This window comes from Sinohyriopsis cumingii, chromosome 6 (genome assembly GCF_028554795.1).
Source record: "Sinohyriopsis cumingii isolate HCF-2022 chromosome 6, ASM2855479v2, whole genome shotgun sequence".
Taxonomy (NCBI): Eukaryota; Metazoa; Mollusca; class Bivalvia; order Unionida; family Unionidae; genus Sinohyriopsis; species Sinohyriopsis cumingii.
Window position 1 is genome coordinate 36,675,307 of NC_142966.1, and position 288,358 is coordinate 36,963,664.

Here is a 288,358-nt window from a genome sequence, read left to right on the forward strand (position 1 = left end):
AATCACATTTCCGTGTTTCCGTAACTCTTGTTTGTCAGTGGAAAAAAATATTTTTGATCTTGCTGGTACATCAGTCTTGTTTTAATATAGAGTTTAATATTCTTGCATGGGGCTCCCAGAACATTAAAATATGAAAAACGTAAGTGTTTCTAGAAAGGTATAGCTCTGACTTTCAAAGTAGTCCAAACTCATATTCTGGTCTAGTAATATTTACGTTTGGTTTGTAATGCTATTATATCCTTTTATGAGACGATAACACACACACACACACACACACACTGAAAAGTTAACTATCAGTAGTCCAGGACTATCAAATTATTTCCTACAATACAAATTCTTTCGAATAAAAGATTGAAAATCTAATTCATTATTTTGCTTTGTTAATTTAAAGTGAAATTATGGTGTGTTAAGCATGTCAAGTGGCGGGAGTAGGAACATCCGCTGTCTTTTCAAAAAAGTATCATGTATGGACTTTACGGGAATAGCCAAGCGCTGTTCCCATTGTAGTCGCCTGGTTGTATTTTTTTTTTTTTTTTTTTTTTATGTTTCCGAATGTGCCAATGTAATGTGCGATTATAGTCACGAAATTGTCTGGCAGAAAGTTTGAACATAAAGATGCCGAAATTAGAAACCACACTTAAAAGTATTTGTCAACAATGAGATTTGCAACAATATTAGGCTGATACTTACGTTTTTGTTTTTGTTTGTTTGTATTTTGATTTTTTTTTAAAATATGGACCTCTATTTATTATTATAAAGTCATATGCAATGAAAATGATTAAATTTTAGTCCGAAATAAATTTTGGCTCTCAAGACATTTTATGACGATACGGCCATATTGAATGTGTCAGTCAGTTTAGTACTGAGCGAACAATACATAAACGAGTATTAAGGAACGAATTTGCATGTGGGAACAAAAGGACGAAAAGAAGCTAAAGTTCATTGAAACTTTCAATTTTGTTTTGGATTTTAACTTGTCTCCGTAACGAATGAAGACAAGAGGCCGGAAATCCCATTTCCTATTGCTGTATCCGTATCGAATCGGCCTCATAATTATAGTGACTTTTATATCACGGGGTTGGGATATTGAAAGCAAAAGTAGTTTTTCATCAATGCATATATAATCCTGGTGTCTTCTTATGAGTTCTGTGAAAGTTATGCTATTAACCTTTGCTGTGAATTCCCGATGACAGACTCATTTTGGAAGTTAATGTAACATTGGAGTTTCCAGTTCACCATTTGTACGAGCTTAACCCTTTTTACACTGTACAGGTATTTATTACATTTTATAGAAACGTCTAAATTTCATTCGTCTGTATAACTTAATAATATAAATCGCTGTGCCCTTTTCCTTGTCTCCGTCTTGTCAAAGTCAGTATTTTATGAACCTTATTAATTAATTTTGGAAGTCAAACACGGTTTTAAAGTTTATATATATATATATATATATATATATATATATATATATATATATATATATATATATATATATATAAAGAGAGAGAGTCTTCTGTTAATTTAGTTGCAACCTCCACCGCTAAGAAAGTATACAGGCATTTCCTAGTTCATTTGTAAAGTTTCTCCTGTGATACAATTTCATGCCTGCCTTACATCGATGTGGATTCACTTTGTTGAAATCTGACATTGTAAATTTCGATTTATAACTGTCAATATGTATGTATGTATGTATGTATGTATGTGTGTGTGTGTGTGTGTGTGTGTGTAATAAATTTGAAAGGAAAACAGTATTAATTCAGTATCTGAATTAATATAGTTCGAACCATACGGTGTATCTTTCAAATAATGGTTGGAACAAAGTTCAAATGATACTGTGTAAGAGTCTCAGCCGTTATATTATCTTCATAATGGGTACAATGTTACACGATCGAATCTGGTAATAGAGATTCGTATTGTACATTAGGGTGTACTAAGGAACCACTATCTAACTACATACATGCTTTAACCAGTTTATAGTTGGACGATATCCATTCAAAATAGGTTGTTACTGATGGGAATATACGTACATTAATAGTGGTATGTCGAATTGTTGTGACGGAGGATAATTTACAGCCATTGCCAGTGTCTTTACATATTATAAAACAAATATGTACGCAAAGTAATTGACCTAGCCTTAACCTAAGATTTAGAGTTAACTGACCACGTTTTAACCTTAAATTTAGGGGTAATTGACTAAGTCTTTACCTTAGATTTAGTTTATATTTGTGGCCTGGAAACTTGAAACCTCAACAGCCTACCTCCTCTTTTTCAAAGTTAAAACTATGTAACCATATGCAAGACTAGAGTCTATATCTGCATCGGGAATTTCATATGTAGCATTAAATTGACTATTTTTGGGTCACTACTACTACGTATTCTTCTTCTTCTTCTTCTTCTTCTTCTTATTATTATTATTATAAAGAGGCGGAGGAAGAGGATCTGGAGGAGTCAGCCTGTAGCGAACTCCCCCATGTAACACAATTGAGCAGTATGGATTCGCAAGTCTTTACGCTTGGCTGGATCATTCCGTTATCTATATCAATAAATAGTGTACATTATCAACTTTTTCGCCCACAGTGGCATGTGAAGAATTCCCTGTTTGCAGTTTAGTTCCTCATCAGATTGTGTGTTGTATTTAAATATTTTATACGTTGGTCATTTTTATTTTTAGGGACCATGGCAAGTTTTCGGAAAGGAAAGAAAGTGAATGCCTCGTCGGGTAAAGAAAAGCGTTCCAGAGGTAAATTTAAATTTTTTTGTGGGTTGTTTGACCGCGGATCAGAAGAGGAAAGTCTGAATCCTCCCTTTGAGTTCGATATGGGAAAGGCGGAATCAAAAAGAATTCAAGTGGTAGATAAGACACCGGATGTGGCTTTTAGTAATGTACCGGGTCAACAAGCGCAGGGAGAAAACTGGAAAACTGAGGGCTTAAAAAGTGCTCCTGAACAAATAGGAGAAGCGAAGACAAAACGTCTGGATGATCAATGTAAAATGAAGGCTGAGACTAATGGATTGTCTGCAGATGATGTGACAGTAGAAGAATCTGATATTTTGGCAGAGCAGCAGAAATCTGTAGGTAAATTACAACTTGTAAAACAGCTCGGTTTTGATACAGAAGATAATGTTAATTATACTGATAAGTCAGCTGTCAATAAAAACAAAAAAACGGAAGTAGATGGCGCGGAGAATAACTCCAGGGATAATGCGATCCATAGCCACATTGAATCTGATGAGGAAGAGAAGGTACGAGACATCTCCAAAACGGAAGAGCAAGACTTTTCAGTTATCTATGTTGCCAGTACAAATAATATTTGCGAAGTGCGAGACAAGACAGGTCAATTAGATTCCTCTGACACTGACGATGAGAAGTCTGAACAGTCTAACTCTTCCTATACTTCATGTGACGATAGTGTGGCGTCAGAGGGCGTAGATTGCGTGGATGGTGAAGACGCAACAAAAGGTAAAAATCCTCCGAAGAAAGGGATAATCAGTCTGCAAAGTAAGCTTTCGGACGCTGTGCTTAAGCAGAAGCTGGATGACTGCACGGCTGAGTACTTTGTACAAATACTGAATTCTCCCAGCGCTAAAATATTCGCTGCTTTGCGGACAAAACTGAGAAAAAACAACCAGGACTGGAATCAAGAATTCTTGGAGCTTCATGGATTCGACTGTTTGTTCAACTACGTCGATGTCGTTGGACAAAGAAAAGTTACGCAACTCTCGGACGCTATGCTGCTGTTGGAATGCGTAGAATGTATCAAGGCACTGATGAATTCCAAGATCGGCATGCAATATCTCGTACAGCATGACAACTACGTATCAAAACTTACGAAAGGTAGGTAAACGCCCCGTTTTTCTAATTAAAATATTTCTTTACGATCTTTTGAATATCACAATGTTTTAAAGAGTGATCCTTTTATCTCTCTAGACAGTGATGCCACCATTTTTAATTCATTTTTCATAATGATATTTATATTAATAAGTAATTAATCGTCTGGAAGAATTCATTTATATTTTGCAGAATAATGTTTTCAAGTTCGGATTCAGTCCAGCTATTATTCTACAAAATATTGTTTTCTTCCATTACTATAGATGGTTACCTTTTTTTTTTTTTACCTCGTACAGCCAGCTGAACCTTTATTTCTCCACCCGCTATATGAAAATCCCACCAAATGCACATTTCATAATCTCTGTGTAGCTTTGTGAAGAACTGTGTTTAAAATAAGTTGAGAGGGTGTTTTACATCATCTTCCAGCGTGTGCAGTTTGAAAAGAAAAAGATGTGCTTTACCAAGCGTTTCCTAGATATAGATTTCTTTGTTTTAACCTGTCGATCCAAGCTTTTCTTTAACTCAAATTCATTTGTTTTAGCTTGTCGATCCAAGCGTAATTGTAAACCCGAGTCTAATCTTCATATTAATCTGTTCCGCATTTGTTGTATTGTTTTTTTAAAAAAAACAAATATTTTGATAAAGAACCTAGACTAGAAATGGTTTCGAATGGGATGTTCCAAGATGGCGATTGAACGAGAACGATGACAGAAATACCATCAGATCAGGTTTCTAGAATGATGAAAGATTACATTTTATTTGAGAGGAGCCAGGGTACTTTAGACTGAAGTTGAGACCGACGGATGTACATTTGTAAACCAGCCACAGACCAAGCCAGGAATTACGATGTGTCTCTGAGACGTTTTACCTCAATGACTTCGGCATGACATAACCTTTCATGTGTTGATGCATCTGTAACACCAATCAAGCAAGCAGTTGGATGACTCGAGAATTAATTGGACTTGAGCGCAAAGACATCAAGATGTCTTACTAAGCTCCAGTCTAAATCTCAGATGGCAATTTCAATAGACGTTTTCTGGTATAGGTGCCATGACTTGAGGTATCTTCAGTTTGTAACCAATCACATTTCATAAATCATCAGTTTTGGTTTGTATTGCCTTATTTATTTGCAAGTCTTCGCTGCTAAACCTTCAAGTCTTCACTACTAAATATCGAGTCATTCAAATGAACCGAATGTGAACGTAGGGAATCCTACATCATAGTCAGGTTTAGTGCTGAAGCAAATAAATCCGAGACCTTTTTATAATTTGAGTCTTAGTCCGGCTGGATTCTCTCTCTCTCTCTCTCTCTCTCACACACACACACACACACACACACACACACAATCAGAGCAGATATATGTCAAAACTGAAAATCAGAACTTCCCTGACATGATCTTAAGTACCATATGTGTTTTGGCTACGGAATCTTATAACTAAAAATAATACTCGCCATCTCTCGGAGTTGCATTTTATGCAGTATTTTTAAGGATTTTTTTATTTGAAATCATCTGATCACGAGCTTCCACTGCCGTGTGCTTGTGTTGGTATTGAACGGCATATCAAAACATGAAAGGATCTAGTATGATGTGGCAACTAGAATAAAGTACCTTGGCAAGTGACACAACACACAACACCCTGGCTGACTCGCCCTGGTCTGGGCAGGGTGGAAACCTACATTTTACTGGTCTCAGTTCAGGGAGATGTACCTCTTATCCTTCACAGCCTAAAGCCACGGATACATTTGATGAAAACGTTTAAAAAGAATAGAAGTAGGAATTGTGAGGATTATAAAAAAAAGTACAGCCATCACTCAATTTCAAATCCTTACAGTCTTTATCAATACTAATTGCAGTAATTATTAGTTGTTAATACGCAGATGAACTGCAAAATGTTTAAACAATATACGTATCCAAGAAGGAATTGGTTGTACAATGAACCATACTACACAGCCTCAGAGGTGACATAAATTTTGTCCCTTTGCAAAGTTTAACGGTCGTTCGCGATAAGAAGCTGCTACACTTAAAAGACCCAATGAAATATGCAACAGAAAGAATTAAAAGGTGTAAATATTTTAGAATTAGTTGCAAGAAAAAATTAAAAGGTGTAAATATTTTAGAATTAGTTGCAAGAAAGAATTAAAAGGTGTAAAATATTTTAGAATTAGTTGCAAGAAAGAATTAAAAGGTGTAAATATTTTAGAATTAATTGCAAGAAAGAATTAAAAGGTGTAAATATTTTAGAATTAGTTGCAAGAAAGAATTAAAAGGTGTAAATATTTTAGAATTAGCTGCAAGAAAGAATTAAAAGGTGTAAATATTTTAGAATTAGTTGCAAGAAAGAATTAAAAGGTGTAAATATTTTAGAATTAGTTGCAAGAAAAAATTAAAGGTGTAAATATTTTAGAATTAGTTGCAAGAAAGAATTAAAAGGTGTAAATATTTTAGAATTAGTTGCAAGAAAGAATTAAAAGGTGTAAATATTTTAGAATTAGTTGCACATTAGACATAAAGTTTAACACTATGACTAATACTGTACTTTATTTTACCAATATTCCTCGAATCTAATATATAATATTCGCCCAACATCCCATATCTTTTAACCCCCTCCCTCTTATGGTTTTAGAATCAAAAGTCCTCAGGGATATAAACAAAATGCATAAAACGTAGTTATTTCATTCATTAATTTATAAGTTCTAACCTGGCAATCGACAGGGGGTCCCAAACACTGACAACTTTTTGGCGTTTCGAATCAAACGGGAGTATGTTAAGTAACACGGTCGCCATATTTGCATGTTAGAGCCTATATTTTCAGGCAACAGATGCGATGTTGTTCACCGTCGTTGATAATGTCAATAATTCTGGAAAATTTTGGAGTTGCAGCTCTTGAATACATGTATACGAGAGTTCCTCCTGTATATTTGTTCAGTGTTTCGAAATATCAAAACTAGGCATCGCAAATACTAAAATGGACTGTTGTAGAAAGCAGAAAACGACAGTGATCAATCTGCCAGCTTATTAACATCGCGATATTCCGTTTGCTTTAAAATTCCAATAAGTAGACAGTGTTGGGGACCCTTTGGAGACAGTCTGGTTAGAACTTAAAAATCAGTGATTGAAATAACTACGTTTTATGCATTTTGTTTACATTCTTTATTATTTTCGTTTTTAAGTTCGGGGGAGGGTACAAACAAACAAGAGAGTGTGCAAATGCTATGAACTTTACTCCGATTAATCGAAGCATGTAATGCACGAAGAGCACGTTCGGTCGTCATGGCGGAACGTCAGTTCATGTAAATGCACAAAGAGCACGTTCGGTCGTCATGGCGGAACTGTCAGTTCATGTATACGTCTCGGACATCATCAGTCATCTTAAAAGTCCTAGTTCTAGATTCATTCCTAGCGAGTCCAAAAATAAAAATGACGTTTCATAAGTAGCTTGCTCACAAAAATAATCAAGATCTAAATTATAACTGAATCTCCAGATTTGTCCACATTTAATTCGAGGAATCGGTTTCTCAACTGCGAGTCACTTGTAGTTCACACTTTATCCAAGGAATGAAACTTATATAATCCAGCTTCTTGTTGACATAGTTACGTAAGAGTTACGCACCTTTCCCTATGCTGCTACATCTTGTATCACACCGATCATTCAGGACTCAACGGTACTAATTCAGTTCTCATATCAACCTTTGGAAACACCGTATTAATAAAAATTCAGTAACTTCAACTTTCTGAATGATCACGATCGAACCTATATTGATTAGTTTAAAATTATCTGTGATGCAATCTTCTTTGTACAAAAAATAGATAAATACCCATGCATCCCCGAGACGCGGTAGTTTGTTTGATCAACATGTGTTTGATATACGGGTTATCAATTCAGTACCAGAATAATCAGGCTCGAATTCAGGGGTGGGCAAAATAAGGCCCGCAGGGCGAATCCGACCCGTGACGAGGTTTCATCCGTTAGTTTACATCATAGTATATGGCTTTAAAAAAACACTTCTTCGGCCCGCGCCCTTGAGGAAGTTTCCCATTCCTGTTGCAAATGTCAGTAACGAGTTTTCCAAGTCAAGTCTTTTAAAGTACTGAAATTCCATTTAAGAAAGTATACATATTTTTCATTTACAAATAGGATAGGCTCTCAAATTTTTTTTTTACTAAAATTTTATTTTTCATTTGTAAAAATAATGTAGTTCTGTTTACTAGAACTCGTACTTTTTCCTGAAAATAGTTTGACCTTGATTGATCATTTCTGTGACCTGGTCCCGACCTCAACAAGTTCTTTTTTTATTTATTTGTATTGTGGGAGTAATAAGAGTGAGATCGAGGCTGTATTGGATACGTTACCTTAGGCTTGTAAATAATTTTTAGTGAAGTAAACAACTTTAAAAAAAAAATATTCTTAGAGTAAAATGATTTGCTTTTATCAAGGTCATAATAGGGTTATTTGATCTTTTTTAGATATGTAAACATGATCACGTGATCCTCTAAATCGTAATTCAGGCATTTCCGAAATTGCGCTTTAGTCAGTGTTAATACATGATGCTTAGAGAGAATTTAGTCAGCCTGGGCTTAAAAATGTCAAGTCGTTTCGTTCTGTTGAAGCAAGGTTTTGAGTTAGATGTTAAGTTTTCTTCAGATTATTTGGATTGAAAAGGATTAATTCTTTTTTCCTGGAAATATATGTTTGCTCATACAGAATTCTTGAACAAAGAAATTCCTTACAAATTTTATTTGGATTTCCAAAACCGGAGGATTTTTTATTGTGTTTTACAAGGAACTGTAGACAACCACACTGTACTGCATACAGATACGTCATCAACTTCCATCTTGGATTCTTCGTCGGGAATCGAACTTGAAATCATTAGAACATTTCAATATTAGGACTTCTATATAAAAAAATCGTGGATTATTCTTGGATTATTTTTGGATTTGATTCTTAAAACCGTAAGTTCTTATTTTTGTCATTAATTTTGAAGTATTTTTCCAGGGAAATGAATTATTTATTAAATTTTTCAAAGTTCGTTGTTTTCACTCCTTCTTGTGTTGCTGTTTATTCGAGCCTACACACGTAACATAAGATATTTTCAACCAGTCATGGCCAGTCCACCCATGTATAATCGGTTTTATCTTCATTTTTAGACTGGTTGCTATTCTTCCATATAATTCGTGACATGAATCCTTCAAAAAGTGTGTGCTGTACTTGAATTTAGTTCGCGTGTATGATGTACAGAGACAATCTGCATCATCACTGTCGTTCGTAGATATTTTAAACATATATATTGCCAGTCTGATTTAAATCAGATTGTACTGCCTTAATAAATCAAGGAAAGAGATCAAACACAAGTTATCACATGTATAGCCAATAACATCGTACAAAATAGTATGCACGATATTTTGCAGAGTGAACTACTTATTGACTTTTTTGTTGTTGTCTTATATGAAGTTTTCAAGTGAATCTTACGTCAAGAAAGAAAATAATAACAATATTTATATAAATTGTAAAACGGTAGTAACAAGAAAGATGCATAATAAAAAACACAAAGAAACAAAGTTATTGTGTTAATAACAATATTTAGTAATGGTATAAAAGTTCCGTAGCTATTGCTCTGTTTGAAATAGTTTCATTCCAGAATTCATGTTTTGTTTTCCTGACATTATCTCAGCTTTAAAAATGATTCCTTCATTAAATGTATTTCCGTGTTCCCTGCATCATTCTGAATCACCCTGGTGGAGGGGAAGATATTTCGTAATTATCTATTTATCCTACAATAATGCCTTGTTTGCCTAAGTGTTAAAGTTTTCTTTTGTTGGTATAATGATAATTCAGTGGTTGTCATGGTATCATATAATCGGCATACATAAAATGGTAGTTATGGTATCATGTAATCGGCATTCTTCAGTTGTAGTTATGGGGGCGCTCTGCATATATGATTTTCAGAGGGAGCGACAAGTGTAAGGTGAAGTTGTTTGCATTTGCAACATGTACATTTGAGAGAATGTAGGCATACTTCTCTTACTTTTATGTACTGTGGCCGAAATTTCTTTGATATTGTATTTGTGGAAATTGTACACGATTTAAGCACAGAGCTAACCAAAAGGACGGATACCATTGTAAGACGATAACCGGTTTGCATTTCGGATTTATAACAACACTTTTGATGGTGATACAAATACAGTGTTTAATGATAAACGACTTGAATGAGAAAAGAATTATGATTAATACGTGCGTGTATTAGATCCAAATATTGGACAAATTAACATAATCCGCACGAACCTAATAAAGCAACAAAGGAAAATAAAAATAAACGACCTTACACAGTACAAAAACAAAGGTGAATGATTCACAGTAATTTCACACGACGAAAAGAATGATGTGTTTTACTCAAATAGTAAAAAATGTGGTACTTTACTCATATAGTAAAATTTATTCACTCAAACAGTGAAAAATAAAGTATTTTACTCAAATAGTAAAATGATGAAAACAAAGGGAAAGATATACAAAATATCTTTACAATCCCTAAAACTGAGTATTACAAACCCCCAAATTAGCCCACGGCTACAGATTACATATATGGAGTTACACACTCCGTCTCCAGCACACTTGGCTACCAGTCACACTGGTCAATCAAGCAGTCAGTATTCCAGTGAGTTGCCGACCACCATTCAATTCCTTGGTCAATCAGGCAATCAGCCCACCAATCGGTTATCAACGCCCGATTACCTGCTACTCGACCAGCAACACTGTTAAATCAGCTCTACGGCTGCTAAGGCTCAGCTTTACAGCTACTATGGTCAGCTTATTTGGTTAGCTCTACAGCTGGTACCAAGTCGTTTCCGATCAGCTCTACAGCTGCGACTCCGATCAGCTGAAAACACATCTAACACCGTGTAATATGCATGACACGAGCATAAGTAGTATATGGGGATACTAGAACGTCAATGGGACTTAGCATTAAAAACACCCCCTGGGAACATATAGCGTCAAGGGAAATTAACATGGGAATAGGGACTGTATAGCGGCAAAGGAATTTAAACAGGGTGGGACTGTATAGCGTCAAGGGAAATTGAACATGGGAAAAATTGCTGGGTCACTCTAGGGACAAGGGGAATTGAACATGGGAATAGAGTGTGGGTCTGTCTAGGGACTAGGGGAATTTAACATATGGAAATTGAACATGGTGGGTCTGTATAGCGTCAAGGGGAATTGAACGTGGTGGGATTGTCTAGGGACAATGATGGTAGAGGGTCAAACACAACAGAGACAGAAACATACATACACTAGTACAAGCGTGAGATTTATATATAAAGCATTACCAAGACCTGAAATCTTGCTGGGGTGTTCAAAAATTTGCATAATTGTAATGATGCTATAAATAGCTATAATCAAGGAAATGCTCAACGACAAAATGGATGTGACTAAAATGACGAAATTGTCCCAGAATTTAAAGGAAAATAAACATATCCCCGAAAATTAAGTTACAGCGGTTTAGACTCAAATGGATAAAATTAGTAACTACTTACAATATCAACTTGTGTGACGATCGTGGATAAATACCTATGTATCTATAATCAGCTGAAATTCCTATGAAATCCCACTATCTATTTATAGCTCCAACTTGTGGGTTATTCCTTTGGAAAATCCCACTATCTTTTTATAGCCTCAGCTTGAGTGACGTTCCTGTTTATGAACTCTAGTATATATGTATAGCTACAAAATGTGGAAATCCCCAAGTCCATATTTATAGTCTCAAAATTTCCAGCGTCAGTGACGTCACTGTACTGAACACTAGGGGATAAATGGCAACAGTGTTGCAAGTGGGTGACCTGAATACGCGCTACTGTAGGTAGGTAGGTAGAGTGTATCTGATAGGGATAAAGTGAGTTTTATAGGGACAAACACAGACCAATACACACACACAACATACGCGCGCAGACACACGCACACACACACACGCACACACACAGAGGGAAGAAGAAAAAACAAACCCCAAATATACTATCAACACAGAGGGGAGATAATACAAACCCCAAATAAACTATCCACACAAACGTACGCGAACGCATACAAACCCCAAATAAACTATCCACACAAACGTACGCGAACGCATACAAACCCCACATATGCTATCCATACAAACGTACGCGAACGCATACAAACCCCAAATATACTATCCATACAAACGTACGCGAACGCATACAAACCCCAAATATACTATCCACACAAACGTACGCAAACGCATAAAAACCCCAAATATACTATCCACACAACGTCGCTAACGCATACAAACCCCAAATATACTATCCACACTCGGGAGGAAGAAGAAAAAAACAACCAAATATACGATCTACACGACGTACGCGAACACACACACACACACACACACACACACACACACACACACACACACAGGGAAGAGGAAAAAACAAACCCCAAATATACTATCAACACAGAAGGGAGATAATACAAACCCCAAATAAACTATCCACACAAACGTACGCGAACGCATACAAACCCCAAATATACTATCCATACAAACGTACGCGAACGCATACAAACCCCAAATATACTATCCATACAAACGTACGTGAACGCATACAAACCCCACATATACTATCCACACTCGGGAGGAAGAAGAAAAAAACAACCAAATATACGATCTACACAACATACGCGAACACACACACACACACACACCACACACCACACACACACACACACACACACACACGCACACCACAGAGGGAAGAAGAAAACCATTATACACTATCCACACGGAGTGAAGAAATAACCCTTTATATATACTATCAACAGAGAGTGAAGAAAATAACCCATTATATTCCATCAACACAGAGTGAAGAAGAAACAGTTTTTTGAAAGCACCTAAGCCCTCACCTGCAATGACCAACTCTGCCAAACACCTACACCCCACCCCACCCCCCACTCCCAACACTACAAAACCCATTTAACCCGTTATTTTATGGCATCAGTGTGTGATTTAGGAAACATCAAGACACAAAATGATGGATGACTTGACTGACTATTGTTTACGGACTTGCATGCCTAAAGAGCGTGCGTGAAGGAAAACATCCTTCCATTTCAATTCTAACTAAAACATGATCCAGAGGGATAGAGAGAGGTGAAAGAGCACAATTTCATAAAGTGTGAGTAAAAACAAAACACGCCATCCTTATTATACAATGTCAAGACCAAGAGACACTTACGTTTTCTTTCTGGTCTATTCTCTTTTAGAAGGTAGTATGAAATTTCACATCAGGGCCAACGCATGGGCTCACATTGTCAATTTTTCCATTTCCATGTCTTTACTGGCACAAGTTCTTCATCATCTTCAATTTCTTCTTCTTCTTCTGAATCCCTCTTCTCTGTTTCGTCTTGTTTCTGTTTCTTCTCTTTTCTCGTAGGGCACTCTGAATTCCAGTGTCCTTTCTCCTGACAACGATATTAGGTATCTTGACTTTTGTCTCTCTTTCTTAGACGAAGCAGGTATTCTGGAGACAAATACCCATTTACCTTTGCAGATATAGCAAACTTCATTAGCACACACTTTCGTATGACTCTCATCAAATCAATGACCAAAAGAGTAAGTTTTGTTGCCACTTTCGCCTGTGAATTATGCTTTCGTATGACTTTTAGCAAATATTTGACCAGCAGGTCGATCTGTGCTGACTCTTCCATCTTCTTGATCGTTTGAGAGTGGAATGAATACTCTGACGCTAAGACACTCTCCTTATATACAGGGACCTGCTGCGTATGAAACCTAGTCAAATGTAATTTTGCAATAAGATGAAACGATTTCATTGAGGAAGTAAAAGGCACTGATGTACCGTATCGCCTCACACAAAACCTGAAGTGTTAGCTCAGATCCGTGTCAGCGATTTCGAAGACGACATAACTGAGCTTTCATCAATGCTCTCCATTTATGCCACAAAACCACGAGTCCTGATTCACGCCAAAAGAAATTTCGTTCGGTCCATAAAAAATAGTATCACATCTGAGAAACGCAAAAACGAACTTCCAGAAAACTGAGAACGACAGCTTACACCTACAACGTGAAATGTATGAGTTCAAGTAGTGCGTAAAACTTAGTCAAATTAAATTTTTATAGTCAAGACGAAACGATCTCTTTTCGAAGAAGAAAGCAGACACCAAGCGACAATGGCGATCCGTGTCACACAACACTTTTCAAAATGTATATGATCAGAGGTTTGTTCTAGCGATCTGCACGGTTAAATTAAATGTTGATGTATTTTGTAATAAGACGGACACAATTTCCATGGGATCGCCCATGGAACCATTGTTCGTGCACTAGTTTAATTTTTTAAAATGTTTTTTTTTTATATAAATCGCCTATAGGATAGACCCAGTAAAGCATGACCATTCTCGTCACTGTGTGAATAGCTACTCAAATCAATTCGAAGTGAACGCGGTAAGAAAATAAGTATAGCCAATGAAATGGCTTACAACGGGTGATGCATTGTTTTGTTCTAGGACTGTGTGGCATAATAATCCCTATGTTCTTGCGTTGTTACCATTACAGTGCAGACAGACTGAAATGTGAACTTACAAGCCCTCTTTGTGTGTGTTGTACCATTTCTTCTTACCACATCAAAATACTGAGCGTCACAGTACTGGTTCGCGTTTTCAAGCTGACCATTTTTTTTATATCTCACTTAAACATTTTAACATAAACACTCACACTCACATCGGTAGAGTCAGAACAGATGTGTTACAGTATTGAGGGGCATGTTATCTTTTTTTTTTCAAACTAATAAATTTGGGGTTTGTATGAAATAAAGAACCGAAAGTACAGTGAAACTCAAGGATGATGACCCAATCTGTCTGTCTATTGATGCGTGTATTTACTTAAGAAGAAATATGACCTCTAAAACACAAAGAGATACGGCAAGCATGATTAGAATGAACATAACGATGTTTTCCTTCACGCCCGTGTAATTTAGAGTTTCAATCCTCTTTGAAGACAAACTTGGTCTCCTTTTGTAGGGCTTGAAATAATAAAAAACCTGAAAAAATCTTAAGCACTTTGCTATAGATAATTTCATCAACAGACTAAACAACATAAATACCGTTACAACACTAGAAAGCCTTAAATCTTCTATCAAAAAGAAATGCATCAAAAAATTAAAGATTAACGATAACTAACCAATGAAACCGAATTTAACAAAGGCAGTGACATGTGAAGAAATGTCTCTCACTTTGGAAAGGTAGGCGAATGTACTCTGTCATGCACCATCAACTTAAAAAAAATTATAAACAGAGAGAAACCTGAATGCAAAATTCAGTTGTTTTTTTCTTCAAAATTGTTTCGTTTCTTTTTTCTTTTTTTTGGAACAAATCTAAGCACTAATATAGAGTGGAAAAGGGAAAATGCACATACAAGCTTTGATATTTCTGAAAAAATGAGGGGATATTCCTAACGTTCATAACCACCTATGGACTTGGACTTGTCTCTGACTTATCCACAAAACAAGATGTACATATTTCTGGTAAAGCTGCAAGTGTGTGCGTGTTTTTGAAAATGGTAAAAATTGGATATACAATTTTCTCGTGACACTTATAAAGTGAAGAGTCTGTGCAAGTGTCAAAAGCCAAAGTCATATAAGTTTTGTATTTTGTACGGCTTGTAAAGATTTCCACTTTAGAAAATGTGAAGTATCACAAGTTATTATCACAAACAGAAGTGGAACATAGGGGCTTGCAAGAAAGAAAATAACCCAGACAGTTGGTGTCATCAAGAGTGCTAGAGACGGTACCCGAACTTGCTTGCTTGCTTACTTGAATTAAAGTGATTTTCGCTCTAAAGGAGCATATATCACTGGTTTAATAACGCACCGCGTGATTTTTAATTACTCCTGGGGAAGGAAAGAGAGCCTCATCTCCCAGGATTTTATGTACTCACAGACTACTTTTAAATTTAGCCACTCAGGTGTAGGACTAACTAGTCCTTAACAACCTGACTGAAAGGCTTTAAACATGAGTGGGAATAGTCTCACCACACACTCATTTTTCTGTCCGAGCGTGGTAAAGGAGGAAAAAGGTGCTCAAAAAGACAGCCATGGGTGTTAAGTACTCAACAAAACGCTAGTCCGTACTTATTTCAAATCAAGTCCCGTTTTTGCTAATGGACAGTAAAAAGTACCAATAATGTGTTAACCACTTGTGCAATTAGTTCAAATCTAACCAGTCTGTTAAATTTCCTACTTCCTAACATATCTATCTAATATTAGTACTTAGTGTACATAAAAATAGCCATACTGATCTTATTTAAATTATTATGTCTAAGAGACATATACCAGTTTGGTCACTGTTAGGTTTAAAAATTTAAGTTTGTTGCGGTGTTCCAATGGGTCAAGTTTGTTTCGAGAATGGTTTAGTCAAGGAGGGATACCAAGCCAAATATGGTTCCCTAGTTAATAAAAAGCAATCTTTTGGAGCCCTAGAAAAGGCTGTTTTTTCTGTTAGAAGGTAACACGTGTCTCTTTTGCTTTCACGTTCTTTCCCGCACTCCTAGTCTCATGATTCTTGATATCAGGAAATGCGTAGCCATGATGGGCGGCAATGTAAGCAGCGGCTTCTACCAGTTGACTGAGGGGGTATCCAGTGTAGGTTTGTCTGTAGAATTGGGGGAAGAACTCTGACCCTAATCCCCATTGAGAAGGTCTTGGTTTAAAGGTGTCTAGAGATTTGTAGGCAACGTATTGTATGGCTCTAAGAAACTACCCTGCTTTATTGACGTCATGCAATGCTTGATCTAGTCCCATTTCGGTGTACTTCTCAACGAGGGTCAGCGTCCCCCTCCTCTTCCTCAACCGCCTCAATTTCCTCTTCTGGTTCTGATACTAATTCTTTAGTTGAGGTAGATAGTTTCAAATCCGCTGCTATGGTGTCTGTCGCTGTTATTGTTGTTGTGGTTGTTCTTTCAGCTGAGATTGCCTGTAGTATCGGAGTAAGAAAAGAACGTTGTTGTTGTTGTAGGGTTTAACGCCATTTTTCAGCACGCGATAGGCTATACATGGCGGCCAGTATTAATGGTGGAGGAAGAACCCGGGAAAATCCCAGAAAGAACCACCGACCCACGAGAAGCTACTGGCAAGCTTTCTCATATACCCACATTAGCCAAATCCGAGACTCGAACCCACGCAGACAAAGGTGAGATGACAGTGATCCGTAACGGAGAGCGCTTTAGACCACTCGGCCACTCGTGGCCCCAGAAAAGAACGTAGTGCCTCCGATAATTACATTTGAGTTTGCCATACCGTTTGTCTAACATAATTGGCCCTTTGTTTTGCCACCACTCTTTCCGGGGCAGGTTGTTTGTTACGTGTAGTCGGCTGTTGACTAGATGTTATTTGTGTTCTCGAGGTGGGTGGAATTCTAACTGGCTAGGTCTGCATTTCTTGCTCCCGCTACTGTTGCGTATGTTTCTTCCCTCCACACCGAGTTCTGGGCCTAATTCTTTTAATTTCGTTGTACCCGAACTTACATTATCCATATTATCACCAACAGAAAAAAAAAAAAAATAAAAAAAAAAAAAACCGCACAAACCTAAAAGAAACACTCACTCACTTTTTACAGAACATTACTATTTTTAAAATTTTGATAAGCGACGGAAACGAAGGACTTAGAGTCGCACTTTCAAACAAAGATAAAGAAATCATGTGCTGATAGATTCACTTCTGTATTTTTTCTTCTAACTGACTAACATATCATAGGCAATGGAATGTTATTTCTTTTCGAGAGTATGGGGTAGCCCTGAATTTTTTTTTTTTTTGGAACTTGAAGCTATGGCGATCGCTTAGGTTATAAGATGGCGGCCTCCTCTGACGACAGGCTTTCTCACAGGATAAGGTCTGCTTCTTCGGAAAAGAGAAGAAGAACTCTTTGGTGTCGATACAACTGTTGACAAAGCCTCTGTCAGGTTCATACTGCTGCTGTTGCTGCTCTCTCTGCTGTTTATGAAGTCTGTACTTCTCCATCCATTCTTCTTTCTCCTTCTTGAATTCCTCCTTGAAGAGCTCTTCGTTCAGGTCTTCAGTGACTTTTAGCATTCTCACATTTTCTATCTCTTTTGGCTTCGGTATCAGACTGTCTGACCCTATGCAAATTCACGTAGGCTTCGTTTAGCTTAGCTAGTTTGGAGCACATCTTCGTAGGAGGATGAGTTAACAATGGATGGGCAGACTGGAAACTTCCCCGGTTCTTAAAGTCAAAGCGCGGACGTGAAGGAAAACATTACTACACGGTTTTCTAGCCGGAACGTTCAAATAGTGTTATGGGAGGGATAGAGAGAAGTCAAAGAGCATGAATCAAGATTCCTATAGCCAAACAAACCACAAAGGCATATTTTTCTTCAAAACATAACATTTTTTTATTCATACTAACAAACAACTCTAACATTTTTTTTTAACAATAATCCAACACTATAACATCAAACATTTTCTTCAAATACCAAACATTTTTTTTCAATTCACACTCTACTTTAAACAGGGATGACAACGTTGTGAATGAAATTGTGATTTCCACTGTTGGAAGTCATTAGGCCATTGATGGACACTACGTTTCCTAGTTAGAGACAAAAGATAAGCATACTGGTCACAAAACCATCGATGTACTTTCACATCGTTTCTAGAAGAATGACGAGGATCAAAATGAGTCACTAAATGTTCTAAAGAATAGCCCAGCCTGCAATGATGCAGAAAATGCACACAGTACTGTCCACACACCAAGGAATATGTGCCTTGTTATTTCACATTATTGAATCGTGTGGTCTGAGCATTTCTTCTCATAAAGTCAATGATATCGTCTTCCAAAGGGGGCAGTCCATAGGAATCAAAATATTCCACACATCCTTCTTGAGGAAAGTAGACGGCTACCCAGTGGGTTCCTGGGAGATGACTGTCGTCCGTGTTGATCACATAAGCTTGATGGTTTTGAGGTGTGCAATGAGAGAGATCATCTTTAGCACAGACGACAGGATTCCAAGAAGCCGTGTACGAACTGTGGTTCAAAAGGTAATAAAGTTCTCAGGTATCCATTTTTTGTTTTTTTTCTTCTTCACAGGTAATGATAAGTGATCAATTCGATCCTGACTTTTTGCTTGAAAATGTCTGACAAGTAACCGTTTCTTCGCCTTGTCTCCCAACTCTGATCCAAAAGAGCTTCGATGCGATGGATCTCTTGAGTTGTTAATGGAGGACAATAATGTTCACGCAAGCCTTTATACCACTGTTGTAACACGTCTTCTTCCGAGATGAGACTCCAAGCTTCGTCCAGATATTCGTCCAATTTTTCTTCTTGACTCAGCATCAGGCATTTATCGTGTTGAATTTGACTGGGATGATCGTTATGACATCCATAGCAATCTTTCTTGATCAATTCCTTAAATTTTTTTCTGTCAAGACTATAGCATAACAGGAAACTAAATGTGATTCTTGTTCTGGCCATCTAGACTTCATCATGATGACTTCTTCGTCTTTGTCTTGGGGTTCTCCTTCCTCAGGATCTTCACATTCCATGTCCAAAGAATCCCTACTATACAAACATTGATAAAAGTCTTCCATGACTTCTAATAGTCTAGAATGACTTCTCTCAAACTGTTGGTTTATATCGTATTGTCCAATTCAGCATACAGGATGACGTTCACCATATTATCTGCGCGTAGATTTTCTGCAAACTGAAATTCCACACGCATCTGGCAGGATTTTATAGGGTGAAAATGTCCCTCCTCGCTGTCTTGACTTACAATTCGTTAGAGAACCGTTTTCGAAAATGGAGTTTCACTGTAACTTTCCCTTTGGAGAATGGAATATTTTGTCCCAGATCTCCTTTTATAGCAATGTTGACAGTGTCTAAATACGACTTACTGACGGGCAAATAGTGAGGATGTACAAATTCACGGTGTACGTGATAGGTGTTTGCACCTTCCTGGTCATTGTTTGTGATACTATCCACTTTGAAAGGAATGACACGCAGTAACGGAATAGAGTTGTGTCCCACCACGTTGTACTCCACCACATCGGAATACACAAAGATCAAATTAAGTCCTTGGTTCAGTTCTACCGGGTTTCCAAAAGCTCTGTAAAAATTCATATTACTTTTGATCTTGGGGCTCATATTGTTTGCGACCATTTCTGCATGTCCACCCAAAATTTCAAACAAACTACCATTGAACCTGAGGGACAATGTGTCCGTATCTTGAAATTTGATCACGAGACGATGAGCCACTTTATGGTACTCAATCTTCACACTTTTTTTTGGCTCTGTTCAGTGCTTTGCCAAAGGCTAAGTTGAACCTGTCCGCAATAGTGTCCACCAAATGTTCACCGCTAAAATAATAACCTGAAGGAATTTTCAAGGTGTAGATAATGAAGGCTGGATTGCTGGCTGGTTTTGTATCCCCTAAAAGCCCGATTTTGTTGATTTCTTCCTCCAGTTGGGCATTCAGGATTTCCACCTCGAAAGTGTTTTGCTTTTCGGTGACGTTTTTGATTTGTGTTGGGTGAATGATTTCCACTAAAGCCACTTCCCAATGGGCTTCGTGATCTAACTGGATGGTCTGAGGTAATTTGACCGTGTAACAGCACAACGTGTTCTTGGGAAACACCTCCATGGAACTGTCACTGGGTAAGGTTAAGTAAAATTGGTTGTTATTGCTCATAATTCCAGAGTTTTGTGGCTCTCCGAGGCGATACTGGAAGTTAGAGGAGTGTCTCCACCCAAAATGGGGTTGTTGTTGGAGTGGTGACTGGCACTGACACTGGACACAAGGTTCCCGTTGTTCCCGTTCGAGGAGAATTTCAGGGAGGGATTAGGAAGCAGGTAACCGATTTAACTGCTCAATACAATGGTCCACAAGTGTTTGTCTCCTTGTTGCAAACTCAAATTGGCAATGGCTGCACCGATGACACAATACACCACGAAGGTTTGGCAGAAAAAGACGATTTGCGTTTTAGGCACACGTTTTCCATACCACACCCACAAGGGTTGTGTTTGTAAATCTTGCAGAGAAGAATTGGGCGAAGGAGTGATCGCAGTAGCTGAATCTGTGTGAAAGGGCATGAAGGTCACTTCTTTTTATAGTGCGAAGCGTCGATGCAAGAATCAAAACTTGGTGGATATCCTTTCCAACCTACTTGACTTCTTTGGCACGTCGTTTGCCCACTTTACGGTTTCTGCGTTTGACAATGCCTTTGATGTCGTACACGTTGTCTTTTTTGGTGACACGACTTGATTTGAAATATGTACGGGCTAGCGTTTTGTTGAGTACTTAACACCCATGGCTGTCTTTTTGAGCACCTTTTTCCTCCTTTACCACGCTCGGACAGAAAAATGAGTGTGTGGTGAGACTATTCCCACTCATGTTTAAAGCCTTTCAGTCAGGTTGTTAAGGACTAGTTAGTCCTACACCTGAGTGGCTAAATTTAAAAGTAGTCTGTGAGTACATAAAATCCTGGGAGATGAGGCTCTCTTTCCTTCCCCAGGAGTAATTAAAAATCACGCGGTGCGTTATTAAACCAGTGATATATGCTCCTTTAGAGCGAAAATCACTTTAATTCAAGTAAGCAAGCAAGCAAGTTCGGGTACCGTCTCTAGCACTCTTGATGACACCAACTGTCTGGGTTATTTTCTTTCTTGCAAGCCCCTATGTTCCACTTCTGTTTGTGATAATAACTTGTGATACTTCACATTTTCTAAAGTGGAAATCTTTACAAGCCGTACAAAATACAAAACTTATATGACTTTGGCTTTTGACACTTGCACAGACTCTTCACTTTATAAGTGTCACGAGAAAACTGTATATCCAATTTTTACCATTTTCAAAAACACGCACACACTTGCAGCTTGACCAGAAATATGTACATCTTGTTTTGTGGATAAGTCAGAGACAAGTCCAAGTCCATAGGTGGTTATGAACGTTAGGAATATCCCCTCATTTTTTCAGAAATATCAAAGCTTGTATGTGCATTTTCCCTTTTCCACTCTATATTAGTGCTTAGATTTGTTCCAAAAAAAGAAAAAAGAAACGAAACAATTTTGAAAAAAAAAACAACTGAATTTTGAATTCAGGTTTCTCTCTGTTTATAATTTTTTTTTCAAGTTGATGGTGCATGACAGAGTACATTCGCCTACCTTTCCAAAGTGAGAGACATTTCTTCACATGTCACTGCCTTTGTTAAATTCGGTTTCATTGGTTAGTTATCGTTAATCTTTAATTTTTTGATGCATTTCTTTTTGATAGAAGATTTAAGGCTTTCTAGTGTTGTAACGGTATTTATGTTGTTTAGTCTGTTGATGAAATCATCTATAGCAAAGTGCTTAAGATTTTTTCAGGTTTTTTATTATTTCAAGCCCTACAAAAGGAGACCAAGTTTGTCTTCGAAGAGGATTGAAACTCTAAATTACACGGGCGTGAAGGAAAACATCGTTATGTTCATTCTAATCATGCTTGCCGTATCTCTTTGTGTTTTAGAGGTCATATTTCTTCTTAAGTAAATACACGCATCAATAGACAGACAGATTGGGTCATCATCCTTGAGTTTCACTGTACTTTCGGTTCTTTATTTCATACAAACCCCAAATTTATTAGTTTGAAAGAAAAAAAAAAGATAACATTCCCCTCAATACTGTAACACATCTGTTCTGACTCTACCGATGTGAGTGTGAGTGTTTATGTTAAAATGTTTAAGTGAGATATAAAAAAATGGTCAGCTTGAAAAGGCGAACCAATACTGTGACGCTCAGTATTTTGATGTGGTAAGAAGAAATGGTACAACACACACAAAGAGGGCTTGTAAGTTCACATTTCAGTCTGTCTGCACTGTAATGGTAACAACGCAAGAACATAGGGATTATTATGCCACACAGTCCTAGAACAAAACAATGCATCACCCGTTGTAAGCCATTTCATTGGCTATACTTATTTTCTTACCGCGTTCACTTCGAATTGACTTGAGTAGCTATTCACACAGTGACGAGAATGGTCATGCTTTACTGGGTCTATCCTATAGGCGATTTATATAAAAAAAAAACATTTTAAAAAATTAAACTAGTGCACGAACAATGGTTCCATGGGCGATCCCATGGAAATTGTGTCCGTCTTATTACAAAATACATCAACATTTAATTTAACCGTGCAGATCGCTAGAACAAACCTCTGATCATATACATTTTGAAAAGTGTTGTGTGACACGGATCGCCATTGTCGCTTGGTGTCTGCTTTCTTCTTCGAAAAGAGATCGTTTCGTCTTGACTATAAAAATTTAATTTGACTAAGTTTTACGCACTACTTGAACTCATACATTTCACGTTGTAGGTGTAAGCTGTCGTTCTCAGTTTTCTGGAAGTTCGTTTTTGCGTTTCTCAGATGTGATACTATTTTTTATGGACCGAACGAAATTTCTTTTGGCGTGAATCAGGACTCGTGGTTTTGTGGCATAAATGGAGAGCATTGATGAAAGCTCAGTTATGTCGTCTTCGAAGTCGCTGACACGGATCTGAGCTAACACTTCAGGTTTTGTGTGAGGCGATACGGTACATCAGTGCCTTTTACTTCCTCAATGAAATCGTTTCATCTTATTGCAAAATTACATTTGACTAGGTTTCATACGCAGCAGGTCCCTGTATATAAGGAGAGTGTCTTAGCGTCAGAGTATTCATTCCACTCTCAAACGATCAAGAAGATGGAAGAGTCAGCACAGATCGACCAGCTGGTCAAATATTTGCTAAAAGTCATACGAAAGCATGATTCACAGGCGAAAGTGGCAACAAAACTTACTCTTTTGGTCATTGATTTGATGAGAGTCATACGAAAGTGTGTGCTAATGAAGTTTGCTATATCTGCAAAGGTAAATGGGTATTTGTCTCCAGAATACCTGCTTCGTCTAAGAAAGAGAGACAAAAGTCAAGATACCTAATATCGTTGTCAGGAGAAAGGACACTGGAATTCAGAGTGCCCTACGAGAAAAGAGAAGAAACAGAAACAAGACGAAACAGAGAAGAGGGATTCAGAAGAAGAAGAAGAAATTGAAGATGATGAAGAACTTGTGCCAGTAAAGACATGGAAATGGAAAAATTGACATTGTGAGCCGATGCGTTGGCCCCGATGTGAAATTTCATACTACCTTCTAAAAGAGAATAGACCAGAAAGAAAACGTAACTGTCTCTTGGTCTTGACATTGTATAATAAGGATGGCGTGTTTTGTTTTTACTCACACTTTATGAAATTGTGCTCTTTCACCTCTCTCTATCCCTCTGGATCATGTTTTAGTTAGAATTGAAATGGAAGGATGTTTTCCTTCACGCACGCTCTTTAGGCATGCAAGTCCGTAAACAATAGTCAGTCAAGTCATCCATCATTTTGTGTCTTGATGTTTCCTAAATCACACACTGATGCCATAAAATAACGGGTTAAATGGGTTTTGTAGTGTTGGGAGTGGGGGGTGGGGTGGGGTGTAGGTGTTTGGCAGAGTTGGTCATTGCAGGTGAGGGCTTAGGTGCTTTCAAAAAACTTTTTCTTCTTCACTCTGTGTTGATGGAATATAATGGGTTATTTTCTTCACTCTCTGTTGATAGTATATATAAAGGGTTATTTCTTCACTCCGTGTGGATAGTGTATAATGGTTTTCTTCTTCCCTCTGTGGTGTGCGTGTGTGTGTGTGTGTGTGTGTGGTGTGTGGTGTGTGTGTGTGTGTTCGCGTACGTTGTGTAGATCGTATATTTGATTGTTTTTTTCTTCTTCCTCCCGAGTGTGGATGGTATATTTGGGGTTTGTATGCGTTAGCGACGTTGTGTGGATAGTATATTTGGGGTTTTTATGCGTTTGCGTACGTTTGTGTGGATAGCATATTTGGGGTTTGTATGCGTTCGCGTACGTTTGTATGGATAGTATATTTGGGGTTTGTATGCGTTCGGTACGTTTGTGTGGATAGTTTATTTGGGGTTTGTATTATCTCCCTTCTGTGTTGATAGTATATTTGGGATTTGTTTTTTCCTCTTCTCTGTGTGTGTGTGTGTGTGTGTGTGTGTTTGTGTGTGTGTGTGTTCGCGTACGTTGTGTAGATCGTATATTTGGTTGTTTTTTTTTTCTTCTTCCTCCCGAGTGTGGATAGTATATTTGGGGTTTGTATGCGTTAGCGACGTTGTGTGGATAGTATATTTGGGGTTTTTATGCGTTTGCGTACGTTTGTGTGGAGAGTATATTTGGGGTTTGTATGCGTTCGCGTACGTTTGTATGGATAGTATATTTGGGGTTTGTATGCGTTCGCGTACGTTTGTATGGATAGCATATTTAGGGTTTGTATGCGTTCGCGTACGTTTGTGTGGATAGTTTATTTGGGGTTTGTATGCGTTCGCGTACGTTTGTGTGGATAGTTTATTTGGGGTTTGTATTATCTCCCCTCTGTGTTGATAGTATATTTGGGGTTTGTTTTTTTCTCTTCCCTCTGTGTGTGTGTGTGTGTGTGTGTGTGTGTGTGCGTGTGTCTGCGCGCGTATGTTGTGTGTGTGTATTGGTCTCTGTTTGTCCCTATAAAACTCACTTTATCCCTATCAGATACACTCTACCTACCTACCTACAGTAGCGCGTATTCAGGTCACCCACTTGCAACACTGTTGCCATGTATCCCCTAGTGTTCAGTACAGTGACGTCACTGACGCTGGAAATTTTGAGACTATAAATATGGACTTGGGGATTTCCACATTTTGTAGCTATACATATATACTAGAGTTCATAAACAGGAACGTCACTCAAGCTGAGGCTATAAAAAGATAGTGGGATTTTCCAAAGAAATAACCCACAAGTTGGAGCTATAAATAGATAGTGGGATTTCATAGGAATTTCAGCTGATTATAGATACATAGGTATTTATCCACGATCGTCACACAAGTTGATATTGTAAGTAGTTACTAATTTTATCCATTTGAGTCTAAACCGCTGTAACTTAATTTTCGGGGATATGTTTATTTTCCTTTAAATTCTGGGACAATTTCGTCATTTTAGCGTTACTTTTAGTCACATCCATTTTGTCGTTGAGCATTTCCTTGATTATAGCTATTTATAGCATCATTACAATTATGCAAATTTTTGAACACCCCAGCAAGATTTCAGGTCTTGGTAATGCTTTATATATAAATCTCACGCTTGTACTAGTGTATGTATGTTTCTGTCTCTGTTATGTTTGACCCTCTACCATCATTGTCCCTAGACAATCCCACCACGTTCAATTCCCCTTGACGCTATACAGACCCACCATGTTCAATTTCCATATGTTAAATTCCCCTAGTCCCTAGACAGACCCACACTCTATTCCCATGTTCAATTCCCCTTGTCCCTAGAGTGACCCAGCAATTGTTCCCATGTTCAATTTCCCTTGACGCTATACAGTCCCACCCTGTTTAAATTCCTTTGACGCTATACAGTCCCTATTCCCATGTTCAATTCCCCTTGACGCTCAACAGTCCCACGATTTTTCTCCATGTTAATTTCCCTTGACGCTATATGTTCCCACGATTTTTCTCCATGTTAAATTTCCCTTGACGCTATATGTTCCCAGGGGGTGTTTTTAATGCTAAGTCCCATTGACGCTCTAGTATCCCCATATACTACTAGCATATACGATAAAAACGTAATGACGTTATATACGGTAAGCTATACATATTACATCATCGGCACAATAATTATAAAACAATACCCGTGCACGATAAGAATCCTAAGGTACTAATCGTTTCTTAAAAATGAAACTTTATATTGATAATATAAATCTCTTGTTAAGTCACAAACAAGAATAGAAAATATATGCATTATACTTCGTAAGCCGAAGATACATAGAAAATATATAAAAATAAACGTGGTAGTACGATAGTTGTAACTTATGCACAAAATATTAATAATTCACATATCTATATAGCTGAAGATGTGCAAGTCCTTCAAGTAGTTGTTGACACCTTTTAGCCCTACCTCAGCATATATAGGTGGTTAGGACTTAGAAGTGACACCCTGGTTTTCCAAAAGTGTTATTTGGTGAGTGTCTCCCTGTCCACCCTTTTTATGTTACAAGTGTTAGTGTCATAAGAAGAAAATCAATAATAAAATAAGTGTAATTTAGTTACGGTTGTTCTCTGTTTTTCTCGTCAAATAGAGTTTTACGTTATCCCAATAATGCTTAGGTAGTTATTATTTTTTCCCTGTGCCTGGGCTGGCAATGGGCCTGATTTCTAACCACCCTCGCTTGAAGTTAGAATAGTACTAGCTTCCCTTAGGAATATTAGGTCCAAGGGAGGGGTTCCTTTCCTTCTTTTTTTGGATTGCGTTTAGTGGTTACTCGTTTTAAATTGACTGTGCCAAAGTCTTTTAGTCTTGTGTTGTGCAGTGTTGTTCGTTGAGCTAAAGTTGCTCCCCCTTTAGATGTAAAGACGGCACTATCTTGGTCAAATTCACTATAGTTGTACGATCTTATCTAAACCTATTTGTGTCAAAGGAAATTTTGAATAAATATTTAAAGCCGAAATAAAATATTTAGTGTTGGAAAAATAATAAACTGTTTAAGTGTTTTAGTTTGTTTGGTGAGTGCATGTGGTGCATAGTATTACTGGTGTTCTAGTTATTCTATATGCCTTAGCATATTGTGACTGCTGTTTGGTTGTTTTATATTGTCATTCGGTGGTACTTAATTGTATGATTAAAGCCAAAAATCCAGAATAGAGAGTTATTCCCTTCCAAGATTTTAAAGTATATTTAGATTATTAAAGTTCGTTATAAAAAATATAGCAAGTATTGCCAATAATAATAAATAGTAAGTCATGCTTCGGCAAATTAAAAGTAATTCAGTCGAGCTGAATTGTGAAAATCACTAGTTGGTAGTAAAAAAATTTAAGTTGTTGTAATTAATATTTATAATCAAATTCTTGGCTGTGTGTTAAAATGCCGATAATATTATTTAGTACGTCTTATTTAGTAAGTCTTGCTTCGGCAAATTGAAAGTAATTAAATCGATCTGAAATGTGAATAATCACAGATTGGTAGTAAAATTTTAAGTTGTTTTAATCAATATTTATAATGGAATTCATGTGTTTTGAATAAAAATAAGTTAATCATATTGCAATTTTGAAAGTAATCCATCAAAATCGTTATCCAATAGGTTCTTCTTTCCTTTGGTTTGTTTTGCTGGGTACCAAGATTCTCCTCCTTTATTTTGAATTTTCCGGGGATCTCTCCGTCACAGAGCCAGAGTTAAGCAGGGTTTAATTCAGACGAAGTACCATAGTATTCTTTTTCTAACTTCATTATTTTAGAAATTCTTGTCCATGTATATTCGTGTTGGTCCAGAATTTTCCGTATCTTGAATCGATATTCCGTATGGTTAAGTTGTTTGTTTGTTTTGCGTTTCATACCCCTTAGTGGTATTAATGAAATCAATCTGCGGTCCACCTTGCTGACGTGTCAGGCCCGTCCATAAAACCCGATATTATGTCTGCTGTGATAAACAAGATAAATTCTTTGAGTTCCCGTATCTGAAATCACTTTCCTAACTCGAAACCCTTCTTTGTTTCCATTCCTGCTCCGTAGAATAAATATTTTGTTTTCTGGTGTATTCCCTTTAGGGGTATTAGTGAAACAATCCGAGGTCCACCTTGTTGACTGTCTGGCCTGGCACAAAACCCCCACTATGATAGACACAGATTACGTCTTGCATCACTATAGTATTTGTTGACACCTCTTAGCCCCGTCCCATCATATATAGATGGTTAGGACTTAGAAGTGACACCCTGGTTTTCCCAAAATGTGATGTGATGCGGGGTTTCCCTGTCCTCTCATTTGGTGTTAGTTGTATTGTTAAATAAGAATAAATATGATTGTATAATATAAGTGTATTTTCGTCGGGGTTATTCTTTGTTTTGTTCACCAAATTATAGTTTGGATTTATCCCAGTAAAAGCTTGGGTGTTATACTCTCTTCCCTTTGCCTGGGCTAGCAGTGGGCCTGGTTTCAAACCTCCCTTGCTTCGAACTTAGGATAGTACTACCCCCACCTTCGGAATATTAAGTTCCAGGGTGGGTTTCCTCTCCCTTGATCCCCATAGTTTGTTACATTTGAGTGACTCTGCCAAAGTCAGTTTTGTCCTTGTGTTGTGGTGGTTACCCTTTTGTTGTTAGGACGGCTCTATCTAGATCAAATTTTCTATGGTTGTTTTCCTTATTTATACCTATTTGTGTATAAAAGAAAATTTTGAACAAATATTTTAAGCCGAATGAAAATACCTAGTATTGAAAATAATAAGGTGTATATGTGCATGCATTTGGATTTGTGAGTGCATGTTTTGCGTTTTGCTATTTGTGTTTAAGTTTAACCATATGCCTTAGCATATTGTTGTAAAATTACTTTGTGTTTGAGTATTGCACCAAAAGATAAATGTGTATACAGTGTAATTACAATTGCCAGGAACAGAGCTCCCTTTGGTAGTTTCTCCTTAGAATGCACATTCTTAGATGGCTTAACTATCCAGAGAACTCTGTCCCTGTATCTTCATAGTTAAGAGAGTTACTGCTGTAGTTTTATAATTTCATTCGGGATGATGGTGACCAGGATGAATATGCATTATGAAATACTTTCCATGAGGGGATTGACATTGAAGGTAAACATGGGTTTATTCTACAATGGTGAGATTGTGATAATATGTATATTTGTAGTCATTTGTTTTAGTTATATTGTCTTTCTGAGTTTTTGTTGTTTGGGGTTTGTACTATTGAAAGTAGAGTTTATTGTTTATATGTTTGTTTGAATTTTTTCTTCTTTTCCCCAGTTGTCTGTGTTTCATTTAGTTGATTTTTTTTTAATTTTTTTTTTTTTTGGGGGGGGGCTGGGGTGACTGCGTTTCCATTATGTGAGTTTGCTTTTCACGTGAGCCAGGTAGTAAAGTCTGAAATTTTCTTGCTGTGTAGGTATGATCAGCGACATTAAGTTCTAGTATTGTTTTTGTCATTGCCTTTCTTGTTTTGGTTCTGTCATCATTAATTGGGAGTAGTAAAAATGGTTGTTGTTTCATTTGATTTAAAAAATCTTTTGATTTCAATTGTGTTCAGTGTGTCTACATCTGGAGCTCTCTCCTGGAGTTCTTTTTATTGTCCTGTCATCTTTTGGTGAGTTGGCTTTTCTCTTGATTGACTTTTCTTCTTCTTTTGTTTCTTGGATTTTGTTTGAGATGCTGTATCAGTTATCGGTGTTTGAGTCGTTTCAGTTTCCACCTCACGTGTAGGTGTTATTTGCTCTAGTGATGGCGTGATTTGTTCTGGTGCTTTATTAATTAGTGATGATGGTGATGGTGAATGTGTTGTAAGCGTCTGTGATGTTTACTCTGCTGGTTTCCATGTCTTGTATTACTGCTTGTTCATGTGTTGCATTTGGTTGTGTTTTTGCATCTGTTTCCAGATTGTTTTGTTGTTGTTGTTGTTTTTGGTTGTTGTTGTTTTTGCAGTACCATTTCACGTGGACCAATGATTCTGCAACCATCACACGCCCTTGTTATGTGACAGTTGTAGAACCAGGTCTGCACTGTTAACGGGTATACCATAGACTTTGAAGCGTTCGGGTATTTTCGGTGGATCCCTGATATCCGTTGTAACTATGATTTTACCATTATGAAGGCCCAGAATGGTCTTGAAGTTATGCCTCTGGACTTTTGTAATCTTTACACCAGTTATCACTTGGAAGCCGTCCTGGAAAACATCCAGGGGGATCTCCCTCGGGAACTTTGAAACAAATTTCAGCATATTTTCTCTCTTTCAATCTAATCATGGGGGGAGGAGCTGCCACACTGGCCACCTTGTCTCCCAGAAGAATTATTTTTTGTTGTGGTAGAGAAGGATACCCCTCCCAATGCTGTAGTAGGCATCTAAATTTATTGAGTGTATCCCTCTAGCTGCCGTTGTAGCCAACACTGTGATATCATTGGGCCTCTGTTGGGCCGGGATGACAGAGAGATCCAAGGCTTGTGTCAACGGGTCTCTGTATGCCTTAAAACTACTGTTTTGTTCTATTTCTTCCTCCTCAGTTCTGAAGTATTGTTTGAGGAAGTGTTGCCCATTAACGTGTGGTGGTGAAGTATTCTTGGCATGATGAATTTGGCGCGAAAAGGCGCTGTAGTTCTAAAAAGAAGTTTTTGCAATGAAATTTAAACTGCGGAAGGTTAGCGAATTGGTGATTTAATGTTATTTTGGTGATTTTATGTTAATTGTAAATTTGGTTTTGTTTGTAAAAGCAGATAGAAGAGAAGTTACCTTCCTTTTTTAAACCCCTCATGGACAAGATCTTCTGTAATGTGTAGATTTAGTCTTACGGTGACGCACTTATACACAGACGATGTCGCCATACATCGTCTGTGCGCTGGAAGTATTCGGTTCTTCTCATCGAAGCGCTTCGCACGTGCGGCATAGGATGCATCGAACCCACTGTTTTGAAATATTGTATAATATACATAAATCACCATCGGCTATCGTTGTACACAAAAAACGAAACTCAAGTACATGTCTTTAATAAATAAAATGATTTATACAATTCCGTGACAACCATGTGCTGGAAACATCAGCCTTAGTTAGTCTAAAGTACAATATCTTTAGCAGTCATCTAAATAGGGAAAACAAATCGTGCCATACTTGACAACACCCGATTCCGAAAGTGCAATGAATGAATTACCAAATACTTAAAATGTAGAAAAGGTATTAGCACCTGTTTCTACAATTTACATCAGAAGTCAAGGAAGTGAAAATGACCAAGCGGAGCTAACAGGTTATTTTTTAATAGGTTCACATCTGAAATAAGGCTAAGCTGCATACTCTATAACCCATACTACACCAATCAATCATACAACTTAAAGAAAATTGAAAGTTCTTTTGACAATATCTAAGATATTTATTTTTATTTATAAAAAACCAATATAACCAGTGAGGAAGACCGGGGAAATTGTTTTCTTTAAAAATCTAAACGGTTTAGCGCTGCCAGTGGTATCATGTAATCGGCATGCTTCCCTTTTAGTCATGGTATCGTGTAATCATGCATAGATCTGGATATTGCTTTACTTCATGGTTATGAAAATAGGACACCAACCTTCATTTCATGCTCAAATGAGTTATATAGATAAGTTAGTTCCCCGCAGATCTTCAACTGTGTCAGTGGTGTAATCATGAAATTTGTTCAGGGTCTTCCTCCAATGACTTAAAAACAAATCAAATAGCTTTGTTGTTTACAGTTTAATACGTCTAATTTTTCAGTTATACATATTTGCCATGTAGCTCAGTTGTGATCACGGTATCTACATGTCACTTATTCAAGGTTTATGTTCAATCCTTTTGCCCCAATCGCACAAAGATGTAGATCGCCGTGTCTTACTTTCTTACACCAGTGGCCCTGTTGTCTATTTGGTAAACCCAGTGTTAGAGATTACCTTTTTGCATAACTTAGCTTATAAACATGGTGTCATTGCATAATTATAACTCTGCCCATGGGAAACAGGTCACAGCGGAGAAATGCACTCATTTTTTGAGGTTGAGGTTGGATGCTGGCGACGTCCCCCCTGCCCCCTCCCCCCCCCCCCGTCCCGGATCAGCCGCAGAAATGGTTGGTGCAACGTGCTTTAAAATTAAATTCGAGATCTACATTGAATAAGTTTCATGTTCTTCCGACCTTTGAAAATACAGTATTTCAGTTATTGTAAGGCAGCTTTACGATTAGGGACTCGATTCCGAATGACGTTTTTCACTTTTGTAAACGTGAAAGTATAATAACTGGATTGGTGAATCGAAAGGCCAAGAGAACATGACCTCATGTTGGTGTCTATCAGCTCTCCGTTTTGTCGACATCTGAATTAAAATCAGATTGGTGGAACGGATTATCTGTTAACTAATTACATTTGTAGTTGATAGAAAATAGTAAACCTTACTTTTTACTTGGTATTCACTATTTCAGCCTCCATGCATGTTAATTACGGTTGTGTCGCTTTTCTTGCATTTTGTTACCTGTGTGTTGGAGATATAAGCCTCAGCTAACAGACTGGTTGACATTTATCAAAATCACTACTGGCATCATTTTTTTTTTCCTTCTAATTAATTATGAGATGCGTCGAAAGAAAAAGTATCCTGATTTTAAATATAAGGACTATGCATGTAATCGATATGGTTTTGATGAACCGAACGAGCACGAAACCTGGGAACAGTGCGAGGAGAAATTCAAAACACACATCAGGTACATCCTTGATATGAACACTGATCAAGTAAAGATGTATTGTATACATATGACTGGAAGTGGTACTAAGTCAAGACAGATAATTGCCAAATTTGCAAACATTAAAGATAAACAAAATGTGCAGTTAATTCTCAAGACGAAGCATAAAGAAAAAGGTACAAACTGGTCAGATGCCTAATCCCGTCACCGGAGACTACACCCAGAACGTGAGAGACGATAGGAAGGCGTTGGCACATTTCATGATAAAAGCTAGAAATGACAATCGAAAGAATGATTTTTCACTCTATAAACTGGTTATAGACGGAAAATCGTTACTTTACAAGAAATCAACTGCTGAACTGAAAACCATTTGAAAATTTTAAAATCTGGAGGAATATACAACGGAATTGAGGCAGTATCGGACCAAACACTTGTCGGTGCACATGGCAATGTTTACCGCAACCCGCTGCGTGGTGGGAGCGTAATGCCTACGGACGAGGACGACATTCAACATTTAACTAAACCAGAAACCCCATAAAGACCAATACATAATAGGAATGCGGTCACGGCCCTCACACTCACCATGCGAAAACAACCATACGCATATCTGTTTGGAACATGGAAGGATTGTTCAAATACAAATCTGTTTGACTTTCAATCGTTTATCACCAGATTTGAATCCGTTCTTTTTGTGAAACCAGTTGGGGTAAGTCAAGAAGTCAGTTGGGGTAAGTCAAGAAGTCAGTTGGGGTAAGTCAAGAAGTCAGTGGGGGCAAGTATAGAAGTCAGTTGGGGTAAGTATAGAAGTCAGTTGGGGCAAGTATAGAAGTCAGTTGGGGTAAGTCAAGAAGTCAGTTGGGGCAAGTATAGAAGTCAGTTGGGGTAAGTCAAGAAGTCAGTTGGGGCAAGTATAGAAGTCAGTTGGGGTAAGTCAAGAAGTCAGTTGGGGCAAGTATAGAAGTCAGTTGGGGTAAGTCAAGAAGTCATTTGGGGCAAGTCAGGAAGTCAGATTGACGTTTTTCCAGAAGAATACTTTACGTTTAATAACTTTGGAAAGAAAACAGAGACCTTTGGTGGAAACTCTGGAGGTGTGACTGTATTTGTCAAGTCAAAATTAGTGTGTGTGTGTGTGTGTGTGTGTGTGTTGTATTTTTAGCACAGTGTCAGTCATTCGCTACGGTGTCAGTAGTGTGACAGTTTTTGGTGGTGTCTAGCACTGGTTCATCATGCCGCAGACATGTAATATAATGTCACACTCAGTCTCATTATGCTGACACCAGTTCGGCCAGCACTAACACAAACCTCTTAATGCTGAGTTGCAGGCGAGGCAGCTGCTAGTACTATTTTTATGTCTTTGGTATGACTCGGTGATCTCTTAAAAAATAAGCGAAAACACATTCTCTCCATAAATTTAGATTTAACAATTCCATTCAAAATCGGACAGAATACAAAATGAGTAGAAATAGGTTTAAAAATGCGAGTCACGTGAAAATAGAAAATTTTAAGTTAAAAAAGACAAAAGACAATATAGTGAATGTCGGATATATCCACGTTTTAGAATCTGATCAAAGAAGCAGGTGCGCGCAAAGCACGCAGGTAACGGTATGATATCGTGTCTTGAATGGTATGAATACTTCATATCGTTACTTTATTGTGCTGACTCAGAAATTAACTTTTATTTTATGGCTGAAACCTCAGGTGATATTTTGGAAACTCGTATATCAGAAGCTGAACTTCTTACAAGTATCTGAACCCTAAAATCAGGAAAGTCTGATGTACTGGATGGAATAATAGCCGAAATGATAAAAACACGACTCAACATATATGTCTATATTTAGTCAAATTATTTAACGTAATTTTCGCCACCAGGAATTTCCTTGAATAATGGAGCGAAAGCATTATCTTCACATCTTAAATACGCAGCCTATGATTTGACGTATTAAATGTGCAGCCTATGAATCGACGTATTGAATGTACAGCCTATGACTTTCACGTCTTAAATGTGCAGCCTATGATTTGACGTATTAAATGTGCAGCCTATGACTTTCACGTCTGAAATGTGCAGCCTATGATTTGACGTATTAAATATGCAGTCTATGATTTGACGTATTAAATGTGCAGCCTATGACTTTCAGGTATTAAATATGCAGTCCATGATTTGACGTATTAAATGTGCAGCCTATGATTTGACGTATTAAATATGCAGTTTATGATTTGACGTCTTAAATGTGCAGCCTATGATTTGACGTATTAAATGTGCAGCCTATGATTTGACGTATTAAATATGCAGTCTATGATTTGACGTATTAATTGTGCAGCCTATGACTTTCACGTAAAAAATATGCAGTCCATGATTTGACGTATTAAATGTGCAGCCTATGATTTGACGTCTTAAATGTGCAGCCTATGATTTGACGTATTACATCTGCAGCCTATGACTTTCACGTATTAAATATGCAGTCCATGATTTGACGTATTAAATGTGCAGCCTATGATTTGACGTATTAAATATGCAGTTTATGATTTGACGTCTTAAATGTGCAGCCTATGATTTGACGTATTAAATGTGCAGCCTATGATTTGACGTATTAAATGTGCAGCCTATGATTTTCACGTCTTAAATGTGCAGCCTATGATTTGACGTATTAAATATGCAGTCTATGATTTGACGTATTAAATGTGCAGCCTATGACATTCACGTATTAAATATGCAGTCCATGATTTGACGTATTGAATGTGCAGCCTATGATTTGACGTATTAAATATGCAGTTTATGATCTGACGTCTTAAATGTGCAGCCTATGATTTGACGTATTAAATGTGCAGCCTATGATTTGACGTATTAAATATGCAGTCTATGATTTAACGTATTAAATATGCAGTCTATGATTTGATGTATTAAATGTGCAGCCTATGATTTGACGTATTAAATGTGCAGCCTATTATTTGATGTATTGAATGTGCAGTCTATGACTTTCATGTCTTGAATGTATAGCCTATGATTTGACGTAGTGAATGTGCAGCCTATGACTTTCACGTCTTAAATGTGCAGCCTATGATTTGACGTATTAATTATGCAGCCTATGATTTACGTATTAAATGTGCAGCCTATGATTTGTCGTCTTGAATCTGCAGCCTATAATTTGACGTATTAAACGTTCAGCCTATGATTTGGCGTATTGAATGTGCAGCCTATGACTTTCACGTCTTAAAGGTGCAGTCTATGATTTGACGTCTTGAATGTGCAGCCTATGACTTGCACGTCTTAAATGTGCAGCCTCTGATTTGACGTATTGAATGTGCAGCCTATGACTTTCATGTTCTGAATGTGCAGCCTATGATTTGACGTATTAAATGTGCAGCCTATGATTTGACGTATTAAATGTGCAGCCTATGATTTGACGTATTAAATGTGCAGCCTACGACGTACAATAATTTAAGCACAAGGATAGACGCCTACCTTCCTGTTAATATCCGCCGGATTAGAGTAGAGTAGATTATATTAGATTAGATTAGATTATCAGAACCATTTAGTTAGCATACAATTAATGGAAATCTGCTGACATTTTCTTGGACTTCGCTCACATTCATTTTGATTTTCCCGGTAATTCGTTGCAAATGTGAATGCTGAAGAATGGTGAGTTAGGTCTCTATAAATGTGTCCAATAGCAGTAAAAGAACTTACTGTCAGAAATAAATATCTTAAAACTATAGCAATATTACTGCATTTAGTTCATGCTCTTTGATGGAACAAATGTGCAAGAATCATCAACAGTACGATGTTCAGCTTGCACGATGTTTGTTTAGCATCAGTATTGCAATTTAAATGGCACGAATCACTGACATAGGATTTCCGATTGCTTTTCACTTTCAACAGCAATCGACCTACAACAAGGCCATTGTCTTGTGGTTTTTTTTTTTTTAATTTTCTGAAGAGTAATCGTTCATTATATACAGGCTAGAAACATGTCAAGAGACTTGAAAATATGAAATTAACCCGCAATTACAGAGCTGAAACATAACAATAGTAAAATATTAATGAAGAAAATAAAATTGTCGAATAAAATAAATGCTATGCAGCTGTATATCACACGTGCGTTGCACTCTTATATGAAAGCTAAGAAATAAAACGTATTTTGCGTGCAGATTTAGAAATTTAATTTCAATTTATGCGACTGTGTTATTCTTTAATTTCAGTTTATACGACTGTTGTATTCTTCGTACACCTTTTTACATTTTAAGTGCAATTGATGACGCCGCTTTAAAGACTGGATCAAGGAACATAACTGGTCACAAGCCAATACATTCTATGACATGCATGACGTTTATTCAAGACAACGATATTGAATATTTTCAAATATCATTCTGTTAATAGCATCCAATATTTTAGAGAAATGGCAGGTGGTAAAGATTCCGAGTTTTACTTTTCACGCCTGAATTATATTAATGATTTCACATGCAATGATATAAGTATTCACTGGAGGTTTGGCTTCTCCACTTTGGGAAAACAGCAAGTGAAGCTGAGATACAATACATTAAATCGGATAACCATTCTATATCAAAAATCATAGTTCAAGCTTAATCTTACTTAAATTAAAAAGTCATGGCTATATTTTGTTTTGTTTGTTTCAGCGCTAGACACAAACAATGTTATGGTCAAGAAACAGGTGTTTGAGCTTCTATCTGCCCTATGCGTTTACTCCCCAGATGGTTACCGCCAAACTCACAGCGCTCTTGGCAGCTACATGGTAATAATACTACTACTAATAATAATAATAACATTAATTTTTGATGACGTTCAATTAGTGATAATGTATTTTTATTAAAAGGGTTTTAATAACCAAAATTGACAAGGAAAAGGACGGGTAATTTCGATGAGTCTGTCTTCAAAAGAAAGTAGGTTATGTACGGCTGTAAGATGTTGCCTCCCACTACAGACAATATACATTCAGCTTCAGATCGATAGACTGAGAAGCCCTTGCGCACGTACAGAGGGATAATGAATAATATGAGGTGATAGCTGTATTCTGTTATTTCATTGTTCCATAACATATTTCCCCTTGGTCAAATTGCACCACCATAACCCTGAATATCATTGTCATCCGTAAGTAAACACACACACACACACACACACTATGTTTATTTTTAAAAACTACAACGTACGCAAAATCTAACATGTATGTATGTATGTATGTATGTATGTATGTATGTATGTATGTATGCAGTATGTATGTATGTATGTATGTATGTATGTATGTATGTATGTATGTGTCGACCTCTCCAGTGGTGTAAGTGGCTAGAGCGTCCGCCGCGGTATCGGGTTAGAACCCCGTCCAAGTCGTATCAAAGACTTATAAAAAATGTTCCTAGCAGCTACCTGACTTGGCGTTCAGCATTAAGAGGTTACATTTAGGAATGGTAGGTGGTCAGCCACATTTAGGGACAAGTCCTAAGTGTATCAATGTATGTATGTATGTATGTATGTATGTATGTATGTATGTATGTATGTGTTGACCCCTCTGGTGGCGTAAGTGGTACGAGCGTCCGCCTCGGTATCAGATGATCTCGGGTTCGAACCCCGTCTGAGTCATACCAAAGACTTAGAAAAATGTTACTAGCAGCTGCCCGACTTGGCGTTCAGCATTAAACGGTTCCTTTTTCGACTGATCTGCCTCCGGTACATGATGATACGTGTCTGCGGCATGTTGTCCCAGTGCTGGACATTAGTATGAACTGACACAATTCAGACATCCAGGCGATATGACTAAAAAATTGTTAAAGCTACGTTACAAATCTAAGTCACAAACAGACACACACACGCACACATTTGAAAATCATTAAATGATGGAATGTATGTTTAACTAAGGTGATTGCCGTATATATTCTTGTAAACAAATAGCTAGAAGGAAACAACGTTTGACGCAGACCAGCCGTTGCAGTATGCACCGGCATATCGGGGGTCTACCTTGTTCGCTTGAAATCATCAACAGAACTAACTTTGCAGTCGGAACACGCTCAGTCCTTTCCAACAATGAAAGAAAAAACACATCGGAAATATTACGATAGCCGTCAATGTCTGTACCTAGCATGACACATCATCACATCACTCCTGACCGCGACGTATCGAGGGTGAAGACTTTCCTCGATGTAGATATATCAAAAAAGTTAATTTTATTATACCTTTAACCTAGTATTAATATTAGTACCTTTACTCGTACCTCGTGAACAGGGTACTAACATGAGCATATACGCGTTAATGGAGCAAGCGCTCTTTTAGCCTAATAATAACACTTTAAACATATTCCTTGCATATAATCCCATATATTGAGTAGTCCTCTTATTTAATACAGGAAGCATCGAAAATCATTGTAGAAATAGTTGTAAAATCTCGTTTACCTTTTTCAGCCGATATTTTCGTTTAGATCGTCCGCCATATTATTTCAAATAATGATTACTTCCGTTCTCAGCCTCGTTTGTTTGTGTGCCATATAAGGACATTGACGCCATATTTGGAAGTGCAAACAAATCGTAGTAAAATTTGGCGCCGTTTGGGTCAGAAATTCTGCGCATTAAAAGTAAATACGGTTTTTCGGCAACTTTGAAATTCCACCAAGAAGCGATTATTCGCACTTGGTTGATAATAATATAGCGTAGAATATCCAAAATATGGTCTGGCAAGCCTTACGTAGAAAAGGGTCACGGCGAGAATCTCGCGTTATCTGTCATGGCGGACAGGATAAGGTTAGAGTAACCATACCAATTTATTGTATCATGTAAGGGCTTAATGAATTCAAAATAAGCCAAACTTCTCTCACAGCATGATTATACCTGTGTAGTTGATTTCTACACTGTTTGTTTTTCTGACTTTAGTGATGATATTTTTCGCTCCATTACATGACATGGGATCAGTTCGTAGCCTCAACCACAACAAATCAAGTTGAGGCTATGACAGCTAAATATTGACTAAGTGAATTAATCCCCATCGTAATGGTCATGTATTTAAGCCATAGTGGTTACTGATGTTACGTGTGAATGATCATAACTTCACAACCACATGTTACATGTGAATGATTATAACTTCACAACTACATGTTACATTTGAATGATCATAACTTCACAACTACATGTTACGTGTGAATATATATAACTTCACAACTACATGTTTAATGGGTCAAATGTAAAATTAATAGTAACGCTTATGAACCTTTTAAGTTCCTTATTACCCGCTTATAAGTCGAGACCAACTGCAAATTGCATATACACAGATCTGCCTGCACATAATGCGCCTGAAAATCTGAGTGTGTGCAGTTTGTTAGGTGTAATCAGTTGAGAAAATAATATAGACCATGATCTGCAGGCGCATTATGCTACGACAAAACAGGATCTTTGCTATTTGCAGTTTGACGCGGCTTATAAGCGAGTAAACACGGTATCCGGGAGTTTTTTAAACTTCAGATTTGTTCTAGTGACAGTTTATAGAATATTATGATCTATTTGCAATTACAATAATGTGTCTTAGGTATTTCTATCATTTAGAAATAATTATAATGTATATATGTATAGTTTATGCTTTCTCGTGTGAAGTAATATGCAAATATTGACGGTGGAAAGATAAATAAACTGGCATCAATCGTAACTGAGTACAGGTAATAGCACATGTAAATGAGTACAGGTATTGTGCGTCTAAATGATTACATGGTTAGATGAATGGACGGCTCTCCGCTTGCTTTTCATGTGAGGTCTAAATGTTTTTCTGTATGATAAATAATGTTTACATGGCTACAAGAAACTAAAAGAAAAAGTGAGCTTAGTTTCTGTTTTTAGCAAAAATCGTAAACAATACATACATCGCTGTGAAATTCATATGAAAAGCATATTTCGGTCTCTATGCCCGTAATATTTTCAAATATTTGTACATATTCTCAGATAGTTTGAGTATTTTATCCGAAACATGATATGATATTAAGCGCTTTTTTGTCTGTTATCCCCGTCCACAACGGCTTTTGCTCTCTTCCAGAAAGGCTGGTTTTAATAATTTCCGTCGAATTCCTGTCAGTACTTGAGTTACTAAACAAAAGAAAGTTGGAAAACCCCTGATTATTATTATTCTCATCAAACATGCTGTTTACCTCTCACAATACTGCATACTGTTGGTTGTTCGGCCATGTTGGTGTTAAGGGCAATGAAACAAAAGACCATGCTGCTAAAACAATGCTATGTCTACAAGCATCCGATTTAAAACAACCATACACTAATTTCAAATCTGATATAAATAAATCCTTATTTAGTAAGCGACAGGAATCATGGAATGATGAATGTTGGTAACAAGCTCCATGTTGTTAAACTTGCATTATGCGAATGACATCCTTCCATAGGAACCATTTGTGGTGACGAGGTAGTCTTTGCAAGAATTACAATTGGTCAAACTTATATAACCCATTCCTAGATATTAAAGCTCCAATGCCGCCGTTTTTCATAAATTTGACCATTCTTCCAATCTAACTAAAATTTGGAACTAAGGAAATCATTTGTTAAAAAGTACTTTACAGTAACGGTTTTTTGAAATAATGATCAAGCTGGGTATGAAAAGACGTTTAAAATTTAATTTAGAATTAAGAGGTATCGCCTCTTGAATTTTGGAGAAAAAAAATTCTTCGAAAGTACTCCAAAAGTAGTGATATCATACATTCGAGAAATTCCTTTAGTTACTAATCTAATAAGAGCAATATTCGCACGTGGCGGACAACTCGATTCCAGAGGGCATGAAGAGAGGCAGTCTGGCTGTTTGCAAACGAATCTGTGAGAAAAAAGACTGCATTAGATAAAACGATGAATCGGGTGAGTTTTGATGAACAGCTAGGACGATGAAATACTATAAAGGGCGAATTCGTGCTGAAGAGAAATCCAGCAGTTACTGATTATATAATTTGGTAAGCGTACGACGCGGACTTCCCAAAAATGATGTACGTCAGCTATGCCTTTGAAGACAAAATACTTGTAAATGCTAGGCAGAGTTCTGCATCATATAAGACGCAAAATGATAATAGATTATTACATAAGGATTACTCACTGTATTTGACAGTCCGTGGTATTGGCTTCTTATATTTACAACCGTGACGTCATCAGATCTTGTGTTTCAGCATTCGACTAAAATCGGTTGACCTACCATTGTCGCCGATCATCATTGAATTAATTCGTACGCATGTGAAAAATGGCCGTTTTCTTTAGTTTTGAGGGAGAAATAACATGGTTCATAACGTAACTAAACGTCGATATTATCTAATTTTAATGGCACCCAACGATGTTTAGGACCAATATATCTCAAGATTCAGTATTGTTCAAATGATTTGGCATATACGACTTTCCTTTGCGATTTTTTTAAACCAACCTGGTTACTGTTAATCACCACAGTTTTTATTTTGTTATCTAATTACTTTTATAAACACCATTTACATCCCCCATTGATCAGGAACCTTCATATATTATCCTCATTAATGTCATCACTGTCTCTTTGTATTTGTATCGCTCGTTGGTATTAGGTTGATTTTACATTTTCATCAAATAACCTTTTATGTGGCGCTATATAACCTTAAAGTGCTGGTGCACTGTTAAATACAGTATTGAACTCTTTTTCCAATTTTCAATTACGTATTCAACTCTTTTTTCAATTTTCAATTAGGTATTGAACTCTTTTTCCAATTTAAAATTAAGCATTGAACTCTTTTTCCAATTTACAATTAAGCATTGAACTCTTTAAAATTTACAATCAGGTAGTGAACTCTTTCCAATTTACAACTAGGTATTGAACTCTTTTTCCAATTTACAATTAGGTCATTGAACTCTTTTCTAATCTAAAAATTAGGTATTGAACTCTTTTTCCAATTAACAATTAGGTATTGAACTCTTTCCAATTTACAATTAGTATTGAACTCTTTATCCAATTTACAATTAGGTCATTCTAACTATTTTTCTAATCCAAAAATTAGGTATTGGACTCTTTTTCAATCGTACAAATAGGTATTGAATTCTTTTTCCAATTTACAGTTAGGTATTGAAATCTGTTTTCCAATTTACAAATAGGCAGTGAACTCGTTGTTCAATTTCCAGTTAGGTTTTGAAGTCTTTTTCCAATTTCCCGTTAGGTATTGAACTCTTTTTCCAATTTACAAATAGGTTTTGATCTCTTTTTTCTATTTACAACTCGGTATTGAACATTTTCCAATTTACAATTAGGTATTGACCTCTTTTTTCCAATTAACTATTTGGTCATTGAATTCTTTTTCTAATCTAAAATTTACGAATTGAACTATTTTTCCAATTTACAATTAGGTATTGAACTATTTTTCCAATTTACAAATAGGTTTTGATCTCTTTTTCCTATTTACAACTAGGTATTGAACATTTTCCAATTTACATTTAGGTATTGACCTCTTTTTTCCAATTTTCTATTTGGTCATTGAACTTTTTTTCTAATTTAAAATTTACGAATTTAACTCTTTTTCCAATTTACAAATAGGTACTGAACTGTTTTCCAATTTACATATAGGTTTTGATCTCTTTTTCCAGTTTACAACTAGGTATTGAACATTTTCCAATTTACAATTAGGTATTGACCTCTTTTATCCAATTTACTATTTTGTCATTGAACTTTTTCTAATCTAAAATTTACAAATTGAACTCTTTTTCCTATTTACAGTTAGGTATTGAACTCTTTTTCCAGTTTACAAATAGGTTTTGATCTCTTTTTCCTATTTACAACTAGGTATTGAACATTTTCCAATTTACAATTAGGTATTGATCTCTTTTATCCAATTTACTATTTGGTCATTGAACTCTTTTTCTAATCTAAAATTTACGAATTGAACTCTTTTTCCAATTTGCAATTATGTATTGAACTCTTTTTCCAATGTACAATTTTGTCATTGAGCGCTTTTTCTAATCTAAAATTTAGAAATTTAACTCTTTTTCCAATTACAATTAGGTATTGACCTCTTTTTCCAATTTACAATTAGGTATTGAGCGCTTTCCAATTTCCAATTAGGTATTGAACTCTTTCCAATTTACAATTAGGTATTGAACTCTTTCCAATTTACAATTAGGTATTGAACTATACTTACAGTTAGGTCATTCAACTCTTTTTGCAATTTATAGTTAGGTATTTGAACTCTTTTTTGAAATTTAGAATCAGGTATTGAACTCTTTTTCAACTGGCAATTAGGTTTTGAACTCTTTCCAATTTACAATTATGTATTGAACTAATTTTCTAATCCAAACAGTAGGTATTGAACTCTTTTTCCAATTTACAATTTGGTCATTGAACACTTTTTATAATCTAAAAATAAGGCATTTAGCTCTTTGTTCAATTTACAATCAAGTATTGAACTCTTTTTTCAATTTATTATTAGGTATTAAACTGTTTTTCCAATTTGCAAATATGTATTGAACGCTTTTTCAAATTTATAATTAGGTATTTAACTATTTTTTCCAGTTTACAATTAGGTATTGAATTCTTTTTCCAATTTACAATTAGGTTTTGAACATTTTCCAATTTACTATTAGAAACTGAACTCTTTTTCCAATTTACAATAAGGTTATTGAACTCTTTTTCTAGTCTAATATTTAGAAATTGAACTCTTTTTCCAATTTGCAATTAGGTATTGAACTCTTTCCAATTTATCATTATATACTGACTTCGTTTTCCAAATTACAATCTGGTATTGAACTCTTTTTTCCAAGTTACAATTAATATTGAAATCTTTCCAATTTATAATTAGGCATTGAACTTTTTCCGATTTACAATTAGGTATTGCATTATTTTTCCAATTTACAGTTAGGTCATTCAACTCTTTTTCCAATGCACAATTAGGTATTGAACTATTTTCCCAATTTGGAAAAAGGTATTGAACTCTTTTGCCAATTTACTATTAGATATTGAACTATTTTCCAATTTAGAAATAGGTATAGAACTCTTTTTCTAATTTATAATTAGGTATTTAAATCTTTTTTCCAGTTTACAATTAGGTATTGATTTCTTTTTTCCAAATTAAAAATAGGTATTTATTTACTTTTCCAATTTACAATTAGATTTAGAACTTTTTCAAATTTGCTATTAGATTTAGAACTCTTGTTCCAATTTACAATTTGGTCATTGAACTCAGCAATTGAACTCTTTATCCAATTTACAATTAGGTAATGAACTCGTTTTCCAATTTACAAATAGGTATTGAACTCTTTTTTCCAATCTACAATTAGGTATTGAAATATTTTTCCAATTTACAAATAGGTATTGAACTCTTTTTCCAAATTACAAAAAGATATTGAACTCTTTCTCTAATTTACAATTAGGTTTTGAACTTTTTTCCAATTTACAATTAGATATTGAAATCTTTTTCCAATTTACAATTTGGTCATTGAAATCTTTTTCTAATCTAAACTTTAGGAATTGAACTGTTGTTTCCAATTTATAGTTAGGTATTTAACTCTGTTTCGAATTTACAATTTGGTCATTGAACCCTTTTTCTAATCTAAAATGTAGAAATTGAACTCATTTTGTAATTTACAATTAGGTATTGAACTCTTTCCAATTTATAATTATGTATTGAACTCTTTCCAATTTACAATTAGGTATTGAACTCTTTCCAATTTACAATTAAGTATTGATCTCTTTTTCCAATCTACAATTAAGTATTGAAATATTTTTCCAATTTACAAATAGGTATTGAATTCTTTTTTCAAATTACAAAAAGGTATTGAACTCTTTCTAATCTAAAATTTAGGAATTGAACGCTTGTTTCAATTTATAATTAGGTATTTAACTTTGTTTCCAATTTACAATTTGGTCATTGAACCTTTTTTCTAATCTAAAATGTAGAAATCGAACTCATTTTGTAATTTACAATTTGATCATTGAACCTTTTCTCTAACCTAAAATGTAGAAATCGAACTCATTTTGTAATTTACAATTAGGTATTGCATTATGTTTCAAATTTACAGTTAGGTCATTCAACGTTTTTTACAGATTACAATTAGGTATTGAACTCTTTCCAATTTACAGTTAGGTATTGAACTCTCTTTCCAATTTCCAATTAGATCATTTACCACTTTTTCTAATCTTAAATTTAGGTATTGAACTGTTTTCCCAATTTCCGATTATGTATTAAACTCTTTTTCCAATTTGCAATTATGTTTTGAACTCTTTCCAATTTAAAATTAGGTATTGAACTCTTTATCCAATTTACAATTAGGTCATTTTAACTATTTTTCTAATCCAAAAATTAAGTATTGAACTCTATTTCTAATTTACAATTAGGTATTGAACTCTTTTTCCAATTGACAATTTGGTCATTAACACTTTATAATCTAATAACTAGGCATTTAGATCTTTTTCCAATTTACAATCAAGTATTGAACCTATATTCCAATTTAGGTAGGTATTGAACTTTTCCCAATTTACAAATAGGCATTGAACACTTTTTCCAATTTACAAATACGTATTGAACTATTTTTCCAATTTACGAATAGGTATTGAACTATTTTTCCATTATAAAATAGGTATGGACCTCCTTTTCCAATTTATAATTAGGTATTTAGATATTTTTCCAATTTACAATCAAGTATTGAACCTATATTCCAATTTAGGTAGGTATTGAACTTTTCCCAATTTACAAATAGGTATTGAACTCTATTTCTAATTTACAGTTAGGTATTGAAATCTTTTTCCAATTTACAATTTGGTCATTAACACTTTATAATCTAATAATTAGGCATTTAGATATTTTTCCAATTTACAATCAAGTATTGAACCTATATTCCAATTTAGCTAAGTATTGAACTTTTCCCAATTTACAAATAGGTATTGAACTATGTTTCCTTTTTACAACTAGGTTTTGTACTTTTTCCAATTTACAATTAGATATTGAACTGTTTTTCTAATTTACAATTTGGTCATTGGACTCTTTTTCTAATCTAAGATGTAAAAATGAAACTCATTTTCCAATTTACAATTAGGTTTTTAAACTGTTTCCACTTTACAAATAGGTATTAAACTCTTTGCAGTTTACAATTAGGTATTTAACTATTTTTTCAATTTACAGTAAGGTCATTCAACTCTTTTTCCAATTTACAATTAGGTATTCAACTTTTTCTTATTTACAATTAGGTATTGAACTATTTTTCCAATTTACAGTTAGGTCATTCAACTCCTTTTCAAACTTTATAATTAGGTATTGAACTCTTTCTAATTTACATTTAGATATTGAGCTGTTTTTCCAATTTCCAATTAAGCACTGAACTCTTTGTCCACTCTAAAAATTAGGTGATTGAACTCATTTTTTCCATTCCACAAATTAGGTCATTTAATTATTTTTCCAATCTACAAATTATGACGCTCATTTCGAAGAAGTTAAATTTATTCATCTATTACAATTTGTGAAGAGGTCAGTTGCAACACAATCTCTTTAAACCGTTCGATACATTGCTTTTGGAGCCAGGTCACTCAACGCTATTCGTACCAAATTAGGTCATGCGTTTCGTTCTTTGAATTCAAATTTAGGCGGTTGATTTTATCCAGCTCGACTTTGTGCTGAGGAAATGTGGAACATTATTTTTCGATTGTCTTATGTTCGCCGTTTGCTTGTAATCAATCTACAAATACATTAAGGTTTATGTGCCCCTATTGATTATTACACCGTGTATTTTGACCATATGACTTCCAATGAGTACAGCGGACACTATAGATTGTAACTCATTTTAACTGATAGGAGTACATTGATCTATTTTGAGTACAAATAGGTAATAATAATTAATCGACTGCCACTTAAAAAAGTAATGTCATTTTTTTATATAAAAAGTCGAAAACATTTAAAACCTCTTTTGGCACGACCACTATAAATGTACACATGAGCACATGCAAAAGTGTCATCACACCTAAATTCATATATTCAGACTATAAGAAGCAATCATGTCATGCAAAAGTAATTTTAGGTTTACAAATATGTGTTTTAATTAATGGTCATTTAAAAGTTATTCCTTAATCTTTTTGACTTGGTCAATTTTTTTTCAATATTTGAAAATTTAAAAGATTAAACCAAAATTATCTGTTGATTAGCTATTCACACCTATTTTTAAATACAATAATTTTGTCTAAGTACTCCTTTCAATCAGAGTTAAGTACAATGTGTAACTTCCGCTATGCTAATTTGAAATCATATAGCCAAAATACACAGGTGTAATGACCAATAAGGGTGCCAACACTCAAGGAAACAAATAGATTTTTTTTTTTAAATTCGAAGGAAAGCTTTCATCTTATGCATTCTTACCTTTTACCTTGATCTCAGTGGGTTATCATGAACTTGTTAAATTTTGAGATTATCGTTATTGCCTTTCAGATAGAAATGTATCCATCGGTATTCTAGTTATTTGTATATCTTACCGTCATCTGTATATCTAACATTCTAGCTTCTGACAGTCAGTCAACGGTGTTTACTCGCGTATTAGTCGAATATAACTGCAAACTGCATATACCCAGATCTCCCATCGCATCATGTTATGGCATATCTGGGTCTATGCAGTTTGTTGGGAGTAATCGGTAAGACAAAAACATGGACCTTGATCTACCGGCGTATTATGTAATGGCTGGTCCAGGTCTATGTTGTTTGTAAATGAACCCGACGTCTACTCAGTATGGACGATATGTGTAAATGGACCCGATTCTACTCGAGTATAGACTATATTTATATAAATGGACCCGACTAATACTTGAGTATAGACTATATTTTTATAAATGGACCTGACTAATACTTGAGTATAGACTATATTTATATAAATGGACCTGACTAATACTTGAGTATAGACTATATTTATATAAATGGACCTGATTGATACTTGAGTATAGACTATATTTATATAAATGGACCTGACTAATATCTGAGTATAGACTATATTTATATAAATGGACCCGACTAATACTTGAGTATAGACTATATTTATATAAATGGACCTGATTAATACTTGAGTATAGACTATATTTATATAAATGGACCCGACTAATATTTGAGTATAGACTATATTTATATAAATAGACCTGACTAATACTTGAGTATAGACTATATTTATATAAATGGACCTGACTAATATCTGAGTATAGACGATATTTATATAAATGGACCTGATTAATACTTGAGTATAGACTATATTTATATAAATGGACCTGACTAATACTTGAGTATAGACTATATTTATATAAATGGACCCGACTAATATTTGAGTATAGACTATATTTATATAAATGGACCCGACTAATATTTGAGTATAGACTATATTTATATAAATGGACCCGACTAATACTTGAGTATACACTATATTTATATAAATGGACCCGACTAATACTTGAGTATACACTATATTTATATAAATGGACCCGACTAATACTTGAGTATAGACTATATTTATATAAATGGACCCGACTAATACTTGAGTATAGACTATATTTATATAAATGGACCCGACTAATATTTGAGTATAGACTATATTTATATAAATGGACCTGACTAATACTTGAGTATAGACTATATTTATATAAATGGACCTGACTAATATTTGAGTATAGACTATATTTATATAAATAGACCTGACTAATACTTGAGTATAGACTATATTTATATAAATGGACCCGACTAATACTTGAGTATAGACTATATTTATATAAATGGACCCGACTAATATTTGAGTATAGACTATATTTATATAAATGGACCCGACTAATACTTGAGTATAGACTATATTTATATAAATGGACCCGACTAATACTTGAGTATAGACTATATTTATATAAATGGACCCGACTAATACTTGAGTATAGACTATATTTATATAAATGGACCCGACTAATATTTGAGTATAGACTATATTTATATAAATAGACCTGACTAATACTTGAGTATAGACTATATTTATATAAATGGACCTGACTAATACTTGAGTATAGACTATATTTATATAAATGGACCCGACTAATATTTGAGTGTAGACTATATTTATATAAATGGACCTGACTAATATTTGAGTGTAGACTATATTTATATAAATGGACCTGACTAATATTTGAGTATAGACTATATTTATATAAATGGACCCGACTAATATTTGAGTATAGACTGTATTTATATAAATGGACCCGACTGACTAATATTTGAATATAGACTATATTTATATAAATGGACCTGACTAATATTTGAGTATAGACTATATTTATATAAATGGACCCGACTAATATTTGAGTATAGACTATATTTATATAAATGGATCCGACTAATACTTGAGTATAGACTATATTTATATAAATGGACCTGACTAATACTTGAGTATAGACTATATTTATATAAATGGACCTGACTAATATTTGAGTATAGACTATATTTATATAAATGGACCTGACTAATATTTGAGTGTAGACTATATTTATATAAATGGACCCGACTAATATTTGAGTATAGACTATATTTATATAAATGGACCCGACTAATATTTGAGTATAGACTATATTTATATAAATGGACCTGACTAATATTTGAGTGTAGACTATATTTATATAAATGGACCTGACTAATACTTGAGTATAGACTATATTTATATAAATGGACCCGACTAATATTTGAGTATAGACTATATTTATATAAATGGACCCGACTAATATTTGAGTATAGACGATATATGTATTAGATGAGGTGGTCATTGTTTTTCTTAACATGTTCAATAAATCATAGTTACCATTAGATTATTTAAATCTGTTCGAACTTGTTGCAAGACCATGACCGATTTCTCTATACTTTCCTTTCTTACATTTTTTTTTTCTTGTGGCTTTTTCTATAGTTTTATTTCTTGCATTTTGTTTGTCTTTGTTCGTTAGTTCTTCATATACAGAATGCTTTTTAGTTTTTGTCCAATTGTTAATGCTTGTTTGAACTACGACGGATAATGACTTGCAACACAATTTCAGATATCAAAATATGAAATACGTTTAAAGTCAAAGTGTTGTTTTCTTTTCGGTTTTACAAAAAACTCGTTGCTTTTTCATAAAATTAGTAAATACCTTTCAAAGAGCAGAATATCAGAAATAGGTGGAATACTTACCGTATGTACGCGCTTAAAAATGAGTCCAACTGCAAATAACATAAATTCTGATATCCAGTGCATTGAGTGCGGACAGATCTGGGTCTGTGCTATTTGTTCTACTAATTACTCCTAATTAAAAAGAAGACTCTGATCTTGTGGCGCTTTATTCGAAGTCAGATATCGGTCTTTGAAGTTTGCAGTTGGACTCGTCTAATAAGCGAGTATAGCCAGTAAGGTTTGTCACAATGAGATAAGCTGTAAAAGCTTACAACAACGACATGCACCGATTTTCAGCACACAAAACAATATCGAAATGATGGCGTATTTTCAGTAAATTAATGGCTTTTGAATGCTAGAAATCAAAGATGAGACTTTGTTTTCCTTTGAGTCAGGATTTAAGAGGTTTATATAAATGTGAAGCCTTATTGATTGTATCGCCTTAATCTTGCTACTGACATTTATCTAAATCAAAACCCTTTTTTTTAAGAAAAGAAGAATTCGATTACTCACGATTCTTTCTTCATTTAAATGGATTTAGCCGTGTTGAAAACTAACATCATTTTATTTTGTATCCTAATTGTGCAGAGAAACGTCTTGGTCGGCGATAAACACGTGTATGGACAGAAAATACTTTGCCATGCTGCTTTTTTTAGCTTGACACATCGTTATATCGTTCATTTAACTGAAATCAAATGTTATATTCTTATTAATTACAAAAACGAAATATAAGTAATTGACTGATTCCACTTCACTATTCTTAAGTTAGCTGCATTTATTTCATTGCAGGTAGCAAAGAAACACCGTTACCGGTATAGCGTTATTATGCATGAGCTAAGTACAGCAGAAATAAAGCCGTACAAAACAACCTTGCTTGCCTTTATCAACTGTATCCTTGTGGCAAACGAAGATCGTAAGGAGAGAGTTCGACTTAGAAACCAATTTATAGGTAATGCTACGTTGTTTTAATGTTTATTTTACTTATCCATTCTAAAAGCGAAAGAACTGCCCTTGGTATATCGTGGTCATGCCCTTGGTATATCATGGTCATGCCACTGGTATATCATGGTCATGTCCATGGTATATCATGCGCATTCCCTTGGTATAGTGTGATCATACCCTTGGTATATCATGGTCATTCCCTTGGCATATCAATGGTCATGTCCATGGTATATCATGCGCATTCCCTTGGTATAGTGTGATCATACCCTTGGTATATCATTATCATTCCCTTGGTATATCATGGTCATGCCCTTGGTATATCATGGTCATGCCATTGGCATATCATGGTCATGTCCATGGTATGTCATGCTCATTCCCTTGGTATAGTGTGATCATACCCTTGGTATATCATGGTAGTGCACTTGGTATATTATGGTTATGCCCTTTGCATACCATGGTCATGCCCTTAGTATAGTGTGGTCATGCCCTTGGCATATCATGGTCATGCAGGTTCCAATACTTTCCACAAAGCATTCGTGCATATATAAGTTATATTGTATTTCCACCGACATACCGTATGTACTCTCATACAAGTCGATTCCAACTGAAAATTTTACACACTGAAATCTACCGTCGCATAATGCATCGGCAGATCTATTGCTGTGCAGATTGTTAGGGGTAATAAGTCGAAGATACAACAAAAACCCTGGTCTGCATTATGCAACAGCAGCTAGACTTATAAGCGAGTACATACTGTTATCGATCTTTCCTGTTTGCAAGCGAGTCCGTCTCATTAAAACTTTTGCTTCATTTATTGACTCAAATTGTACTCTGTATCCAATAATAATATGTGTCATACAGGTTCAAGATAATCTTATTCTTTAATTCCAATTGTAATGAACTGACTGAGTTTTCTGCAATCCGATTGGATATAATCGACCACGTGATACTGATCTGAAATTTTTTACACATCGCTAAATTCTGCTGACTTCTTTTAGTTTCCAGTTTCCAGATCATTTTATGTGAGGCTTTATCTCTGCCAACGCCTTACACCTTATTAATAACAACTAACCCCATTCACTTACACCGTGATTTCCGATAAAAATGTGCTACCCCCCCCCCCCCCGATTAAAATGACCCATTAGAAGTTAAAACATTTTAATCGCACAGTCCTTCCTGTACTCCAACACTCACCCATTTTGCCAACGAAAGCATTTGTTAGAATTTACAAGCCAGTATACATTCAGCAGTTATTTCATTTTTCTTTGACGCAGTCTTCCCACCAGCTGTTACTAAATGTCAGAGTCATATGACGAGCATAGGGATCTCACTAAAAATGATACTCTGCACTATTAAGCAGTATAAGAGTTGACGACTCTTGGCCAGCGAAGACGGGTTTACGTATTTGGTGCCGTTTGAAGAGAGCAATGAAATGAAACTACGAGCTATCTACATTCAAATGCTTTGTTCATGAAATTCGCTGATATGATGATAGAAAATAAGAAAATTAGAATTGTATGGATTAAACGATCAAGAATGGGAGTTTATCAATGTTTAAATTGCAAACTAATCACACATATAGTTAACATTACATCTTTCGGACTGTATTTACTTTGTGAGTGATTAGGTAAAGTTTGCACATCGATAAATGCCCATCATCATCATTCGGTCCTGTAATATGACACACCTGATTATTTTTTTCCATTTCCTTTTTTTACTATGCGTTTGGGACCGCCATCATGGAGTTTGTTATTGTTTTGTGTATATATTTTTCACATGCCATTATTCCTTATGCCGGGGCCCCGAGTGGTCGAGTGGTCTAAGGCGCTCTCCGTTACAGATCACAGCCATCTCACCTCTGCCTGCGTGGGTTCGAGTCTCGGATTCGGCCAATGTGGGTATGTGAGAAAGCTTGCCAGTAGCTTCTCGAGGGTCGGTGGTTCTTTCTGGGGATTTCCCGGGTTCTTCCTCCACCATTAATACTGGCCGCCATTTATAGCCTATCGTGTGCTGAAAAAATGGCGTTAAACCATACAACAACAACAATTCCTTATGTCGGTAAAGTAAGCTGATTAAAACCAGATCTCCACTGACATACGGGAAGATCTAATTTTAATCGGATAGTCAGTTAGGTTGTTCTGACTTTGCTTTGAAATACGAGTTACATGTCACTTTGGAAAGCATCACTGTTTGTAACATTTTGTTCTCATTTAACAAATATAGTATCTATTTAAAACTCGGCGTGTTCGATGTGCGATATACTTTGTAAAATATGTCGTTGACGTTGTAATGGATTTAATGCCATTTTTCAGCACATGATTGGCTATACATGGCGGACAGTACATTTGGTGGAGGAAGACCCTGGGAAAACTGACCGACCCATGGGAAGCTGCTGGCAAGCTTTCTCACATATCCACAATGGCTGATCCCTAGACTCGAACCTACACAGGCAGAGGTGAGGTGTCAGTAATCTGTAAAGGCGGGCGGCGTAGATCACTCAGCCGCCCGGGGACTTACACAACCCGGCCGCCCGGAGACTTAGACCACTCGGCCGCCCGGGGCCTTAGATCACTCAGCTGCCCGGGGCCTTACACCACTAGGCCACCTGGGGCCCTGGTAAAAATATGTGGAGCGAAAACTTTACAAACAAGCTACATACCATTCACGCCGTCATTGGAGTCTGGCAGATAGAACAAATCACATAATGGTGATGTTGAAAGGTACTTCACCCTAATGTCAGATTATTAAAGGTGGATGTAAACGGTATATGATTACAAGTTTTCCAAATGACATCGACACATATGATTATATGGAAAATCGATGAAAGTGCAGTTACCATACTAATATTCATAAACTATGTGGAAACAGCTAAGATCGACCTAATGTGAATAGTTTAAGAGATTTGCCTCAGGACTGACGGAGACGAAGTTAGATTATTCGTTTTTGTTTTGTTGTTTTTTCTTCTCTTTTGTTCTTTTGTTTGACCTTTTTAATGCAAGGTTGACTCGAATGTTCCTGTTCCATTTTTCAATATCCGTTGTATGTCTTATAAAGAACTCTTTTACCAAAAGGCCAAACGGCCCTCGAGCAATAAATAAATTACATAATTCAAAGATTATTTCAATTATATGATAATAATAATAATAATAATAATAATAATAATAATAATGATAATAATAATAATAGTAATCGTCGTTGTTATCATCATCATCATCATTGTTATCCTCGTGATAATCATCATCATTATTAAATGAGGATAAAAAAACTTGGTCATACAAGTCCCATCTGTCATGCGGTCCTCGACATGCTTACATCATTCCAGGTTACTTAATGATAAACTCAATGACACACATTCGGGTCAGATTTCCACTCATGCAGATTTCATTTTCATATATATATATATATATATATATATATATATATATATATATATATATATATATATATATATATATATATATATATATATATATATATATATATACATATTAAAAAGACAGAAAGATCCACGTAAATGTTGTCATGAAGGACAAATATAGCATTTACTTTTGAATAAATACAATGCAGTCAGTAAGACAGTAAGGTCCGTGGTTTGTTGGAAAAATTTTGTTCATGACAAAACCGAGTCTCTAATTTGTTGTGGATGGGTGTTATCTACCTTCAAAGTTAACTCTTCCCGTTTCCAGGCCTGAATATTCTGGACATTTTGGAAGAGTTACGTAACGAAGATGACGAAGACCTGTTGATACAATGTAACGTATTTGACGACGAAAAGCTAGCTGACGAGGAGGCGCTGGCATTCCTGTATCCGACTGGTGTCGAAATCAATAACCACCAGGATCTTTTCAATGTCATCTATCAGAGAGTAAGCGTTTTTGTTTGTCTGTCTGTCTGTTTTCCGCAATGCTATCCTACTATTTCACATATAATCATAACAACACAATACGAATGCTGCCGATGTGATAAGCACCGACGGACGGGCAAGAAAAAATACACTTGATCTCATTGTGAAAGAAAGCAAAGGAATTAATATTTACCTAAATTGATCTTGAAACATTTTGAATGTATTTAAAAAAAAACAAAAACAAATGCTGGTGACAATACAAATTATGAGACCCATCATCCAAAATATGCGCATTTAGTCTCTCTGTCTCTGTCTCTCTGTCTCTCTGTCTGTCTCTCTCTCTCTCTCTCTCTCTCTCTCTCTCTCTCTCTCTATATATATATATATATATATATATGCATGCATGTGTGCAAGGGGTGTATTGTATTGCATACCTACATGTCAATATAACTGAGAACATATCTCACATAAGTGATAAATACCGTTTATACAAGTTTATAGTATTCCATGCCATTACAGTTTTATAATACTCCATACTCTTACAGGATTATAATACTCCATACTCTTACAGGATTATAATACTCCGTACTCTTAGAGTTTTATAATACTCCACATTCTTAGAGGTTTATAATACTCCACACTCTTGGAGGATTATAATAATCCCCACTCTTAGAGCATTATAATACTCCACACTCTTAGAGGATTATAATACTCCACACTCTTACAGGATTATAATACTCCACACTCTTAGAGGTTTATAATAATCCATACTCTTACAGGATTATAATACTCCACACTCTTAGAGGATTATAATACTCACCACTCTTAGAGGATTATAATACTCCACACTCTTACAGGATTATAATACTCCATACTCTTAGAGGTTTATAATACTCCACATTCTTACAGGATTATAATACTCCACACTCTTACAGGATTATAATACTCCATACTCTTACAGGATTATAATACTCCATACTCTTAGAGGTTTATAATACTCCACATTCTTACAGGATTATAATACTCCACATTCTTACAGGATTATAATACTCCACGCTCTTACAGGATTATAATACTCCATACTCTTACAGGATTATAATACTCCATACTCTTACAGGATTATAATACTCCATACTCTTAGAGGTTTATAATACTCCACATTCTTAGAGGTTTATAATACTCCACACTCTTAGAGGTTTATAATACTCCCCACTCTTAGAGGATTATAATATTCCACACTCTTAGAGGATTATAATACTCCACACTCTTACAGGATTATAATACTCCACACTCTTAGAGGTTTATAATACTCCACATTCTTACAGGTTTATAATGCTCCACACTCTTACGGGTTTATAATACTCCATACTCTTACAGGATTATAATACTCCATACTCTTACAGGATTATAATACTCCATACTCTTAGAGGTTTATAATACTCCACATTCTTACAGGATTATAATACTCCACACTCTTACAGGATTATAATACTCCATACTCTTACAGGATTATAATACTCCATACTCTTAGAGGTTTATAATACTCCACATTCTTAGAGGTTTATAATGCTCCACACTCTTAGAGGATTATAATACTCCCCACTCTTCGAGGATTATAATGCTCCACACTCTTAGAGGATTATAATATTCCACACTCTTAGAGGTTTATAATACTCCACATTCTTACAGGATTATAATACTCCATACTCTTACAGGATTATAATACTCCATACTCTTACAGGATTATAATACTCCATACTCTTAGAGGTTTATAATACTCCACATTCTTAGAGGTTTATAATACTCCCCACTCTTGGAGGATTATAATACTCCCCACTCTTAGAGGATTATAATACTCCCCACTCTTAGAGGATTATAATACTCCACACTCTTAGAGGTTTATAATATTCCACACTCTTAGAGGTTTATAATACTCCACACTCTTACGGGTTTATAATATTCGAGGCTATCACAGGTTTATAAGACTCCACTCTCTTACAGGTTATATAATACTCCACAATATTACAGGTTTATAATACTCCACACTCTTACAGGTTTATAATACTCCATACTCTTACAGGTTTATAATACTCTACACTCTTATAGGTTTATAATACTCCAAACTCTTACAGGTTTATAATACTCTATACTCTTACAGGTTTATAACACTCCAATGCTATTACAGGTTTATAATAATCCATGTTATTACAGGTTTATAATATTCCATACTCTAACAGGTTTATAATACTCCACTCTCTTACAGGTTATATAATACTCCACAATAGTACAGGTTGTACTATAAATACTCCATACACTTACAGGTTTATAAAACTCCACACACTTACAGGTTTATAATACTCTATACTCTTACAGGTTTATAACACTCCAATGCTATTACAGGTTTATAATAATCCATGTTATTACAGGTTTATAATACTCCATACTCTTACAGGTTTATAATACTCCCCACTCTTACAGGTTATATAATACTCCACAATAGTACAGGTTGTACTATAATACTCCATACACTTACAGGTTTATAAAACTCCACACACTTACAGGTTTATAATACTCTATACTCTTACAGGTTTATAACACTCCAATGCTATTACAGGTTTATAATAATCCATGTTATTACAGGTTTATAATACTCCATACTCTTACAGGTTTATAATACTCCCCACTCTTACAGGTTATATAATACTCCACAATAGTACAGGTTGTACTATAATACTCCATACACTTACAGGTTTATAAAACTCCACACACTTACAGGTTTATAATACTCCATACACTTACAGGTTTATAATACTCTATACTCTTACAGGTTTATAATACTCCATACTCTTACAGGTTTATAATACTCCATACACTTACAGGTTTATAATCCTCTATACTCTTACAGGTTTATAATACTCCATACACTTGCAGGTTTATATACACTTACAGGTTTATAATACTCCATGCTGTTACAGGTTTATAATACTCCATACACTTACAGGTTTATAATAATTCATACTCTTATAGGTTTATAATACTCCATACACTTACAGGTTTATAATACTCCATGATATTGCAGGTTTATAATACTCCATACACTTACAGGTTTATAATACTCTATACTCTTACAGGTTTATAATACTCCATACACTTACAGGTTTATAATACTCTACACTCGTACAGGTTTATAATACTCCATACTCGTACATGTTTATAATACTCCACGCTATTACAGGTTTATAATATTCCATGACATTACAGGTTTATAATACTCCATGCTATTACAGGTTTATAATACACTACACTCGTACAGGTTTATAATACTCCATGCTGTTACAGGTTTATAATATTCCATGACATTACAGGTTTATAATACTCCATGCTCTTATAGGATTATAATACTCCATACCCTTATAGGTTTATAATGCTGCATACTCTTACAGGTTTATAATACTCCATACTCTTGGTTTATAATACTCCATACTCTTACAGGTTTATAATATTCCATACTCTTTTAGGTTTATAATACTCCATACTCTTGGTTGATAATACTCCATACTCTTATAGGTTTATAATACTCCATACTCTTATAGGTTTATAATACTCCATACTCTTGGTTTATCATACTCCATACTCTTATAGGTTTATAATATTCCATACTCTTATAGGTTTATAATACTCCATACTCTTATAGGTTTATAATACTCCATACTCTTATAGGTTTATAATACTCCATACTCTTATAGGTTTATAATGCTCCATACTCGTGGTTTATAATACTCCATACTCTTATAGGTTTATAATACTCCATACTCTTATAGGTTTATAATACTCCATACTCTTATAGGTTTATAATGCTCCATACTCGTGGTTTATAATACTCCATACTCTTACAGGTTTATAATATTCCATACTCTCTTAGGTTTATAATACTCCATACTCTTGGTTTATAATACTGCATACTCTTATAGGTTTATAATACTCCATACTCTTATAGGTTTATAATACTCCATACTCTTATAGGTTTATAATACTCAATACTCTTGGTTTATAATACTCCATACTCTTATAGGTTTATAATATTCCATACTCTTATAGGTTTATAATACTCCATACTCTTATAAGTTTATAATACTCCATACCCTTACAGGTTTATAATACTCCATACTCTTATAGGTTTATAATACTCCATACTCTTATAGGTTTATAATATTCCATACTCTTATAGGATTATAATAGTCCATACTCTTATAGGTTTATAAAACTCCATACTCTTACAGGTTTATAATACTCTGCACTTGTACAGGTTTATAATACTCCACGCTATTACAGGTTTATAATATTCCATGACATTACAGGTTTATAATACTCTGCACTCTTACAGGTTTATAATACTCCACGCTATTACAGGTTTATAATACTCCATACTATTACAGGTTTATAATACTCCATGTTATTATAGGTTAATAACACTCTACACTTTCACAGGTTAATAATGCTCCACACTCTTACAGGTTTATAATACTCCATACTCGTACAGGTTTATAATATTCCGTACACTTACAGGTTTATAATACTCCCTGCTATCACAGATTTATAATAATCTACACTCTTACAGGTTTATAATACTCCACACACAGACGTCTTCCTCACCATTCTGCAGACTCTGTTGCATATTGGAGATGAAAGTGGAGAATGGTACGTATTGGTCTTTTAAATTATGCATGTCATATAACATTTTAAAGTAAACCCAAACGGATATCTTTTTGAAATTGTACGATAAAGAAGGACATTTTTCAAAGCCTCAAGTATGATATTACTTATGTACAGAGTGTGTTTGTTATTTTCGTGTCTAAATTTTCAGTAGATTCCCTTTCGAATAGAGACTTGGCTTCCTTTTCGCAATGGTGTCGTCACGTACACTTTTGTTAAAGTTTGTTTTCAAGTTTTTCATAATATGTATGTATGTATGTATGTATGTATGTATGTATGTATGTATGTATGTATGTATGTATGTATGTGATCATCATCATCATTGGCGACTCGGTCTCGAAAGACCATGCGAATAGCGCCCTTGGGGTGTTGTCTGTCACTGTTGGCATCGTCTGCTGTGGCTGTGCAGGCCTATACGTGAGTGACAGTCCCTACTGCAGTTGGTGCAGACATACTGGGAAGTCTGCGTTACTGTGGTTGCTGCTGCGTTCTTCTTTCTCTTACGTTTCTCTGCCGCCAACTGGCCTCTCCTCGCATCAGCGACTGATATGCCATTGTTTACCATCAGTCTCCAGGTGCCTCGGTCCTCGGCCAGCTCTTCCCAGCCATCGGGTGAAATGTTGCATGCCTTCATGTCCCTCTTGCACACATCTTTGAAACGGAGTGAGGGGCGTCCGACTCTTCTCATGCCAGTGGCCAGCTGTCCATATAAGATGTCCTTTGGCAGCCTTCCATCCTCCATGCGTCGGACGTGACCCAGCCATCGAAGTCGGCGTTTAATTAGCAGGGAGTACATGTTGGGGGTACTTGCACGCTGCAGGATCTCGCTGTGTGGAACACGGTCTTGCCAGCTGATTTTCAGGATGCGTTTTAGGCACCGTATATGGAAGGAGTTGAGCCGGCGTTCTTGCCTCATGTAGGTACTCCAGGTCTCACTTCCATATAGAAGGGTGCTGAAAACGCAGGCCTGGTAGACTCGGACCTTGGTGTGCTCTGTCAGCGGCGCGTTGTTTTCCCACACCCTCTTCGTTAATCGAGCCATGATGGTATTTGCCTTTCCAAGCCTTCTGTCCAGCTCCATATCAATTGAGAGAGTGTTGCTGATGGTTAACCCTAGGTAGGTAAAGTTGTCGACTGCTTCCAGGGTGACACCGTTGATTTTGATTGAAGGGGCAATGGTGGTATCTTGCACGCTGACATTTGTTTTTTCTAAGCTGATGGTGAGACCAAACTGCATGCAGGCAACAGCAAAACGGTCTCCCACTCTCTGGAGGGCTTCCTCGGTGTGGGCCACAAGAGCTGCGTCATCTGCAAAAAGCATCTCCCTGATGAGCACAGCTCTCACTTTGGTCTTTGAGCGCAGTCGTGCCAGGTTGAACAGCCTCCCGTCAGACCTGGTGTGTAGATATATGCCATCCGTGGACGTGTCGAAGGCGTAGGACAGGAGCAGGGAGAAGAAGATCCCAAAAAGTGTTGGTACCAGCACGCAGTCCTGCTTCACACCACTGTTAATTGGGAAGGAGGTTGAGGAGGATCCATCATACAGGACTGTTCCCTTCATATCTGCATGGAAAGAGATTATCATGCTGAGGAGTTTTGGGGGGCAACCGATCTTACTCAGAAGTTCAAAAAGGCCTTTCCTGTTGACCAAGTCAAAGGCCTTGGTGAGGTCGATGAACATCATGTAGAGTGGTTGACCTTGCTCTCTGCTCTTCTCTTGGAGTTGTCGTAAGGAGAAGATCATGTCTGTCGTCGACCTGCCTGCTCTGAAGCCGCACTGTGATTCCGGGTACACACGGTCTGCCAGCAACTGCAGCCTGTTGAGTACGATGCGGGCGTACACTTTACCAACAATACTCAAGAGCGAGATCCCTCTGTAATTATTACAGTCACTGCGGTCGCCCTTGTTTTTGTAAAGGGTCACAATTGTGGCATCACGCATGTCTTGGGGGACTACTCCTTCCTCCCAGCAGCGGCAAAGTAGCTCGTGCAGTGGTTTAATCAATGCTGGTTTTCCACATTTGATAGCTTCGGGCGGGATGTTGTCACTACCTGGTGCTTTGTCGTTTGGAAGGCAGTCGATTGCTTTGCTGAGCTCCTCTAAGGTTAGCACTTTGTCGAGCTCTTCCATGGTGGGCAGATTCTTTATGCTGCTGAGGGCTGCATCAGTGACTGACGTTTCTCGGGAGTATAGTTCTGAGTAGTGCTCCACCCATCTGGCCATCTGTTGCCCACGGTCTGTGATCTTCTCTCCCGTCAGGGATTGCAGGGGAGCGACCCCTTTCACTGTAGGTCCTAGAGCCGTCTTGATGCCACTGTACATACCTTGGATGTGTCCGGACTCGGCAATGCGCTGGATCCCTTCAGACAGTTGTTGCCAGTACTCGTTCGCACACTGTCTAGCAATGCGTTGGGTGTTACTTCGGGCACTTCTGAGAGCAGCAAGCGTCCGTTCATTAGGGCATTTTTTGTAAGCTATGAACGCTTTTCGTTTCTCCTCGATTTGTGGTTCCATCCTTGATAGGTGTGCATTGAACCAGTCCTGGCTGGGTCGTTCCTTCTTGCCAAACCTTGACATAGCTGTACTGTAGATGGCACCCTTCATGGCGTTCCACTTGGCTGTAGCGTCGTACTCAGGCAGGTCCTGGAGAGCCTTGTTCAGGGCAGACACATACTCCTCCACCTTGGCAGGGACTGACATCTGCGCAGTGTTTATGCGAGGACGTCCTTTTGGTTTTGAGCGGTGTAGCGTGTGTGGCTGTAGTCGCACTCTGCTGCTCACAAAGGCATGGTCGGAGTCACAGTCTGCACTGTGGTAGGTTCTGGTGGAGAGGACGCTGTTAAGGGCAGAGCGCCTGGTGATGACCAAGTCGAGTTGGTGCCAGTGATGAGATCTAGGGTGTTTCCATGACACTTTGTGTTGTGGCTTACACTTGAAGAAGGTGTTTGTGATGCACAGGCCATGGTAGGTGCATAGCTTCAGCAGTCTCTGGCCGTTTTCGTTGGTCTTTCCAGTGCCATGATATCCGAGGCAGGTAGGCCATGACTCGTGGTCCGCACCTACTCTGGCATTAAAGTTGTCGAGGAGGAATAGTGGTTCATTTTTTGGGGCATCCTTTGATCTGTTCGTCCAGCTGCCCATAGAACTGATCCTTCACGTCTTCTGATGACGTGAGGGTTGGGGTGTGACACTGATGATGTTGACAGGACCTGAAGCAGTGGTGAGGCGGATGGACAAGAGACGCTCAGTGCCCCCTGTGGGAGGTTCAACCGAGGCCAGGAGATTGTTTTTGATGGCAAAGCCCACTCCGTGCTGACGGGGCTCCTCAGGTTCTCGATCCTTCCAGAAGAAGGTGTAGTTTTCCTCTCTGAGGGAGCCACTAGAGGCGAGCCTGGTTTCCTGGAGGGCAGCTATGCTGATATTTAGTCTGGTGAGTTCTCTATCGATGATGGCCGTCTTTCTGGTGTCGTCCACTTCTCTGAGGTCGTCGGAGAAGCCTGTACACATGGTGAGCACATTCCAGCTTGCAAATCGAAGAGCTGGAGTCTTCTTTATTGGTTTCTTGTTTCTTTTGTCTGGTGTAGAATTACCGTCTGCTTGTCATGCTGAACAACACACTGAGCTCCAGACACACACTGGAGCAGGCAGACGATGGCGGGTCAACACCTTATTGACCGGAGGCTGCCCGGCTTGAGGCGGGCGATAGTTGGCCAGTGGGACACGATGATCCCTCCCACCGTCAAAGCTGACCCGTGGCGCCCCTTCCCTTCGCCAATCGGGTGGGACTTATAACCCGTAAACTGTCAGCTTCCGTGTTGTTTCCTCACTCAGTAGCGAGACTGGAGTGTCCTCTCCAGGGCGCAAGCCTGGGCGTGGAGTATGGAGATCCTGGGCTGCCCAGACATCAGGATCCCCCTCTCGTCCTTGCTGGTGGGGTCCAAAGGAATGCTGAGCATGACATTTGGCACCAGTTTGGATGCATGAGCTGCCGGAAGGAGGCCGTAGTCGACCCCCAGCCGCCTTAGGGGCTCCACTCCTGATTTTCTGTCTGGGTTTACTCCCGTAGCCTTTCCTTCTCCCGAAGATATCCACAAGGCAGTGGAGCCATAATCCAATGGATGGGACTTGGTTGGTTTTGAATCAGAGTTTCCTTCTCCTAGATGAACTGCCTGACAAGGATAACGAGCTTCATCTGCCCGGGTTTGGGGTCAGAGTTTCCCTTCTCTTAGACTGGTTGCCTGCCAAGGCTAATGAACCCAGTCTGCCCACCCAGTTATACCGCCGGGTACTCGGTCGCGCCACACAGCAGGCTCTGTTAAAACAGGGGGCACCGCGTGAAGGTGCTGCTGTGGACACAATAGTGTAGGAGAGGCCATATGCAAGTAACCTCCTGCCCCGCAGAGCGAGACAGTGGTCCTGCGGCGATCACTACACCTGGGAAAGAGAGGCTATGAGAGACGCTTCACTTTCCTTTGGCAAGCGGGACGTCAGGCCCAGGCCACGCACCCCCAATGTATGTATGTATGTATGTATGTATGTATGTATGTATGTATGTATGTATGTATGTATGTATGTATGTATGTATGTATGTACATGGTTGAACGAACATTATTACAATTCTGGCAATATAGTGCAGATTAAAAATATTGCTTAAAATATAAAGAATAATTGCGAAAAATAAACGGAAGATAGAATGGGCTCGACATGCAAGCGCTGACTATATATATATATATATATATATATATATATATATATATATATATATATATATATATATATATATATATATATATTCGCCTAGTTCCATGCGCTCATCCACCCAAATAAATTAAATCAGCGATGTCAAAGAAAAGTATTCAGGTGAAAAAGAACGAACTTGTTGGGCAAGTAGCATTTAGCAAGCGCAAAACCACGGGGTTCATATATAGAAATGGAGGTTATGTACTGCAAATGCTCTTATACTTGAGATAAGTTTTAGATAAATGATTATGGGCGGATTGTGGTGGGGGAGTAATGGAGCCGCCCATCACCTGTCTCTACATCCCCACCCACCCCGGACAAAACAAAAAGGGCGCGAAACAACCGGTAGGTTTTGTAGAGTAAGTTTTCGTTCACACCCAGATGGTTCAGATTATGGAGAAAAACTTAAAATCCACGACCTTCCGGGGTTTCGCTCCTTGCGCCCCCCTGTCCCCCTCCCCCCCCCATTGGTGATACCATTACACAAAACCCTAGCCTGCTTGTTTAAGTTGCACCGCCTAACCACATTTCTGGAGCCGCCCCTGTCTAGGATGACACCAATACAATACATATGATCAAACACAAACCGCGAGTAACAGCGGCTCTCACTAGCTTAGACCTCGCATCTCACCTCTGTCCGCCTGCGTTCAATACCTCCTTCGGCCAGCTTGTGTATGCCATAAAGCTTGCCAGAAACTTCCTACCAAATATACTGGCCGCCATATTTATCGTATCTTTAGCTAAAACAAATTGCGTTCAAGTCACAAAACTAAATAAAACCACACACACACACACACACACACACACACACAGACACACACACACAAAATTTGTGAATAATGTATTGTTAAAGGGAACCGAAATACAGAGATGAAGTTAACTGCATGCATTAATTGCATGCATTTACTTGCATGTTTTCTTGGTTTGAAATAGCATGACTCTTCCCTTTGAAATTTTGAATGATTATGTTTTTCACAACTTCTTCAAGTGTTGTTGTTGGTTTTAAAAGGAAACCTGGAAATATCACTTTTCCCTCACAAAACAATGTACAATGCACTTTTGGAAAATGTAATTCTTTTCTATATATATTTAGATTCTTGTGTTTCTTAGATCGAAATCCACATCTCATGAATTTGCTTCTCTGGCAGCTTGGTTGTAAATCATAATGCATGTGGCATACGTACGAGAAATAAATATTAACGCTCTTTTTGGCGGTAAAACAATTGTATGGTAAATTTTGTAACACGTGCATATTAAAATTTAGCCGACTTTGGCTTCTCTGAAGGCATTTGAAACGACGTAAATTTTGATCTAACGGCAGTAGAATTATTCTTTTTTAAAAGTGCGACTTTACCTCGCCGGATTTTTTGGTTACCTCCAAACTGTCTGCAATTAGTAGATTAACAGGAATAGAGCCTTGAATGTAAGCAGGAGGATTTTCCCAGCATGCAAATGTAAAAATATTATTCCTTATCCCAAAATCTGCATTCAGTAATATAATAAACTAGTAACCGTCAAGATCATGATCTTTGAGGAACAATATTTACTGTCTTTTTATACATTTAGTCTATGTTACACACATTGCAGATCTTATGTATCAAGAGTCCCAACGATTCCTTTAATGCACGAAGCCTCATACTTTGTCTCCCGGTTTTGTGAGTCGAACTGTTTTAGGTAAAGAAAATTTAACGGGATTTTTGTATTTCTTTAATTATTTTAGTAAAGTGAAGGAACCTGGGATGGTGTATAAATGTTTTACTTCTATATAACCTTCATTGCTTTCAGTTTAACGGTCGATATCATGGAAATTGCTTTCTTAATACTGTGTAGTATTCCATGCAGATGCGTTTCTAATACATTATAATCGAAAAACCAGCACTATCGCCATGTTTCTCATTGCTATTTTGCAATAGTCATTGCCCATTCGTTTTGTCAGTTACTTAGTGCTTCTTCTTACAAAGCTTTCAGTCTTTCTAAGACGTTAGGAATCGTGACAGTATAATCCGCTATTTATATAAGCATGCAGGTATTGGCTTTGTTGACTTTGGTCAAGTTTTTGTGCGCCCGCCTTATTCTATGAACCTGTCTTTCCGTTTGTCAACGTTTCTTTCTCCGCACGATATTTCAGTTTTTGAGGACGTACCTTCGCCAAGCTTAGTGCATAGCTTGTCATCGCGTTCAGGTAGAAGCCTATCGATATCTGTGTCAAAGGGTCAAAGGCCAAGGTCACTCTGACGGAAAATAAATATGATTTTTGCAAACTAACATTAGGTCTTCATCACATACATTCGTGATTGCACTCGGGGTAAGGACGAATCTTGTCAGTTTTGGGGATATAAGGTGAAAGGTCAAGGTTACTGTGACTAAAAGAAAATAAATGGTGTCTGCACATTTTCGCCCATGTTCCTTCGTCTAAGTTTGTGGATGACTTGCAGGTTTGGAGTCAAAAGATAAGAGGTCAAAATAAGTTAAGGTAATAAATAAAATTAAATTGTGGGGTCTAGAGGTCACGGTGATGATACATCTAAGAAGAAATTACTGGTTTCTGGGCAGTAACTGTAGTTCAATGCTGTATACTTTGACTAAAGGTCATGTTCATTGAAATCCATTGTCTGCAGAGTATACTGTACTCAGTTGGTTCCTATATAAAGGACTAGTACACTCGGAGCGTGCCTATAATGTACTCTTCACAATTCTCTTGTTTATAATGGAAGATCGGTCCCGTGGCCTAGTGGTTAGAGTGTCCGTCTCGGATGCGGGGGGTCGCGGGTTAGATCCCATGCCGAGTCATATCATAGACTTATAAAAATGGTACTTGCATATGCCTCGCGTGGCTGTCAGCATTAAGAGGTTTGTAGTAGGACTGGTCGGTCTGGTGTCAGGATAATGTGACTGGGTGGGACATGATGCTATATGTTTGCGGGATGATGCGCCAGTGCTAGACATCACTATAAACTGCTACACTGCAGACATCTTAGCGATATGACTTAATTTATTTTAAAGCTACGTTAAAAATTCAAATGAGACATATACACACAAACATTTATTATGGAAATTGTTCTCACCAGATGCTAAAGACCGGTGTCATGTCCCCACAATAGTCCGTCCATTATTCTATATATGTTTTTTATTTCCATTTGTTTCTGTGGAATGGTTGTCGTTCCATCGATCTGTCGGTCCATTCGTTTGTATTCATATTGCCGTCAGTAATCGTGTACATGAAACACTTTAGTTTGATAGATAGTTAGATGCATTGATAAATAAAATAAGCTATTCGCTAACAGTCTGAATCTAGTACAGATAATTGATCCAGATAAGTTCAGAAAAAAAGAATAATTAAATTATTTTTAGAACAGAAATGACAGGCGTAGTGGCATTATTTCTGCGCTTTTTTGCAACAATTAATTAACCCGACTCCCAAATGAAATCTCAAAATAATCAAATATTTAGCTTCTGCACAAACTCAATCGTAGCTTTTGAAGACGATTTCCAACTTCATAATAGGAATGGTGCGAGTTTCCGTACGCAGAGACTGGCATAATTACATACACCTCCATTTTTTTATAATAGCAAAATGACTACTTTACATAAAGTTTAACAGTTATGGCTCGGCTCAGAAATGACACACTATGTCTGTAATATACACGTCCAGCACGTGCATGCATGCATGCCGGACACTCCGTGGACTAATCACTTGCAAGTAACCATGAAAATGTATGTTTGCAGTGTGCTAGAGGGAAGTTTACACAAACAGGCAATACAGTGGGTCTGCTGGATAGACCCTTGTTCTAATTAAACCTTTCTCTGATTACCATGAAAGGTACTTAAGTTTTGTCTTGTTTTCTTTCTTTTCATCTGAACGTTTCCTTTTTTAACACGCCGAAAACTCTGATATATGTTGGTATGGAGCTGTGAGTGAGTACAACGGCGAAAATAACTGTAAACATGATTCACTAAGAGAATACGGATAAAAAGGACATTCAGTCATGATCATTAAATCAATGTCTGTACTGATTAACATTTTTCTTACATAAACGATCTGTCAGCGGATGATTTGCACGAGAAAGATAAACGGTCATATCAGATATATTCCGTATATCATTACAAATACCAGTGTACAGTAACTATTTAAACAGAACGATAATTTAGTTTATCTGAGCTGCTGCAGTCGAATATGCGCCCGTCGTATGACAGTTGTCTTTAAAAACTCAGTCGCAACATTATTTGTAAACAACATACGTGTGTCATATTTTGATCATTGCAAATATACACATACATGGCGACTTGCTTTTGTTTATACTAATGCCACATGAATTTGGGTTGGGGATGATTATTAAGTGTTACACATGGCCGTCCACAACCAGTCATCCCTACATCAGCATAGCATTGTTTGCTTGAATTTTCCTCCCCCTCCCACTCTATAAATTAAATCTCTGACCAGATTAATCCGCGCATCCACACATTTGCACTTGAACGAAGATTTCCTCTTTTCCTCTGGACCATGTTTCCTCTATCATCACGCTCTTTCATTTTATATGTCTGTCGTCCTTTCTCTTTTTTATTGCTTTAGGTTTGGTTTCAAATTTTCTCCCGTTGATTGCCATGACGTAAAGCAGCAAACAAATTGTACAGGATATGAAATACCCCATGTGTTTTGACTGTCTACGAAACAAATGTGAAGCTCATTCTACTTCAGTTATTTACAATGACGATAGCTGTTATGCCTGTTAATTTATTGTATTCGCAAACAAGTCCACCTGGGAAAATTAGAAATCTGATGGACGGAAAATGAATAAAGGCTGACTTTTAAAGACAGTGAATCGTTTGCCATTTAGTTGATATTTTCTATGCCGTCCTCTGAAATATTGCCATTAATATTGGCATAGGTCTTTCACTTATATATTAACGAAAGTCAAAGGTTAAATTCACAGATAATGATATATCTTTTGTTAGTTATTTTAGGGAGTCTAACTTGTGTACAAGGATGTATCTATAAAATAACAAATTTAAATCAGTGATATTTCGTTATGCATGGCTTTACACCATAGAAATAACTGTAGGATTTTTGTATTCTAGTGTCCTTTGTCCTCGCAGATTGGCAAAAGAAGTCTAGGTACAGCCTTGTTTTAGACAAAATATATGGATTTTTTACAAAAAATATATTTGACTAAAGAAGTAAAAATGAATCAATCCGTAATTCACAAATCAGTTTTAATTTTAAATTCATTTATTAAGTAGAGAGGTTTTTCCGACATATGTCCTCTCACTTATAGTTTCATTAGGCCTACTTCTGATTAGTTAATTGCATAATAAAAATTAATCCCCACTTGTGTCAAAGTGCATGCTTATATTCTCAAATTTCTATTAATCCTCAAGCGAATGCAATATATAGACATGACTAAATCATTCATTTTAAGGGCTTTCTTTTCGTTTTTTTTTCCCGGCAATCAGTCTTCTCTTAGTTAGTGACGAAATCCTTGGAGGGAAGCGAATATTTGTATCGTTTATGCCTTTATATATTGCTTTTATGACTTTTATTTATTGTTTTCAGTTTGTCTTTTATGTATTGCCTTCTATTTATGTATTGTATACATTGACTTCAATTTATGCCTTTTTTGTATTGCTTTCAATTTATGTCTATTATATATTGCTTCATTTTATGTCGTTGGTGTATCGCCTTCAATTTATACATTGCATTCAATTTATTTCCGTTATGCATTGCTTTCAGGTGTTATGGGTTCTATGTATGGCTTTCAATTTGTATGGCTTTTACGTATTGTTTTTTGTTTGTATGGCTTTTATGTATTGCTTTAAATTATAATGGCTTTTATGCTTAGCTTTAAATTCTAATGGCTTTAGTATATTCCTTTCTCTTAGTATTTACATTAATGCAATTCTCTTCATATGTAGCAATGTTAATATCTTCTTTCATAGAACGCAGATTGATAGCTATGCAAAATCTGCTTTCGTAATATGTTGATTGGCGGTTGTACCAAACTGCTTGCGTAATTGGTAGATTCATGGATGTACCAAATCTGTTCTAGTACTTGGCAGATGCACGTACTAAATCGGCCTTCATAATGGGTAGATTGATGGATGTATCATATATGCTTTCGTAATGGGTAGATTGATTGATGTACCAGATATGCTTTCATAATGGGTAGATTGATGGATGTGTAAAAACTGCTTTGGTTATGGGTAGGTTGATGGATGTTCCAAATCTGCTTTCGTTATGGGTAGATTGATGGATGTTCCAAATCTGCTTTCGTTATGGGTAGATTGATAAATGTGCCAAATCTGCTTTCGTTATGGGTAGACTGATGGATGTATAAAACCTGCTTTCGTTATGGGTAGATTGGTGAATGTTCCAAATCTGCGTTCGTTTTGAGTGGATTGATGGATGTTCCAAATATGCTTTCGTTATGAGTAGTAGATTGGTAGATGTACAAAAGCTGCTTTCGTTATGGATAGACTGATGGGTGTTCCAAATCTGCTTTCGTTATGGGTAGATTGATGGATGTATAAAACCTGCTTTCGTTATGGGTAGATTGATTGATATTCCAGATCTGTTTTCGTTTTGGGTAGATACATCAATATATAAAAACTGCTTCCGTTATGGATAGATTGATGGATGTTCCAAATCTGCTTAAGTTATGGGCAGATTGATGGATGTTCCAAGTATGCTTTCGCAATGGGTAGATCGATGGGTGAATTAAACTCCTTTCGTAATTGGCAGATTGATGGATATACTAAATCTGCAATTGGTATATTGATGAATGTGCCAAAGAATAAACGTTCATATATCTCTATATACTTGTGCACGTTAATTTTGTCGCGACTGGGCTAAGATTTACGTTGCAACAACGATTACTTAGATGACAGAGACGAAGATGATAGTCAAATAAATTTGATTATAATGTTGATAATATGATGTTGCAATGATGGTCAGTTCTTTACGTTGTGGATGGGGGAGGGTTAAGAACAGATTTAACTCATTATTGGATATATCGTGCAGAGGAAATTGGACCTAAGCGTCATTTCCCAATGATACACTGAGGCAGCCACCCAGGACTGACCTGGGCGGGTTTCGAACTTGCGACCACTGGATTACGATTCCGAAGTGGACCACACAATTGTACTTTAATATAGCCACATGTTAGTGAATATGAACATGAAGACCACGACGAACTAAGGTCGCACTACGATGAGTAATTTCCTGGCAGAATTAATATCGATAACGGGTTTCCAGATTCATATATACACTAAAACACATTTGCGTTTTATTTGGAGTTTGCCGAGAAACGAGTTTTATACGGCGAATGGATACGCCAAGGCCGTCATCCCAAGACATATTCATACGTCATATGAAACTAGTTCTTTTCCACGAATTGAAACAAAGCAAGAATACAGTTATGTGTTATTTCATGCTCCTTCTGTTATGCTTTCCGCTTATTTTAGTTATACAGTGTGAATACAATTCAAAATAGGAATTTATAATAGTTTTTTCGCCGGATCACAAAATAGCCTTGGATGCCTTTTATATAATTTATAACTGCAGATTGCTTTATCTTTGCAGATAATGCTGGAGGAAAGCCACTACGTCTTTATATAATCAATGTAGTGTAGCTGAAGCACACATGTATGAATTCATTTTATGAAATATTTTTCTTCTGTTAAAATAACATAAAAAGACATTTATTTCAAGCGTAAATTTATTTTGATATTTTAAGAACTAGGGTGTTACTAAAAGAGTATATTTAAATTTGACAAGTAATACTGACATTTCTCTGTTCCGAAAACGCTTAAGAAGATTAGGCTAATCCTTGTAAATTATCTTTTTGTAGTGATATTCGGTGGGATTGTGCAGAGACGGCAATACGACAGGCAGTACTAATGCCTCTTCATAAGGGAAGTGATTCCTCAAACGTGTTCCTTAGTTCAGAACCTTACTGTGATCACTGTGGGTTCTTCCAAAAGCGGTTTAAGGACGAAACAATTCAGACTGACACATCTACAGCCATAGAATCAATTCGGACAAGCCAAGATACCCACTTATTAAGTGATGCAGAGAAAAAGACTGCAATGCAAGAGTTGAGTAATGCTCATTTGTGTTCAGGTGTTAAACAAAGTGATCAAAATCAAATAACCCCAATGCCACCCCCTCCACCTCTTCCAGGACAGCCTGGCCAACCACCACCACCACCACCACCTACATTACCAGGTCAAGAACTTGCACCTTCACCGCCACCGCCTCCACCTTTACCAGGCTTAGTAGGAGCCTCTCCTCCGCCACCACCACCTCTACCTGGCCAAGTAGGGCCACCGCCACCTCCGCCACTGCCAGGTCAATCCGGACCACGACCTCCACCGATTCCACCTGCACCAGGCAATGTTCCACCTTCTCCTCCTCTACTAATAACTAAGGAGTCAAATTCAAATGGTCATTCTCAGCTGCCTGTGAAGGGTATCTCTACACCGACTCCAAAACATAAAATGAAGTCATTGAATTGGACCAAAGTTCCTCCCCATACGATATCAGGTAAGTATCCTCATTTTGATTATTGATTGTGAAATAGCAATCAGAAACTGTAGAAATTACCCTGCCTATATTCTGGTGTCAGCCTCATTCGATTTGATTGTTTGTTTGTGTTCAGAGCTCTGTAAAAGCTCGACAAATGTCTGAGTAAGCCATCATAGTAGTCTTGTGGCCGAATATGACAACGTTTATTAGGGGTAATCTAGGTCGGAATGGGTATATGTATCTCTGATGTGAAATATTAATACCAAATCTGATTTAGCCAAAAAATATAACGAGGAAGTGTAAAAGATACTGTTTCCATCTTTTTTTTTCTGGCAGCCTAAGCTAACCAAGCTTTTTTGTATAATAGAGAAATGTTTTCAAAAGTGGAAACGAATAAAGTTGCTAAATTAAAGATGTCAGAAATGTTTTGTACCTGTTGAACCCAAATTGGGATTATAGAGGCCTCCAAGATTTAATATTCTGTTGACATCTGGCAAGCAACATTTCCACAATGTTCCATCCAAATTAAGCTTTAATCTGGTTCCAGTGAAATTGAGCGGTTTATAGGGAGGACACCAAAGATACAACATTGACTATATCAAATCATATAGTATATCTATGAATGTTTCATCCAACTCGTCCCAATGTTTTTTTTTTATATGTTTAGACTGGGTTGGTCACGTCCCAATGGTGTTTTATATGTTCAGACTGGGTTGGTTACGTCCAGTGGTGTTTTATATGTTCAGACTGGGTTTGTTACGTCCCAGTAGTGTTTTATGTGTTCAGACTGGGTTGGTTACGTCCCAATTGTGTTTTATATCTTAAGACCCGGTTGGTTACGTCCCATTGGTGTTTTATATGTTCAGACTGGGTTAGTTACTTCGTTCTTACATAATCTAAATGGTTCATGTATAAGCCTCCAAAATCACTCATTTGATGGAATGTTATTTAAAAATACTATAGGAACAGTTTGAACAAATGGACACGTATTTATTAGATGTACAAAATAGTTTCTTATCTTCGTTGTGGTAGATAAATAGATTTCGGGGGTTTAATTTGCTCATGGCGGAAATACATTTTAATTTTGGTTGTTATGAGAGCCGAAATGGTTACAATGAGGACTAGCAAAGTAACAAATAGAACACAGGATATTTCATGAGAAGTAATCTTTCAAGCATTTCATCAAAAGTATTTCAGCACTTTCAGAGCAAGTGTGAAAAATGACTAACGTAAGACGGACGACAGACATGTCAGCTAGAGTCGTATAAGCTCATGTGCCCTTCGGACATTCATGTGGAATAATACAGAAAGCGATTGGACAAGTTTTATTTCCTATCATACATATCTCTCACTATGTTATTGTATAATTTAACAATCTTTAAGTTTGTTTATTAACTTCAAGTTTGAGGACTTTTTAGTTTAAAAATATGCACAGGGATCCAAATACCACATGTCATATTCAGCATCCGAATTTTGTCTGGATTGTATCAGCAAAACCATGTATAAATTTCTTCATAGATGTGATAAATATTCTAGTGACTGAAAGTGATAGAGGGTCATTAGGTCCGGATTGTAAGTTCTGTTTTATTTTCCAATCCAGTACAGGAAAATGTTTGGAAAGAGGTTTTGTCCATGGTTGACCGGATACCGGTTCACTATGACACCCTAGAGCAGCTTTTCTGTCAACAACAGATGGAACACGACAATGGAGATGAAAAGAAAAGCAACTCTAAATTACCGAATGTGGTATACTATCACCCACCTTTGCTGTCTCTCTCTTTCTCTCTGTCTTTCTCCGTCTCTCTCTCTCTCTCTTTCTCTCTGTCTTTCTCCGTCTCTCTCTCTCTCTCTCTCTCTCTCTCTCTCTCTCTCTCTCTCTCCTTTATGAAAGTTATAATACGCAATTTATGTTAACATATATCCAAGGAATTAACTATTACAACACCTTTAACAGTCATAGTAATCATTCCTCCAAATCCAGTTTTATTATTTATCTTTTATGCTTAATGCAACATTCTTCCTTCAGTTCCGCTTTAATTTGTCTCACCTGCATATGCATGGGTACACCAAATAGTCATTTTATCACCTGCGACGCGGATAGCGTCATTAACAACACTACAATTCCCGCTGAAGTTTTTGAAATTAGAATGTCTTCTACATCAGCTGCAGCATTCAAGTGAAGATATTTGATATTGCTACAGGTCTAAACATTATGCCGTGATATGCTAGAATTCCTGTCTTGCCTCTCTTACCTGCTTAATTATCATGGTGAACAGTGACACAATTTTGCTTAATGTGTTAAAAGTCAAACATCTTCAACGTTAATGGCTGTATTCAATTGAAGCGTTGGGATAACATAGATACAATGCTTATATGCTGATTCGCTAAGAGTTTCGAACGTTTTTTATATTGCCTACTTAAATATTTTAGTTTGGTTCATCATTGTGAGAAATATAAAACTTTTTTGTTCAAGATTTGAACAATAGATTTGTTATGAATGTTTATGAAAGTCATATAGAGGAGCTGTATGGACACACATACCAAAACAGTTGAGACGCCCGGCTCCAGGGAGCTCTTATGACTTTGATAACGTAATATTTAACCCAATGTATTGAACGTAATTTTATTCAACGACTATTTATGCAATCTTGAAAACAAAATATCAGTGGATTTGTATTGTTTGACATTTATAGAACATATATAAAAAGCCACGTACTTTGGTTCGCATAAAACTGACCTGAGATAATATAACCTTTTTGTTTCAAGTCGACATTTGTGCTTAAGCAATTGAATGTAATTTTCTTTATGCTGTATACTGCAAAGCAAGGTGACAAATACAGCCATACACCTTGTCCCATATACAGGAAGACAAAGCTCTACTATCTAATGTGCACTGAGACAAATTTATGGTATAATTGCTACTAAAATTCTCAAAAAGTCATACAAAGCAAAATTAAAATCAAAAAAGGTAAATTCTTCAAATTCGAACTCAACATACTTGAATTAACCTCCTTGATTAAAACAAACGTCACCTTCTGTGCTGGAGTATAATTAAGAAATCCATCTCACGGAAAAACAGGTTGTTTCTATTAGTCGATCAAGATCAAATTCAAATACAAATTGCATTATTTCCAGGTGTAGTTCTTTCATTTGTCAATTCTACAGGTGCTACTGCTTGATAACAAAAGAAGTATGAGTGTCAACATATTTCTGAAGCAATTCAAGCAGGGCCACAAAGAGATCGTGGAGATGATCCAAGAGGGAGACATCAACAAAATTGGAGCAGAGAGATTGAGGGGACTCCAGAAGATCCTTCCGAAACCAGACGAGGTTACTATTGGTCCTCGTATCTTTTTTAGCTTTATTATGAATACTTAATTACTATATTTATTATGAATGCTTAATTACTATATTTATTATGAATGCTTAATTACTATATTTATTATGAATGCTTAATTACTGTATTTATTATGAATGCTTAATTACTATATTTATTATGAATGCTTAATTACTATATTTATTATGAATGCTTAATTACTATATTATTATGAATGCTTAATTACTATATTTATTATGAATGCTTAATTACTATATTTATTATGAATGCTTAATTACTATATTAGTTTCGCTCTTAGGCAGTGTTTGTGCTTCATTGTAACTAATATGTGTATAATTTCATATTAATCATGGTGAAGGTACAGAACAAGTTTCATGTTTACTAAAAGATGCTTGATGTTAGGCAGAACAGTATGAAATGTCAATTACATGACAACTGAACTAAGAAAAATCTTCCATGTTTGTGGTTCCTCCAGAAAATTAAAAAACAATGTGCGAGTTATTTTCATAAAGTTGTCAGGAAATACTTTGCATTGGGAGTGTTTGATGCGGGACAAAAACGTTTATAATAACACGTCTTTCTGCAATTTAATTTAAAATTCCAAACTAGTCATATGATGAAAATATAAAAGTTTTAAATATGGTATGTGCATTAAAGGATACGACTACACTTAGGTTATATTCTGGCACATACAAACACTGATGGATATATTTGATCAGAAAAAGATTAGAATCCACTCTATGTTTCCTAAAACTCTCTTTTGCTTGTTATCAACAAATAAAACATTAAAACAAGATTTCATTTCATTATAAAAGTTGTATTACTTCTTCCAGATTGCCAAAATAAAAGAATTTGATGGTGACAAAGATAATCTAGGAGCCGCCGAGAAGTTTTACCTGCTTCTTTCTGACCTGCCTGGATACAAGACAAGGATAGATGGCCTCGTTTTGAAGATGGACTTCCATATAAATATGGAAAAATTAATGTCTGCTATTCAGACATACATACATTCCTGCACAGCTATACTGGAAAACGAGGCACTTAAAGTTTTTCTCGGATTCATTCTTCATACAGGCAATTTCATAAATTCAGTAAGTTAGAAATTATCAATTTTTCAGAATTCTTAAACTTATATTCTTGTACCAATTATCGTTTCAGTTGGTGATAGTTATGCAGTTGAAAACGAATGTGTAATCTATGTTATTATATGATTACATTTATTATGTTCACCACCTTTACCATGTCATTGTGGGCCTGTCAATTGATATCATCACCATTATCATCAGTTTCATCAAACATGTGTAGTCATCATCATTGTCGTTGTCATCACACAAAGCTATACTGCATTTGACACTGCCTTGCCATCATCATCTTTTTATTTTAACCCCAGATAAGACAATTTTCATCTGAGCGTTTCTTCTTTAAATACGTTACCCAGTTATAATGCCTTAGGAGTACTACTACTACCTCGCAAATCCAGCCGTCCCAGACGCTACTTTGAGATAAAGGGAGCTAAACGTTATCTGCCGACCAATGTGGTGATCGGGCAGAGTTATCTCCTCTAAGGTATAAGACTTGGCGGCAAAGCCTAAGAATACACGAGTTGCTATGTTCCGCTTGTGCTGAACAGCACACTGTCGTCACGAGAGACCTCACAAATGCCAGACCTATGTGACAGATGCACCATTACAAGCTGGAGGAGTTTTTCACTTTTAAGGAAAGTATACTCCATCTATATTTCCAACTTTTTTTCTCTTCCTGTCCCGACAAAGTTCTTCCTTTAAAATTTGTCGACACTTGCCGTCATCATACATTTAGGTACTTGCAGGGGAAGCCTAAGCGACTTCACGTTAAGTAGGGGCTGTACTTACTTTATGTACTTGCAAGTCTCTAGCTCTTGTAAAAACGTCTAATATATGTATAATACGATTACTAACTGCTGAGTTTATATTCCAAGGCATTCATAGCGTCCGGATGCCAACTTCATTGTTTTTTACTTGTACATTTGGTCTGTGGGCATTTCTCCCCGACAGGTAATTGGCTCATTTTGGATATTGTCGCACCCACTTTGTAAGTATTTATAACGGTGCATCAGTTCCTCCTATGTGAAACTATTTGTGTGTAAATTTTTACATGTGTGTACATTTCTGTATTGCTTCTGCTCTGGTAGGACAAGTACAGATAAGATTTATATACATAGGTTACTCAGTGGCATCTCGCTCATGCATGTTTCAGCTCAGGACAAAGACGTCATCATCCTGCATGCTGTACTTTCCTCAGCATGAAATGTCTGGCGGACAAGGGAGGTAAATCAACTTACCCTTCAGCCACGAAGCGCCCGACATTGACATGTTGTGAACTCCTAGGAGACTTCGGATTTTCACTCATCGGCTTAAGCAGCTCTACGGCACTTGTTTCATTCCTACTCAGATCTACGGAACATGCACGTCTGGATCATATAAACCAGGTCTGCTGAAATAAACAATTCTCACAGCTAGTCCTGGATAGAATTACTCTAGTAAGAGAGTCATACACTCTGAAAGCACGCATAGGCAAATGGTATATTTTCACCTTGTGGTGCATAAACGAACACATCATACCTCTCCAAGCCTCTATACAGCAAATAGATAACTTCCTCTGGCTCTTCTTCGAGAGCAAGGTCATAGTGAATACAATTAACGGTTACCACCCCGCGATCACTGACACCTTTCGTCATCATGGAAGAGGACAGAAGACAAAACAAGGACTTATTCGACCTTCTCTCCAAGTTTGAGTATACACGACCATAAAGGTTAGCCTTATGCCCAATGGGGATCCTATCCAAGGTAAAATGTGGCTGAGCAAGACATGTTTGAACCACTTTCAAGGGCATCTCTGGCACACACATACACGACCTACTTCCAAATGGAATCGCAGACTTCAGGCAGAATTACCGAAATACACATCATATCAGCGGACCCGAATTGTGTGCAGTTCCGACAAGATGGGTCAGTCTTACTAATTACGACAGTCTCTTTCATCGCCAAGAACCGGCTTCCTGCCATGGGTAACCAGACTTTCGTCATGAAGCATCTGTTTAGTCTGGACACACCTGAAGACGACAAACAAGACCCAGTTCGTGCTTTCAGGTGGTACCTTAATGTATTAGAGCACTGCATCAAGGGAGCTTAAGCCTCTTTCTATTTCTCATAAAAGGAAGGAGGATATGTCGAAAAAGACTATCTCGACTTGGTTTAAGTGGATTATTCGCTTGGCATATAGAGACCCCCTAGCTCAAATGAATATATTTCGCATTTTGGCTCACAATGTTAGAACAGTTGCCACCAGTCTAGCGTTCGACCGGAACAGTTCGCTAACCGACATCATTCAGGCTGTGAGATGGAGATGGGAGCCCACATTCTCCTGTTTTTATCTTTCATCCCAAATTGCCCAATTCGATCTGGTATGAATTATATTCGCTGCTCAACAGGTCACCCTTCAAGGTCAATTGACAGCTTCATAAGACGATCCTTTTCGATTGCCGCTCGATTTGCGGAGGCTAATTATTCCCTTTTGAAGCCGCGCCCTGAAAGGTGGAGGCCCCTACAGTCAATTTACCTAGAAGCTGTCTTGAATACCTTATGGGACCGGAGATGGTATCTCCGAGATAGGGGGATGTACCTTCCTCCACCTCCCACTTATTCTCCTAAGGTATTATGATTGGATAACGTATTTAAAGAGGAAACCAATTTTTCCTAGTAAAATGTTTCTTTGATAATATTTACCCAGTCATAATTCACATACAACCACCCGGCCTCCCCTCAATTACATCCACACTGTGCGCGCCTTCCGCTCAGTAGTAATTGATGTATTCTTAGGCTTTGTCGTCAAGTCTTATACCTAAGGGGATATAACTCTGCCCTACCGCCACATAGGTCGGCAGACAATTTTTAGCTCCGATCACCTACAACTAGTATTTGGGAAGGCTGAATTTGCGAGGTAGTAGTTCTACAATTTTATTATCATTAGGTAAGAATTCTCAATTTATACATACATTACTTGGAAAAATCGGTGTTCAGTTTCCCTTCTTTTTATTTCAAGTACTTTTTCGTTCACGCCTATCGTATATGAACATTCGGATCCATAGAAATGACTCCAACAGGGAGGTAATCCGATATTTCTGTTTGCAGTCGAATTGTATCTTAGAGGACTGGCCCAGAGAACGTTATCGAATTTAAGATAAGTCGGAAACTAATATTGTTACAATGTATGTATGTTCAAACAAAAGCCAGAACATAAAACCCAGATATTTGCAAAAGATTGTTTTTATCTATGTTTGTATTCCGTTTACTTGGAAAAATCGGTGTTCAGTTTCCCTTCTTTTTATTTCAAGTACTTTTTCGTTCACGCCTATCGTATATGAACATTCGGATCCATAGAAATGACTCCAACAGGGAGGTAATCCGATATTTCTGTTTGCAGTCGAATTGTATCTTAGAGGACTGGCCCAGAGAACGTTATCGAATTTAAGATAAGTAGGAAACTAATATTGTTACAATGTATGTATGTTCAAACAAAAGCCAGAACATAAAACCCAGATATTTGCAAAAGATTGTTTTTATCTATGTTTGTATTCCGTAACCTAGTATGATTCCATAATTTGTCCCTCACATTAATTCATCTAACATGCTTGGATAATGATAATAGTTCCTGATAATGTTGGCATTAGTTGATGTTGAGTTTCTGATTGAGTCATATTGACATTTCCATTTAACAGGGACGTTTCTCGGGCAATGCAGTGGGATTTACAATCAGTTCCCTGACAAAGTTGACGGACACGAGAGCCAACAAACCAAGAGTCACCCTACTGCATTATCTAGTGAACGAGGCTGAGAAAGAAAATAAAAACGCCATTTCATTTGCAGATGAACTTTTGCCCAGCCTGAATACCCTTAGCAAGTAAGATGTTCAATAAGTAGCAGTGAGTGTTAAATATTTCCAGCTCCAGAGGAATAGTAAAATCATGGAAACCATATTCACAAACTGAATGTCACTTATAGTAGCAAGGGTTAAAATAAGAGGTTCACAGGTGTGTAATATATATATATATATATATTATGGTCGTATGTCCAGGCATGATATGGAATGCATTTTTATGTGACAGTTTAATATAAAGCCCCTTTTAAAAGTGTATGTTGAAGACAGGTTATTGATAATAGAGGTGATCTTTACAGGCATGTTTGTTCGTAACAGGCATTATATCAGAACGATTAAGAAGACATATAAAATATGTGACTGGATAACGCATGCTTTGCTGTGATAATGGTATTAGGAATATTCCATCTTGACCGCTAGATGATAGTAATAGGGATGTTGTAGTGTGACCCATGGTTCCCACGCTACCTGAAATCGGGAAAAGGTCGTGAGAAATGATATTTTTTTCCCGACCGTGAAAAGTCCTTGAATTTCGCAAATATTGATGAATGTCGGGAATTTTCCGCCACCACTTGACGCCCAAAACAATCACGTAATTGAGTCTTAACTAAAATGATCGTGAGTTCAATTTATCGAGTTCGTTCTAGAATATTCTGAGGGTGCTTGGATCATTTGGTTGCTTGCAATAAACATATAGGCTGAGTCAATCCAAACGCCCAGTGGATTATTTTTGTCTAGAAGAATTGTATTTTCAAAGTCAGCTCGATATCTTTATTTTTCATTACATGGAAGGTATGAAAACCAGTCTAGCATCACAAGCGGCCAATATGTTGGTGGCAAAGCGTAGCTGCTTACCTGAGGGCCTAGCAAAGTTTAAACATTTTTAGATCGAGTGATACATTCATGAGATCGATATAACAATTACTTTTTTTCTCAGAAATTGTGAGTATTAAAATCGTTATGTCTTTAATCAGCTGAAAGACAAGATAAAACTTAAGTTGATGATGAAATGTGACCTGGTGCTCGCGATTTGCATTGCTAGTCGCGTGAGTACATTAATCTAACAAGCCACATTTTCAAATGTTGTAGAGAAAAAAAATTAAAAAATATTAAATGAAAGTCATATACTGGTTGTAATAAAAATACAAAAACGAAACGACACAATTGTTTTTACACTTTTGTATTCCGAGAACAATTTCTGGAGTTCTGTTGTATCACATGACTACCATGCTGACATGTCCTCTCTGCTTGATAAATCAGACTGGCCAGATTGCTGCTTTTTACAAGAAGTATCTGACATTCATTTAATATAATTGGATTTCTCTACAACAACATTATAAAGAAGTTTGTTGTTGGTATCACGTAACTATTGGACTTCCGTTGTCGTCATTTAAGATTTGTGAAGTCATGTGACTAGTACTGCAAGTGGTGAGTGCTTGCTCAGGTTTCATCTACGCCGTAGTTTCGTCTTGTCTGACTGCGGATTAACGACATAATGATTATAATACTTGCAATTTCTTAGAAAATAAATCATTTTTCTATCGATTTCATTCAGGTTTGAGTCGATATAACATAAGTTTAAATTTTCTAGGCCCGCTGGTAAGCGACTACCATATATCGCTACCGCACGATGGCGGCAAAATTCCAAATTTTCGATAAGCAGTTGCAATGACCCCACACCCGAACCTAAATGTCCAAATACGAAGAATGGGGTGGGAATATTCGGAGGAAACTCTGATTAGAAAACGGACTGTTATTTGTTTTAAGCCAAATTTGCAGGCCAAACTGTTGAATCTCAGAGCTGAAATGAGAAATTGTCGCCCCTTGTATTACGACCATGCCAGCAAATTCTGCGAGTTGGGTAATTCTGCGCAACGATACGTCATTTATGTAAAGATTGGATCATGTGTTCTTTTTTGTCAAAAATTCATTTTGTATCAAGAGACCTCTCCGATGGCCTAGTGGTTAGAGAGTCCTCCTCGGATGCGGTAGGTGATGGGTTCGATCCCCGGCAAAGTCATACCAGAGACTTACAAAAATGGTACAACAGCTGGGTCGCTTGGCGCTCAGCATTAAGAGGTTAGTGTTAGGACTGGTCGGCCTGGTGTCAGGATAATGTGACTTGGTGGGACATGATGCTACACGTCTGCGGCATGATGCCCAATTGTTAGATATCACTATAAACTGTCACACTGCAGATATCTTAGCGATATGACTGAAAGATTGTTAAAGCTACGTTAAAAATCCAGATCATACACTCGCACATTTTGTATTAAGAAAGAATGATCGTACTTTAATTAAACATATCCCACATTTCGACTTGAAATGCATATGAAAATGTGATTTCTAAACGTCAACATGAAGACCCACTCCATGAGGTTATTGAACCTGTAACCCAGAAAATCCTATTTACTATGTATCTGTTAGAATCGTACAAATAAATACATTTATAAAAGATGGAAATGTATACCTTAAAAGAATTATGCATCTTAATCAAAGTTTCCAATTTTTCAAGAAGTTGTCCCACACATACAAAATCGTCTGCTACCCAACATATCAGCTTGCCACTAGAACAGGATTCTCACAAAATTTCTCGGCGTATAATCTGTTACTAAATTCTTTAGTAATTTTTCCCCATAAACAAGACGTTGTAAACATATTACACCCTATTCATTGTTGTTTCTCTTCCACATAATAGCTTCTTTTTTTTAACAAAATGATAAAATGTTGAACGTTACTAATTTTTTTACAAGATCGGTTTAATATCGCTTGCCATTTATTGGCATTGCTATGTTGAATTTTTAAAACTAGCTATAAATCTGATCATATTACTCGACTGAACTGCTAACAGAAACAGTCCAAAGTAATGTATTTCATTTCTATAGCCCAATGGATAAACATTATATCTTTTCAAAGCTGTGCGCAGAATTGGCCGATATATCGCGAGTCATGAAAACACGGGGGTGGTATCCCGTGTGTCCATAGTTAATATTATTTTTAACAGAATATTCTGGTGTTAACTGGCTCTTTTCAAATGGCAAGTATTGCAGTATTATATTTTCGTCAATCAGTCAAATTTGGTATGATGTTTGCCTCAGTAATGGAGACGAAAACCTTAGGTGCGTGGAAATGCCCGACAGCGTTTTTTATATTAAAACAAGATACGAAACACTGTATCATTACAGGTTTGGGGACTGGTTTAACGATTTACAGGAAGACACATTGATTTTACAGAATGTTCAGTCATTGCTTATACAAGAGTGTATAATTTTGAAGGTCTTTTGTCAAAATTTAAATCAATCCTTTTGAAAATATTTTTTAAATGATGGATTTTTAACCAAGATCGTCAGTAGTGAAAGGGAACGATTCAGCGACAATGGGAATTAGCATTACAGACGCGCCCCCCCCCCCCCCCCGGGACTGTTTAGCGACTATGTAAATTTAACATGGAGAAAAATCGTGGGACTGTTTAGCGACAAGGGAAATTAACATGGGAAATAGATTTTGGGACTGTTGAGCGACGAGGGGAATTTAAACAGGGTGGGACTGTTGAGCGACAAAGGGAATTTAAACAGGGTGGGACTGTATAGCGTCAAGAGAAATTTAACATGGGATTTTTAAAAAAAAATAAAAATAAAAATAAAAAAAAAATGGGGTAGGCAATGGAAAGTCATTCTCTTTTCGAGACCTATGAGTAGCCCTGAAAAGGGCCTTTGGGTTTCTTCTTCTTTTTCTTCTAACTCCTTAACTTCTTTATCCATCCCCTTATTTTTTCCATCATTCCTTTCTTCTTCTTTTCTGTTTCCGGCATCCAGTCTGGGTGACCCATGGCTTGGCATTCTGTTGGATTTTCATCCAGTTAGCGTTTAGTTTCTCTAGTTCTTCCTTTTTCTTTCTATTTTCTTCTTTTCTTTCCTTTGACCACTTTTCTTTGATTTTCTTGACCTCTTCGGTCAGCACATTCCTCATTACTTCTTCGCGCGGACGTGAAGGAAAACATCCCCTACTTTTCTCATTTCATATGATCTACTATCCGCATACGTGAACCATCAATAAACGAACCCCAAATCTACTATTTACACACGCAAATCATTAAAACTAAATCCATAATCTACTATCCACACAATCTTACGTGATCGGTTACAAAACCCGAACTATACTCTCCACATACGCTAACAAACAATAAACAACAAACCCATAATCTACTATTCACACAAACGTACGTGAGCGCTTACAAACACAAACACACAAACACAAACACATACATTCTCATCACAAAAGAGTCAGTGTTTATACTCACACTACTCTACATACACACATTGGCAAATCGATTGTTATTTCTTTTCTAGAGTATTGTGTAGCCCTGAAAAGGGCTGTTTGTTTTTTAACTCCAGATGCACCTATCTAATGATGGCACCTTGCAGGCCGGGCACCGCACACACATCTTCTTCCCCAGTCTCCTTTTACCTTTCTTCTTGGGAGTGCAGAGGCGGGATAAGTGGCTTCAGAATCCCAATTTTCTGTCTCTGGGATTCTGAAATTTTCTCTCTCCTTTTCCTCCTCTTCTTTTTCTCTTCTTTCCTCCTCCTCTTTCATCCTTGCCTCTTCGACAATGGCCTCCGCGGCCAGTTCATTTAGTATGCGCCTGGCATATTCCAGGTGCATCTGGAGTTCTAGCAGTTTCACAGTTCTGGTATTCATTGTCTTGTCAACGAATGAACAGGGTAGCTAGACTGCCCAACGAGTTTCAATTTATACTGAAAGCGCGGACGTGATGGAAAGTATCCCCTAAAACAAAATTGATCTTACCTAGATCATGACCAAACAACGCGCGGACCTAAAAGAAACACTCACTCACTTTTTATACTACCCATTACTATTCTAAAAATTTTTATTAATCACTTCAATATACTATTCACATACGCAAAGCAATCCAATCAAACCCAAAATCTACTCTTCCCACACCTCAAACAGCAAAAAAAAAACCCCATGATTTTAATCTACTATCCACACCAACGTACGTGAGCACTTACAAACACACAATCCTATACACAAACACATACACTCACATCACAAAAGAGTCAGTGTTTATATTCACACTACTCTACCTACACACATTGGCAAATCGATTGTTATTTCTTTTCTAGAGTATTGGGTAGCCCTGAAAAGGGCTGGTTTTTTTTTTTTTGTTTGCTATGGCAATCTTTTTAGTTTCTAAGAATGCGTCGTCCTCTGAGGATAGACTTTCTGACGATAGGTCTGCTTCTTCGGAAAGAGAAGAAGATCTCTTTGGTGTCGATACGACAATCGACAAAGCCTCTGTCAGGTTCAGGTTCCTGCTGCTGCTGCTGTTGTTGTTGTTGCTGTTGCTGCTGTCTCTGAAGTCTGTACTTCTCTGTCCATTCTTCTTTCTCCCTGTTCACTTCTTCTCTGAAGAGCTCTTCTATCAGGTCTTCAGTGACTTTTAACATTCTCACATTCTCTATCTCTTCTGGCTTCGGTATCAGACTGTGTCTGACCCTATGCAAATTCACGTAGGCTTCGTTTAGCTTAGCTAGTTTGGAGCACATCTTCGTAGGAGGATGAGTCGACAATGGATGGTTAGACTGGAAATTACCCCGGTTCTTAAAGTCAAAGCGCGGACGTGAAGAAAAACATCCCTCCACGGTTTTCGAGCCGGAACGTTCAGTGAGTGTCATGAGAGGGATAGAGAGAAGTCAAAGAGCATGAATCAACATTCTTATAGCCAAACAAAAGACAAAGGCATTTTTTTCAAAACACAACATTTTTTATTCAAAATCACTTAACACTAACCAACAACTCTAACATTTTTTAACAATAATCCAACAATATAACATCAAACATTTTTTCAAATACCAAACATTTTCTTTTTCAATTAACACTCTACTTTAAACAGGGCTGACAACGTTGTGAATGAAATTGTGATTTCCATTGTTGGAAGTCATTAGGCCATTGATGGACACTACGTTTGCTAGCTTGAGACAAAAGATAAGCGTAATGGTCACAAAACCATCGATCTACTTTCACATCATTTCTAGAAGAAGAACGAGGATCAAAATGAGTCACTAAATGTTCTAAGGTAGCCCAGGCTGCGATGATGCAGAAAATACACACAATATTGTCCACATACCAAGGAATCTGTGCCTTGTAATATCGCATTATTGAATCGGGTGGTCTGAGCATTTCTTCTCATAAAGTCAATGATATCGTCTTCCAAAGGGGGCAATCCGTACGAATCGAAATATTCCACATATCCTTCTTGAGGAAAGTAAACGGATACCCAGTGGGTTCCTGGGAGATGACTGTCGTCCGTGTTGATCACATAAGCTAGATGGTCTTGAGGTTTGCGATGAGGGAGTTCATCTTTATCACAGACGACAGGAATCCAAGAAGCCGTGTACAAACTGTGGTTCAAAAGGTAATAAAGTTCCCAGGTATCCATTTGTGTGTTGTTTTTTTCTTCACAGGTAATAATAAGTCATCAATTCGATCCTGACCTTTTGCTTGAAAATGTCTGACAAATAACCGTTTCTTCGTTTCGTCTCCTCACTCTGATTCAGGACAGCTTCGATACGATGGATCTCTTGAGTGGTTAATGGTGGACAAGAATGTTCACGCAAGTCTTTATACCACTGGTGCAACACGACTTCGTCCGAGATGAGACTCCAAGCTTCGTCCAGATACTCGTCCAATTTTTCTTCTTGACTCAACATTAGGCATTTATCGTGTTGAATTTGACTGGGATGATCGTTTTGACATCCATAGCAATTTTTCTTGATCAATTCCGTCATTTTTTCGACTAAGTGTTTGGCAAAACAGGAGACTAAATGGGCTTCTTGTTCTGGCCATCTTGACTTCATCATGACAACTTCTTCGTCTTTGTCTTGGGATTCTCCTTCCACGGTCTCTTCACATTCCATGTCCAAAGTTTCTCCACTAGGTAAAGAGGGATAACAGTCTTCCATGACTTCTAATAATCTAGAATGATTTCTCTCAAACTGTTGATTTCTATCGTATTATCGAATTCTGCATACAGGATGACCTTCACTGTCTCTTTCACTTCTTCTGCAAACTGAAGTTCCACACGAATCTGGCCAGATTTTATAGGGTGAAAATATCCCTCGTCGCTGCCTTGGTCTGGAGTGAAATCGAAAGCCCACAAAGCATAGCCTCCTGCGTAATCGTCGTACGTAATGCCGTGACTGGTGTTGGTTCCAAACTGGCCGGTGGATTCGTACGATCTCAAGTAATTCATCTTCTTGTCACTAAAGTCAGGTTCGAAAGGTCGGGTACACAAGGTCTTGCCATCGCGACTGACTTCGATTTTCTTCACCTTAAAGTGTTTAAACTTAATAGGATTTTTAGTGAAGTCTCCGTTGAAGGCTGAATTCTTGACCATACCAAGGATTAAACGTTTGGGTAACTGTCCTTGAAACAGATGATCTTCGATCATGGAATGATATCCAGTGGGAATGGTGAAGGTTTTCACTTCCACGCGTCGTATGGGATATTTGGCGGTCGTTCTGCTCAATGTCTGACTGATGTTGTTTCCCACTTTGGGTAACACTTCCACGCGTCGTACGTAGAGTTTGACCTCCTCGATTTTGCTTTTAGGATTGCCACCAGTAGTAGCATCAGCATCAGCCAACAAATGGAAAGCGGCACTGCTGCGATTCAGTCTCAAGCGAACATTGACCCCGTTCAGCAAATATTTCTCTTGCAACCACATGTCCAAATGCAAACGATCCATCAGTTCTAAACTCTTTCTATCTTTGATTTTGTTTCGTCTTTCCTCAAAGCCGTCATTGTCTTTACTTATTATGTCAAACTTGGTCGCTTCGACAGGTTCCCATAGCACACAAGCATTGAGATGAGTATTCTTGGCATCTATTCCGTACGTCAAGAGATTTTCCAGGTATTCACGGTAAGGGTAAGTATCCATGCTGCTACTGACCAGTTTGTTGTTCAAGTACAAATCCACTGAGCTGAACAAGGAATGCATGAAATTGTTGACGGGAGCTACTTTCTCGTCACCGTCTATACCACCTCCATTCTTATCTAGAACTTTGACTTTGAAGTACAAGTAACTGCTATTCAGATCGATGTAATCTTCGGGCTGTCCGTTGATTTCAAACTCGATGGGAGCGGAATCTGTCAAAGAGGAGACGGGGTGAAATTCCACCCATTGGGATTCTTGCATGGTCATCATGGTGGGGGGCATGGTAAACAGATCCAGTTCCGACTTGGAACAGGCGCAAGACTCTCGGTGCATCATTTTTTTTTGTTGCTGTGTCTCAATAATCGAAAACGTCTAAGTCTCGAACGGTTCTTCTTTTCTTGGCCTTTCTAGCTTTAGAAGTGTGAAGTCTGGTGAAAGGGTGTTTTCTTCGTCGTCTCTTTCTGCCTTGTCCTTGCTGAATGCCTGACTCGGTAGCGTGCAGGGCATTTATAGGTGTGTCTCGTCGACCCAAAAGGTCTTTGCCCGTTTGCAGCAAGACATTTTTGCCTGCCCTCATGAAGGCTTCTTTAGGGTTTTGTTTGTCGATGATGACATTTTGGAGAAATTCTTTGCCTTGCGTCAGTGCCGCATCTTTCAAGGCGTGCAATCCGCGTGTCACCATCGGTTTCAACACTGGGGCCACCGAAAGAAAGGCCGATTTTAACATATCTCCTAAACCGTGTCCTCGCTGTCGAGCAACCCCTCGGTACACTGGATACATGACTTACGAATCGTGAGAGAACCGTTTTCGAAAATGGAGTTTCACCGTGACTTTTCCTTTGGTGAATGAAATATTTTGTCCCAGATCTCCTTTTATAGCAATGTTGACCGTGTCCAAATACGACTTGCTGACAGGCAAATAGTGAGGATGTACAAATTCGCGGTGAACATGGTAAATGTTTCCACCTTCCTCGTCAGTGGCCGTGGCAGAATTTACTTTGAAAGGAATGACACGCAGTAATGGCACGGAGGTGTGTCCCACCACGTTGTACTCCACCACATCGGGGTACACAAACATCAAATTCAGTCCCTGGTTCAGTTCTACCGGGAAACGAAAATACCTCGCAAAATGCCCGTTGTTGTCAATCTCTGCTTTCTCAATCTTTTTGGTTTCTTTATTCATGACCATTTTGAGGTCTCCACCCAAAATGTCATACAATTCATGGCAAAATTTAATACGTATACTTTTTTCCTCACTTTCAAATCTGATGAGTAGACGTTGAGACAGTTTGTGGTACTCAATGGTGACACGTTTATTTAGTTTGGTCAGAGCTTTGTCAAATGTTGCATAGAATGTGTCAGCGATGGCCTCCACCAGATGTTGACCACTAAAATAATGGCCTGAGTTAATTTTAAAGTGATAAACGTAAAAAGGAGGAGAAGTGTCACTGCTGTTACGGTGTAATGGGTCCTTCGCAAGAAATGATCTATGTTGAGGAGTGTTCGTCATGGTTTGCTGCACTGTTGGGTCCAGAATTTCGACGTCAAAAGTGTTTTGAGTTTCAGTGATGTTTTTGATTTGTGTTGGGTAAATCATTTCTACCAAAGCCACTTCCCAATGGGCTTCGTGCTCTAATGGGATGGCCTGAGGTAATTTGGCCGTGTAACAGCACAACGTGTTGTGGGGAAACACCTCCATGGAACTGTCACTGGGTAAGGTTAAGTAAAATTGGTTTTGGTAACTCATAATTCCAGAGTTCTGTGGCTGTCCGGGGGGTTACTGGACGTCAGAGGCGTGTCTCCGCTCAAAATGGGGTTCTGGTTGTGGTTGGAGTGGTGACTGGCACTGGCACTGGACACAAGGTTTCTGTGGTTCCCGTTCGAGGAGAATTTCAGGGAGGGATTGGGAAGCAGGTAACCGATGCAACTGCTCAATAAAATGGTCCACAATCGTTTGTCACCTTGTTGCAAACTCAAATCGGCGTTGGCTGCCCCGATGACACAATACACCACGAAGATTTGGCAGAAAAAGACGATTTGCGCTTTAGGCACACGTTCTCCACACCACACCCACAAGGGTTGTTTTTGTAAATCTTGCACAGAAGAACTGGGTGAAGGGGTGGTCGACGTAGCTGCGTCTGTGTGAAAGGGCATGATGGTCAATTCTTTTTATAGTCGATGACTTGCGAAGCGTCGATCCAAGAATCAAAACTCGGTGGATATCCTTTCCAGCGTACTTTGACGTCTTTGACACGTCGTTTGCCCACTTTACGGGTTCTGCGTTCGAGAATGCTTTCGATGTCGTACACGTCGTCTTCTTTTTTGGTGACACGTTGTAACTCGAGCAAATAAAACGTTCCTTTGAGTACTTCTCCGTTCATGTCTTCCAATTTATAGACGGCAGGATGACGGCCATGCACTCGTCCAGTGACACGAAACAATTCGGTCGTCCAGTTAGGTAAGTAACCTTTGTCGAAAGTGCGTTTGGTTTTGCCAATGCGCACCCAATCTCCTACGACCAACATTCCACTTCTCTTGGGGACCGCCCTCGTCGGGGACGTACCAAACAGGCGCTCAAACACCAACACTTCGTTCTCGGGAGTCACTTCTTGCGGGGCACGTCCGATGCTTCGATGGTAAGAGTGGTTGTACGCTTGCACCAGGTGCGGTAAGATGTCGATGTACTTCAGAGTGTGGTGATGCGTAAAATATTTCCACATGCGTTCTTTCAAAGTGCGTTGAAAACGTTCCACGATGCTGGCTTTGGTTTCGGGATTCTCGGTGGTAAAAAAATGAATGTCACGTTTCTTTAATTCTTTTTGGAAAGCTTGGTTCAGAAATTCGGTGCCTTTGTCCGTTTGCCATCGAAGAGGGTGACGACCGCTTTGTCTCAACACCCGTTGCAGGGCTCGCACTAACTCGCTGCTCGATTTGGAAGTCAAGGGCCCGACCCAGGCAAATTTGGAAAAGACGTCGATGACACAAAACAAATATTTGTAGCCACGATTGTAGCTGGCCAAATGAGAGACATCGGCTAAATCGGCTTGCCATTGATGATAGATGCCTTCCACTCGGGTGCGACTTCTGGCAAACTTGCGTCGAATGGGTTTGTATAAAGTGTAGGTAGCTTATTCTTGTAACCATCGTTGCACTTGAGGTAAACGGAGACTTTTCAGTCGAGTTTTGGCAGCACGATACAATTCTTGAACTCCTGCGTAACCTGCAGGATGGGAGGGATCGTAATAAATGCTGGCTAAGACTTTTTCCATTTTTGTGTTTGTTTGTGTGTTAATAAGTCACCCACTCTTCGGTGATGCTACTTTGGATGGGTCGAAAGGGTGGTTTAGAAACGGATTTACGTGTCCGATGGGCTACGGGAGTAGAAGTCGATGGTAGTGGTGGTGGTGGTGGAGGTGGCAATGGAATGGGTTTGGTTTTCTTTTCTTTTTTCACTTCTGGTTTCCCTTCTTTCTTTTTCACTTCTGTCGAAGGAGGAGTGGACATCATCTTTTTAACCCAAGCTTTCATTTCTTCTCGTTGGGGTGTTGGGGACGGGGTCAACAAGGATGCTGCAATCTTACTGTGTTTGAAACACTTCTCGCATCTCTTCTTCCTCAGGTCTTCGTGGGGTAACATCTCTGGTAACCCCTGGGGATGGTAGTAGTGGTGGTGGTGGTGGTAGTGATGATGGTGCTGGACTTTTCATCAAGGTCTTAAAATCTTTCAGAGTGGGTAGAGCTGTTTGGTCTAAAGCTTTCTGGTGAAAGAGTTGCAGTCGTTGCAAGAGTTGAGCGTACTTTTGCGATTTTTCTGCTGGGTGCGTTGTTCTTGCCAACGATGGTATTCCATCCATCGTTTGTAAGGCACTAAAGCTAGTTTTCGTCCTTCCATGGGGTTGTCAGGGGTCGATTCTGAGATCTTGGGACTTCCGAGGGCCTTTTTATCTTGCTTCCACCAGTCCTCCCAACATGGTTCCCAAGACTCCTTTCAGTATGGGACCTAACACGAGGGGTAAAATGCCTCCATGTTGGACCAACATCTTCTTCTTTTGACGAATGGGAATTTTCTTTTGAACCATTTGGCGAAGAACGTGACGATGTTTGCCTAAGCATTGTTTCTGGTGTTTGGACAAAGGGATCGTGCCTTTCAAGAGTTCAAACAACATTCGCACACGTATCGATGACCTCTTTGGAGGCCGATTGAATGAGTTTTTTTCTTAGAGGTGGAGAAGCTTTGGACAGGACAGATAACATGTCCCCATGTTTGACTAAACGAGGAGGCAGTCCTTTTCTTTTCTTTCCTTGGGGTTGTTTAGAAGAGGGATGTTTTCTGGAGGGTGACATCTTCAGGAACACCAAAAACACTGATACCCCGACTTGGTCACAGGCCTTTTTTATACTGGAACGCGTCGCCACTGATTGTCTTTACGTCGTATCAATTTGAGGACAGGCCTGACACGTCGTGCAGGGGTACGCAACGGACTAAATCGAGCCAGTTCTTGCTTGGACAAATCCAGTAAACTTTGTAACATGCCCGATCTTTCTTGAACTTTGATTTTGGGAGAAGGTACTTTGGGAGCAGCAGCCACTGCCACTAAATTGGAGGGTCCTGCCACTGGGGAAGTTCTTTTTGGGGTCATCAACGGAGAAGTTCTTGGTGTGATCAACGTCTCCAAGTACTCTTCAGTTCTTGGTGTCATCAACGGAGAAGTGGATGAACGTGAGGCTGCCGGAGACGCAGTCACCGCCGTGGCAGGTCGTGGTTTGCGAGTGTAAGGTTGCGTCCTGGCCGAAGAAGTGCCTCTCTTGCGACTAGTTTTCTTCTGTGGGCTTTTCTTTTTCTGGGGACGTTTTCTCTGTTTCTTTTTCTGGGGGCTTCTTTTTTTCCGGGGTGGTGTCTGGTAAGAGGAGAGTCCCGCCACTGGAGAAGTTCTCCTTGGGGGCCTGGTGTTTTTCTTCTTGGAGCTTCGTTGGACTTTTTTCTTGGGGAGAAGTTTGGGGGCATTAGGATCCCATCTTAAGAGAGAGCGAATGATGACCCCTCCTAGAGTACCGCTCCCTCCAGGTTTCAAAATGATTTGTTTTTTGGCTTGAGTGTCGATGCGGGGATCGGCCAGTTGGGTCAAAGCGACTTTGTTTCGATCATAAAAGCGTTTGGTTTGATGAGGAATCTGAATGATTCCTTGGAGTAATTGACTTGCCGTCACCGTGAACCATCGTAAGACTTCTCTGAGACTAGCTTCTAAGACACGAGCTCGTATTTGTGGATTTTTTTCTCGACTGATGCCATACAAGGCACGAATCAATTTGACGGGAAGATGCGACTAAAGGGACGTCATGTTCAAAATGTGTTTGAGACAAACGAAAAGGGTCTGAGGTTTTTATAGATTTTTTTATGTGGAGTGAAATTAAGTCGAGGACGGAGACGTGTACAGGACAGGCCCTCCGTCTTGGCACCAGTGGTGAAACAAGTGGGTACGAAATCGCAAATCCTCGGGGGTCGTAGGTTTCAAATCGACGAGTAAATAGGCGTGTGGCGTTTGAGTGGCATCGTCGTACGCCTGAGTCAGCCAAGGCGTTCCTAACTGTTTGGCTAAGACTTGCACTTGCGATTTATCTCGAGGGCTTTTAAACAAGACCACGTAATGTGCATTGAGACTGATGGTGCGATGGGCTTTACTTTGTTGAAACAAATTTTGGGTGATGTAAACGACACTGGCATTACGGTGATGCCCTTTGCGCGTAAACCACAGTTTAATTTCTTCTTCGTCTTCTCCTAACATGTCGTCAAAAATGACCAAATGGGTTTGACGGGAGTCAGAGACGATGCTGTCGTCTTCTTTAGGAATGCCTTCCACAAACACGATGGAATCGCCTTGACTTTCTCGCAAGAGGCTGTACGCCGATTGCCACTCTTTGTAACACCACACGATCCGCTGAGGTGACCGATCGATCAAATGATGTTTATGTTCGATCAAACGTTTGACGAATTCGGTTTTGCCTGAACCGCTAGGTCCAGCAATGAGCATGTTAAAGGGATGGCGAAGATACAAAGCCTCCCAACTGGCACGATCTAAGTGTTCGTCGATGACTTTGACAGTGGAGGAAGAGGGAGCAGAGACAGCAGAGGTAGCCATAGTGTGAGGAATGTCACTTGTGACACGAAAACAAACAAGACAAGAGTTTATATACTTTTTTCAGAACACGTTTATTGAATGTTTTAAACATGAATACGAAAGACAAAAATACATAAAAGCCAAAGGCTTAAGTACAACGATAAAAGGCACATGATAACCATCAACGTGGAATAAAAACAAGTGTCTGTACAACATGTTTTGGGTAATGTTCTGACCAGTTCTATAGTAGGGGGTAAGGTCACACAAGTGTCCTCCCGAAAGGGTCTTTCAGGTCTGTCCACGACAGTCCCGTCCTGGGTGACGGGTTCTTCTAGCACCGTCACTAACACTGGTTGAAAAGTAACTTTTTTCCTTGAACAACTCTCGTGCATACTGGGCCACTTCTTGGGTCCAAGCCTCAAAACCCCATTCTTTCCAGGCACGGTCATCTGTCCAGTGGGGGTGTAAGTCACAAGTTACACACACATCGTCATACACGTCTTTGGTAGCTAAAAGTTGACCAATCTTTTTTTTCCCGTAGAGGTCGAGAAGTATCCAGATGAAACTGCAAGGCTTTGAGCAAAAGGAGTTTTTCGTGACCATTTAAGGCCATTGGGGTGTGGTAAGTACTGATCGTAAAGAGTCCACAAGGAATCGGCTGGTAAACGAAATCCCAGAAAACAAGTCACTAAGACACACACCACTTGTCGACCCAAATTGAATGGATACAGTTCTTGTAATAATCGATGGTAATGATCCACGGTTTGAATATGGTCATTGAGTTCCTTCCACGGAATCTGTTCAATATGTGACATAATCCGTGGCATGGCAGCCTGATTTTATAGTCTCTTTGTTTCGGAAGCAATAAAGATAATTTCTAACTAGACATGTTCGTTCTCCAGTGGGGAATTTAAATGTTACATACTGTAACCGAAACGTCAGAGTTTGTCTAGATGTTTCGTCTTCCGCTAAGCAGATTCCACGTAACATATGTTGGTAATCCTTTAAGTCGTCTTCCTCAATACGTTGCAGTAGGTGAATCTCGAAGTAACCAAAATTACGAACGTTTATTTCATTCACAAACTGAAAGTGTTCAACAAGGTCTGACCACTGAAACAATTTCTGACGAATCAGTCCTCTTATACCATTCAGGTACCAGTGCTTAAAGATCTGGTGACGTAACGGATGCAACTGTTCTTTACGTTTGACTTGTATTTTGACCTGCTCTCGGTAAATGCGTTCTCTCAACTCCACAGGCAAAGCACGAATGTTCTCTAGCAAAGTATCCATGAATAGGTCAGTCCGTACAATTCACAATCTTCTTCTAGAGCAAAAGTAATCCACATAGTAAGTAATTTCTGACCACTGCCATTCAGGGTAACGTCCAAGAATCTCACTGAACTCTTTTGATGTAAACGGTCTAGAGTGATATAATAGGACGAATGCACACTTGACCCAAAGAAATCTAACACACTGGTTGACTTTTTTACTTTCCTCTTGTGAATTTCTCGGCACAAAAGTTCTACAGTCACCCATTGAAATTTCACTCTGGCAAGTCCCTGCCAAACTTCCTTGTAAATCTTCTCTTGCAGTACTTTAGGTAATGAGTCGATATCGTGTTTGAAATGAAGTTTAAATACTGGTCTCGTTGATGTCCAACATTCGACTCCTAGCCAAACTGGTTTCTTCTTTGTCAACGACATGGTAAGTTACTTTAATGTCTCAGTCCCACTAAGGGTAAGTAATGACAATTCGGTGACCATCGAGCATGTTCTACGTAGGCCAAATCTTGCGGTTCCCAGTGGTGAAGTGACACACCGCAACTGAAGCACTTGACTTTATCTCCTTCGCCCAAGTAGAAAAATCCGGCTCTGGCTAATTCTTCGGGGGTCGGTCCTCCCAGATACTTAGGCCATTTTCCTTTGAACGATTGAAGACGATTTTCAAAATCGCAGCATTCCGACAAACGCACAGGAAATGAATATTCGTCTTTCAAAGGTTCGTTTCGATGAGGGTTGAGTGACATGGGCAGGAGTTTGCTCAGGTCAGGCTGGATGACATCCGTAGGGGGGTAGACGTGAAGGTGAACATCCCCCTTTAAAACGAAACCCAGTAAAGTGTCCAAGAGGACGAGCGGCATCGCATTCGGATCCCTCAGGTTTGACACGCACAGCATCACTTTCCATGATAGGGGTAGTGAGAACAAAGTTCCCCGATGCTTTACGGCATCGCTAAGGTCACAACGTACAGCATCGTACCCATCGCAAGGCTCACAATCGCATTCCACTTCAGAAGCCTCACACTTGAATTGTGCCTTTCTAAACTTGTCTTGTGTTGCTCTGAAAGTATTCATCTTGTTCGCTTGGTCTTGGTAGTCACAATGAGCTATCGATCTTGCCTAGAGTTCCTTTTTATATACAGACCAATACCGACGTGTCCATACGGTAAAATGAAATGATTGGGAAGTCGCACTCGCTTCTGGTACACGATTTGATAGACTTTTTCCAAGGGTCGACTGACTATGTGGTGAGTGGGTAAACGTACAATCTTGTTCGGTTGATAGGTGGTCTCTTTAAAGTTTCCATCCTCTCCCGATTGCAAGGCTTCTTTCAGTACCCCAAAGTTGACCACTCGACTGGTACGATAATTCAGAGTCAATCCTTTCACTTTGCACGTCGTGTGCACTTCTCCTTGTTTGTCCCGGTATTCGTAGCCGTAATTTTTGGGACCGCCACTGACGAAACTTAGAATCTTGTCGTCGGGATGCTCGTCTGTCCAGGCTCCTAAACGGTCTCCTTCGATGTCAGGGTGCTGTTGACTCGGGTGATGGATGTAAATGTAACTGTCCGTGTCAAAGTACATCACGCGTTCCCCTAACAGTTCTAAAGCTTCGTACAATTTTAAGCGAGCTTGAGCTGTCACGTAAGCCGCAATGATGACATTTCCAAAAGGGTCGTCTTGAAGAAAGTCCAGATCTTCTTCGTAATTGACCAAGATCAAATCTTCGCGAACGACGTCCGCGTGTTTCACGTATTTGGTTTTGTCGTGAATCATCTGGAAGTAGCGGGAAGGTTCTGTCAAATATTCCGTTTTGGGTAAACACGGTCGTTGTGCCATTTTTCCCCACAAGCAATTTAACATCACTTTGGCAAACGATCGCCTGCCTTCGTTTTTCTCGATGTGATCTAAAGTGATGCCTTCTTGTTCGTAGTATTTCTCTTTGAATGTCTTTTCATCTTCGGGAGTGTGACACCAGGAAGGATAGCCGCTGGCTTCTTGCTTCGGTTTCAAAAAGGCATCCACGTAGTCGGCGAAAATGCCTCTCTGCGAGGGGTCACCCTTGTGGTATTATTGTGTCTTGGGAAAGTGACAAATTTCGTACACTTCTAACAGTTCGTATCCTATGTCCAGAGCTTTGAACAATTCCACGCTGACCCACGTCCCTGTCAAGGCCCGTTCTTCCTGGGTGTGATGGCAAGGCTGGTCTTGGTTTGCACGTTTCGGCACAAGTACGGCACAAAGGAAACATCAGTTTGCCTTGGCAATGGTGAGGTAACACGGGATGGTACAAGTGCGTGGGAGGCAAAACTTTACACTTGATCAGACCTTCGTATTGTCGAATGTTTTTCAGGTCGATGTGTTCCGTCAGCAATTGCGGGTGCCCTACAGGAAAGCGACAATATTTGCACACGTAGGGATACAGCGAACACACGTCCAAGTATTTGATTTCTTCTCCTTTCTCTTCGTCGGCTTGGTACAGCAAACAGGTGGCATTGGTCCTTCCTCCGTACAAACTATCCCTCGGGTTCAGCGGGTCCATGAACTGGTAACTTTCCACGAGGCGTTTAAATTCGGGATCGGTTTTCAAACGGTGATCGTATTCGTGTTCCCACATTTCCACCACTTGGTATCTTTGCTGTTCTAACTTTAGGCGTCGCTGACATGTGGCCTGGTACAAGTCTTCCATGGTTCGTTGTAAAAACTGATTTTTAGTGCCACGGTCAGGGTAGCAGACGGGACATCCGTGAAATAAGCAACCGTTAAACTCGTACACGATCTTGGGGTTTTCTATGTTGCCGCCATCGACCGAATACGTTCCGATTGTCCTTTCGCCTCCTCCGTTGCGGGCATGCTGAATCCATTTGTCTGCCTTGTCGCACAAGTAATGTAACCAACGTAGGGCTTTGACCGAGTATTGACGTTTGACATAGTGGGTCGTTTGAGGACTGATGACAGCTACGGTGTTTTCAGGCATGAATCGTTGCCGGCACACTAAGGAACACGCTTTGGCAATGGTGCAAGCTTCTTTCAAAGGATCGACCCTCCGTGTTCCATGAACAGTTCTCGAAATTTTCCACAGCAACGTCGTAAAATGTCCACGTGGGAACGACAATACTTTAACATTTCTTCCTGAAAGTCGAAATGGTCGGAGGCGTGGGCCTGGTACCAAGCGTAGAAAGCGTCTCGTTGTTCGGTACGCATGTTGTCGGGGTCGTAATAGTGAGCCTCAGGTAAATGGGGTAGAACGGCGTGTTGATTGGCTTCCGTATTGAAAAAAGTATGGAAAGTACCCTTTAGCCATTTCTGTCATTCCAAACGTTTTAGGCATTCGACTCAAAGGCATGGCCAAATAGCTCATCGAATCTTTAAACTGCACTTGTCCCACTTGCATGAAAATGATTTTGGCTCCGTTCAAAGTGACTTTAGGACGCTCGGTGCCTTGTTCCGTATAGTATCTCAAAAGAAACTGTCCATCGTATCCGGAGAAATTGTGAGCCATCACCGTGGCATGACGATGACAATCTCCGTAACGTTCGATGTCCTCTTGGCTCCACGTCTTGTCGATGGGGTCTAAGACCCATTTGGCAAAATCGGCTAACGTGTTCGGTCCTCGAAAGATTTTTTCACGCCCTCCGGGAATCTTACTGCAGTGAGGGCAATGACTGAAGATAGGTTCCTGAATGCACTTCTCGCACGCTCGATGAGCCACGCAGAAATTAGGAATGTGAATGCCGGTCTCTTGCATGCATTCGAAATCAAAAAAGATGAAATTGCCTTTCTTCTTGTGACCGTCCTCTTTCTCTGGTGGGGGTTGGTATTTTTGCACGTAACATTGGTGTTCCAAGTCCACGATGTGGTGACAAATGTGACATGTTTTCTTTCCTGAACATACGTGTGTCTTGGCATTATTGGTACGTATGCCTTGTCCACATGTAGGGCACAATCTCAGCAGTTGACAAGCACATTTCTGCTGTGAACCTTGTGTTTTCAAATGTTGTTGGTAACAGGTAGGGCTGACAAACGTGCGCAGACAAGTTGAACAAGGCACTGGTCCTTCGCTCAGACAGGGTGGAGATGCCAAACATCCTGAGCATTTCCATCCGCAATGTTTGTGTTGCTCTCCATTATTATAACCATGGTCACATTTCTCACACTAATAACCGTATCCCAGGAATGCAGTGATACTGGTAATGGTATCGAAATGGTCATCGTGATAATAGACATGAATGTATTTTCCGTCCTTAAAGTCTTTCCCTCGAAACAACAGAGGTCCGCGCACTTCTTGAGGGTGCACTTTCAAGGTGTTTCGTGGAGCTAGGACAGCTTGCAATTTTTGCATTTCAGGAATGCCACAGGGTGTGTCTTTGGACAGGCCGGCTTGTTGCAGCAGGAGTTCTGCTTCGTTTCGTTGTTTGGCTCGGTCCGATCGTCGGATAGTTTTCCAGGCTCTTTTCCATTCTGTCGTGTCGTTCTTGTTGGCATAGGTTCGTCCCACCACGATGGCTCGGGCTAAACACATCTGGTCTTGAGAATTGTGAATTTGGACGAGACTCTTTGGTGCTGCCAAGCTCGTTCACCAGTAACACCTTATTGCGTTGTCCGGTCCCTTGAGGAGGAGAGACGTGGGTCATGTCCAGTGTGGCTTTTCCATCGGTGATGTCAAACTGATCATTAGATTGTTGTACGTGTTGAATCTTGTCCATGACTTTGGAAGCGGTCAATTCTGCCGGGGTGCTAAACTCGATCCAAACAGGGGATTTCAAACCGTCGTGTTGTATGGAAAGTCTCAAGCGATCGTCTTCTTTGGGTTGACATTGTCGCTTGAGTGCGGTGAGCAAAGAATCCCACACCCCAGTGATGAACCCTTCTGCTTTCTCTAACGGTACTTCAGCCTTGAAATCTTTAACCTTCACTGTGTATTTGTAAGCCGTGGTTCTAAATTTTCTAGATGAGCGCTTTTCCGTCTCTCGAATGGAATAGTACTTTTCAGGGTTGACTAAGGGTGGTGAACTTGGTTTAGAGGGTTCGGATTCTGGTTCACTCATGTCCTCTTCAAAATCACTGGCATGAATTTGTGCCAAGACTTCAGCCCTGGTACGAGGCGATAGATCACGTTTCTACTTCTTACTTTCTTCTTCTTCTTTCTTCTCGAATGAATAGGATCGTTTCTTCTTGAGTGAAAAACGTCAAATGACTCAAGTTTAAACACCATAGACTAATTTATAGCCATGGCAGACCAGAGTGTATAAAAGGGTGCGTGTCTTGTCCTTTCACTATTCATTTCACTCTCTAACCGACCACAACGATGGAAGAGACTAGCCAAATCGAACGTTTCATCAGAGCTTTGCGAGGGGTCATTAGAAAATTCTCTTCAGACCAGCCGACGGACTACTCTCCATCCTTTCGAGATAAAAGTGAAGATACTTGCTATATCTGTCAGAAGAAAGGGCATTGGTCTTCAGAGTGTCCAGACCGTCAAAAAAGAAATAAAATAGGGGCTAGAAAAGACAGAAGTCAAGATACCTGTTATTATTGTCAAGAAAAAGGACATTGGTCTCCAGATTGCCCAAAAAAGAAACAAGAGGAGTCAGAAGAAAAGAGGGATTCTTCAGAAGAAGAGAGGGATTCTTCAGAGGAAGAAAGCAGACAGGTGAAGAAAAAGAAACAGGAGAAGAAAAGAAGAAGGGAAGAAAGCGAGGAGGAAGAAGAGGAAAAGACTGTGTCGGTGAATAAATGTAAGAAACAGAGAAACTAAACAATGAGACAGAAGAAGTGTATGACTTTTTAAAGTGCTCTGTTGTGAATTGTGAATTGGATTGTAATTATGGATAAAAGAATAAATTAATTATATAAGGTAAGTGTCTTTGAGTTTTTATTTTAAAATAAGAACGTACACTCACGCGCTCAAATGCACGCACTATAGGGGTAAAATGCTTTTTTGTTGATTTTTGAGTTATTGGCAATTGAAATTGTATTTCTTTTCGTGAGACGTGGGTGGCCCTGAAAAGGGTCTTTTTTTGGTGTAGGGGTGAGTTTAAGCAATCAACTTTAACTGTCTTAAGCCTTTGCCACGGTCGAAGCCTACTTCTGGACTGCGTACTGTTGATGATGATGATGATGATTTGGTTGAAATCACTAAGGGTGGTACGGTAGGCTTAGTCACAGGGTTGACGTGTTTAGCTCGGGAAGGTCGTATTCTCTTCGGTCGTAATAAAGAAGTCTGATACATTTGTTTCAGATTTCTTAACTCCGCTAAAATGTCCAACAGTACCGTGACCGTTTGATTTTCACCCTCTTGTTTCTTTGCTGCTACTTCTTCTTGTTGTTGTTTTTTTCTTACCTCTTCTTCTTGCTGCTGTTGCTGTAGGAGAAAAGCTTGTTCCGCTTCCTTTTGTCGTTGTATAAATTTCTCCAATTCTTCTTTCTGTCTCTGTCTAAAATTCTCCACTTGCGGTAATGAAGAAGGTAACGAAGGTTGCGGAACAAATTCTTGCGAGGTAAGAAAATCCACAAAATCCCAATTTACCTCTTCTGAAAGTAAGTCCGGGTTCCCTTGGGCGGTCTCCACTGCTGGTGCACCCCAATGGATCGTTTTCTGAGTTTCCGTCATGTTGAATCACTGTTGCATAGATTGACTACACGCAGGCGCTAGCGAATCTATATAGACCACGTGACGTCACAGACTGCTTTCTTCGGATTGGATGCGGGCTGACTGAATTTTGTAACGCGTGTTCGGATTGGTGAATGAACTCAATCCGTTTCAATCCTTCCTCTACCTATAAATAAGCGCAATTCACTGCATTGATTCACCTGTTCTCGTCGCCTTAAGATGTGAACCACAGTTGAATCATCCACCCTTGTGTCTTCAATGATGTTTAGGACGGACATGCTCATGTATGTCCGATCCAAGTGGACCGTTATCCACAGGACAGACACCAGTCTGTGGATACGTAGGATCTACGTAGAAAGACAAGGATGCCTCAAAAGAGTGCTGATTTACGGTCCTACAGTGAGGCGCAGCCTAAGGACAAGAAGAAGACCAATGCGGTGTCACTTATGTTAATGTATACATTAACATAAACCCAAAGGCCCTTTTCAGGGCCACTCATAGGTCTCGAAAAGAGAATGACTTTCCATTTCCTACTCCATTTTTTTTATTTTTATTTTTATTTTTTTTTTAAAAAAATCCCATATTAAAATTCCCTTGACGCTATACAGTCCCACCCTGTTTAAATTCCCCTTGTCGCTCAACAGTCCCACCCTGTTTAAATTCCCCTTGTCGCTCAACAGTCCGAAAATCTATTTCCCATGTTAATTTCCCTTGTCGCTAAACAGTCCCACGATTTTTCTCCATGTTAAATTTACATAGTCGCTAAACAGTCCCGGGGGGAGGGGGGATCTGTAATGCTAATTCCCATTGTCGCTGAATCGTCCCCTTTCACTACTATCGTCTTAAGGAGATTAGATTGTTTGAAATATCTTGTTTGGGATTTTATTGGCACAGATATATTCAGGGCTAAACTCTTTCGTTACAAGACAAGATTCTAATTATTGGCTTTTATTTTATTTTTCATACTGTAATATAAAATGTTACTTTCTATGAGATGCATATATATTTTGCTATATAATTCTTTAGAATTAAAGGTTTGAAAGGAAACAAAACATAATTTATTTTCATTATGTTGTTCCCACTTATCCACATAGTGCAGCAAAATAAAGTTAGAATTTGTATTCTGTACATTGAAATGACTTTACATGCCAATTTATAGGAATATAATCAAACTTGTTTCGTGTGATACATTTTGTGGTTTTGTACATGATCATCTTTTTTGATTTCAATGTTTTTGGAGAGTCTTGAAAGAGAAACATCATTAGATTTAGAAAATGCATGTTTATAATCTAACATATCCCTTAATTCCATTCAGTAATGGTCATATGTGAACCATGAAAAAGTAATTTCATCCGGGAAAAACCCTGGAAATGACCTGGAAATTTATCTTTAGAAAAGCGTGGGAACCATGGTGACCGCCAGACATTATCATCTTGTTCAGACCTTCGACAATCTTCAGAATAGTCCAAACTCTTGCACCAAATAATATTCAATCTGTGTTCTTCTATGTGCAAAAAATGTATTGCTTTGTTGCATTTTTTAACTATTCTATTTAAATTGGCCACTGTGTTCAGATGTTAAATTTGTAATGCTATGAAAAACTATTGCATCAAATAAAATTAAAACCACACAATTGGTACCTGAGTAATTATGTAAAACAAAGCTTGGTGGATTTAAATTTTTTTGCAAGATAGTACAGATGTGATAGCTGAAATATTCCAAGGTTAAATCAAGAAACAGGTTACATAATAGTTGTACCTTAGGCGCTCAAGTTCAAAGAGAATATCTATTTCACGGTCTATTTGAAGTGTTAAGATTTATCAAGAGAGTTGTTTTAGAGAGAAGTGCTAGAAGAATAGGGTTGTGGCTCAGATGAAAACAGAGGATAAAGCAATAATTGGTAAAATCTAAAACAATCAGCAAACATGAACAACTGCTTTATTGTTTGTTGAAGTGATCCAGTAAATTAAACTGATATGACTACTAAACATTTTGTAACTACTAAATGGTTATCAAACCAGTAAGATTTGCTACATATAAATAGAGGAGGGAAACGTACAACTGAAGCAGAAATAGCCAGTGATTGAGCATTTATATTAAGTAATTGTCCGTTTCATTCAGTTGATACCAGCAGTGCATATTAAGCATCAAGTCGAAATCGTACAATTATGGGGTAATTGCAGAAAGAAACTGATGAATTCAACAACAACAGAGCAGTGACACTATATTGTCTGTTTGACAGATTTAGAGAACACGACAGTGTTGCTCATAACTGAAATACTTTGAATGATACCTGTTCTATGTATTATTCAACTGATCTTGATGCTGCTTTAGAAAAATCAAGAAATCTAAACTTGGCGCCTTGTGCCAGCGTTTTGATCAGCGAGTAATTAGGGGTATACATTTGTTGTAGGTGTAATATGTATTAGCGTTTATTGTTGCTTTCAAATTTCTTGTTCACCTCAAGCTGTTAAACAGGGTTAGCATTGAACATATGATGAAATGATTTGATCTTTTACGGCACAGCAACATAAGTAGGTTATTAATTTTCGAGGAAAAGGAATAAAGTACCTTTCCCAGAGACCTCTCACAGTAGCTGGCCAAGGCTGATCTGAACCCTCACCGTTTTGGTCTCGGGTTAGGCACACTAACCACTTAGCCTTAGCGACCCTCTTGTGTTGAAATAGCTTAAATGGGAATGTTTGGTAAACACACATATTTATAAAAGCCAAAAAGATAAGACAAAGTGCTAAACGGCGAAATATATCAAATTATTTAAGTCGCATACTCCCAGTACTACTAACCTGAATAAATATTGCAAGTAGTATTACTATGTTGGTGACTAATTTTCATGATTGTTCCAAGTAAGAGTTCATGTTATTTAATGCATGATGGAATGACATGCTAACAATTCAATGGAGAATAATGTAGGTAGAATACTAATGGCATAACCATTTCTCTTATGATAGAGATAATATGTTGAAATTAAGTTACTGCAGCATTTTCATGATGACCAAAAATTTACGTTAGTAAAATCAGGACTGAAAAGAAATTGAGACAGCTGCGTTCTGTAGCTGGTAATACATATGTCACTCTTATTAAACTTGTAGAGTTTACATTATAAGACAAGATGTTTAGAATTCCATTTGACTTTCAGATATTGAGAGATTGTTGTCCACTATATGGTCTTGTTATCTGTATGATGCACGGTTTACCATTGCATTAGCAAAAGCCTCTGGTAGTGATAGAAGGTGATAACCCTGATTACGAATTGGAATATATTTGTCTGCAATACAATGCAGTTACCACATAAGCATTTGCTCATTTCAATTATTATAAACGCATAAACGAAATTCCTCACTTCTAAGACTACACCATAAGAGCAAGAATTATTGATATGGCAGCTACTATGACTTTTGCAAATTTAACACTTGATACACTTTGAAAAAAGTTTACAAGTATTTTGAATAATTTGTAAGCAGGTGGAACTGGTAAAGGAAATGCTTTGCATTCCTCAACTGAAACGATCGTGATTATTCTGGAAATATTATCCAGCATACTTTGAAGCAACAGTTTGTGGCGCAACAAAATATTTATTTAACCAAGAACAAACATAAATTAGCAACATGAATGTCAACCGTTTGCTTCACAGATTACGACTGGCTATGTCTTTTATGAGCTGCACACATGATTAAAGGCTGTATGGGAAGGGTCAGAATATAAACAGGAATACATTTGCACATAAACAGAAATGCAATCATATATGCACACAAAATGTAATTTACATTGTTCCAGATTCACATAATGTAACTTACGTTGTTCCAGATACATAAAGAACAACTGAAAACAGCTAAATTAAATACAAAATTTTGAACAATTTAATGGTGATGTATTAAAAATAACCAATAACACGAGTATGTGCCGTGCTATATAATGTGGGGAAACAAATGGTGTTTGCACTAGATTTATTAGAAACACAATATTAGTACTTCTTATTGTATGGTATCGCCATACGATAACACGTATAGCGTAACTGGTGCTGAGAACTAGCATTAAGTCCACACAAGACAAAGCTACCACCAATGTGGTTATTTAAAATGAAGAACAGTTGTTATAGATCTGCTGATACACGGATGGCGAGAGTTAACTGCCCTTACTTAACAGGGTACTAACATTCATTTAGTCTTTGAAATAATCCAACATTTTTCTTGTTCACTAGCGATGTGTCTATTTTTGCTAACAATCATTTGTAAAAATAATTTCAGCAGCGTTATTCGAAATAGTTTCTTCATAAACTATCTCGGCTATATTTCGTAAACACTCGCAAAAACATTTTAATGCAATATTTGTTCGGCTATAAACTGCAGAGCCATAGTCTTTGTTTGCTGCGTTAATATAGCTGCAAAATCGTGCTGGAATATGTAATCATCGTCAGTGAATGACAACTACATTCCTTCACAACCTTTAATTGGTTGTATAATACTTTAAACTCAGAGTAAATCGGAAAAAGGCACTGTCGACACTTGATTGAAGTTTCTAAATTTGCATTCTTGTTGACATGGAGTCTATGACGCTTTCTGTAATTTTAGCCAATCGTATAGAGTTACTTGCATCACTTTGCCGACGTCGCTCTTACCGTTCTTCTAGTATCATTTAAAACATTAACTTGTACCTTAAACTCATTTTCAAATGTATCAACATATATTATCTTTCTTTTGCATTTGTAAAACCAATAATTATGCTTTTAAGGGCTATATTTTGATTGTTTCAATTTGCAATTTCTACAAGAGGAAAGAACTGATTCAATCACATAATTTGTTTTTAAATTACCGTCGTTATTTTGAATCTAAATATAGGCTTTATTCTCAATTTTCATTCTGTTATTTCTGTATTTGAGCTTTCTCCAACAGGATGGTATAACTCAGTTGTTTTTTATCTGTTAAGTGTTCATGGCGTTTAAAGATTCTTTTCTATGATACCAGCTTTAAGTGCCTGACAGTCACTTTATGGTCCGTCAAGGCTAGATTCAGTCGTTTCTGAGGATTATGTCACTTTATGGTCCGTCAAGGCTAGATTAAGTCGTCTCTAAGGATTATGTCACTTTATGGTCCGTCAAGACTAGATTAAGTCGTCTCTGAGGATTATGCCACTTTATGGTCCGTCAAGGCTAGATTCAGTCGTCTCTGAGGATTATGTCACTTTATGGTCCGTCAAGACTAGATTCAGTCGTCTCTGAGGATTATGTCACTTTATGGTCCGTTAAGACTATATTCAGTCGTCTTCTGAGGATTAGGTCACTTTATGGACCGTCAAGACTAGATTCAGTCGTCTCAGAGGATTAGGGGCACTTGACGATCCCTCAAGACTAGATTCACTGCTTTCTAGCACACCACTGAGAGGGTTGTCGCTGTAATTGGTTGCTTACGTCAAAAACAGCCGTGATGTTGCTTCGAATGATTCAGTTTCATGTTGTAAAATGGATGAAATGAACTAACATGCACCAACAAAATTCTAATTGCTGTGAAAATCGAAATTACAAAGTAAATTAGTTCTCTTTGCCTAAACTTTGTTCTTCTGCCCTCGTTGTTTTACTAATTTTCTGCGTGTGTAACAAATGGTTCCAGACAGTTTATGAAAGTTCGTTTAAGGTGGGACTTAACGGTGGTTTGAAACATTCTTGGTATAAATTTTTGTATTGGTAACGGTTTGAAATATGGTTGTAGTGGCTTAGAAATGAAATACACGTTTTGTGGTTGTAGCTTGGTTTGACGTAATATTCGCATGCTTGTAGAAAGATAAAAGATAAAATTGCATTCAGAGGACACGGGCGTCTCCGTTATTGTATAGTAACTGTCGTAATTTCGGTTCAAGATACATTTGCGAACTTCTAAATTAAAGAAGGGTCACAAGTCAATCAGTTATCCACCGAATTTGACCTGTAAGCTTTTTGTATTATTCCATGTATACCTATAGTTGAAATAATTGAAGTAGTTGAAAAGCAATGTGGAGAAAACGAGAGTTGTTAATAATGTCTGTAAGGCCTTGCCTCTGAAATATTGTGATGTTAATTGTTGCATAAGTTGTAATCTAAAAACTGTGATTAAAGTTGGGTAATTAAGCTTACACTATAGCCTACATCTTGTTAAAGACATTGGAGCCTGACATTTGACAGCTTATTGATACAAATAGGAGGTACTGAAAATGAAACCTAAAATTTACTTGCTACACTATTTATATTATAGGCAAGGAAAATTTAAATAGGATACTAACACCCAGGCAATATATTCATCAGCGAAACATAGTAAACGAGAAAAACTATTTAATAGACTGGATACATTTTACGTAACATTCAAAGAGAAAACAACTACTCTCCTGCAAATCATAGGATGATTCGCAGTATTACAAATGAATGCAATAACTTAGCACATTAATGTACGCTAATAAGTAACTCAAAAATATTTAGATTGTTGAAAATCTGTTGTTGTTTATTTTTTCCCAAAAAGTTCGATTTGGCCCTAATATCTTTCACAACATTCCATCTTGGCCACCATGCTGGCATAACGTGGCATATCTCAAACACATGATTAAAGGCTCATAAATATAATTATATTTGTAATATTCAAAATTAATTCGTGACAAATACAACCGTTTTGTAAAAATAACTTTTTTTTAAAACTGTTGTCAAAATGAAAGCACGCTGTTAATATCATTAAATTCGCAACAAGATTAATAGGGAGTCTCAGTATATTCCTTACGGACGGAAACTATCGAGGTCAAAAAGTACAGTGGTATGTACCCCATAAATAAAAAAATACCACAGTAAACCGTTGTGCCGGTAATACCTCACTCCTCTAATGGGAGGCAACATACGTTTGGCTTTTCATAACAGATAAATAAACTTTGACCCTGGGACAAATACGATCCGCCCATCCCCTCTTCAGTATATAGTGTATTAGACGTAAAGGTGGAGAATTGCAATAGGAAGTGATGCATCCATTAACATGCACATATTGAGTTACACCTGTTCTAATGCACAACATTTGCAGATTAGTTACATATTTCGCACATGTGTGAATTTGTACTCGTATGTATTAGCAAATATGCAATGCGTTCCCGTGGGTTTTCAGATAGGCAAAATTTTGCATCCTTTGGTGGTTGCTTCCCCGAAGCTTGAGTGGGTGGGTGGGAAGTGACAACAAAGATAGTCATCATTAAATATCTGATGGACACATCATTAATGCTGTTAATGATAGTAATTGTTATTATAATGATGACGATGATGACAATAATACATGTAAACATGCTGATGATAATTAAAAGAATAAGAAAGATGTTGACAAAGAAAACGAAGATAAAGAATATTTTCGTTTCATAAAGGCATTTTTATTAGTAGTATCAGCAATAACATTATTTGCAGTAGTAGTATTAGTAGTGTATTCGCCCACAATCACTGTAGATAGCAGTCTACCTGTGCATGCCAAATGGTAGAAGAAACTAAGATTTTGCCCGTTCTAACTTGTCTTGCACCCAGAAGCTTTTTCAAGTCTCCAGAACTGAAACCAAAATTGTTTTGCTTTTTTTTTGGGATGGAAGGGCTATAATTTTCTTTTGAGTTTATGTATCTAATTTTGTTTTATCTCAAGAAAATACTTTTTTAATTCAAATAAAATATGTATATCGTATAGTGTAATGTTGCTATAAATCTGAGTAATACATTTTTGCAGCGATTGACTGGCAGAAATATAATAAAAGATATCAGGACAATGCCCCAGAACATTACATTTCCCTAATACAATGTATGTATAATGTGGTGCGTTTCGAGGTTTGTCAAGAAATACCGCGGTACAAAATAATTCGTGTTACACAACTCTACTTTCCATATTGTTTGATACTCTACTTCGCGTATTTCGGATCCACAGATAGAATATAACGATAATTACACTTTAGGAATGATAGCGGTTAATAAACTGATAAATATACGGAGCCCAAAACTGTGGGTATGATGGTCCATCCTTTGTCAGTGTTTTCCTCCAGGTTCTCCAACATGTTTTTTGTCTGCCTCAGAGATTACATTAATCAAGTATTTTAACCATCGAGAGTATTTTGTGTTTTTTCACTCTTTTTGCCATTGCAGTTCTGACCGTCTCTAAAGTACGGGACAGATCTAAATTATATAAAGCGCACTTGAGTTACAAGTACTTTGAAATGTCTTTTTAAATGTTAAACGTTTTTGTCCCTTGTACTTGTTTTTGTGGAGCCCATGTTAGTGGGAAGCTAAATGCATCAAATACTTTTATACCATCGTAAACGATTTGTTAAAGGTTTAGTTAATGTTTTTCAGCAATGAATTGTTTGTGTGGTCAACATGCAGTTACTGGCCTCTTTTTATATGCAGCTAACATGACTAGTTGTTAATACAGACAAAAAGGTAACACCAATGCATCTAGCATGACTAGATAATACAGACAAAAAGTTAACACCAAGGCAGCTAGCATGCCTAGTTGTTAATGCAGACAAAAAGGTAACACCAATGCAACTAGCATGACTAGTTAATACAGACAAAAAGGTAACACCGATGCAACTAGCATGACTAGTTGTTAATACAGACACAAAGGTAACACCAGTGCATCTAGCATTGACTAGTTAATATAGACAAAAATGTAACACCAATGCAACTAGCATGACTAGTTATTAATACAGACAAAAGGTAACACCAATGCAACTAGCATGACTAGTTGTTAATACAGACAAAAAGTAACACCAATGGAACTAGCATGACTAGTTAATACAGACAAAAAGGTAACACCAATGCAACTAGCTTGACTAGTTATTAATACAGACAAAAAGCAACACCAATGCAACTAGCATGACCAGTTGTTAATACAGACAAAAAGTAACACCAATGGAACTAGCATGACTAGTTATTAATACAGACAAAAAGCAACACCAATGCAACTAGCATGACCAGTTGTTAATACAGACAAAAAGTAACACCAATGCAACTAGCATGACTAGTTGTTAATACAGACAAAATGGTAACACCAGTGCAACTAGCATGATTAGTTATTAATACAGACAAAAAGGTAACACCAATGCAACTAGCATGATTAGTTGTTATTAATTCAGACAAAAATGTAACACCAATGCAACTAGCATGACTCGTTAATACAGACAAAAAGCTAACACCAATGCAACTAGCATGACTATTTAATACATAAAATTGGTAACACCAATGCATCCAGCATGACTAGTTGTTAAGACAGACAAAAAGGTAAAACCAATGCAACTAGCATGACTAGTCAATACAGACAAAAAGGTAACATCAATGCAACTAGCATGACTAGTTAATACCGACAAAAAGATAACACCAATGCAACTAGCATGACTATTTAATACATAAAAAGGTAACACCAATGGAACTAGCATGACTAGTTGTTAATACAGACAAAATGGTAACACCAATGCAACTAGCATGACTAGTTGTTAATACCGACATAAAGGTAACACCAACGCAACTAGCATGACTAGTTATTAATAGACAAAAAGTAACACCTATGCAACTAGCATGACTAGTTGTTAATACACACAAAAAGGTAAAACCAATGCAACTACTAGCATGACTAGTCAATACAGACAAAAAGGTAACACCAATGCAACTAGCATGACTAGTTAATACCGACAAAAAGATAACACCAATGCAACTAGCATGACTAGTTAATACCGACAAAAAGATAACACCAATGCAACTAGCATGACTAGTTGTTAATACCTACAGAAAGCTAACACCAATGCAACTAGCATGACTAGTTATTAATAAAAAAAAAGAAAAGTAACCTAAAAACAAGATTTTACCAGTCTAATAATAGTAAATATGTATTTTTCATTGGTACGTTATTTGCAATAGCTGTGATCAGTACTATAGTTCTCTGTACATCATGACAGGATACTCTGAAATAGCAGTCTATCAAATCATTTTCTTGTACTTTTAAATCAACAGAATGACATCTGTTTGGAACATCCATCAAACAGCTTATTTATAAACTCATTTTAGTGTAGGAAAAACGTATAAAAAACATCTTAACAAAATTAGTCGGGTGATAAATGTCTGAAGATTCAAAATTGGCAGAAAATTTTAATTTTAGGACCAGTCAAAAGCCAACAAGCAGAATATACTTTTACCATGCGTTTAAAATACATATTATAATTTTTATCTTACTTTAGAATGACTCTGGACAATCTCAGCACCGAAATTCGGGAGCTTGACGTCGGCGTAGAGACATTATCGAAACAGCTTCAAAATTCTCCTGATGACATAAAAAATATGCTGGAAACGTTTGTGCAAGTAAGTATTTCCTACATTCCAATGACCTAATATTCCATTATTGGATGTATGGAAAAAATAGAAAGTCAGTACCAAATTTTGTCTTGATTAAACAGTTGCATATGATAGCATGTGCAATCTCAAGTGATGACAAATTGTATTCTGGCTTTGGCTATATCAACTAAGTCGTCATGCAGCTTCCATTAAATATTAATTTCAAACTTGCTCCTGTTTTTTAAACATGGAATGAACTTAATACAAACTATTATCGCATACCCGACATGATGAATCTTCGTTTAGTAGTTTTACTCAAACGGAATCCACATATTCCAAAGTACCTTTATTTAAGTGTGTTTGCATTCAAGCTAGTTAGATAGGATTTATGATCACAGATGTGCCGAAGACGTTTTATCATCAATTATCAAAAAGCTAAGACGTTTCCGTCCAGCTTCAAAATTAGTGAATTCATTTAGTACAAACTTCTTGAGATTCAAATTTTTGGGATTAATCACACATTTGAATAACATTCTTTATGATTTTCGATGCATCATGAAATATGTAAACGTTGGGAAACTTACTTTCCAATTAGAATCGGTGTCGCCAGAATTCAGTTTTAATAGTTTTTCAAGGGAAATTCTAAGAAAATATTAACTCTTGATTATTCATAGATTTTTATTCATAAATACAGAAATATTTGTCTCAAAGGTTTAAGAATACATTATTGCAAGCGTATGTTTAGCACTGCCATATTGTAGGAGTAAACTATGAATTATACGAAGGGACCAGAGGATCTCGGAATGAATAATTACATCACAACGTCGAGCAGTATTTACTCTAAACCTAAGAATAGTGTTAGAGATAAATATTTTTTAATGAAATCCAAAATTTTAACCAACCTAAACCTCTAGTTATGTTTGGTTTTAGTTCAAATACACTTTAAGTTTGTGATGATTTCCGACCGGAGTAAAGTAAAAAGCGATACTACGATCGCTGAATGATCTCGTGGGAAACATAAAAATAATGCCTAATCTGAGCCGAAAACTAAAAACATCCGTTTTAACTTTAGTATCAGGAATGTCTAACTAGGAAGTAAATGGTTGATACTTGACATGGAAGGACTGTAACCTCGAGATATATTCGTTGTACATGTAGCTATTGTAAACAAATGGAGCTTGTGACATGACGGACAAATTTATAATGGTGATTGACTGTAACGGAGATAATACGGTACTTTGAAGTGAAAGAATAGCTGAAAAATGTTGCAGTGGAACTGTAACAATGTAGCGTGTATCTAATATTGTACACAGATTTGCTTTACATTTTTCTGTGTTGATTTTCTCGGAAATAATTTTAGTATTACTTGACGAAAAGTGACAATGTGTGGAAAGACTAACTTTTAATATACGTCTCAGTTTGTAAATTGATATTTTATAAACATCTAGCTAGTTAGTGACAGAAAGGAAAACCTTAACCTGTAGAATAGTCCATACGTCCTTATTGGAAAATATGAAGGAAATATGTAATCGGGTATACATTGTCGTTTTAGGCTGCTCAGAAGGAGTTAGCAGAAGCGAAGTTCAACATGGGCCAGATCGAAAAACTGACAAAACGTGTAGCTGTTCATTTTTGTGAAAATGAGGCATCTTTCAAAATTGAGGAATTCGTTATCATAATGAATAGTTTCTGTGAAAAGGTCAAACAGTGTCAGAAGGTACACATCATGCATCTTTTCTTTTACATCATTTACAGATTGTTTTGTTATCGTTTATTCATGTCTCGGGTGTCCTCCATCCAGAGTTATTATCTGAGATTTAAAAGTTGTTTCATTTTATTTTTTAAACCATGTCTGTGGAGAGAGAGAGAGAGAGAGAGAGAGAGAGAGAGAATAGCAGCACCGCAGACGACTGTGGTCGAGTTTGTGAAAGGTTTGGGTAACGTTTTTGCAATTAGGATTTGATCGTATGCTGGAGATGCTGGTCCTGGCCTTCTTGCTTTAATTTATTTCGGGGCGATGGTGAAGTGGGATGTGCAGGGAGCGAGTCACTGATTTTGTTATAATTCATCTAAAATCGTATCTATTCCTGTCCATTCTGACCTTGCACCAACAACCTGATCAAAATAATTTAACTTTAAAAAACAGTTTCTTTATAGAACTTTTGTACTCGTCTTATTTGGCTGCGTATTTAGCGTGTTTCACAATGGATGTCACAAGGTGAAATATAGACAGTTTGATACGTAAACGTAGATTGGCCTTTGTATAAACATTGTTTACAATAGAATTAATGAGACAGATAATGAGGAAGGATATGATATATGCTGTTTTGAGGAGTCACCTTTATGACTGGAATTATTTTCCTTATTAAGAAACGTCGCTGCAGAATGGAGGTTAAATACATGAGGAAACCAGAGAAGGGGTGGGGAGATTCGTCAGTAGAGGTGGCAGCTATTGAGGATAAGACTGGCTGTCTTTTGTACTTTAGAAATGTCATTAAACAATTTCCTGCATAGGAATTTTATTATAACATGTTATTTGTAGGAAAATGAACAGAGGAAAATCCAAGAGGAAAAGGCAGATAAGAGAAGGAAGGCACAAGCAGCTAGTGCTGCCAACGTAAAAAGTAAGGATTGGTTTTCTGAAAAATATCCCAAATATATCATTGTCGTTGCCTTTTATTAAATCACAACCAGTATACAATTAAAGCTCACCTTGAACTCAGGGGCTTTATCTTATTTATACTCGACACCCAAGCGATCCAAACCATAATTCCGCTAAAATGAAGACCTAATATATTCCCAGAAAAACTTTCTTAGAAGAAACTCAGAGTTAAAGATGCAATGGAAGCACCTTCAGTAGCTTTGTGAAAATAAAATTGAAAGTTTGGATGAAATTATTGGGTTCAACATCCAGAATATTATGACTGTCCTGGGATAATGTTTACATGTTTTGATTTTATGGTTCAGGATCAGCTCACGAGAGTCTCCCTATAGTATGAATGCAGATTAATTTCTCAGAGTTTATTGATGACGTTATGTTATATAGCTACATCAATAGCAGAAAAAAACAACAGCTTTTATTCCATCAGATCAAACTTCTGAGTGTTATTTTTTAGATATGCAAAGCGTTTTTTAAAACATTTATTCGAGTGCTTGCTTGTTCGTGTTTCACGTCGGGTTTGAGGTACAGTAATGAATGTAGCATGAAAGTGACATTAGGGCAAGAAGAGTAAACGACATTCAGGTTGCTTTGCAAACGATTTTCTTCTTCTTCAAAACCATTGACGGGGATGATCCAGCATCATCAACATCATGGGCAACATGGACCTAAAATGTAAAGTTTGTGGGCCTTTCATTATAAATATATATAACAATTTTTGTATCAGCGCGGGGCACAAAAAATGACCCGCGGTAATATTTTCTTTCTCGTCTCCTTCATTTATTTGGGATTCCTATGATAACTATTCACCCTCCTGTGTTTATATGTTAACTAGTTATGATATGCAGTGTATAATACTGGTAGTGTTTCTGCTGCAGTAGTACTTGCTCTTTTCACTTTCAGAATCACACTCCCTTCCGCCAAAGGAGGAAGATGGATGCGTCATAGATCGCTTGCTGGATGAAATAAAGAAAGGGTACAACCTTCGAAAGGCACCATTACGTCAGACGCAATCCCTTACTTGATTTTGAGGGAGTGGTCAAGTTCTGATTCAATATTTTGTCATCCATGTATCATTTTGGTCATGATAAAAGATGGGTCATATGCAAAGACTAAACATCTTAGTCGATATATCGTCATCTAATACAGCTTTTTTGTCAAAATAGAAGATGGAATATATGTTAGACTAAACATGCAAGTCGATAAATTGTCATCTAATGCAGCGTCTGTGTCAAAATAGTAGATTGGTTATATACAAAGACTAAACATCTGAGTCGATATATTGTCATCTAATGCAGCGTTTATGTCAAAATGGAAGGTTGGTTATATGCAAAGACTAAACATCTGATTCATTGACCTCTATGATTACAAAAGAGTTTTGACTTTTTTCTGTTATATTTGTTATGAGTGAAGGAAAATGGAGGAAAAAAAATAAGTGGTGAAATTGTCATTCGACCTTAATCTAACGTCAAGGGTGTGGATGGATAAATCTTGTTTTCCCTGGACTTTAATAACAATTTCAAGGAGACTTGAAATTATACATTTAGTGGTGGTTTGGAAAGTCAGGGTAACAATCTGGTGATCGGGTACTGCAAGCAGCATAATGGGGTTTTTATTATTTTAAACAATATTTTAAAATTATTTTTGTTTTAGTTATTTTCATCTTTATTATCTAACATTTCTTTACACTCGGAAATTTCATCAAATTGTTCTAGACCATAAGTGGCAGAATACTATATCCCATAACTGTACTTTAAATGTAAATATATTAAGGAACGCTACTATTGATATATTTTGTAAAGTAAAATTAAAAAAACAACAAGAACTCTATATTTGTATGTGCCTTTCTTGAATAAATATACTTAGTAAATGTATATAGATACCGTTCATCGCCTATTAATTCAATGTTGCTGTAAAGTTCATTTTAAAACTGTTAAAAGTCGCATTGAAAGGCTATGTTATACTGTAAAACAAGTCATAGATATGAACTCGGATTATGGACATACACGAGGAACTAGTTGGATTGTTTCGATTTGTGCAACCCACGCCAAGAACCAACCACTTTTTAAACTATAAATGATATATTTGGTAAACTCCAAACTGTATTCAGTAAACACTGAGGTAATGCTAAATCGTGCACATTTTCAACCGAAATCAAATTATATTTAAATTCAATTAAACGTTTCTAATAATTATCAAAACATCAAGTCAATTTCAAACCAGTCATGTCGTTGCATAACCTAAATGAACCAAATAACATCACAGGCAACGACATTTTCTGATTTCACGGGTGAAAAGCTTACAAACGTGGCGACATCCTGTGCATCTGGAAAAATTGGCCGTATAAAACAAATTGAGAAGTTATTTTTTGCAAAGGTGCCAAAAGCAAATTTGGGCGAGTACTGAATTATCGAAACCTTTACATTCGGTAAATTTATTTGTCACAGGCGCATCGTTTTGCATTCTTGATTTCGATAATCAGTTTTTTTTACGGTAAGAATGAAAATATCGGTATCTATTTCGAATCATCATCACCGTTCTTCTTTAAGGTTCATTAATTCTGCAAAACATTGGACTAAATTGAGGATCATGACAATACAAGATACACCACTCCCTCGATAACTCACGCCCTGAAAACTCGCAAGCCCGTTTATAACGCTGGGTCAGGCGTGGATCCCACTTTTAAATCAGAAATTTCCCCAAAACTGATTCCTATTTGTTTAGCTTGAAGGAAATCGCGATCAAAATTGGTAACGGAAACATTGATATTTCGTTTGTTTTATCGTGGAAAACGGTAGATAAGACCTGGAAATTTTAATCAACATTATGAATTATCAAGTTAAAAAAGAAGTCATACAGTTTGTTACATTTTTCTTCCAATCGACATTCTTAGTACACCGTAATTAACGATATTGAAGGAAATTTCGATCAATAAAAATGTCACTTACGGCTAGTGGAGGCAGTACATTAATAAATAAATACCAGTTAAATATTTTTTTATTAACTGAAATTTGTGTTCTAGTTCTGTCTATTAGCTCCTTTTAAGTGTACTCATCATAAGTGCAACGTGTCCTCTTGTAATTAAACGCAAAACCTGTCAACCTACCGTAACGGCTATGTCCGCGAGCGTTTCTCTGAGAACATAACTAAGTGCTGACGGTGGTTTGATATCGGAAGCATTTGTTGTATTGTTGAACTAAATAAAAAGCGGGCCACGTTTTCTGTTATCACGTTAGTTAGTCTGTTGAATCAAAGGAGGTGGAATTAACAACAAAAGTTAAAAGGCATACAAATCCAACGTTCTTAAGAATCAGCGGCCCCGGTCGCATGTCAGGTAACTCATTTCAGTCGATCAATCGAACACAGTTATAAATGTCATTGTGTATGTAATCTAATTAAACCACCTTAAATTAATTTACTCATTCATAACTGATTAAAGATAGCAAGCAGCCAAACGAAATGAGTACTTAGTTAACTAAAGAGTTTTGTTTCACAGATACGGATAATTGTGGGAAAACGAGTTTCAGATAATTCCCGAATTCACACGTAGATATATCCTCAAGGATGATAAGAAGTTTCTATGTTACTTGCAATGAAATTACGGCATCAGTATCTTACTAATTGAACAATTACAAAATTGAGTTTCGACGTAGACGATGTTCACACGAAATGTTGCGTTTTTTATAAAAAGGAATCTTGTTTGGTTGTGTATCAACAGTTAGTCTGGTTTCCTGCTTCGGAAAATACTCTCAATGACACTCCTGGAACCAGATTAATAATTCAAGCAAAAAACAGTGATGTAATACACGATTTTTTTGGCGCACATGTTGGTTGTTGAAAGCAGTTGGAATGATGTAATCAATCTTTCAGATATTGGACATTTTGAAAATAAATGTAATTTCTACAGAATAACGAAAAACTTCAACGGAAAAAGCGCTTTATTGACAATTATTCTCGTTGCGATTGTAAAACGAGGATTCAGTCATTAAACAGCCCAGTTTTCCAACCCAATCACGCTGTTCTTTGGATGTGTAGCAGATTTTTTGGAGGTCTCTTGGTAACTCGCGCCCTCGCTTATAGTGCGGTCTATGTTTTTGGACCCCGATGTGTGCGAGCTATCGAGGTTGAGGTGTATACACAAAAATGCAAATCATAGATTCATATTGATCCAGTCACAGTGTGTGGTGGACTCTGGGTTTTATCCTTCCACTTGAAATAATTAGTAGAACAAGTATAGACCCCGGTTTGCCAGTGCATGATGCGATGGCCAGATCCCGGGTTTGATGGCGCATCCTATCATGTGTAAAGCTACATTTTCACATCCATTGTCAGTGGTTTGAAAAGAGACATACTTTGTTAAACTGGATAAGGTCATAGTTTTGTCATCCGCCTTCCAAACACGAGTGTAATTGTTAACATGTCAAAAGAAATATTACTTGTATAATTCCATATTTTGTTTTCAAATGTAATTTGTGCTACTTCATGAAGTTAACGTGCTGAAAAAGTCATGCTTTTGAAACTATTTGATATATCTTGTTTATATGTACTCCAAAGATGGTGTAATTATATTTCATAAAAAAGTCACTGTTTATGACATTTTGTACATTTATTACATTTATTACATTATACAGTTCCAGGTACCTGTGCTTTGTTCTCTCATTGCAACTGTTTGTTATAAGAGCCTATAAATGAAGTCATGCATAGGTTACATCATTTTCATATGAAATCATTTGAAATAAAATGTTTCACCATACTTACGTTGTTTTTCTATTCTTTATATATGGTGGGTATTTCATAGTTAATATTTATAATTGTGGCTTGTGGTATTTGGGGGGTTTACGCCATTTTCAGCACATGATGACCGGTATAATAGGTTGAAAAACCCGTGGAAGAACGACTGACCTACGTGAAAGTACCGGCAAGCTTTCCACATACCTACGTTGGCTGATCCCGAGATTCGAACCAAAGCCGACATAGCTGAGATTACGGTATTATGTAAAGGCTAGCGCTTTCGACCACTCGGCCATCCAGGGCCTCCTTATATGTGCGATGTTAAATATAAAATGACCATCATTTGGAGTTATCTCGATTGTTGTGTTGTTCAATTAATCATCTTCACAATCTCTGAACGTACCGTACCAAAGTTTTTACCAAAGTTTCTTCTTTAGCTTGATTATTCGGCATCAAGGAAAATCTGTATCTTTTTTATGTAAACTAATGTTTATAAAAGTCCATGACTTGTATTGTTATAGAGTCATCAGTAGCCCAAAATTTGCTGCTAGAATCAGCATGTCATTTCAACCATGCCATTGACCCCGACAAAGAATTTGGATTTCACTGTGTATGGTTTGAAACACGTGGCACTTGTCTGAAAATGATACATTTGAAAATGATACGTTCGAGGTATAATATTCAGATCAGTTTTCCTCCCAGATGAACACTACGCAGTTAAATTAGAACGTCATCTGCCCTTATCCTCAAGTCCAGAAGAACCCGCTAATATAATTCTTCACCATTGAAAAGTATATTAAACTATTTTTGTTCACATGTCGCAATATCGCGACAGAAGGAGACAATGTCACAGTCGGAATATTCTTGGCTTCATCATTGCAGTATATTTGGTGCCTTCCGCCTGAGGCGAGTCACCAAAACCACTAAACTAGACGCGTATTCATTCAACCATGGCCAAGGTTATTTATCGACTAAGAGATACAGACTTGTTCTTTTTCAGCGAAAAATTTCTGATGTTGTGCAGCGGAAGCCATTTTATTTTCATTGATGAAACGAACATACCACGTGACAAAACATGCATCAGTGTGAATATGAGAACTAAAATATTAATTTATTTTAAAATAAAATTGAAAATAATCATTTCAGTTCATTATATACGTTTTGGTTCATTGACCTGTTTTTTAGTCTATACCCATTTAGGAAACAGAACACGTTCTGCTTACTGTCATGGTGGGTAAAACTTTTGTGTCTTTTTTATTTACCTATAATCGGGAAATACATGAACCAAATGCATAAATGGATTTTCTGGCTTGACAGAACGACCGATTTATGAGATACAGTTACTTGCTGAGTCGCGGGTTTTCAGGCATAGAAAAAAACTTCAAAAAAATCGCAGATCGCAGAGCTGAGTTGATATTGTGCCAATACGTAAAGAATACGTGACTCTTGTAAACCTTCTGTAGGAGGAATCTGGACCAGATTGTATTTCTGCTAAACATAATTGTCGAATGTATCGACTTCCACCCTGTGAGACAGAATATTTTAAATCCAATTAAGAAACTTTATGTAGATATAGCTGAAGACACAATCTTGAATGTTCGAAGGAATGTGGCATGTATAACATTTTACCGAATATTTTAAGGAGTTTGGTTTTTCCTTTTTATTTTTTTTAATGGATGTTGCCGACATTTAATGTCGTTACCTTTTATATTTTATCTTGTAGTACTTCTTGGAATGAATTATCTTCCTATGTATTAGTAAAAGGTCGATGTGAGATGACAATATATCAAATTTTGCTGAGTCCTAGGTACAGAAGAAAGAAAGTACACAGAGATTTTGCGTCGATTACATGAAGTTGAACAGTATCACGGAATTCAGGTAGAACTGTTACCTGATCCTGAGTCCATATTTGTCGGGGTGACCAACGCAAAGTATTTTTCGAAAATCGATCTGTCAAAGAGATACTGGCAAATTCCATTTCAAAGGAAGACAGTGCAAAACTTGCCTCCTCAGCTCCAGATGGGACCTACCAGTCGGTAGTCATGCATGTCGGGGTCCAGAATGTGCAGAGTGTCTTCACGCGTGTGATGCGAAAATTACTTGAACCGTTAAGGGGGAATGGAGTTTCAAACTTCATGGACGATTTACTCTTAGCGACAACTACTTGGGACGATCATATCATTTTGCTGGAAAACGTTTTAGAGCAACTTCGACAAACGGGACTGACCGCACGACCATCTAAGTGCCGTGTAGGGTTTAGGAAACTAACCTACCTAGTTCATACCCACAGCGACGAAACGTTAACCTCAGGTAGTTCAAAGGTCGACCAAATTCGGGACTAAGTACGACCGACCACTAAGACGGAACTTCGATCTTTCTTGGGACTGGCAGGGTATTATCGTCGATATGTTGCTAACTTCATTGCCAGCCCATTGCCTGACGTGACACGGAAAAAGGCTCTGACGAAACTTATATGGACAGACGCATGTAAACGAGCATTTCAGACGTTGAAGGACGGACTAACGTCAGAAGCAGTAGTGCAGTTGCCTGATGTGACACGAGATTTTGTCTTACGTACTGACGCTTGTGATAGAGGTTTAGGGGCAGTGCTATTAAAAGAGCATGACGGAAACTTATTCAAGCTGCATACAGTAGCAGGTAATTGTCAACTGCATAACGCAATTACAAGGTCTCTGGCAATTATCTAAAGGGATATCTAAATTCCAACGTTACCTGTATGAACGAACATTTATTTTAGAAACTGACCACTAGCCACTCGCCTATTTAGCTCACGCTAAGTTAACAAATGGATCATTAATGAGATGGTCATTATTTCTACAACAGTACCAAGTCCAGGTACTGTATATGAAGGGCAACAAGACTGGTTAAGTAGACAGGGACGTCTAAGGTGAAGGGTTCACCCGAGAACGTGTCAATGAATCAGGAAGATCTACAAAATTTGTGGAGTAAAAATCACTGATTTTACTCGGAGGGGGGCGGGGAGGCGGGCCTATATGTATGGATGCAAATTTCTGTCGATCTATGAATAAGACATTAATTTGGGCCAGAGAACAATTAATTAGATTTATGGGGATATGTGCTTGTTAAATCGCTATACTGCAATGATTTATAATGTCTGTGTTGGGAGAGGAAGTGATTCTTAATTAAGCCTTCATTTACTTAACCGTTATACGACAAGAAAAGGGACGGTTAACTTCGATTTTATATCGGAACTGTCAGAAGCTGAGTTTTTCCAGATCTGTTGTTTGGATTTATATAAGTCATGCTGACCCCAATTTTGGCGCATAGTTATAAAAGGCGATAAATATATTTAATCCTGATTGGTTATGCTAAATTAAGGGCGTGGTTCCCACACTAAAAATCCTTGGGGTTAAATTGCCGTCATCGAAAAAATCTAGCCAGTCTGCAATTTTCCTGCAACAGTGAAAATATAACGGATTCTGAGAGTAAATGGAAGAAATTCTCTCGTAAACATTGGTCAAAGGGACCGTATGTCTGGAAAGTCAAAGGAACCATTTTGGTGGTAGAAGCGAACAAAGCTCGAAAGCACAAGATATTTGCGTCAGTTTCATGTAATTCGTTGATACCAATATAATGATTAGATTTAATTCAATTATTTATATTTTCATGAATTTATTTGTTTAAATTCGTTGACCAATATTCTCGATATGAGTATAACTGTGAGTTCACCTATCTGAATTCGTACAGTGATCTTCTTTATATTAGTTTGACGAATTCTGTGAATTTGTCGTCTTGCTTGTTAAGACATATAATGAATTTCATTCATTCAGTTGTGTAATTGAGATGGGAACGGAACTGTTATGTCTCGTGTAATTGTAATGGGAATCATTGATGAAATAGCCATTAGGAAGGACATTAATCTTGTGAAACTAGGTTTGTTTAAGGTCTGCCAATTTTAGCTTGACCAGATAGCCTTTGGTCAGTTTGAATTCCGCTAGAGCAATATGTGACATAACGAGAGGGGAGTAATGATCTGTTCCCAGTAGGACAACTGACGAAAGATTTAGGTTGCTTCTCTGTTTATTTTGAAAAAGGAAATAGCTCCACGGACGTATCCACTGAAGTATCCACTGACATATCCACGTACCTACTAATCCAAGTACATACGTATATACGTACTTGCGTATCCACAAAGTTTGAGGGCCGAAAAGAGGCGAGACAGTAGGGAGGTCGTAAAAGGGAAAAAGCGAAAGGACCTAAAGGAACCACCATAGTGATGTTGGAGTGGACCATAATAAGCAGATTATGAAGTTGTACAAGCCAATGACTTCGATCGCTCACTAGATTATATGATGAACTTATTCTATCATTTAAAACAGATTGGCTATTTATATAAATATATTTGTGTTTGAAATTTGCTGAAAGATTTATTTAAAAAAGAAGTGTATCTTTCTAATGCAATGTATTATCACAGTTGTTTATGTAATTGATTAAATTTTTGTGTTTTTTTTTCTTCTATATATCTGCTCAGATCTCTATTTATTCCATCTATAATTTCACACTTTATTTTAATATTTACTCGATCCGGGCAACAACACCGAGGTCGATCACCCTCTAGATAACGATAACCAAATAAAGCGGGCACCATGTAAAAACGTACGATCTCACACCACCACCAGTAGCAAACCGCTACAATTGTCTTCTCTTTATCTTAATTATGAATTAGGAGTGAAATTATGTTTGTTTCTCTGGGTATGTACCTCTATAAATATATTAGACTAGTAATATCCTTTCGTATCCTTGAGCTTTAGACTAACATTTTAGCTTAGTATTCCATTTATTCTATATCAACTCTACATATATATATATATATATATATATATATATATATATATATATATATATATATATATATATATATCCTTCCTTAAACCCTTCCAGTAGTTTGCTGTTGTTAAACTTTGATCTCTCGCAAATATTTCGTATGCATACGTTGGCTTCAGCTTCACCTTGCTTCTTACACTTTATGTTAGTGTAGATTAGTGTATTTTTTAGTGTGAGTGTAGATTAGTGTAGTGTTTAGTTAACGTAGTTTCTAGTGTTAATGTTGATTAGTTTTGTTTTTTGTGTTAGTGGAGATTCTATAGTTTTAGTGTTGGCGGAGATCCCTGTTGTTTTTAGTGTTAGTGGAGATTAGTGTAGTTTTAGGTGTGAGTGTAGATTAGTGTAGTGTTTAGTTAGTGTAGTTTCTAGTGTCAATGTAGATTAGTTTTGTTTTTAGTGTTGTTGTTGTTGTTGTTGTGGGGTTTAACGCCATTATTCAGCACACGATAGGCTTTGTATGGCGGCCAGAATAAATGGTGGAGGAAGAACCCGGGAAAACCCCGGGAAGAACCACCGACCCACGAGAAGCTACTGGCAAACTTTCTCAAATACCCACATTGGTCGAATCTAAGACTTGAACCCACGCAGACAGAGGTGAGATGGCAGTGATCCGTAACGGAGAGCGCTTTAGACCACTCGGCCGCTCGGAGCCCCTTGTTTTTAGTGTTAGTGGAGGTCAGTGTAGTTTTTAGTGTTAGTGGAGATTAGTGTAGTTTTATTGTGAGTGTAGATTAGTGTAGTGTTTAGTTAGTGTAGTTTATATTGTTAATGTAGATTAGTTTTGTTTTTAGTGTTAAAGTTGATTAGCATAGTTTTAGTGTTAGTGGAGGTGAGTGTAGTTTTTAGTGTTAGTGTAGATTAGTTTAGTTTTAGAGTTAGAGGAGATCAGTGTAGTTTTTAGTGTTAGTGTAGATTAATGCAGTTTCAGTGTTAGCGGAGATCAGTGTAGCGTTTAGTGTAAGCGGAGATTAATGTAGTTTCTAAAGAAACCGTCTAGCTATTTTAATATTTCTCTGTGTTACGTGATGGTTGTTGTTATCGTTATCTAGATCATGATCACGGTGATATTGCCCGGATCGAGTAAATAATAAAGTAAAATATGCAATTAATGGATGGAATAACAGTGATTTGAGCAGGGATATAGAATAGAACAACACCAACCCCCCGTTTGTAAATTATACCAGGTTAATCAATTATATAAACAAAACTAAATTGAAAATTACATTTGAATGATGCATTTTCTCTTAGAAATAAAATTACCAAATTTAGTTTTAAAAATGAAATTAGCTGCTCTATTGATACCGATTAGACACATTTCATCATGAAATCGAATGAATGATTTAGCTTAATTGCCCAGCATTCCTGTATAGCCTAGTTGCTTGCCGGTCCTTCCAAATTCAACGTTAGTGCTTTTATACAGTCGACACATTCCTCTTCCTCTTCTCTCTCTCTCCCTTCTGATTTCGGATCATCAACCGTAATTTTTCTCCCCTCATTTGTCTTTGTATGGGTACGTATATGGAGCTGTTTCCCCTTGTTCTTTCAGGGACTCGCTCGCTTCTATGTAGCCGAATCTCTCTGTATGCTTATGTCACGTGGCCCTCAAACTTCCAGGCACCCGACCATTGGACTATTTGAACGGAAAAATACTTTCTACGAATCTCGAAGCTAAGAACTTAGTACCTTCTCGTAGAAACTTAGAGTGACTAAATTTTCGAGGGACAATACTTAAAGATTTAATTTCGTCTGGGATACACACAAGTCTTATTTAGCTTATACAATCAGGATGAAATTTATTTAACCGTCAAATATTAATACACGCCCATCGAGGTTAGATTAATTCTCTATTTTGCCCAAAACAAATTCCTTGAAAGTTTCACTTTATGGCACTTAGCTCAAATGGCATAAAATTGTTTCTTTGTTGTCCCCACTTTGTCGTTTTTCCGCTACTTAAGCCCAACTTCACTTTGCCTCTCAATCTGTGTGACCGCTATTCCAATTAAAATCAATCATGTCCCAAGCGAGGGATGTTAAAACCAATGCAGTCTGACATTAGATTACGGTATCAAGCCTATTAGTCAGTTTAATGTGTTTCGTGTGATACTTACCGCGGCAAGATTGACTAAGTTATGCGTTGCAACGACATATCATAAAATTCACAATGTTACGCTCTATAAGATTTGTTTGGTACTGGCTCAATATTCTTTCTGTATATTCCTCCGTTTCTTTCTGACTTTTTTCCAAAAGTTTTAGTATCGACCCTGTTAATGACTTTAATGACTTTATCTCCTCCATTTCGATTGGTATCGAATTATCCCCTCGTTTAGTCTTAAAAGACACTGGTTCTACATAATCACGTGTATAATTTTTGTAGTTTTACCTCGTTATACTCTTTAAGTTCGATATAGTTCATTGGTAGTGCATGGTACTAAAATGCACATAGACAGAATGTTGCAAATCGGTCGATATTGCATTTTTCTGCAGACATGTAAGTTTCAGACTATATTAGTGTGCAAAGTTTTTTAGTTTTTGAGTTCAGTTATATTCCATACACAAGCTGGTGATATTCATTAATAGCTTAAACCATTATTTTTCGAAATACGCTTTGCAATGAAAGACCATCTTAAAAATACTCGTATTTTTTAACTTCAGAAAGTGTTGTACTCGTTTATAATTAGTTTAAATCCTCAGTCTCCGAGTCTTGTAATGCCATAATTTCCTGCTATCGGATCAAATAAGTTAGTGTTCATTCTTCCATCTCGACAGTTTGTTAAATCCGAAATATGACTGCCAATTAGTATTATACTAAATTCGGAGTATGCGCATTTTGTTATAGCGTCCCGTTTTAAGGAATTCTTAGATTTTTGTGATTAAATGTTTGATTATTTGAAATCGGTCTAGTGGAAGTATTCCTTAGCCCGAAATAATTAGCCAATAAATTGTAGAAAACTTCACGGAGTGAACTGTTAGTGAGTTTGCATGATGCCATGGTTTACTTTTAATGAGTTCAGGTCAGAGCCGCCTGAGTGTCCCTGGGTACCATAGTACCTATTAAAATCTAGTGTTGTAAATTGGTGGTGTGACTGCAGTGACATTATTTACGGTAGGAGACCGTATATTACACAATGGAATCAACAAGAAGGGACTCGGCAGATAGTGTTTATGTCGCCATGATGGCAACTGTGATGCAGTTTTACTGGCGGAATGTGCCTTGAAACCATGATTGTACTGTCCTAAGGTTGCGTAATAAAAATAGTTTCCTGCGTTAGGGGGATAGTTGTATAGCTTCTACGGCGTGAATTGCTGACATTACGGAAAGTTGATGAAGAGAAAAAATGTTTTATGAGAAGATTTGTCTCATAAACTCTAAGTCAAGCTGATTCCAAAACCCGAAGGAGAGAGAGAGAGAGAGAGAGACGAAATTCAAGAGGTGTCACTTGACGATAAGATGTGGCTACATCTGGGGAATTGAAGGTACTCGGGATTGACTGCAAAGACAGAAGCCTGTCTGAGTTTCTGGCGAGTAGACGTTATTGAATATTCAACGTATAAAATAACATTCAAATATCAAATTACATAAGTTTAAATTGCGGATATAAGAAATACATATAAAACAAAACCACGATATTCCTTCACTTACCAACATCATACATTGTATTATTTCTGCTTTTTAAAATATAATAGAGCAGCAGGGAGGGCGAACAAGCTCTAATTGGTTCACTCGTATTTTACCAAAATACGACTTCCTGGGGGATCGCAAAAACCGTTAAAAAAATGCGATATTCAGCGTAAAACGACTTCATCGGTGACAAATTAGTTTACCTGTTATCGCTGATAGTTTTTTTTCCCCCGATGCAACTTAAGAAAATACTCGCGATTGTCGGTGACGCGTTGAGAGCGTCGCCTTCCCTGCTGCTTAATTAAAAAATTGTTATAACAAATAATAGCCAACATCGGAAAAGCATATTCCGCTAGATTAGCTCGGGAGCGGCTAGAAGCAATTAAAAAATATATACCACTAAGAAATGCTGTCAAAGAAAAACTTCGAGCAAGACAAGAAGCGCAAGTTGAGTTTACAGAAGGTGCAGAACAGTTATTTAAACCCATTACAAAAGATACCAGTAAAATTGTGACGGGTGTCATGGGAGATATCGAGGCTGACAAAGAGGGTCTTCTACAATTATCAAAAAAAAACTGCGGAGGCTACGGCGGCATCGCAAGATGTTATCAAAACCCTGCCAACCCAAATAGCTGAAGCTGTAGAAGCTGCTAATCAAACACGCGCCGAAATCGATGATGTTAAAAATATTGTTGATAAACTACCCAAACCAGAAATAAATACAATGTATTTTACTCAGGATGCTTACGAGGAAATATTGAAGGATCTTGTTAAGTTTGCGGCGACTAGATATCAACTAAAAAACCGATTACTAAAACCACAATTTCGTAATACTCCAGAACACGATTGGAACGCAAGATTATTTCGTGAGTTTAAAGATATTCCAAAAATCATCACTAAAGAACAAAGGCAAGAATATGAAGATTTTGTTCATCAGGTTAATAAAATGAAAGGGATTGAAACACCAATGTGGAAATCTCGGTCACGGAGACGACGATAAGCATTCCGCGACCCGGGTGAAAAATCCAGTGATGAGTTTTCAGGAAGTGGTTTTATTGACTGCCCTAACAGTGTTCTTTCTGACGTAGAACGACTGCAAATTCTCATAGGAGGTAAACGAGTTGGGAATAATTCTCCGGAAATCATTAATGAAGCGGCTGGTATTTGTCAACGATTATTTTAAGGCGGTATCATTGAGGTTGATATTTACCGAGAATTTATTGATGAGCTCCTTGACGATTACAGCGATTAGATAAATAATAATTAGATAAGATGATCATACATGACTCTCATCATATGCTCCAACGAGTTAGGGTGGTAAATTCGCGATATCCTGTCTACAGTGCGTATTACGGAGATGGACTTGGAAATGTTATTCAAGGATTATTTACAAGAATAGCTCCAAAGGCGGGGCCAATTGCAAAACAGTTATCGGCAAAAGCTATTAATATTATTCGCGAAAAAGCTCCTGGCGCGATCAGTGATGTTGCTGGTAAGGCGTTTTCGTCAATCAAAGACAGAATAATGCAATTATTACGACGGCGAAAAATGGTTCAGCTGCAACCAGTAAAATTGCAAAGCACAGAGGTTATGCCTGCGGATAAGTAAAGTAATAAATCAGGCTGCAAATCAAAAACTAGCAGCATTAGTAAATCAACAGGTTGGTGTGCCTTTCTCCAAAGAAACAGAAAAAGATATAACTTCGAGTTTAATAGCAGGAAGTGGTCTTCGTGTTAGACGATGATTTAAATCAACACAATTACAATAAGATGTTTCAACGTGTATCCAACGTAGCATTCGATATTGATAAACCAGTTAGAAAAGATGAATCCTTGCGCGATTATCAATATTATTCCTATGATGCAAAAACACCTAACGCGCAGGGGAGAATTGAATTTCAAGTTCATGATACAAGTAGATATTTTCTACCTAGTGAAGCTTATATTGAAGTCGTAGGTAGAATCGTAAAAGCGGATGATACTGGATATGGAATAGGTGATCGTATTGGTTTTGTTAATAACGGCATAATGGCGCTATTTAATAGAGCCACATACTCGATTGATGGAAAAGATATTGAATCGTGTTTGGAAAACGTCGACGTTGCCACGACGATACTTGTCTTGCAAGATATTCCGATGACTACACAAGATCGGCTGGTCCAACAATGATGTTTGTAAAGGACACAACTAATCATCCAGAAAACAGAAATGTAACAATGAATGCGGATGGGGATGCAGATGCATCAATGAATGACAATTTCAACTTGGGTTTTTCCGTGCGTCGAATGATGTTAAACGACAATGAAGAGTTTTCATGTGCGATTCCACTATCTCATATTTTTGGATTTTGTAGAGATGTCCGAAAGGTTATATTCGATGCTAAATATGCAGTAGTACTCGTCAGAAAAATCTCTGATAATGATGCAATATGGCGAGCTGATGGAGTTGATCCTGGTAAGGTAGTGTTAAGATTATCTCTGTGGATGCCAACAATGACTCCATCGGTCACTGAAGAACAACGGCTACTTTCTTTTATGAATCAGGGTGGAAAATCAATATTATCTTTGTGTGCAATGACAACAGATAGCACTTCTGTTAATGCCCCTGGGTTGTTCACGTGGCAAATAGGATCACAGCAGGGGGTGTCAGCGCCACGGCATATATTTATCGCGTTTCAGGCGAATTATAGAATAAATGACCAAGAAGAAAGTCCAATGATATTTGACCCATTTGGAGTTTCTGAGGTTTCGCTAAGAATAAACGGACATCAAGAACCCGCTGAAGATATAAATCTGGATTTTGAACATAATGATGTTGTGCGTGCATATTATCGATTGATGTCTTATGACGGGCGTGATCAAAACGTTGACACTGGGTTGCAAATATCTCAGCGTGATTTTACAACGTTGTATCCGATCTATTACTTTTCGTTGGAACATTTAGATTTATTCAGAAAATCTGTCGTTGATATAACCGTTCGGGCTCGCTTAGCTCGAGTACCAGTAAGAGTAGTTGGTCCACCGGAAGTTCCTGGAGGCGCTAGAGCAATTGCGGTTATACTTAGTGATAAAACAATGTTACTTGAAGGTGTTGGTGGCCGAATGAGAGTTATTGATGCACCAGTAGAAAACATGTATTTTTCAAAGACAATTAGATCAATCGCGTTTATTATAAAATGTCATATAGTCACGTTAATGTCACTTTGACTTCTGGTCAGATAAAGAAATTACAATCAAAGAACGCAAGTGTGTGTGGGGCAACGATAACACTTAAAAACGATCAAATCGCTAGCGGCGGCCCAAATAGGTTATCGCTGACTAAAACCCAACTAAAACATTTCAATAAAGCAAAGCAAGCAAAAACTGGAGTTCAACTTGATTTCGCTCCAAAAGCTATCAAGGATATGGTTAAAACCGGTGGTATATTTCCACTTCTCGTAGCAATACCAGCGTTGATAGCTGCTGCTGCCCCAGCTGTCGCAAAAGCAGCCGCGTTGGGAACTGTTGGAACAGCTGCTGGGATGGCATTAAAGAAAGCAACTGGAAAAGGACACAAAAAAAGATGGGGTCTAAGACTTCAAGGAACTCCGCCTTCATGGTACCCAAAACGGTTTTAAAAACCGCTGGTTTTCTACCGATGTCAAATTTTGATTTGCTCGATGCTGCTAAACAATTAGATATAAAAAATTTCAAAGGCGTCTTCATGCGAGACCAACTACCACAACAACCGAATAATCCAGAAACCGGAATTATTAATCTCGATAACAGTGATGGTCCAGGAACTCACTGGGCTGCTTACGCGATCGATCCACGTGGAATTATCTATTTCGATTCGTATGGGTTAGCACCGCCAGTCGAATTCCTCAAATATGTGCAAAGTACTCCAAGAGTGCAAAACATTCCAATCTGGCATTCAACGCTACCAACACAAACATTAACCGATCCACCGATATGTGGCCATGAAGTATTAAATGTCCTCGATGAGATATCAAAATGAACCAAACCACCTCACAAGGTCGTGCACGAGTATACCTCGGGTCGATTTAAACAATCCTTAAGAGAATAATGGTAGATGTTTACGGAAGATCTCTCATCGAAGCAGAGATAAAAAGACGCGGTGATGTAGATTTATCAAAATACGCGACCAAAGATGAAATCGACAATCTTTTAACGTTAACTGGAATAGACCCAGATAAGGTTGTTATTTTTCATGACCGATACGGAAAACTAAAAACCAGCAATATCAAATGGAATGACATAGTTCGCAGGGTTCTTGGAGCTACCCCGGATAGCATTCCTGTGTTTACTGACAGTGGAAAAATCAGGGATTCAAGTGTATCGTTTACAACCATCAGAGACGAGATGAAAAAAGTTGTAGCAAATCGCTTAAAAAATACCGGTGACACAATGACAGGTGAAAGCATGAACGGAAACAAGATAACAGTGTTAAGAAATCCAACATCCCCGGAAGATGCCTCAAACAAACAATATGTTGACGCGCATTTCGCAACCCTAGAAGCGTTATTATCAAATCGCTTAAAAAATAACGGTGACACAATGACAGGCGAACTCAACATGAGCGGGAAAAAAATAGTAGCTGTAACAACTCCAAAATCTGACAACGATGCCGCAAACAAACTATATGTTGACAACGTAGACAGTAAATTATCCACGCTGCGGGCCGAGTATGACGTTCACGTGGGCGCTTTTGCAAGATTTCGCAGAAACCATCAAAAAACCGCAGAAGAATTCTTCGGCTCTCCACACACTGTTCACATAAAACTTGCTAATATCAAAACCAATATTGACGCGATCAAACAAAGACAGCAGGATATTGTAAGTGGGATTCCTGATATCGTTAACAAAACCAGTTTGATTAAAATCCCACCTGGAATTACTCCCGGGCATTTTACCAACATAGTATACACGGTATCGTCTGGATTTGCAAGATGGTCTAAACAAAATAAAACTATCAAATACACCGCAAGAGTTACTGGTGTGTATAGACTGTCTGTGTAGCAACAACCGTCTCTTCATCAACTGCCATCGCAGGGGTTTTTAATATAATCGCGAAAAAAATATCCTCGTGCACGAGCAGAAAATACCACGATTATGTTATACAACTAAACACAGCCACGTCCGCATACTCAAAATTATCGTCGCTGATATCATCAAGCATCGATGATACAACAATATCAGATTTCGAATTCGCGTTAATGGTTAACATATACGAAGACTGCACCCGCCATTTAAAAACAACAAAGATAAATAATGACGGAATTACTTCATCGAGCTCTGCTCGACATAATCGAAAATACAACCCCGAAGAAAATTTCAATGATAACGGTAAGTTCGACTAACCCTGAATTTAGTATTAATTTTCCAACTGCAATTCCCGTGAAAGAAATCGCACTAGCACAATTACGAGTATATCACAGTTGGCCCAATATCAGATCAAAATCGTTTGGTGGATTAACAGCGAATAATTCGTTTGTGTTTGCACATAAAGACCGACCAGATGGTACACCCGACTGGATTGTCATTGGGTTACCAACCGGGTCTTATCAAATCGAAGAAATCGATGAAGAATTACAACGTCGAATAAAAAATATCACAGGAAAAGAATCCAAGATAAAAATAACTGTTCATGAACCAACGCTGTCTTCTGCGATTGAAATAAGCACTCCAGACTACGATGTGGATATACATCAGAGTTCGATCAGAACAGTATTAGGATGGCCTGAAATCTCACCACCAGCACCACTGATACCACCAGAACCGAAAAAGTCTGATTATGTTACGGACGCGCAGTCATACCACGAAATTGAACCATCATACAAACAACATTTACTTAGCATAAAAATTCAGCTTTGGCTGGTCTTTTTGAATTTATTGGTAAGATCAGATGTTTTGGACTTTTAATCCTGTACCAACCTCCAAAGAAAGATATCCAATTATTTTAGATATAGACAAAATGACTGACTACTTTAAAATCATTAATCAAGAACATAAAACACAACTACAACGACTACGACAAAGTTTCCAAGAACATCTTTTTGATGTAACAAGTTCACGCGGTGAAATCATCACGCGAATAGAAATATTAAATCAGCTCGTATCCGACATGAATTTTTTTCATCGGCGAGCAATCCTGGAGATAAAGGATCATACTAGAAATGATTCTAAGCAACGATTTTTGGAAGCATACTCACTGACAGAAGCTACGCTGCTAGATTTTAAATTTCCCTGGTATAACGCAGACGAATTAAAAAATCAGTCAGTGATGCCATTGATGAGTTCTTTCCCGACATACTCGCACAGTACAAAAAAACACCGCCACCGGCAACTATCCTCAGGCACAACAATGATTCGGAAGGGACAGGCCGGCATGTATCCCCTGGCATCGTAAATATAACCGAAGTGGTCGCGGTCAATCTTGTGTGTGATGTCATCGATGGCAGCTACAGCACAGACACAACAGTATCAAATCATGCCCAGCAAGGATTTTTTCCTTATTCATTCACCCCGAAAGAACCAGCTGGATATCTGATTGTGCAAGATCAGGTTTATCTGCAGTGTTATAATCCACAGTTATCAAGAATAAATTTCAAACTAACTGACCAATCTGGTCACCTTCTAGATTTAAGACATGAAACACTACATATTAATCTGCTTGTGAAATCTTAAGGATTTCTATCGTAAAGATCTCCATCCTAAGGATCTCATCGTAAAGATTTCCATCCTAAGGATTTCCGTCATAAAGATTTCAATCCTAAGGATTTTCATCGCAAAGATCTCATCCAAAAAGCCTGACACTCAGCGTGAATATTTTTTTTTTACTGTCGCTCAAAATTATTTTTTCCTGACAGACCCTGATTTCTAATTAATCAAACGAGTATCATATATGTGAAAGATTTTATTCACAACAAGCAAGCACTTGAAAAATATATTAGGGAGATGTTTATGCAATCCATGGTCAGCACATTTGATTTGGTTATTGATGTATTCGGTAATGAAGATTTTTTATTAACGCAGGGACAATTAGATAAACTGCGGCAAAAACGTATTTGTGTGATCACATGTGATAGAAATCAGATCTTAAATTGCGCGCACTCCTGCATTACACTTAGTCAGCTTAAGGTAATATTATTTAACCCTGCGGATCCAGATCCAGATCCAGATGCAGATGATACAAGTGAAAATAACGTATCAGATTGATGCAGGTTAGATCATGCAAGTGAAAATAACTCATCAGATTGATGCAGGTCAGATTGACATGGGTAAAAAAAAATGTGGGTGAAAAAAAATTTCTGTCAGTACGAGACTTCTACTTTCGATTTCATTTCCCAGTAATTTCATCCTTGATTTCATCCTTGATTTCATCAAGGGGGTTTAACTCACGATCTGACATAATTTTTCTCAACTGTCTTGCACGGGTATTAATTATCTTCCTGGCTTCGTATTCTTCGGACAGCGCTAACCTGATTTTTTCAATTGCACGGCACAGAGATACAAATTCATCTAGTTGCTGTTCTTGTATTGTAGCCAGTGATTTATGCAACGCTGTTTGGATTCTCTTTATAAATTTATACTGAGCAGGTAAAATATACCTACCTTCCAATTTAGCCTCATATAACGCTTCAAAATCAGACATGATTTTTTCAGGGTTTAAGTCATCAGATATATTAATTTTGTTTTCTGCTAAATTTTTAATAGCAGCAATCACATCATTGATATTTTCGTAATTCATTTTTTATATAATTATATATTTAAAAAGAAAAAAACAAAAGTAAAATGATGAGCCGCTGTTGCGCAATCACCTTGATGCAAGGGAGGGTAATTCCATCATTGACTTTTACAGGTATCTAAAACCAGTAGAATACAAGGGAACTAAATCCAGGCATTATGCGAGTTTGAAAAAGCCGATTTGGTTATATTTTCTGCAACATATCGTACCACAGTTGTTTTAACACCGAAATGTTTGCCAGCCGCGCCCATTGACTGGAAAACCATCTCTTCGCCGGTCTCTCTATTGAAAGATTTAACTGCCTTAGGTTCTGTCTTCCCCCCAGCACACCCACATGTAACATTTTGGTGTGGCGTAATAGCTTGCAGGTTAGATACATTATTATTAAGTTTATTTCCGTCAATATGAGCAATCACAAGACCGTCCTTGATCTCTCCAATGAAACACTCGTACACGAAACGATGACAGAGATAATTTTTCTTCCTGGCACCAAACCTCAGATAACCAGCATTAGTAACAACACCAACTGGATTTTTCGACCTGCAATTTCTAACTGTGCCATCGCGTGACACTTCGTAATTCTTGATGGTGGGGTGTCGGACAAATTCTTGGTTCATTATAATAATGTCATTTGTCTAATTTATAATTTGTCTGAAAACTTAGTTATATAATCGCGCTCACATTTCAGCGCGTCATGATCATTTTTTTTTGTTATAATATCGATTAAGTTCACGGTATCGCATACCGCCGCAACCTGCGTACAATTGTGTTTTACCCCTAACCCCAAAACCACATCGCAGACACGGTATTGGTCCTGAATTCCCCATTCGAACACTTTGGGAATGTTCTTCGCAGAATTCCTTTCTGCATGATTTGTTACAAACAGTTACAGACCCCACCTCAAACCACTTGCACTGATTAATTTGAGCCATTATATATATATTATTTCTTATTTAAATATTTGTGTTAAATATAATATGGAAGAATTTGAGAGATTTTATCTGCAATCAAACCTCGGAAACTTATAGATTTGATCTTGACAGACTAACCACTGATTCGCGAAGGCGAGTCCTGACTGATCTGATGGATATTATCAGAGACGCCAAAAAAGAATTTCGTAATGATAGAGCATCTCACGTGTGGTCTACATTCAAACTTGTACGCGTTGACAGAGTCAAGGACGATGTCAACGTCGACGAAGTCATTGATGCCACAATGAACGATGCACGAGCGAAAACAATCATCGATTACCTCAATCAGAAATATCATTTCAGAATAAAGTTTATTGTGCAGGCGGATTCCAGTTCGTGGATTATCAGTGACAAACGTGACCCTGTCCTTGCTGGTGGAAAAACCGCTCTGTTAAGTAAAGATTCCAAACCAGGAATGTTAACTGGGATTGATAAACCATATTACGCTCGAGAGTATCCTGTGATCGCGTTCATTTATGGAATCTATCAGCTAAATGATAGACCTAACATTAATGATCTTACCCCGATGAGATTTCCAAAGCTGAACTGTGTAGCCGAGCGAGTAATAGAGCATTTTAAAAATGCGAAGCGTGGAAACGGTTTAACTAATCTGCGACGTGAAAAAATAAACAAATGGGCTGAATCGGTTAAGGATACAGGAGCATCAATAAACGATGTCGCTGAGTTATCATGTAAATTAAAATTTCCAATGGTAGTAAAAACGTTAACGGGGGAGGTTTTATATGAATCAGTAAATAAGAAAAATGGAGCGCCAATTGAAATTATTGACCATAATGCTCACGCTTGGACCTCCGCGGTAACAATATTTCCACGAAATCGTATTGTGAGATATTACTCGTCAGAGAGTTTTTGGAGCTTTTGGAGTGGAATATTTGATGCTATCAGCCGAATAAGCAAAAACGACCCTGTGTCAGTATGGCTATTTAAAAGTTCAGAAGAAGGTGAGTATGATCAGTTTGTAAGACCTAACGGCGAATTATATCGTAAAAAATCTCTCCACGAAGAAATGAGAAAACTCGCACAGAGGTACTCAGAAAATACTGAGCATTTATTAACTAATTGTTTTACAGTTCCGTCAGTTGCTGCCCATGCCGCTCGAGAAAGAAACTCATGGAAACGAACACACACTGAATTCCTTGAAGATGTCCAGGATAGTTGTATCGAATACGGACATGGCGGTTTGTGGAACACCAAGTATAATATCAGCGAGATGACTTCCGTAGACATGACCGCGTGTTATCCCGGAAGGTTTCTTGGGATGGGCGAGTGTGCTGGATATTTTGCGAGGTTTGGTCATCCTTGTCATGAGATGGTAAGAGTATCGATTAATGGTCCATTAACCGATTTTTCCCTGACAGGATTTGCTCGTGTAACGTCGTTTGAATTCACTATGAATCTTCATCCGATTTGTTATATTTGGTTTGGCAGACACTTCTCGGAGAAACGTTGGGTGCCAATAGTGTTATTACGATATATGCTTGATAGTAAAATATTGATATCGCTGGTCGTCAGTGAAGCGATCATATCATATCGGCCGCAGACTTCGGTTTGGTTACCAACACCGGAGCGTATCAGTCTCGATGAAGTCATCGAAGAGTATTCGCGGGAATATCCAGATCTACCCGCGGATGTCATTGTTAATGATGCTTCTAATATTCTTAAGATTAAACTCAGCAACACTGAAAAAACAGCAAAAGATCTCGGTAGAAGAATAATCGGTACATTTACTCAGGGTGGTGCATATGATCATAAACGGCATCACTCACGATTGATTATGGATGATGTTGAATTGGATTTTATAATTAATGATGCCACTGCGAGAGATATACTTTGTAATCGGGAGGACGCTTACTTGTCTGACGGGAAAAAGTTGGGAACAATTGTTAGTTGCATCGAAGGAGAACCGCCTCAATACACCCATTTAAGATCTTCCGATGCTCGCTTATGTTTCTATAAATTTACTATCGATGATAAATAGATTTCATGACACTGCAGTTAGAGTTGCTGCGGATTCATTTTATATCGATAAAAAAATATTCAGAATTACTGGCTCGTTTCACAAGCAATGATGAATCATGGAGTTCGTGGAGAATAAAAAAAGAAATGTTACATTGTTATTGTGAATCCGCTGATGTCGCGGTTAAATATAATTATTGCAAATCAGAATTATCAGAAACGTCGTTGGCGCCGTCTGTGTACGATCCAGTATCCAGACACAAAACCGTTTATTTGAACGGGGCGGGTAGCTCTGGTAAGACAACTCGAGTGATCGAATTATTTCGTGGAAAATCGGATATATTTGTGTTAACACCAACACACAGACTTGTCAGGGAGATGAAACAACGAGGAGTCATCTCTTGTACTTATCACAGCTTTTTCAAATACAGCGGTGGTGTGTGGACTCCAGATCGAATGGGAGAGAAATATATTCCAAAGGTTATTATCTGGGATGAAATATGTACGATACCGTTAGAAACATTAAAAACATTTCTCGATTGGTTATTAACAAAAAATACAGCTGTGATAATGTGCGGCGATCACGGTCAGCCACCTCCGTTTGTTGGACCATCTCCACACGATTGGTTGAAGAATTTTGTTGATTATTACGAAGTAGTGACTGATGATCATAGATCTCTTGATGCAACGTTGAAGGAATTTAAAACATTAATCAGACTACAACCGAATAAAATTCAGTGTGAAATTATGCGCGAGGTGATTTCAGAAACTTCCTTGAACGACTTTTGGAAAACGTGGAAACCAAACGATTTGATAGTGGCAAGTAGAAAGATAGTCAGAGACACACTTCAATGGCGGTGTGCATTACGTACATTGCAATACCTGTAGGGTGTATAATGGATGAATAACAAAGGTACGCATCAGTAGGTTCTTGGCATTTAATCAGATGTTGAGACGACTAGAAGAATCACATGGAGACATGCAACATATACATATGCGTATCTTGCGATTATTTGAACATATCTGACACTTAATGTCAAACATCCATAGGATCGTCAATATATCGATTCGTACTGCTATATGTATGTACATGATGAAAAATCGATAGAGTAATTGAACGTATATTCAGGACATGCGCATATATAATGCTTTTGTAGGATCTACATGTAAAAAGAAACTGTATGGAAAAGAACTTAAAACGGTGTTGTTGTTTTTTTTCTTAGAATAAACCGTTACTTATTAAAGTTGAATTACTTTGAAGCTGCAGCGTTAACACGTGTCTGTAAACGTGTATAAAACAGTTCTCCCAAAATCACATCAGTTGCTTTTTACTGACAGGCGCAAATAATTCAGAGATAGCCTTGACCTTAGCATCTATAAGTTTAACTCAGTCATTAAATGTCGGAAAGTATAAGGCAAAACTCGCATCACAAACTGCATTACTGCATATTGATAAAGTCCATCTGGAGTTACGAATGCTTAAATCTACTTTGTCCTTTCTATCAGTAGAATTTGCTGGAATCCTTTTAACAGGTCAAATTTTGGGGCTAGGTTGAATATTATCGGAAATTTTGCTTCTATTTTTTTTGTAATTAACGAACCCCTGACCAATTTGTAGAGTAAGAAAACCCAATTTCGTTCGTCTGAAAAATGTCAGTAGAATTTTGATTACTTAAAACCATAAATAAGAGTGCACCAGTTCTTGTAGCTTCAAATTTCAGTCAATGATTTAAGCTGACTGTTGACGCAAGTGATGTTGGGGTTGGAACAGTATTGATTCAAGAAGATAAAAATGGTGTTCATCATCCAGCCTGCCATTTTTTCTAAGAAAGTAAATAAGCACCAGAGAAATTGTTCTATAATAGAGAAGGAATGTTTGGCTTTGATATTGGCGTTACAACACTTTAAAGTTTACATTAGTTCAGCTCCTTCTTCGATTATTGTGTTTAGCTATAACAACTCCTTTACTTTCATCCGCACGATGAAGAACAAAAATCAGATATTATTAAGGTAGAGTTTGTTGTTACAGGAATATAATATTTACATCAGACACATCAAGGGAAAATACAACATAATAGCAGATGCACTTTCACGTATATAGAAATATATTATTTCATGTATACTTTGTATCACTGATAAGACTTTTTCTTATGTTAGTTTTTTATAAACAAAATGTATAATTAACCTATGGTAAAAATAAAGCTTTATAATACAAATCTTTCTCTTACCTTTTATGGGAGAAGAGTGCTATGATGTACATTTAAATTCATTGTTTGTCTGTTAGTTTTAAAATATTTTTTATTCCATTACATGTTATATTAATGTAATATTGCTTACTGGACTTGATTTGTTTTAGAATTAAGTTCAGTTCTGTTTGACTTGATTGACTTTTTATTTCATTGATGTAAATGCCTAATAATAGAAACATTGCATCAAGTTGCTGACCTTAACATCAGTGACAGCTTTGGTAAACAACTTTTTAATTTTTTTTTTAATTCTTTCTCAGAGTAAGAATCATTTAGTTGAGTCAGGGTCAAAGCTGTACTACGTGACGTGAGGCACGTGTTAATTCGTTAATTCCAGAAGGATGATATCTTGACCCCCCCCCCATCCCGGAATCTGTTTTGCGTTTTAGTTAGTCTCATAACTGATGTTATGATAAGAACTCTACCAATGGTGCCTTAACACTTGAGAAGTCAAATTATTTTATGTTGTGTCCAGTGTGGGGCTGAATTTTTATTTTCTTCAAATTAATGAATTTCAAGTGATTGTTTTCCCTTGAAATACTAAAGTGCTCTGATAATTCTTGGACAAAGATATGTACCGGAATTCATACGGAAATCAAAAACTGGAATATTTTCTGTGATTCATCAAGAGACTGTTGACACATCAGTACAACGCTGACTACTGCATACGTCATCGCCTTCCATCTTGGATTATCATCGGGATTTGAACTGTGATTCACCGAACTTTTCATTGATAGGACTTGTGATTTTTAATTCTTTTATTACAATTTGGATTTAATTCGCAATATCGTAAGTTCTTTTTATTATCTTTTTTACTATGTAGTATAGGGAAATAAATTATCTATTAAATTTTACAAAGCTTGTTGTCTTCACTCTTTTCTGTGTCTTATTTTAAGAGCATAGACTCGTAACAGAAAATTGGGGTGCTCGTCCTTGGTATTCGAATTTTGGCAGTAATCGGTGAAGACAAGCGCTTTAGACCTCTAAGCCAGTCGGGGCCCCATATTAGATTGTAGAAAACGGCTATTGTAAAAGAGCTAAACAAACAAGATAACAATTAAAAGAGCAGCCATCAATTTACTTTATTTACGTAAATGAACATAATATATCGACACCTCCAATATGTTTTTATATTCTCGAGTGAGTTTTGCTATGATTAAGATCACTGAATATTCAACATAACCATGTTTCTGATTGGACCGGTTTGTCCATACTGCAGACTAGATTATATATATATATATATATATATATATATATATATATATATATATATATATATATATATATATATATATATATATATATATATATATATATATATATAAAGTATCGAATTTTGAATTGTATTGAACCTTCAAGTTGAATGTATTTAAGCTAGAAAAGTCTTTGTGACGGGCCACTTCGACTTTTCTTCTTTTGTCCCCCGTGTCCGTGTTAAAACTTGAAAGGCTATAATTTATGACTCAGTGAGATTTGACCAGGCCATTGTAACGCTGTCTTGAGAAAGTAAACACCTGAGCTACCAACCATAACCGTTTGATAAGAACCCATGTGAAATTACCATTTTCAAAGGGAAATTGATATGCTGCTTACAACTGGCCAGAGTAAATTAAGTCGTACACTATAGATGTAATGCAAATTTGAAGCGACGACCTTGATCAAAATTCTTATGTCTTACACTTCCTGAAAGAAATTAGTTTGACTCCGAGGAAGCCTAAAAAGAATAGTGCTTTCCTCGTTAAACAAGGAAAGGGGGCCAGGTGGCTGTCTTGTAAGAAAAGACAGTGATTAGTGCTAGGACGCACAATTTCGGAAAGAGAACAGCATTAAGGTACGCAATTTTAATTTTCCACGTACTCTTCTTTGTTTTCATTGTTTTGTACAAATGTGTTTGATATGCCTAGGATCCATATTATGTATCGTTTATTCAATTTCATGGAAATCTGTTAATGCTAGAGTTGTGATGCAATTTATCTCTTTAATTTTACAGTTACTAGTTCATTGATAGTACTGACTATTGCATGCTGTCTAAGTTTTCATATGTGTAGGAATTCATAGGGTTATATAAAATAATTTCTTTGTTAGTACGATACTGATTATCGTGAGTTAAAGATAATCGCATATTTATATCTGATGATGTAATGTTTAAATAATCTTGTAAGTTATGGATCGCTGTGAGTTAGAATTTTGTGCATTTTATGCAATAGTAATCGAGCATGTGGTAGCGTAGATAAATATATACGGTAATGTTATATATATAGCTAACGTGTTAATATATGGCCTGTCGCTGTGAAGCGAGGGTGATGTTCTATCGGATTAGTTCAGAATTTATACAGTGTGGATAGCTAGTATGCTTCTGAGTAACGTAAATAAGGGATTTTATATACGTGTAGAAAGTGGTACATACAGAGATTTAGGGATAAAAATTTTGTCCTTTAAGGAACAGCTTTCCGGGGAGAGACGGGACAATCGAAGACGGAAGTCCAAAAGAAAAGAAGTGTTGAGTACAGAATAAAGGATTAGGAAGTCCAGACAGGGAGAAAGTGTAGAGAATAGGAAGGCTCAAGGAAATACGAAGACGTGGATACATGGTCAAGGGAGGAAGGTGATGCAATCAGTCGTGGACATTGCGCTCCTTTCACCACTCGTTATTATGATGAAATAAATCCAAACTAGACACTGAAATTAAATTCTGTTGACATAACTTAGATTGAATTGGAGTTGATGCTATTAATTTTTATTTATAAATTTTTAAAATATTTTTCGTTGTCTAAGGCGGCTCGTATTGCATTATTTCTTCCCAATGGTCTTGCCCAGTTCTCTGTTGAAATTCGATCTTTCCACTCCCACCATGCTATAACTTCGAGCGAGGTCATCCTCTAGATAACGCCAGCCAAATCCAATTAACCACCCTTCTTACTAAAAGGGTGATGTTGCAAAGTAGGGTCTATCGTCTGGGGTATTTTTAACGGTTTTAGTGGCAGAGGCTGAGTAGGATAATGAATAGAAAGTAGAATACCATAGCAGTGATACATTTGGTTATTGTTTAAGGAAGGAATTACGAGAGTGAATCGAGTCAATATCTATACATTCTGTAGTTAGTGCATGCCATTCTTTGATATTTCTTTAATGTATTCTATGACATTGTATGAAATTTAGATTCCGTACCTGAACTGCTTTGCTAGCGTGGTCGTTGCCTGCATTAAAGTAATTCAGAAAGAAATATCGCCTTTAGTTACTCTTCCGAGAAAAGATAATTAAGGAAGTCCTGAGGAAGTAATTGCACATTGGTGGTGCGAGCAAGCTGAATTTGGAGAGAAATTCAGAATTTTGTACTGCCAAACAATGTTAGGTTGCTTTAGAGAGATTTGAATAAGTCCGTAGGTTAAGGCTAGATTGGAATAGAAAACGGGTAAGTATTCTTAAGGAAGCTGTTTCTTTAAGGCGGTAAGAGTTAGTAAATACTCAAGCTAAGTAAATTGGTTGGTGATACAGTCGAGTAGACTAGAATGGTAACTGATAGGCAGTTGGTCAAAGAGTTTATGTCTATTGGTAAAGAATAATTAGGTTATTAAAGGATCCATTTAGCGGAATGTGTAGAGAGGAGTCTCAAGGAATACAGAGAACAGCAGGCGGCATAGAAAGAAAGAGTTAGACAACCCGAGGGAAAAGAAAGAGAAAGAGAAAGAGAAATCGAGTTAGCCAGATTGCAGGCCGATAAAAGAGCCAGGGAGAGAGAACATACGTTAGCCATGGAGAGACTAAAGATCTAAAGGGAATCTAGAAGGGGCGAAGAACTGAATGAAGATTCAGGACCCACAAGCAAAAGATCAGAGGAAAGACGTATTATCCAGATAACAATTCCGATGTTTAACGACAGAGACGAACTCACCGATAACTTTTTGACTCAGTTCAAAAGTTAGCTTTAATCCATCATATACCCAAAGATCAGTGGGCCATTAATATCTCTGCATTTTTGCAAGGAGCTGCCAAGGATGTATATCATAATATGGCACCAACTGAAGTAGATGATTACGACGCTCTCAAGAAAGCGCTGTTAAGGCACTACGAGTTGTCGTCTGAAAGTTTTCGTAAACTTTTCAGAGAATCGTCTAAGCGGACAACAGAGACACTCGCATTTTCATACTCGCTTACGCGTGCTTTTCGATAAATGGATTAAAATGACAGGCACCGCTCTCACTTATGAAGGCATACGGGAAGAGATCCGAAAAGAACATGTCCTCAGTACGTATCGGAAAGACCTGATCATATTTTTAGCGGAGTTTGATTTCGCGACATTAGAAGATGTCAGTGTGATGGCTGAACGATATAAGAGTGTACACTCTCGCCCAACCACCTAGGGTGGCAGTGATCGACCCAGAGTCACTTACTTTAGAAGAGCTACCGGTTTGGCACCTCATAGGCGGAATGGTCAAAATGGTGGGAAGCTAGGGGCTGATAATCCCAGCCGTGATCAGTTTCGTGGCACAGGAAAGACCCAAGGGGTAGATAATGATACCCTTGGTAGGAATCTGAAGTTGTATGGTACGGCTGCAACAAACCTGGCCATATTCTCAATGACTGCAGGAAATATCGTCCCACGATGCAGTGACATCAGGCACTGGTAGAGGGTGTAAACCAGTAGGATGGTCGAATACAGCAACAGCTACGGTAAATGGAGAGAAGGTTACCGTGCTGTATGACACCGAATGTAGTTATCCAGCCTTGGTGGATAGCAAATTTGTCAAATCGGCTGATTATACAGGTGAGACAGTAGAAGTCCAATTTGCTAACAGGACTAAAGATTTTCTCCCAGTTGTCTACGAATTCAAGCAGCGTGCTTGTCCTGATTGTCGCACTACGTAATTTAAGGATGTAGGTATTAGTTGCCACAGCCTAATCCTATGACGTGTACACCTATATACGTAGGGTCAATAGAGACGAGGTCTATGAAGCGAAGGTCAGGGTCGGAGCCGCTGAACCCATCGACTTCGTCCATAGACAATTTGCTACCTGGTAAATTAAGGAAACTTCCAGAGGAAGGTTCTACCCTTAACAGGATACGCCGATATGCAAAGGAGGAGTCCGTGAGGAACTTGCCAGACGGTGAGGTAGAGTTCGTGATGAAAAGGGATATATTGAATAGATACGTAAGGAAAGGATCCAAGAGGTATAAGCAAGTGATTTTACCTCGATCTAAGAGAGAAGAAGTGCTTACGCTAGCACATGAGTGTCTACTTGGTAGTCATATGGGCGTGGCAAAGAAGAGAGATAGGTCAGTCAGGGAATTCTATTGGCCAGGTGTGTATGGGGATGTAAGGAGGTTTCGTCTGTCGTGTGACAAGTTTTAGCGGGTTACACCTAAGACCTCACGTCGCCCAGCGCCACTAGGACCCACCCCTCTGATTGATGAACCTTTCTTAAGGGTGGCGACGGACTTGATAGGTCCGATAAAGCCTGCGTCAGAAGGTGGTAATCGTTATGTGTTAACGATTGTTGATTACATTACCCGATACCCAGAGGCCGTTGCTTTGAAAAAAACATTGATTCAATTACTGTTGCTGAGGCTTTGTTAGGAGTTTGGTCCAGAGTTGGTGTTCCTGAAGAGATACTAACTGACCAAGGGACGCATTTTATGAGCCAGGTGATAGAAGAAGTGAACCGGTTACTTTCCATTAGGCACCTGACTACTACTCCGTATCACCCGCAGTGCAATGGTCTAGCTGAGCGTTTCAATGGGACGTTGAAGCAAGTTCTGAAGAAGTTGTGCGAAGGTCGACCCAAGGACTGGGATTGATACCTTCCTGCGATACTTTTCACGTACCACGAAGAACCCCACGCTAGTCTATGATTTTCACCCTCTCGAACAAGTTTATGGGAGGACAGTGACAGGACCTATGGCTGTATTGAAACAGTTTTGGACGGATGAAAAGGCATCCGAGAAAGTACAAACAACATATCAGTATGTTGTTGATCTCCGTAACAAGATGAAGAAAGTTTGCAACTTGGCCCAGAAGAATCTCTGTGACCCACAGGGAAGTTAAACCAAGTACTACGATAAAAGGGCAAAGAAAAGAGGGTTTGAAGTGAGTGTAAAGGTGCTGTTGTTGTTACCGTTGGAGCACAACAAACTCCAAGTATCCTGGAGGGGACCGTTCGTTGTAACGGAAACGAAGGGTGGACAGAACTGCCGTGCCCAGGTAGGACATAAAGAGAAGTTGCAGCACGTTAACCTTCTAAAATACTATCGTGAAAAACCCGTCGACAACGGAGGAGTGGCGGAAGTACTTTCTGGTTGTCCTTTGACGAGGGATTAAACATACGTCGACGTTGTCCTTGAAGTAACGCTAACGTCAGAACAACGTGAAGAGGTGGAGGAGATACTCCACGTCTACTCAAGTGTCTTGACAGAAAGACGAGGCATGACGGATTTGGAACAGTTCAGTTTGAAGATGCTTAATTAAACACCTGTGAAACTGAAACCCTATTTACTACCTCATGCGAAGTTAGAAACTGTACTGGACGAAATTAGAACTATGCTTGACTTAGGGGTCATTGAACCAGCGAAATCTGAAAATAGTTCATCGGTTGTTCTGGTCCAGAAGAAGGATGGTGATAACCGCTTTTGTGTCGACTATCGGAAATTAAACAGGATCACAGAATTTCAGGTCGAAATTTTGATGGATCCTGAGTCCATATTTGCCGCAGTAACCAACGCCAAATATTTTTCTAAAACAGACTTGTCCAAGGGATATTTGCAAATTCCAGTTCGTAGGGAAGACCGTCCAAAACTTGCCTTTGCCACACCAGATGGGACATATCTATGGGTAGTCCTGCCGGTCGGGGTCCAGAATGCACCCAGCATTTTCACCCGAATGATTAGTAAACTGCTAGAACCTTTAAGAGGGACCGGAGTTTCAAATTTGTTATTGGCGTGGTCTTAATGAGAAACGCTCTGGAACGACTTAGATAGACAGGTCTCACTGCTCGACCATCTAAATGTCGCATAGGATTTCGGAGACTAACTTATCTAGGACACACACTCAGTGAAGATACATTAATCTCAGACAGTGCTAAAGTCGACCAACTTCGGAACGCCGCACGTCCAACTACGAAGACAGAAGTGCGACCTTTTTTAGGACTTGCAGGTTATTATCGTAAGTATGTCGCAAACTTTAGCGCTATTGCTAGTCCATTGACTGATTTGACAAGGAAGAAGGCTCCAACGAAGCTTATTTGGACAGACGCTTGTGACAGAGCATTTCAGATGTTGAAGGATAGGTTGAGGTCAGACGCAGTAGTGAGACTACCGAACATGACAAAGTACATTGTCTTACGTACCGACGCTTCTGACGGGGTTCTTGGTGCAGTTTCGCTGCAGGAGCATGATGAAAACTTATTTCCGGTTGCTTATGGCAGCAGGAAGTTGTCGCCAGCAGGGCGTAATTTTTCTGTTACCAAAAGACAATGCCTAGCGATTATCTTTGGGATCTTAAATTTCAGCGCTATCATTATGGGCAAAAGGTTATTCTGGAAACTGATCACCAACCACTTGCTTATTTTGTCCAAGCTAAATTGACAAATGGACGTTTAATGCGATGGTCATTATTTCTTCAGCAATATCAAAATCAATTGCGCGAAATTAAGGGAAGCGCCAATGTAGGAGCAGATTGTCTGAGTAGACTGATTGATTCTGAGGTGAAGGGGTCACTTCAGGACATGTAATCAATAACTTGAAATGCAACTTCAAAATACGGAGAGCAAAATCCCCGATTTTACTCTTAAGGGGGGGGGGGGGTCGAATTTTGAATTGTATTGAACCTTAAAGTTGAATGCATTGAGCATTAAAATTTTATGACATTTAAGCCAGAAAAGTCTTTGTGAAGGGTCACTTCTACCTTTCTTCTTTTGTCTCCCGTGTCCGTGTTAAAACTTGAAAGGCTACAATTTATGACTCATTGAGATTTGACCAGGGCATTGTAACGCTGTCTTGAGAAAGTAAACATTTGAGCTACCAACCATAACCATTTGATAGGAACCCATATGAAGTTATCATTTTCAAAGGGAAATTGATATGCTGCTTACAATTGGCCAGCGTAAATTAAGGCGTACACTTTAGAAGTAATGTAAATTTAAAGTGACGACCTTGATCGAAATTCTTTAGTCTTAATATTCCTGACACAGATTAGTTTGACGCCGAGGAAGCCTAAAAAGAATAGTGCTTTCCTCGTTAAACAAGAAAAGGGGACCAGGTGGATTTCTTGTAAGAAAAGACAGAGATTAGTGCTAGCACGCGCAATTTCTGAAAAAGAAGAGCATTAAGGTACGCAATTTTAATTTTCCACGTTATCTTCCATTTTTGATTATTTGTTTTGTGTGAATGTGTTTTATATGACTCGGATCCAAATTATGTATCGTTTGTTCAATAACATGGAAATCTGTTAATGCTAGAGTTGTTATGCAGATTATCTCTTTAGTTTTACAGTTACAAGTTCATTGATAGTACTGACGATTGCATGTTATCCACGCTTTCATATGTGTAGGATTTCATATGGTTTTATGAAATAATTTCTTTCTTAGGACGATACTGATTATCGTGAATTAACGATAATCGCATATTTATATCTGATGATGTAATGTTTAAATAATCTTGTATGTTATGGATTGCTGTGATCTAGAATTTTGTGCATTTTATGTAGTAGTAATCGAGCAGGTGGTAGCGTTTTTAAAGAGATGCAGTAATGTTAGATATACCGCTAACGTGTTAATTTATGGCCTGTCGATTTGAATCGAAGGTGGTGTTCTAACGAATTAGTTCAGAATTTATGCAGTGAGGATAGCTAGTATCCTTCTGAGTAACGTAAATAAGGGATTTTATGTACGTGTAGAAAATGGTACATACAGAGATTTAGGGCTAATTTTGTTCTTTAAGGAACAGCTTTCCGGGGAGAGACGGGACAGTCCGAAGATGGAAGTCCGTAAAAAAAAGAAGTGACGAGTTCAGAATCAAGGACTAGGAAGTCCAGGAATGGATGAAGCGTAGAGAATAGGAAGGCTTGAGGAAATAGGAAGGCGTGGATACATGGTCAAGGGAGGAAGGTGATGCAATCAGTCGTGGATATTGCGCTCTTTTCCCCATCGTTATTATGATGAAATAAATCCATCAAATTCTGTTCACATTATTTAGATTTAATTGGAGTTGCTGCTATCAACTTTTATTGATTAAAGATTGTTATTTTTCTTGTCTAAGGGGGCTCGTATTGCATTATTACTTCCCTATAGTCTTGCCCAGTTCTGTTGAAATTTTATCTTTCCACTCCCACTGGGCTATAATATCGAGGGAGGCCATCCTCTAGATAACACCAGCCGAACCCAATTAACCACACCTCTTAATAACAGGGCGTCGTTACAATATATATAGATATATAGATATCTGTGTGTATGTGTGTGTGCATGAGAGAGAGAGAGAGAGAGAGAGAGAATTAAGTTATATGCACCTCTATCTCTATCTCTATCTCCATAGTTTGACCAGTCTGCATCTGAAAGTTACATTAGAATGAGTCTAACCAAATACAACCAATCGTTCATTGGTACTCACTGAAACAGATCATATCGGGTCATTACTGAGCAAACGAATCCCTATTGCCAAATAATGAATAGATAATGTGATTGCGTGACACACTTGTTCGATTCTGGTCTTAAATCTTGTATCGTACTTGGAACCTACCTTCTCATGTACACGTTTTTGCTTATCGGTTGGCGCTGTGCTATATATTATATTTTGGTACCCCATTCTTGGCTATTTTACTTAAATCGGTTAGTAAACATGTCACGTTACGGTGACCCAATTACCTGGTATTTGCGTTATATTACCTGTAGCCTAAAAATATAAATACATTATATGGTTGATATATTTATATCGTACATAACAGTATTGCTATTTAAAATATGAGATTAGGGAACCGTGGAGAACATCTGATTATAAGAGGGTGTATTTTGTAATTGGCAACCAGATAATGTTAGTCGGATGATCTCAATGTATTTATAAATTTTAGCAGGGATAAAGAAATTTCCACCTTCAGCTCGTGACTCAAAGTCAGGTATGGTTATTTAATATATGAGTGTTCTATAACTGTCTAATAGTTCACTTTTTATTTAAAAAAATGTTTCCTTTCTCTCAGAAAATATGGACTATTCATGAACTTCTTACACTATGGAAAGTGCAGGTGAGGTACAGTGTAAGTTTACACAATCGATACAAAATAGGTAGTATTAACGAACGCTTTACTATCACATAATAGCTGTGTATGCAAAAAATTTATATTAAAAATATGGAAGAAGTACTCTGAGGTCAGGAGAACTTGAGTTATCCTATCATTTGGAGTTTCTACTGAAAAAACAAGACACAAAAATCGGAGGGGGATAAATGAAGACAAAAGTCTTTAAGTGTTTCGGAAAAGCCACGGGGGGGGGGGGGGAGACACGCCCAAGGCCAATAGCTTACCATAGCTAAAGGTCAAAGGAGTGCCCACAAATAATATGGAGACCAGACCTGAGTTCAGATCGAGATGCTCCTGGAATTCAGTATAACTTCCCGACTTGTTAATCATACATACTTAGCGATTACTTATCTAATTACCTATGGGCAATCGGAAGACTATCCTTTTAGGCTGTTAAGGGAATTTACATCATGTTACATAACGTGTGAAAAGTTATGGAGGAATTCTACACCCTTGACTAAAATGTAGGAACTATATTAACATTGAGGCACACTATCTCTGAAACGAATCCTTTGATGTTTCTCAAACTTTGAAAACGACTTTCATTTTATGTATATAATAAGTTCGTAATATTTTATATTTTCGAACAGGTTCGTTCCTAGGTCTGCCAAGGACAGTAATGAGAGAGAGAGAGAGAAAGCGAGAGAGAACGCTTCTTTTGTTTATACCCATGTTGACATGTCGGAGGCAACCTAGAAAAACTTCGACATTAGCTTAGGTGTACACATGAGTGTCGGATTAAAAAGCAATGCAGTCATTATCCATACACTCTCATTTAGATCTGTGTAATGTTATTTCTTATTGGAGAATAACCGCAGAAGGCGTTCTATACTATTTATTAAATACAAGACAGCAATACAACTAGGAAGGGGAGTAAAGACTGCCCTTAAAGAGAGAGAGAGTGTGTGTGTGTGTGTGTGTGTGTGTGTGACAATTGTTTTACTTACTGATCTGCTTGGAAGACCCGATTTTCGTACAACGGGTAATCTTGTTGCCCCACTGCAAACAGAACATAACACCCTAGCCCCTTCCACAGACACACTCGCACGCACGTACACACACACACACACAATAAGATATACGCTGTATTTATGTACACTAGGGACCAACCATTTTTTCGGGGAGGGGAAAGCTTGGGTGGAGTAGTACCAGTAGTTGTTTTTGGACCGAATCTACTGATATACGGCCAAAGCCTTCTATAGCTCATGACTTTCCATAAATCACACAAGTGTACTGTTTACATTGGTGAACCACTTGTGCCCCCCCACCCCAAAAAAAAAAAATATTGGTGAGATTCTGGCAATTTATTATACGAGATCAATGCAATGTCAAATATGCTAACCACTGCTTTTGACTGCATTGAACAGAGACTGTTTGCACTAACATAATCTACTTCTTTGTGTGAGAATATTGTCCACAGAGAATAGTTTATTTGTATTAGAATATTTTCTTTGTGAGAATGTTGATTTTGGTTGTATTGCTATACAATACATTGTATTATGTATTTTTCATCTGTATTGTATGTTTAACCTATGTTCTGGACTGTAATTTGTAAACAGAACGTTTACATAGCATTTGAGTTCAAGGTCAGTCTTATTTACAATTAGACTGGGTTTATCCGTTATACTGCTTCACATTCTGATATAATATAGATAAATTTAAATGTGTAAAAAATATGGATTTGATAAACAGATAATTCAGTCATATTCTAGAACAATCTGTGGGTGTATAGTTGTGATTAGATTTGATATCTGTGTTCCTGAAATCAAATATGATTCGACAGGAATTATTTATTTAAAATAATCATTGGAGTTACTAAATTGATCATTGAATTTTGGATTATTAAATTACTTTGGATTTTGGTGAACTCATTCAAACACATTCTGGACTGCATCATTGTGTTATATCAAGACATTCAAGTTCATTCGGAACTTTCCATATTTTTGGATTTATGATAGGACATTTAGTATATTTTGGAATTTAATTAACAAATTAGTGTCTTTTGAATTTTCATTTTGTATTGTAGGAAATAAATTAGCTTCATGATTTTACTTAAATTGTTTTGTTTCAATGTCTTTCTTTTACATGAATGCCAGGCCAAATGAGCTGAAATAATTAATCACTGAGTACTGCTCCAAACCGCATGCTTCTGTTCGCAGCATCAAATGCAATAATTCTAAACCTTCTGGATTGTCTGTATATCTCGACTATGGATTTTGCTTTTCTGGACATAGAAAGGGTATTTTAAATCTAGTTTTATCGGTTAGTGAGTGCGGGTGCCATTAAATATTAATACTGAAAGTATTTCTCAAAATATAGTGATCCTCGCTGTCTTCGCTGTCGCTGATGACGTAACTATCTTCTTCAAGTGCTTCGCTCACTGTGGTCAGCGACTTGATATTTTCTCGCACAATATTAAACAATGTATTTTCTGGGGTTTTGTTAAACGCTTGACCGAGTCTACTTCGTTGTGCTTCAATAATCCCTCGGTCAATTAATTTATCAAGATGCGCTTGATACATATTTAAAAATCATATTTCATCTTTGAAACGTATTTGATAAATCTGTATGACGCAGTTTTAAGTGAAAAAACAATTTAATCTTTTTTGTAATGTTAAAACTTTCAGTTGTTCGGACATTGCGATTTCTCGCATTAGTTACATTCTAACATTCTTCCAAAATACAATACCCATCAATCAATTCTTAATAAATTCAATACCCATCAATCTTTGAGCTTTTAGCCATTGGATGTAACATGGTAGGTGTTTAATATAATATTCTCACTCAGTCTCTGTGACAGTAAATATAAAATATAGTCACACACAAAGAAAACAACATATTTATACACAGCATCGTCCTTTTCCTGCAGTAGTATTTTAGTCTCACAGATAAAATAGTCACAACCACTAATAATGCTCAGTTTGTTCATAATGTGAGTGATTTGTGACTATGGACGTGTACGAGTAGGATGATAACAGTGGGTTTAGTTTGGTGACTAATCAAACCTACATGTCTCTCCTCTGGCATGGGCGCCTCGTGGTAAGTTTGCTTGCGGGTTCGCGCGGAATGATGGGGGATGTAGAAGGCGTTTACTCGATCATTGACAAACACCCTAACCTATTTTATCATACTACTTCATCAAAGAGTTTCTTATTTGTGTTCAAGTAAATTCACGCCTATCTTACATGGAGAAAGTCAATATACTCGACAATAACGAGCTCCATTTTCACTGGGTGCTGCCAAGGTGCGCGCTCTGATCAACGTTCAACTATTATAAAATAGATTAAGCTAGAAAACCGTATGGATGTTATTTACTTCATCGATTTATATCTGTCATAGTAATGTTTCCAGTTGTGGTACATATATTCAGTATCGATGCTTCCAAATTCCGGTCATTAGATTAGTCTAAATGATGGACTGGGTGTTATTTTAGTTGGAAAATAAACATACGGATCCAACAAAAGTATATAAAAGGTTTATTCACATGATCGGAAAGCAAACAATACTCGTCAGCTGATCTAGGCTAAGTTAGGTTGTTAAGATCTATCCCAGGTTGGTATTTCGCAATTTTAGCAAGTAAGATCAGGATAATTAAATCAACACTTCGTAACTTCGAGTCATGTATCGATTTCTAAGCATCTGCATAAGTGCTTAATATCTTTTACTTGTTTTTTCAATTTCTATATTTGCCAAAATAGATGTCTCCACAGATCATGTGATGAAAGAAAGGTGAACTTAGAATTGCTATTAAATAAATGAGATTTCGTAAGATATAGATCGTTTCTGGATATCAATATTTATTAATTCATTGTAGTTTCTCCTTCTGTTAAAGTTTAATTCCCCTTTACATAAATAGGTATAATATTTTTTTGCACTTTTCTATTTTTTCACCTCGTTGTTTATTTTCATAATTTTTCTCTACATCGTAAAGAGCCATTTCTTACCAAAATGAGGTTGCACATCTTTGTATCCACTTATGTTTATTTGGTCATATGTCCTCTTTATACCATGTCTTTGCAGTGTGTGTGTGTGTGTGTGTGTGTGTGTGTGTCTATATATACTCCGTGAGTGACTGGGCCCTGGTTGGCATGAGTCGTCTAGAGGCTCTCATCCTTATAGATTCCTGACATCTTACCGTCATTTTGAGTCTCGGCGGCAATGCGGGTATGTGAGAAAGCTTTCCATTAGCTTCCCATGTGTCGGCGGTTCTTCAACAGGTTTTTTTTTCTCCATCAAACATACTGAACCGTCATGTGAGCTGATCATGTCCTGAAGAATAGCGCTAAACCATCAAAACCAAACCAAACGAAAGCGTGTACTTACAAATCGGAAGGCACAAATTTCCTTGATTGAAAAATCAAAACACATCGTGAAAACATCAGAAATAGAATGCAATAATAAAATGCTGATCTTAACGACGAAGAATGTTAAGTAACTAATGATGAACTTTGATGATCTCTACTATTTATTATCTTGTGTTTTAGCTGTCCGTTTGAGAGTAAATTTGGAGAGAGAGAGAGAGAGACGGGGGGAGGGGGCAGGAACTGGGACTATTCTTATTAAAATTAATAAATAAGAGGTTTTCATTGAAATTAGATTTGTTGACTAGAAGACAAAAACAGAGTCAGACATACATCGATATATAGATAACTATATAGATAGATGTATAAGTAAATCGGTTGGATTAATAGATCGGCCAACTTATGTACAAATGCACAGAGAGACAGAAATACAGTCGAACAGAGAGACAGACAGACAGACAGATAGATAAATAGATAGATAGATAGATAATGCAATTCATAATTAAACATTACAGCTTTCATGTTTATCAAAGAAGATAATCTAATAACTTGATCGACTCAATCTTTCAGATATATATAATTAAGAAAAGTTTCGCGAGTTTTGAGACACTGATAAATTACTTTACTAAATTTAATATGTATCTCAGCATTCTCGTCAATTCCTGAGTAGAATTTCCATATTTTTCAGGAAAAAAATGAAGTTTATTTTCTCATTTTGCGAATTAAATTCTATAATATCATTGCACTTACGAAAACCACAAAACTGTCTAATCTGTGGTGATATTAATATAACATACAAACATTTTCATATGATAACTATAAACCCTGCTAATCAATGAAAGAATATATAAGTTGTAGCCACATCGACAACCACGATTCATATAAAATTAGTCTATCGATAATCGTTAATCGATTAACTAACACATATAGCTACTTTCATAAAACCTTTTTGATATCCTTGCATTGATTTAGGCACATATTGTTATTGTCTCTTGAGAATGACTTCGACAACCTAAATCTCGCATCTTAACGTTACAAGATATCGGATCACACTTGGTTATCTTAACCGGAAGTAAAGGTGGTTGGTGTAGAATATCAGTATTGATAAATGATCACGGGCATTTTTTTCTTCTCACCAATATCACGCATCGACAAACTGGAAACTGCTTACGAATTGTTTACATATACAGTGGGAGCATACTTAATCGCTGCAGATGAATTCAGTTCGAATAACTCAATGTTTATGCAGAAGGATGCTTAGCCGCCTTTGGTGTTTGTGCTTGATTTAACATTACATATACGCGATATATTCTGAACAGTCACGCGATGACGATGTTACGGAATTTATCGAGTGGGTGTTGAACCAGCTGAACTGAAGACCTTGGATCAAGAACATTGTGCGAGTAGTGCCGAGTAGTCGAAGACAGTTCCTATTTTAAAAACCCTGCGAGAGAAAAAAAAAATTTCTTCACCAACCGCATATTGCAGAGCCTTTCCGGATGTAGTTCATACGGTTCATAACGCAGTTGCATTTGAAACCTCGGAAGCTGCAGCCACCGACAGTACTGTAATGGCATCGAGGATTAGAAATATTTTTTGACGTTGTGTTTCATCGCGACCACCGCTAACAACTTAAGTGACTCTCCACCAACTTTGATGTTTAGCTGTTTAGAACTGTTGCACATGGGTCGATGTCAACATAAGTCGTGGGCGTCCTGCTAGCTTTTTGTAGATATGTGTTCTTTTCGCGGATGAGATCTTTGCGAGATGATCTCTATTCAACTTCAGAAGTTTACGCAGAAGTGACATATTTTTAGCAGTTTCCTCATACAGATCAAGCACGTGCCTTTCCTGGTCCACGAGAAAACAAAAAATAAGGTACATTAACAGGGTATTGATACATGGAAGATCCACTGGCGCCGTTGGCTTAAACGAAAGGAAATCATTCGAGGGCGCATTTGGGAAGAATTCGAACAATATGTATGAGAGTCCACGCTTCAGGTAGAGACTCTGTAACTGCCACTATTGGCGTCACAGGCCAGGTTAACCTAAATCATGGTTCTTCTGGAAAACTCGCAGTTTTCTTTTCATCCTTTACAGTGTCTTCTGCAATCTTGTGTGCTTCAACGGCGGCTATAGATTCATTTAGGCCTTCTGGATTTGCTTTGGTAAGAATTTCATGGCCAGCGACGTTTATTTCCTGGCTGTTTTGATCTTTATGAAGCGTTTGGCTGTCTTGACAATCAGACCAGGTTGTACTTCTGTTCCTACCATCCATGCAACCCGATGTGTGATTTCGCGTTCTGGATTGAATTGAGGGCAACAATTTTATCTCGGAGAAGTCCCGGTAATACGAGCACAGCTCTTCGGCATCGGTTAGCAACCGCTGATGAACATCTATTTCCGGTTTCGTCATTATATGTTTATCGTGGTCGTTATATTGCTTCACACCTTTGTATTCAAACCCGCCCGATACTTGTGCGGCCCACTGTGCAAGTCAATCATGATCAAACCGTCTGGTCCAAGGTGATGTCTGAGAACATATTACAAAACTGATTATCACGAAGCGTAGGCAGCACACGAGTCGCAGCAGATGCTTGCGAGGCCATTCGCGTCAGCTCCACGAATTGTCATCATGTTATAATTATGCCATAACACTTTGGACACTGGTGCTTATCGTTGGGTCACATCGATCATGTCAGTGTAAATGCATGCCTCGGGAACATATTATCGTGGTTTGTCTTGCACATCAAACATCACATCACCGTACAGGAAAATAGTGTTGTATTTCGAGTCAAGGCCATCAGTTTCAGTCTGTCCTTCGATTGTGGAAAAGAACTGAATGGTTGACGATGAAGATGTCTTTGACGACATAAGCGGTTCCGTCAGATCCCTAACTACGTCATAAGACAGCTGATTGTTCGCGGATCTTGCAATCATATACAGCCGATACCACGTTAACCATTAATTAGATTGAGAAGACATGGGGTTTTCCTTGCTCCGACCGGACCAATGATCAATGCCGGAACCGAGATTTTGAACACGTGACCGCTTCCACATGAACTGTGCTTAGACTTACAGGAGTCACCGACGAAGAGATATTAACGACAGAGAAATCTTTTTCTTTTGTGATACCAAGTTGAATGTCAGTTGTTGTATAATTTACCATCATAGCTTCAAACATTGCGAGATGCTACACAAAAACACGCACGACAAATCCAACTCAGGTTCGGGCGCATAATGACAATAAATAATCGGTGGAACTTACTTTCAGCGTGGAGAAAAGAAATTTACGTTGGTGAAATAGATTGGTTTTGAACCTTTCAAATCCATCAGCTGTGGACACGCAGCGTCTTAAATCATTAGGCCGTAACATCACTGTCGTGTTAACGAAGCTGATGCGGTTAAAGTAGGGTAAATATCATAAAGAAAAACATGTTTTGATCCCTCCAGAGCCTAGATACATTTACTTCATTCCTGGAACAGAGCTGGATATAACGGCCGGACTCCAATAGCCATCCTAAACTAGAAGAAGAGCCTGCAAACCGTGTTGATGCCGGATGCTACCGACATGACCTTGCCCATAAAACTTTATCCGTTTGTTCAAAAATCTCATGTGGATATGTTCCATGATTTTAATGCATCCTACAGTCGTAGAAGGAATCTCTAAATGATTCTGTCAAAGAATACATGAAGACCAAGACGTCACTTGGCGGATCTTAGGATTCCCTCATGCTTGCTAGCACGCCACTTAGAGGTAAAGCATATTGATATAATAAATATCGCAGGGGTAATTAGAGCTTGATATTTTGAGTATTTTGATTTTTTGGTGAATCGATGCATTTTGTGGGTTTAAGCGCCATGATAAAGTCCTTGACAAGTGAAATTCAGAGGCGTCCGCGCGCTGTAATGTTGATATATTTCCCTAATGCATGCTTGAGAGAAGCTTCACAACGTCCCCGCCTAGTTAGTATTCTATTAGGATAATTACCTGGTAATCTCGTAAATCACTAGATCACCACTGTAACTTAAACTCGTCGAGCTTGTGCAGCTGCTTCAGCGGCAATTATGTCTGTGATGCAGCGGTTTCTCCTCATCAGTAACCAGATGTTCAATCTTATCAGTCTTCCTCCTAAAGAAATATTGATATGTAACTGTGCTGCAGTTTCACAAAGCTGTGACAAGGTCAAACGCATCTCCTTTGGGGGAAATTGTAAACGTGCAAGTATACCTTCCTTTGGTCGACTTCTTGCTTTCCTTATTCCACGGTCTCCTGTGGATTGTTTGAATTTTTTCAGTTTGCCTCACAACCAGCTGTGATTTGTCTGCCTCACATATAGCTTTGGCTCAACTGGAAACTTCCTTATCATGTAAGTCAATATACCTCACTTATAACGCTTGACATCCATATTCGACGGCATCGCGCTACCTGCTGAAGTCGATTTATGGTCGGCATGACCTTTCATAAGGACAAATATTAACTAATTCTTTATCTATAAATATATTGTAATATACTTTTTTATTTCCGTTACGGCATCGTCTGCTATTTTTCTTTGGCGACATCTCACGCTTTTTCTTTGATGAGTGTGTTGGCAAGTTTTCTCCGCCTTTCGCGGTAATACTTGTTGACTGTACAACATGATCGGACAGGCTGAATACGTGACCCCGATAGCAAATTTAAGACATGGCCGAGCTCTATAAGTTCTGTGTTTCTATACTGGAATAACGTCCTCATGGCTCTGAATCATTTCTGAATATCCTTTGTCACTCAAATAATGTATTGTTATACATACGTGCAAGGTTGTAGGCCGAAGGCATCTCCATAATTCACTGTGATCGCAAAGATCTTAGCCTCCTTTGCTGTCTTTTCCGTCCTAACGTGTTTTAGCTGACTTCTTTATATATTTCACTGCCTTCGCTAGGTTTTTCACTGTCTTCCAGCTCCGCAACAGTTGACATTACTCGCACCGGCGACTCATTTAACGTAAGCGACTTAGATTTTACTTCTCAATATCATTCAAGTTCTTCTATGGAGCTTTAATGCGTCTTTCTCCACGTTTTGTCGTCTTTGTTTTACTGTTGTTCGTAATAAGATTAATTTATCAGAGGGCTCTGGATACGTATTTGAAAAACATAGCATCTTCTCGGCTACATTAAAGAATTTATATGACGCATGAATATCTATTTAATCTTTCTTGGAATGGTACAAATGCACCGTTGGTCTGATACTTTAACTCCTGTATTATCTTCTATAATACTATATTTGTGAAACTGCGATTCGTAATGGCATATACTATTACACAGCCAGTTTCTATCTAATTGCGTTGGCAGCTTATATCAATTTGTTTGTATCTGTCTGCTAGCTCACAGCAGCCCGATTCAACCGCGGTCCATCTTCAAGCAAAATGCTGGACACGAGCTCGAGACGGCTAGCCGTCCACTGTTGATGACTTATTCGTTCGGACCCTTAAAGTAAGCAGCTGTAAAAGACCTTGGACTCTAGATGTACAATCAGTATGTAGCGGGTTTGAATCTTGGCCCTGTTAGAGTAAGTTGGCCGTCTTGGTTGGTCTCTGGATAAAGCACACTATCACATTTTTCTTGTATTAATAGTCTATCATGTGCTTGTTTGTTGGTTTTTGTATGTTTCGTGTTTTGATTGTGTGTAGCTTGGCGGACCATCAATATGCTATCACATAAGCCGATTCAAGATTCATTCAACTTCAAATCTGTCTTTAAACATTGACTCAACAGTGCATGCATTCCACCAACACCCCAAAATAAAGCCTGTATATTTTCTCAATAATTAGTTACTTTTCCCTTTCATTTGTCATGTTTCAGATGATTGTGACCGATGAATTATTCGTATGTTTGGTATTTTGATTAACTATGTCGTGACTATGAACGTGCGATCATATACGCTGATTCAGTAAGTCCTTCAAGGACCTTGGCAAGGAGATGTTCTCTTCAAACTTATCATTAAACAGTGACTAAACAGTGCACGCAAAAACACCATAAAACATAGCCAGTACACTTTCTAAATGAATTCAGTTTCGCTTTCGTTTGTTATGTTTCCGAGGACTATATTTTGATTATATATGGCATGACTGACTAGGGACATGGTATCTTTCAAGCTGATTCAAGAAGTCATTCAAAGACCTTGCCAAAGAGATCTACTATTAAACATTGACTAAATAGTGCATGCAAAAGCACAAAAAGCCTGTATACATTCTAACTAAATTCAGTTGCTCTTTCGTTTGTTATGTTTCAGATGATTGTGACTCAGTAAGTCACTTACTAAGTGCAACTGTTGGTGACGGATTTGAGTACTGACAGTGTTATTATTAAAACGACAAAAATTACTGAATTTATTGTTATGAATGATGACACATCCTCTTCCTCTAATATAGGTTCCAGTCACGATAGGTCATGATCGTTGCAACGACAGATGGAACTAACGTATAAATATGAACTCAGGATGGAGACCATAAGGAGTTAACTAACGCACTATTGTTGATGAATGAGTGTATGAATGTGAAAATCTTTTGTCAAATAAAATGGAAGAAGTAGCTGATAGAGTCCGGACTCCGCTATCTTTTACATATCCTACACAAGGACAGAGAAAATTTACTTCTCGTGTCTAAAACATGGTCACACGCTAACCACTCCTCTTTGGGTAGGGATGGGGAATAACGAAAATAACAAGGTATCTGATTATTTTGTCTACCAGTTACTTCAAACATGGATGTTGAGCTTATTGCATTTAAAATCCCTCCAGTTTTTGCTTAACCGTTTTCTCTCTCTTTCTAACACACACACACGCACACACATACACACACACACACATACGTGTATTCATATACTCGTGAGGACCTTGACATATGACTAAATTTCGAGGACCATAAGAAGGAATGAAAGTATATGTTAAAAATTTAAGAGTAAGCTTAACTACAACCCAGACAATATCTGTATCACTTCATTTTTGCCGCAGACTTCTTTAAACATTATGAGGACTATTCTTACTTTACCATCACTGTGAGGACTAATTGCGCACAATCAAAGACTACCATCAACCTGAGAACCTGAATATTTTTTCTCTTATTAGGCCTTTCCTGCATAACCATGAGAAGATTTTTTTTCAAGCTTAGGAACTACTTTACCTGCAATTAAAACTATAGACAGACAGACATGAGCCTAAATGCTCATATCTTATAATAATATACGTTTAAGTTATTTTGCCGAAAACAACACCTCAGGCACTGTTTTGCAACTTTGTGACCTCTTTTACTGACACAATAAAAATTACCATCCAGTTGGGGGATGAGAACTAACATTATTACAAAAATATGCATAAAGTCTAGACAGTGCAAAATAAAAACTTTAGAATATCAAACATATCTAAATTGTCAATTCATCTATTAAAATACAAAATGAGATTTCTAAAAGTTTAGGTTGACACCAAAGCAACACAAATGTCATAAGTCAGTTTGCCCATGGCAAATTCACTGAAACTGAAGTTGCCTTAAGGAAGATATGCGCTTGACCCATTATGTGACAATGTATCAACTAAAGTTCAAACTTTGGGCAGAATAGAACGGGAATTTAGGAAATGCGCGAGTGTATCCGGTACAAAATGCAGCATGTGCCTTTTGTTGCTATTTAAAATCACCTTTGCAATTTGGTAAGTTGATTGTTTTCTTTGTGAGCTTCTATTTTTGTTACATTGATTAAATCAACATAAGACATTTATGATTTAAATATGAAAGATGGTTATAATGAAAGAAGTAGAACAAGACAAACACATGGTTAGATCAATCAATGGCATGAACGCTCAGCCCTTCACGTACCAGCGCATGAAAATTAGTGTGGAATAGAAACCAAGCAAAATTATGAACAAACAAGAGGTAATTAAAATATTTTAATATATTTACAGTTGATTTAAATAGTTATTCTGCTTTAATAACAGTACAACCGACCATACTCTCTCTCTCTCTCTCTCTCTCTCTCTCTCTCTCTCTCTCTCTTTCTTTGGTCGGTTTGAATTAACTTTTGCTATCATTCATAAGTCCAGAGGCATCGTGGGATGACATAAACGAAAATCCTCCTCTGCATAGATTTTCGCCCGTATCTTGCTACTATGGTCCAGAGGGGTGGAGGGCGGTTTTGGACATTTTCATATTTAATTAATACTAATCGATTTTAGAACGTTATAATAGGTGTAAGAAACAACAACTAAACATTAAATACATCACAGTATGGACGGCTCTGGTGGCCTAATGGTTAAAGCGTCCGCGTCGGATGCGGGAGGTCGCGGGTTAAAACCCCAGCCGAGTCATACCAAAGACTTATAAAAATGGTGCTGTTGCCTCTCTTGGCGCTCGTCATTAAGAGGTTTGTGTTAGGACTGGTCGGCGTGGTGTCAGGATAATATGACTGGCGGGGGACATCGTGCTATACGTCTGCGGTATGGTGCCCCTGTGCAAGACATCACTATAAATTGCCACACTGCAGATATCGTAGCAATATGACTGACAGATTGTTAAAGCTAAAAATTCAGATCACCTACACACATCATAGTACATGTATGTGTACCATGTAACCGAGAAATTTACCGTATAATGTCGACAGGGTTTGTAACTTCAAATCTTTGATTATATAAATACCAAGACAAGTGCACACATACCGTTACAATGAGTCATATTCTTGTATGCTACTTGGTCAAAGTTCATTTTCATGGTTTTCATCCAGCCCAAATTCTTTATCTCTCTCACTCCAGGTTTATATGTATTTTGTCCCTTATGCATGAGAGGGGAGGGGGAACGGAAAGCAGAATGGATTGGGATGAAATTGTGTGTCATATTAAATTCATTTAGAAAATCGGGGATTATTAATATTTTTATCGTTATTTTCATACGTCACAGTGGCAAGTGCGCAGTTGCAAGAATGTTTATATATGCATATTATTGCGTCATAGGAGGATCACAATTTGATATAACAACAGTATTGGTATATCAAATTTCTTTATACCAACACTATAAAAGTCAAGTTCTTTTATATATATATATATATATATATATATATATATATATATATATATATATATATATATATATATATATATATATGTGTGTGTGTGTGTGTGTGTGTGTGTGTGTGTGTGTGGTTAAAATACAAATATATAGTACACCGGTTGTCAAAACTTTCTTCAAATATTCATGTTATGTCACGGATTACAAAATTTAAATTATGCACTCTAAGAGGGATCGACTGGTTATAGAAACTGTGGACCATTATGTAAATGAAGATTGCGATATATGTTATCATACATAAAGGTGATGATATATGTACTTTGGGGAAATCGCAAAGTATGAAAATTGCAAAACATAAACAATTACTAACTATACACGAGCTCTCTTTTATTTTCTTTTTGTCTTTCCCACGGGATAATGCCCATGACTAATAGGAACTTCTTCCTGGTATCAGGCAAGTAGATTCTGAAAGCCCTAATAACAATAATACGAGTGTTTTGTTATATTCTGCATCAAATTGATGACTTTTGCTAGTAACTATTGACGAAATGTATACCTATAACAATTGTACGAGATGGGTGAGGGAGAGAGCATAAAATCAAATTCAGTTATTTTTTATTCCTACTTTTTGAACATCTGAAATTATCAATATTCAATTGTTTACGTGTAATATATTGCATTGAAACAGTTTCAGATCACATATGATAGCAAGTTCACGATCCCTCATCCAAGAATATCAAACTAATATGACCAAAGCAGCACTGTAGTGTCCATAGTATACATCCGATCAGCACCACTTTTGTTTAGAACAGACTAGACATCATACGTTTTTCTTTGAAGACCTGATGGCAATATGACTTTCTATTATGGGGTAGAACAGCGATTTTCAAGATGCCTACAATGGTGGCCTTCTTAACATCATTTCTCCATTTTAATTTAGGACCAAGACATCACAAAATGTCTGTTGGTGATAACCTCATATTGGTACGACTATCCATTCAGGAGTAGCGAGAACAATACTGTCAAGATGGATGCTGGGTTGGACATGTTGAACGTTTGAGTGGCATCATTTTCATTTAGAATTAATTAGACTACGTGTGGTCAACTTTGATGGCGATCTTCAAGATCGAGTCGTACCAGCAGACAATGCTTCTTTACACTGTGTGATCTTCACATTTTTGTATGATAAATCCAATGAGCCTAGTTCACTTAAAGTGATCGTGCATGTGAATAGCTGAATAATTTCATAGGATGTTATTGCAAAATATCACCGTGGAAACAAGGCATTACCTGAGAAGAATATGACAAGTGCTAGGGATTCCCCTTCTCATTGCTCTAAATTATGCACCAATCATTTTAGGACTAAGGATGGGGGCGGAATTCTGTACAGTTGTACATTTCCATTCACTTCCTCAGCTCTCCTTGATCAAAGACATACTCTATTTCAGTTTGAAGCACATTTTTAGACCATCGGTAGCAGGGGAACCCTACACAGCTGCAAACTTCAGTTTCCTTTTCACTGCTCTCAAAAGATGCATTGTTACAGTGGTATTTTGCAATAAAAGCAAAGTTGGTGGTTTCTCCGTGTACATATTATTCACATGGTACAATGCAAAGATTTGTTTTCTCTTAATATAAATGTAGATTGTAGCCGAGACTCTAGATACCGCTGACATATACAAACGCAACTTTAAAAACATGTCACAACGCTTGTGATACATATTTAATTTGTATTTGTTGCACTTTATCAATAATTATTTGTTACGTATATCTAAATTGTGATACTGACCTTGGTCAGTAATTGAGTTTATGTGTGTGTGTATGTGTGTGTGTGTGTGTGTGTGATTCAAATTTTTAACGTAGCTTTAACAATTTTTCAGTCATATCGCTACGATCTCTGCAGTGTGGCAGTTTATAGTTATGTCTTGCACTGGGACATCATGCCGCAGACATGTAGCATGATGTCCCACCCAGTCACATTATCCTGACACCAGGCCGACCAGTCCTAACATTAACTTCTTAACGCCGAACGATTTGCGAGGCAGCTGTTAGTACCATTTTTATAAGACTTTGGTATGACTCGGCCCGGGATCGAACCCACGAACTCTGGCATCCAGTAACTGAGTTTCATGCCTACCTGACAAAACTATTTTTGTTGTGTAAACAATATAATACATAACTAATATTTATCTATGATTTTAGATTATATATTAATTCATTATTAATGGAATTAAACGTTTACTTGAGTTTAAATTTAGGAAACTGGTGTTCCTCTTGGGAATTCCTAGTGTACCCGATGCATTACATGTTCTTAACTGAAGTTTTCGTAAGAAACCTGACCTTGTTTAAAACTTAAAATTTTCTCAAAATAACCTTTAACCTGGTTCTGTTATTAAATTTTGGGTTTGTTTTACAATGGGATAAGAAAACAGAACTTCTTTATTGCATGTCTTAACATTAGGTTTTGGGGACTTTATTTAGGTTGCCTTTCAGTTAATATTTCAGAGAATTCATTTCTTTAAATTATTCACTGGAATTTCAAGGTGCTCATTATAACTTCTTTGACTAAATCACTATTTCGGAGTTGTACTGAATTTATTTTTAGACGTTTTGGGTTATATCACCCTGATACATGAAGACTTTTGGCACATTAGCACATTCGAGGCTGCTGACATCAAGTTCAATATTGGAATTTGTTTGGATCACTACTGGAACTCATTTGAAGAAGCAAAAGACAAGTGCAATTTCAGAAAGAGGGAATTGCAGAAAGAGGAGAGAGAGAGAGAGAGAGAGAGAGAGAGAGAGAGAGAGAGATAGAGATGATATGCAAATGGTGTGTGTGTGTGTGTGTGTGTGGGTGTGTGCGATTTGGATATTTATCGTAGCTTTAACAAGTTTTCAGTCATATCGCAACGATGTCTGCAGTGTGGCAGTATATTGTGATGTCTAGCACGGGCATCATGCCGCTGTCCCACCCAGACACATTATCCTAACACCAGGATAACCAGTCCCAACACTAAACTCATTGCTGAGCACATAACGTGGAAGCTGTTAGTACCATTGTTATGTTGTTATGTCTTTGGTATAACTCGGCCGGGGTTCTAACCAGGGTCTTCCCCCCCCCCCCCACTGGGACGGATGCTGTAACTGCTAGGCCACCGGAATAGTCGATAGACAAATGGAAATAAAAAAGAAGAGATGGAAAAACAGAGAGAAAAAGAAAAAGGGGAAATACAATTTAGAATTAACATAATTAGAACTGAAAAGTGAAAAGCATCCCCTCCTTTTGCATACACCCTCCTGTTCTGATGCTATCATACATAATGGGTTAGTACCAATTTTTAAAGAATAGGAAGTAGAACAGTATGGCCAAGAGAGAATTGAAATATATTTTACAAAGTGTACTTATTGGCAAAATTAATAAAATCTACACTTCACGGTCATTAAAACAAAGTGTTAATTATGATGTGGTTAGGGAATGTTAATTGAGGGATTATGAGTTGGTACCTAACGTATATCAATACAAGTTAAGAATTTCAAAACGTAAAGTGGATAGACCCATATTGCAACAAGAAAGTGCATGCTATTTATGATTGCTACAGATTGAAAAATAAGCAACATAATAAAAACAGACTTTCCAAATGCTCATATTTTAAGAGGCCAAGAGTACAGTCCTGTATTGAAAGCAATACATTTGTTGGATCAAACAAATCAGTCTGATTTTATTATTGAGAATTATAGGCCATTCGTGTTGAAAGGTTCTATATCCCCTGTGGGCAATTCTGGCAAGCCTATCCCTATTAACATATTAAGGGACACATGAGCTTCTCATAGTATTTTATTATCAGGTACATTGCCCGTATCTGAGAAATAAATATGGTCAGAGTGTTCTTAGTCAGGATGTAAAGTCCGGCTTTATTTTTCCTCTCCAGTGTAGCGGAATCATGACCATTGCATTATGAAACACAGTGATCCACCTACTGAGCTATGGCCACCTACTCAATAATGATTCAAACCAAAGTATTAAAAGTAAATAACAGATGGATGTTGAGAAAGAAAAGAAAAACATTAAATGATTAAATTGCATTGTAATTTAATTATGCCATCCAGATAAGCATGTATGAATATGACACATTTCACTTCATACAGTAATTGTTCATCTCAACAAAAATGTTTAATATAAAAGATGCAACCCAAATAAAGTCATTTCAGTCGATTTGTATTTCATTATTGAATAAATACAAGAAGCTGGCCATAGCCTGCATGTTTAGCCCACTCATGAACAATATTCAAAATTTTAGTTACAATGGTATTAAAGTGAAAGAAAGTTATAAAAAACAGTACCATTGAGGGTAATCAAAGGGTGTTGACAGATGAACGAAAAGACATCAACTTCCATCTAAGATGGCGGAGTCTTGACAAAACTTGCATCATAGGAAGACATATGCATTACTGCTGCATTGTTAGATGAAAACATCATCTTATTTATCATTACTATCTGCATGGACATTCTCTATTATAATCAGATAAGGTAGTTCCTTCCAAACTTGATAAAACGTCAAACTGTCAATTTGTTATTGGAAGGAACATCAAGAAACAAGACAATTTTCTTTGTAAAGTGTAAATATATTTGAGTAATTCAAATAATTTCATCTTTATCTATTCAGAGAAAGAAGTAAACAAGTTTATGTTATCTGTGCTTAAATTCCGATTAGATTTTCCCCGAGTCCAAAAGACTGATACAAATTAGAAGTAGGCAGCAGACCTTTGAGCACAGGTGCTAAAAATCAAGTCAGGAATATGGATGTGGCATAATCTCGTTGATTGACAATTTGAACATCTGACAAACAGAACTGTTTCATAAACAGATACATATGAACGACGTTTAAAAAGTTTTTCCTTCAGAATATTCAGACAAACTTAGGTTGGAGTTATAGACTTGCATTTAAGTTATACAATGTCCCATTTAAAAACTGCTGTACATTTCTTACCAAAGTACATATCTCAATCTAACATGGGTAAAGAAATTAAAATCCAAACTTTAAGTCGAATATGAAAAATATGTTCAAGAAGAGCATATTTGTAAAAAGAAGCAAAATTTAAAAGCATGTTAAGAAACCGAATGAATAATTATACTGAAGTAATCTTGACTTCAGAGACAACACTCTATTTTCTGATGGAAATATTCAAAACATGGTAATGCTTTCAATATTTTTTTAAATGAATGACAAATAATTAAGAACTACTTCACTGACAGGAAAATTATTTTGCTTAAGACAAATATGAAAAGGTAGAAATAACAAAACTATAAATCTGAACACCAGTTTAAACTTCCTTGGGCTGAATTTAAATTAATCAAATAATCAAAATGAAATATAAGAACACATTGTAAGCACAGCGGGAAAATCTACCCTATTTGTTAGCATATAAGTCACTGTGAAGTTTACGTCGAATCGGCACATTTTATACAGTTTCTCTCCATCATCCACGTATAAGTAGATGCCGAGTATAAGACAAGGCCAGAACAATACCTCAATGTTGTCTTTTTCACTGCTGTTTGTTCCACATAGCATCGTGGATTTTTTATAAATTTGCAGATCGATACCATCAAATGTAGCTAAAAGTACAAAATTCGTTTCACACAAATATTTAAAACAAATTTGCTACTTTTAGCCACAGATTGCTTGAAAATTTATTGATTACAGATACGATAAATTTCGCAATGATGTGTGAAAGACACTTTAGCAACTTCCATGTTCAAGAATATTAATAGTACATATTTCATATTATCGGCAACAGGGAAATTGCATCATTGATGCTAAAATGTCTTTTCCAGGGTTCTGTTTTGATGAGAGATGCACGTGCATTCTATCGCATTTCATATTATATTTGTACATTACTGCCCTGTTTATCTGAAAATTTTGTGAAAGAGAAAACAGTAATAAACTAAACAGTAAATGTAAAAATTACATACCATAATCCTTCCGTTTCAAATTTAAATATTTACAACATTTATATCCATATAGACTCCATTTAGGTCAAATCCCACAAATGACCATTGAATCATATTGTGTCATTTTCTTTGTATACACAATGACATCTCCATTCCCAACAAATAAGAGTAAGTTCATGTACACTTCCTACAGTTAGGTGTCATGTGGTTTTCATCTTTGCTCAGGCTAGTTGTTTGGGTGACATTTCTGTCAAATAATACAAAATGTGTCACTGGTTGAGAAACTTGCACGAGTAAGCACCTGGCATTACACGGTAATGTATTCAGGATACCCTATGGATAGTCTCATTTCCCGATCTGACCTGGTCTGCCTAACATTAACCTCAAAAAGGTTTTAACTGGAATGACTTGACTCAAGCATTAGTGTATTTAATTAGCATGTAAATAGCACTGCAAATCTGTTTTGTTCTTGAGACAATGGATATCATAATAAAAACTAGAAGGAATTGTCGAGACAGTGATATCAATTGATAATCGAACGTAGCATTGCCTTTGTACAGGAGTATGATCACTATCGTCAACTAACTGATCAATATAGATTACAATTGTCTGCAAACCTCTCTCTCTCTATCAGGGCAAAATTTATTTGATCACGAGGTGCAAGAAGAAAAATGCGATGGAATACCTGTCTTTGTCATGGTGACATATATGTATTCAAATTAAAACAACATATATTACTAGTACGTGCTGCTTTAGCGCAATTACATCTGATGTACATGAATTTAATATAGAAAATCATGTAGATATTCTAAAATCCTTCTCAATGTTGGGTGCTGAATTTTTAGTATGCGATATCTTTCCAAAATGATAATTATTTTACGCATTATTTTCCATACTTTCGGAAAAAATATATTTTTCTACATAACAAAAAATTACACGATGAACGATAACACGATTTGAATTACATAATCCATATACATGCCGATTTGGAGTATAAGATAAAGCCCAGACTTTCGGATCCAAAAGTATAAACTTATAGGCCAGCTGTTTGAATTTTGTAGGTAAAGGTTCTAGTTTTTTTAGCTTTAACATAGCTTTAGATTTTGCATTTTTAATAGACTTCAATCTGACTTCATGGACACCTTGTGTTAATAGGTTCCTTCCTCTTTGCCTCTTTACATGCTGCTTTTCCTGGTAGTGAAGCAGTTCTTATAAATTGTCCCAGTTGTCTTTCTACAGCTGCCTTCTCCTCCATAGACCATGGTGTTCTAGTAATTTTCTTTCATTTTGCTTTCACACTTGACTTGCAATTTTTACCTAAAACAAAATATTCCCTTTTACTTTCAGATCTTACATTCCCCAAACATTGATACCATTTGAAATAGGAATTGTTCATCTGTATACCATGTAAGGACTGTTCCATTAAAACATACATGGAACCCAGTGAAAGCACTTTTAAAGTGGTTACTCACTCGAAGATGCAATTTATAATTTTCTTATGATTTTAATATGAATTGTGTGAAATCTAAGTACCGTGGCATATAGTTAAAACACTGCCTTCCCTGGCTACCATGTATGTTTAAATGGAACTGCCCTAAACAATGTAAACAACCCAATACTGACAATAGGAAACATTAAAATTAAGATCTTGAGTTCACACTTACAAATATATTATTGAAACATACTATTAATTTGTTTTAACAGCAACAGATACAATTAAATATCATCTACAAGCACAGTAAATGTAAACGTGTTAACATCAGCATCACAACCATACTGTTTATGAGTTGTAGCCAGTAAAAGAAAATAAACAAATTTAATTGTTAACATTTCTAGGAACACATCAAGTCAAAAATGAAAGAATGTGCCATTAACTAAATTTGATTTTGATATACTGAAACAATTAGCTTTTACATAAAATACACTCAGTTTAATATTGTGGGATAAAGTTATCACAAATGTTTTGTTAAACAATCCTAAAAGCACAAATGTTAGCATTAACAGCGATTTTTTTCATGTGAGAAACTTGTGGTGTGTAAAAATATATTTCTGATGGTGCTCTAATGTTCTGAAATATAACTATTTTGATACAACAAAAGGGCATATCAATCTAGTATGATACATTTAGATAACATGTTATAATCATGTAATTTCAACGTATAGATATTACTAAGTGGATATCCTTAATATGTGAGTTCGTCTTCCAAGACAGCTTATCATGGGATCTTGCAATTAGTTGTTTGCGGTAACCATCAAGAAAGGAATGCACAGCCTTAGTGGTTGTTTTGATCACATCTGGTGGGTTGTTTTTGCAAAGCATTGCACATCAATTTATTCCAAGTGCTAAACTCCAGGGGCATCAAGTTTAATATATTACCTTTACAAAATTCCGCTGTTACGTAAATTTAATTTGCACTATTTGTTAGTTGCTTTTTTATAATTTTGTATTACATTACATGCTATTGTAATGTAACATTGTATGTTGAACTTGACCTTGTCCAAAACTGAGTTCATCTTCAGCTTGACTTTAACTGACATATTTTAAATTTTATTTTGTAAACAAATAATACCTAGCTAAAATAGTCTATATATGTATGAGCTTAATATCATGATCGTTATTAACAAAATAAGTAAATATGTTTGTTTTGGTCTGGGTCTAGGTTTTGCAATTCCCTTAGTGTAAGTCACATAGTCCAGTTTTTGCTTTCTAATAATAATTAACATTTTTATTTTGTAAACATCAGGATCATTCTAGAAGGTTACTGTCCATTAGGTATTTGGTTTTGTTCTAGAAAATGCTAATGGTGACCTAAAGTCAGGTAGAGAACTATATAATCTTGTATCTTAGAGGATTTTTCATTCATGTTTTAAGGTCTAGCACTTTCAAGTTGAATTATAAGTTGTGTTGAGTATTTTATTTCGGGATGGAATCTGTTTCTTCAAATTATTCAAGTGATCATTTTCTCTGGAAATACAAAAGTGCTCTGATGAAATTCTTGGATAGAGACATTAACTGGAATACATAGCGAATTCAAACCTGGAAATATATTACTGTCATTTAACAAAAGTCTGTTGGAACATCAACACTCTACAAGCTACTACATACACAGCAACATTGGATTTAACTTATTCAGGACTTTAAATTATTAGGACTTGTGTCTTTAATTCTAGGATTATTTGGGATTTAATTCATAATTCCATAGTTACTTTTAATTACATTTTCACTTTGCATTCTAGGGAAATAAATTATTTGTTGAATTTTACAAAGCCGTTTGATTTTCACTCTTTTCTGTTACTTATCTTAAGAGCATAGACTTGTAACAGAGCTCTTTTTTCTTCTTCTGCCTCCTCTGAACCATCATCCGGAAGGTATTCAATAGCATCTGTACGACTAAATCTTCACATATATTTTTAATTAAATAAAATGTAAGAACTGGATACTTGTCAATTGTTTTCATTATCAGACATGCAATAACAAGGTAACCAAACCTGGTATGTGTATTATATCTTGCTGTAATCTGACCTTTAAAACTGGGACCTATCAAATGTGTGAAAATTGTGAGCTTTAATAAAGTGGCTAATAACCTTTGGTGGTCAAAACATTTATTTAAAAAACAAATACTTGATTCTGTCTGGATATACTTCCACAAGGAAAAAGGCGTAATGGTAACTTTAGTATGACCAAAGCAATTAGACAATGGAACATGTATGAAGCAGAATTATTTTAGGAAATGTGTGTGTGTGTGTGTGTGTGTGTGTGTGTGTGTGTGTGTGTGTGTGTATGATTTGAAATTTCAATGTAGCTTTAAAAAGTTGTCAGTCATATCGAAATTATGTCTGCAGTGAGAAAGTTTATAGTGATACTCTAGCACTGGGACATCATGCCGCAGACATGTAGCATCTTGTCCCACCCAGTGACACAGCACCGGCCTTGGCAAACGTAGGGTCCGATTTGGATAATTTTGGCGGAAACCCCTGGACCTCCTGTGAACAAGGTATTGGAAAATAAACTTTAAAACAAGTTTTATATGATGTTGAACTTAAACTCAGTCCAGTCGGACTAAGACCGGCCCTGTAGTTACATCATCCTGACACCAGGCCTACCAGTGCTAGCACTAACCTCTTAATGCTGAGCGCTAAGCAAGGCAGCTGCTAGTACAGTTTTTATAAGTCTTTGGTATGACTCGGCCGGGATTCTAACCCACAATCTCCCTCATCTAACCCACAATCTCCCTAACTGCTAGGCCACCGGCACGGTTTGTTCAGGAAGTAACCAGCCCTAATCCCAATATACATATATTAGGCGACAGCTGACACAGTATGACTAGGTTAACAGTGTTACGTCGATCAATTAGCAGCCTTAATGCTATATTAATCCATCATTCAAGCATAATTTCTAATTTTGGAAACAGTAATCCAGCCATTGTTTATAAACTTTAATTCTTTACTGACCACTTAATGGGGTCTCCAATGGGACAACTACTTAATTCATGAACATTATTTAAGATTCAAATAAAGCTAGTCATAATAATATATTAAATACTGCATATGTAATACCATCTATGCACTATTCATTTTATTTCATAGAAGGTATGGATAAGGAATCTCAAGGTAGAAACAATCAAGTTACGCTTGTGACAAGGTATGCTCTCCTTGTACACAGAGGCAAGGTTCTCAATAGATTTCCGAAATCTCAAGGGCATTTTATTATATGTCTTCTCAAAGGTTGTAATTTAAATCGTTCCTAACACTATGCTGTATAAGTTTCGATATTGCAGCTATATTGATGTGCTTTATACACAAGAAATCATGGTCTAAAACAGCCGATACAATAACAGTATCATCCTACCCCATTTTGATTATGCACTGTTTCGACTCGAAGTCATAAACTGCTAGTCTATAGAGAATGAACCTCTCAATGACAAAAGTTATTTGTCATTAAACAATCCATTACACTAACTATCCTGCTTTAAATCAATAAAGTTCTCATCAAAGTCTTTAGTAACTTTTTCGATGAGACAAACCACCCTCTGCCTAAAACAGTCGCTACTAAACATCTGATGGCAATGTGACAGACAACGGACACCTACATCAGTAACACTGTTCAGAATACTGTAATGAAATCTCAAGCTCCATGAGGAGCGGTTGTAACCGATTTTATTTAGGTGGTTCTTTGTTACTGTAATGTGGGCACATTTTCAAAAAACAAATGCTTGTCTGATACATTTTACAGCTTTATCAGCGTCCTTTACGTATGTTTTAGGGGCCCTGAGTGGCCAAGTGTCTAAAGCACTCACCGTTTATGATCACTGCCGTCTCACCTCTGTATGCGTGGGTTTGAGTCTCAGGCATGGTTAACGTGGGTACTTGATAAAATATTGAAATTAAATTCTTCTCCTTTAAAATTGTTTTTGTCTATGATTATCTGCACTTCTCACAAAATGAGATATAATGGATGCATATACACATTGCCCATTAACTTTTTAAAAATAGATCATAACCTAAATCTGATAGTAGGCTTTTGTTTGCTAACAAATAAGCAATTTGATTATAATACCATCCTGATTTTCCCCAAGTTGTTATTTTTGCTTTCGAGACAAAATCTCTCCCCAATCAAAATTATAATAAACATATGAAAACCTTCAGGAATGTTAAAGTGAATTTTTTGGTCTCATTTTTCTGGTAAATTTGAGTGTTCTATGTACTTCTGTTATTATGGTGGCACGAAAAGTAATAGACTTGTGTGAAGGTGCGAAGTGCAAGAAATCTTAACTCGGGTAATTTGGGGGCCATATGCTTATGAATGACGTCACCAATAGTTGTATCTGGGAACTATCTATTATTGGTCAAACGTCACCTAGCTCTGTGTACAGATAATATATAATCATGGCACAGGACAGTGATGTCTTCTGATGTCCAATCTAGACCAACTATTAACCGCGTGCTAATACTCGGAAGGAGATAACACATGTAATAGACTATACCTCTGTATTACTCTAACAGAACATCAGTGAAACAAATATTACAACAGACTTATTTGCCCAAGGAAGCTGTTGTCAACACTGTACATTGATGTAAGCAATATGGTGGCTGTTAATTGTAGGTGTAGTCTCACAGCTGAGTCATAGCCAGTTGCTGCTGACTGCCGTATATATGTATGGGATAGTCCTAAGTAGAATAAAGGGCATTGTGTGGAAGTGTAGAAGTGTAAATAGCAATATGCAGAGTTTTCCAAATTTGAGAATTAATTTTCAGCAGGAATGTACGTGTTGATGTGAAAGTGCTCCGACATATCACATGTAGACATGGTGTTCCCATTCAGTAACAACATCAAGTTCCACTAGATAGAGCTTAAACTAATGTCTGAATATACCTACCCGGTTGTTTGTAACCTCCCCCCCTTCCAATTTAAAAAGCAAAAGGCACACATGAGATCAAAGAAGCTCAGAACTTAATCAGTTCGTTTATTGATTTTTATTTTCAAACCTGATTATGTCCAGGGGTCCCTAAAACAGTTATCATCTGCAAGTTTCCCTTAAAACAAAGTTTTCAGTTTTAAAGACGACCATGCTTGTTAGTCATTTCGGGTTCCTGGACAAATCCATTTTCAGTGAAGTGGTATATGCAGGACTAAACGTGTATGTACATAGAAGGAAAATAATATGTTGTCTGCTTCCGATATTTACAATGTCGAATCAAGCAAAATAAAAGAATGACAAATACAAATTGTCCTTTCCCGTGGATTTGTTGTTGTAGGGTTTAACGCCATTTTTCAGCACACGATAGGCTATACATGGCGGCCAATATTAATGGTGGAGGAAGAACCCGGGAAAACCCAGGAAAGAACCACCGACCCACGAGAACCTACTGGCAAGCTTTCTCACATACCCACTCTGGCTGAATCCAAGACTCGAACCCACGCAGACAGAGGTGAGATGGTAGTGATCCGTAACTGAGGGCACTTTAGACCACTCGGTCACTCGGGGCTCCCTCTCGTGGATTTACAAAGCAGTATAATTTCTATAATAAAGAGTGGAAAGAGATATAAAACTAAAGTCTGAACATTGTGGTAATTTATGGAATTATCCGACAGTTACCAAATTCGATGAATTACATTGCAATGCTGTCTGAGGAAAAGAAACTCATCCATAGTGTATGCAATATGCCGCCGTGATAGTATGGAAAGGCCGTTAAGCTTGAAAGTTGACTAGTTCATTAGTACCTGAATTTGGAATGGTCCTGCTCGTGAGATGCTAAGTCAGGATTCAGACTATAATAATAATAATAATAATAAGGACTTTGTATAGAGTCTAATCTATAGAAACTCTAAGCTCTTTACAACATTAGACAACACCTATAACATAAAAAACATATATAATAAAATGATTACCAAAATAAACCCACCATGAAATTAGAAAACATTAAAAAAGGCTGAAGATATTTAAGGTAGGAAACATTATTAGGTCTTGAAGTTTGTTCTTGCAGTCGCAATAAGTGAGTTTAAAGAGCACTCTTGAATGGGATCACTGTGTCTTTGTTTGCTTATCAACGATTCTGTCATGTATAGATCTTTATCTTATGTTGGGGGATATATTGTATCATCAAGAGTGAGAACTGTACTAGCTTGAAAGGGACCAACAATTAACTTTTCGAGGGTATCAGGTACTGACACAGATGTATTCCGTTTTCCTTTCCTGGCCTATCTGACATTTTTTTAATGTTCTCTTTCTTTTCGTTCTCTTTTTGGAATAATACACAAAACAAACAAGAAGCACAATATCCTTCTTGCACTATACAGTTCATCTTACTCTTCTTCTCTCTCAACAATGACGTTGAAAAGGAAATGGATGAGAGAGAGAGAGAGAGAGAGAGAGAGAGAGAGAGAGAGAGAGAGAGAGAGAGAAGTGATCCACTTCTTCGTTAATCCACTATTTTATGACATCAATTTGAACTGTTGTGGCATGTAAATACAATAATCAAGACCTTCGCACAGGGGCTCGTATCATTGCTTACAATTTAACTGTCAGTCATAATATTATTTTATGCAAAGTGTCTGACTGATAAGCAATGATACGAGGCCCTGCGCATCAAGCTCATTCAGTCATTGGTGGAACTTGACACAAGCAAGTTGTCACAGATGATTACGAATGGAAGAGCGAACAACTGTTTTGGACGAATATAATAAACAGCTTTTTAAAGAATCTTTTTATTTCTTACCAGTCTGATAGAGTACGTCTTGCCATCCATCTTCCAAGATCTAGGTCACATGTGTGTTACGTCTCGCAGCAATAAAATCCATATACACACCAAATAACGCGCCAAAACACTGCACTATATCAGCCGCGCCGGGCTTAAAAATAACATAAAAATAATGAGGACTTTGTATAGCGCCTAATCGTTAGAAGCTCTAAGCGCTTTATAACATTAGACAACACCTATAAGATAAAGAACATATAATATAATGATATGATCACGAAAACAAACACCATGAAATTTCTTGGCATCCGTCCGTCTACGAGAGACGATGGCATAGCTCCAAAGTACGCTTTTGCTTATCCTTCTTTTTAGCTCTCTTTTCAGCTTGCTTTATTCTTCTCTTTTCCTCTGCGTTTTGAACTCCCTGCCTGACAGCTAGACGCCAGCTGGAACGGTTGTTTGCACAGCTCTCCCAGTCGTTGACATTGATGTTTGCTGTCTTCATATCCTTCTTGCAAACATCTTTGTAGCGCAGATGTGGTCGTCCAGTTGGTCGTGCACCTTCTGCTAACTCCCCATATAACAGGTCCTTGGGAATGCGACCTGGGTCCATTCTCTTGACATGGCCAAGCCAGCGAAGGCGCCTCTCGCTGAGTATGGAGAACATGCTGTTCATGTTGGCGCGTTCTAGAACTTCTGTGTTGGGTACTTTGTCCTGCCACTGGATGTGCAGAATGCGCCGCAGACATCTCAGGTGGAAGCTGTTGAGTTTCCTCTCGTGTCTTGCATAGGTGGTCCATGTTTCGCTGCTGTAGAGAAGTGAGCTGAGCACGCACGCTTGGTAGACACGCAGTTTGGTCTTCTCTGTGAGGTTGGGGTTGTTCCAGACCCTCTGGTTAAGTCTGGCCATCACTGCTGCTGCCTTGGCAATCCTGCCTCCCACCTCAAAATCAATGGAGAGTGAGCTGGAGATGTTAGACCCGAGCTATGTGAAGTTCTCGACAACTTCCAAATTGTACCCATCGATGGAGACAGAGGGAGGGGAGTCTGTGTCCTGTGCCATGACATTTGTTTTCTTCAAACTGATGGTCAGTCCAAATTCCTTACATGCATGGGAGAGGCAGCATACCAGCTGCTGAAGTCCATCTTCCGTGTGTGATGTCAAGGCTGCATCGTCGGCAAAGAGCAATTCACGGATGAGTACCTCTGTGACTTTAGTCTTAGCACGGAGACGGGCGATGTTGAACAGCTTGCCGTCAGCCCTGGTATGGATGTACACTCCCTCGTAGCAGTCCTTGAATGCGTACTGGAGAAGCATGGAGAAGAAGATGGCAAAGAGCGTCGGTGCAAGGACACAGCCTTGTTTGACTCCGCTAACGACTGGGAATGCTTCAGATGTTGCGCCATTGAAGCACACACTGTGCTGTGCATGTTCTCGTGGAACGACATAATGACAGCAAGCAGACGTGGGGGGCAGCCGATCTTCTGCAGAAGTCTGAAGAGTCCACTCCGACTAACCATGTCAAACGCCTTCGTCAGGTCTATGAAGGCAACGTAGAGGGGCATCCGCTGCTCGCGACACTTCTCCTGCAGCTGACGTAGTGAGAAGATCATGTCTACAGTTGACCTGCCGGCTCGAAATCCACACTGGGATTCTGGGTAGACGCGGGAGGCTAGGATCTGCAAGCGTGCCAAGGCAACACGGGCGAAGGCCTTTCCGACGATGCTGAGGAGGGAGATGCCCCGATAGTTGTTTCAGTCACTACGGTCTCCTTTGTTTTTGTACAAAGTGACGATGTTGGCATCACGCATGTCCTGTGGGATGTATCCCTGTTCCCAGCAAAGGCAGAGGAGTGTGTGTAGGGGCTGGAGCAGTGCTGGTTTTCCGCTCTTGAGGACTTCAGGCGGAATGCCGTCGCTTCCGGGAGCCTTCCCACAGGCAAGGCAATCGATGGCTTTTCCGAGCTCTTCCAGGGTGGGCTGTGTGTCTAGCTCCTCCATGACAGGCAGGTCTGGAATGGCGTCCAGGGCAGTTCCAGTGACATTGTTTTGGGTTGCATATAGCTCGAGATAGTGCTCAACCCATCGCTGCAGTTGTTTCCCCTGGTCTGTGATGACTTCGCCCGTCTTGGACTTGAGGGGGGCGGTCTTGTAGCTGGGGGGGGCCTGTCGCTTGTTTGATACCCTCATACATTCCTCTTGTATCCCCGGTGTCAGCAGCTGTCTGTATACTGTTGCAAAGGTTCAGCCAGTAGGTGTTGGCACAGCGGCGGGCGGTCTTCTGGGCATTATTCCTTGCAGTCCTGAGGGCTTGTAGTGTTCTGGGACTAGGTGCAGCCTTGTATGCCAGGAGGGCTTTCCTCTTTGCCTCAGTCACGGGCTCCATCTCCTCCCAGTTTGCCTCATACCAGTCGACATTCTTTCGCTCCCTCTTCCCGTAAGCTGTGATGGCTGAATTGCACACAGAGTCACGGATATGGGACCACTTGGAATCAATGGTGTCATCAGGTGTCACTTTGGTGAGGGCTTCCTTCAGTTTGCTGATGAACTGCTGTGTTTTCTCTGGGTTGCTTGCACAGCAGGTGTTGATACGTGGGTGACCCTTCTTCTTGGCGTGGTGCAGCTTCTTGGGTAATATTCGCACCTTGCTGGCCACGAGGGAATGGTCCGTGTCACAATCGGCACTGTGCTAGCTGCGGGTAAGGAGGACACTGGCCAGTTCTGCACGCCTGGTGATGACGAGGTCTAGCTGGTGCCAGTGGCGTGAACGTGGGTGTCTCCACGACACCTGGTGGATCTCCTTGCATTTGAAGAAAGTGTTTGTCACACATAGGCTGTGGGAGCAGCACATCTCCAGCAGTCGCTGACCATTCTCGTTGATCTTTCCCCTTCCGTAAAAGCCGAGACAGGTGGACCAGGCCTCATGGTCAGCTCCCACTCTAGCATTGAAGTCTCCTAGTAAGTAAAGGCTTTCATTGTTGGGGATACTAGATATTGCCTGATCCAGAGCCTCATAAAACTTGTCTTTCTCCTCGTAGGTGGAGTAGAGGGTTGGAGCGTACACACTGAAGATGTTGACCGGGCCTAAGGATGTTGACAGCCGGAGGGCAAGGATTCTCTCAGTACCTGATGATGGAGGTTCAATGAAGGCGATTAGCGTGTTCTTGACGGCAAAGCCTACACCATGATGCCTAGGTTCATCCAAGGGCTTCCCCTGCCAAAAGAATGTGTAATTGGCTTCCCTGATGGTGCCGCTGTCAGCCAGTCGGGTCTCCTGGAGGCAGGCAATGTCGATGTTCAGTCGGGAGAGTTCTCTGTCAATGACGGCAGTCTTCCGTGCATCGTCGATCTGATGTAGGTCAGTGGTCAATCCAGGACACATGGTCCTGATGTTCCAGGTTGCAAAACGAAGAGTTGGAGTCTTTTTATTTCTTCTTTTAGTCTTTCCTGGTGCAGAGTTTTGTGGCCCACTTGTCGAGATGGTTCTCTAAGCTCCACGCACCCAGTGAAGCAGGCAGGCCATGGCGGGCAGCACCTTACTGACTGGGGGCTGCCCAGCTTGAGGCGGGCGGTAGCTGTCCAGTGAGACCTGATGATCTCTCCCACCGTCAGAAGTAACCCCTGGCGCCAAGCTCTACGCCAATCGAGCTTTGACTTAGAACCGGTAAACTGCTACTTCTCGTGTTGTGCCGACGCCGTACGACGACGCTGGAGTGTCCTCTCCAGTGGAGCTATGAAGCCTGGGCAGGGTGGTATGGAGAATCAGCTGTTGCCCATGCAGCAGATCCCCCCTCTCCACGCAGCTGGTGTGCCCAAGGGAACGACGAATGCCGATACAGCTTGGCACCAACGGCGTCGCAGGAGTTGCCGGAATGACGTTGAAGTCAATGTCATACCGCCTTAGGGACTCCATCTCCGGATTTTCTGTCGGGGTTTACTCCCTTAGCCTTTCCCATGAGTGGGTATAGCCACAAGGCAGCAGAAGTTTGGAATCGGAGTTTTCATTCTCCTAGATGAGCTACCATCCAAGGTTTACGAGTCCCATCTACCCGAAGCAACTGGTTTTAAGGCGCCAGTGGGCCGCCTTCACCCCTTCTCCTGTTAGTAGAAAACATGTTCTGCCGGGCTTCAAATCTAAGCCACTCGCGAAGGCCAGGAGCTGGATTTTAGTTGACAGAGGCAGTAAGAGACGCAGGCCGTATGGGGCATTTTGGAGGATTGGGGCGCTTGTCTCCCACTCCCACCCCGGGCAATGTCAACCTTAGACCACACCATGAAATTAGAAAACATAAAAAAGCACGCTGAAATTATTTAAGGTAGGAAACATTATTAGGTTTTCAAGTTTGTCCTTGCAGTCAAAATAAGTGAGTTTTGAGATCTCTTCAAATATTGCACTTCTGATGGCATCACCAGTTTACCGTTACTACAAAATAATTTTGTTTAAATCACTAGTAATATTAATAATTATGTTTGAGTCGTTTGTATATGTATACGCAATTTACAGTGACACTGCACAGATGAGATGTTATCAATCGATGACAAACAATCAGAACTCACACGCCTTCTGATTGTCAAAGCGTTTGCACACCTGTCTACAGCCGCAATACACACGGAGTGTAACTGTCTGTCCAACATTACCGACTTTGTGAGGACTTTCACAATAACGCGTAATTCATCTCTTATGATCATTCTCAACCATTTGCCGACGAAACATTTCGAAGGCTGGTGTGTAAGTCCTCACAATGTAGTCCATTCCTCAAGATGTTGGTGTGCATTCAAACTCAGGTCCTCGCAAGTAAACCAAAGCACACACAAATCACGTAAGCACATTTAGGTCTCTATAACAACTATACGTACACAGGTATTCAGGTATTCTATGTAACGACCTGCTGTAAGTCATGTAAACATATGCAGATTTATATTAATCATGAGTTCGGCAGGACAGGTAAAATTCTTACAAATCTATTGTAAGCAAGAAGTTCGGTATGTACCTAGAACTGATACCAAATACACCTATTAATATAGCACAAGGCTTTGAAACCAACACATACTCCCTTTACCTCACGATTATAATATCGTATTGTATTAACCCCGCACCATCAAACAGAATAAGGTACACACCATAGTGTTTTCTTAGTGTTACAGTAAAGAATATTATCCAAATCGTATACTATCTGCCAAACAAGGTCTAATATTGCATCCGAATTTAGTTTCTATATTGTCATCAATATTTAAGTTATTGGTTGTAAACTGTATTACTACTTGATGTCTTAAAATAGTATATAATACTCTATATCTCATTTACGTATTTGTAAAATTAGCCTGGTTCGGTGCTAAGACGCTATTGTGGAATTGTTGACTTCCTCACTTTTTAGCAATGAGTAAGCTAGATCATCCCATGCATAAGACAGTTGCTGAGTACGTAATATATTATTATTTGTAGAAAAAAAATAGTGACATACGGGAACAAATAAACGAATGTTAGCTCATTATTTCTGTATTTTGCTAGTGTAGTGAGAGAGATCAAAATCATTTTAATTACAAGTTTCTAGTTAAAGTCCTGTACGGATTTTTCAGCATGTGATTTTACAAGTGCCTTATATTTGTATTCCTAATTCCTAATATTTGCTTCCATGAACGCAAATAAAAAATAGCAGATACTGTTTTTGGTATAGATTTGAGAAGAAAATTGTGTTGTGAATTCTCTTTCGCCTAATATAAATCGAATGAATCTGGTGAGTATTATAGTTTAATTAAGATTTTTTGTGTTGTTGCTGTAAATAAAAACAAACACAGACAGACATAAATGTATTTATTTTAATTTTAGCTCGTTACTTTCTATCAGTACAACAGTTATAACTTTGTATTCCATATCATCAATAAATGATTTGAAATATTCTTCTGACACACAAGAATATAAACAAACGCGCACACACACGCACACACACACACACACACGCACACACACACGACACACACACGACACACACACACTACTTCTTATCAACCTTTTCTCTAGATCAGTGAATCATTGAATGAACTGTTGCCCCTTGGCTTGGGTTAACTCACAAAAGTATGTGGTTTAAACAAAATTATACAAAATGATTGCTATTTATACAATAGTGGTATTTTTAATTGAGTGTAAAGGTAATCACGAAACTTGCCAAGTTATTAGTGTCATCAAGGTTTCAAGTGAGTTACGTGATAATTAAAATCAGTAAATAGCAATTATTCCTAAATCTGATTGACAGTGTTTTCTTGTCTATTGAGTAATGGCTCTATTTATGAAATGATTTATGAAAATTGGGTGTTTAATTCAGCCCCTGTCCCAGCTGCTGTCATTACTTGACAAAACTGTGGGGAATTGTTGTCGACATTGGATTACAGTAATTATTTCTCGTTTTTTGTTAAATCCAAAGAAACGCACACGTCAACTTGCCCTCGACGTAGTCACGATCACTAGAAATGTAATTCTGATTACCAAAAGGAATATATATATATATATATATATATATATATATATATATATATATATATATATATATATATATATATATATAATGTTGAAACTGGAACAAATAGCAATTGATTAATGAGAACCGAATCCATAGTTTTTTAACTAGGCTGTAAGTATATATAGGAACATTACTGTGAATTTGAGTTGGCTTATTCATGAGACTGGCAAGTTAGTAATGCAGGTCAGAAGGTCTAGCTTAAGTTCTGAAATATACCCCATTCGTATACTTTGAAATTGAGGACATAGTTTTATTAGCAATTCGGGGACAAAAGACAGGTAAGTTTTTAAGTATCTGTTTACAAGTATTTCATTTTTCTTCTTTTATTTTCATTCTTCTCAATAATTTCGTATTGAAACACAAGTAATGATCGATAAATGCCTTCTACAGTGCAAAACTTGAAGACACTCTGAAGATAAACGATAAACCATTCTTAATTGAATATCGTTAGGTGTTAGTCGTCTCCTGTAATCACTAGTTTATAGATTACGGTGTAAAACACTCATTAGGCCCTTGTTGGTGTTGCTATTCTTTAAACTGTGATTATCCTTTCAATAATTACATATAAGTTTGTAGTTTTGTTTAGATATTGCCTTTGTTTCATGCCACCTTGTTGTTTGTCCCAGTTCAAAAGATCTTTCTTGTTAGGCTTTAGAGGATACCTGGGAACGACCAAGAAAAATAATTTATATACTAACGGCATATAAACAGAGGGTTATCTGGGCGTCAATTTAATTGGTATGTCACCGTCATTAATTAGAGAGAGAGACAATCGACTGTGGTTTATAAACCATTATTAATAGGGACAGCGGAGGTAAACCAAGTCAAGTTCACTCCCGTCTAAACTCAAAGGTCATCCCATACCCGCCCACATTGTGCAGGGGTGGTAAATAAGGTAGATAAACGAATTGCTGCATCATTTTACCCTTAAATCATATTGCATACATGAATACTTGTATTTAACATTCTCTGTCTGTCTGTCTGTCTCTCTATTGTTCTCTTTTTTATGTTGCTATGTTTATGGAGGTATGTGCATGTCTTCCTAAACAGGACTGGGGCCCAGGATGGCTTTTATAAATCTAGGCACATTTCACCTCTGGGTGCATGAGTATGAGTCTCAACTCGACCAACAGCTTACCATTGGTCGGTGGCTCTTCCTCCCCCTTGCATTCGTGTTCAGAGATTGGTGTTAAACCAAACAAGACCTAGCAGATCTTCTTACAAACTTGATATCCATACCTTTGTACATGTAGTGCATATACAATTCGCACGATATATAGAATCTGTGTTGGGGTTAGTACCGAGACAAGGAAATCCCAGTCAAGGGGTTATATTATTTATCTTCCCACATGCTTGCCTCGTGGGGAGACATAAAATGTAATCCCGAGACTGGGATTTTCTTGTCTCTGTCCAAACCCTCACATAGATTGTTTTTCTCACTCATTTTGTCCTTTAAAATAAAATGAACTCTTCACTAGTGTAATATAATTCACGTCCAAATGTTTACGTGCGGCTCATTAATTCAAATATTTCGACGAGGGCTGTGAGGTGACTGTTGCATCAGAAGTACACAGTTTATACGCGTGATCAAATAAAAAAAAAACAACATAAAACGGCTCATAGTAATGAGGTATTGTCACATTTAATATATGCATGTTATATGAAATTAACAATAAATAATTAATATTTGTTACAAGAAAATGTTTCGTTTTCATCAGTTCCAATTTTGAAAAGTTACATTGTAAAAAACGAAACGATACTGGGTGCACATATCTATTGTAGTTATACTTTGTACAAGCTTTAACGAAGAGTAACATATTGCATTAGTTTATTCATGGGTAATTAGATATCTATGTCACTATCTTATATAAATCTCCTCTTCTTTGGATGAGGTGACACTCTTTGTGACATACTTGTGTTGTAATTAATATTGATTGTAAAATCACTCCCGTGTATGAAAGACCATCTTGATATGGACCCTAGCAGATAACCATGTTCAAGTTCACGGATTCTTTGAAAATGCCATTTTTCTTTCTTGGAAATATGGCGAGTGCTACCGTGGAATTTGCTATTGGATTAATGTGTTGACGGATAAATAATTTCTACTGGTTGGTAAGTGCATTATTTGTCATTATATAGTGTAGGTATATTTTTGATTCAACTGGGGCACATTGGAGATGCTTATCACAGTTAGAATAAAGCATTTTTGACATAACACATTTCTGGCTGTTACTAACTTTTCTGTGGTTGTCAACACATTAACCCCCAGCGACGACTTTACGGGGCAGGAGGTAGTAACCTACTGGCGAGCTCTGTAGCGTCATGGTCATGCATGATACACTAAAGTGGGTGGTATTATAGAAAGGTAGACAGATGTAGCTCTACAATGATACCAAATAATCTGGAATATCTAGTTGCACTACAAAATACAGATAGAAAAACCTCATTTTTTGGACCCGACTTTTTGTTGCGCAAAACTCGCCCGTGGTCGGAATCCCATTTTGTGTCCGGATTTTAGACTTTTAGGTCTCAGATCAAAGGCAAACCGGTATGAACTGCAAATAGACAGATGAGCCTTTGCAAAATGTAGGATAAGATGAGCATTTGGAATAAAGAGTGGTCTCCATACAAAAATAATATCTCCGTTTAGCAAACAAAAAAAAAAAAAGAAGTCCAACTTCTACCCTTCTGCTCACGCGCGAGTCAAATAGCCAACGAAAAATGATGTTTCTAACACAACTAGGCAGTATGTTATCGAAAGATGACCGGGGATTTAGTGTTTTCGAGTCTATTCAGAAATAGCTTTCAAAATGTGTTTCCTACTCGATTTTCAGGCAAAAATGGCAAAAACCTCCAGGGGTTAATGTGTTAAGAGAGTTGGGAGGTTATCAAGTGTATAGGTCTATAGTATATGTGTATGGATCAGTGTTTTTGTCATAGTTCATTCCACATCATTGAGAATTGTATTATATCTGTAGCACAGTCAATTTTCAGGTCATCGTCATTAAATGTAGCTAACATTATATAACTTGTTTCACACGAGGAATTTAAAACTGGATGGGTAGCTTTAGCTACATTTAATGGCGTTGACATGAAAATAAACTGAGCTACACCTCTATATAGGATAAAATTGACCATGCTGTGTGGAACGAACTAGCATAATACCAAACAAGCTCGACGTTGTTTGCGTGTATCTCTTTATTATCTCTCGAAATGCTTTTGTTTGGTGTGATCTCAAAGATAGATTAACCTTAAGTTACTAGGTTTTTGTTATAAATTTGTTGCTTCTGTTCTTTAATTTCAGAACAACTACAATAGGCACAGCAAAAGACAAGGGTTGGTTACTATTTTTAAAGCAGTTCTAAGCGCGTGGACACGATGATTGAGACGACTGGTCTGAGATGATTAAGGTAAGATAAGAAAAGAAAGGTTAGCAAAACAACTATATTCATCTGTCGCATGGGCGACTAAATTCCATACAGTTATAACAAATTCACTGGAGGTAAAGACGGCAGTATGTAGGTGGAATTCAAGTACAATAGATGTAGACATACCACACAGATGTGAGATCCATTTTTCTCCTCTGTATGTCTTTAAAGAACATTGTCATAAGAAATGAACTGTGCGTTAACCCAAACCGACATACACCATGGAGTTTGTTTCTGCTAGGTAGAGGAAATTACGTATATGATTCAGAATTTATAATATATGTCCAAAAGAGATTTAATATTATCACAATGTTTTCAAAACAGATTGTCATAAATATTCGGTTCCTTCATTGTCATTTGTGCACAATATATTAAGCATAGTGTATATCATCAAAGATCTTATTTACTTATTTGTAAAAATAGCTTTAATCGCAACCATTACGGAATTCCTGGTTTCGTTAATTACATCAGTGAATACATATTTGACAAGTTGTGTTATTTCCAGCAAAATACATTTTCGCAACATTACCTGTAGTGTAAAAATAAGAACTGGATTCAATAAAAGGTATCTGCATTTGCAGATAGAAAGTAGTGGCGGATTGAACCTTACTTAGAATTTGAGTTGGCTTATTCATGAGATTGGCAAGTTAGTAATGCTGGTCAGGAGGTCTAGGTTAGGTTCTGACAAATAGCCCATTCGTTCACTTTGAAAGTGAGGACATATTTTTATTAGCAATTCGGGAACTAAACCCAGGTACATTTCCTAAGTATCTGTTTTTAAACATTTCATAATTTTTCTTTTATTTTCGTTCTTCTCAATCTTTTCTAATTTAATCGCTGAGAACGATTGGCAAATGTCCTTTTAATGTGCAAATATAGAAGACAGGACTTCTTCTGAAAGGTAAATTATGAACCATTCTTAATTCAATATCGTCAGGTAAGAATCTTCTCATGTAACCCCTGTATTATAGATGGCGATGTACAACACTCTTTAGACTCTTGCTGCTGTTGCTATTCTTTAAAGCATGATTACTTTTTCAGTAATTACGTAGGAGTTTGCAGTTTTCTTTATAGTTTGCCTTTGTTGTCTGCCACTTGTTTGTTTTCAATTTCAAAGGCTATTTCGTGCCAGTGTCAATAAGGGTATATTATTTGGACACAAACTAAACATGTATACACTATCCGACTATAATTAAAGATGCATTGGGACTTCAGTTTAACTAAGTTGCCAAAGTCATGAACAAGGAAGAGAGAAATTCGTCCACGGTTTATAACCCTTCCTAATAGGGGCAAAGAAACGACACTTAAATAGGATCACTTCCGTCTAAACAAGACCGACATCCCTTGCCCCCAGATGTTGTCCAGGAGTAAGCAATAGTGTAGAGTCGAGTTTCTGCATACTTTTATTCCAGAACTCATAATGGATACCTGTCTATTTATACTTAACATTAACCCGTTCATTGGTCATGCCCTCCCTCTCTCTCTGTCTCTTTTATTTTATTTTGCTATATTTACGGATATATTTGCATATCCTTCGAAAAGGTTTCGCAGCCCTAGGTTTGCTTTCTAAATCATTCACACATATCAGCTCTGGGTGCGTGAGTTTGAGTCTCAACTCAACCAACGTAGGTATGTGAGTAAGCTTACTAGTAGCTTTCCGTTGGTCGATGGTTCTCCCTCCACAAAGCTACTGACATTCGCGACCTGAAAATGGTCCTAAACCTTCCAAGGTTAAGCAGATGTTTAAACCTTCTTGACTTGCATATGTTTGTGTATTTGGTGCATAGGAAATTCGCAAGATAAGTAAATAGACTTATTACAAATGCACAGCAAACAACGATGGCAATAGGCTGCTAGAATTGAAGTAAAATACAGGTAATACATGTACCACACAGAATTGAGATCCACTTTCATCTACTTCAGTCATAAAATACTATTATAACATAAAGTTCAATGTGTGTTATCCCAAACAGACGTATAGCATGCCGTGTATTTTAACAAGAATATATGCAATTACGTGTGCTATTTATATCGCATAATATCTACACCGAAGATTCTTAAGATTCTCAACTTATTTTAGAAATATTGATATAAATAGTTAAGTCATTCACTATATATGTCCAAAAGAGACTTAATATTTTCACAATGTTTTCAAATTAAACTGTCATTAATATTCGGTTCCTTCATTATCATATTTGCACAATATCTTAAGCACAGTGTATATCATCAAAGATCTAATTTACTTATTTGTAAGAATAACTTTAATCGCAGCCATTACGGAATTCCTGGTTCCGTTAATTACATCAGTGAATACACAATTGGCAAGTTGAGTTATTTCTAGCAAAATACAATTTCGCAACATTACCTGTAGTCTAAAAAAAGAAATGGATTCTATAAAAGGTATTTGCATTTGCAAATAGAAAGTAGTGGCGGATTGAACCTTACTGAGAATTTGAGTTGGCTTATTCATGAGATTGGCAAGTTAGTAATGCTGGTCAGGAGGTCTAGGTTAGGTTTTGAAATAAACCCCATTCGTATACTTTGAAAGTGAGGACATCGTTTTATTAGCAATTCGGGAACTAAAGCCAGGTACATTTTCTAAGTATCTGTTTTTAAACATTTCATAATTTTTCTTTTATTTTTCGTTCTTCTCAATCTTTTCTAATTTAATCGCAGATAACGATAGGCAAATGTCCTTTTAATGTGCAAATATAGAAGACAGGACTTCTTCTGAAAGGTAAATCATGAACTATTCTTAATTCAATATCGTCAGATAAGAATCGTCTCATGTAACCAGTGTGTTATAGATGACGATGTACAACACTCTTTCGACTCCTGCTGCTGTTGCTATTCTTTAAAGCATGATTACTTTTTCAGTAATTACGTAGGAGTTTGCAGTTTTCTTTATAGCTTGCCTTTGTTGTCTGCCACTTGTTTGTTTTCAATTTCAAAGGCTATTTCTTGCCAGTGTCAATAAAGGTATATTGTTTGGACACATGCTAAACATGTATATACTATCCGACTATAATTAGAGATGCATTGGGACTTCAGTTTAACTGAGTTGTCAAAGTTATGAATTAGGAGGAGAGAAATTCGTCCATGGTTTATAACCCTTCCAAATATGGGAGAGAAAAGACACTTAAACAGGATCACTTCCGTCTAAACAAGACCGTCATTCCATGCCCGCAGATATTGTGCAGGATTGGACAGTAGTGTTGATAACCGAGTTTCTGTATACATTTAATCCAAAAATCATAATGCATACCTGTCTATTTGTACTTCACATTCATCCGTTCATTGGTTATGCTGTCTCTCTCTATTTTTAGTTTTGTTATGTTTATGGATATGTTTGCTTATATTCCAAACAGGGCTAGAGCCCTAGGTGGCCATTGTAAATCATTCACATATGTCACCTCTGGGTGCGTGAGTTTGAGTCTCAACTCGACCAACGTGGGTATGTGAGAAAGCTTACTAGTAGCTTTCCGTTGGTCGATGGTTTTCCCTCCACAAATATACTGACATTCCTGTACTGAAAATGGTCCTAAATTTTCCAAGGCCAAGCCGATCTTTAAATCATCTTAATTTGCATACCTTTATTTATTCGGTGCATATGAAATTCGCAAGATAAGTAAATATAAATATTACAAATGCACAGCAAATATCGACGGCAATAAATAGCTGGAATTGAAGTAAAATACAGGTAGTACATGTACGAAACAGCATTGAGATCCATTTTTGTCTGCTTCAGTCTTAAATTACTTTTGTAAAAAGACTTTCAGTGTGTTTGATCCCGAAGAGATATAAAGCATGTCGTGTATTTTAACAAGAGTATAGGCAATTACGTATGTTATTCAGATCGTATACTATCTACACCGAGGAATCTCAATATTCTCCCAATATTTTAGAAATATTCCTATAAACAGTTAATTCATTCACTATGGATTTTGCGCAATATCTTATACATAGTATATATTATCCCAGATCTTATTTATATTTGTACAAAATAGCTTTAAGCGCAGCCATTTAATTCGCGGTTCCCTCACTGATAACAGTGGGCAAACATTTGGCAAGTTTAGTTATATCATGCAAAAGATAATTTGGTAACATTATCTGTAGTCTAAAGTAAGAACTGGATTCTGTTAAAAGATGTTATTTGCAAATTGAAAAAAGGAGCGGTGGAAAGGACGTTGCTGACAATGTAGTTGGCTTATTCATGCGATCGGCACGTTAGTTATACTGGTCAGATGATCTAGTTAATTCATTTCTAACAAATCAACAGAGAAGAACGAGGGCACTATATAGGTAGAATAGAAGTAAAATACATGTAGACATGGACCACACAGCTGTGGGATCCATTTTTATCCTCTGTATGTCTTTAAAGAATATTGTATAAGAAATGAACTGTGCGTTAACCCAAACCGACATACACCATGGAGTTTGTTTCTGCTAGGTAGAGGAAATTACGTATATGATTCAGAATTTATAATATATGCCCAAAAGAGACTTAATATTTTCACAATATTTTCAAAATAATTTGTCATAAATATTCGGTTCCTTCATTGTCGTATGTGCACAATAAATTAAGTATAGTGTATATCATCAAAGATCTAATTTACATATTTGTAAGAATAGCTTTAACCGCAGCCATTACGGAATTCCTGGTTCCGTTACTTACATCAGTGAATACACAATTGGCAAGTTGAGTTATTTCCAGCCAAATTCAATTTCGCAACATTACCTGTAGTCTAAAAATTAGAACTGGATTCCATAAAAGGTATTTGTATTTGCAAATAGAAAGAAAGGGCGGAATGAACCTTACTGAGAATTTGAGTTGGCTTATTCATGCAATTGGCAAGTTAGTAATGCTGGTCAGGAGGTCTAGGCTAGATTCTGAAATATACCCCATTCGTATACTTTGAAAGTGAGGACATCGTTTTATTAGCAATTTGGGAACTAGAACCAGGTAAAGTTTCTCAGTATCTGTTTTCAAACATTTCATAATTTTTTTTATTTTCATTCTTCTCAATAATGTAATATTTAATCGCAGAAAACGATTGGCAAATGTCGTTTTAATGTGCAAATATAGAGGACAGGACTTCTTCTGAAAGGTAAATCATGAACCATCTTTAATTCAATATCGTCAGGTACGAATTGTTTCATGTAACCAGTGTGTTATAGATGACGGTGTACAACACTCTTTAGACTCTTGCTGCTATTGCTATTCTTTAAATCATGATTACTTTTTCAGTAATTACGTAGGAGTTTGCAGTTTTCATTATAGGTTGCCTTTGATGTCTGCCACTTGTTTGTTTTCTATTTAAAAGGCTATTTCTTGCCAGTGTCAAAGAAGGTATATTATTTGGACCCAGACAAATCATTTATAATTAGCGATGCATCGGGACTTCAGTTTAATTGATTTGCCAAAGTCATGAACAAGGAAGAGAGAAATTCGTCCACGGTTTATAACCCTTCCTAATAGGGGCAAAGAAACGACACTTAAACAGGATCACTTCCGTCTAAACAAGACCGTCATCCCTTGCCCCCAGGTGTTGTGCAGGAGTACGCAATAGTGTAGATAACCGAGTTTCTGCATACTTTTAATCCAGAACTCATAATGCATACCTGTCTATTTATACTTAACATTAACCCGTTCATTGTTCATGCCCTCCCTTTTCGTCTTTATTTTTTATTTTGTTATATTTATGGATATGTTTGCAGCCCTAGGTGTCCATTGTAAATCATTCACACATATCACCTCTGGGTGCGTGAGTTTGAGTCTCAACTCAACCAACGTGGGTATGTGAGAAAGCTTACTAGTAGCTTTCCCTTGGTCGATGGTTCTCCCTCCAAAACGCTACTGGCATTCGCGACCTGAAAATGGTCCTAAACCTTCCAAGGTCAAGCAGATTTTTAAACCTTCTTGACTTGTATACGTTTGTGCATTTGGTGCATATGAAATTCGCAAGATAAGTAAATAGACTTATTACAAATGCACAGCAAACAACGATGGCAATAGGTTGCTAGAATTGAAGTAAAATACACGTAATACATGTACGACACAGAATTGAGATCCAATATTTTCTACTTCAGTCTGAAAATACTATTGTAACAAGAACTTCAATGTGTGTTATCCCGAACAGACGTAAAGCATGCCTTGTATTTTAACAAGAGTATAGGCAATTACGTATGCTATTTATATCCTATTATATCTACACCGAAGAATCTTAACATTCTCAAATTACTTTAGAAATATTGATATAAATAGTTACATCATTCACTATGATTTTTGCGCAATATCTTATTCATAGTATATATACACAACGATCTTATTTATATTTGTACAAAACAGCTTTGAACAGACTCTTTTCTGAATTCGCGGTTCCCTCACTGATAAAAGTGGGTAAACATTTGGCAAATTTAGCTATTTCATGCAAAAGATAATTTAGTAATATTGCCTGTAGTCTAAATAAGAACAGGATTCTGTAAAAATATTTTTATTTGCAAAATGTATGTAGCGGTGGAGGGGACGTAGCTGAGAAATTGATTTTGCTTATTCATGCGATCAGCAAGTTAGTAATACTGGTCAGATAATCTAGTTAATACATTTATTACAAATCAACGGCGAACAATGAGGGCAAAATATAGGTAGAATTGATGTAAAATACATGTAGACATGTACCACACAGCTGTGGGATGCATGTTTATCTTGTGTACGTCTTTAAAGAATATTGTCATAAAAAAGGAACTGTGCGTGAGCCCAAACCAACATACAGCATGCATTTTGTTTTTGCTAGGGTAGAGGAAATTAAGTCTGTGAGTCAGATGTAATAATATATTCCAAAAGAGACTTAATATTTTCACAATGTTTTTCAAATAAATTGTCATTAATATTCTGTTCCTTCATTGTCATTTGTGTACAATATATTAAGCATAGTGTATATCATCAAAGATCTAATTTACTTATTTGTAAGAATAACTTTAATCGCAGCCATTACGGAATTCCTAGTTCCGTTACTTACATCAGTGAATACACAATTGGCAAGTTGAGTTATTTCCAGCAAATACAATTTCGCAACATTACCTGTAGTCTAAAAATTAGAACTGGATTCTATAAAAGGTATTTGCATTTGCAAATAGAAAGTAGTGGCGGATTGTACTTTACTAAGAATCTGAGTTGGCCTATTCATGCGAATGGCAAAATAGTAATGCTGGTCAAGAAGTTAAGGTTTGTTTCTGACATATAACCCATTCGTATACTTTGAAAGTGAGGACATCGTTTTATTAGTAATTCGGGAACTAAAGCCAGGTACATTTTCTAAGTATCTGTTTTTAAACATTTCATAATTTTTCTTTTATTTTCGTTATTCTCAATCTTTTCTAATTTAATCGCATATAACGATAGGCAAATGTCTTTTTAATGTGCAAATATAGAAGACAGGACTTCTTCATAAAGGTAAGTCATGAACCATCTTTAATTCAATATCGTCAGGTAAGAATCTTCTCATGTAACCCCTGTATTATAGATGGCGATGTGCAACACTCTTTAGAAAATTCGAAAGATAAGTAAATAGACTTATTACAAATGCACAGCAAACAATGATGGCAATAGGTTGGTGGAATTGAAGTAAAATACAGGTAATACATGTCCGACACAGAATTGAGATCCACTTTTGTCTACTTCAGTCTTAAAATACTATTGTTACAAAACGTTCAATGTGTGTTATCCCGAAACAGACGTAAAAGCATGCCTTGTATTTTAACAAGAGTATATGCAATTACGTATGCTATTTATATCGTATAATATCTAACCAAATAATCTTAGCATTCTGAAATTACTTTAGAAATATTGATATAAATAGTTAAGTCATTCACTATGATTTTTGCGCAATATCTTATACATAGTATATATACACAACGATCTTATTTATATTTGTACAAAACAGCTTTGAGCAGACTCTTTTCTGAATTCGCGGTTCCCTCACTGATAAAAGTGGGTAAACATTTGGCAAGTTTAGCTATTTCATGCAAAAGATAATTTAGTAATATTGCCTGTAGTCTAAATAAGAACAGGATTCTGTAAATATATTTTTATTTGCAAAATGTATGTAGCGGTGGAGGGGACGTAGCTGAGAAATTGATTTTGCTTATTCATGCGATCGGCAAGTTAGTAATACTGGTCAGATGATCTAGTTAATACATTTATTACAAATCAACAGGGAACAACGAGGGCAAAATATAGGTAGAATTGATGTAAAATACATGTAGACATGTACCACACAGCTGTGTGATCCATGTTTATCTCGTGTATGTCTTTAAAGAATATTGTCATAAAAAAGGAACTGTGTGTGAGCCCAAACCAACATACAGCATGCATTTTGTTTTTGCTAGGGTAGAGGAAATTAAGTCTGTGAGTCAGATGTAATAATATATGTCCAAAAGAGACCTAATATTTTCACAATGTTTTTCAAATAAATTGTCATAAATATTCTGTTCCTTCATTGTCATTTGTGTACAATATATTAAGCATAGTGTATATCATCAAAGATCTAATTTACTAATTTGTAAGAATAGCTTTAATCGCAGCCATTACGGAATTCCTAGTTCCGTTACTTACATCAGTGAGTACACAATTGACAAGTTGAGTTATTTCCAGCAAATACAATTTCGCAACATTACCTGTAGTCTAAAAATTAGAACTGGATTCCACAAAAGGTATTTGCATTTGCAAATAGAAAGTAGTGGCGGATTGAACTTTACTAAGAATCTGAGTTGGCCTATTCATGCGAATGGCAAAATAGTAATGTTGGTCAAGAAGTTAAGGTTTGGTTCTGACATATAACCCATTCGTATACTTTGAAAGTGAGGACATCGTTTTATTAGTAATTCGGGAACTAAAGCCAGGTACATTTTCTAAGTATCTGTTTTTAAACATTTCATAATTTTTCTTTTATTTTCGTTATTCTCAATCTTTTCTAATTTAATCGCATATAACGATAGGCAAATGTCATTTTAATGTGCAAATATAGAAGACAGGACTTCTTCAGAAAGGTAAGTCATGAACCATCTTTAATTCAATATCGTCAGGTAAGAATCTTCTCATGTAACCCCTGTATTATAGATGACGATGTGCAACACTCTTTAGAAAATTCGAAAGATAAGTAAATAGACTTATTACAAATGCACAGCAAACAATGATGGCAATAGGTTGGTGGAATTGAAGTAAAATACAGGTAATACATGTCCGACACAGAATTGAGATCCACTTTTGTCTACTTCAGTCTTAAAATACTATTGTTACAAAACGTTCAATGTGTGTTATCCCGAAACAGACGTGAAAGCATGCCTTGTATTTTAACAAGAGTATATGCAATTACGTATGCTATTTATATCGTATAATATCTAACCAAATAATCTTAGCATTCTGAAATTACTTTAGAAATATTGATATAAATAGTTAAGTCATTCACTATGATTTTTGCGCAATATCTTATACATAGTATATATACACAACGATCTTATTTATATTTGTACAAAACAGCTTTGAGCAGACTCTTTTCTGAATTCGCGGTTCCCTCACTGATAAAAGTGGGTAAACATTTGGCAAGTTTAGCTATTTCATGCAAAAGATAATTTAGTAATATTGCCTGTAGTCTAAATAAGAACAGGATCCTGTAAAAATATTTTTATTTGCAAAATGTATATAGCGGTGGAGGGGACGTAGCTGTGAAATTGATTTTGCTTATTCATGCGATCGGCAAGTTAGTAATACTGGTCAGATAATCTAGTTAATACATTTATTACAAATCAACGGCGAACAATGAGGGCAAAATATAGGTAGAATTGATGTAAAATACATGTAGACATGTACCACACAGCTGTGGGATCCATGTTTATCTCGTGTATGTCTTTAAAGAATATTGTCATAAAAAAGGAACTGTGCGTGAGCCCAAACCAACATACAGCATGCATTTTGTTTTTGCTAGGGTAGAGGAAATTAAGTCTGTGAGTCAGATGTAATAATATATGTCCAAAAGAGACTTAATATTTTCACAATGTTTTTAAAATAAATTGTCATTAATATTCTGTTCCTTCATTGTCATTTGTGTACAATATATTAAGCATAGTGTATATCATCAAAGATCTAATTTACTTATTTGTAAGAATAACTTTAATCGCAGCCATTACGGAATTCCTAGTTCCGTTACTTACATCAGTGAATACACAATTGGCAAGTTGAGTTATTTCCAGCAAAATACAATTTCGCAACATTACCTGTAGTCTAAAAATTAGAACTGGATTCTATAAAAGGTATTTGCATTTGCAAATAGAAAGTAGTGGCGGATTGTACTTTACTAAGAATCTGAGTTGGCCTATTCATGCGAATGGCAAAATAGTAATGCTGGTCAAGAAGTTAAGGTTTGTTTCTGACATATAACCCATTCGTATACTTTGAAAGTGAGGACATCGTTTTATTAGCAATTCGGGAACTAAAGCCAGGTACATTTTCTAAGTATCTGTTTTTAAACATTTCATAATTTTTCTTTTATTTTCGTTATTCTCAATCTTTTCTAATTTAATCGCATATAACGATAGGCAAATGTCTTTTTAATGTGCAAATATAGAAGACAGGACTTCTTCAGAAAGGTAAGTCATGAACCATCTTTAATTCAATATCGTCAGGTAAGAATCTTCTCATGTAACCCCTGTATTATAGATGACGATGTGCAACACTCTTTAGAAAATTCGAAAGATAAGTAAATAGACTTATTACAAATGCACAGCAAACAATGATGGCAATAGGTTGGTGGAATTGAAGTAAAATACAGGTAATACATGTCCGACACAGAATTGAGATCCACTTTTGTCTACTTCAGTCTTAAAATACTATTGTTACAAAACGTTCAATGTGTGTTATCCCGAAACAGACGTGAAAGCATGCCTTGTATTTTAACAAGAGTATATGCAATTACGTATGCTATTTATATCGTATAATATCTAACCAAATAATCTTAGCATTCTGAAATTACTTTAGAAATATTGATATAAATAGTTAAGTCATTCACTATGATTTTTGCGCAATATCTTATACATAGTATATATACACAACGATCTTATTTATATTTGTACAAAACAGCTTTGAGCAGACTCTTTTCTGAATTCGCGGTTCCCTCACTGATAAAAGTGGGTAAACATTTGGCAAGTTTAGTATTTCATGCAAAAGATAATTTAGTAATATTGCCTGTAGTCTAAATAAGAACAGGATTCTGTAAAAATATTTTTATTTGCAAAATGTATATAGCGGTGGAGGGGACGTAGCTGAGAAATTGATTTTGCTTATTCATGCGATCGGCAAGTTAGTAATACTGGTCAGATGATCTAGTTAATACATTTATTACAAATCAACAGGGAACAACTAGGGCAAAATATAGGTAGAATTGATGTAAAATACATGTAGACATGTACCACACAGCTGTGGGATCCATGTTTATCTCATGTATGTCTTTAAAAAATATTGTCATATAAAAAGGAACTGTGCGTGAGCCCAAACCAACATACAGCATGCATTTTGTTTTTGCTAGGGTAGAGGAAATTAAGTCTGTGAGTCAGATGTAATAATATATGTCCCAAAGAGACTTAATATTGTCACAATGTTTTCAAAATAAATTGTCATAAATATTCGGTTCCTTCATTGTCATTTGTGCACAATATCTTAAGCACAGTGCATATCAGCAAAGATCTAATTTACATATTTGTAAGAATAGCTTTAATCGCAGCCATTACGGAATTCCTAGTTCCGTTACTTACATCAGTGAATACACAATTGACAAGTTGAGTTATTTCCAGCCAAATTCAATTTCGCAACATCACCTGTAGTCTAAAAATAAGAACTGGATTCTGTAAAAGGTATTTGCATTTGCAAATAGAAAGTAGTGGCGGATTGAACCTTACTGAGAATTTGAGTTGGCTTATTCATGCGATTGGCAAGTTAGTAATACTGGTCAGAACGTCTAGGTTAGGTTCTGAAATATACCCGGTTCGTATACTTTGAAAGTGAGGACATCGTAAGTTTCATTAGGAATTTGTGGACTATTATTAATAAATCCAAATGAATATAAACTATGATTTAATCTCAAAGATAATTTCCACTTACTTTCTACTCCTGAACGCGATTTACCTTTGATGGTTAGGAGGCTTATTCATTTATGTTAACTTAATCTCTAAGAACGAAATAACTGCAAATATGAGATCACTTATGATGCCAGATGACAGGAAAGAGAACACAGCAAGACGTTTCGAGTGGATAATATACAAGCTGCTACATGTATCGTTTATTGATATTTGACCAGAAGATTACTGTGGTTGTGGTTTCAAACCCATCTCCGTTCCTGTATAACTGTATTTTCAAGAATGGAACGTTCCGCCCTTTATAAAAGAATATTGTGATTATCACTTCAAAATGTACTTTTTGCATTATAAATAACGTTTACCCTCATTACTGTTTCGACAATAAAATGTAGCAATGTGGGGAGTCTCTGCTTTAATAACGATTTGCTCTCTCTGCCGACCGTCAACGAATCAATGTTGTGATGTATATGTTGACATTGGATATATCTACGGTAATGGTATCTTGTAATGTAACTTGTATTATGTGAAAATTGTTGATCAAAAATGGGGGGGGGGCAGATGGTGGAGTTCGAACCCGACTACAAATAGAGACGCATCGTGTCTTTCGTTCAGCTGGTATGCCAATGTCATGTATTAGGGATGTGGTTTATAACCTTTCTTAATTGGTACAGGCGATGGAAACCAAGTCAAGGTCGCTCCAGTTAAAACTCAAAAATCATCCAACACCGTGGCTACTTAGTGCACGGGTGGTTTCTCTCTCTCTCTCTCTCTCTCTCTCTCTCGTTTATCCGTTCGCTTTTATATTTAGTTATGTGTACGGATATATGTACAGGTCTTCCAAACAGGTTTGTGGCCCCGAGTGATCTTTATAGATCAGTCACGCATTTCACTTCTGTCTGTCTGCGTTTGAGTCTCAGCTCGACCAACATGAAAATGTGCGAAAGCTTACCAATTGCTTTCCGTTGGTCAGTGGGGTCTTCCTTCACCAACTATACTGGCATTCTTCCGCAGAAAAATGGTTTTAAGCCTTACAAGGCCAAACATGAAGTGTATATGAGATTCGCAAGACAGGTAAATACAATTATTACAAATATACAGCTCTAAAAATAATATGTAATTAGAATTAGTGTACGTTACAGGCAGTTATGTACCACAAAGCTTTCCGATCCACTTTTATCCTCCTGATCTCTAGAAATACTATTGTTAAAAAAGATTAAATGTGCGATTCCTTTAACAAAAATAAAACATGCACTATATCTTGTGCTGTACTGTACGAAATTACGTAAATTATTTAAAGTGTATGCTATCTGTCAAACATCCCTTAATATTTGTCAATATGTTTAAAACATTTGTTATGAAAATCCGTTCTTTAACTGTATTTCTGTACAATATCTTAGACATAATATATTATCTTAGATCTTATTTACATATTTGCACGAATAACTCTGAGCGCAGCCATTATGGATTTCATCCCCAACAACCAATCTTTGACACCTCCTACGTAAGAGAGACGCAACTTATTTTTGGGTGGATGTACTAATTTAATAATTTTGAGATACGAATTATCATTGGATGCGTAACTTGGATTTGTTTGGACGCGAGATAGATTCCCATATTGCATTTGAAATTATCTTTACACTCGAAAATACCAGGTCATCGATGGCAATTCTAATATAGATTGGTGCTTACATTAAGGCAGGATTGTATTACGTATTTTAAACCAAATGTTGTTGTGTTAGACTATAATCAAGATTAAGCATATACTTCTTTATTAATCGAGGAAACATATAACGCAACTTGTGTTGCACACGAAAATGAAAGTAAAATCTGACAATATGTTCTCAGAGTCGACTGCTCTACCGACCACTAACGAAAAGCAATCCTGTCTGAAACAACATATGACCCTTCAGGAAGTCGTTTGACACATTATGGGCTCAATCAAGGTTGAAATTTTACACCACCATAACCTGTAGCCTGTAACAAATTAGCGTGCAACATATAAAGACTGGAGCGTGCCTTTAATTCACAAATAAATGCTATCAACAAGGATAATGCCATTATAATAGTAAAATACTATATTAAACAATGACAGCGGGTGATATATAATTTCATCAAAACACTATCGTTATCGTTTGGCATGCACATTATCGTGGAAAAATCAAGGAATTGCCTTCACGGTGGTGAAATTTTGTCGTCACGGAATAAATTTAGTTCAACGTTCAGCCTGAATCCTTCATATTAATGTATTGAAGAAGACCCCAAAAGGCTCTAAAATATTTAAATACATATCCAAAATACCTTTATAAATTAACCGAGCATGGAATTGCGTTGGAGAGAACATACAAAGCCAGAAAAGCCATTGTATTATGTCGTGAAAGAAATGATACAAGTTTCAGTTCGCGAGTGAGCGCAGTTTACGAAGCTAAAGACAGTAGCGCACACAATGAAGGCCATACAATGTGTAGGGAGGACGGCAATGACAGGTAAGACAATGAAGATCTCCATGTCACCGTTAAAAATAAATAAATTAGTGAAATTACTTCAGCATATAAAATATAGAACCACCAAAGGGATAAATACAAATGGAGGATACATTTCTAAACATCAAAGATTATGACAGCAGTCTCGGGTGTTCTTTTGAAAGAGATTGACATGCAAAGACATAGCACCTATGGAGTCAATATATAAGCAGTGAAAAAGACGTTTTAATTAACCCGATGGTTTTGTACAAAGGGTGGTCATTTATGGGTTGGTGTAATACTTTGGACTGGCCAGCGTACAGTGGATGTCAGATTCAGCAAAAGTCTTTTGAGGAGGAAACATATTTGATTGTAATTATAGGTTACTGCATTTATATGGAAAAATATGAATAAGGTTGTTTTTTTTTCGGATGAATACTACACAACCTGTGGGAGTACAGTACCCATCCGACAAAACGAGTTCATATTTTATTTTTCAATACAAATGCAGTAAACTTTTTATTTTATACTAATTTTCTGATTCTACGTCAGGCCTAATTACAAAAATACATTGCAAGAAACAAAGTAATTGAATCAATGCCGTATTTCAAAATAGATACACAAGCGCACATTCATTAACACACAACAACAATATTAATTCGCACAAAACTCCGCCCAGCTAAATTTGAACTTAGTCGTGCGCTCAGCATCACTTTTGAAAGAAATGGTCACTTTGGTCTGCTTAAAAGTGAAATTTAGATTCGTACTGTGAATGAATGAGCATTGCAGCAGCTTTTCCAGTTGGTCTGGAATTAATGCATTTTTTTTTCTACTTAGTTTCGCAGATTATGGACCTGAATTTACCAGCTGTGTCAATTCCACAAAAATTACACGTGTCTGTGATTTGAGCAGGGACGGATGTGTCTTGACTCAGCTGCATGTGTGTTTCTGTTCTGTCGTTGAATGTTTGGAATCATAATATGGGCAAAATATGAACTTTTTAAATTATAATTATCAAAAAACGCTATGGAATAACACGTTCATTTTATTTTGAGTGCAGTAAGGAGAATGTTTTTACACATAGAATGCAGTCGAAATCATAGTACAATTTACAGTGCAATTTCAAAATATGTAATCAAGCTTTAGAACCGATGAGATAGCTCATGTAATTCGAATTTACAGACCTAAGTAAGCAAATTTTGAGGAAATTCAAAACGCGAAAACGTAAGTATACTTTTGCCATTCTTTTTATCAGTTAAAGAAAACATTTATGCCTGGTCACTGCATGCCCACCCCCGACCCCACCCTGCAATGTTATGACCTGCATGGCGTCCATCGATAGCCTAAAGCCGAAACAATTTATCAACAAAGATAACACGGAAAATTGCAAAAGCAGCTTGTGTGTAACCATCCGTTCAGCAAGCGGAAATAAGAATTATGTTTAGTCTTCGCTTATTTGCTCTGAGGCCATTATTTTTCAGCCAAACCATTCATTGGCATTTTTCTCACAAAGTTAGTACTTTCACTTATAAAATGGTACGTATATGACAGATAAGCGGTAGCCGTTGCCATAAACATGCCTTACTAAATGCTATTTTAATAGACCACAGAAAGCACAGGTCATAGTCTAAATCATTCCGTAAACTTTTAATGATGAGAATGGTATTTTCAATAATGCGTCTCTACGTTTGTTGTGGATATTGGAATATCATGTTCACTCATTTGCTTGTTTGAAAGTTTCATTTGTGACTCAGTAAACTCGTCGACATTGTTCACTTTACCATCTCTACTTTCAGATAGATGAAACAGCTATTTGAGTTCATCCACAAATAAATCTAATAAACTCTAAACTAACGTGTACTACATGAGTGTACATGGTTTGTTTACAAGGTAGTTCCTAATACACTATACTATTTTAGGCACACGTGGCGTGTACGTGCGTGCAATATACATATATGCTTTACATGTAAGATGTTGCTTGCTAAAGGAAAGTTGAAACTAGCGGGAAGTTTCAGTGAAATTCACTTCTCATTTTCATGTCATTGGAAAGAAGAACATGCGCAACAGCTAATCAATTTGAAATTCTGCAGTTCTTTTATATTTCTTACTTTTGGAAGTATAGGGAGAGAGGATAGAGAGGATAGGGTCACGATTTGGGGAACTTACGTCACGTGCAGCTGTTCATAATCTCCATGTTACAAATGTTACATATATTTCTTTATTCTTAATAGTTTCTTCCTAAAACTCAAATAAGATTTGGAAAAATGATATTTCTTGTAGAAAATAGAAGACACAAATTTTCCTGAGAGGTAAATGAAGGATTACGGTTAGTTCAATTTCGTCTGATATAAATGGTATCTGGTAAGCATTATATAAATTGTATCTGGTAAGCATTCCATAAATGGTATCTGGTAAGCATTATAAAAATGATATCTGGTAGGCATTATGTAATAGATGATAGCTTTATGTACTATCTTAAACAATATACATTAGGGTATTTCTTTTGTTGAAGTTTTACAATTTAATTATCTTTTAAATAAAGATGTAGCAGCTTTTTCCTTTTTTATTGTAATTTTAGTTGTTTTTTTTTTTTTGTTAAATCGTATTATATCACCTCGTTGCATATTTCTTTCAATCTCAATCCCTTCCCGATGGATTGTATATCTACTTATTTCTTTATCTTGGTCCCATAAACATTTTTAGTGTTGTCATTGTATCAACACATACGTACATGAATTTACACTTGATATATCTTGCTCTATCTAAATTTCCTCTATTTTTAGATGACAATTTTTTTCTGTACTTATTTCCTGTTCTGAGTCTGGGAATTGATAATATTCTTAAAGAAGGAGAAAGTAGTTAGATGTAATAACACTTACTGAATCTCATTATGTTTAAATCTGAATAGTAATTTAGTTCAAACATAGATATAGTAATGCTGTCAAATCTACTTGAGTCTCGTATTATTGATTTTAGTTGTTCTTGCACGAGTTGTTATTTTTCTATTGATACATGAAAGTTTTGCTTCTATTGTCTTAGGTCAAAAATATTTACTCCTAAGTGACGAGTTTATAAATTTACAGAATGTAGATGATCTTTCTTTGCAGATATTTGTCAAAACGATACTAGAAAAGATCTAATTATCTGATTAAAATACAATTTTGTTGAGGTGCTGACGTGCCGTTAAACCCTAATACATAATAGATCATTTGAATTATTTTTGTTAATAATTTTGTATCAATGTCTCGCATTAAACCTATGAAATGTTAATCAAAGACTAACTTATTTCAATGTATCACTGAAAATCAGACAAATAGTGTATCGTAAAAGTTAGGTCTTTCACAACATCCGAAACAAAAGGGTAAAATTGATTTAATCTTTGAGGGAAAAAATAAATTACCTCACTGTTTGCTTTCTGTCCCCCAAACAATCCCAGAAAGTGATGAAATTCTGTGTTTCATGCTACTATCTAAGGATTTCTCATTTATTTCATCAAACAAAATGGAAATGTTAGTTTCAAAAAGCTCGTAAAATACAACAATATAGTTTCTCTTTTTCTCAAGATGGTTGAATGCTACAAGGCATTTGAGGAAATAAAACAAGACCTACAACTGTGTTTACTTTCTTCAAAAATGAGTCCTTTAATTTTTGTATATTTTTTATTTAAAAAATTGCAGATTTTTGCCTAGAACAGGTCATCCAATAGAATGGCAGAAGCTGACAATACCAACGAAGGGAAAGAACGCACTCCTATGACATACGATGGATATCTAAAGGTATATATATATATATATATATATATATATATATATATATATATATATATATATATATATATATATATATTGAGACACTGAAGATATATTCTGGGGTCCAGTATGTTTTAGTAACAGGGGGATTGTACAAACAAGAAGACAAATGGAAGACAGGAAAGAAAAAATGAAAAACGGTTTTATAACGGGTGAACTTTATATCTATTCTGCGCTGGGGTCCGGGAGGTGGAGTGTTATAAAGAGCTAGTCTTTACCAAACACTACCATCGCACCTCTGTTCCCGTTGGTTCGAGTCTTTGGCTCGGCAAATATGGGTATGTAAGAAAGCATTCCAGCAGCTTCCCTGAGTCATTAGTCGTTACCGGGATTTACCTGGGTTCTTCCTCTACCAGTTATGCTGGCCGCCATGAACAAGCATATCGAGCGCTGAAAAAATGGCGTTTAACCCCAAACAACAGCAATAACTATTCTAATATCAGACCAACATAGTTATATAACATACATTAAACGGATTATCGCGTCTGTCACATAGAGAAGCAAAATGTTTTGATTTAATTCCACTATGTGGCAAAGGGCGGAAACCGACAAAAATCAAACCTATGTAAAACATGTAATAAAGAAATCATATACTGGTAAAGTTATGCTAAAGGAAATATGTCATTTTGTTGTTGTTGTTGTTGAAGGGCTTAACGCCATTTCTCAGCACACGATAGGCTATACTTGGCGGCCAGTATTTATGGTGGAGGAAGAACCCGGGAAGTCCCCGGAAAGAACCACCGACCCTCGAGAAGCTACTGGCAAGCTTTCTCACATACCCACATTGGCCGATTCCAAGACTCTAACCCACGCAGAGGTGAGATGGCAGTGATCCGTAACGGAGAGCGCTTTAGACCACTCGGCCACTTGGGGCCCCGCAATATGTCATGAGAATGGTGTAGTGGTATAATGGTGTAGTGGTATAATGGACAAGAGCTGAAATGACTGCAACAACAGCGGCGATACTACTACTACTACTACTACTACTACTACTAATAATAATAATAATAATATACATAAAGAGTTATGCTAAGTTTTCAACTGAAGTATCCAGTAGTTTTCATTACGTGTACATTCTTTATCGGTCCACCCGATGTTACACTTAATCGGTAGCATCTCGAAAACGTCGACTGAATCTCCAGTTGAACTGTAGTGGTTGGTGAGTTTTTCTTTGATTTTTGTTACGAGTAAGGCTCTTGAAATTTAACGATTTCGCTATTATTCTGAGTGGCACAAATTTTGCATGTCAGGGGATTTATTCAGGGGATAGATTACATTTTAGGTTCGATATTTTTTCTAGCATATGATATCAAAGACGGACGACGTTCAAGCTTAACACCAATCAGAACATACTATATCTTTTCCATGGCATGTTAGCAACAAGCCTCAGATTTAATTAATGGGCATTTTTAATTGTCTCGAAGCCCGTGATTGCTCCTATGAAATTAAATTATCATGGTTGGGATTTTACGGATCAATAAAATATAATCATTCACAACATGAAGTCTGAGGGACTTTATGTTAACTATTGGTGATGAGTCCGAATGACTTAATGTCAGCTATCGATGAAAAAATAAAATGTACATATCGATAAATATCCAACCATGATCAGTAAATTTATTATAAGTTCTATATTCTCCCTTCCATCGTCAAATCAGAGCATTTAATCAACAAAACATCTGATAGTAGGTACCACTCAGTTTTCTTTCATTCTTTTCTTCAAATGGCGCCAGAATTTCTAGCGGCCCTCGTCGCTAGCAAGGGTCGTCTATTCTCTCACAGTACTATAAATAGGGCAGAGTGTTATAACTGGTCATTGCAGAGGTCTGAGGAACTTTGTAACTATATGATTTCTTTTATTTTTCTTCGTTTCAATAAGGCTTTTGCTGTTCTACACGTTAAGCTTGCTCGTGACGCCCGTTGTTTTAGCATTCGTTGTTCTTGCTTTCTATGAAAATATATCTTTCAAAACAAAAATCGTATTCATTTTAGTGAGATCCCATTCTCTTATGTACTAAGACTTTAACCTTCAACAACGGCTGGTAAAATATATTCTCTAAACAAAAATGGAGTAATTTATTAATGTAGTGTTTGCTCGTAAAGCCTGGCATACACTGTTCTTGGCTAAAGAGGTGAATGTTGGATTTCAGGAATATCAAAGAATTTATATCATTTGAACTTCTAAACTCTAAATTGGAGATTTCTTATGAAGATCGAAATTTTTATCTTAGTATCCTGTTTTGAGGAGATGATAAACTGTTGAGGGGATTTAAAATTACCTCTTTTGAGGACAAGTGTCCATTGAATTTGGACGTTAAATTATCATGCATAACCTTTCATTGGACACAGCATCGTCAATAAACCTAATCGACGCAAACCAATCAAGACAGCGGGAACTTTGGTTAGTATCTCAAACTCGGTCGCTTATTTTCATATTTTATTCTGTGTGTCTCTCTCTCTTTCCTTTCATTTTCCTTTCTCATTTTTTATATTTAGGTTAATCAGCTGTTGGATTGCCAATCCCTGGTCAGCACCAAGCATGGAAAAACTGCACACGATGAGCACCTCTTCATCATTGTACACCAAGGTGAGATTTTCTGCTCATTGCTCTCCCTCTGATGGCACTGATCTAAGCGCCCAGGGCTTGCTGGAAATTGGACGCTATCCCATCTTTCTTGAAAGTATATTTTCAATCAATAAAGTAAAGCCTCGAAATACATTATTAATTTGTAAGGAAGAGATTCGGAAGAAATTTGAAAACCTGAAGATAAGTTTAAAATTGTCTACAATGCAATTTAAAACATGGCAATCTTGACATCATTTTCGTTGTTTGATGATATTTTTTGATCGGAAAGAATAAATAATTTAATTAATTAAATTAAAACTCATTTGCATCTCATTTAGTTGGCAGATGTTCAATTTATTCGATTCCCTGATTATGGTATAACATTCTTGTACTTATAGATTTTATAACTTTAATATTAGTTTTTGCCGTAAATCCAGTATTTTGAGCGTTTTATTGGAGTTTTAGTCATCGTCTCAGGTAACACTGATATTTGGCATAGTAAAACTACCATTAAATTCCTACAATCATCAAACACTGATATTTGGCACAGTAAAACTACCATTAATTCCTACAATCATCAAACACTGATATTTGGCATAGTAAAACTACCATTAAATTCCTACAATCATCAAACACTGATATTTGGCATAGTAAAACTACCATTAAATTCCTACAATCATCAAACACTGATATTTGGCATAGTAAAACTACCATTAAATTCCTACAATCATCAAACACTGATATTTGGCATAGTAAAACTACCATTAAATTCCTACAATCATCAAACACTGATATTTGGCATAGTAAAACTACCATTAAATTCCTACAATCATCAAACACTGATATTTGGCATAGTAAAACTACCATTAAATTCCTACAATCATCAAACACTGATATTTGGCATAGTAAAACTACCATTAAATTCCTACAATCATCAAACACAATAAATATCAGCTGAGTTTTAATACACTTCGGAACATTTATGGAAGAACATAACTAATAATTTAATTCTCGTTTGAATTACGTTACAAGAGAGTTTTGACCTCACCGTAAATCTAACGATTCATGCAGTATATCGTGAATTTGACTGCCGTAATTTGACGTTCGATCTATCAGAGATTGTGTTGCATTCCCAGCTATGTCCGAATATATGAGAGATCTCTAATTTAGTCACAAATTTATGTTGTATAAGATTTATGTGTTATTTTGGTTAATTAACTCGTATCATCATGATCTTTATTATGCACGTGCTAGCACCTTGCGACATCAAGTATCCAAAAGTACTTCAAAGGAACTGCTCAAAACCAATTGTGGATTTTTTATTTTGGTATAAATATAATATTTTAATCATTCGAATGCAATATCTCAGATTTTACTTAAATTTTTTGTCTTATGAAAGTTAATATCTAAACTGTTTCCATTTAACCTCATCAAGAGTCAACTCAGCAAGTGAACAGTGCCTAGTTTATATTTCCGGCATTTAACCAATGAGATGTTATTAATTGCATTCACTCCCGAACTGCTCCCAAGTAAGCCGGGAAGCTTCCTTTTCCCTTTACCTCGTTTAAAAATAAATTCGCAAAACGCAGAGGTAAATAATAGACATTGTAAATCTTGATTCAGCAATAGGCCGTGGCAGTGTTTAGTGCGTTCTCTTGGGTGCAGTTTGATTACATTCGTTGCTTGCATATGTGATTGGGACGGGAATTGTTTGTAAATAATATGCTTATATTTATTTCAAACGCTTTAAGAATAAACACGAGAAACTAAATTATTATATTACCTACGAATTCTAGAAATGAGCGATAAGATGAGAGTAAACTTACCGGAAACATGACTGTCACTCATATGTACCTCGGCTTTCCCTCTCCATTGACTGCCTATTTCTCCCCTTAAGCCATTCAAACTTTGGCTACTTCTCAATTACTCATCCGCTTGCTCGAAACTACATTCCACTCAGTGTCGACTTCTCTTGCTTGGTCTCTATTATTCTAGCTCAGCTCGATTAATGCACCTCACTCTTTCCATATCGATTTCGTTTGATTCATGTCGCTATGGTTTACTCTTTTACTCCATTTTTGGAATCGATTTTGAACGATTTCACAGCAGTTATGAATACTGACTCTCTATTTCAGCTTTCGAGCTATGGTTCAAGCAGATTTTGTGCGAGCTCGATTCAGTTTGCGAGCTGTTCCAGTGTCTGGTAAGTGTGAGCTTTTGTCTAAGGGCATCCAAAATTATGATGTTTTCATTACATCTTTTAAAGTGACACGCAGCAATCAGATTTTTCAAACTGCTTGTAAGTGCTATCCGTCAGATCGCTGATATAATACTATTCGTGTGGTGAAAATTGCAGCAATGTAATTAAAAGAACTCAAAACATATAGCGTGGCAAATAACAATCCTTTCAATTGTACTGGATCCAGCAAGGGATCACGTGTGTCAGGGATTGATTAAGATAAATGCAATAAACTGACAACCAAGAATGCCAAACTAGTATCTAGCTAGCCTGAACGCTTGTGACTCTTTAATGAGTGTGTGTGTGTTTGTGTGTTTGTGGTGGGTGTGTGTGTGTGTGTGTGTGTGTGTGTGTGTGTGTGTGTGCGTGCGTGCTGATTACGAAGTGCGTCCACCAGTAAGTTAGTCATTTAGGATTTTAAGTAGTATAAAAGAGGGTTTTGAACATAAAAACATTCAATTCAATATGTTTGCACATGACGCGCCCACATGAACACAATATATTGAAATCTGTGTCAAGCAACTCTTAATAGCTCATTAATATAGACCTGTGCAATTCATATTTTAATATTCGTGAAGAACAAATTCACCATAAAAATAAATAGCTTGCATTTTGCTTTGCTTCTTTTCTTCTAAAACCAATATCTCTTTATTTATGAGCGGATACTTACAGGGAAAATGAAGCCCCCTTATACGCAATTAGGAACTTCAGTTACTCAAGACAATAAGATCATTAATCTTTCTTTTCTTTATCATCCTTTTGCCTCAGAGCAACACTTTTTATTTTTAGGTTTCGGACGACAGCAAGGCCTTTACTATTCGTATTAGAATGCACCGTATCAATTTGATTTTGAAGGTAAACCACGACATCAATCTATGATAGATTTCTGAAACTTTAAGAACGGGTGTTTTATGTGACACTAATCGTGGTGTTTCATTGTTACTATCGATTAAGATGACGTGTAGCATCAGCTGTTATTGTCAAAAGTGAAATGGATAACTACAGACGACCGTCAGGCAATACAGAAAAGAGATAGACTTCGGCAGCATTACATCAAAAGCCGTAACGGAACTTACTGCATTTTTAATTAAATCCCAAATAATCCTAAAAGTTCTATCGCAAGTCCAAAATTATAGAGTGTTCTGAATGAAGTATAATATTGAATATGCTGATGTATCAATAGTTTTGAATAGGTTGATGTACCACTAGTATTGATGTATCACAATGATATAATCCAGAATGTCTTTAAGCGTATTCACAATTATCCATAAAATAGTCAGTGGACTTGATTCATCTCTAATTATATCCTAACACAACACTAAACAATTATATCTAACAAAACATGACATAAAATATGCGAATAATTAAACATATCGAATTTGTCTGGTTTATCTCTTGCAGCTCATCATCGAGCACTTCACGATAATGGAAACTATGACTCCCATGGACTTTCTTGAATTCAGGTGAATTTCCTATCGTCACGCTACAGCAAATCGTCTTTATCTGTATCAATAGATACATTGTATCTCAACCGATATCAATAAAAGGGACCAAAAGAAAAAAGAACGAAAGATAATATAAGGAAAAAAGTTTCAAGAAAATTAAACAGTCAATGCCGGTGATTCTCCATTTCAAAATGATATCCTACAGATGGTTAATTAAGGTATAAAAAATCATAATGCGGATTGTAGGTTTGGGTGTAAATTTCAGCTGACTCTAAATTTGTCATAATCATAGTACTAACAGGAGTGGTTTAGTAGACATTCTCATCTTGAAATCCTCACTGGTTCTGACAACTTTGAAATGCCGTTCCATCGATTGAACTGACTCATTTCAAAGACAAAGCAAAAGGTGTGTACGAGGAAATTAAAATAACCTCCAACCTTTGCAGTCCTAAGAAGAAACTCGAGCTCGTTGCTGACATTTCTTTAAAGTTATTTAGCAGCTTTCTCCAACCTAAAAAACCAAACCTAATAAGCGTTATTACTGTAACCAGTGATCAGCATTCTTAAACTTCTGCGCACGTAAACTATTATTTGCAGAAAAAGAGGTAATTTTTGGGAGACTACGATTTAAACATTGCAGCAACAGTTCATAATAATGTGCACGAAGGAATATAAAAACCAATGGCAGCAGCATTTGTAGAAGCAGTAAGAGTATTTGTAATCATAAGAAGACACATAATTAGAAATTAACATCGTAGAAAGGAAGGAGCGACATATGAGACGATGAATAGTTGGCGAACATAACCAGTGAAGAAGAAATTATTAACGAAGAAGCAGTCCCACATTGCAGCATGCCGATGGGCTTTTCACAGTAATCACCGTGGATACACCACAACGTTTACCAGTTGGCGAATAACTTTGCCAGGTTCATTTTTAACATCAAGACACCACATCAAATCAGTTGTCAAGATACAAAAAATATGCCAACATGCATGCAAGAAAAGAAGGACAATATCATATGATACTCAATTTTTCTTTACAAGAATCACAAAGGAATTAGCGAAAAGAAGTTTGTGGTTTTGTGGGTTTGACGCCGTTTATTAACACATGATAGGCTATACATCATGGCGGACTATAGATTTGTGGAGGAAGAACCAGGGAACATCCCAGGATGAATCACCGACCAACAGGAAGATGCTCGCAATATCCACGTTATCAGAGCCTGGACTCAAATGTCGGGGAGTTTAAGGCGACCAGCGTAGACCACTCAGCCATCCGGGCGCCGATGCCTTCAGGAACCGAGACAATAATAAATATACAGTTTATTTACAGTGATGTCTGTTTTTATAATTCAATACAAGTAACGACAGAATGTATGTCTCCAGGCTGCCCACATTTTTACGGATTTGTCTGCATTATATAGATCTTTTGTCATTGTTGAGGAAATGCGAACATATGTTGTGAAGCTTTGTTTTCTTCTTTCAGATCGTATTTACACGGTTAAACTGATAATTTCTTTCAGTGTCTGTATCTATCACTTTTTTTCAACAAATATCTGTTTAATTACAATTTTAAGGCACCTAATTTTAAAGCAAAGATGTTAAGGAAAAAGGACGATAAAAATATGTGCCTCTTTATGTATCTCTATTTCTCCTGAGTTTCTTATTTTATTCCTTGTAAATGCTGATTGCAAACCATATTTGCTGACAAACAAATATTTTTTGTGCCAAATCTTTGTTGTCACATGGTGTAATTAGCAAAAGATTTCAAAACTTCATGACGATATATTAGATCCATCCGGTCATACACCGAGGACAAAACTATAGTTTGACCAAACACATCACGTCACATGATGTGTACTTTCAAATAGACGAGTAAACTAGAACTGCATCCCAATAAAGATAACTGTAGACATTTTGAACTGGAGATTCACCGGCTGAACTCCACCAATCATGTCGTTTAACGGAATTTAAACCTTTCGTTTTTATGGCAGTAAAGATCTATTCATTTTTATTTTTATCTTTTGTAACCGATGACACATATCATTTATCTCTCTACCAATAAATGTCAGTAACTTCTTATCACCATATCAGTATATTGCGTGGGCTTCTTAACAGCCTACCAGTATATTTCAGGGCCACTTATCTCTCAACCAATACACTTCAGGGGCTAATTACCTCTCAACCAATATACTTTAGGGGCTACTTGTCTATCTACCAATACATTACCGGGGCTAATTATCTCCCTACCATTACATTTTAAGGCTACTTATCTCTCTACCAATACTTATTTCCCTACCAATACATTTCAGGGTTACTTATTTCCCTACCAATACATTTCAGGAGCTACTTATCTCTCTATAGTAATACATTTCAGGGTTGCTTATCTCTCTACCAATACATTTCAGGGCCTACTTATCTCTCTATACCAATGTATTTCAGGGTTACTTATCTCTCTATAGCAATACATTTCAGGGTTACTTATCTCTCTACCAATACATTTCAGGGGCTACTTATCTCTCTATACCAATGTATTTCAGGGTTACTTATCTCTCTATACCAATACATTTCAGGGTTACTTATCTCTCTACCAATACATTTCAGGGGCTACTTATCTCTCTATACCAATGTATTTCAGGGTTACTTATCTCTATATACCAATACATTTTAAGGTTACTTATCTCTCTGCCAATACATTTCAGGGTTACTTATCTCTCTATACCAATACATTTCAGGGCTACTTATCTCTCTATACCAATACATTTCAGGGGCTACTTATCACCGGCATCAGGATTTCAGAGTCTGCAGTTTCGTCTGATCGAGAATAAACTTGGTCTGGAAGAGGTAAAAATCTCAAACAAATTTATTATTTGAGCTTACAACATATGTATATACCGACGCTCCTTACAAGGTTTCAGAGAAATTTAAAACAAAAACTTTCTTGAGTCCATCGAACGAAACACGATAAAAACATTTAGTATTATAATGGACGTTTCATCAAATAGAAAGTAAACGCTCGGTGTCATTTTGATTTGTTTGTAAATACAATGTATTTCTACACACTTTTAACACATTAAAAGGTGAACTAAAAATCAAATCTAATGCAATTCGTCTGAATGTTTGCAGAAAGACCGTGTCCCGTACAGTCAGCAGCATTATTCGGCTGGCTTCAACGACCAATCCAAACAGTTGTTGCACAAGTCCCTTACTGAACCTAGTCTTCTCAAGGCTGTGGAGGTAATGTAGTACGTGAATATGCAAGAAATAATATAGAAGCAGTAAGATAGTATATATATATATATATATATATATATATATATATATATATATATATATATATATATATATATATATATATATATATATTGTAATAACGTTTAGGGGATTAAAATATACATGCATATATACAACAAATATTATTGATACAAGCCATCCCATTCGGTGTCCATTTTTTTAAAAGTGCATTGCTAGCGAATTTCTCCAACGAGTTAATATTTATATTTTCTATGATTCAATATTTTGTATACTTCTTCGAACAATTGGTAGCTGGCATATACTACATGCAGGTTTGAGTTAGCGAAAATTGGGAGTATCAATGCAGACGGCTGGCATTCTTTATAATTTGACCAATGACGTTTTTAGTTATCCATTTAATAGTGTCGATACATATTCAATGTGTTTATACGCCCTATTGTTGCGTTTTTGTACGTCATTGTATTTAAATTTTAATTCCTCTTCTTTATTGCGCTTGATATGAACACAGGCAGATTTCCCTTTCAATGTGGTCTACTTCGGTAATATCAGAGTGCATAACTTAACACAGGTTCCGAACCATTTCTATGATCGACAGCGTAAGCACGGTGCGTGCCGAGAAAAACAAACTGATTTTATATTTTTTGTGGGGAATACAACCGTAATGTAGTAATGAGCTGGTAATTCCTTTATGTAAATCCTTACGAAAACGGACTAAATGTACTGTTGCCATACCAGCTCATGCTTTTTGGACTATTCTAACAACCTTTGTGGGTTTTGTTGGCTTTGTGTGTTGTGTGGGCTCTGTGGGTTTTGTTGGTTTTGTGGGCTTCTTTGGTTGAGTGTTTTGTGGGTCTCGTCAGGAGTACATAAGGCCTTGTGGACTGCTTGTGGCCAGTCAGTTCACCAGTTCACTCTCATCACAATACTGTTATTGTGAGTTTTATTTATTTATTGATTTATTTTGTTTTCTTTAGTTTAGTATACAGTTATGTAACTGGGGGCATTTTTTTGGACAGTAAATGTTTGTTTAAAGTTTAATCGAGAACAAAGCAATATTTATTTCAAGACTGTCACTCCCTTGTCTCTTCTAAATTATATAAATCCTATTCATTTGTAATTTCTTAAACAAGCTAACTAGATATTGTTATATCTTTGCTAGCACAGTGACTAGAGAAAAACGTGAAAACAGAGAATGTCATTTATCGCATCACATGTAAGATCTGTCTCCTTCCGTATGTCCGGGAAACTGAAAAGCTACACAAAAGGACCAACGTTCATAGATCTGATTGGATGACACAGAAGCTGTACAGAAGCCCGGTCGCAGAACAATTATGCTCCCTTTGCCACACTTTCAATGATATCGAACTTATTGCAATTGCTCACAACTCCAAATGGAGTTCCCAAACCAGGAAAGAAATGGAAGCTTACTTGATACAATGTCTTAGAACATTGAAACCAAGCATTGTAAACCAAATAGACTAGAAAAAGACAACCATGTACAAACGATACAATCTTTTGCAGCCTACACATTGTCTTTTAAATAATTCCCTAAATTTGGTTAATTGCCTATGACTACAATAGTAATGCATTATCCGGGATATAATTTGCTCATACATAAATTTACATAAAATAACAGATGTCGTTATGGCTCATCAATTTCTAGGTCAATAAGAATATTTTCCAGTATCAGCAACAAGCTGAAACAAACTAGTTGAAACATAATAAATTTAAAAGGTTTAATTCCTGTAGAAACAGCAATGTAAAGTTTCGCAAACATAACCGTTTTTCTTCTGTTTTATTTTATGTGTCTTGTCTGTGCTTTGTATTTGCCTTTGACAACGACTCATTAAAGAATCGAACTCGCTTTGGCTTGTTTAGATACTAGTTTCGCACTGTTCGTTGTCAGTTTATTGCATTTATCTTAACCAATCCCTGACACAAGTGATCTCTAGCTGGATGCAGTGTACTTGAGAAGATTGTTATTCGCCATATGATATGTATGTATGTATGTATAGTCGGTTTATCAGTTTCTGTAATACAGCATTCTTAATAGATTTATACAAAACTTTACCCTTACATATATGGATTGAGATGTGATTTTGACTACTCAGTACATGAAGATAACGTTTCTGGAATATGGGGCAGATTGTGTGGTGGGGTGATATTTGTGTTTATTTATGACATAATGCATTATGATTCAATTTTTGATTGCAAATTTGTTTCCACATGAATAATTTATAATTTCCCTCGACAGCAATTACATTCAGGTATGTGCAAATATGTTCAAAATACATCAAATGTATAGATACATTTTGTGCAACTTGGATAATAATTTTGACATTGACAGACATGGCTGGAGAATACCCCTGGAATGAAGGAAGATGAATTCAACTTCATTGCTAAATATACGGAAGCTATCAACCAATATCTGAATGAGGCATATCTCATTCCGGCGGAGGTAAATCTACCTTAGCTTTAACTGTTTTCTCATTTTAGTCTTCATCTTTCTTTCCCTATTCTACTCCTTCATTTCACTTCTCTCCAATTTTCATCATCTTCCTGTCTCTCGTTCCTGGACGCAGTTACAAAAGAATAGCGCAGTCTTTTCGTGTACATATTCGGTATGTCCCATACTCGGATTTAGAAGAAGGTTGGAGTACGGATTCGAGAGTTCGACTGAACTCCACTTAACAGTAAAAGTATATTACAATTCAATTTTAAAGAATGCTGGATGTGGCGATCTTGAGTAAAGCGAAATCATCTTTTTGAACTCGAACCCATGTCTAATATATTCTGGATCGCCCTGTGGATTACTTTTTTATACTGTCTTTTTTGCAGATAAAGACAGCCATACATACACAAAACCCTATGATCACTTTGTTTGAATATATAACGCATTTTAACAGTTTCCACTATACATATATCAGTGGAAGTTTTAAAAGCCCATTTACACCAGCATTGGGGGGGGGGGCCGAGAGGCCGAGTAGTCTGAAGCGCTCTCCGTTACGAATCACTGCAATCTCACCTCTGTCTGCGTGGGTTCAAGTCTCGGATTCAGCCAATGTGGGTATGTGAGAAAGCTTGCGAGTAGGTTCTCGTGGGTCGGTGGTTCTTTCCTGGGTTTTCCCGGGTTCTTCCCCCACCATTAATACTGGCCGCCATGTATAGCTTATCGTGTGCTGAAAAATGATGTTAAACCCTTCAACAACAACAACACCAGCATCGCGATATTCACACAAAGAGTGTGAACCTTAAGGATATACACCCGGCTCGTCCTATCCGTGGATAACATGCTTCATTCTGATATCGTCCTATCCGTGGATAACGTGCTTCATTCTGGTATCGTCCTATCCGTGGATAACATGCTTCATTCTGGTTCGTCCTATCCATGGATAACATGCTTCATTCTTCACAAATATAAGGCAAAAAGATCGTTTTTCAAGCTCATAAACAATAAAAGTTTAATTAAAAACCAAGTATTTTTACATAACTTTTAATTGTAATTGTGTTGCATGTGTTAGACAAAACCTTGATGAATTATTTAGTTTATAGAACGATCTATGCTGATGATTTTCATGTATGTGTTGCTCTGTTTCGACGATTTCAGTCATCAGGCTATGATGTGGTGTAGCACTGGCAATCAGAAACATGTCAACAATAGACTTTTTAAAAATAAAAAAATATTATGCTGATGAATACGGCCGATCTTCCATATACAGTGCAGTACGTCATACAAGCGAACCCCAGAAACAAACATTTCTTTGACTTTTCTCGTATTATAATGGGTATAATTTAAACATAAACGTTTAAATAAGTATAGGGTGAATTCAAACACTCACAGTATGAACAGCCCATTTGAAAGAAATTGCTAACCTAACAAAAGACTGAACTTCGCACATGAATTTCAGTGCTAATCTCTCGTTTGTTCCAAGTACAAAGGTACATTCAAATCCCACTGAATCAAAGGCTTTGTCGAAATCAAGTTAATTCTGATGATCGTGTCGTAACATTTTTGTACCAAGCATAATTTAATATCGCTTTCATTTTTGTTCGATGACGCGACTACTGAAAAATATTTGTTATTTTTCGTTGATCCAAATAACCCTCTTTATTCTATAATAGCGGTTTTTCTTAATTGTTTGAATTAAAACAGTGTATGCTCTATACTCAAAGGAGAAGATGCAACATCACGTCGTCTAGACTTTCAATTGGCTAACTTTTTAACCGACATATTTTACAACTCATAGTTGTTAAGGTTTTAACTTTTAAATAGCTTATATTAGTTTACTGACTTTATACCTTTACAAAATCGCTAAACGTATAAATGAATCTGCATGTAGCTGTCAGCAGTGCATGAATATCCTTTCCAGTCCAATGCTATATTTTCTCATCTCTGCATTACAATATTGTTACTATAATATTTGTGTTAATTCATTTTTTAAAGTATTCATGATTTCACATCAACTGAGGCATCGTCTCAGCAAATGTTAACGAGTGTTGGTTATAAAGAACATTAGACAACAGTACACGTAAGTTTGGTTTGCTAAAATGTATGATAACATTTCTTTAAACAATATTATTTATGTTTGAAACGGATGTGTGCGTCAGGTTAATTTTACTCATCAAGTATATATATATATATATATATATATATATATATATATATATATATATATATATATATATATATATATATATATATATATATATATATATATATATGTAGCAGTTAAAATATATATATCACGACAATCGTAGTGATGTGTTACTGAAATCATTCAACAAACACATTACATATAAACTGAGTCCTATAAAAGGTAAAATACACACAGAAAGCAAACAATCGCATCTTGAGCGAGGCACACATTATGAGCGAGGAAAAAAGAGTTTCTTCTAATCGTTCAATTAAACGAGCGGTTATATTAAACTGTACACATTTAGAAATTTGGTAAACGTTGTAGTCTTTTTCGTTGTTTTCTAGCATTGAATGTCTGTTAGAAATTCAGCGACAATGTTATGAAATATATTCAACTGGAATTTCAGCACTAGTCCTCAAAACTTTCCTTCCTAAAATAAGTTTTCTCTTCCTCCCTTTTAAAACTTAGCGTTCACACGATTGAATGATACATAAACATAGACGGTTTGCATTAATTTGATAGGTATCCTTTCATAACAATGAAGTTTACTTTTCAGAAAGAAACAGATGAAACGAAGAAAAAAGCAATCATGGCCGAATATCAGACAGCTAAGGTACACAATTAAGGCATGTCATACATGCGGATAATGTTATTGTAGCAATGAAATGCAAATAGCCACGGATAATGTTATTGTAGCAATGAAATACAAATAGCCACGGATAATGTTATTGTAGCAATGAAATGCAAATAGCCAGGGATAATGTTATTGTAGCAATGAAATGCAAATAGCCATTCTTGCATTCTGAGAACAACTTCTTCTCAATAAATCTGAAAAGAATGTTCAAAGCATACCTCTCCTTAAGCTGTATTTTGTCTGTGTATATTTGCGTGGGAGGGATAGTTATTTGCGCTGTAGATGTTGTGGTATAGATTACTTATCACAATATAAACTACTTGCAAGAGAGCAAGAGAGTTGATTTCTTACATTATGGACGAACTAAACAGTGGAAGGCATGTAAGTTTCAGTTAACATAAATTGCGTCAAATGCACAAAGAAAATTAAAAACATATCAATATCAAGAAGCCATACAAACGAAGACAGAGAAAATTAAATTTTATCATGACTCACTGACCCTGATGAAACTTGAAATTTAACTAACCCTAATTGTATCGTAATTTGTTACATTTGCTTGGTTCTTCTCTCCCTATCTCTTCTCTCTCTCTCTCTCTCTCTCTCTCTCTCAGATCTAGGTCTGGATGTTTTCATCCTATTACAAGAGCACCTGCATAGTTGTCAGCAATGTTTTGTATTTTTCAGAATAATTTTGATGCCATTGTTGATCCCAAGAAGCACGAAGAATTGATCCAAGCAGGTCCATACATAATTTTAATGACATACGTTTATTCAATTATAATACATACAGTCCAATCAATTCGATATGACTTGTTTCTATCGGTTTACTTTACCGGCAACAGACCAAACGTGTTTTACAACAGTGAAGATAATGAGATCTGCTAGACGTTTATGAACTAATTCTTTGCTCGAAAATCCAACATTTTCATAAAGTTATAATACCAAAGTCAACGTTATTTCTTTAGATGATATAAATATTTTTAACATTTTCATGTCGAGAGATAACAATGTCATGAGATATTAATTTCTTAAAAAGTAAAGCCATATTTTGACTGTATCGTTATCACAGTACGTTCGTAACTTAAGTAACAGATATAAGCAAAACTAGCAAGTTTTATAAACTGTAACAAAACAATTTAATTATCAATGTTATAAACCTAAATTGTAAGAGTAACTTGAAGTATTATGAATTTAATCTAATCCTTTAAAAGGTCTATTAGTATCCAAAGAATGAAAAGTTCCGGTTCAATTTTTCATGCACGAATATACATGTCCGGCCACAGTCCCGACGTATCAAAATGCTGTTGTTCTGACCTTCTTTGAATAATTTATAATAGTCCCAAAATACTTTATCGTCCAATGAGTAGTTTCTATTTCTAGGGAATAATTCAAAAACATAATTTATCTCAAATAGTATATATATTCAACATAAAAATACGTCTTTAGATTTCATGTTACAACAAGAACACAAGAAATAAGAATGAGAAAGTTGTCTAGTCCTAGGAATGTATATACAGGCAAAACAGGCATATTGTCTCTACTCCTGCGTGACAATATGCAAATCTCCAACATCGTAGGGGAAGGCACATGATCTATCCCATCAAATGGGAATTACCTTATTTCTTCTAAGAACCACCGGACCGAAATGTCCAATGGGAAACAGAAAGAAACCTGTCAGCTTATTTACTAATAATTTTATTATTAGTAACTGTAAGCAAGTACGTAAGCATTTATTTATAGATTGTATGCAATTTTAGGTTCTTAATATTTTAAAACGGAACTAGTATACGTACGAAGTTTGACACTAATCACAATCACTACAATTTACAGCAATGAATGAAATTCACAGAAATTATAGATATACTTAGCACATAACCTCATGAAGAGAAACAGAATTATGCAATAAAGCTTTCTTTTTCCATATTAATCATACACATAAACGAGAATAATAAAAATAAATTACACAGGAGCATTTATCATTAAAGTACAACAATTTATATAAGATAAATCAATATGGAACTCCTAAAAATGTGAAAGTTCATCTGCGATTAAATTTTATTTTCCCTTGATATGTCTCATGTCGATGGTGTATTCGTCCAACATCAAACTCTACCGCAACAATCTGCTTTTTATTTTTCATTTTATTGATGAAAGTAAGGGGGTTGTAATAATAATAGGAAAAAGAAGAAACTAATATACACTTCAAAGTATTGAAACGCTACTATCAAAGCCAAATATTCTTTCTCGACTGGGTAATGATTGTTCTTTTTCTTATTACATTTTTTAGATAAATGTCACACTGGATGATCAACGCCAATTTTATTCTCTAGAATTAAGACGTAACCAATCCCAAATCACTAGCATCAGCAAACATTTTAATTTTTTGGTTGAAATCTGGAGCTAAAAGAACCGAGCACTCTTAATTATGGCCTTTAATTTAGCGAACGCTTCCTGAGATTTGTCAGACCAGTAAAACTTGTTCTTTTTACCCAGTAAGTTTATAAGGTCCTCAGCAATAATGGAAGAATATGAGCAAAGTTTCTATAATGTCCAGCCATCCCCAAAAATTGTTCCCGTTGTCTCTTACTGATAGGCACAGGAAGTCCCAATATTACTTTAAGCTTAGCTTATACAGGCTTGGCTTGACCATGACTTTGATATATTTTAAAAATGTGACACAAGCTAGGCAAGATACACCTCTACTTAAATTAAATGTCAAATGTGCCTAGCTAAATCGAACGAAGAGTTTCAGGATTGCTTCCAGGTGATCTTTCCAGGTTTCGCTGTATATAATTACGTCGCCAATATAAGCATCACAGCCTTCTTACAAGATTGAATCGTGTCCTTTAAGCGCTGGACTGATCTGAGAGACTTTTTCATACGAAATGGCATTACTTTGTATAATAGAGTCCATCTGGAGCTGTAAGGACCGCGATTTCCTTCGCTCTATCTGAAAGTGGAATCTGCCATAATTCTTATGACAGGTCAAACTTGGTGACATTTCGCATCTCCAGTTCTGTCAATACAGTCATCAAATATTGGTATTTGAAATGAGTCTACATTGGTGACTCTTTTCGCTTTTCTTTAGTCTGTGCACATAAGGAAACTTTTATCAGGATTTGGTTTAATCAAGTTATTCTCCAACAAATATTCAATATTCTTTTTCAGGCATTCCTGCTTGTGATGATTCATCCTCTAAGGGTACTGTTTTAAAGGTGTAGGATCTAAATTTCAGCATCTTGTAAATTTTGTTGGTTTGAGTTGGAACATCAGAGGACAAGTGCTCATATTCACATATTACGTGCTTTAACGTATTCTTTTCCTGTGGCTGTAGACGTTTATTGTCTAGATTCTTCAATTTTCAGAATTCCGAAGACTGGTTGAACAAAAGTCACTACAATCAGTCTGTACGTCTTTATTGAAATTGTCTCTGTGTGGGACATGAATATCTAAACTTAGTGAATGATTTACAGAGCAATCTCAATCACGGTACTCCTTTAACATGTTTGTATGGCAGATTTTGTTTTCTTTTTCCGGCTCCCTGGAGTGTCGATGATATAATTTAAGGCACATTTTTAACGGTGTATAGACCATACTACCTTGCCTGAAGAGGATTTTGAGATATGGATAAAAGAGCGAGAACTTTATCAAGTTGAAAAGTCTTTCCTTTAGAGTATTTGTTATACGTTAAATTCATTTCTAATTGGGTAGACTGGAGATTATATCTTGCCACCTCACAAGCTTTGGCCAGTGTGTATTTAAAGCCAGAGTCATACTCAAGCCCATTAATCTCTGATTCCTCAGTTAAAAGAAGCTTTCCTTTCGACAACTTCAATGGTCCACCAACAGTGTGCACGGAACCAAGACCAATTGGGCTAAATTCTGACAGCAAACAAGAGTGACGGAATAACTTCGTCCCAATTTTTTGGGTATATCAAAGCAATATGATCGTATCATATTCTTTAAATCTGATGAAATCTTTCCCATGTCCCTTGACATTCAGGGTGATGTGCAGAAGACTTAAATTATTGGATACCTAATTAATGCTTAATGTGTTGGATGATCCGTAGAGTTAAATTAGTACCTTGATCGGCTTGGATGGTGTAATGAACTTCATTTACGCTTTTAGTATAGTTTTAGATGTAATATTCCTTATAATAATTCCCTCTGGAAATCTCGACGAACACATGTCATGAAAAAGTATTGGTTGCCTGAATTAGTCTTAGGTAAGTGACCTACACAGTCTACCATTATTTTGCTAAATGGTTCGTCAAATGCCGGAATAGGTTATAAATGAATTTGATGTATCTTTTGGTGGGATTTCGTACCTTTGGACAGGTGTGGCAAGATCTACAATATTTCGAAACATCACTTTTAATATTCAGCCGGTACAAATGATGTAAGACTTGCGATTGGTTTTCTTGACTCCTAAATGACCCGCCAAAGACGTTTCAAGGGCTACATATAGACTGTCCTGCCTATACGACTTAGGAACAACAATTGGATAGCTCACTGACCACGTAGTACCATCGGATATCTCAGGTGGTCTCCATTTTCTCATAAGGACCTCATTTGTCACAAAATCGCAAAATGGTACCTCTGCTGCTTGAGTTTTGCTAATGGATATCTGAAACCAACAGGATATATCATGATCTATATCGTGTTCGACTACAAGTGATTGACGGTTTTCACCATGATTAGAAATGAGAAAATGAGTTGAACAAAAGGGATCAGAACGATCAATACCTCTTTATTAATTAATACCAAAAGCAAAAATGACCTCACCAAAAACAAGATCAGTGGATGTGTCAGGCAAAGAAATTATATCCTGATTAATTTCATTCTCAAAAGCTCTTTTTGCCATTGCTCTAGTAGCTGCATCAGCGGGGTTATATATCAGGGATTTCATTTTCAATGGGATCAACATTTTGATCCAAGCAAGGCTTGCCAGTTACAAATGAATTAACTTCAACTTTGCCTAGCAATAGAAATACGCTCTCATTGGCCAAAGAATTCACCGCTCCGACAGTCACAGGACCTAAAGCTTCGTCTGATCACGAATTTACACAATGGAGAGAAACATTAACCAAGTCTCACCCAACTCGCTGTATAATAACAATTTCGCAAGAAGATCTTTTAGCAGATAAAGGTCTAGTACATATCAAAGAAAGACTGAGAAACTCACGTGCTTCTTATCATTTTAATAGGGATATTATTCGCATAATCACCAATAAGGGATATATAACCCTTCGACATCAATGGTTCATAATTCTCCATTACTAAATCAGACTAGGGTTGTTTGACCCATCCAATTTATAGCTTCCAATACAGGACAAAGACCTTGACCTCTTAGAAACAAAAGTAGATGGAACAGTTGTCTTTATTTTGTTGCTTATTGTGTAAATTAAGGCAATCATAAATAACGAGCCCTACTTTCTCTAATAAGTGCACGTTGGAAAAGACAAGGATTTGTAATTAGTCTTATAAGAGGTTTGATTCTTGTAAATGGCGCCAGATTTGTAGTCACTCTGAGCCTGAGGTTATTTCTTATTAACCATCTGCTGAGAGGAAAACTTATTGACACATGCGACTTAGTCGCCGGCTGTACGAAGAGCCTTGTTTAACGTTTATATATGATGTTCATCAAGGTAAAGCTTGATGTCACCATGGACATAGTTCCTGAACTCTTCGATTGATATTAAGTTGAATAAATTTGTACAATAATCTTTATCAATCCTTTTTGATGAACAGCAACTGTCAAATAGTTTTTATTTTTGCCTTGCAAACTTGTTTGATGATGGCTATTTTCTTTTATGAGATTCCTAAATTTTTGTTGATCTGCTTCAGGTACCAAATCATAACCCTTGAAGATACATACATTGTCCAAAACATAATCAATAATAGCTTCTACTGAGAGTGAGATATAAGAATCACAAGCTTTGCCAAAACGTACACGCTGTAATAACATTATTCACTGCTCCTTTGGTCCTTTTCAATTCTCGGCTATTTTTTTAAAAATGCGAAATATATCGATCAACATATGTTTTTTTAAAAGAGGTTACTAATCAAACTTTTGGTAACATCAAAACCTGGGCTTTCGCGAGGAGAGTGTTGCTTGCTTGCCAGTTCCAATTATTTCGGTTCAATTACATTTCCATCACGCTTTCTTCTTTTTGTATTAGTATTTTACCTTGAGTTTCTCTTTCTTCTATTACAATCTGTATTTGCTTCTCTGCTCTTTCCATTTCTTTTTCTCTTTCTTTCCTTTTGCATTTGGAATTTTATCTGCATCTCTCATTCTTCTTTTTCTCTTTCATTTTCATCCTTTTGTATCTGAATTTTTGTCTGTCTCTTTATGTTTTCCGAATTGCATGTCTCTTTCTTCTTTCCGAATTGCATGTCTCTTTTTTCTTTCCGAATTGCATGTCTCTTTCTTCTTTCCGAATTTGCATGCCTCTTTCTTCTTTCTGAATTGCGTGTCTCTTTCTTCTTTCCGAATTGCATGTCTCTTTCTTCTTTCCGAATTTGCATGTCTCTTTCATCTTTCCGAATTGCATGTCTCTTTCTTCTTTCCGAATTTGCATGTCTCTTTCTTCTTTCTGAATTGCATGTCTCTTTCTTCTTTCCGAATTTGAATGTTTCTTTCTTCTTTCCGAATTGCGTGTCTCTTTCTTCTTTCCGAATTGCATGTCTCTTTCTTCTTTCCGAATTGCATGTCTCTTTCTTCTTTCCGAATTTGAATGTCTCTTTTTTCTTTTTCGTTTTGGAGGTGAAGTTTTCTTAGCTCTATATCCTCCTATGTGTTTTATTTTTAATCTTTTTACTTTCATTTCTGAGCCATATTGAGACTGACTAAGTAAACATAAAGCACTTGAATCCGGAACATTCATTTTCACTAACTGTTGTATTAATTATTTTTAATTTGTTTGTTTTGATAAAGATAGTTTTGCGTCCGAAAGACAATAACAGCTAATAAACTCTAGCAACTCATTCTTTTTTTAAAAATTCTAATCCTCCCGCAAAACCAAAACTCTCCATCCTAGATGACATTGTACAAGCTTCTTGATTTCACTAAGAAAAGTAAAACAAAAATGGACCAAGAAAATTCCGAAACAAAATATCTCTGCAATATTTCTGAAATTCGCATCCCGGACGAGCCCCGATCTTTTGTTACAACTCTATGGCCATCAACTAAGTAACAGAAAGAAGCGAAACCAACACGTTCTGTAAAGCAGTACAGACAATTTAATTATCAATGTTATAAAATGAAAATTTAGTAGGAACTTGCAGTATTATTAAATTGAACCTGAAATCCAAAAGAATGAAAATTCCGTGTAAATTTCAGATCTACAAATATACTGGTCCTCCTCTAGTCCTAACGTGCTAAAATGCCTTAAAGCAGGCATACTGTCATTAATTCTACGTGAAAAATAGGAATTCTCCAAGATCGTAAGAGAACGCACATGATCTAACCCATCCAATGGGAATTAATTTGATTCTTATAAGAACCAACCTGACTGACTGTCTCATGGGAAACAGCCCAAAACTTTTCAGTATATTTAATAATAATTGTATTATTAGTAATCGTAGATACGTACGTAAAAATATATTTATGTGCAAGTTTACGTTCTTAAGATCTTAAATTAGAACCTATATACGTAAGATATTTCAATCTTTAACTACAAAATTATAGCTTCTCTAGTTCCCTATCTCCCAGTCTGTTCTTCTTCTTCCAGTTTGTCTATATGTCCCTCATATTTTCGTCTGTTTTGTCTAGGTCACCGGCGCCTGAGCCATAAGGCTCTCCAGGGATTGCTGATGATATCGTTGTACCGAAACGAGCCTCGTTTTAATCAGCCCTACCAGCTGCTGACCCTTCTCATGGACATGGACTCCCTCGTGGGCAAGTGGAGATGTAAGTTAAACAGAACAGGGATTTGCATGTGTGCGTCTGTATGTTAGCTTTGTGCGTGCGTGTATCATGGCGTCTGAGCAAAAATAAAATATTTCTAGAGTAACTCTGACCCAGTTCAGATCCAAAGTACAGCAATTATATTACCTATGCATGCACGCATACTACGTTATATGTAATGTGCTCGAAAAACAAGGTTTGTATTTTATATGTTTGCTTCCCTTGACAAATAGTATCAGTTTTTATATTGTATTACTTACACTAGTTTTGTGTTTGTTAAACTGTTTTTATGCGTCCGGTCGACGACTTTGATTATAAAATCATATCACTTTTACAACGTACGAACGACGACTGTGATCCTAATAACATAACAATTTTACAACGTACGAACGACGACCTTGATATTAATAATATGACACTTTTACAACGTACGAACGACGACTTTGATCTTAAAAGCACTTTTAATCGAATCAGCGATTGTTTATCATCTTTCATTCACATTCGAAGTTTTACTATACAACAAAATATTCGATAATTATCATGAATTTTGTTCATTCGCATGGCTGTAGGATTTTCTACCAAAAACCCCTTTCTTTGAATAAGATCTTTAAATTCTTAAATACAAAAGCAGATAAATTTAAATTTTATATATATATATATATATATATATATATATATATATATATATATATATATATATATATATATATGTAAATGATATTTATAGTTATCAGCATGCAAGTCATTAATGGTAAATTGGTAATGCTGATTTCATGGTGAGGCATATTTTATTGCTCTCGTCGCCGCTGTTGTTGTACATTGTACAAATACGAAGCATTATTCTGTCTGCAGACCACCATGTACAGATGGTACAGCGCATGATCGGAAGCAAAGTTGGCACGGGAGGATCTTCTGGTTACCATTATTTGAAATCCACTGTCATGTACGTACACTTTGCCAATTACTCCTCATAGATACATTTAAAATTGGAAATTACATTATAAATAAAGTCCTGTCGAACAATTAAACAATTAAAACTCATGTCCTAATTTTAGCCTTTTATTTTTTTTTTATTCAGCGACCGCTACAAAGTTTTTGCTGACCTGCTCAATCTATCAACCTACCTTATTGAGCAAAAGTACATCCCGCCTTTGACTCCATCGATGAAGAAGCTGCTGAGTGTCTTCTCCCAATAGCAGATCACTGAGGAAGATAAGCAGAAATAGAATGCAGGTCTAGGGAAAGATCTGACCAACAAGACGTTGTTTCGACATGAAAACCAAAACTCTTTGATTTTAAATATGTGACTATGATTTAACCAAGTGAGTTTTAATTGTTTTGTTATGCTGCTTTCTTTCTTTATTCTGATCATTAATTGTTACAAAGGGTTCTTACGCAGTGTATTTTTTGCCTTCAGCTGTTGAAATATCAGCTAAATGATGAAGTTTCGTTAGCAAATAACAGAAGATTTTAAATTTTAAAATGTGTATAACGTATTTGAGAACATGATCTTTTTGTAAACATTAATCTTTTTTCTCCAAAAACATTTAAATCTATATTACATGGTTGACATATGCCAGATAGATCGACATAAATAAATCTGCAAATTGATGATGTAAATATTACCATAGACACGTAATTATTCAATCTAATTTAATGGATAGTGGGTCGAAGTAACAAACAAGTGAGAAATCAATAATTATTGTAACGGTATTACATTACACAGCTCACCTATCCGTTTCAGTCACTACTTTACAGCGAGTAGAAAGTTCTCAGAAATTATCTGAAATCCATTCCATTGGTTTCTTTATAGTCAACATGTGCTACATTTAAATATAAATGACTCATACTTAGAGGGAAGATATTAGTGAGGTTCCAAATTTACTTGACGTAGGCTGAATGGCATGATTGACTAACGTTATCGTCGCAACTTCAAATGATTCTAAAAATATGTATTACCATCATACATGCACATTCTATAAATAAGGAATAACACTTAACGACAATTATTTTGAAAAGAAAGTGTGTCACTACATATCCATTATTTTCTCTCCGATATAACCTGGCATGGTTATTGTCCAGAATTAGTTCAACATATCTGAATAGATTTTTCTCTGTAATCTGTCGATCATCCATTGAATGCTGTGTTTCAGGTTTTTTTTTTTTTTTTTTTTTGTATGTTTGTTTTATTTTTGTTTTTGCAAATAGTAGTTATTATTTACGTTCTAAATTTAGTTACATTTGGAGGCTGTCTATCGCAAGTAATAAATGATACCAATTAGTTAAACCCTGATAAAAAATATATTTACTTTTGTTATAGAATGAACTCTTATAGTTTGTGAATGACTGCAGTAATTACATTCTGTTTTGTTTTAATTCTTGAAACAGAGATATGGACAAATATTTTGTTGTTTTTTTCAAAACGCGTATAAAATGGTCGCTATTTTAGAATTTCCTTGATATGTGCCAAGGACTAAACTAGAATATAACGGATACTTACTGTGTAAAAGGTTCCGGCAAGAATGCTAGAATGCGTACAAATCCAGTTGGATGGGCGGGCTAACTAATTTGAACTAGCCAGGAAGAAATAGCGAGAATTGTGATTGGGGGATGATGAAATTGAATGTCAGGACAATGATTGAAAAAATTGAAAACGAAAACATCCCGGTAATCAAGATAGTGCTTTGGCATAAAAAGCGAACACTGTGATTCAAACGGAAAACTCATGGATTGAGGGATGTTCGTAAGAAATTATCTTTTGGTAATATACTTTGTCCTTCTGTTCACAATATATAATCATTTTATATTTTGTATTTTAATTTCTTTTTAAGTTATCTCTGATTCTTTCATTTAATCATTATTTGATACTAGTGAATTATACAGTGTATTATTTAACTAGACTTATATTGCAAATCTTGACAAGATTTCGCTTTTGTACTAAGACTGGTGTAGATAATTATGAACCCATCAACTGAACTGTATCGGAAAAAATGGGTTCATTTTTAACATTTTTTTGATCATTTTCATAAATGGTCTTATCTTTTATTAATAATAATAATAATAATAATAATATATGTTGAAATTATACCTGATTTTCTCTGCGGAGTTTATTTTGTACACGTCACAGCAATTTTCAAGTATGAAATGAGACAAGTTCATTTGGCTCAATATAATAATGCGGTCCTACGCTGTATAAGAACTTTAAGCAGATGGATTGCGGAATTAATAGTCTCCATGTAACCTAGCTTATCCAGTGGAAATCAAAGGATTGTATGTGAGATTTTATAAGAAACATTACATGTCGTCATAATGTTATGACATTTGCCCTCATCGACGACATATATCGTTTGACGCTATATATGAGAAATTTTGCTCAGCTACCGTTCACACTAGACATGGAAACTTGAGCCGCTTTAGTATTGTAAACTTACATGATGCATTTTATAGCAGACTTGCACGCCTTTGCATTAAATTGTAAATAAAAAAAATTAATTGCTAAAGGAGTAAAAAATAAACACAGTTGTCAATATTATTTACCAATAACAATTAGAGAACAATGAAGTAAGGTAGGTAAAGCGTTTTTATTTTTAAATAATACTAATGAATGCGTTATCTTTAAAGTATATCCAGCGGATTAATATTTGAAAAATCTATATATATATATATATATATATATATATATATATATATATATTACTCAAAATAATTTTAATATTGTAGCAATAACTTTTATTCAGTTTTGTCTTAACGTATTACGCAATAAGCAGCCAATCAAAACGGTGTTATTAATCCTCTATTTCCTCATTATACTAGACAAAAATCCACTTAAGCTTTTTCTTTACCTTTGATTTTGTTGATGTTCTGAAAAATATTTTATTCAATAATATATTTTAACCTTATGTACTGATATTGTGATTTGATTTAAGACAGTATAGGATGTAGCTTCCCGGCATTTCTATCAACTTCAACCCTTTCTCAATTTTCCCACTTCATGCCTTTCTCAATTTTCCCACTTCAACCCTTTCTCAATTTTCCCACTTCGACCCTTTCTCAATTTTTCCACTTCTTAGTCGTGTTTATTGTAATGCATAACTTGCAGAAAAATCTTGAGTTTTACAACGATTTAGAACCAAATATGACCCACTAAACAATTTCAGACTTTTGTCACATTTTTTATAAATACGATTCTTCTCAAAATCTGATAGACACTGATTTAATTGCAGGATAAAATACTAATAAAAATTGTTTACTTTTGAGAAAGTGTCGTCGCTTTTATTCATTTTGGTGTTTGCTTGAATGATATTAAAGGTAAAGTAAAAATTAAAACAATTACCAAAGTGATGCCGAAGGTTTTGTTTATAGATGATTTGTATTGCACCGCACACCGGGCATTCATCAAAAATGACTACGTGTTGTACGGTATGGGGCTCTTTTTACAAAGTGGCATAAATAAAGAGATATGCAAATGAAAGGACAGATTGATAGATCCTTACAAAAGTATACTAAATGAGATGAATGTTTATATGGCTAGGGAAATGAATGAAATGACGACAAAAAAAGACAAACGAGTACAGCGTTTGTTGATGGTAAAGCAACCCGTTTAAAGGCCATTATTCAACTGCACGGAATCCTGATGAGCGTTATCGTTTACACCCGAATAGTACGTGTACACTCTGGTGATATACTGCTATTCCAGCAGTTATCTAGAAAACAAGCTAAACATTTATTCCTTGTATCACACCTCAATCATCTTATTTCATTTAAACCAATGAACGCTTCTCGCGTTACTCAGAGTGGGCACACGCACGCACACACACAGACACACGCCCACACACAAACATAGGATAAGATCCCGCCTCCAACTATAACGAGCAAGATAAGGAAGTATTTGGCCTGCTTTTTAAGAGATTAAGACATTTCCAGCAATCAGAAAACCTTCACGAAATTTATACCTCAGTTGGAGTTGGTAGATGCGTGTTTAGTTAGGTCCTAATAATTAGTAACTTTATTATGGTCCTAATAGTTAGTAATTCAGTGAGGTATTAATATTTAGTAACTTTAGCCAGGTCCTAATATTGATATGTTTAGGTTCAGTACACCTTGCATTCCTCATGGAAAAAAATACTTCCTTCCATTTCCATCAGATCGTTTAATAGAGTGTAAAAAGTAACAAGAGAAGAAACAGCAACCCCATTATTGGGGTCAGACATAATGAAAGATATGCTAAAGTACGTGTGACAAAAACCGGACGACATACATATCAAGCCTCGTATATCCAAAATGGCCTTTAGCGATCGCAGCTCTGAATTATCAATGTACAAGCACAAAACCTAGTTATTTCTGGACAATAAAATCATTATAGATAATACCAATGCGCCATACAAAGTAATGCAGTTTAACTTGTCCTCCCCAATGTAAGAATCCAGTCACTGTTATCAGTGAAAGCAAATAGAAAAGGATGAACATTATGTGCCAGGAGTTATCTGTCCACCTCTTTGGTGGCGGTAAGAATCACCCACTACTTCTGGGGCATTTAGTACATGGACCCAGAACACAATTAATTTTACTAAATATTCTGTACATTTGTTTCCAAGTACTGGACTTTCCACTGTGTGACAATGAATATAAGTCATATGTTAATCTCAAATACCTTCAAAGATGACCTCACAGTGAAATTCTTGTCATAGGTTCACCGGCATTTCTTTGAGAGGCTGGACTGAAAACAAACCAACTTGCAATGGAACACAGATTTCACTTTCGGATCATCACCAAGACCTTATCACTCACTGTACACTGTCGCCGAAACACAAACAGACAACTACACCATTAGCTCATGTTCTAACCAATAAACAATTACGTTTAAATCCATACCAAGAATGCCTAAATCTAACTATTGTATCACCACCAAATGGAGACAGGAAAAAATGCTCTAAAAAACGACTGGGACTACATTCGTGTGCATTGACCTGGAACTAATAATTGTCATCTGATTCCACATGACTTAGAATTTAAATCGCCAAAACGCATGCGAAGCATTAACAAGCTAAACTAAACACATTTTAAATCCAACACACTCATAAACAAAGACCAAAAAAGGCAAGCAATAGAAGCATCATATGCATCAGTATAGAATTGGAAATTTCACGATTTGAATTCATTCGGAACACCAGTGGAATTTATTCTGAATACTATATATTTTTGGACATCGATAGAACTTTTTGGACTGTTTGAGATTTAATTCATACTAATGCAAGTTCTTGTAAATTTGAAGTTTGTATTATAGTGAAACATTATTTGCTGAATTTTACTAAACATGTTGGTATCTTTGTTTAAGACCATAAAAATAGACAACCGGAGCACTCGTCCAGGATATGAACTTCTTAAAAATATATAGAAAACTTCTATTTGTTTTTGAAATTTAAATTACTTTGCTTTTGGAGAACTTTGTTTTTAATCCTACCCAGGAAGGGTTAGAGTCTTTGAAAGAGGATGAATTGCTCCAGCTTGCCGGACACTATGACATAAAGCCAAGAATTCCTTTACGAAACGAGAAATAGCAAATAATAATTTTGGTTAAGAGTGCAAGTTTCTATCCGGCTCTGAAATGACATTGACGGAATCGAAAGTAACAAAACACATGGAAATAGAATTGAAAAAGACTCAGCTTCTAAACGCAATGATGAAAATTCATGATCACGAAAGAGAAAAAGAAAACGAAATGCAAAACAAAATGAAAAAGGAAAGAGAAAGGAGGGAAAAGTAGAGATACAAATGCAAACACAAAAAAGAACACGAAGAAGAGAAATGCAAATGAATAAGAAAGAAAAAAAATGAACTTGAAATTAAACCAAGTGGCAAGTACCCTCGCCCTTTATATAAGAATTCAGCTCTTGATGTTGCCAGAAATATTAGTCTAGTACCCTCATTTAAAAGGATGTATAAATATTTTCATCATTTTAGCAACATTGCTGAAAATTTGAAATGTTCATACCTTTTTGGACTTTATTATTATAAAGCGCAAATATTGACAAAAGTCATGAAGTCTTCACTTCACTGTCGGTACAACAAACTGCTAATTATGATGTAGTTGAGGGATTTTCATAGAGGTTTTCGACAAAAGTTCAGCCCAGAACATTGATCAAGTTTACACTAACCTCAGTCACCTCATATTAGTTTAAAAATTCAAGAATTGTTTTCAGAGTGACGTCAAGACCAATCTTGATAAGCAAAAGGTCGAAACTATAGAAAATAATGCTCGTACGGATGATGATTATTCCTAGACTCACAAAGTTTCATTTTTTTATAAGTCTTCCTCTCAGTAACGTTTTTTGCGAAACCAAAGACATCCCAGTCTCATGTGTTTATTTCTAAATCTCAATCTGGCGCATCTTGAAATAAAAGTTCTGATACGACTGATCATAAATCCTTATCTCTTCCTACATGCAGTTACTGTTATAAAAAGCCGCGTTATTTCTGATTGCAACGGATTGAAAAATAAGCAACAAAATAAAGACTTACATATTCCAAATTATCTCCGTTGTGAGAGGTTAATGACACGGTCCTTTGTTCAAAGCTATACAATTGTCAGGTCAAACAAACTCCAGTCTGGTTTTATTATAGAGAATTAGTTATTGGTGATTCTGTCAAGTGTTTTCCTATTGAAATATTAGGGGAAAGGTAGGCTTTTTAGAGGCTTTTATTATCAGTAATTTTGTCTGAAAAGTTTTGTTTTAGTAAAAGCATTAGTATTCAGGGAGTAGACTACGCTTTTGTTATGGTTCCTCTCCATTATGCAAATTTGTCATCAGACACAGCTTCAGGACCCGTGACAGTCGGAACATAATTTTCTTTGCCCATCGAGCGTATTCATTTATTACCAGATAATGACGTACCTTGAGATACGTTTTTGGTTAATCCAATTGTAACTGACATGCCACGTTTGGATCAAAAGTTTGACAATATTCAGAATGAAATCCCTTATTTATGCCCATCCTGTGCAGGTACTAGAACGATGTTAACGAGAGCTCTTCAGAATGATTTTGATCAGAAAATTGTTTCTTTATGTGACAGTTATCGGTCAGCCTTTTGATGATGTTACTTTTGATCCTGGGTTTGATCAATTAATAGATATTGGTCACAGTGGTCCTACTGCTAATATTCTCTTTATTCTAATCATGGTGGTAAAAGAAAAGAGGATTTTAAAACAACTGAAGCCACAGAAGAAAGAGTTTGCTATTTTGTAATAAATGGGCGTGTTATGGGGAACTGGAAACCACCTGAGGTTTCCACTGGTGGCATGTGGTTAGTGAGCTATCAAATGCTTGTTCTGAAGCCATATCAACAGGACATTCTTATTCTAGCCCATGAAACACCGTTTGATTGTCATTTAGGAGTCAATACGACTTATCAGAATATCTTGAATAATTTGTATTGGTCAAAGAATTATGGTCATGTTTCTAAACTCTGCACATCTTATCATACTTTTCAAATGGTAGGAAAACTAAATCAGAAGATACCCAAGTCACATCTGTAAAGAATAATAATATATTATGTCTGCCCTTTACCTAAGACTGTCAGGCGACCAATACTTGATGACTTTAATTTGAGCGTCCACAAGATTTCCAGTGGTAATTCCTTCCTTTGAGGAATATTTAACCTAACACCATAGTGAAAGCTTGATAAAGGTTTCTTTTACACCTTTTGGCCGTCCCTATTCTATTCAGTCTGATGAAGGGTCAGATTTTATGTCTGGAAGTTTACAATATAGTATGCACAAATTAGGCATCCTACAGTTTGAATCTTAGGCCTATCTTCAAACTTGAACAATATGGTTTGGTCATATTGCTTTCGACCGGAAAAGATAGAGAGGAGGTTGTTCATTTACTGTTGGTTTTTTTGTAAGGAATCATTATGTTTTAGTCCCTCTGAACTAGGTGTTTGAGATAATATCCACGGACATTTAAGTTCTTAAAAGAGAAACTTCTGTCAACCAAAAATGTATGTGGTTTCAAATATAACTTGTCAATAGCTTTTGAGGTAACAAAAACTAGTCTTCACTATACTCTGTCAAACATGTTATTTAGGTATGACAGAATTTTACGCTAGGTAATATAGTTCTGGCTATGTTGCCCATATTTTAATATCCTCTTCAGGCTAACTATTACGGTCATTATAAAATTGAAAAGAAAAGTAAGTAACTTTAATTATATCATTAACACGCATAGGAGGATGAAACAGAAACGCTTATGTGATATAAATATGTTATAGGATTATTTTGGAAGATAGCAAATTTAATCATTTAATCAATTTTGTTGTAACCGTCCCACACAATGAGGTAGTAAAAGATGGAATGCATCTCACTATATTGATTTCACATCCTTATCAGCAAGACAATAGTGAACTAAAACTGCTTTTAAGTGAATATGATCACGTTTCTACGTGTTCCATCGCAACCAAATAAAAATGTTGAAAATGTAGATTCTAAGCCTGTGAAAGAGCGTCCTTACAGGGTGCGTCATATCAAGCAGGAACGTTAATTAAAAGAAACACAATATTTGCTGGAGAATTATTTCACAGAACCAAATTAAAGTAGCTGGAATTCACTATGTATTAGTGTGGCTAAACCAGATACTACTTTCTGACTAAAGGAAAGTCAAAAGTGTTACCAAAAAGGATTTATTTCGAGTACCAAGAATCGATGACTGAATTGAAAAAAAATTGAAAATAAATATTATGTCACCACGTTTGACCTTTTAATGGATTATTGCAACTTAAACTAACGGAAAGAACAAAGGCCATTACAGCATTTGCAACTCCAAGTGGACTTTATCAATATAAATTGATGCCGTTTGGTATAAAAATATTCTCCGTCAACATTCCAGCGTTTATTAAACATTATGATGTCAGGTAAATACAAGATCACAAAAGGGCAATGATTTATTATAGAATTTATGAAACAATTTGTGTAATGTCCGGCTATTACGAGCATTTTTATCACATTTTTTATTTCAGTGGAAATTATTTAGATAGAAAGAAGAATGAATGATCTCGTTCATTCTGACCATCGGTGCATTTGTAATTTATTGCGCATAAAATATAGGTGAACTTGTAAAAATTGATTGTACTTTTTCGAGACGGATTTGCATCACTGAAATACTGCGCAAATATGCTGTGGTTGGAAAAAGTACTGTCAGTTGGGAGAAACGTTTATGTCTACATTATTCTGTGAACAGAGGTGAGTTTATTTACTTTTTATAAGTACACATTTAAACCACGCTTGTATATAGGGCGGATTCGAAATATATGTTACAGATGTACCGCTCCCACGCCCACCACGCCACCCGCTATCAAATGAGCATTACCCTTAGTTTTACTTATTGTTGTTCTTGTTCTTGTAGTTTTACGCCCTTTTCTTTATGATGATATTGTTATACATGACAAAACTAAACTCATGTGTGGGTAACTTGTCCATATTCAGACAACCGAGATAATTATTCTTCATTTTTCTTTAGCAAGTCGAGATGAAAAATGGACGGAAAATAATCATTCAAAACAAAATATTCCAGAAGGCGTGGTTTTAAAAACATTCCCAACGATCGTAGCCAATCAAAACAGAGAATACTGCACACTATTTTCATGGGTTTATTTGGATCAATCAGAATCACATAAAGTGATATGTTCACATGTAAAAAATATTAAACTGCAAGCACTAAAAGCAGACTACCGGATATGTGATAAAGAAAATAATGACGCATACATCAGTGACATCATCATCTACAACGATACCTGGAAAGGTAATTTGAAAACCATTGGGATATTGTTTGATCGTCTACGTGATGCAAATCTGACAATTTACTTAAATGAGAGAGATATTTGACGTGATTGTGTTGCAGTTTTAAGGCATATACATGAAGTTGGACACTATCGAGTTAAGCACGTAAAGTCAATGTTTGACTTCCCAGTGACCGTCAGTCAGAAGCATGGGTATGGCTGGATATTATCAGAAAGTTGGCTCATATTTTTCCATAATTGCCGAACTACGGAACAATCTGAGTAAAACATACAAGTTTCATTTGTCTGAAATATGTCAAACCGCTTTTGATAAAATAAAGGTCATACTTAAGAGTGCAGTATCGGCTTCAGATTTGAGTGAAGCCCTTAAAATGTATGATGATCCAGGTAATGTTGGGGTGTTGGAGCATTGATTCAAGATAAGAAAAACGGTGTGGATTATCCAGTGTGCTAAGTTTCGAAATTATTAAATTAGCAACAGAGAAAATATCCCACAATCGTGAAGAAAAATTTGCCTTTTTAATGCTTTGAAGTGTATATTAGTTCGGTGTCTCTTCTCCGATTATATTATTCAGTGATCACAACAAAAAGAAAAACAAAAATCAGAGGTTTGAGGCGGGGTTTGATGCTGCAGGAATATAATGTTGCATAAAAGTATTATATTGTTCCATCTGTTTTATTTCATCCATGAGTCATGTTCTTGTGTAACTTTAATTATAATAGTATGATATGTATATTTGATTAACGTGTAAAGAAAGCTTTCTATAACTCTTTCTTTTTCTTTATGAGGGAAAGTGGTTTGTGTATTTAATTTGTATCGTCAGATTGACTTTAACCCATAATTAAAGTTAGGAGTTTGGTCATACTTGACTAATTTTTATTTGTAAACTACATATTGCATAGCTAATTTGTGTCTTTGATTGTTGATTATATCTTAAGTTTATTATTAATTTGTAGGTAAACATGTTTACCTGAATTTGGGTTCGGTGTATTGGCTATTCCCTGTTTTATTCTTGGTGAATTCGGTATTTTCTCTACTAAACCTTAAGTAATAGAATTGATTTTGTCGACAACTTAGACTGTTCTAAAACTGATTATGTCCCTCCTATCGTGTCTTATGTTACATATATCAGATTTAAGTCATATTTATTTTAATTTATATGTTTGTCAGTTTTTATTTTTTTAATTCTGTTATACGCTATTATAATGTAAATTTATTCACTGAAGATATTTTTCCAGAAAATCAGTTGACCAGAATAATTCTTTTGTAAACACCATGTGTTGATCTAAATCCCGACCTTGTTTCAGAATTTGTAGCAAACTTCGCAAATAAGTTCTATTTTATTTTAAAATGATTGGTTTTCGTCGTGATCATTTTTGGTGTACGTGACATAAACACGATCACGCGACACCCCCCTTTCCATTTCGCAATTGCGATTTTTCCATTATTGCGCGTATGTTAGTTTTATTAGAGATACGTAGAGAGAGATTTGTCGGTTTGGGGCTTTTTACACTGATGTCAAGTTATTTTGTTGTAACCAGATTTTGAGTTATAATTTTCTTCAGACCAGTTGGATTTCAAAAGGATTAATTCTTTTTTCTCTGGAAATATTTTGAGGAGTGCTCACACATAAATTTTGGAAATACATTGCTTACAAATTTAATTTCGATTTCCAACACCGGAGTTCCATTATTTGTATTTCTACAAGGAACTGTAGGTAAGCACAGTAATGACTACAGCATACGTCATCATCATCCATCTTGGATTTTCCATCAGGATTCGAACTTTAAATTATTAGAACATTTATTACTAGGACTTTTGCAATTTAATTCATTGATTATTCTTGGATTCTTTTTGGATTTGATTCTTGAAACCGTAAGTTCTCTGGTTTTTTTTAGCCTAAACACGTTACACTTAGGTTTTTATATTAAGGTTGTTTATACTAGAATGAACCAATCCCAGCATGACATCTGACTATTCGAATCACCGTTTTAGTTGTGTTCAGTGTTGGTTTGAGAATACTTATTTATTAAAAATATTCATTGGCATTACAGAATGCTCTTCGACTTCAGGACTAAATCAAAATTTTGAAATAATTATTAATTCAGAGAGATTTTATATTATATCATTGTAATACATCAATACTCTCAGCACACCAAGACTATTCCAAGCTATTTGTACACTAGCACATTCAAAATTGGAATTCATTCGCAATACTCTATACTTTTGGACATATGATAGAACTTTTAGGACTATTTGGAATGTAATACACAATACTCTGAGCTCTTTTTAAACACTTTCACCTTGTTTTCTATGGAAGCAAATGGTTCTTGAATTTTCCCTCTTTTCCGTTACTTACTTGAAGACCATAGAGTCGTAACTATATACGTGTGTGTGTGTGTGTGTGTGTGTGTGTGTGTGTTAGTAGTTGTAGTAGACATAATAACATGAGTTTGAAATACACCAGGATTTATGAATGAAATAGTGATAGCTGCGTCAGCTATATAATCAGTGAATCTACGACCCAGCTAAGTTAGTTTATGGTTGACATTACTCTTGCTGAAATACGAAGTAATCAGAATAATTGTTTCTTAGAATTCAATGGATACATGCTTCTTAGATTTCCATGGACACATGTTTCATAGATGTCCATGGATACAGACCGTTTCAATATTTGATTCCTTCAACTTAATAGATGGATACAGGGTGATCCATTTACTGAAAATCAGGTAAACGGAAACAGAGAGAGAGAGAGAGTACTTAATTCTAAGTAATGAAGAAGAGTTAATGGATTTACAAATACTCAGGCTGACAGACAGACAGACAGATAGATAGATAGATCGATAGACAGACAGATAGACAGATTGCTAAATATATATACATTATAAGACTCCACTTAGAGATAAACATTATATTATGTAAATATAGGAGAAGGCAAATTGATGGAACTTAGATGTTTGTTATATCGAAGCTATAATATTCAAATCATTTGAATTTGAATGGAATGTAATGGTCGTACCTTATTTACATGTTACATAAATATAAAGAGCGCTTCATGTCTTTTTGACACGCATCCGATATCATCGTTGTGTTCACACAAGATCACACATTCAACAGTAAACTCCTGAACGTCTTCGTAAATATACCATAGATTCATAAGCTGCTGTAGTTTCATCTATATATCATAGATTCATAAGCTGCTGTAGTTTCTTGAATGCAGTGCATGATTTGACAAGTTTCATATCATTATTCCTCACGTAAAATAGAAATTTCCTTATCAGCCCAAGTACTCAGGCCTCCATATATTATATTGATCAACGATTGATTTATTGTTTTATGATAACTTGTACGACGTCATTCTGCTGTTAACTGACAGCACAGCAAACTTTAAACTTGAAAATGTAAACAAGCGCTTCTCTTCTTGGAGGGTTTGTTTCTGCGGGGTAGGACTGGACCATTCAAGCTCTGATATATAGATTAATTTTCCTTGATAAATCGTGAAATAAATTATTGATTTGTCAACTTGGTTGGCACATAGGAAACGTTGATCGGCTGGCTTTTATTTGAATTTGGAAATCCTTTCTATTTTCTTTATTTTGATATTTTACAAGAATCGTGGAATTTTACTCATCGCTTGGTTAGAAGGTCATAATCATGTTCTATGCATTGTTGCCTTATTAGTCTTAAAAATTGAACACTATTTTATTCGAGTATTCTCTTTACCATGAGAAATAATTGATAGCTTGCCTTTTGTTTCTATTTATTTATTGTGTCATTTCTTAAGATTCAAATCTTATTTGAGAAATGTTTATGATTGCTATTTAAACTTGTATCAACTAGGTCCGAGTATCTGTAACAACATGATCTTTTCCAGACAGTAACACGTAATATTAAATACACGCTAGCTACATCAATTGAATACCTTCATATTCTGGAAAGCGGTGGATCGGTTGTTATCGTTCCTGACTTGAAAGCAGTATAGTGCGAGTCTGAATCGTGGTCCCGTCTCAAAATAAGGCACTTTATAATTATCTGACACCAATAGTCTGTCATACGTTTATACGCCATTAAACGACAGCCAATGAAATAGTCGTATGAATAGTATTTTGATATAATATGGCACATCACATTGACGAAGTCTTTGTGGCCTCTTGGTAAATTGTGTATTTCATCTGTGACAAGATAGCAATTACAAGAATAAACGAAATCGAACAAGCTAGGTTTTCTATATGTGGTTGGGGTGTTAACATCTTGCAAGAGGTTATAAGGTAACATTTGTAGGTGAATCACGTGCTTTCCTGAACTAGCTGTTAGTGACATTTTGTGGTTATTAAAGCAGTTGATGACCTTCCTCCATAAACATCTATATCTTTTATCCCAAATTTTGCAATGCGATTTCATCAGGAAAGATATATTGATCAAAAACAGGTGAATAGGGTTATATCGGCCTCGAACTTCAAAGAGATTTCCGTTAATGCTGAATGTCACATTTTCAAGTACTAGGAAAAGATTTGTTTCTCTTCCTGCTACACATGTTATTATAGATACTCAAGTTCTATGTACGATACTTAGTGAGGATTTACATCCAGTTAAAATTCTTTTTTCTTTCCCACTCCAAGATTTCCACGCAATTGTTTCCTGAGAGAGAGAACACATTGGATTTCGATGAAATTGTGGAACGTGCCTAAGTAATGAATACGGATATATTTTCCCGTTCTTACCTAACGTTATTAATGACTAATAACTGAGAATTCATCCTTGGGTTTATAGAGTATACAGGTATGTGTATTCATAAGGCATCAATGTTATTCTTCTTAAACTTTTCTTTCATTTTCTCGGTTTGATTCGAAATATTTCCAAATAAAGTTTGAATTCAATCTAATGATGGTGAAAATGGAGTTTATATACGGCCATAGTTCGACGTGCGAAAAACTCTCCTAAAAAAGAACTTGACTGCGATATAAATATGATCACGTGACATATCAAAAATAGTATTCTAATGCATAAACCGCGTGACAATTGATTAATTTATGTGATTAAAAGAGTCTATAACCTTATGCCGACGATGGGATAATATAATCCTAATACATACTTATTGATGTAAAGCAGTTTTTGTCTCACGTTTTAGCATAGTAGATAAAGCAAGTAATTTGCTCTGTTGCGTGATCACGATGCTCTCGTATCAAGGTGGCTAGACTTACGTTGAATTGATTTGTGTCACTGTTTTAGCGTTCCTGAAGCAGACTAGAGAACATTCAATAAACTGCATGCCTTTGGACTAAATTAAAATTTGACTAAACTGAGATATCTGGAAGAATTTTATGGGAGCCTTCCCAGCATAATAATTTCAGGAGATTTTGTGCAAAATTATGCATGTATCTATTCACTCTGATTCAAATTTTCTTCCACAAGCACGTGGACAGTGTCACGTGTACAGTTTTAACACTAGATGATTGCTTGGGTAAACATCAAATTCAGTATAATCCACAGTGAGATACACAAAGAAAATATAAGACAAATAAATAAATACCGCAACACTGTATATCCCCACGCTTCCAATCAATAGAACCAAGGGTGTGGCCTGATCCAGGGGTCAATTTGTCAAAACCGTAAATGTGCATTCTTCTTTTAACATCCAGTTATCAATATATATATATATATATATATATATATATATATATATATATATATATATATATATATATATAAAGAGAGAGGCGGTATAGGATGAAGGTTTTAATTATTTCCATATTATGAGCGATTGTCAAGTCTCCAGCTATAGGAGACAAGATAGGATCTATGTTGGACATATGTTTCATTTGATTTCCTCGTGCCGTTCAAACCTATATAGTATTATAGACCGGAGATTTCAACAGTTTGCAAGCGATGTTTCAAATGCAAATCATTGTAAGTAATTCATTCTGAGCACCATGTCAGGAGAGAACGTATTACATCTGAGGTAATTAACTTGTGAAATCCTATGTCACGCTACTACTTGGTTTATCTATCGAAAAGTGATACATCAAATGCATTCCTCTCTACATTTTTTTTTTTTATATATAACTACTACTATTTTCGGTTGCCTACACCGTGCGATGCGATTATTAGTTCAATCACCATGAGACGAAATAGGCTCCTGGGTCATATAATGGTGACATCAATGAAAGTTGAAAAATACAGGACAAATGCAGTCCAATAGCCAATAGTAAGGTTATTGCTGACAGCGGTAGTTTACAGGTCTGTAGACGCCTCTGTTTCTCTCAGGGGCCCCGAGTGGCCGAGTGGTCTAAAGCGCTCTTCGTTACGGATCACTGCCATCTCACCTCTGTCTGCGGCGGTTCGAGTCTAAGATTCAGCCAATATGGGCATGTGAGAAAGCTTGCCAGTAGCTTCTCGTGGGTCGGTGGTTCTTTCCGGGGTTTTCCGGGTTCTTCCTCCACCATTAATACTGGCCGCCATGTATAGCCTATCGTGCTGAAAAATGGCGTTAAACCCCACAACAACACAAACACAAACACTCTATTTCTCTCATATCAATTTACTTTAAATCATAGTTTATATAAGTTGGAAGCGTCTGGTTCCATTGTATTTTTCTAGTGTCTTCTATGTATTCTTTCTCCATCTTCGTGATCAAATATAGCCCGGTTGTAATGGCGGATTTTCCACAACGAAACTTTTTCAGGGATGTGCGTCATCGCTAACCACAATGTTTACATCAAAGAATGAGCTTCTACTGAAACACTCACAGGTGTTCGAATAAGTATGCATCATTCCTGTGCACTATAGATCTCATAAACGACGTCGCTTTTTTTCAAATCTGTATAGTACAGAATTGTTTTAAAATATATGCTGATTTTTTTCGTAAAAGACGGGTATTCTGTATGACCATGACTGGTATTATATATGACCATGGCTAATACTCTGTATGGCCATGACTGGTAATCTGTGTGACCATCCTGGACTTCACATACCAGCAAACCAAGCTTTTTCGTCTCCATGCTTTCCCTTCCTGTGAATTTTTTACGTGTATTTATAATATCTAAAATGTAGAGATTATGTAAATGTATATCTAAAATTTAGTTTTATATATCAATTATTTCAAAAAAAGTATTTCGATTAACCAGAACTCAAAGTCTGTTCTTTCTTGCAGCAAACCCGTACCTCTCCTTCAGCGTTCCCCAAAATGTAGTCGATCTATACCGTTATGAGTGACATCCCTTTTTAAGAGTGTTCTTTCTCTCTCTCTCTCTCTCTCTCTCTCTCTCACACCATGGGTGAAAGACATTTCTTAACTTTATGAGTAAATTATTTTTATAACATAAATATGCACAGACTATCATGAAAGTGTGGGTTCAATATTAGGATCATTTTCTTTGTATGGGTCAGTGCCATTATGTTTACCAAGTTCTTTATGATAAGCTTAGTAACAGTTTCTTCTATAATGGAAAATTCCATTAAGTCATACTATTTTCAGAAAATGCTAATTGTGACCTATATCAAGTAGAAGGTTTGTTACTGAGAAATGACTGTTTCTTGCTTTAAGATCATAATGTAGAATCATTTATATGTGTTGTGTTCAACATTTGATATGGTTGAAATTATTTATTCAAATTATTTATTCACTGGAATTACAAAGTGCTCTAAAATAATATTTTTTGACAAAGACATTAACTGGAAATTATAGTGAAATCAAAACAAGGACATTTTGGATTATATTATTGTGATTCATCAAAAAACTGTTGTAACATCACCAGGACACAGACCACAACAGGCACATCAACACCTTCAGCGTGTAACCTTATTCCGAATACCATTGGAATTTAATTAGAACTTTATTCATTAGGGCCGGTGAAAGATCTTTTCGGACTAGTTCGTAGTGAATTTGCATTACTGTAAGTTCTGTTGAAATTTTCACATTGTATTCTATGGAAATAATTTAATTATAGAATTTTACAAATTTAGTTGACTATTTTGTGTTACTTATTTTAAAACCATAGAGTCGTAATAGTGTTTATATGTATAATGGCACATGGGAGTAAGAAGGAAATTGCCTCTGGACAGTATCGCAGTGACAGTTTCTTATATTTATAAAACATTTTACCACATGCATATTATATTTATCATGCTTAACGTGGCACTCTGTCTCTGTGCGATGCATTTAAAATTTATGAATAGAAGCTCTTCAGATGCACCTTGTTCATCAACAATTATCGGAAACATGTTTCTTGATATGGCTGGACCGTCGACGTTTCCCTTCAAATTCACACAAAAATAAAGTTTCATAGACGCTAACAAATAAACCCCATACTCGTCTGCCCCAAACCTAACAAACTAGTTATGTTCACAGAGGTATTTAGAGCTATTTCAAATTGAAAACTTGTATCCATCATAAATTATACGCAAATATTTACCTATTGAATTATTTACTGATCATAACTAACGTATAATTTGAATCCTGTCTTGCCAGTAAAATGTAGGAATTTATGCATACCGCGGCGTGCCCGATAGACAACTGAAACTCGAATTGCTCCTTTCATTATCGTTGTATCGTGCGATCATTGCCGACCCTAAATGCGTACAGTAAATTTAGTTTCGCTTTGTGTGTTGTGTTTAAAAAGACTATGATTCAGAAGCATACAGACTTACTGAAGCAGAAGCAATCGATTATTCACAGGGTTATTTATTTAAACTGCAAATTAATGCAACGCTAAAGCACGTATGTTGACATTTCATGTATTTCCAACATGGGTTTACGTCAAGATAGGCAATGTTTACTGCCAAGGTACACGGAGCAAATGTATACATATCAACTAATAACTAAAGAACCTACTTTTATTTATGAAATAATCTTAGTCTGAACAGCAAGGAGGGCGAACAAGCTCTAATTGGTTCATCTGTATTTCGCCAAAATACGTCTTCCTACGAGATCACAAAAATCGTTAAAAAAAACGCGATATCCAGCGTAAGACAACTCCGTCGATGACAAATTGGCTTACCTGTTCTTTTCTTTGCGATACCCCAAAGGAAAATGCGCGATAGTGTCGGTGATAATTTGGAGGCGCGCCCTCCCTGCTGCTATGAATAAAAAATTTACGTTATTGATAATGGCAAATATTGGAGAAGCATATACCACTAGATTAGCTCTAAAGCGACTAGAAGCAATCAAAAAATTTCTTCCTGTGAGAGATTCTGTAAGACAAAAATTACAAGCGCGGCAACAAGCACAAGTTGAATATGCTACAGGCACAGAACAGTTATTTAAACCCGTTACAACAGCTACTGAAAAAGCCGCGGCGGTCACTGAAAGAGCTTTATTGGGAGATATTAAGGATGAGAAAGAAAGATAAAAAGGTATTCTTCCAGTATTAAAACAGACCGCTTAGCAAGCTGAAAAAATTGCGAGGAAAACCAAACAAACAAAAAAGATTTTACGAGACCTTCCGGCTGGCGTAGCTGCAGCTCAACCTGCACCTGTCGGCGAAGAAATACTTGAAGGTATTGGACAAATTAGTACTGAAATTGCCGACATGAAAAAAGAACTTGCGTTTAAACCAATAAAGGAAAATATTGGAATGATTGCACAATTTAGGGAGGTTTTTGTCATGGATATTAGAAATACTAAAAGAGAAAAATTGCCTGGAAAAATATAAATTAGTATATTTAATAAATCTAGTATATTAAAAGCCGTTTCTGAAAAAGTAACTGATGATAATCTTATTACATGGATATATCGCATATAAAAAAAGCAAAAAAACAAGCCAGAGATTATGATTTGGAATATAGAAGTCTCGATGAAGAAACAAAGAGACTTTATAAAGAAACACTGAAACAACTAGAACAACAACCCTCCCAGCAGGAACCTTCATATCAACTTCCTCCACCTCTGCAACAGATAGAACAACTACAGTCTTCTTCACCGCAGCAAAAGTTGATGTCGGAACTTAAAAGGTCTGAGGAGCTACTTAAAAATGCAAAAGGAGAAAGATCGCCCTTAAGACTATTTAAGAAAAGCACGCAGACAACAGAAGAAGGAGCAACTGGCAGTGGTTTGGGAAGTGGTCTTATCCCCTGTCCGAACAATATCATCAATGACGTGCAACGGTTAGAAGTTCTCATGGGAGGAAAGCGAGCTGGGAATAACTCACCAGAAATAATTAATGAAGCGACTGATATATGTCAACGATTATTTCAAGGCGGTATCATGGATACTAGTATCTACCGAGAACTTATTGATGAGCTCGTTGATGACTACCACAGTGACTAGTTGTTAGATAAATAAATAATTAAATAAAATGATCGTACACAATTCTCATCGTAGACCAGTTATGGTCAGGGTGGTAAATTCACGATTACCCGTATACAGGATGACTTACGGAAATGGATTAGATGTTGTTCGGGGTTTATTCGCGAGGATGGCCCCTAAAGCAATACCGATTGCAAAACAATTATCAATGAAAGCTGTTGACGTTATTCGTGATAAAGCTCCTGGTGCTGTTGGTAACGTTGCCAGTAAAGCATTTTTGGCAATCAAAGACAGACAAGCACGATTAATACGCAAACCACTACCATCAGTAAAATTACCAAGCACCGAAGTAATGCCGGCAGATGTTAGTAAAGTAATAAATCAAGCTGCAAATATAAAACTAACAGCGCTGATAAATCAAGGGGCTGAACAAATAAACACATGTCTGGTGTCGGGAAGCGGCCTTCGTTTTAGACGATAACAAATTATAATAAAATGTTAAAACGTGAATCCGACGAAGCGTCCGACATAGACGAACCGGTTCTTAAAAGTGAATCAGTGAGTGATTTTCAGTATTATTCTTATGGCATACAAAATCCAAATCAACGAGGACGAATTGAACTACAGATTCAAGACACAAGTAGATATTTCTTGCCCGCTGAAGCGTTTATTAAAGTAGAAGTTGAAATTTTAAAAACAGATAATACAGAATACTTGCCGGGTTTTAAAGTTGGTTTTGTCAATAACAGAATTATGGCCTTATTTGAAAACGCTGCGTATCTTATTGACGGAAAAAAATTGAGTCAATTGAAAACAATGTTGATGTGGCTACAACAATAATAGGTTTAGCAAGATACTCTGATGATTATGCAAGATCAGCTGGTCCATCAATGATGTTTGCTAAGGACACTTCTAATTATCCTAACAGTGATCAGTACAATATTAGACGACCAAGAAACTTTGCCAACAACGCCGACGCTGATGTGGCGCCGGTGGTTCATGGTACTAATACAGAATTTAATTTAGGTTTTCATACACGTAAATTAATGTTGAAAGGGGATAGTAGAAGATTGTCTTGTGCCATTCCGCTGTAGAGATGTCCGAAAGGTAATTTATGGAGCAAAACATACGGTTGTGCTTTTTAGAAAATCTGATGACAGTAGTGAATGGGGGCACTAGAGCGACAATGGGAATTAGCATTAAAAACACCCCTGGGCAAATATAGCGACAATGGAAATTTAACATGGAGAAAAATCGTGGGCAAATATAGCGACAAGGGAAATTAACATGGAGAAAAAAATCGTGGGCCACTCTAGCGACAAGGGGAATTGAACATGGGGGGAATAAAGTGTGGGTCTATCTAGGGACAAGGGGAATTGAACATGGGATTTTTTTTTTAAAAAAAAAAAGGGGGGGTAGGCAATGGAAAGTCATTCTCTTTTCGAGAAATATGGGTGGCCCTGAAAAGGGCCTTTGGGTTTCTTCTGCTTCTTCTATTTCCTCCATTTCCTCATCCAGCCCCTAATCTTTCCCCAAATTTTCTTCTTCTTTCTCTTTTCATTTTCCGGTATCCAGTCCGGGTGACTCATGGCTCGGAACTTGTTTTGGATTTTCATCCAATTGTTGTTAAGCCGCTCAAACTCTTCCTTTTTCTTTTTGTTTTCTTTTTCTTTTCTTTCTACAGTCCAAATGTCTTTTATTATCTTGACTTGTTCTCTCATCACTTTCCTCATCATCTCCTCTGCTTTCATCATTTGGTTTAAACCCCATTTCACATAGGACCACTCAGTCCACTCCAAAATATCTGTTAAAAGACACCTCACTTCAATAGCATAATCAAGGGCCTCTTTCAGTTTACCTACTTTCACATAGTCAGGTTGTATGAAGCCTCTAAACTTTTTAACCTCCTCTTCAATCATGTCCCCAATCAGATCCCTGGCAAGTTTTAGACTCGTCACTTGACTTTTGACAAAGTCCTTAGTAACTGCATGCATCCACTCCTTCTCTAGCCTTTCCACCACATAGGCTGCATCTGTCATCCAGTACCAACTATCCTTTAGCTCATTAAATAGTTCAATACTCATTTTCTTGGGTTCTTCCGTAGAATGGTACGAACGACTAACCTTGTGGGTTCTTATAGTTAAAGTACGGACGTGAAGGAAAACATCCCCTAAGACATAAAATTGATATTACCTAGATCATTACTTAAAATGCGCGGACGTGAAGGAAAACATCCCCCTTACTTTCTCATTTCATATAATAAAACCCAAACTATACTCTCCACATACGCTAAGAAACAATAAACAAACCCATAATCTGCTATTCACACAAACTTACGTGAGCAGTTACAAACACACAAACACATACACTCGCACTATGAAAAAAAGAGTCAGTGTTTATATTCACACTACTCTACCTACACACATTGGCAAATTGATTGTTATTTCTTTTCTAGAGTATTGGGTAGCCCTGAAAAGGGCTGTTGGGTTTTTTTTTTTGAACTCCAGATGCACCTATCTAATGATGGCACCTTCCTGGCCTCGAGCCACACACGCATCTTCTTCCCCAGTCTCCTTTCACCTTTCTTCTTGGGAGTGCAGAGGCGGGATATGTGGCTTCAGAATCCCAATTTTCTGTCTCTGGGATTCTGAAATTTCCTCTCTCCTCTTCTTTGTTTCTTCTCTCCTCCTCTTCTTTTTTTCTTCTTTCCTCCTCCTCTTTCATCCTTGCTTCTTCGACAATGGCCTCCGCGGCCAGTTCATTTAGTATGCGTCTGGCATATTCCAGGTGCATCTGGAGTTCTAGCAGTTTCACAATTCTGGTATTCATTGTTTTGTCAACGAATGAGCAGGGTAGCTAGACTGCCGAACGAGTTTCAATTTATAGTGAAAGCGCGGACATGAAGGAAAACATCCCCCTAAAAAACATAAAATTGATCTTACCTAGATCATGACCAAACAACGCGCGGACCTAAAAGAGACACTCACTCACTTTTTTATACTGCTCATCACTATTCTAAAAAATTTTTTTCATTAATCACTTCAATAGACTATTCACATACGCAAAGCAATCCAACCCCAAATCTACTCTCCCCCACACCTCAAACACCAAAAAAAAAAAGCACATCATTTTAATCTACTATCCACACCAACGTACGTGAGCACTTACAAACACACAATCTTATACACAAACACATACCCTCACACTATAAAAAAAGAGTTAGTGTTTATATTCACACTACTCTACCTACACACACATTGGCAAATTGATGATTATTTCTTTTCTAGAGTATTGGGGTAGCCCTGAAAAGGTCTGGGGTTTTTTTTTGTTTTTTTTTTTTGTTTGCTATGGCAATCTTTTTTATTTTCTAAGAATGCGATGTCCTCTGAGGTTAGACTTTCTGGCGATAGGTCTGCTTCTTCGGAAAGAGAAGAAGAACTCTTTGGTGTCGATATGACAATCGACAAAGCCTCTGTCAGCTTCAGGTTGCTGCTGCTGCTGTTGTTGTTGCTGTTGCTGTTGCTGCTGTTGCTGCTGTCTCTGAAGTCTGTACTTCTCTGTCCATTCTTCTTTCTCCCTGTTCACTTCTTCTCTGAAGAGCTCTTCTATCAGGTCTTCAGTGACTTTTAACATTCTCACATTCTCTATTTCTTCTGGCTTCGGTATCATACTGTGTCTGACCCTATGCAAATTCACGTAGGCTTCGTTTAGCTTAGCTAGTTTGGAGCACATCTTCGTAGGAGGATGAGTCGACAATGGATGGTTAGACTGGAAACAACCCCGGATCTTAAAGTCAAAGCGCGGACGTGAAGGAAAACATCCCCCACACGGATTTCGAGTCGCAACGTTCAATGAGTGTCATGAGAGGGATAGTAAGAAATTAAAGAGCATCAATCAAACATTCTTATAGCTAAACAAAAGACAAAGACATTTTTTTCAAAACACAACATTTTTTATTCAAAAATCACTTAACACTAACCAACAACAACTCTAACATTTTTAACAATAATCCAACATTATAACATCAACCATTTTTTCTAATGACAAACATTTTTTCTCAATTCACACTCTACTTTAAACAGGGCTGACAACGTTGTGAATGAAATTGTGATTTCCACTGTTGGAAATCATTAGGCCATTGATGGACACTACGTTTCCAAGCTTGAGACAAAAGATAAGCATAATGGTCGCAAAACCATCGATCTACTTTCCCATCGTTTCTAGAAGAAGAACGAGGATCAAAATGAGTCACTAAATGTTCTAAGGAATAGCCCAGGCTGCGATGATGCAGAAAATACACACAGAACTGTCCACACACCAAGGAATCTGTGCCTTGTAATTTCACATTATTGAATCGGGTGGTTTGAGCATTTCTTCTCATAAAGTCGATGATATCGTCTTCCAAAGGGGGCAATCCGTACGAATCGAAATATTCCACACATCCTTCTTGAGGAAAGTAGACGGCTACCCAGGGGGTTCCTGGGAGATGACTGTCGTCATTGTTGATCACGTAAGCTAGATGGTCTTGAGGTTTGCGATGAGGAAGTTCATCTTTAGCACAGACGACAGGATTCCAAGAAGACGTATACGAACTGTGGTTCAAAAGGTAATAAAGTTCCCAGGTATCCATGTGTTTTTCTTCTTCACAGGTAATAATAAGTCGTCAATTCGATCCTGACTTTTTGCTTGAAAATGTCTGACAAATAACCGTTTCTTCGTTTCGTCTCCTCACTTTGATTCAGGAGAGCTTCGATACGATGGATCTCTTGAGTGGTTAATGGTGGACAAGAATGTTCACGCAAGTCTTTATACCACTGGTGTAACACGTCTTCGACCGAGATGAGACTCCAAGCATCGTCCAGGTACTCGTCCAATTTTTCTTCTTGACTCAACATCAGGCATTTATCGTGTTGAATTTGACTGGGATGATAGTTTTGACATCCATAGAAATTTTTCTTGATCAATTCCGTCATTTTTTCCGCCAAGTGTTTAGCAAAACAGCAGACTAAATGGGCTTCTTGCTCTGCCCATCTCGACTTCATCATGATCACTTCTTCTTCCACAGTCTCCTCACATTTCATGTCCAAAGTTTCTCCACTAGGTAAAGAGGGATAACAGTCTTCCATGACTTCTAGTAATCTAGAATGACTTCTCTCAAACTGTTGATTTCTATGGTATTATCGAATTCTGCATACAGGATGACGTTCATCGTTACATCAGGGTCTCGGTTTGCAAACTGAATTTCCACACGAATCTGGCCAGATTTTATAGGGTGGAAATGTCCCTCGTCGCTGCCTTGGTCTGGAGTGAAATCGAAAGCCCACAAAGCATAGCCTTTTGCATAATCGTTTACGTAATGCCGTGACTGGTGTTGGTTCCTAACTGTCCGGTGGCTTCGTACAGGGACAAGTACGATCTCAAGTAATTCTTCTTCTGAAAGTCAGGCTGAAAGGGTCGGGTACACAAGGTCTTGCCATCGCGACTGACTTCGATCTTGGACACGCCAAAGTGTTGAAAGTATAAAGGATTTTTAGCCAAAGCTCCGTTGAAGGCTTCATTTTCGACGATACCAACGATCAAACATTTGGGTAGCTGTCCTTGGAACAGATGATCTTCGATCATGGATCGCTGTCCCTTGGGAATGGTGAAGGTTTTCACTTAAACGCGTCGGATCGCATACTTAGCGGTCGTTCTGCTCAACGTCTGACTGATGTCGTCACCCACTTTAGGTAACACTTCCACGAATCGTACGCAGAGCCTGGCTTCCTCGATGACAGTTTTGCAAGCGGTAGTACCTATCAAATGGAAAGCGGCACTGCTACGATTCAGTCTCAGGCGAACATTCAATCCGTTCAGCAAATATTTCTCTTGCAACCACATGTCCAAATGCAAACGATCCATTAGTTCTAAACTTGTGTTGGCTTCTATGATTCTGTTTCTTCGTTCTACTTTTTTGCTTGCATTAGTTTCGAAATTTTCAAACTGATCTGCTTCGCCAGCTTCCCATAGCACACAGGCATTGAGATGAGTGTTCTTGGCGTCTATTCCGTACGTCAAGAGATTTTCCAGGTACGCTCGATAAGGATAAGTATCCATGCTGCTGCTGACCAGTTTGTTGTTCAAGTACAAGTCCACTCCGCTAAACAAGGAATGCATGAAATTGTTGACGGGAGCTATTACCTCATCGCCATCTAGGGTCGAATTGTCCTCATCGACAACTTTGACTTTCAAGTACAAGTAACTGCTACTCAGATCGATGTAATCTTCGGGCTGTCCTTTGATTTCAAACTCGATGGGAGCTGAGGCTGTCAATGAGGAGACGGGGTGAAATTCCACCCACTGGGATTCTTGCATCGTCATCATGGTGGGGGGCATGGCAAACAGATCCAGTTTCGACTTGGAACAAGCGCAAGATTCTCGGTGCATCATTTTTTTCTGTGTTTCAATAATCGAAAACGTCTAAGTCTCGAACGGTTCTTCTTTTCTTGGCCTTTCTAGCTTGAAGTCTGGTGAAAGGGTGTTTTCTTCGTCGTCTCTTTCTGCCTTGTCCTTGCTGAATGCTTGACTCGGTAACGTAGAAGGTACTTTGTGAGCAGCAGCCACTGCCACTAAACTGGATGGTCCTGCCACTGGGGAAGTTCTTTTTGGGGTCATCAACGGAGAAGTTCTTGGTGTGATCAACGTCTCCAATTACTCTTCAGTTCTTGGTGTCATCAACGGAGAAATTGATGAACGTGAGGCTGCCGGAGACGCAGTCACCGCCGTGGCAGGTAGTGGTTTGCGAGTGTAAGGTTGCGTCCTGGCCGAAGAAGAAGTGCCTCTCTTGCGACTAGTTTTCTTCTGTGGACTTTTCTTTTTCTGGGGACTTTTTCTCTGTTTCTTTTTCTGGGGGCTTCTTTTCTTTTTCCGGGGTGGTGTCTGGTAAGAGGAGGGTCCCGCCACTGGAGAAGTTCTTGTTCTTGGGGACCTGGTCTTTTTCTTCTTCTTGGAGCTTCGTTGGACTTTTTTCTTGGGCATAACTTTGGGGGCATTAGGATCCCATCTTAAGAGAGAGCGAATGATGACCCCTCCTAGAGTACCGCTCCCTCCAGGTTTCAAAATGATTTGTTTTTTTGGTTTGAGTGTCGATGCGGGGATCGGCCAGTTGGACCAAAGCGACTTTGTTTCGATCGAAAAAGCGTTTGGTTTGATGAGGAATCTGAATGATTCCTTGGAGTATTTGACGTGCCGTCACCGTGAACCATCGTAAGACTTCTTTGAGACTAGCTTCTAAGACACGAGCTCGTGTTTGTGGATTTTTTTCTCGACTGATGCCATACAAGGCACGAATCAATTTGACGGGAAGATGCGACTGAAGAGACGTCATGTTGACGTTGTGTGAGACAGACGAAAAAGGGTCTGAGGTTTTTATAGATTTTTTATGTGGAGTGAAATTAAGTCGAGGATGGAGACTTGTACAGGACAGGCCCTCCGTCTTGGCACCAGTGGTGAAACAAGTGGGTACGAAATCGCAAATCCTCGGGGGTCGTAGGTTTCAAATCGACGAGTAAATAGGCGTGTGGCGTTTGAGTGGCATCGTCGTACGCCTGAGTTAGCCAAGGCGTTCCTAACTGTTTGGCTAAGACTGGCACTTGCGATTTATCTCGAGGGCTTTTAAACAAGACCACGTAATGCGCATTGAGACTGATGGTGCGATGGGCTTTACTTTGTTGAAACAAATTTTGGGTGATGTAAACGACACTGGCATTACGGTGATGCCCTTTGCGCGTGAACCACAGTTTAATTTATTCTTCGTCTTCTCCTAACATGTCGTCGAAAATAACCAAATGGGTTTGACGGGAGTAAGAGACGATGCCGTCATCTTCTTTAGGAATGCCTTCCACAAACACGATGGAATCGCCTTGACTTTCTCGCAAGAGGCTGTACGCCGATTGCCACTCTTTGTAACACCACACGATCCGCTGAGGTGGCCGATCGAACAAATGATGTTGATGTTCGATCAAACGTTTGACGAATTCGGTTTTGCCTGAACCGCTAGGTCCAGCAATGAGCATGTTAAAGGGATGGCGAAGATACTAAGCCTCCCAACTGGCACGATCTAAGTGTTCGTCGATGACTTTGACAGTAGAGGAAGAGGGAGCAGAGACAGCAAAGGTAGCCATAGTGTGAGGAATGTCACTTGTGACACGAAAACAAACAAGACAAGAGTTTATATACTTTTTTTCAGAACACGTTTATTGAATGTTTTTTCAAGCATGAATACGAAAGACAAAAATACATAAAAGCCAAAGGCTTAAGTATAAGAATAAAAGGCACATGATAACCATTAACGTGGAATAAACACAAGTGTCTGTACAGCAACATGTTTTGGGTAATGTTCTAACCAGTTCTATAGTAGGGGGTAAGGTCACACAAGTGTCCTCCCGAAAGGGTCTTTCAGGCCTGTCCACGACAGTCCTGTCCTGGGTGACGGGTTCTTCTGGCACCGTCACTAACACGGGTTGAAAAGTAACTTTTTTCCTCGAACAACTCTCGTGCATACTGGGCCACTTCTTGGGTCCAAGCCTCAAAATCCCATTCTTTCCAGGCACGGACATCTGTCCAATAGGGATGTAAGTCACAAGCTACACACACATCTTCATACACGTCTTGGGTAGCTAAAAGTTGACGAATCTTTTTTTCCTGTTGAGGTCGAGAAGTATCCAGATGAAAACGCAAGGCTTTGAGCAAAAGGAGTTTTTCGTGACCATTTAAGGCCATTGAGGTGGTAAGTACTGATCGTAAAGAGTCCACAAAGAATCGGCTGGTAAACGAAATCCCAGGAAACAAGTCACTAAGACACACACCACTTGTCGACCCAAATTGAATGGATACAGTTCTTATAATAATCGATGGTAATGATCCACGGTTTGAATATGGTCATTGAGTTCCTTCCACGGAATCTGTTCAATAATATGTGACATAATCCGTGGCATGGCAACTTGATTTTATAGTCTCTTTGTTTCGGAAGCAATAAAGGTAATTTCTAACTAAACATGTTCGTTCTCCAGTAGGGAATTTAAATGTTACATACTGTAACTGAAACGTCAGAGTTTGTCTAGATGTTTCGTCTTTCTCTAAGCAGATTCCATGTAACAAATGTTGGTAATCCTTTAACTCGTCTCCTCAATACGTTGCAGTAAGTGAGTCTCGAAGTAACCAAAATTACGAACGTCTAGTTCATCATCAATCACAAACTGAAAGTGTTCAACAAGGTCTGACCACTGAAAAAATTGACCAGTTCTCGGTAAATCCTTTCTCTCAACTCCTCAGGCAAGCCCAAAATGTTCTCTTGTAAAGTATCCATAAGTATATACACTGTTTTTGGAATCCTTGGGTGGTGGCCAATAGCCTCGTTTACCTTTGTGCCTGATGTAATATCCACTCATAATCAGTCTTCTTATACTTTGGAACAGAGCATAATTTAAAAACGGTTCAATAACTTTGAGTTTGCGTTTCACTTGTATTTTGATCAGTTCTCGATAAATGCGTTCTCTCAACTCCACAGGCAAGGCACGAATGTTCTCTAGCAAAGTATCCATGAATAGGTCATACTAAATCCTCTTTGGTCTGACACAAGACATGTACTGTTTGCACAGACATGGTTTCAATTCATTGTCGAATCTAAATCTTTTGGTTACTAATTTACACGTTACAATTCGTTCAGAAGTTTCCTCTTTCACCAAGTTGACATTGTGTACAAGATGTTGGTAATTCGTTAACTCTTCCTCTGGAATTCGATGCAGTACGTTTATAATGTAGTAAATAGAATCGTCCATACCAAACCATTCCTTTTTAAAACTAGGGGATCGTTGATCAATGTCTGTCCAATGGAACACTTTCAACTCAATCAGTCCTTGTATAGCATTCAGGTACCAGTGGTTCAAACACCGGTGACGTAACGGATGCAATTGTTCTTTACGTTTCACTTGTATTTTGACCAGCTCTCGGTAAATGCGTTCTCTCAACTCCACAGGCAAAGCACGAATGTTCTCTTGTAACGTATCCATGAACAGATTATGGTAAGTTACTTCAATGTCTCGGTCCCACTAAGGGTAAGTAATGACAATTCGGTGACCATCGAGCATGTTCTACGTAGGCCGAATCTTGCGGTTCCCTGTAATGAAGTGACACACCGCAACTGAAGCACTTGACTTTATCTCCTTCGCCCAAGTAGAAAAATCCGACTCTGGCTAATTCTTCGGGGGTCGGTCCTCCCAGATACTTAGGCCATTTTCCTTTGAACGATTGAAGACGATTTTCAAAGTCGCAGTATTCCGACAAACGCACAGGGAAAGAATATTCGTCTTTCACAGGTTCGTTTCGATGAGGGTTGGATGACATGGACAGGAGTTTGCTCAGGGCTGGATGACATCCGTAGGGGGGTAGACGTGAAGGTGAACATTCCCCTTTAAAACGAAACCCAGTAAAATGTCCAAGAGGACGAGCGGCATCACTTTAGCATCCCTCAGGTTTGACACTCACAGCATCCCTTTCCATGAAAGGGGTAGTGACACTAAAGTTCCCATGATGCTTTACGGCATCGCTAAGGTCACAACGTACAGCATCGTACCCATCGCAAGGCTCACAATCGCATTCCACTTCCGAAGCCCCACACTTGAATTGTGCCTTTCTAAACAACTTGTTTTGTGTTTCTCTGAAAGTATTCATCTTGTTCGCTCGGTCTTGGTAGTCCCAATGAACTATCGATTTTGCCTAGGGTTCCTTTTTTATATACAGACCAATATCGACGTGTCCATACGGTAAGGTGAAATGATTGGGAAGTCGCACTAGCAGCAGAGGGGGCGAATCGGACATTTTGTCCAATCGTTATTTTGCTTAATTATTACTTTCTGCACTCAGCGGATCCGGTGTAGTCAGCGCTGGTAAAAAAAAAACGACGTCGGTCCATCTTACACGATGGTGACGTCATTTGGTTTAATTAATACCTTCTGCGCGCCGATCCTAGCGTCGTCAGCGTCCGGTAAACACATCGACGACCGCGTCGATGTCATCGCCCCCTCTGCTGCTAAGTGGTTATTTACAATGAGGGTCTTTATGATCTTACAAACAGAGTGATCACTAACTCCTCCTCCTGTAGATCAATTAGGTTATTTGACTGATCGGTGAGTTTAAAATTAATTCTCGTTAAAAACCGATCATGGCATCGCATATAGACCGGATTAATCGGATTCTCAACGATTAAATATCCCGGAGGGGCTGTTGGTGAAAATGAATAAAGGATATATCCCTGTTGAGCTTGATTTGATTGATTGGTATCCACCTGGTAACTCCCTTCGATAACATCACACACTAGATTGATTGCTATCACCGATGCGATGTTTACGTTGTACGGGGCAATATGCCTACCATCATCCCCGTTATCGTGTCTGAGGATATAAGTTGATGAACTGAGAAAATCATTAAGAGACTTTCTTAGTTCTGGCGCGTTGTATCCTGGAAACTTGAAATCGGGTAAATCGGCTTCTGTGATATTATACTCGGTTAGGAATTTTTGTTTATCATTATCGCTGTTAGCGTATATTTCTTTAACGATTCGTTCACTAATATATTCCATGTCTGATATAAGTTGATTTAACACCTCAACGTGTTTTCGTGTTTTTGTTTGCCGTAGCTGTTCTAGTTGTAATTGGTAATAACGATTAATCTCGGCAAATATATTAGTGATATCACTTAAACCAATTGCGAATGTGGTGCGCGATTCAGGAGTTTCCCCATACTGAAAATACCATTGCATGTTATTCCTGTTTTGAAAATCAAATATACTGGGTAATAACGCGTTTTTTATAGTGGACAAACTATCTCGATACCGGGGGGTAATCTCATGATACGATTGCGCATTCGTGTGCAAGTCTGTGGCGATTCCATGAGGTGGATTCTTAGGCCATCCTAGTATGGTTCTTATTGAACTGTTATAGATATCAACCATATACCCCGGTGTGCTTATTTCAATCGTCGACGATAACGTCGGTTCATGAACTGTAATAGCGATTTTTGATTCCTTTCCTGTGATGGATTTTATCCTGCGCTGAAATTCTTTATTGATTTGTTCTATTTGGTATGACCCAGTTGGTATTGTAACCTCCTCCCAGTCTGGGGATCCATTGGGTTTATTTGTCCGTGCAAAAACCAGCGAGTTATTAGGTTGTTGTCCGTTAAATGCGTCCGCTCGGATATTAGGCCAACTGTGATATACTCGCAATTTTGCCAGCGCTATTTCCTTTACTGGAACCGGCGATGGGAAGTTCACACTGAATTCGGGTTTCGTTGACGTTATCGATATCATATTTGTTTGTACCGGAGTGGTGTTCTCCGCGATCCGCTGAAGTAATTGAAACCCTTCGGGGTTCAGCGACATTATTATTATTCGTTGTCTTTAGTGTCTAATTTCAGCAACCAGGTGGTTCCGGCTTCCAGTTGAAAATCCTCGATTTTTGACATCGCGGAGTTATACAACTGGACCATCGTGGAGAATTCAACATCGGATACGAACAAATTATCAATTGACAACGAGATCAACCCGGATAATTTCGAGTACGCGTCGGATACTATTTGATGTTTTACTGTATACTCGTTGAGTTTTTTCTGAAAACACGATGATATCTTCCTAGTGATTGCGTTGGCGACTCCAGCAATTGTTGTCATCGCGGAGACGGCGATTGGAACAGCGATCGGGGCTATCGTGGTCACCGTGGATAAAATAACACCGGCGCCAGCTACTATACCCGACACCGAGTACACGACCGCGTCGATGGCGGTTATTTTACGACGGTATTTTTTTATTTTTGCACGGTATTGTTCGGAAAGCGTTTTCAAGTTCGCGGAAAATTCTTTTGCGGTATCGAATCGATATTGATGTGACGTCGGTGATACCTCTGATTCAATTTCCTTGGTGGTCATTTTTATTTTAAAAGAGCTAGTGTTTTTAATTACTTAGATTCGCCGCAAATTCCACATACCATGTAATGTTTGCCCCGGCTAGATTTCTATCAACAGCATAAATTGTAAACTGTTCAGTTGCGTTCTTGTCTATAATTGTTGATATTGTATTGTTAAACCCGGATGAACTCGACGATAATATATTAAACTGCATCATTGAAACCAGTGTCAGTCGATAAATGCCCTTAACAGTTGCGGTGATATTTACTGTAATCTGTGTAGGAGTCCAATCGAATGATCCATGCCGAATTGTGTATACTGTGTTGATGATGTTCTCATGAGGGGTTTTTATTTTTTCGAGTTGCTCTGCCATTCTCGGTAGTCTGTCTTTAATCGCTTCAACATCAGTTATAACTATTCCTACTCCCCGCCAACTCGCGTCTATATTATTCTTGTTCGCTGCAACATTAGTTTTGATTGTTTCTATTTCCCGTGTAGTCTCGGTCATACTTTTTTTGTTCGCTGCAACATCAAGTTTGATTGTTCCTATTTCATATGTATGCACGTCTATACCCTTTTTATTCGCTGCAACATCGGTTTTAATTAATCCTATTCCCCGCCAATACGCGTCTACATTTTTTTTGTTCGCTTCAATATCAGTTTTGATTGTTCCTATTTCCTGTGTATGCGCGTCCGCACTCTTTTTGTTCGCTTCAATATCAGTTTTGATTGTTCCTATTTCCTGTGTATGCGCGTCCATATTATTTATGATCGTTGTAACATCAGTTTTGATTGTTTCTATTTTCCGTCCATGCGAGTCTACATTATTTATGATCGTTGCAACATTAGCGCCGATTATTTCTATTTCCCGTTCATGCGCGTCTACACTCCTTTTGTTCGTTGCAACATCAGTTTTGATTGTTTCTATTTCCTGTCCATACGCAGTGATATCATTTATAGTTATTGTGATTTCATCCGGTTTGGCATTTTTTTTACCAAGGAATTTGTCAAAGTTGTCATCGATCCTGTTAACATTTTTTCGTAACGAGGTAAATTGGCCCGACAGCGTCGTAAACTCCAAAATAGTATTTTTTATTGTTGCAAGATTTGGTTCGGTCACCGTCGGGGTTCCCAAAAAACTAGCAGTAGTGAGTTGTATATCGGTGACAGATTTTTTCACCTCGGTGACAGATTTTTTCACCTCGGTGGCAGATTTATTCACCCGCACGTCAAGTTCGGCCATCGATTTATCCAACTTTATAATACCGCTCTGGGCTAACATTACCGCCGATATATGTCCACCCGGTTTGAGTCGTCCGTCGCCGGTATACAACGCGATAGTGCCCTCGGCGGCATCACGCTGTCGTATTAAAACATCATTCAGTGACACATTACCGGATTTCAATTTACCCTGGCGGTCTTGAAATACAACTATTTCGCCCGGGTCAACACTTGTTAGATTCAACATATCAGCGATTTCATCCTCAATTAGTTTTTTTATGTCGGCGGCGGCCGTTTCCGTGGATTCTTTCAGCGCCGAAACCGGTCGCCCCCAGATATCAATCATTATTATTGTAAATGTTATTCTCTAAAATCCGTTGAGCTTCTACGACCCCACTAGTGTATTCGTTTACAACCACATGAGGTGGTTTTCGCGATGATGAAATCGCCGCGAGTACGTTTAATACCTCACGGCCACATATCGGTGGGTCACTTAACTGCTGTGTTGGCAGCGTGGAATAAAAAACCCGGGCTGAACACGCCCGGATATACCGCATGAACTCTTTCGGCGGAGCTAACCCGTATGAATCAAAATAGACGATCGCACGCGGATCAATCGCGTATGCAACCCAATGAGTTCCCGCTCCGGAGGACCCATCGAGGTTAATTATGCCGGTTTCAATATTCCTTGGTTTTGTCGGTAATTGATCCCTCATAAAAACACCTCTGAAGTTTTTTATCGCTAACGCGTTTGCGGCATCTATTAAATCAAAATTAGACATAGGAGTCATTAAACGGTTCCCGGTAGTCTTAGACCCTTCCCCGAGTACCATGAATACGGGGTTCCCGGTAGTCTTAGACCCTTTCCGGCTACGGGTCGTTTTTTTTTATAGCCTTTCCAGGTTGCCTTCTTTAATGCCATTCCAGCCGCGGTACCAACGGCTCCTAACGCCGCCGCCTTCGCCACTGCTGGGGCCGCCGCGGCAATCAACGCTGGAATCGCAGCTAACAGCGGAAATATCCCACCGGTCTTTTCCATGTTTTTAATCGCTGCGGCCGAAAAATCTATTTGAACACCCTTTTTATTCTTCATCGCATCATTGAAATGTTTTATTTGACGCGCCGTCAACGATATCTTATGATTACCACCTGCCATCTGTGACGGCTTCAGCGTTATTGTGGTTCCACATTGTTTAGCCGACTTTGATCGTAATTTCTTGACTTGACCATCAGTCAACTCTACACTGACGACACTATACGACATTTTATTGTAAACGCGTTTATGCTTTCAATTACATGTTTTCCACTGGTGCATCAACGATTCTCATTCGTCCACCAACACCTTCTAGCAGCATTGATTTATCGCTGAGGATGACAGCAACCGCTCTGTAATTAACACCACCCGGGGCTATACGAGCTCGGAAGTGTATATCAACGACGGATTGTCTCGTTAAATCAATATGTTCCAGCGAAAAATAATAAATCGGATACAGGTTTTTAAAATCAAGTTGTGATATTTGCAAACCAGTGTCGACGTTTTGATCACGACCCATATATGACAGCAATCGATGATACACACGTGCGATATGGTTGTCGCCGTAATTAAGCTGTATATCCTTGGATGGTTCCTGTTGTCCGTTTATTCTCAGCGAAACATCCCTGACTCCTAATTGATCAAATATCATATGGCTGCGTTCTTGACTGCCCAATCGTTCCCTATTCTGTAGCGCTATGAATATATGACGCGGGGCTGAAACACCTTGTTTTGATGCCGGGTGCCATGTAAACGTATCGGCGACGTTATCCTCTTTAGCATCAGTTGTTACCGCTAGCCAACTCAACAACGATTTTCCTCCCTGTTCCATAAATGCTAACAATCGTGCTTCCGTGGTAACTGATGGAGTCAGCACCGGCATCCACAATGCCATTTTAGTTAAAATGACTTTACCGGCAGCGACGCCAGCAGCACGCCATATTGCATTGTTATCATCGCCCCTTCGCGTCAGGGCAATTGTGTGCTTGGCCCCATAGATGACTTTTCTAACATTTCTGCAGAATCCAAATATGTGATGGAGTGGAATCGCGCATGAAAACTGTCGGCGTGGTCCTTGCAACATTCCTACTCGTGCTGCGAATCCTAGATTGTAATTATCGTTAAGACTTTTTATAATATTGAAATTAGTGTCTGGTTTTGCTCTGCGGTCTGGATTGGCTGCTTCAGCCTGTGGGTCAGTTGCGGTATCTCTTTCCGCCAGCACGTTGATGTACTGAATATGGTCAGCGTTATTGGTGGTGTCCTTCGCAAACATCATAGATGGGCCCGCCGATCTTGTATAATCATCCGAGTATCTCGCCAACCCAATTATCGTTGTTGCAACATCAACCTCGCGTTCTATTGATTCAATTTCTCGCCCGTCAATAAGATATCTGGCGCTCTCAAATAACGCCATGATACCGTTGTTGACGAAGCCAACTCGAACACGATGGTCATCTGCGTATGGTGCATTATCGGCGGCATTTGTCACGAGTTCTCCCTCAATTTCGATAAACGCTTCACACGGCAGAAAGTATTTACTGGTATCTTGGACTTGAAGTTCAATTCGCGATCGTAGGTCGGGTTGCGCTGCATAATAAGAATAATATTGATAATCACGGACAGAATCATCCCTGCGCACTGGGGCATCCATATCAAACGCGGGATCAGCGGTACGCGCAAACATTCTATTATTTATCATGTTGATGTTTTCAATTGCGATTTTTTCGTCGTAGACCACTCCCCGCTATCGCGTTCATGAGCGCGTTGGTTGCCGCATCGGCGGATGGCGAAGTCACCAACGACTGAGTCGTCGCCAACGACTCTAGTTTTTCTTCCACGGCGTTATTTATTACTTTACTGACATTTGCAGGCATCACCGTCGTTGATGGCATCACCGGTGGTTTCTGTTTTCTTTTTGCAAATCCCCTAGATTTCACCAATGACATTAGTTTGTCCCGCGCGGCTGAAAGCGCCTTTCCGGCAACATCTCCAATGGCACTAATACCCTTATCACGAATAACATCAATAGCCTTCATTCCTAATTGTTTGGCTAACGGCGCTGCTTTTGGAGCCATTCTTGTAAATAACCCCGCAATGGTGCTACCGAGACCATCTCCATAGTACGCGCGGTAAACAGGCAATCGCGAGTTTACCACGTAGACGAGTACTGGTTTATCGTGGTTGTAGTGTATGATCATCCTTATTAAAAACACCAGTTTTCCAATTAATCATCCACGAGTTCGTCTATGAGCGTTCGATATGCATTAATGTCCATAATACCGCCTGCAAATAACCGCTTGCAAATATCAGCGGCCTCATTGATTATTTCCGGAGAGTTATTTCCGGCTCGTTTTCCTCCAATTAGTACCTCTAGCCGTGATATATCACTGAGAACACTACCAGGACAGGTAACGCCGTAGGATTCTTTACCAACAGAGTATCCTTTTCCTTTTTTTGGTTTTATACTTTTTACTTTATTGTGGAATATTATATATTTATTATCACGCGGTGGTAATGCATCTTTATGTTTACTCGCTAAATACACCATTCTTGTCCAATCCTTTAACGACTTTATATTTTTCTCGTAACCGCTATTGATATGCTTCTTATCTCGTATGCTCTTAGCAAAATTGTTGGCAGCAAAATTAATTAATTCTTCATGGCTGAAGCCTCTAATTTCATCTATTGTGCTCTTCTTGAGTACATTACGGGGTATATCCCTCTCTTTTTCTTCCGGTATTTCTTCTTCTGGTATTTCTTCCGGTATTTCTTCTTCTGGTATTTCTTCTTCTGGTTCTCTTGCGGTGGCGCCTAGTTCTTCTTCATCGGCCATTGTAACATAGGGTTCTTGTGGTTCCGTTATAGCGAGTGGTGGTGGCCTCCGTGTTGTAGCAGCCGCTATTTTCGCAGGGAGTGTTTCTAAAGACTTTTTTGTTTGTTTTGTCTCTGCCGCTATCTTTTCAAGCGCATCGAGGACGGGTACAGTTGCCGCCGTAACATCTTTGGTCGCTTTAGTTACCGGGGCAAAGAGTTGTTCGCTTCCAACAGTAAAATCGGTTTGTAGTTGCTGCCGCGTTTGAAGTTGTTCTCGGACCCTGTCTCGTAACGGTATAAACTTTTTAAGCGCTGCTAGCCGCTCTCTGGCTAGCCGAGTAGTAAGTGATTCGCCTACCATTATTGCAATTGCGAAGCAATTTCTAATTTCTCGCCGAAGTTTTCGTCTATAATCCTTCTAATGTTTTTGATCTTGCTAGAAATCTCCCGGCGTCGTTCATAAAAACGTCCGAGTTTTTTTCGTATTATTTCAACGGCAGTGAATAGTCCAATAAATGCATTTGCGTCATTGTGGTACAAGTTTTCATTGATCGTATGTTGTAATCGTTTTATAAAAAAATACTCGCGGGCCAGGGTAAAACGCCCCCGTTTTGATTGTTCGTTAATAATCTCATAATCGGATAATATTTTTTCACTGTCGAGACCATCAGATAATTCAATTCCTTGACTTTTTAATTTTGAAATCTCGGCTAATATATTATTGATGTCTTCGATATTCATTATTCTTATAAAACATCTTGTTTTTAAATTTAAAAAAATGAAAACCCCGTGTATCAATTCCGAGGTGTTCATACTTTGTTTTCTTCCGGAACAGACAATAACGTTTCACACTGTCATGGTGGCCTTGTCACGGTGACTTCGTCACTCGCTAATTTCTGTTATATATGAAAATCGAATTCTATGCCCGGTCTTTTTTGAGATCGCTGTTTGATATACTCGTTCTGCTACTTTTCGTATTGAGGCTCAACAAATGTCAAAGTATTTTCCTGCCGCATGCATGGAGTGAAATGTTTTTTCCTCGTGCGTTGTTGTATCAAACGATTTGATGCTCTTTGCTTTTTTTGCGTGCTTCCCTGTTTTACCCTTTTTGGTGTTTTGACTCTGAGAGATGGCTTGCAGGTTTGTAAGAGAATTCAGTCTTATTACTATTAATATGATCAATAACAAGCCCATTCTCGATTAATCCGTTAAATGCTTCAAATACCACCCTGTGAACAAGATAAATTTTTCCCCCGGCACCAAATATCAAATACCCGTGATTATTTACGGTACCAACCGGCTTCTTCAGTTTGCGGTTTCTAACAATGCCGTCGCGAGATGCCTCGTAATTGACGAGCACAGGATGCGGCTGAAATTCTTGGTCCATTTGTATAATAATACTACTTGTCTAATTTATTATTTGGTTTAATTATAAATCTTTCAACGTAGTCTTGGGGGGTTTTAATGACGAAATCGGCGGTGGGGTCAATGACGGCGTTTTTAATTCGCTTGTCATAATAGCGTTTTAGTTCCCTGTATCGCTTTCCGCCACAATTAATACATAACTGCGATTTTCCTCTTACACCGACGTGGCAAACCAAGCACGGGAGGGGGCCAAGAGAACCATTACGAACGCTTTGTAAATGATACCCGCAGAATTCGCCTCTACATGATTTATTGCACGGGGTTGTCGACCCAATCATCAACCATTTGCAGTGATTCATTATACTATATTCTTTCATTTAAATACTTGTTTTAATTATATGGATGAGTTCGAGAGATTGGCAGCAATTAAGCCCCGGAAAAATATTAAGTTCAATCTCGATAGAGTCCTCAAGGACACACCAAAAGCGTTAATAAACGATAGAACCCTGTTGAGTAAAATACGCGATTGTATCAATGAATTCAAGCGTGATGGCGCATCTCATAGTTGGTCAACATTTCGAATTGATGGCGTTGTTGATGCTACCATGAACGACAACCGCGCAGCAACGATAATATCACAACTTGACGGTAAAAGGTATTTCTTCAGAGTAAAATTTATTGTCCGGGTGGAATCAGGCGATTGGATCATACGTGATAAATTTGAACCAGTTCTCAGCGACATGAAAACAGTCATTGTTAGCCGCGACTCCAAGCCGGGGCTGTTAACCGGAATTGACAGACCATACTATGAACGAGCGTATCCTGAAACAGCAGTTGTTTATGGAATATACCCGTTAAATAAGAAACCTGATATCGGAAAACTGAAACCAATGAAACAGTCAACGGGGATAAATTGTGTAGCAGAACGAGTAATAGAGCATTTTACAAATGCGTGTCGAGGAAACAAGTTGACTGATTTACGACGTAGCAAAATCAACCAGTGGGAACTAACCGTAAAAGAGCGTGGAGCAACCATCAGCGACATAGCGAGATTAGAAACATCGCTGAGATTTCCAATAACCGTTACAACGATAACCGGTGAAGTATTATACGAATCAAAGTATAAATCGAAGGGAGCCCCAACCAAAATTATTGATCATAACGAACACGCATGGACGCCCGCGATCACAATATTTCCACGGGATAGAACAGTAAAGTATATACCCGAAGAATTCCTGGAAGAGAACGGTTTTCTCGCGGAGAGGAAACTATTTGATGCTATTGCCTGCTTGTGTAAAAACGACCCTGTATCAGTGTGGTTACTTCGCAGCGCTGAAAACGATGCGGATACCTTTGATCAGTTTGTAAGACCAAACGGCGAATTATATCGTACTGAAGCGTTTCACAACAGGATGAAAAAAACCGCCATGGAATTTGAAGAGCATGATGAACAACTGCTAACAAATTGTTTTACGATTCCATCGGTTGTAGCTCATGTTGCAGCAAGGAAAAATGCGTGGAGACCAACGCGCAAGGAATTTCTGCCGGATGTACAATCCAGTTGTTTGGAATACTATCACGGTGGACTATGGAACACTGAATACAGCCGCGACGCTATGATCTCGGTTGATATGGTTGCCTGTTATCCAGCGAGTTTTCTCGGGTATGGATCCGCCGCTGAGTATTTCAAACGATTTGGACACCCCAGACATGAAATGACTCGTGTTGCTATTAATGGACCACTGCCTGATTTTGATTTAACCGGATTCGCTCGCATAGTATCATTTGAATTCGCGGCAGGACTTCATCGCTGTTGTTATATTTGGATCGGTAGACACATGTCTGAAAAGAAGTGGCTGCCAATAACGCTGCTACGGTATATGATTGATTGTAAAATGCTAATTTCGTTGATTGTCAGTGACGCGATTATATCATACCGGGCGCAGACTGAAGTCTGGTTACCAGAACCAGAGCGTCTAGATAGCATAATTGACGAGTCCAGAAAAAACATTGATGCCGACGAGGAATATATCATCGAATGGTCCAGGAGGATATTCAACCAACGAAACCACGAGGCAAAAGATCTCGGTAGAAGAATAATTGGTAAGTTCACACAAGGTGGAAAAAACCACGACTACAAACGATATTGCTCACGGCTGATTATAGATGACGCAGAATATGATTTCGTAATCAAGGACGCAGTGGCAAAAAATAGATACGTGAACTGCAAAACAGCTTTCTTGTCCAATGGAACGAGGTTGGGTACAGTTGTTACCTACAGCGATGGAGACAGCCCGGCGTATCCACATTTGAGGGCGTCTATGCTGGGTTACGCCGCTATTAATTTATTCTCGATGATAAATAGATTCCCCGACACCGCGGTTAGAGTAGCCGTTGATTCGTTTTATGTTGACGTAGCGTATAAGGAAAACGTAGCCGGGTTTACTAGTCCGGACGAGAGTTGGGGTACATGGAGAATTAAAAATGAAATACGACGCGATTATTCCCCGTCAGCAGATGTCACCGTTGAGAACAACTACTTACGCGGTGATAAATTGTCAGAATGGTCTAATGAACCATCGTGTTCTGATCCAATTTGTAGACACAAGACGGTTTATTTAAGCGGCTGTGGCGGGTCAGGAAAGACGACTCGGGCAATTGAATTATTTCGAACGCGGGCAAGTATAATCGTGCTTACACCGACCCATAGACTAGCGCGAGAGATAAAACAACGAAATGTTGACGCCGTTACTTATCACAGCTTTTTTCGATACAGCGGCGGTGAGTGGACTCCTGATCGAATGGGTGAAAAATTTATTCCTGAAGTTATCATCTGGGATGAGATATGTACTGTTTCGTTAGATACTTTACAAATGTTTCTTGAGTGGTTGCTGCGCGCGAATACAGCGGTAATCATGTGTGGCGACCATGGCCAACCACCACCATTTGTCGGCGAGGGTCCACATGATTGGTTGAGCGGGTTCGTAGACTATTATGAAGAAACCGATACTGATTACCGAGCACTTGATGAACAACTGCGCGAGGTTAAAAAATTAATCAGATTACAGCCGGATAGAATTCAGTGTGAAATAATCCGCGAGGTGATTCCGGAAACGCCGTTAAATGAATTCTGGGAAACATGGAGACCAAACGATTTGATTGTAGCGAGTAGAAAGATAGTCAGAGACACACTTCAGCGGAAGTTGTTTACGTTGCATAAGGAAAAGTTTCCAACGCGTCCAGTGCCGTTATGTTATAGACCCGCGGACACACGGCGGCAGAACATTGAAGTTGAAATCCCGGGCCGGACAGAAAAACAAATTCTCGTGCTGAATGATATCGTGCTCGTTGATATCAGCGTCGTCGAGGACGCGCTACGTGCTGATAAATCCCCGTGGACGCTAGGATACGCAACAACAATACATTCCTCGCAGGGACTAACCATCACGGACACAATTGTTTGGATGGTTGATAATCGCATCGAATGGTCGAATCTAGTCTATCTTGCAGTGTCCCGAGTACGGAGGATAAATCAGCTTCGAAGAATTGTTATTGACGAAGCCAGTGACGGAGTCACTGACAAGGTCAGTGACGACAACGACATCATCGATGCAAGTGTCATTGATAGAAAACTCTCGGGTTACCGCCAACAGGATAAAAAAAAACAACGGCGTTTTGATATTGATGCCGAATTAATAATTGCGTTACGACAACAACAGAATAATCACTGCGCGAGTTGCAATTGTGTAATGCGCTGGCGTTATTCGGATAAAGACGCTCGCCAATTTACCGTGGACAGGATCGATAACAGTCTCGGTCATGTCAAAAACAATGTGAGGTTGACATGTCTTGAGTGTAATAGACGCAACGGCGCTAGTTAAGACCACGCGGGGGTAATTGAGTATCGTCAGGTATCACTTGTAGTTGCTCGCGAGTAAATCCGCGCTGAGGGGCAGTTAAATCCAGTCTATAGATCGGTGGTCTACCAGTTGATCGTGTTATCGTTGATATGTTATGTGTGGTAACACTCCAAATAGGATCAGTAGCTCTTTTTTTACCGCCTTCAAGCTCTCCTGGTTCATACAGATATCTAACAGTGACATCGCCGAGAATCGGCTTGGAAACGCTATCTATTTTTGATCTTCCTGGTATATACTCGTATTTAATCGCGTCGCTGGGCTTCATGTTGATTGCTCGGGTAATCTCGTTATTTAACGCTGCAATTACGCCTGGCAACCTTTTGACCCATTCACGAGATCGTTTTTCTTGGATGAATTCCTTCGCGTATTGATATCCAAATAACCGTTCAGCGACAGTCCGATTGAATCGTTCAACAATTGCCTGATCACGATGTAGCGCAGTATGACCTCGTCGTATCGCGACGCTATGATGTTTCAGCGTTGATAGAACAGCGCCGCGAAATTCACTACCGGGATCAACTTGTAATAGATTTGGCCAGCGCAGAGGACCTCTTCGATAAATTCTTTCAAACGCATCGGCTACTTCAGTTGCTGACTTTGTTTTCAACGGCTCCGCTTGTTTGTATCGACTCGCAACATCAACTACGGTTAGCGCGTATTTGTAACCGTTGTCATGCGGCAGAAATAATATGTCAGCTTGATGAACTTCATTGGGTACGCTGACATCAAAGCGCGAGAAGTTGATTTGTTTAGGCGGTGGTAGATAGATTTGCCATATAGCCTGTTTGGATAACCAATTAGCCGCAACGGCCTTTGTTACCTTTGCAGCGCTTGCGAGTTGACCAATTGCGGCCTTCCCCTTCCAGTATCCTCTCGGAGAATAATAGATGGATTCCATGTTGTTATTATAAACGCTAGCGTTTTCAATTACCAGCGCGAGAAGCTCCGCTTCCAATCATTAATTTACCTTTCATAGCCGATTTTACCAACCATGAAGCCAACTTTTCTTTGAGGGATTTATCAGGAATGGCATTTAACGCGTGAATTAATTTTACATCCGCGATATGACGCTGTTGCAGATCACCGCTACGATAAGCTATATCATGTATCCGACATGCTTCGTCGATAGCGTTTATTGGATACTCACCGGGTCGCGGCTGATTTTGATCATCGAGTCTGATATCTAATCGTGTTCCGGGGCCACAGTAGCTATATCCTGGGAGGTGTTTTTCTCCTGGATACTTTGCCCACGGTGTTCCGGGGAGTTTTGATAACCTGGCTGCAATATCACCTCCTCGCTTTTTTTTAAAACATCCCCGGGTCTAGCAGAAATAAATCTAAATTTCTTTGTACCGCATTGTACACACTTACCAGTAAGCGCCGATCTGTTATTTCTTGTTGTAGCGGTTGTCATATCATTTGTACCAGTACGCACTCTACACTTCACACAATATAGATCCATAATTTATGTATAGAGATATGAATATAATTGATTTTTCGGCGACTAAAACAAGAGAACCAGTTAAGCATGTTGCAGCGTTACCAAACTCGATCCGGATGATTATCATCGGACCATCTGGATCCGGCAAGACGCAATTGTTACTCAATTTAATAATGAGATGGATGAAGTGGGATAAGTTGTATTTGGTTGCTCCTAGCGTGGATGATCAACGATGCTACGAGGTGTTGAAAGATTTCAACGAGAATGCATCAGCGATCGCTAAAAAAAATGTCATCGAGTTTATTACGGATATCAATGATGCACCAGGTATTGATGATATTGATGGCGACGTTAACAATCTAGTCGTGTACGATGATGTTATGTTAGACAATCAAAAAAACCCAGCTAGGATATTTTCCAGAGGCAGGCATAAAAACACTGACGTGATATATGTCACTCAACGATACACTCAGATTCCAAAAGTAATCAGAGACAACTGTAATATTCTTGCTGTATTCAACGGCGTTGATACACACACGCTACGAAATATTTGGCAGACATGGTGTGGCGGTGACATGGACTTTAATGTTTTTCGAAACTTTTTTAGTCATGCTCAGTCGACCCCACATGGATTTGTAACGATAAATTTACATGACCCTCGGACACGATATCGTATCGGACTTGACCAAATATTCGGTTAGTTGTAAATAATTTTCATTGTAAATAACCACTTAGCAGCAGAGGGGGCGATGACATCGACGCGGTCGTCGATGTGCTTACCGGACGCTGACGACGCTAGGATCGGCGCGCAGAAGGTGTTAATTAAACCAAATGACGTCACCATCGTGTAAGATGGACCGACGTCGTTTTTTTTTTACCAGCGCTGACTACACCGGATCCGCTGAGTGCAGAAAGTAATAATTAAGCAAAATAACGATTGGACAAAATGTCCGATTCGCCCCCTCTGCTGCTGCACTCGCTTCTGGTACACGACTTGATAGACTTTTTCCAAGGGCTGACTGACGATGTGATGAGTGGGTAAACGTACAATCTTGTTCGGTTGGTAGGTGGTCACTTTAAAGTGTCCATCCTCTCCCGATTGCAAGGCTTCTTTCAATACCCCAAAGTTGACCACACGACTGGTACGATAATTCAGAGTCAGTCCTTTCACTTTGCACGTCGTGTGCACTTCTCCTTGTTTGTCACGGTATTCGTAGCCGTAATTTTTACGACCGCCACTGACGAAACTTAGAATCTTGTCGTCGGGATGCTCGTCTGTCCAGGCTCCTAAACGGTCTCCTTCGATGTCAGGGTGCTGTTGACTCGGGTGATGGATGTAAATGCAACTGTCCGTGTCAAAGTACAGGACGCGTTCCCCTAACAGTTCTAAAGCTTCGTACAATTTTAAGCGAGCATGAGCTGTCACGTAAGCCGCAATGATGACATTTCCAAAGGGGTCGTCTTGTACAAAGTCCAGATCTTCTTCGTAATTGACCAAGATCAAATTCTCTCGAACTACGTCCACGTGTTTCATGTATTTGGTTTTGTCGTGAATCATCTGGAAGTATCGGGAAGGTTCTGTCAAATATTCCGTCTTGGGTAAACACGGTCGTTGTGCCATTTTACCCCATAAGCAATTTAACATCACTTTGGCAAACGATCGCCTGCCTTCGTTTTTCTCGATGTGGTCTAAAGAGATGCCTTCTTGTTCATAGTATTTCTCTTTGAATTGTATTTGGTCTTCGGGAGTGTGACACCAGGAAGGATAGCCGCTGGCTTCTTGTTTCAGTTTCAAAAAGGCATCCACGTAGTCAGCGAAAATGCCTTTCTGACTGTGATCACCCTTGTGGTATTGTTGTGTCTTGGGAAAGTGGCAAATTTCGTACACTTCTAACAGTTGGTATCCCATGTCCAGAGCTTTGAACAATTCTACGCTGACCCAGGTTCCCGTCAAGGCACGTTCTTCCTGGGTGTGCTGACAAGGTTGGTCTTGGTTGCACGTTTCGGCACAAGTACAGCACAATAGAAACATCAGTTTGCCTTGACAATAGTGAGGTAAGACGAATGGTATAGGTTCGTGGGAGGCAAAACTTTACACTTGATCAAGCCTTCGTATTGTCGAATGTTGACCAGGTCGATGTGTTCCGTCAGCAATTGCGGGTGCCCTACAGGAAAACGACAATATTTGCACACGTAGGGATACAGCGAACACACATCCAAGTATTTGATTTCTTCTCCTTTCACTTCGTCGGCTTGGTACAGCAAACAGGTGGCATTGGTCCTTCCTCCCTACAAACTATCCCTCGGGTTCAGCGGGTCCATGAACTGGTAACTTTCCACGAGGCGTTTAAACTCGGGATCGGTTTTCAAACGGTGATCGTACTCGTGTTCCCACATTTCCACCACTTGGTATCCTTCCTGTTCCAACTTTAGGCGTCGCTGACAAGTGTCCTGGTACAAGTCTTCCATGGTCTGTTGTAAGAACTGATTTTTAGTGCTACGATCAGGGTAACAGACGTGACATCCGTGAAATAAGCAACAGTTAAACTCGTACACGATCTTTGGGTTTTCTAAGTCCCAGCCATCTACCGAATACGTTCCGATGGGCTTTTCGCCTCCTCCGTTGTGGGCATGCTGAATCCATTTGTCTTCCTTGTCGCACAAGTAATGTAACCAGTGTAGGGCTTTGACCGAGTATTGACGTTTGACAAAGTGGGTCGTTTGAGGGCTAATGACAGCCACGATGTTTTCAGGCATGAATCTTTGCCGGTACACTAAGGAACACGCTTTGGCAATGGTGCAAGCTTCTTTGAAAGGATCGACCCCTCCGTGTTCCATGAACAGTTCTCGAAATTTTCCACAGCAACGCCGTAAAATGTCCACGTCGGAACGACAATACTTTAGCATTTCTTCCTGAAAGTCGAAAGGGTCCGAGGCGTGAGCCTGGTACCAAGCGTAAAAAGCTTCTCGTTGTTCGGTACGCATGTTGTCGGGGTCGTAATAGTGAGCCTCAGGTAAATGGGGTAGAACGGCGTGTTGATTGGCTTCCGTATTGAAAAAGTGTGGAAAGTACTCTTTAGCCATTTCTGTCATTCCAAACGTTTTAGGCATTCGACTCAAAGGCATGGCCAAGTAACTCATCGAATCTTTAAACTGCACTTGTCCCACTTGCATGAAAATGATTTTGGCTCCGTTCAAAGTCACTTTAGGACGCTCGGTGCCTTGTTCCGTATAGCATCTCAAAAGAAACTGTCCATCGTATCCGGAGAAATTGTGAGCCATCACCGTGGCATGACGATGACAGTCTCCGTAACTTTCAATGTCCTTTTGACTCCACGTCTTGTCGACGGAGTCTGAAACCCATTGGGCAAAATCGGCTAACGTGTTCGGTCCCGGAAAGATTTTTTCACGCCCTCCGGGAATCTTGCTGCAGTGAGTTCAATGACTGAAGATAGGTTCTTGAATGCACTTCTCGCACGCTCGATGAGCCACGCAGAAATTAGGAATGTGAATGCCGGTCTCTTGCATGCATTCGAAATCGAAAAAGATGAAATTGCCTTTCTTCTTGTGACCGTCCTCTTTCTCTGGTTGGGGTTGGTATTTTTGCACGTAGCATTGGTGTTCCAAGTCCACGATGTGATGACAAATGTGACATTTTTTTTTCCTGAACATATGTGTGCCTTGGTACTATTGGTACGTATGCCTTGTCCACACGTAGGGCACAATCTCAGGAGTTGACAAGCACATTTCTGCTGTGAACCTTGCGTCTTCAGATGTTGTTGTTAACAGGTAGGGCTGACAAACGTGCGCAAACAAGTTGAACAAGGCACTGGTCCTTCGCTCAGACAGGGTGAAGAGGCCAAACATCCTGAGCATTTCAATCCACAATGCTTGTGTTGCTCTCGATTATTATAACCATGGTCACATTTCTCACAGTAATAACTGTATCCCAGGAATCAGGTGATACTGGTAATGGTATCGAAATGTTCATCGTAATAATAGACATGAATGTATTTTCCGTCCTTAAAGTCTTGGCCTCGAAACAACAGAGGTCCGCGCACTTCTTGAGGGTGCACTTTCAAGGTGTAGAGTGGAGCTAGGGCATCTTGCAACTTTTGCATCTCAGGAATGCCACAGGGTGTGTCTTTGGACAGTCCGGCTTGTTGTAACAGGAGTTCTGCTTCGTTTCGCTGTTTGGCTCGATCGGATCGTTGAATAGTTTTCCAGGCTCTTTTCCATTCTGCCGTGTCGTTCTTGTTGGCATAGGCTCGTCCCACCACGATGGCTCGAGCTAAACACATATGGTCTTGAGGATTGTGAATTTGGACAAATCTATGCTTAATGCTGCGAAACTCGTTCACCAATAACATCCTTTTGCGTCCGGTCCCTTGAGGAGGAGAGACGTGGGTTATGTCCAATGTGGCTTTTCCATCGGTGATGTCAAACTGGTCATTAGATTGTTGCACGTGTTGAATCTTGTCCATGACTTTTGAAGCGGTCAATTCTGCCGGGGTTCTAAACTCGATCCAAACAGGGGATTTCAAACCGTCGTGTTGTATGGAAAGTCTCAAGCGATCGTCTTCTTTGGGTTGACATTGTCGCTTGAGTGCGGTGAGCAAAGAATCCCACACCCCAGTGATGAACACTTCTGCTTTCTCTAACGACACTTCAGCCTTGAAATCTTTAAACTTCACCGTGTATTTGTAAGCCGTGGTTCTAAATTTTCTAGAGGAGCCCTTTTCCGTCTCTCGAATGGAATAGTATTTTTCAGGGTTGACTAAAGGTGGTGAACTTGGTTTAGAGGGTTCGGATTCTGGTTCACTCATGTCCTCTTCAAAATCACTGGCATGAATTTGTGCCAAGATTTCAGCCCTGGTACGAGGCGATAGATCACGTTTCTGCCTCTTACTTTCTTCTTCTTTCTTCTCGAATGAATAGGATCGTTTCATTTTGAGTGAAAAACGTCAAATGACTCAAGTTTAAACACCATGGACTAATTTATAGTCCTGGCAGACCAGGTATATAAAAGGGCGTGTGTCTTGTCCTTTCACTATTCATTTCACTCTCAAGCCGAGCACAACGATGGAATAGACTAGCCAAATCGAACGTTTCGTCAGAGCTTTGCGAGGGGTCATTAGATAATTCTCTTCAGACCAGCCCACGGACTACTCTCCTTCCTTTCGAGATAAAAGTCAAGATACTTGCTATATCTGTCAGAAGAAAGGGCATTGGTCTTCAGAGTGTACAGACCGTCAAAAAGAAAAAAAAAGTCAAGATACCTGTTATTATTGTAAAGAAAAAGGACATTAGTCTCCAGATTGCCCAAAAAAGAAACAAGAGGAGTCAGAAGAAAAGAGGAATTCTTCAGAAGAAGAGAGGGATTCTTCAGAGGAAGAAGAGGAAGAAAGAAGACAATTCTATTTACAAGAGGCAAAGAAAGGGGAGAAGAAAAGAAGAAGGGAAGAAAATGAGGAGAAAGAAGAGGAAAAGACGGTGAAGAAATTCAAAAAACAGAGAGACTAAACAAGGAGAAATAAGAAGTCAATGAACTTTTAATTAAAGTGTTCTGTTGTGAATTGTGAATTGGATTGTAACAATGGATAAAAGAATAAATTAATGATATAAGGTAAGTGTCTTTGAGTTTTGATTTTAAAATAAGAACGTACACTCACGCACTCATACACAGACACGTACTATAGGGGGTAAAATGATTGGTTTTTTTTGGGTTTCTTTTGAGTTATTGGCAACTGAAATTGTATTTCTTTTCGAGAAATGTGGGTGGCCCTGAAAAGGGCCTTTTTTTGGTGTAGGGGTGAGTTTAAGCAATCAACTTTAACTGCCTTAAGCCTTTCCACGGCCAAGGCCTACTTCTGGACTGCGTAATGTTGATGATGATTGGGTTGAAATCACTAAGGGTGGTACGGTAGGCTTAGTCACAGGGTTAACGTGTTTAGCTCGGGAAGGTCGTATTCTCTTCGGTCGTAATAAAGAAGTCTGATACATTTGTTTCAGACTTCTTAACTCCGCTAAAATGTCCAACACTACCGTGACCGTTTGATTTTCACCCTCTTGTTTCTTTGCTGCTACTTCTTCTTGCTGTTGTTGCTGTTGTTTTTTCTTACCTCTTCTTCTTGCTGCTGTAGTAGAAAAGCTTGTTCCGCTTCCTTTGGTCGTTGTATAAATTTCTCCAATTCTTCTTTCTGTCTCTGTCTAAAATTCTCCACTTGCGATAATGAAGAAGGTAACGAAGGTTCCGGAACAAATTCTTGCGAGGTAATAAAATCCACAAAATCCCAATTCACCTCTTCTGAAAGTAAATCCGGGTTCCCTTGGGCGGTCTCCCCTGCTGGTGCAACCCAATGGATCGTTTTCTGAGTTTCCGTCATGTTGAATCACTGTCGCATAGATTGACTGTACACAGGCGCTAGCGAATCTATATAGACCACGTGACGTCACAGACTGCTCTCTTCGGATTGGATGCGGGCTGACTGAATTTTGTAACGCGTGTTCGGATTGGTGAATGAACTCAATCCGTTTCAATCCTTCCTCTACCTATAAATAAGCGCAGTTCACTGCATTGATTCACCTGTTCTCGTCGCTTCAAGATGTGGACCACAGTCGAATCATCCACCCTTGTGTCTTCCATGATGTTTAGGACGGACATGCTCATGTATGTCCGGTCCAAGCGGACCGTTGTCGACAAGTCAGACACCAGTCTGTGGATACGAAGAGTGTATGTAGAAAGACAAGGTTGCCTCAAGAGGACACTGATTTATGGCCCTCGAGTAAGACGCAGCTTGAGGACAAGAAGATGCCGCAGATGCCCTTTATGTTAATGGATACATTAACATAAACCCAAAGGCCCTTTTCAGGGCCACCCATATTTCTCGAAAAGTGAATGACTTTCCATTGCCTACCCCTTTTATTTTAAAAAAAAATTAAAAAAAAAAAAAAATCCCATGTTCAATTCCCCCTTGTCTCTAGATAGACCCACACTTTATTCCCCCCATGTTCAATTCCCCTTGTCGCTAGAGTGGCCCACGATTTTTTTCTCCATGTTAATTTCCCTTGTCGCTATATTTGCTCACGATTTTTCTCCATGTTAAATTTCCATTGTCGTTATATTTGCCCAGGGGTGTTTTTAATGCTAATTCCCATTGTCGCTCTAGTGCCCCCATTCACTACTGATGACAGTGATGCTTTATGGCGAGAAACTGGTGATGCTGGTAAAGTATTACTAACAAAACTTTTGTTGCGGATGCCAGTAATGGCTCCGGCAATTGCTGAAGAACAGCGACTGCTTTCTTTTATGGCTCAAGGTGGTAAAAGGTTGTTATCATGGCTTACAGTAACCACATATCGCATTCAGAGTACCGTTAACGGTTTATTTACATGGCATGTAGCATCACAGCAGGAGTTTCTGCACCGCGACATATTTTCCTTGCTCTTCAAGATATTACACGAAGAAGCTAACACATAGTCACATGATATTTGATCAACTCGTTCTTACTGACGTTTCTTTGGAAATAAACGGGCATCAAGAACGATCTGAAAATATACAATTAAATTTTGATAATAATCATGTTGCACGTGTGTATCAACGTTTGATGAAATATCTATCGCGTGATCTAAATATTGATACTGGTTTGCAAATATCACAATTGGATTTTATGACACATTATCCAATCTATTACTTTTCACTAGAGCATCTTGATTTAACTAGACAATATGTCGTTGATGTAAACTTCAGAGCTCAAGTGGCAAAAGGACCTATAGCTGAGTACAGAGCAATTGCTGTTATACTCAGCGACAAGGCAATGTTGCCTGATGGTGTTGGTGGCCGAATGAGAATCGTTGATGCACCAGTAGAAAACATGTAGACAATTAGATCAATCGCGTTTATTATAAAAATGTCATACAGTCACGTTAATGTCACTCTGACTCTTGGTCAGGCGAAAAAATTACAATAAAAAAACGCGGGTGTATGTGGGGCAACGATAACACTAAAACAAGATCAAATTGCTAATGGTGGTCCAAACAAGTTATCGCTGACTAAAACCCAACTAAAACATTTCAATAAAGCGAAGCAAGCGATAACTGGAACTACTTTGATTTCGCTCCAAAAGCCATCAAGGATATGGTTAAACCCGGTGGTATATTTCCACTCCTCGCAGCGATACCAGCAATAATAGCTGCTGCTGCCCCAGCTTTTGCAAAAGCATCCGCGTTAGGAGCTGTTGGAACCGCTGCTGGAATGGCATTAAAGAAAGCAACTGGGAAGGGATACAAAAAAAAGACAGGGTCTAAGACTTCCAGGAATTCCGCCCTCATGGTACGGAAAGGGTTTAAGACTTCCAGGAACTCCACCCTCATGGTATCCCAAACGCCGCTAACAGACGCAGCGCGTCTCCCACCGATGTCAAATTTTGATTTACTCGATGCCGCTAACCAATTTGAATAAAATATTTCAGAGGCGTCTTCATGCTAGATCAGTTACCGAGACAACCGAATAATACAGAAACTGGAATTATTAATCTCGATAACAGCGATTGTCCAGGAACTCACTGGGTTGCTTACGCGATACATCCACGTGGAATTATCTATTTTGATTCGTATGGGTTAGCACCGCCAGTCGAATTCCTTAAATACGCACGAAGCACTTCCATTCCAGTTTGGTACTCAACGCTACCAACACAAACACTAACCGATCCACCAATATGTGGCCGTGAAGTAATTAATGTGCTTGACGCGTTATCAAAATCAACCAAACCACCTCACAAAGTCGTGCACGAGTATACCGCGGAACGATTTAAACCATCCCTAAAGAATAATGGTAGATATTTATGGAAGATCTCGTGATTATATCAAGGGTGAAAATCGCAACCACGTGGATATATCAAAATATGCGACTAAAGATGACGTTAACAATCTTTTAAACTTATCCGGGGTAGGGCCAGATGAGGTTGTTATTTTTCAGGACCAATACGGAAAACTAAAATCTAGTGATATCAAATGGCATGAAATAATTCATATTGTTATTGGAGCTACTCCGGGTAACATCCCTGTGTTCATTGGCAGCGGAAATATCAAAGATTCGCTGATACCAATTTCGGCGTTAAGAGATGATACGCAAAACGCTGCAGGGAAACGCGTAAAAACGACCGGCGTTACAATGACAGATGAACTCAGCATGAACGGAAACAAAATAGTGGTTTTAGAGGATCCAACATCCAACGAAGATGCCGCGATGAAAAAGTATGTTGACGTTAACCAGAGCGCCGTTGACGGTAAATTATTCACGTTGCGGGCCGAGTATGACGTTCACGTAAACGTGTTTTCAAGACTTCGCAGAAACTTTCAAAAAACTAATGAAACCGCAGAGGAATTTTTGGGTACTCCGCACACCGTTAAAAAAACTTTCTGATATCAAAACTAACATTGACACGATCAATCAAACAAAGCAAGATATCGTAACGCTCACGCTTGGACCAACGCAGTAACAATATTTCCACGAGATCGTGTTATGAGATATTACTCGTATAGAACTCGTGGGGTGGAATGTTTGATGCTATCAGCCAGATAAGCAAAAACGACCCGGTGTCGGTGTGGTTGTTTAAAAGTTCCGAAGATGGCGAGTATGATCAATTTGTAAGACCAAACGTCGAATTATATTGTAAAGAATCTCTGCATGAAGAAATGAGAAAACTCGCACAGAGATATTAAGAAAATACTGAGCAATTATTAACTAATTGTTTTACAGTTCCGTCAGTTGCTGCCCACGCCGCGAGAGAGAGAATTTCATGGAGACCAACACGCGCTGAGTTCCTTGAAGATGTTCAGTTAAGTTGTATCGAATACGGACATGGCGGTTTGTGGAATACCAAATATGACCACAAGGATATCATTTCTGTGGACATGACTGCATGTTATCCAGGAAGTGTTCTCGGGATGGGCAAGTGTGCTGGATATTTTAAAAGATTTGGTCATCCTTGTCATGAGATGGCAAGAGTATCAATTAATGGTCCATTACCCGACTTTGATCTGTCAGGATTTGCTCGTGTAGTGTCGTTTAAATTCGCTGAAAATCTTCATGCTATTTGTTATGTTTGGTTTGGCAGACACTTGTCGGAGAAACGTTGGGCGCCAATAGTGTTATTACGATATATGCTTGACAGTAAAATATTAATATCGTTGGTTGTCAGTGAAGCAATTACATCATATCGGCCGCAGACTTCGGTTTGGTTACCAACACCGGAGCGTATCAGTGTAGATGAAGTCATTGAAGAATACAAACAGGAATGTCCAAACGTGTCTGCTGATGTTATTGTTAATGATGCTCCTAATATTCTTAAGATTAAACTCAACAACAGTGAAAAAACAGCAAAAGATCTTGGTAGAAGAGTAATCGGTAAATTTACTCAAGGTGGTGCATATGATCATAAGCGGCATTACTCACGATTGATTATGGATGATGTTGAATTAGATTTTATAATTGCAGATGCCGCTGCGA

The 288,358-nt window shown here is 37.5% G+C and overlaps 2 protein-coding genes across 8 annotated transcripts; both read left to right on the plus strand.

The window, feature by feature from the left end:
• Window positions 1–1,084: 1,084 nt before the first annotated feature.
• Window positions 1,085–121,892, plus strand: LOC149796719 (inverted formin-2-like). Its single transcript, XM_089961359.1, has 15 exons — window positions 1,085–1,272; window positions 2,669–3,832; window positions 37,712–37,827; window positions 51,977–52,136; window positions 55,816–55,994; window positions 60,592–60,671; window positions 73,272–73,966; window positions 75,549–75,694; window positions 77,114–77,278; window positions 78,119–78,376; window positions 82,042–82,223; window positions 114,387–114,507; window positions 116,033–116,197; window positions 117,023–117,104; window positions 118,043–121,892. Exons 2-15 carry the CDS (start codon window positions 2,674–2,676, stop codon window positions 118,162–118,164), a joined length of 3,630 nt encoding a protein of 1,209 aa, XP_089817485.1. The 5' UTR covers window positions 1,085–1,272; window positions 2,669–2,673; the 3' UTR covers window positions 118,165–121,892.
• Window positions 121,893–153,285: 31,393 nt separating this feature from the next.
• On the plus strand, window positions 153,286–236,337 carry LOC149796720 (tryptophan 2,3-dioxygenase-like). 7 transcript variants are annotated; one of them, XM_089961364.1, is made up of 15 exons: window positions 153,286–153,394; window positions 190,873–190,997; window positions 209,259–209,357; window positions 211,887–211,977; window positions 214,092–214,159; window positions 214,985–215,050; window positions 215,597–215,658; window positions 218,408–218,483; window positions 218,766–218,876; window positions 221,242–221,352; window positions 224,088–224,144; window positions 224,850–224,904; window positions 231,943–232,080; window positions 232,930–233,020; window positions 233,156–236,337. In XM_089961364.1, exons 3-15 carry the CDS (start codon window positions 209,289–209,291, stop codon window positions 233,271–233,273), a joined length of 1,113 nt encoding a protein of 370 aa, XP_089817490.1. In that variant the 5' UTR covers window positions 153,286–153,394; window positions 190,873–190,997; window positions 209,259–209,288; the 3' UTR covers window positions 233,274–236,337. The 7 variants fall into 7 exon arrangements, with proteins under 7 accessions (XP_089817490.1, XP_089817491.1, XP_089817492.1 ...); XM_089961365.1 differs by lacking the exons at window positions 153,286–153,394; window positions 190,873–190,997 and adding an exon at window positions 191,705–191,750; XM_089961366.1 differs by lacking the exons at window positions 153,286–153,394; window positions 190,873–190,997 and adding an exon at window positions 193,564–193,585.
• The last annotated feature ends 52,021 nt before the right edge of the window (window positions 236,338–288,358 follow it).

Bases quoted from the DNA above. Each gene is read 5' to 3' on its own strand.
- LOC149796720 (XM_089961364.1), top strand. From the start codon at position 209,289: ATGGCAGAAGCTGACAATACCAACGAAGGGAAAGAACGCACTCCTATG. The intron at 224,905-231,942 runs GTCCATACATAA...TGTTTTGTCTAG, and splicing joins CGAAGAATTGATCCAAGCAG to GTCACCGGCGCCTGAGCCAT. The intron at 233,021-233,155 runs GTACGTACACTT...TTTTTTATTCAG, and splicing joins TATTTGAAATCCACTGTCAT to CGACCGCTACAAAGTTTTTG.
- LOC149796719 (XM_089961359.1), top strand. From the start codon at position 2,674: ATGGCAAGTTTTCGGAAAGGAAAGAAAGTGAATGCCTCGTCGGGTAAA. The intron at 78,377-82,041 runs GTAAGTTAGAAA...TCCATTTAACAG, and splicing joins CAGGCAATTTCATAAATTCA to GGACGTTTCTCGGGCAATGC. The intron at 117,105-118,042 runs GTAAGGATTGGT...TTTCACTTTCAG, and splicing joins TAGTGCTGCCAACGTAAAAA to AATCACACTCCCTTCCGCCA.